We start from the raw sequence: 229,433 nt of genomic DNA, 5'->3' as shown, positions 1-229,433 counted from the left end.
GGCAAGAAAGGTGAAGTCTTGGGCTGGTGCACAGCAGGTAGATAGAAGAGGACCGCTTTAGGGTATGTTTTGAAGCTAAAATTAAGCCTCTTTTTTTTTTTTTTTTTGCACTGGGGATTGAACCCAGGGTACTGAGTTACATCCACAGTCCTTTTCATTTTTCACTTTAAGGCAAGATCTTGTTAAGTTCAAGCTGGCCTGGAATTAGCAGTCCTCCTGCCTCCTGCCTCAACCTACCAAATAGCTGGGATTACAGTTGTGCACCACTGTGCCCAGTCTCCAGTGGCGCAGTAGGTCTGAACGAGACTTGGGACATGAATGTAGACAGAGATGGTAAACAGTGAGGACTATGCCCTGGAACAACCCACTGGATAGAGGTAGGGGAGATGAAACAGAACCAGCAAAGGAGCTGAGCAAGAATAGTTGGGATGTGGGAGAAACCTGAAAGAATATGGAGATTTAGGATCCAAAGGGAGCAAACATCAAACTCTGGAGAATGTGAGGATGGAGAACAAACTGCTGGCTACAGAGCTGAGTATTGTGGCATGTGCCTATAGTCCCAGTTACTCAGGAAGCTGAGGCAGGAGGATCAGATAACTTAAGCCCAGAAATTCAAGTACAGGCATGTGCCACCACACCCAGCATGAAGAAAACTGTTTTTAAAAACTAGCATAGAAGTTCATAACCCACTTGAATCAATCTGTGAAATATGGTATATTAAGAACTATGTAATGTTTTGAACAACCAACAATAAAATAAAAAAAAAATAATTAAAAAAAAAACAACAACAAAAAAAACTAGCATAGAAAGGGGCTGGGATTGTGGCTCAGTGGTAGAGCTCTTGCCTAGGATGTGTGAAACACTGGGTTCCATCCTCAGCACCACATAAAAAAATAAACAAAAACTAGCATAGAATGTAAATATGGTAAATGGGAAAATTTCAAAGATAGAGTTCTGTAGATACTCATCCAACTGACAGTAAGATCAATATATAGGATATCCTGACCAGACACAGTGGTGCATGCCTGTAATCCCAGCAACTCAGGAGGCTGAGGAAGGAGGGTTGCAAGTTTGAGACCAGCCTCAGCAATTTAGTAAGGCCTTAAGTAACTTAGAAAGACCCTGTCTCGGGTTGGGATTGTGGCTCAGCGGTAGAGCACTCCCCTATCACGGGCGGGACCCGGGGTTCGATCCTCAGCACCACATAAAATAATAATAATAAAGGCATTGTGTTGTGTCCATCTACACCTAAAAAAAAAAATTTAAAAAAAAGGAAGACCCTGTCTCAAAATAAAAATTTAAAAGGTCTGGGGATGCAGCTCAATAGTAAAGTGCCATTGGGCTCAATCCCTAGTACCAAAATTAATTAATTAGTTAATTATTTTTTAAAAAAAATATAGCATGCCAGGTGCAGTGGTGCATGCCTATAATCCCAGCCATTCGGGAGGCTGAGGCAGGAGGACCATGAGTTCAGAGCCAGCCTCAGCAAAAGCAAGGTGCTAAGCAACTCAGTGAGTCCTGTCTCTAAATAAAATTCAAAATAGGGCTGGGATGTGGCTCAGTGGTTGAGTGCTCCTGAGTTCAATCCCTAGTACCAAAATAAATAAATAAATAAATAAAATTTTTAAAAATATAGTACATCCTTAGCCATTCCAATCCAGGAAGCTACCTTGTGTCCCCTCCAGTTGATATTCCCATAGGTAACTACTACTTTTCTATCTACAATCAAGGATTTCTGGGGGCTGGGGATGTGGCTCAAGTGGTAGCGCGCTCGCCTGGCATGCGTGCGGCCGGGGTTCGATCCTCAGCACCACATACCAACAAAGATGTTGTGTCTGCCGAGAACTAAAAAAAAATAAATAAATATTAAAAATTCTCTCTCTCTCTCACTCTCTCTCCTCTCTCACTCTCTCTTAAAAAAAAAAAATCAAGGATTTCTTTTGCTTGTTGAACATAGACAACTATTGAGAGATTCTGTGGATGACTGAACTGAGATTTTTGAAGACATTTTAATGATGTGTGGGGGGGAGTTTGTGGGGTAAATAGATTTGGGTTCAGTTTTCCTGAATGCTGTGCTTTCTCTGTCTCCAAGAACAGCGTGGCCAGTTTCACCACCTGTATCACATCCTCTTAGGGTTATGATAATGAATGGGGGAATTCACTGGGAAACAGTGGAAAATGGTATTTTCCAGGCCTCTGGAGGCCTGCCAGGGAACTAGAGCTCAGTCACCAGAGATGGGTGGGGTTGGAGTCCTGAAGGCCTGCTTGCATGACTGTGTTTGAGCAACTGACCTGGCAACGGGGTGGGCCTGACAAACAGTCTCCTCTGTCATCTCTTCAGGCCACTATGGTGCTGCTGAGGCTCCTGATGCTTCTTTTTGCTCTGGTTGTCTCTGGTGAGAAGCTGGTATTTGGGGATACCCCAGTTTTCCTTTGGAGTTCTGACCCTCAGATTCAGGGTGAGGGTTAGAGTAAGGGTCTGAACTCCTGATCAGTGTTTCTTATCTCTGCTTCCTCAATCAGTTATCTCTCCCCATCTATAAAATGTCAGATGTGGAGAACAAGGACAGAACTTGGCTGTTTGATATCAAGGTGTTGTCAGACCCTGCAGCAAAAGGGTGGGACTTTGTTTACAAGTGTGGTTCCTTGAGCATGGGGGGGCCTCCAGCCTGAATTATCTGCTCCTCACAGACCTCCACAGTCTGCCCTGGTTCATAAATGTGTCTGAACGCGAGGGTCCTGGCACCATCCTTCAGTCTTTCTCCTTCAACTGCTCCTCCCACATGCCCACCCTGGAATTGGTCAATGTGCAACCACCTACCACTTTCTTCAACCCACCCAGCCTGACCAGGTGGCAGGGGATCTATGTGGGAAAGGTAGAGTCATGAGTAAAACTGGGAACTGGGGGCACAGGCAGACCTGAAATTCCCCAAAGCCAGAGGTGGTATACAGAGACAGAGAGACTAGGCCCCCACATGTTACTGCCTGTGCACCACAGGTGACCTTGAGCAGCTCAGCTCGGCTGGATGCCCTTGCAGTAAACCACTATGAGCTGCGGCTGCGATATACATGTGGCAACATTGTGATGGAGGGACCACTCTTTGTGGATGTGCAGCGGGACTCTGGCCATATCCAGTGTATTGGTCGATTTGCTACCTCAGGTGAGGCCAGGGGCAGCAGGCAGGGGTGGGCAGGCATGACCTGAAGAGAGCCTCCCTGATCTTCTCCCTGGTCAGGTGGGGAAACCATTCAGGTGCCAGAGACAGTCAAACCTGGGGCCAGGTTGTACACTCTGCTGATCCCAGGCCTAGAAGTCCAGGGAACTCAGGTAAGCCCAGCACATAGGATAGTGGATGACATGATGTGTGTGCGAGTGGGATGGGGAATACAAGCTCACCACTGCCTGACCAGCTACAGCCTGCAGAGGGACACTACAATCCACAGTTGAGCCTATGCATGATGTCTATTCTTGAAGAGAGCCACTAATGTTACCCTTTCCCCACTTACTGTAATTGTTCCCATAGAGAAGTCTAAGGAACTGAGCTCTTCTTTCAATTTCTCATATGTGTTCTGAGTTTTCCATTACAATTTTTTTTTAGTTGTTGATGAACCTTTATTTTACTTATTTGTATGTGGTGCTGAGAATCGAACCCAGTGCCTCACGCATGCTAGGCAAGCGCACTATCACTGAGCCACAACCCCAGCCCTCCATTGCAATTTTATAACATTTTGTAACCCCTCAAAAAGAAACATAGTTTAAAAACAAGATAATTGTTTTTTGTTGTTGTTGTTTGTTTTGATTTTGTGTGTATGTAGTGCTGGGGATTGAAACAAGCACTCTATCAACTGAACTATATCGCTAGCCCAAAATAATTGGTTTTAAAGCAGAAAGGATTGAGGGTCAGTATCAGGATTCCCAGTAGAGGGCAGAGAGCCTAGGCTGGGGCAAGAGTCAGTGGCAGGGCATGGGAGACCAGGTGTGGACAGGTGCCTCCTGGGTTGTTGAAAGTAGTGCTTGGGGCACTGGAGGCTGGTTGGGGCTGCTAGCATCTCTGTTCTATTAGATGAACATTATCAGCGCCCAGGACACTCCATACTTCCCTGGACCTTTCTCCATCAATGAGCAGGGTTGGCTTCGGGCACCATCTCAGGGTCTCAAAGGCCAGGCTCAGAAGGTAAGCATGACTTGGGACCTGGGGATGGATGGATATATATATATCATCACCTTCTGAAAATTTGTTGCCTCTCCCTCCCAGACCTGCATCTCCTGCCCTATGTGGACCATGCTCTCACTTTGGCTTGGTTCATAAAGAGAAAGGGTCCCTCAACATGAAGGAGTGTTTTTAGGGCAATAACACTTTAAGAGAAAGTTCTGGGTTTAGCGGCCAGTAAAGAGGTTAGAAAAGTTTCTTCTTTAAAATTTCCACCTCTTAGTAATTGGCCCTTAGCAACTCTAATCTAATAATTCACATGTGAATGACTCATATATCACTTTCTTGAGTCGTTTGCAACCTAACAGGAGAATTTATGTCCCAAAGGTATAGGACTCAAAGGAATACTTGTCATCAAAAATGATGGTTATGGGGGAAGAGTAAAAGTTGGAGTTCCTTGTGGAGGTCTTAAGGGGAGAACTGAGCATAGACATTGAGATTCCCCTCCTATCCTGTATGTCCTGTAGATCTTCCAGCTGCAGATCTCAGTGTCACTTGGACAAGGCCAAAGCTGCCAAAGAATGCTGGTGGTGAAGATTTTGCCTGCACCATCCAGCCAGGTCTCCTTCCTGTAAGGCTCCCCTATACTAGGGGAATGAGGGGGCGCATAGCAGGACCTAGCTCTAGGGAATCAGGGGTAGTAGTAGGGTGCAGGGTTGCTGGAACATTGTAACTCTGTTAGGAGGGAAACCCCAGAGGAGGAGGATACTACCCACAGGGCACCAGATGAGAAGGAGCAAGCAGAAGCCAGTGCTTCACTTTTGATCTAGACAGAAGGCCCAGAATGTCACCATTCCTGAAGACAAAATCCCTGGGAGCAAGGTGGTTCAAGTCCAGGCTAGGGGCTTCAACTTGCGCTATGAAATCTTCTCTCCAGTGCCCAGTCCACTCTACTCCATCGGAAGCGGTGAGGGGCAAGGCAGGGTGGAGGGTACCTGGATGTCTCTGCAACCTGTCTAAAGGTGCCCCTATGTGATCTCGCCCACCTGAGAAAAAAAGGCCAAAGCCAGGGCTGCGACTGGGGCAAGGTCCGGTTGGGGTCTTAACCTTGAAGTAGGAGGCGGGAGTGGTATCTGCTGCCTCCAAGGGTGAGGCTGTTGACGGTTTTGGGGGAACCATTGAGCTGAGGGCAGGGCCGAGCTCTGCTTCTCTGCTTTGTCATCACACCCAGTGGATGGGGTAGTCCAAACCACCATGCCCCTAGAATTGGCTCACACCCGAGGTGCAGCGATCACAAGGCTGCAGGTGAAGGCCTTTGAAAGGTTTCAACCGTGGGCCAGTGCGGAGCTCGATCTCACTGTGAATGTGCTCTCTGTCAACCACTGGCCCCCACTCTGCATCCCGGCTCTTTTGGTGTGAGTATGCGGGAACCTTGCCTAGCTGTTGGGGTAAGATTGAGATCTGTGGCTCACAGCTGAGTCAGACTCCTGCTTTGCTGTTGTCCTCTACTCTCAGGACTCAAATCCCAGAGACCACACCGGTGGGCACTGTGCTGAACACAATCACTTGCACTGACCCAGACTCTGTTGGTGCCACCCTCAACTACCAGCTGTGGTTCCACAGCCCTCCTGGTCTTGCCAGTCTCTGCCTTCGTGACAGGGTCCTTGAGGTGCTGGGCTCCCACTCCCAGGCCCACTTGTAGGATGCTTGCAGCAGGAAGGGGTGGGTGGGCCAAGGACACTGAGACCATGGGGATGGGATTCCATGATTATTGAGCCAATCTGCTTTGCATTCTGCAAAACAGAGTACCAGGGTAGATGCCCTGACCTGAGGTAGCCCAGTGTGGCTTATGGCTCTCCCAGGTCCTGGCTGGGCCTCACTCTTTGACCCCTCTGATCAGGTGAATGCTACATTGGACTGTGATACTCCTGGGACCTGCTTCCAGCATGCAGCCTCTATCCTGGTGCTTGATGGTGGTCAGCCCCAGATGACCAGTGAGTGACCATACTTAGGCCTGTACTTTCAGGACAGGGTTATTCAGTCTACCATCCCATTTTGTCTATTGTCCCTCTCCCAAGTAATAGTCATCTTTCCTCCCTCAGAATCCAGCAGGGCAGGGTTGTTTCCATTTCAGACTCCTACAGTGTCTCTCTCTTAGACCTCCAGAAGGGGAGGGTTATTGCCACCTTCTCTCCAACTTTCTTCTTCCTTGAAGCCCCAGAGCAGGGCTATGCCTCCTTCCTCAGACCCCCAAGGCAGGGCTGAGCACCCAGACCAGCCCCTTGACTGCCAAATGGCCCCCAGCTGAAGTTCCAGTACTGGTGATGGTGACACCTGTCAATGAGTTCACCCCAGCCTGTGCCCCACGCACGTTCCGGGTTCAGGAAGATGCAGGGCCTCACACACTGCTGGGCACTGTGGTGGGCACGGATATGGATTACCCACACAACAGCATTGAGTACTACACATCTGATGGATCCTCTATCTTTGCTGTGGATCATCTCAGTGGTATTTCCACACCAGGGGTAGGATGGAGAGGTGGGGCCAGAGTTGGCTTTGCAGGCTGAAGCTGTGACCATACCCTCTAGGAGAGATTTACCTCCTGGGGACTTTGGATTATGAGCAGCAGCGGCTGTACAGACTGACTATTCTGCTGATTGACCATGGCCAAGACTGGGACCCCACCTACCACCGCTCAGGTTCCTGTACCATTACCATTGAGGTTGAGGTAATTGAACCCCAAGGCCTTGGAAAGACGTGGGGAGGCAAGAGTTACCTTTTGGCCTTTTGTTTTTCCACACCATGCCTTAGTTTCCTCCATTGGTTGGTTGGAATGGGTAAAGCCTCACTTGGGAAAGAAAGCATTAGGACCTGTTGCCTAGGCTCTGGCTGTGATAGGACAAGGCTGAGGTGCTGACTTCTGGAGTTTGGGAAGTTGGTCAAACTCACTCCTATAACTTGGTATCCTTTCTGCAGGATGTGAATGACCATCCCCCTGAGTGTGAGCCCCCATTTCAGGAACTTACCATCTATACTACTCTGGGCCATAGTGTGGAGGTGACCAAAGTATCATGCTGGATACCCCAGGAGCCACAGCGCCTGGCCTTCTCCTACAGCATCATAGGAGGTATGGATTGTAGAGGCCACTAACCTGTGGGTGAGGAGTAAGCCACAGCCAGCAATGGTCTCCTTCTGCCACTCTGATTTCAGGAGATAGCAAGAACCAGTTCAGATTGCAAGAGGCCATCCTGGTGCACAATGACTCTATGTTGGGACCTCCTTGGCAAGAACAGCCTTGTACCTATGAACTACTGATCCGTGCGGCTGATGCGGGTCCCTCCATCCCCCACCTCAGCACCACAGTCACCATCATTGTGCATCTAGTTCCCTGGAGGGCCAGCACTGTGGCCATGAGCACCCAAAGAACCACAGTGAGGGGGCTCCTTAGGCCTGGGGGATGGGGCAAAAGGACCTTGAAGGATGAGGAGACCCAGGTTTTTCAAGTGAAATGATGGAGAAAGGCATTCTGGAGGAAACTGCTAGTGCAAAGAACCTGGCAATATAGAAGAGCAAATCTGGTGTGGAGAGGTTTGAAAACTCAATAATCAAAACATTTTGGCAGGGCAGTAATGAGTCTATGGTTCTCATTTCAGGTGCCCTCAGTGATGACACCCCTGCTTGTAACATATACAGAGACTTTCTGGCAGCCCGAACCCTGGTTTGTGGTGGTGCTCACAGCAACTGGTGCCCTTCTGCTTCTAGCTCTGGGATGGCTGGTCAACAGGCTCCTGCAGAGGTAGGGTTGCTATCCCCATGCTCCCTTCCTCCCCCAGCTCACCTATGGACCCTGACTGTGGTTTTCTAAATTTGAAAAACAATGCAAAAGTTGATGGGCATAGGGCTGGGATTGTGGCTCAGTGGTAGAGTGCTTGCTTAGCATGAGTGAGGCACTGGGTTCAATCCTCAGCACCACCTAAACATACATACATACATACATACATACATACACACATTGTGCCCATCTACAACTAAAAAAATATTTTTGAAAAAGTTGATGGGCATAGAACTGATATGGAGGAGAAAAATGCTGAGTCTCCATAGGTCTTCAGATTAGAGTCAGAGAGACACTGAAAGAAAGTGTTCTTCAGGCAGAGCTTAGTCTTGGGATGGGTGTGGATGGCTCAGGGCTTGAGGCTCTGAGTCTGTCATGCATGGGGTATTTCCCTATTCCTGACCCCTGTTCTCCACTTAAAATCTGCCCTACGTCTATAGACTGAATTCCTTGTGGGCATAGAACTGAACCCAGGGGAAGTGGGAATAATAATGTGGGCATAAAATACAGACAATAATCAAATACCAATAGATGAATGGTACTAATTCCTGGTGCCAACAGGCCTGTTGCCCTTACTGCTTGGTTTCTCTTCCTGGCATTTTAGATTGACCCAGGTACTTCAGGCTCCAAGCAAACCAGCCCAGGCTCTGAGGCTAAACAGGTGAGTCTCCTTTCCAGGCCTCTATGCCTGAGAGCCCACCTCTTAAACTCAGGTTGGGGCTCAAGACCTTACCCTGTGCTTCTTCTCCTACTTTGCTCCAGCATCCAGGGGAATGAAGGATCCATTGAGTAGTTTGGAGGCACCAAGGATGGAGATGTCCCAGGCACCTAGCAGTGTCATGAACTGGTATGTCAACTGACTTTCTTGAGTAGTAGGCAATGAGGTTGTTCTAGGGTACTCCCTGTCCCTGCCAGGCCCGACTCCTTACCTGTAAATGGCTACTCCTATGGAAGTGTCCACATCAGCATCATCAGGATGGAGGAAGCATTTGGACTTCTGGCCCCTCCAGGGCCTGTCTCCATCTGCTCCCTGTGGGCAGGTTTAACTCATATTGCATCCTCTCATTCTTCTCCTCAGGAACATTTTAATGGAAGAGCACAGGATGCCCTCGAGTCCCCACTTTTTCCAAACCATTATCTTCCTGGGGCCCTTAATGGCAGAATTCCTTTCTTTCCTCACCGTATCTCAGTATTTTCTCTTATCACCAAGTATCCTCCATCTACATTTTTTTGAATGAGATCTTCTCTCGCCCACACTCACCCTTCAGCCAATCTTTGTCAAACACTGGTGGAGCCTAGAGATGACTTAAACCTAGTTTAGTTCCCGCCCACAGGGGAGAGGGGAATGATGAGGGGAGTGCTTCCAATATACTCCAGTGTCACAAGTGAACTATGGTAGAGTAATCTGGCAATGACCATAGGTGAAATGGTGTCCAGTTTTGGAGAATTGAGGTTTCTTAGGCATTTGAATCAGAGAAAGGAGGGAAAGAACAGGTTGGATTCTAGTTAGAAGGGGGTGGGGGTTGTCACACTGTAGGTCCTGGAATGTATTCTCTTATAGTAAGGGGAGGAAGGAAGTTCTGCTGAGAGTTCTGACTCCTCTCTCTTCTGATTATCTGGGCTCAGGTACAGGCCAAGATTACCTGTTCAACATGAGTTCTAAAGCATCTCTAAGGCGCTGGCTCTAAAGCATCTACTTCACTGTGTAGAATTTCTTCATCACATGATCATGTACTATGATTTCAAGTTGATTCAATAATAAACAAAATTACAAACAGAAGAGTTCCAGATTTGTAATCTATATGTGGGAGAAACTCAGATCTGTGTTTCCTTGTTCTTACTTGGAGAAAGTGCTACATTACGGGCATACCCTAAGGAGTGGTAAGGTTGTTTTTCTTCTCTTTTATTTCTTTCTTTTTTTTTTTTTGGGGGGGTGGTACTGGGGATTGAACCTAGATATACCTTACCACTGAGCTACATCCCATCCCTTTTTAATTTTTTTAATTTTGAAATAGGGTCTCACTAAGTTGATTGAGGCTTCACTAAATTGCTGAGACTGGTCTTGAACTTGCAATTCTCCTGTCTCAGCATCCTAAGTTGTTGGAATTACGGGAATGTGCCACCATGCCCAGTAGGTTACTTTTCTTTAAAGAGACATTGTATGATGCTCTGATAGTGACTGATACTCTGCAGAAGTTAGATTCTGTTATTTTTGTCAGTGACTGAGGGGACCTCTAGTTGTCTTGTCCTCTCAGAAACTGACTGCTTCCTTTTCCTACAAAGAGGAGGACACTGCTGCTTTTTGAGGGTCCCACCAAATTTCAGGGCCATTTTCCAACAATGTGTAGAGGTTCTATTGGGAAGGATCCAGAGCTTTTGCACTGGGTTGAGGAGTGGTGAAGACTTGAAAAATCTGTGCATGGCTAGTCCTGGTAAGATTGATGGAAGCCCTCTTCTAATGGTGTTCTCATTTCTTTTTTCTTTTTTTGGGGGGACTAGGGATTGAACTCAGGGACACTCAACCACTGAGCCACATCCCCAGCCCTATTTTGTATTTTATTTAGAAGCAGAGTCTCACTGAGTTTCTTAGCACCTCACTTTAAAAAAAAAAAATTATTTTTTAGGTGTAGATGGACACAACACAATGCCTTTATTTTCTTTTTTTATGTGGTGCTGAGGATTGAACCCAGGTCCCACCATGCTAGGTGAATGCTCTACCGCTGAGCCACAATCCCAGCCCTGGCATCTCCCTTTTGCTGAAGCTGGTTTGAACCCACGATCCTCCTGCCTTGGCCTCCCAAACTGCTGGGATTACAGGCATGCGCCACCACGCCTGGCCCCTTTTCTTTCTGATTACTGCACCCTAAATGTTTATTCTGATTCCTCTATCCTCAGTCTTCCCTGTGCTCAGCTGAGATGCTCTACACAGTTAGCTGACCTACAGCAACTTGCAGGAAAGCCAGCCTTGCTGGATGCAGTGTTGATCTTTTCTCCACACCCACTCTGGCTCAGATGTCTGACTGCCAGCCCTCTAAGAAGACCTATTGTCTGGGTCGAGGCTACCCTTACTACGGAATCCCTAAATTATATCAAATCATCCCCTCCTCTTTTAAGTCTGTGGGCCTGAATCGGCTCTGGGCACTAAACAACCTCCCTCCAGTATGATATCCCAGGAAGAAGCTGAGTACCTTCTGTGGGAAAAGAACTCTTAATGGGGCTTCCACCAAAGTGAGAGTGTAAAGAGCAGGTCTCAGGTCCAGCAACCTGAATGTGGCTATCAGTGGATTTTTCCTGAGTTCTTACATAGCTCTAAGGGCTCATTAAATCTGCATCTCTGAGAAGCTTGGCTTTTATCCTTGTTTTACAGATAGGGCAACTAAGGCTCAGAGAGGCTAAGGCTCAAAAGTTAGACTTAGCTAGTCCAGGCATTTGAGTGTACGACCAGACATGGAACCACCGCATTTGGCGTCCTGACCCCTAAGCCAAGCCCAAGGTTAGGTGATCTACATGGAGAACAAGGGATGACCACTTTATGGGATTCATAATCTGCCTTGGAGGCAGGTCATGACAGTCTAGGGCAAAATGCTGTCACAGGAACTTAAGATGTTCCAGGGTAGAGAGGATATGCTGGCTGTGTGCCAGGGCTTGTGCTGGGGGACATCACATCAGGCAGAACAAGTATGGGAAATGGGCCAGGGTCTGTTGAGGCAGCACAAAAGGCTGCATGCACCTCAGGCCGAGCAAGGAGCAAATGTGGAAGCCGCTGAGAAGACACTCTTTATGTTCTGGAGACATAGGAAAAGGCTAAAACCCAGTGCTTGCCTCTACTTCCAGAGGTGGCGTGACCTTGACCCGGCTTCCCTTCTCGGGCCTCAGTTTCCTCACCACAGAAAATGTGTCAACGCCCCCTCCAACTCCAGGGTGGCTGACAAAGAAAGCAAGTAGAATACCGCTGACATTTTCTAAGTGTGTGCGCGAGTGTGACAAGATACGCTGGCTAGGCACGAGGGGGCTACACAGGAAGGGAAACCAAGGGCGCTCCGGCCTGAGTTGCCATCAAGAGCTCAGCCGACAGCAGGGCTAGAGAACGGCGCGCATGCGCCTACTCGCGCCGTCACAGTCACGTGCCCCAGGCGTTCTGCTCGGGGCGTGAGAGGCAGGCTTTGACTGACAGGCCATCCGGCCGGTCAGCAAAAAGTACTCCTCCGGGTGTCGGGCTAAGAGGCTGTTGATTGGGGATAGCCTCAGTTGGGGGCGGGTTCTTTGACTTCTTGGTTACTATGACGCCCGGTCTCCGCCCCCTCGGCTGGCCGCCATCTTGTTGTTGATCCTTACCCAGTGGGCAGCGCCAGGAGCTGGACTGAGCGGCCGCTGCGGAGCCGCTGCTGCGGGGCTCAGCCACCTGCGCTGCCTTCCTGGGGCGGGCCGAAACCTGGAGGCCCGGGGGGCCCAGCTCCCGTGGGGAGCCTTGGGCGCCCGCTGTCCGGGCCGGGCCGGTGAGTGACAGGAGCCGGGCCGAAAGACCCGCCTGATGCCCGCGGGTAGGGTGGCGGTGGGCGCGGGATTGAAGTGGGCGCGCGTGGGGCCCGGGCTTAAGCTGAGCATCGCTTCAACATCATTCCAGTGTCCTGACTGGCAGCCCGTCGAGCCTCCCAGATGCTGGTGCTAAGGCCGGGAGGACAGCCGGGGGTCGGGGTCCAAGAGCCTGGTGCCCTAGGGCGGGCCGGTTGGTTGGCTAGCCGGGCTATTGAGAAACAAGCTTTTCTGACCAAAGCCGTGGACTCCACAGATCCAGAGCTCTGAAACGTGTCCAGTGTCATTCTGATGCTCTCTGGGGCGTTGTGTTGCTCCCGAGTGTGATATACACGTACTTCTTTCTTAGGTATCATTCTTGCAAGTGATTTTTCAGGCTTTTTGAGACTAAGACTAGACAAACAGGCCAAAGCCCCCGCGAGCCTGGCAGTCCTGTGTCACGGCCCTGTAAGTCTGGTAGGGTGAAGACCCTCTGCCTGGCTTCTTTTCCTGAGACTCTTTCAGAACCTCACGTGTTCTTTGGAGCTCCCTCTTGAAAGGCCTGGTTAAATGTCCATCATTTTATTTGGGGCATAATTTCCTTGCAGCTGAAGCCTCAGGTCTAGCAACCTGAAAGTGGCTATCAGTCCACTTTTTTGGACTGTTTTTTAGGAGAAAGATTATTATGGTGTTGACTTGATTAATTTTATATCCTAAAGAGATTCCATTAGTTTGATTTGGAGACGGAGGAAATTTGGGAGTATGTTAGAATTGGAAAAAAGAAATGAGACTTGTTTTTGTTGTGGACGTTCTTGAACTGCTAAATTAGCTTTTAGCAGTACTACATGTATTCACTTGATGAAAATAGACTATCAGGCCCTTTCCTGGGAGGTAAATAATGTTGGAGATTCTGGGCAGAGTATGCAGGTCTAGAAAGAGTTCTGTGGACCTTTGGCCTCCTCATACAGTCACTGTGGGTGGTCCTATAAAGCCTGCATAAGATGACTGAGAAGTCAAGTAACAATTTTTTATGCACTCCTGTTAGGATAGTGTCACTTCAGCATATTTAATTTTGAAAGAAACCAGCTCCTTGGTCAGGAGATTTTTTTGGAAAGTAGATGCTGATACCAGAGGAGTTGGCAGCCTGTTGCTGTTCTCCTGTAAGAAGAGAGAAATTGAGTAGTCTTTATTTATTTATTTCGTTGTCCTCCCTTAGAGCAATTTTTTGAATCTTTAATGAGTTTTGACCTTGTTAAGACCAGTTCCTTGGGCAGTTCTTGGAAAGAAAGGAAGGATATAATAAAACATTGTCAAAACTGTCCGAAGCCAAGCCTCCTTCCCCACCCCCCATTAATGTTCTTTTAGAAAGTTAAGGCAGTCACAGGGTTAAATTCCTGCAGTTTGTTAAAATAATAGTAACTCTGAGGATTTCTATCCTGTTTTGGATATTTGACTTCTTTGAGATATGTAAATAAACTATCCTTAGTCAAGTTCTCAACACTGACTTTTACATACAATTTTAGGGATTCAGGGGCCATTAAAGTACATGGTTGATATAACCCTAATAGAACAGCCATCTCAAGGAAATCAGAATATCCAAGAACTTTGTTTTTGTTTAATGCTTTTACTATTTCATGAATATGAGTGGTAGATGAACACAAATAGCAATACTTCTCTGCTCAACATTTTTTAAGTGCAAATGATGAGACTTGTTATAATAGCAGGCCCTTAATTTCTTTGTCTATGCATAATTTACCAATAACTGTCAGCACTTTAAACTAAAAAGGATAACAGATACAATTTAGACTGTGGAGCTCCTACGCTGAAGTTAGGAACTTTGACAAGCTTCTAGGATGAGATCTGATGTGGCGTTCAAGGTGCTGTTGCCCCAGCTATCCCAACCTACCACCATGCTTTATCCTAATTCCCCCTAACCAAATTATGTGCTTAATATTACATACATATTATTGATCTAGGTTATTCCTCTTGCTGGCTGAATGCATGACTTTTGCTCCTATTTGGGATATCCTGTTCCTTCACCTTAGTTTTATCTCTAGAATTCAGTTCAGGTCTTACCTATCTTCTTTACAAAATACCCATTAAAACATTTTAGCCTGTGCAGATGCTGCATTCCCTCTTAACTGTAGTGGCATTACAGTCCTTAAATAACAAAACAGAACTGTTCTTTTAAGAAGTTTTTAGGGGGCTGGGGATGTGGCTCAAGTGGTAGCGCCAAGCGTGCGGCCCGGGTTCGATCCTCAGCACCACATACCAACAAAGATGTTGTGTCCGCCGAGAACTAAAAAAAAAAAAAAAAAAAAAAAAAAAAAAAATTAAAAATTCTCTCTCTCTCTCTCTCTCTCTCTCACTCTCTCTTTAAAAAAAAAAAAAAAGTTTTTGGTTAGTTGGGTGTAGTGTTGCATGCCTGTAATCCTAGCGAAATGTGTGGCTGAAGGAAGAGGATCACAAGTTTGTGCCTAGCCTCTGCAACTTAGACCTTGTCTTAAAATTTAAAAAAAAAAAATATGAAGAGCTGGGGGTGAGGCTCAGTGGTAAAGCACTCCTGGGTTCAATCTCCAGTTTAAAAAAAACAAAACATCTTTTGGGGGTGACTCCTCTGGGGTGGTGCACAGCTATAATCCTGGCTACTTGGGAGGCCAGGGCAGGAGTATCACAAATTCAAGATCAGCCTTGGCAATTTAGTGAGACCTTCTTTTTAAATAAAAAATGAAAAAGCTGGGAATGTAGTTTATTGGTAGAGTGCCCCTAGTTCAATGTCATAACGGGAAAAAAAAAAAGTTTCTTCTGGGGCTGGTGTTGTAGCTCAGTGGTATAGTACTTGCCTACAATTGTGTGAGGCACTGGGTTCAATTCTCAGTACCACATATAAATAAATAAAGATCCATTAACAACTAAACTTTTTTTTTTTTTTTTAAGTTTTCTCTTGTAGAATCTAGCTCCTTTCTGGTAGGGATTGTATTTTATACTTTTTTTTGCTCCTTCTTGTGGTACATGAGGACTAAATGTTCATAAAGATGTACTAAATTTTTCTGAGTTGGAAACACCTTCTATAATTACATAAGAAAATGGAGTGACAAGTAGAAATGGGGATTTGGTAGTCATGGGTCCCTGTCTCCTATCATTTTTGAGGTGCTTGCACATTTGACTCTAGTGCCTTATAAAGGCAGGCTCATTCTCAGTGCTGCAGAGGAGAGGCAGAACTTGCTGAAAGGGCTGAAACAAAGCCTGAAAACTGAAAATCCAAATCTCAAAAAGAGCTCTGTGGTCTACCTCCTTTCTTGGCTACAAAACTGCTGTGTGTGTGTGTGTGTGTGTGTGTGTGTGTGTGTGTGTGAATGTATCTATATATCTATATCTATCTATCTATATATGGTTTATTGCTTTGCTAGCAAAGGAAAAACAGAGGACTTCTGTTCCAGAGGCTGTTATTCTGCCCATCAGCAGGAACAGGTGGTGTTTTTTTTTTTTTTTTTTTTTTTGGTAGTTGTAGATGGACAGAATGCCTTTATTTTATTTGTTTATTTTTGTGTAGTGCTGAGGATCTAATCCAGTGCCTCATGCATGCTAGGCAAGCACTCTACCACTGAGCACTACGCTTCGGTTCCAGCCCTATTTTTTTTTGGGGGGGGGGCGGTGGGGTTTGTTCCAGGAATTGAACTCAGGGGCACTCAACCATTGAGCCACATCCCCAGCTCTATTTTGTATTTTATTTAGAGACAGGATCTCACTGAGTTGCTTAGCACCTTGCCATTGCTGAGGCTGGCTTTGAACTTATGATCCTCCTGCCTCAGCCTCCCAAGCTGCTGGGATTACAGGTGTGCACTACTGCACCAGGCTAAACTGCTGGTTTTAACTCTTGGAAAACGTATTAGATGAACATGACACTGGTTGCTAATATTTTTGGATCCTCTTTTTGGTTAGGTCTTGGGCTGTTGTAAATGGAATTATTTGCTTTCCTAACATCATAAAGAACTATTATAGATAGAAATGGGAAAAGTTTACACTGTATACTCTTATCTCTGGCTTGGGGCAAGGAAGCAATCAGGCATTTTGTTTGTTTTGTGGCAGGGAGTGATTTTGTGATTTTGCACTGATTCTACCCCCCCACACACACTTGGGATTGAACCCAGGGCCTCACACATACTAGGCAAGTGGTCTACCACTGAGCTACATCTCCAGTCTTTTTTTTTTTTTTTTAAATTTTAGTTATATATGACAACAGAATGCATTACAATTCATTTTACACATATAGAGCACAATTTTTCATATCTCTGGTTGTACTCAGAGTCACATCATTCGTGTCTTCATACATGTACTTAGGGTAATGATAACCATCGCATTCCTCTGTCTTTCCTACCCTTATGCCCCCTCCCTTTCCCTCCCTCCCTTTTTCCCCTTTGCCCTATCTAGATTTCATTTAATCCTTTCATCCTCCCTGTCCAGCCCCCCACAGCATATTATGGATGAGCATCCTTATATCAGAAATCATTTGGCATTTGGTTTTTTGGGATTGGCTAATTTCACTTAGCATTATCTTCTCTAGCTCCATCCATTTACCTGCAGTTGCCATGATTTTATTCTCTTTTAATGCAGAATAATATTCTGTTATGTATATATATCACATTTTCTTTATCCATTCATCTATTGAAGGGCATCTAGTTTGGTTCCACAGTTTAGCTGTTGCCAATTGTGCTGTGTCCCTGTAGTATGCTGTTTTTAAATCCTTTGGGTATAGATCGAGGAGTGGGATAGCTGGTTCAAATGGTGGTTCTATTCTCAGTTTTCCAAGGAATCTCCGTACTGTTTTCCATATTGGCTGCACCAGTTTGCAGTCCCACCAGCAATGAATGTGTGAGTGTGCCTTTTTCCCCACATCTTCACCAACACTTATTGTTGTTTGTATTCTTAACAGCTGCCATTCTGACAGGAGTAAGATGAAATCTTAGAGTAGTTTTGATTTGCATTTCTCTATACTAGAGATGTTGAACATTTTTTTCATATATTTGTTGATTGATTGTATGTCTTCTTTTGAGAAGTGTTTGTTCAGTTCCTTGGCTCATTTATTTATTGGGTTATTAGATTTTTAGGTGTTAAGATTTTTTTTTTTTTTTAAGAGAGAGAGAGAATTTCAATATTTATTTTTCAGTTTTCGGCAGACACAACATCTTTGTTTGTATGTGGTGCTGAGGATCGAACCTGGGCCGCACACATGCCAAGTGATCGCGCTACCGCTTGAGCCACATCCCCAGCCCAGTGTTAAGATTTTTTAGTCCTTTATATATTCTAGAGATGAGTGCTCTGACGTGCGTGTGGTAAGAATTTATTCCCAATTAGAAGGCTCTCTATTCACCTCACTGATTATTTCTTTTGCTGAGAAGAAGCTTTTTAGTTTGAATCCATCCCATTTATTGATTCTTGGTATGGATTATTGTGCTATAGGAGTCTTATTAAGGAAGTGGGGCCTAATTCGACATGATGGAGATTTGGGCCTACTTTTTCATCTAATAGATGCAGTTTCTCTGGTTTAATTCCTAGGCCCTTGATCCACTTTGAGTTTTGTGCATGGTGAGAGATAGGGGTTTAATTTTTGCATATGGATTTCCAATTTTCCCAGCACCATTTGTTGAAGAGGTTATCTTTTCTCCAATGTCTCCAGTCCTTTTAAAACTTTATATTTTGAAAGAAGGGTTCACAAAATTGCCCAGGCTGACCTGGATTTTATGATCTTCCTGTCTTAATCTCTTGAGCGACTGGGATTACAGGTTTGTGCCACTGTGTTTGGCTTACACTGAGTTTAAGTACAGATTTTCATTTCCCTTTTGCACAGTGAGGTCTGGATGTGAAAACCTAAGACTTCTTGATTCTTTTATTAAAGATGACAAATGAATATTCTCTGTTTGCTATTTGGTTTGAAGTTGTATTTATGTTGAAACATTATAAATAATTTTTTTTTTTAGTGTAATAGAATTTATTTGAGAAGAAGAGAGATTGACTCCCACAGGGTGAGAGGGCACCCAATAGGAGTAGCCCATAAATGAGTTTTGATGGTGGCCCATATTCACTTCAGTGCTGGATCTCCATTAGTGACTGTGTTTTGTAAGTGTTTAGAAAATCTGCTCTGATCTCTTCTGTAAAAGTTTTATTTGTGGATTTAGCTCATTTATATTTATCCCTAAGTTGGGCTAGGGGAATACCTATTCCCTTAGGACCAGACTCTTTTTAAGTCTAAAGTTTGATGTTAGTAAGAGCACCATCTAGTCTATTAAAATCTGGGTGTATTATGATTGAACAGTTATTAAACAATTTATTCTGTAATAAAAAAGCCAGATAATGACAATTGTCAATGCAAATGTGAAGAAATTGGAGCCCTCATACACAGCTAGTGGGAATGTAAAACATCGCAGCCATCTTGGAAAATAATCTGGCAGTTCTTTAAATGGTTAAACAGAGTTACTCTTTGTCCCATCAATCCCTCTCTTAGGTTTCTTTTCAAGAGAAATGAAAATCTATGCATTCAAAATCTTGTACATGAAAGTTTATAGCAACATTATTCATAATAGCAAAAAGAGAAGCACCAGAAAATGTTTATTAATTGATGCTTAGATAAGTAAAAATGTGGTGAACACACACACACACATACACACACACACTGATATGTTATTCTTTAATAAAAAGGAATGAAGCATTGAAATAATGATACAATTTGGGTGCACCTCAAAAAAAAATGCTAAGAAGCAAGACAAAAAAGTTTACAAAATTCTATTTATATGAAATATCTGGTATAAGCTATTCTGTAGGGGCAGAAAGTAGGTTGAATAGTGGTTGCTTATTAGGACATGGAGGTGATTCGGGGAGATAGGGAAGTAATGACTAAACAGTATAGGACTTCTTTTGGAGGTGATGAAAATGTTTTAAAATTGTGATATTTTCATACATTTGTAAATATACTAAAAACCATTGAATTGTACTCTTCAGTGGGTGATTTGTGTGATGGGTGTATCATAATAAAGCTGATATATATATTCACTAGTAAAACAAGAAAAAGTATGAGTAAGCAAGAAGTAAAAATGAAGGATTATGGGCTGGGGATGTGGCTCAAGCGGTAGCGCGCTCGCCTGCTGTGCGTGTGGCCTGGGTTCGATCCTCAGCACCACATACCAACAAAGATGTTGTGTCCGCCGAGAACTAAAAAATAAATATTAAAAAAAAAAATTCTCTCTCTCTCTCTCTCTCTCCTCTCTCACTCTCTCTTTAAAAAAAAAATGAAGGATTATCTGTAATTTCACTGTTAGTGGGTTTTTAAAAAATATTTATTTATTTATTTTTTTAGGTGTAGATGGACACAACACAATGCCTTTATTTTTATGTGGTGCTGAGGATTGAACCTGGGTCCCGCCCGTGCTAGGTGAGCGCTCAACCGCTGAGCCACAATCCCAGCCCCCACTGTTAGTGTTTTTGTTTGTAACCAAATTCCTTTTCATGACATAACATTTTTTAAATAGTTTTTTTTTAGTTGTAGATGGACACAATATCTTTATTTTAATGTGGTGCTGAGGATCGAACCCAGTGCCTCACCCATGCGAGGCAAGCACTCTACCACTGAACTAAAATCCCAGCCCCACCGTCATAACATTTAAAAAAATTTTTTTATAACTTTATTTTATTTGTTTATTATTATTATTTTTTAGATGGTGCTGGGGATTGAACCTAGTGTTTCACATGTGCTAGGCAAGTGCTCTACCACTGAGTCACAACTCCAGCCCCATATGTCATAATTTTTTTAAAAAATGGGATTATACTGTATATTCTAATTTATAACATCACCACCCCCAATGCTGGGGATTGAACCCAGGGTCTTGTGTATGTTAGGCAAGTGCTCTACTGCAGAAGTACATGTATAGCACTTACTTTATTTAGAGACAGGGTCTTGCTAAATTACCCAGGCTGCCATAGCCTCCCAACTAACTGGGATTGCAGGTGTATACCACTGCACCTGGCTCTGATTTGTACCTTTTTTGCAGCCAGAAATATATTGTAAACATCTATGTTGGTAAAGGATGGCATTTGCCTCAGAGGCCAGTTGGTAGTGAATGAGGAAGTACATTCTAAGGGTAGTAGGGAGTTGTGAGCAGGGTGAACTATCAAGTATATGCCTTATAAAAAGGATCAGTGAACTTGTGATTTTTGAAACCAGAAATTTGAATTTTAATGTGAAAATTTTCTGATATTTATTGATTTTTTAAGAGATGGGGTCTCACTTGAATGCCTAAGCTGGCCTTGAAATACTAGTCTCAAGTGATCCTCCTGCCTCTCAGCCTTCCCAATTATGGGGGCTATAGATGTCTTGTTCATTTCCTGATTTTTAATTTTTTTTTTAAAGAGAGAGTCAGAGAGGAGAGCGAGCGAGCCAGAGAGAGAGAGAGAATTTTTTAATATTTATTTTTTAGTTCTCGGCGGACACAACATCTTTGTTGGTATGTGGTGCTGAGGATCGAACCCGGGCCGCATGCATGCCAGGCGAGCGCGCTACCGCTTGAGCCACATCCCCAGCCCCCTGATTTTTAAATTTGGCACTGATTTAAAACAATTTTTTGTGCCATTTTACTGATTTAAAAAAAACTATCTGGGACTGAGAATGTGGCTCAGTGGCAGGGTGCTTGCCGAGCATGTGCAATGCCCTGGTTTGATCCCTAGTACCACAAACGCACACAAAAACAAAATATAAAAAAACACCATTGGGCTGGGTCTATAGCTTAGTGGCAGAGTGCTTGCCTAGCATGTGTGAGGCACTGGGTTTGATCCTTAGCACCACATAAAAATAAATAAAATAAAGGCATTCTGTCCATCTACAAATATAAAAAAAAGAAAGAAAGAAAGAAAAATTCAGAACAAAAAACGAAACCCTGTCACCTACAGACCAGAAATGTCCTGCTGATGTCTGATTTTTTTTTTAATTTAAATTTTTGGTATCAGGGATCTGGGGATTAAACCCAGGGAGGAGCTTTATCACTGAGTTATATCCCCCAGTGCTCTCGCGCGCGCACACGCGCGCGCTCTCTCTCTCTCTCTCTCTCTCTCTCTCTCTTTTTTCTGTACCAAGACTGAACCAAGGAATGTTTAACCACTGAGCTGCATCCCCAGCCCTTTTTCTTTTTTCTTAATTTTTTTTTTAGTTGTATATGGACATAGAACCTTTATTTTATTTATTTACTTTTATATGGTGCTGAGGATCGAACCTTGTGCCTCACATGTGCAAGGCAAGTGCTCTACCAATGAGCCACAACCCCAGTCCCCCCCAGCCCTTTTTCTTTATATTTTATTTTTTAAACCTAGGGGCTCTTAATCATTGAGCCACATCCCTAGTCATTCTCCTGCCCCTGCCCTTTTTCTTTTTTTAAAAAAATATTTATTTTTTAGTTGGACACAATACCTTTATTTTATTGTTATGTGGTGCTAAGGTTTGAACCCAGGGACTTGCACATGCTAGGTGAGCACTCTACCACTGAGCCACAATCCCAGGCATGCATATATATATATTTTTAGTTGTAGATGGACACAATAATTTTTATTTTGTTTTATTTTATTTTATATGTGGTACTGAGGATCAAACAGAGGGCTTCACACATGTAAGGCAAGCACTCTACCACTGAGCCACAACCCCAGTTACCCCAGCCCTTTTTTGTATTTTATTTAGAGACAGGATCTCACTGAGTTGCTTAGGGGTAAACGGCTGGCTTTGAACTCAGTGATACTCTTGCCTCAGCCTCCCAAGCTGCTGAGATTTACAGGTGTGTGCCACTATCCGCAGCTCTTTTTATTTATTATTTTGAGACAGGGTCTTACTAAGTTGCTTAGGGCTTCACTAAATTGCTGAGGCTGACCTCAAACTTGTGATCCTCTGCTTTAGCCTCTCAGGTCACTGGGATTATAGGTTTGTGCCACTTTCATTGTTTAAATAAAATTTTGAATATTATTGAGGCATAATTTTGGTATGGTAATATATGTTCATTTCTAGAATTCTTCGACTTCAGTGAGTGTTGACAAATCCATATATCTCTGCAAACCCTTCCATCATAGAAAGTTTCCTTGCTCTTCTTTCCAGTCCATTGCATCTTGCTTTCTTGGGCAGACAGCCACTGATCTTTCTGTCCTTGTAGATTAAATTTGCATTTTTTTAGAGTTTCATATAAATGCAGTCATAATATATAGTCAATCTTCATTTTTCATGGAGTCTGTAATTTTGAGTGAGCCTACCTGCTAGAATTTATTTGTAACCTTAAAATCAATATTTTGAATGCTTTCTCCATCATTCATAGATAAGTACAGAGCGGGGAAAATTTGGTGTTGCCTGTTCCCAGCTGAGTTCAAACTAGGTGAAACTCTTTTTTTCAGCTGTCATACTGTAAATAAGTGTCCTTCTGTTGTTATTTTATTTTATTTTTTTTTGGTTGGAGATTTCAGTGCTTGAAATGGCTCCCTAGTGTGCTATTTGATGTTCCTAAGCACAGGAAAGCTGTGATATACCTTATAATATATATGTTAGGTGAGTTTTATTCCAGCATGAGTTGTAGTACTCTTGACTATGAGTTCAGTATTAATTACATCAGTAATATCTATTAAATAAGCAGACTTTATTTAATTTATTTGGTACCAAAGATTGAACCTAGGGACACTTAACCACTAAGCCACATCCCCAGGCCTTTTGTATTTATTTTGAGACAAGGTCTTGCTGAGTTGCATAGGGCCTTGCTAAGTTGCTGAGACATCTTAGCCTCCTGAGCCGCTGGGATTATAGGCATGCTCCATTGAGCCTGGCAAATAAGCAGTCTTTAAACAGAAACATTCATAAAAAGTTATATATTGATTGGTTGATGAAAATGTTGTGACTAGGAGCCAGGCCTAGTTGGCACATGCCTGTACTCCCAGCCTGAGGTAGGAGGATTGCAAATTCAAGGCCAGCCTGGGCAACTTTGTGAGACCCTGTCTCAAAACAAAAAGTTAAAAGGACTGGGAATGTAAGGCCCCTGGATTCAGTCCCCCATACTGGGGGGTGAGGATGTGGTGTGATCAGTGATTTGGAGGAACTTAACCATTTATTTCTTTTTGGTGCAGTAACTCACTCAGTATTGGATAACTCAGTGTACGTAGTGCTTTATAAAACATAATTATCATCGATAAGGAGAATTGACTGTGAATAGTCTTTTGTGTCAAAGAACCCTTACTTAAGTGTTATGGAGTTTAATTTCTGGGAGGTGCAGATAAGATGGCTGTTCATACTTTAAATCCCAGTTTTATTGAAGGTCATTTTGACAGGTTGTTTATTAGGATAGTCTGGAATATTTCATTCTGTTTCACTATTGACTTCTTGGGCCAGTGTTCAGTGACTAGTTTCTTCATATAGTTAAGAACTTGGAGGGCTGGGGCTGTAGCTCAGTAGCAGAGTGCTTGCCTAGCACTGGGTTTGATCCTTAGCACCACATAAAAATAAACAAAAGGCATGTTGTCCATCTACAACTACAAGGAAAAAAAAAAAGCTTGGTTATCAGAATCTCTGAAGGAATTAAATATTAAATTGATTCTTCCTTCTTTTCTTTTTTTTTTGGTCCTGGGGGTTGACCTCAGGGGCACTTTACTACCGAACTAGCTACATACCCAGCCCTTTTTATTTTTGAGACAGGATCTCACTAAGTTGCTGAGGCCGGCCTCGAACTTGTGATCTCCTGTCTCGGCCTCCAGAGTCACTGGGATTACAGATGTGTTCCATCTTGTGTGGTTAAAATTGATTCTTATGGGGCTGGGAATGTGGCTCAAGCGGTAGCGCGCTTGCCTGGCATGCGTGCGGCCCGGGTTCGATCCTCAGCACCACATACAAAGATGTTGTGTCCGCCGAAAACTGAAAAATAAAGATTAAAAATTCTTAAAAAAAAATTGATTCTTATGGGGCTGATGAGATGTCTTTTTTTGGAGAAGGTATGTAAGAGAAAACTTTCACATAGGAGTTGGTTGAAGAAATTTATTCTTTCAATACTGTTTTTCTGGAGGATGTTTTATTAAACATTTTAAATGTCTTTATTTTGCTTTTAATTCAGTTAAAATAGTTTATTGGAAGAAAATTGACATGTAATATTCCTTTTATTTGATAGGTGTCTTTATTTCCTGGTCTGCATGTTTTTTCTTTTGAATAATTAAGTCAGAAGGAATTCCTATTCTAATGCCCTATAAGACAAGTACATAAAAGGTTATATATTGTTAGGCTGGGGTTGTGGCTCAGTGGTAGAGCACTCACCTAGCGTGGGTGAGGTACTGGGTTCGATCCTCAGAATAATAAAGGTATTGTGTCTATCTACAACTAAAAAATATTTTTTAAAAAGGTTACATATTGTGTGTATGTGGGACACTGATTTTACATATGAAGGGTTGAGGATGTGGCTTAGTGGTAGAGTGCTTGCCTGACATTTTACATTTGAGGAAACAGATGAAGATATTCAGCCAGGGCATATCAGTGCTTAGACAGCACCCATGTTTTGTCATGATAGAGAGTTCTGTCTTGGAGTGTTCATTTAAGCACTGATTTTTTTCTTCCCTCAAATGATTAGTTTGTCTTGTTGGATTTTTGTTTTCTTTTTAAGTGACTCTTATTGAGACACAAAAATACATACAAAACACCCAAAATTTGGTGATTTTTTTAAACGTGTATATATTTTTGTAATGATCACCCAGATAAAAAGTTAGAACATTTAAAGAATTTTCTTAATAGGTTTTATTTTTTAGAGCAGTTTTAGGCTCACAGAAAAATTGAATGGAAAGTACAGAGTTCCCATGTGCTAGATGTACCAGATTTGTTACAATTCTGAATCTGCATTATCTGGTTATTATCACTCAAAGTTCATAGTTAACATTAGGATTCGTTTTTACTGTACATTCTGTGACTTTTGACTAGTGTACAAAGTCATGTATTCATCTTTATCGTATCATAGAGAATATAGTCACTGCCTTAAAAAATCCTCTGTATTCCACTTGTGCATTGGTCTCTCCTCCTAACCCCTGGCAACCATTGGTTTCTTTTTAAAACTATGGAGATAGTTTTGTCTTTTCCAGAATGTCATATAGTTGAAATTATACAGTATGTAGACTTTTTAGGATTGACCCCTTTACTTAGGAATATGCATTTAAGGTTACTCCAACTCTTTTGGTTTAATGGCTCATTCTTTTTTTTTTTTTTTTTTTTTTTTTTTTAAGCCCTGAATAATATTCCATTGCCTGTGTGCTACAGTGTATGCATTTATCCATTGAAGGATATCTTGGTTGCTTCCAACTTTTGGCACTTTAGAATAAAGTTGTTATAAACATCCATGAAATTAATTTTTTTATACAAAATAGATCTTGATGTTTGGGTTTTCCTTAAAATGAAAAGTTTTTTTTTTTTAAAGATTTATTTTTTTGTTGTAATTGGACAAAATACCTTCATTTTATTTATTTGTTTTTATGTGGTGCTGAGGATTGAACCCAGGGCCGCATACATGCGAGGCAAGCACTCTACTGTTGAGAGCCACAGCCAAAGGGGCCCCAGCAAACTTCCAGCTGCCAACAAACTTCCAGCTGCCGGCTGATGATTGGTTCACAGCGGCCCCAGCAACATCTAGCTGATTGGCTCCTCTGCGGTGATGTTCATTGGGCTGTTTCCCCGCCCTTCAGACTGCAAAGCTGATGATTGGCTCACAGCGGCCCCAGCAACATCTAGCTGATTGGCTCCTCTGCGGTGATGTTCATTGGGCTGTTTCCCTGCCCTTTCAGACCACGGAGCTGCTCATTGGGGGACTTCCTTGGCTCTGCCCACGCGACCCAGCCAATCGGCCTCAAGAGCAGGAGGATTGTGGGAGGTGGTGAGGCTTGTGTGGGTGAGAGGCTTGGGGAAGCCGGTGGTGGCAGTTGGGCTCTGAGGGTTTTTTCCTGAGGAGCTGTTTTGTTTGGCATTTGTAGTTCTAAAAATAAAGTTTGTTTCTTTTGACAAGTGGCTCCTGAATTGTGCCCAGCCAGACTGTGGCATTTGGTGGCCCCATCGAACCCGCAACCTTGGCGTTATCAGATGTTGCTGGGGCCGCTGTGAGCCAATCATCAGCTTTGCAGTCTGAAGGGCGGGGAAACAGCCCAATGAACATCACTGCAGAGGAGCCAATCAGCTAGATGTTGCTGGGGCCGCTGTGAACCAATCATCAGCCGGCAGCTGGAAGTTTGTTGGCAGCTGGAAGTTTGCTGGGGCCCCTTTGGCTGTGGCTCTCAACACTCTACCACTGAGCCACAACCCTAGCCCCAAAATGAAAAGTTTTTTTTTTTTTTTTTAATATATATTTATTTTTTAGGTGTAGATGGACACAACACAATGCCTTTATTTTTATGTGGTGCTGAAGATCGAACCTGGGCCCCGCCAGGGCTAGGCAAGCGCTCTACTGCTGAGCCACAATCCCAGCCCCATGAAAAGGTTTTTAAAAATTATTTTTATATTAAAGGAAAGCTCTTTTCCCCTTTTTTCATTCATTCATTTTCCAGAGGTGCTCTACCACCGAACAAAACCCTTTTTAATTTTTTTTTTAGTTGTAGATGGACACAATGCCATTATTTTATTTATTTATTTTTAAGTAATGCTGAGGGTTGAATCCAGTGCCTCACATGAGGCAGTTGCTCTACCACTGAGCACAACCCCAGCTCCAACTTTTTAATTTTTATTTTGAATTAGGGTCTTATTAAGTTGCCAAGACTGTCCTTGAATTTGCAATCTACCTGCCTCAGCTTCACAGTTGTTGGGTTACAGGTGTGCACCACCATGCCCGGCTGAAAGTTGTTTTTAACTTTGAAAACTGGGCCTTTATATTTGTCTTGAATTTAGATGGATGTTTAGATTCAGAATCCGTTATAAGGTAGGCCATATATAGCTGTCTCCTTTTTCTGCTTTAGCCTTTATTTGCTTATATTCTGTGTGCTTTAGTGTTTTTTTTTTTTTTTTTTTTTTTTTTTTTTTTTTGTAATGGTTAGTCCTCACACATGCTCAGCAAGTTCTGTAACACAGTTATACTGCCAGCAGAGGGTTTTTTTTTGTGTGTGTGTGTGTGTGTGTGTGTGTGTGTGTGTTGGGGTGGGTGGGTATCAGGAATTGAACTCAGGGGCCCTCTACCACTGAGCCACATTTCCAGCCCTATTTTATATTTTATTTAGAGACAGAATCTCAGTGAGTTGCTTAGCACCTCGCTTTTGCTGAGGTTGATTTTGAATTCAAGATCCTCCTGCCTCAGCCTCCCACGCCACTGGGATTACAGGCATGTGCCACCATGCCTGGCTTAGTTTTTTCATGTATTAAATGTAGGTAACTTTTTCTTTTAAAAAGCTTTGTACCCTAGGTGATAGCTGGGAAACTGGGCTATGGAGAGGTAATTGTTTTTTCTGCGAAAATGTACTAGGCTATGGAGAGGTAATTGTTTTTCCTGGGAAAATGTAGTCTATGCTGTTGTACAAGCTTTATTACAATCTTTGTAGCTCTAAATGAAATATTGACCCATGTCAGTTGTAAAGGAGCTTACATTTTGTACCTGTTGGTAAAACGTGTGTGTGTGTGTGTGTGTGTGTGTGTGTGGTGTGCTGGGGATGGAACCCAGGGCCTTATGTGTGATAGGCAAACCATTCTACCATCCTACCACTCAGCTACACCCACATCTCTAAAACTTCTTTTTTTTTTTTTAAGAGAGAGAGAGAGAATTTTTTTAATATTTATTTTTTAGTTCTCCGCAGACACAACATCTTTGTTGGTATGTGGTGCTGAGGATCGAACCCGGGCCGCACGCATACCAGGTGAGCGTGCTACTGCTTGAGCCACATCCCCAGCCCCTCTAAAACTTCTTGATGATAAAAATCCTAAGAATCTGAGGGTTAATATGATGAACATACCAATAAAGTATCATAAATTCCTTTTAGGTAAAAGAACTTAGAAGTGATAAAAATAAATCAAAACCATTTCTTTAGGAGTTTTGTCTTTTCAAGAATTAGAATGCAGGGTGCAGAATTATACCTGTAATCCCTGCCACTTAGTAGGCTGAGGCAGGAGGATCACAAGTTCCAGGCTAGCCTGGGCAATTTAGCAAGACCCTGTCTCAAAAAATAAAAAGGACTGAAGATTTACCTCAGTGGTAGAGTGCCCTGGATTCAATCCCCAGTACTGGGCGGGGTGCAGGGGGAATGGGATCATAACCTTTGAACAGAGCAGGTAAAAAAATTTTTTTTCAGTTGTAAGTGAACACAATACCTTTATTTTATTTATTTATATGTGGTGCTGAGGATCGAACCTAGGGCCTCACACATGCTAGGTAAGTGCTCTTATCACTGAGCCACCATCCCAGCCCCAGAGCAGTTAAGATTTTTAGTTGTTGTTCAACCCAAAATTAAGATAAAATCCTTCATTACAAAAATGTTTGGTTAATTGTTTCTGCAGCTGTTGATTTGAGTAATAAATCATGAAAATCAGCCAGGGGACTTTGTTTCTCCTCTCTGCTAATTAAGAGCCCTTTGGTAGTAGTACCCTTTGGTCCTTGTAGCCAATATGATTGCTGTCACCACTGAAGACTGTGTGAGTGGCCCTGGTACACTGCAGTCTTACTTTGCTGTACTTTCTCCCCATGTCAGTAAGTTTTTTTAAAAATTTATCATTACTTTAGCTTTTTATTTTAAAAAATTGAATTTCTGACTTAAATGTCGGTGGAGCCCATAGAGGCTCAGCTTTGGGGAAGAGGATAAACCCTCTCTTTTGAGTTGATTTTTAATGTAAATAACTATTGCTGGATGTAGATGTTGTGCTTTTTCTTTTATTGTCTATGGAAATCAATCCTGCCCCCGCCCCTTGTAATGAACCTTGGGAAATCTACACTAAACTTCATTTCCACCCCTCTTTTTTCCCCCTTTTCTTCTTTCTCTTTTTCTTTTTCTTATTTTGAGACAGGGTCTTAAACTTGAGATCCTCCTGCTTCAGCCTCCCAAGTTACCAGGATTGCAGCATGCTCCACCATACGAGCTCATGTTCAGTTTTTAGATATTGACTAAAAACTGCAAAAAGTAACTGATTTTTTTTTTTTTTTGTACCAGGGATTGAACTCAGTGGTACTTAACCAATAAGCCACATCCCAGCTCTTTTTTATATTTTATTTAGAATCAGGGTCTCACTGAGTTGCTTTAGAACCTCCCTAAGTTGCTGAGGCTGGCTTTGAACTCTAGATCCTCCTGCCTTAGCCTCCCAATCTCCTGAGAACCACTGCGTCCGGCCAGTAAGTGACCTTCTTAAGGACACACTGTGGATTAAGTCCAGCCTGGAGGCTGAGGCAGAAGGATTGCAAGTTTGAGGCCAGCCTGTGGAATTTAGCAAGATCCTGTCTAAAATAAATAAAAAAATAAAAAGGGCTGGGAATGTAACTCAGTGGTAAAGTGCCCCTGGGTTTAATATCCAGTACTGCAAAACAATCAAATGCCACCTGGTTTTGAAATGCTCGTGTCCTCACCATTCATTTTCTCTTCCTCATACTCTTTGGCTTTTGCTTCCTTGCAGTATGGAAAAATGGAGAGTTGTCTCTGAAAGGTTTGGGGTTCCCACATCATTTCGCAGTGGCAGTAAACAGAGCAAATCTTATAAGATTTATAAGGTGTGTACTGCATATACAAAGTGACACTTGCTTTTCTTTTTTTTTTTTAAGTTGTTGCTGAACCTTTATTTTATTCATTTATTTATATATGGTGCCGAGAATTGAACCTAGTGCCTCACACATGTGAGGCAAGCACTCTACCACTGAGCCACAACTCCAGCTCCTGACACTTGCTTTTCTAGACTAGACTGAAAAGACAGATCTTGGTGCTTTCCTGGCAACCTGGCAAGGAGAGTGAATGATAGTGTTTTAAGTGCTTTCTAGCTATGGAACCTTACTTATCAAGTCAGCTGACTTTTCTGTCTATACTTTCTTGTGATATTGGGTTGAAGAAACCTACTTTCCTGGGGCTGGGGTTGTAGCTCAGCGGTAGAGTGCTTGCCTACCATTTGTGAGGTGTTGGGTTCGATCCTCAGCACCACATAAAAATAAATAAATAAGTAAAATAAAGGTATTATGTCCAACTACCACTAAAAAAAACACACAAAAAAACCTACTTTCCCTACCTCAGAGTTGATCAAATGAAAGGGAAGCTTGTCAAGTGGTTAACTTATGGCTTACTTTAGTTTTTCAAAATTTATTGAGAATAGTTTGGTTTGTCAGTTGCAGTCTTGCCTTGCCTACATCAGTCCATTCCACATTATAGCCAGTGCAAATATGAGTCATTGATCTTTTGTAGAAATTCTGCAGTGACTTGGGTCAGGACTCATCTTCTCATTTTGGTAGTTGAGACACTTCATCATCTGCTCCTGTCAAATATCTCTTGACCCTCCAGCTTCAGATGTTTCAGGTAACAGTCATTCTCTCCCTTTTGGGCCTTTGTCCATACTCTTATCTTCACTCTTTGTTTTTTTCCCCTCTTGCTAACTCCGGTTCTTTCGTATCTCAGTTGAGATGCCATACCCTTTAAGAAGTCTTTCTTGACCCCCACTTTTCATTTTGGTTGATGACACAGTATTATTATACTCATCACATCATTACTGTACTCTATTAAAATTGCTTGTTAATATCTCATCTTTTCCTGCCCTCTATCCTGACTTAGTTCTTTGAAGGCAAGAACTAAGTATATTAATATAATATATAGTAGTATAATATATACAGTCTGACTCTTTGTAGGCATTCAGTTTATATATATATTATATATATAATTACATATATATGTTATATGTGTTTTTTATATATATATATGTTAATTTTTTTTTTAGTTGTAGATGGACACAGTACCTTTATAGTACCTTTATTTATTTATCTTTATGTGGTACTGAGGATCGAACTCAGGGCCTCACACATGCTAGGTGAGCACTGGACCACTGAATCATAACCCCAACCCTCACTTTATATTGGATTATACGAATATATATATATATATATTTTTTGGTACTGGGGATTGAACCCAGGGGCACTCAACCACTGGGCCACATCACCAACCCTTTTTTATATTTTGTTTAGATTCAGGGTCTTGTTAAGTTGCTGAGGCTGGCTTTGAACTTTTGATCCTCCTGCCTCAACCTCCTGAGCCTTTGGGATTATAGGCGTGTGCCACTGTTCCCAGCATGAATTCTTTGTTTTTTTGGTACCGGGGATTTGAGCTCAGGGTCACTCAATCACTGAGCCACATCCCCAGCCCTGTTTTGTATTTTATTTAGAGCCAGGATCTCACTGAGTTGCTTAGCACCTGGCTGTTGCTGAGGCTGGCTTTGAACTCAGGATTCTACTGTCTCCGCCTCCTGAGCCACTGGGATTACAGGTGTGTGCCACCACGCCCGGCAATGAATTTTTTTTTTTATAGTTTTTTTGGTGGATTTTAATTTAATATGATTCCTAATTAATTTGGTGACTTTATAATTGCTATTTGGACAAAAAAAATTGGTTTGGTAGTTTATTCTGATACCTGTTTATAAAGACTTGCACTCAGTTGGAGGATGTTGTATGGGTCAGGGCCAAGCAGCACACTAGATATTACAGGTAAGCACAGGATATACATAGGCCATTTTGGTTCACTGTTTCTCCCCCATGCCCCCTCGTGACAGTGCAACAAAAATTAAAGTGAGTTCATTAGCACAGAAAATATGAATACACTGGGCAATGTGGTGTACACCTGTAATCTCAGTGACTTGGGAGGCTGAGGTAGGAGGATTGCAAGTTTGAGGTCTGCCTGGGCAAGTTAACAAGATCTTGTTTCAAGGTAAAAATTTAAAAAGGCTAGGACTGTAGCTTAGTAGTAGAGTGCCTCTCAGTTAAATTCCCATACCATACACACTAAATAAATAAATAAATGGAATAGAATTGGATTAAATAACAAGAACTAAGAGTGTGGCTTGGTAGTAGAGGGATGTTAGAAGTCAACCCTCTAGAAATTGCTGTAAGTCTACTTTCTAGGATGTTGGAGAAAGCCATTTACAGTATTTATCACTGAAAGTACTTTGTCTTGAAACTGCTTGAGTGGGGTATCAGGAAACTGGTGGCTTCTGCAATGTGGGAATCAGAGATTGTGCAGTGGCTGTGTGTCAGGAGGGCCTGGTGAGAGGAGCATAGTGAAACAAGGTAGAGAAACTTCTTTTACATTATCGTCCCTCTGATGTCCTCTATTGACAAGCCTTAACATAAGCTAACAAGGGAAAAATATTTGATGGTTTCATCCCCATTTTTAAAGAAATATTTATTTATTTATTTATTAAAATATTTATTTATTTATTTTAGTTTTCGGTGGACACAACATCTTTATTTTTTTAATTTTTATGTGGTGCTGAGGATCGAACCCAATGCCCCGTGCATGCCAGGCGAGTGCATTACCACTTGAGCCACATCCCCAGCCCCGAAATATTTATTTTTTAATTGTAGTTGAATACAATATCTTTATTTATTTATATGTGGTGCTGAGGATCGAACTTGGCCTTGCACATGCTAGGCAAGTGCTCTACTGCTGAGCCACAACCCCAGCCCACTTCATCCCCGTTTTTGTTCAGGGCAGTGATGGGTTGAGTTTGGAGGCAATATAGTAATAACTGACAAACTCTATTATTAGAGTTAAATGAACAGCTTAATAATACAATAATAAGCATTTTTCTGATCAGGCTCCTCTTTTCTTTAATATAGGAATTGATTTAAACTGCCATTCTATTCTAGCCAGGGATAACCTATTCTCTGTTTTTTCCTCATCAGAGTTTAGTTTGTACTGTTCTAAAACTTCATAAAAGTGGAATTGTACTGTATGTACTCTTATACATTCGTATGTATTCATATACTTTTGTATAGTATGCTGCTTTAATTTATTCATGCTATTGAATCAGTTTAATTCTTTTTATTGCTGTATAGCATGTCATTGCATAAGCATTCAGTTTGTTTAAGCTCTTGTTTATGGAATCCAGGCTGTTTCCTGTGTTTGACATATGAGTTAAACTTCTGTGAACTAACTCTTTTCTACAAGTTTTTTGTTTTTTTTAATAATATGTCTACTTCTATAAGAAAGTTTAACACCTTTTTCAAAATGTTTTATACTCCCACCAATAATATGAAAGTTGTAGCTGTTCTTCATATTCAACAACATTTAGTATATTGTCTGTGTTTTTAATTAAAAAATTTTTTTGTAGTTGTAGATGGACAGAATGCCTTTATTTATTTATTTTTTTAAAGAGAGAGTGAGAGACAGAGAGAGAGAGAGAGAGAGAGAGAGAGAGAGAATTTTTTAATCTTTATTTTTTAGTTTTTGGCGGGCACAAACATCTTTGTTTGTATGTGGTGCTGAGAATCGAACCCGGGCCGCACGCATGCCAGGCGAGCGCGCTACCACTTGAGCCACATCCCCAGCCCCCTTTATTTTGTTTTAATATTTATTTTTTAGTTTTAGTTGGACACAATACTTTTATTTATTTATTCTTATGTGATGCTGAGGATCAAACCCAGTGCCTCACACATGCTAGGCAAGTGCTCTGCCACTAACCTATAGCCCCAGTGTTTAACCATTTTGGTAATAGCATAGTAATATATAACTGTAGTTTTAATTGACTACTAATGATGATAAGCATGTTTCCCCATACTTTTTTTTTTTTTGGTACCAAGGATTGAACCCAGAAGTATTTTACCACTGAGCCCCATCCTCAGTTCTTTTTCGGGGGGGGGGGGCGGGGGGGGGGACAGGGTCTTGCTAAATTGCTGAGGCTGGCTTTGAACTAATAATCCTCTTGCCTCAGTCTCCTGAGTTGCTGGGATTACCACCCGTATGCACCACCGTGCTTGACATTCATTCCCAATCTTTTTTTTTTTTTTAATACTTATTTTTTAGTTATAGGTGGACACAATATCTTTATTTTTATGTGGTGCTGAGGATCAAACCCAGTGCCTCATGGTAGGTGAGCGCTCTGCCTCTGAGCCACAACCCCAGCCCTCCCAATCTTTTTTAATTTTTTGAGAGACTACATCTTGCTAAATTGCCTAGACTGGCCTTGAATTTATGATCCTCCTGCATGAGGCTCCTGAGTTGCAGGAATTACAGGCATGCTGCTACCTTGCTCAACCCCTGAATTTGTATTATTTTTCTTTGTGATATATTTATTTAAATCTTTTGCCCATTTAAAAAAAACCTGATTTTTAAAAAATTAGTACTGTTTTAGAAGGTCTTTATGTATTCTGGGTACTATTCAGTGTTTTGTGATTATTTTCTCTCAGTTCATGGTGGTTTGCCTTTTATTTATTTATTTATTTATTTTTATTTTATTTTATTTTTTGTTACTGGGAGTTGAACTAAGGGACACTCAGCCACTGAGCCATATTCCCGGGCCTTTTTTGTATTTTATTTAGAGACCCTTCCAGTGAGTTGCTTAGTGCTTTGCCGTTGCTGAGGCTGGCTTTAAACTTGTGATCCTGTCTCAGTCTCCTGAGCTACTGGGATTACAGGCGTGCACTACCTTGCCTGGCACTTTTTTTTTGTTTTTGTTACATTTTAAAGATCAGATGTTTTCAATTTTGATGAAGTCTGATTTATTAATGTTTTTTTTGTGGTTATGTCTGAAAATCCTTGCCTATCTCTAGATCTTGAAGAATTCTAGTAGGTCTTTAAGTCAGATAATACAAATCATCTGTTTTTACCTAGAAATTTTATAATTTGAGCTTTTACATTTAGGTCTCTGATCCACCTTAAATTAGTTTTTATGTGTTGGGTGAGATTGGGATTGCATTCATCTCCTCCACCCCACCCCCACCAATATCTGATTATTCCAGTACCAGCAACACTTGTTGAAAAGACACATTTGTTATCTGTTGCTGTGTAACACACTTGTCCCAAACATAGTAGTTTAAAACAGGAAACATTACTTTTGTTTCTGAGAGTTGGAATTCAGGAACAGTTTAGCTGAGTGGTTCTGGCTCACAGTCTTATAAATTTGCAGTCAAGATGTCTTCTGGGGCTGCAGTCATATGAAGGCTTACCTGGGGCTAGAGGATCTGTTTGTAAGATGACTTGCTCACATAGCTGTTGGCTGGAGGTCTCAGTTTATACCTGTGCCTGCCTCAAACATAAGGCTCTGGGTATCCTCATGGCATGTCATTTCTCCTGCAGAACAAATGATTCAAGACAGAGTAGGGAATAAGCCATGTTGCTTCTTATGAACTGGTCATACACTTGCTCGCTCCTTCCTTCCTTCCTTCCTTCCTTCCTTCCTTCCTTCCTTCCTTCCTTCCTTCCTCCATCCTTCCCTCCCTCCTTCCCTCCTTCCCTCCCTCCCCCTGAACTCTGGGCTCTAGTGATTCTCCTGCCTCTGCCTCCCAAGTATCTAGGAGCAGCTGAGACCATAGGCATGTTCTACCATGCCCTGCTGCTGTATTCTTTTCATTTAAATTGAGTTACTAAGTCTAGCCCATAGTCAAGAAAAAGCGGGGGCTCCACCTTTTGGAAGAAAGAATGTTAAAGAAAATGACATAGTTTAAAACCACCAAAATTTTCTTTCCCCCACTGGTTTGCTTTGATATTTTTGTCAAAAAAAAAAGCAGTTGACTGTAGGGCTTGGGATGTGGCTCAGTGGTAGAGTACTTGCCTAGTGTGTATGAAACCCTGGGTTCAATCCCTAGTACCACAAAACAAAAACTATACATCTTGATCTCAAGTTCAAGGCAAGCCCCTGTAGTTAAGACAGACAGACCCTCGATAACTTAGAAACTGACCTGTAGCTGACTCAAATAAAACATAAAAAGAAGTGGGGGTATAGCTCAGTGGTAAAGTGCCCCTGGGTTCAGTCCTCAGTACCAAAAACAAATATATACCCCAAACCGAAAACCAATTGACTATGTATATGTGGGCCTGTTTCTGAAATCTGTTTTCTTTCATTGATCTATTTACCTATTATTCCAAGATACTAGATTTCTTGATGCTATTATAATTGAACATCTTATTGTGGTAAATACACATAATAAAATTGAGCTTTTTTGGAGGGGTGATACCAGGGATTGAACTCAGAGGCACTCAATTATTGAGCCACATCCCAAGCCCTATTTTGTATTTTATTTGGAGACAGGATCTCACAGAGTTGCTTAGCACCTCAGCCTCCCAAGCCACTGGGATCATAGGGGAGCGCCACCATGCCTGGGCAAAATTGAGCCTTTTTTTAATTTTTATTTTTTTTAGTTGTAGATGGACACACAATACCTTTAGTTTATTTGTTTATTTTTATGTGGTGCGGAGGATCAAATCTAGTGCCTCACGAATGCTAGGAAAGCACTCTACTACTGAGCCACAATTCTGGCCTCAAAATTCAGCTTTTTAATCACTTTCCATTATATAATATACAGGCAGTAATAAATACATTCAAATGTTGTGTAACCATTATGGCTGTTTGAGAACATTTTTATCTAAAATAGACACTCCGTATCCATTATAAAAATGCTCCATTTTCCTTTCCTGTACCTCCTAGTAACCTCTAAATCTACTATGTATTTCTTTGTTTCTTTTTTTTTTTTTTCTTTTTTGGTACTGGGGATCCAACCCAGAAGCACTTGCCACTGAGTTACATCCCCCGACCTTTTTATTTTTTATTTTGAGACAGGGTCTTGCTAAATTGCTAAAGCTGGTCTTGAACTTGAGATCCTCTTGTTTTGCCCTCCCCAGTTGCTTGGATTATAGGCTTGCCCTACCACACCTGGTTTGTTCTATATATTTCATGAAAGTGAAATTATTAGTGTCTGGCTTATTTTACTTAGGAAAGTGTTTTCCAAGTTCATCTGTGTAATGTACATTACTAGAATTTCATTCCTCTCTAAATCAGGTACTAGGGATGGCACCCAAGGTCTGGCACATGTTATTAGGCAAATGCTCTACTATTGAGCTACATTCCCAGCCCCATTTCTTTTGGATACAGACCTAAAGGTAGAATTGTTGAATCATACAGTAAGTCTTTGTTTAGCTTTTTTTGTGTGTGTGATGCTGGGGTTGAACCCAGGTCCTTAAGTATACTAAGCATGCGTTCTACTATTGAGCTACAATCCCTAGCATGTATGCTTAAGCTTTTTGAGTTTTCTGTAGTCATATCTTTTTTCATTCCCACCAGCATTGCACAAGTTTTAATATTTCTCCACATTTTTGCTAACACTTATTTCTGATTTTTATTTTGTTTTATGTTACATGAGGGTGAAGAGGTTTCTCATGGCTTTGATTTGCATTTCCCTAATAACTAATGTCATTGAGCATCTTTTACATTTTGTTACCATTGGTGAATCTTTGGGAAAATGTCTGTTTCATTCCTTTGCCCTTCTCACTGAGTTGCTTAGTTTGCCCAGTTTTGAATTGGATTGTTGTTTTTTTGTTTGTTTGTTTGTTGTAGAAGTACTTTATATGTTATGAATATTGGCCTGTTATGAAATGTATGGTTTGCATATATTTTCTCTGAACTAAGGATGTATATAAGGTCCTGTGTTCAGTTCCTAACTCTGGAAAAAAAAAAATTTTTTTTTTTTTTTGTAGTGCTGGGGATCAAACCGAGGTCCTTGCACATGCTAAGCAAGTGTTCTACCTCTGAGCCACATCCTGAGTTATAAAAGTGTTTAATTTTGATGAAGTTCAGTTTATCTGTGTTTTGTTGTCTGTGCTTGTTGGTGTTATGTCCAAGAAGTCATCAACCAAACCAATATCATGAAGCTTTTCCTCTACATTTTCTTCTAAAAGTTTTATATTTTTAGTTCATTTTTAGCTTTTATGTTTATGTTCTTTGAGTTAATTTTTGTATATGATGAGTTATCCAGGTTCCCCAGGACCATTTATTAAAGATTGTCTTTTCCCCATTGAATGTGTTTGGCACCCTTTTCTAAAATCAAATGTTCAGATATGTCAGAGTTCATTTCTGTGCTTTCTGTTGTATTCCATTGTTCTTTTATGTATTTATTTATGTTGGCATCCTATTGTTTCAGTTACTGTAGCTTTGCAGTGAGGTTTTTGTTTTTTGTTTTCTGCTGAGGATTGAGCTCTGGGGTTTTGCACATATAATGCACATGTAATGAGTTTTTTTAAATATTTTTAAGTTGTAGTTGGATACAATATCTTTAATTAATTTTTTATTTATTTTTACATGATACCGAGGATCGAACCCAGGGCCTCGCATGTGCTAGGTGAGCGCTCTATTGCTGAGCCACAACTCCAGTCCCCCTGTAATGAGTTTTAAAATTACAAAATGTGATTTCTTCAGCTTAGTTCATTTTTCAAGAGTGTGTGGCTAATTAGGGTTCCTTAAGATTCCATATGAATTTCTGGATGGATTTTTCAATTTCTGTTTAAAAAAATACTGTTGGAATTTTGATATTGTATTTGATCTGTAAATCTCCTTGGGTGGTGTTATCATTTTAACCATTAGAAAATTTATCAACAAGGGATGTTTTTCCAATTATTTAGATCTTCAGTGTTTTTTTTTTTAAATTTATTTTATTTTTTAAATACACTACAGCAGTGGAATGAATTACAATTCTTATTACATATATAGAGCACAGTTTTTCGTATCTCTCTATATAAAGTATGTTCACGTCAATTTATGCCTTTATATATGTACTTAGTTTTTTTTGCATTACAATTCTTAATACACATATACCCCAATTTTTCATATCTCTGTTTGTATATAAAGTATGTTGACACCCAATTCAAGTCTTCATATGTGTAACTTTGTATAATGATGTCCATTACACTCCACCATCCTTGCTAATCTCCTGCCTCCTCCCTTTCCCTCCCACCCCTCTTCCCTATCTAGATTAATCTAATCCTCCCATGTTCTCCCTCCTTACCCCACTATGAGTCAACCTCCTTATATTAGAGAAAACATTCAGCATTTGTTTTTTTTGGGATTGGATAACTTCACTTAGCATTATCTTCTCCATCACCATCCATTTACCTGCAAATGCCATGATTTTGTTCTTTTTAATTCTGAGTAAAATTCCATTGTGTATATATGCCACTTTTTTTAATCCATTCATCCACTGAAGGACATCTAGGTTGGCTCCACAGTTTAGCTATTGTAAATTGTGCTGCTATAAACATTAATGTGGCCGTGTCCCTGTAGTATGCAGTTTTTAAGTCATTTGGAAAAGGACTTTGGAAAAGTCTGAGAGGAATAGCTGGGTCAAATGATGGTTCCATTCCCAGATTTCCAAGGAATCTCCATACTGCTTTCCAAATTGGCTGCACCAATTTGCAGTCTCACCAGCAATGTATGAGTATACCTTTTTCCCCACTTGCCAACACTTGTTGTTTGTCTTCATAATAGCTCCATTCTGATTGGAGTGAGATGATATCTTAGAGTAGTTTTGATTTGCATTTCTCTGATTGCTAGAGATGATGAGCATTTTTTCATATATTTGTTGATTGATTGTATATACTCTTCTGAGAAGTGTCTGTTCAGGTCCTTGGCCCATTTGTTGATTGGGTTATTTGTTTTTTCAGTGTTTGGCTTTTTGAGTTTTTTATGTACCCTAGAGATTAGTGCTCTATCTGATGTGTGAGGGGTAAAAATTTGCTCCCAGGATGTAGGCTCTCTATTCACCTCACAGATTGTTTCTTTTGCTGAGAGAAAACTTTTTAGTTTGATTCCATCCCATTTATTGATTCTTATTAAGGAAGTTGGGGCCTAATCCCACGGCTTACTTTTTCTTCTATTGACGCAGAGTAAATTGTTTAATTCCTAGGTCCTTGATCCATTTTGAGTTGAGTTTTGTGCATGGAGAGAGATAGGGGTTTAATTTCATTTTGTTGTATATGGATTTCCAGTTTTGATTGATTTTCATTTTATTCATTTATTTACATGAATCAAACCCAGTGTCTCACGTGCTAGGTGAGTGCTCTATCACTGAGCCATAGCTCCAGCACCCTCTCTTTTATTCTTTTTTTTTTTTTTTTAAGGGTACTGGGAATTGAACTCAGAGGCACTCAATCACTGAGCCACATCCATAGCCCTATTTTGTATTTTATTAGAGACAGGGTGTCACTGAGTTGCTTAGTGCCTTGCTTTTGCTGAGGCTAGCTTTGAACTTACGATCCTCCTGCCTTACTCAGCCTCCTGAGCTGCTGAGATTATAGGTTTGCCCCACTGCGCCTGGTTCTTTCTTTTATTTTTGAAGGCAACAGAATTCTTTTGATGATTTTTTTTTTCCTTTTAGGACTCTAGATATGTTATCCCACTGCTTTCTGGAGATTTCTGGGGAGAAATTAATTGTTAATTTTATTGAGGAGCTCTGTACATAAGGAACCACTTCTGCTTTAAATATATTCTCTGAGTTGAGGTTGTAGCTCAGTCTAAGAGTGCTTGTCTACTATGTGTGAGGCCCTTGGTTCTATCCCCAGTACCATCAAAAACCAAAACAAACAGACAAAAAAAAAAAAAAACTGTCTGTTTTGGGCTTTCAACAATTTTATACTTTTGAAAAAATTTCTTTTGTGGTGTTGGCAATTGAACCTTGAACCTCTTGCATGCTGGGTAAGCACTGTACCACTGAGCTATATTCACAGCCCTATAATATGTTTTTTATTTTATTTATTTATTTTGATTTTTTGGGTAGTGTCTCTGAGTTTATCCTGCTTTGGGTTGATTGGGATTCTTAAATGCATGTTTCATATCTTTCCTCAGATTTGCAAAGTTCTTGAGTATTTTTTCAGATTTTTTTTTTTTTACTCCTTTCCCTCTTTATTCTCCTCTTGCAATTCCTATAATATGTATATTGGCATGTTTGATAGTGTCTACTTTAGTTAGCTTTGTGTCCCTGTGACCAAAATAACTATCTATTAGAGCAGGAAAAGTTTATTTTGGCTCACAGTATCAGCTGTCTCAGTCCATAGATGGCCAACTTCATTGTTCTGGGCCCAAGGTAAGGCAGAACATCATGGGAAAAAGGCAGGATGGATAGAAGCTGTTCCCCTTGTGGCAAAAAGGAAAGAGAGATTGAGGGGGAAGGGGGAATAGGCCACAGAGAATATGCACCCTTCTGGGGCATAGCCGCAATGACCCACCTCCAGTAGCCGTGCTCCACTTGCTTTAGTTACCACACAGTATCTTCAAACTGGGATGGACTAATTAAGTTACAACTCTCGAAATTGAATCATTTCACCTCTGAACATTCCTGTATCAGCTCAGGAGATTTGGGGAGACATCTCATATTCAAGCCATAACAGTGCCCTATAGGTCCTTCAGATTCTGTTTATTTGCCTCTCAGGAAGCAAGTGATATTTATGTTGTAGGTTTGATGATCTTTTGCTTTGCCTGTTTACATCTAGTATTGAATCCCTTTAATGAGTTTTTCTTTTTTTTTTCTTTTCTTTTTTTTAAAGAGAGAGTGAGAGAGGAGAGAGAGAGAGAGAGAGAGAGAGAGAGAGAGAGAGAGAAAGAGAGAGAGAGAGAGAATTTTTTTTTAATATTTATTTTTTAGTTCTCGGCGGACACAACATCTTTGTTGGTATGTGGTGCTGAGGATCGAACCCGGGCCGCACGCATGCCAGGCGAGCGCGCTACCGCTCGAGCCACATCCCCAGCCCCTTTAATGAGTTTTTCATTTCAGTTATTTTACATTTCTGCTCCAGAATTTACTTGACTCCTCTTTTGTAAATTTTTTGAGAGAGAGAGAGAGAGAGAGAATTTTAATATTTATTTTTAGTTTTTCAGCGGACACAACATCTTTGTTTGTATGTGGTGCTGAGGATCGAACCTGGGCTGCACGCATGCCAGGTGAGGCGCTACCGCTTGAGCCACATCCTCAGCCCTTTTGTAAATTTTTTTAAAAATATTTTTTAGTTGTTAATGGACCTTTATTTTATTTATTTATATGTGGTGCTGAGAATCGAACCCAGAGCCTCACACATGCTAGGCAAGTGCTCTACCACTGTACTACAACTCCAGCCCATGTAAATTTTTTTTTTTTTAAAGAGAGAGAGGAGAGAGAGAGAATTTTTAATATTTATTTTTTTTTAGTTCTCGGCGGACACAACATCTTTGTTGGTATGTGGTGCTGAGGATCGAACCCGGGCCGCACGCATGCCAGGCGAGCGCGCTACCGCTTGAGCCACATCCCCAGCCCCGTAAATTTTTTTAATATTTATTTTTTAGTTTAGTTGGACACAATACATTTATTTATTTATTTATTTGGTGCTGAGGATCGAACATGCTAGGCAAGCACTCTACTGCTGAGCCACAACCCCAGCCCCCTCTCTTTTGTAATTTTTATGTCTTTATTGATGTTCTCATTTTGTTCATACACCCTTTTCCTCATTTCTTATAGTTCTTTTTTCATGACTTTCTTTAACTCATTGATGTGTTTAAAGCAGTTGATTTAATATCTTTGACTAATAATTCCAATGACTGTGCTTCCTTAAGGATTTCTTCTTTTTCTTTATTTCTTTCTCCTCCTCTTGGCTAAATGCTTTTCTCTTAAATCTGCAAGCCAGCTATGCATGTGGCATACACCTGCAATCCCAGTGATTTATCAGGCAGGAGGATCACAAATTTGAGGTCAGTCTGGGCACTTTGACCCTGTCTCAAAAAAATAAATTAAGTAAAAGGATACTCAGTGGTAGAGTGTCTATGGATTCAATTCCCAGTCCAAGATGGAGGGAGTTGTGTGGTGAGGGAAAAGTCCCCAATAGAAAGGTGTGTTTCCCATTCCTCTTAGAGTTTGTTTACCTTGGTCCTGTCAGTTTTCTTCCATTGGGCTCAGCTTTTCTTTTAGTTGAGCTACTGTAGAAAAAAAGGTGAAGAAAAGAAATCAGTATTTATCTGTTAAGCCAGAACCTAGACTGTGAGGGCAGGTCATTTGTGATATCTTTTTTTTTTTTTTTTTTTTCAGTTGTGCCTAAGCTTTTGTCTGCACCTGGCTAGGTACAAGAAATGAGTTCAGAAAGTACCCCAGTCTATATGACAGCAGTTAAATAGTTTTAAGTATTCTGTGATTTTGTGTTTATTTTGTAACTATTTATCCTGTCCTTCTACATGTGTGCTTTCTAGATTTGACCATACTTAGATTCCAGACTTGGCTGATTCAGGTATGGCTCATTTTTACTGACTAGTCACAGCACAGGTTTTCCTGTGGCTGCTTGTTAAAGCATACTTGTAAACAGAATATTTCAGGTGAGAAGGATAGGCACCTTTGTTTCTCCTTTCTTTTGGTTCTTTCATTTTGATTTTCCCTGTATCACTTTAGACCTCTCCCATTTCTGCTTTTTAAGACAGGGTCTCACTAAGTTGCCCAGGCTGGTCTTGCACTCTTGGGCTTAAGCCTTCCTCTTGCCTCAGTCTCCTGAGAAGCTGGTACTACAGGTGCATGTCACTGTACCCATCCTCCTTTCCTGAAATTCTGTCCTTGAATACCTTCTCCCTGACTTTGAAACACAAGTTGAAATAGCTGTTTTTGAAAAGATCTTTACTAAACAATATATCTCAGGAAACACAATTTTCTAATCTTTAGAAATCCAATAAAATAAAATCAGGAACAAGGGTCACTGGACTCTAGATTCCTTGCTTCACCTAAGTTAATGCCATTCTGGCTGTTCCTTGATAGGCTGGCATATTTCAGAGTTTCTTTTCCTCCTAGCTCCCTATTCATCCTGGTGGCTTCAGGATGTTGTTCATTAGCTCCTGGGATAGGACCTGGGAATGTTAAACAGTCCTCTAATCCTAGTGATTTGGGAGGTTGACCAGGGAGATTGTGAGTTCAAAGCCAGTCTCAGCAACTTAATGAGGCTCTGTCTCAAAACATAAAAAGCAGGGCTGGTGTTGTGGCTCAGCGGTAGAGTGCTCGCCTAGCATGTGCAAGGCCCTGGGTTCGATCCTCAGCACCACATAAAAATAAATAAATAAAATAAAGGTATTGACAACTACAACTAAAATATAAATATTTTTTAAAATTGGGGAAATCCCTTAGAAATACATATTTTTTTAAAAAATCATAAAAAGGGATAGGCTCAGTGGTTAAGTGCCCCTGGGTTAAATCCCAGGTATCAAAAACAAAACAAAAACAAAAAATAATCCTTCATCTCTTATCTGGGAACAAATGGTAAAATAATTTCCATTAAATCTTTTCTCTTTCTTGTTTCAAATCTCCCAGATTGTGCCAGGCTTCTATACATTCTTCTGGTATCTTGGTAAGGGATGTGCCAGTCCCTGGGAGATTGGAAGGGCAGGCTCACATTGGCAGCTTTAGGTCAGGGACAGTTCCTACATTATCCTCCTCCTCTTCAAAGGAGAGGTCTGTGAGTATCCATTGGACATGGACCATGAGGTTGGGGGAAGGAGGACTGCCTTCTCATCCTCATAACTGGGGTGTGTGTGTGTGTGTGTGTGTGTGTGTGTGTGTGTGTTGGGGGGGATTACTGAGAATTTAATCCAGGGCACTTTACCACTGAGCCACATCCCCAGCGCTTTATGTTTTTCATTTTGAAACAAGGTCTCATTAAGTTGCTGAGGCTGGCCTTGAAGTTGAACCCCTCCTGCCTCAGCCTCCTAAATCACTGGGATTACAGGCCTGCACCACTGTGCCTGGCAAGAATAACTTTTATATCAGTATCTACAGTTTTATACGCAAAAGGCAAGAATGAACTTCAATTTAAGAAAGTATTAGGGCTGGGGATGTGGCTCAGCAGTAGAGCGCTTGCCTAGCATCTTCGAGACCCTGGGTTCAATCCTCAGCACCACATAAAAATAAGTAAATAATGGGCTGGGGATGTGGCTCAAGTGGTAGCACACTCGCCTGGCATGCGTGTGGCCCGGGTTCGATCCTCAGCACCACATACAAACAAAGATGTTGTGTCCGCTGAAAACTAAAAAATAAATATTAAAAATTGAAAAAAAAGTAAATAAAATAAAGGTATTGTCCAACTACAACTAAAAAAGATAAATATATATATATATTTTTTTGTAGAGCTGAAAAATACCATATCGGGTATGATGATACACTGGCTGGCATTTACAGGTTCAGGAGTGAACACTCAAAATAAATTTAAGTTATGATTGAAAAATTGTGAACACTAAATAGTATAATGTAAATGTAATTAGCAACTCAAAGAGGGAGGAACAGAAAAATATTTGAAGGAGGGCTGGGGATGTGGCTCAAGTGGTAGTGCGCTCACCTGGCATGCGTGCGGCCCAGGTTCGATCCTCAGCACCACATACAAACAAGGATGTTGTGTCCGCCGATAACTAAAAAATAAATATAAAAAAAAAGATTCTCTCTCTCTCTCTTTCTCTCTCTTTAAAAAAAAATATTTGAAGGAATAATGACTAAAAATATTCCAAACTTTTTTTTTAATTTAACTTAATTTTTTTTTTATTAGCTACACATGACATTACAATGATCTTGGCAATTCATACATTTGAATCCTTGGGGTATAATTTCTCATTTTTCTAATTATACAGATTGCAGAATCACACTGGTCATAGAGTCACCTATATACATACACAATCATAATGTCTATTCTATTCCGCTGCCCTTCCTATCCCCCTATTTATTAAAAAATTATTTATTAAAAATTTTAATAAATTAATATTTATTTAAAAAAATAAATATTAAAAAAAGCATTAGATTAAGTTCCCTTGGTTATATGCTTTTGAGAGCATACATACTTTCAGGTTTGTTTTTGTCTGTGAATTTTCCTGACCGTATCACTACTTATTTATTCTGAAATTAATTAGAATTAATCCTCATAAAATCAGGAGCTGTACAGCTGAAACTGTGTGTGTGTGTGTGTGTGTGTGTATGTGTGTATGTGTGTTTCTGTCAGAGTGACTTAATAATTCTTTGTGGGGTAGGGTTTTTTTTGTTGTTTTTTTTTGCTACCAGGCATTGAACCCAGGGGCGCTTAATCTCACTGAGTCACATCTCTAGCCCTTTATTTATATTTTATATAGAGATAGGGTCTCCGATAACTTGCTTTAGGGCCTCACTAAGTTGCTGAGGCTGGCTTTGAACTTGCGATCCTCCTGCCTCAGCCTCCCACGCTGCTGGGATTAAAGCCTGATCACTGTGCCTGGCCTATTATGTTCTTTCAGTTAGAATAATTTTGCTGTTTTTCCCTTGGATTGTATTGTATCAAACAGTAAAAAGCAAACCTAAGACCAAAAATCCCAAATACTGTTGTCATAATTTTATTTAGCATGAAGTGCCTGTAATTTCAGTATTTGGAAGCTGAGGCAGGAGGATTGCCAGTTCCAGACCAGCCTGAGCAACCCAAATTTCTTTTATTTATTTATCTATTTATTTTTTTATTTTTATTATTTGGTGATGCTGGGGATTGAACCCAGGGCCTTGTGCATTCGAGGCAAGCACTCTATCAACTGAGCTATATCTCCAGCCCACATTTCAAATTTCATTATTTTTTAAAGAACATGATACTTGCCAGGTGTGGTGGCACACACCTGTAATCCCAGAGGCTTTGGAGGCTGAGGCAGGAGGATCCAGAAGCCAAGCAACTATTTTGTATTTTACTTGTCTCTAAGTAAAATACAAAATAGAGCTGGGATGTGACTCAGTAGTCAAGTGCCCTGGGTTCAATCCCTGGTACCATTAAAAAAAAAAAAAAGTACATGATACTTTTAGCACTTAAGTGGATGTATTTAGTTTAATTAGTTTTTGTTGTTCTTGGCAGTCCTAGGGATCAAATCCAGGGCTTTGTGCATGCTATACAAGCATTCTACCACTGAAACATACCCCCGGCCCTGATATATTTAGAAAGATAATAGAAATACTGGATTTATAGACCAATTTTTAATGGGATTTTGAGGAAATTTGCAAAAATACCTGTGAAATATGAAGGTACTAAGAAAGCTTCACTTACTAAAAAGATTGCTTATCAAACCCAGGTGAGACTATAAAAATATGTTGGCCACAGAATTTAGAATTTTGACTAAGCTTCTTAGAGTGCTTGCCTTTTGAGTGTGTCTGTACCTGCTTGACTAAAGAATGTGGTGACTAGATATTGTCTTAGAATTGCTGTGGGGACAGTACTTTCCTAGTTTAATAGTGTTGACTTTGTTCACTACCATATCTGATAGCAGTCTCATTCTTTGCCAAGACTTTTTCTTCATTGCCACTTTATGGGCTTGCTGTATTGTTGAATTAAAACATAAACCAAAAAAATTACTTATATTATATATCTCCTAAATTAGGTTCAACATGTTCTTTGATCTGGTTCATTGTTTGTAGTTGAGACTGTTTGTCTCCCTGATTTCTTGCAGCCTTGTTTCTCTTTTATATCATTGAAAAAAAGAACTCTTCTTTATGGTTTCTTTTTTCCTCCAAATTTTGTTTAGGTTTTTGTTGTTGTTGCTTTTCTTATCTAGGTACATTTAATCTTGTTTTTCTTTTATATGTCAAATCTTTTTTAGAGTCAAAAAAGAATTTTATGTTCCCTTTATTTGCTGATTTGGAATTTTGTGACATGGCCAACATCCTTTGTTCTTTGTAAAGCCACATTACCTCTTTATTCTAGCTTTGGTAGGCCTAGATTAGAAGTTTATAAACATTTTTGGTTTACAACCCTAAAAATTAAAAAGAGGGGGAGGCCTTGTTCCTTCATGAACATTTTTCCTGTTACATATTTGTCCTACTCTCTCTATGTATCTGTTTTGTACTTCATAAATATACATATATTCATTTATTCAGCCATATTTATTGTGTGCCTGTACTGTACCAGGTACTGTTCTTGTCACTTAAAATAATATATAGTGAACAAAATAGACAAGGACCCTTACCTTCATGAAGCTGACATCATAGTAATTAATAGTGGACATCAACAGTAACTAATGTGTATCATGTCCAAAGTATACTGAAGAAAATTAAAGAGTGGTGCTTGAGATCAAGTGAAGAGTTATAACAATTTCTTCTTACCTCTCACGGGACTGTGATGGTATTCATAGCACACATTGGAAGCTTGGTAGTAGTGTTCTTTCCCTGTTGTTTGCTGTTTGTTGACACCACGCTTTTAGTACTAATAGAGGTTTTGTTTTGTTTTGATTAAATGTAAATTCAAAGAATAATATCAATACACTTGACACAGATTTTTAAGTGTGTATATTTTATCATATTTGTTTCAAACTCCCCCTTTACCACTGAGCTACAGCCCTAGTCCTTTTTATTTTTTGAAACAAGGTCTAACTAAATTGCTGAGGCTGGCCTTGAACTTGTGATACTCCTGCCTCAGCCTTCCACACTGCTATAGGCATGTGCCACCATGCTAGGCTTTTTAAAAAATAAAAAATTATTGATACAGCTAATATTTTTGTTTTTTCCTGGATACCAGTTCCTTTCCTTCTCTAAAGTTGGTGCATATCATTGTTATCAATAATAGGTAATGTGTTTGAATATTCATGTATACTATTTTTTTAAATATATTTTTTAGTTGTAGATGGACACAATACCTTAATTTTATTTATTTATTTTTATGTGGTGCTGAGGATCGAACCCAGTGCCTCACATATGCCAGGTGAGCACTCCACTCCAGTCCCATATATACCATTTTTGTATATTAAAAACCACAGTGAGGGTGGGGTTGTGGCTCAGTGGTGAAACACTTGCCTAGCACATGTGGGGCACTGGATTCAATCCCCAGCAACACATGAAATAACTAATGAACAAAATAAAGGTATTGTGTCCATCTACAATTAAAAATATTTTTAAAAATCTACAATGACATCATACTAGAAATGATTTTTTTTTAATATTAGGGATTAAACCTAGGGCCTCATACATGCTAGACAAAGGCTGTGCCACTGAGCTACATACTTAGTCCTTTTTGTTTTGAGATTGGTCTTGTTAAATTGCCAAGGCTGGCCTTGAGCTTGCAATACTCCTGCTTTAGCCTCCCATGTAGCTGAGAGTACAGGCATATGCCACCATGCCCTGCACAAATACCATTTTTTAGCTTGCATCTCCAGTTTGGTTTCAAAATTTATTTATGTTGACATACATGCATCAGTGATTCAATACTGTGAACTTTATGATTACACCTGTTTATCCATTTTCCCTTTGATGAGGTACATTTTAAGCGGTTTCCCATTTTTCTTTTACAACAGTGTGCAGTAAACATACTTGAACTTGATATCTTAGGTATGTACTGGGTTGTGGCAGTTGTGTCTTTAGTTTTGGATTGCTGAAAACAATGGAGAGGAGATATTTCTCCCTGACTGGCCAGTGTTTGTTATGTTTTAACTTTTTTTTTTCCTTTGCCAGCATGAGTTAAAACAGCTCCTTATTTTAATTTGCATTTCCCTGATTACTTATAAAGGGGTACATGTTTATTGGCCAGCTTCTCTTTTATGAATTGACTTTTTCCATTATCATCTTCTGTAATTCTCTCATACAAAAAATAATTTTAATGTGGTTGGTGATAGGAATGTGGATTTTAAGTGAGCATAAGGATCTTTTGGGATGATAGACATGTTTTAAAATTGGATTGTGGGGATGATTGTACAACTTTGTAAATTTATTAAAAGTCATTTCACTGTCCACTGAAAGTGAGTGAATTTTGTAGTATATAAATTTATCTCAATAAAAGATATTAACATTTAAATAATTTTAACACAGTCTAATTTGCCAGAGCTTTCCATTTTGGTTTGTGTGTCCTATGTCTTGTTTATGGAATTTTCTCTAATGTTGTCAAAAGGCATTACATTTTCCTAATTACCCTAAAGTAAGTTTTATTTGTACATTACATTCTTTTATGTTGGGAAATTATTACTGTTGGAAGTAGTCCAATTTTCTAGCTCCATTTGTGAATTAATGATCTTTTTCTGGTTGATGAAATGGGGTTTTAAATACCACCTCAATTTATACACACCATTCCCAATATTTGTTGAATCTCTTTGCTTGTCTTCCAAAATGTCACCGTGGTTTTTGTTTTTTGAGGCGTTAGGGATTAAAACCTGGCAAGGATTCCACCACTGAGCTATGCCCCCATCCTTCACCCACTGTTTTTAAGTCATGAGGCCCTGAATTCGGTCTTCAACACTGCAAAAGAAAGGAAAATCCTCTTGGATTTTAATTGAAATTACATTGTATTTCAATATTGAGTGTTCCTTCACACAAATGTCTTCTTTTAGATCCTTCAGAAACATTTTATTGTTGGTCTAGATTATTTTTCAAGAAATTACAGCGAGGTGCAGGGGCTGTAATCCCAGCAGCTCTGGAGGCAGAGGTAGGAGAACCTTGAGTTAAAAGCCAGGTTCAGTCATTTAGAGAAGGTCTTAGCCACTCTATGAGACCCTATCTCAAGATACAAAATAGAGCTGGGATGTGGTGCAGTGGTCGAGTCCCCTTGAGTTCAATCCCTGGTGGGCCCCCCAACACCACCCCCTGCCAAAATAATAATAATAATAATAATAATAATAATAATAATAATAATAATAATAATAAATTAAAGCCAGTGGCTTGGGAGACTGAGGCAGGAGGTTTGCAAGTTGAAAGTCAGCCTCGCAATTTAGCAAGGCTCTAAAGCAACTTAACAAAACCTTGTTTCTAAATAAAAAATTTTAAAAAGTGCTAGGGATGTGACTCAGTGATTAAGTGCCCCTGGATTCAATTCCAAGTATAAAAAAAAAAAAAAGAAAGAAAAAGAAAAAAATTATAGATATTGTATATAGTTTTGGTTGCTGTTGTGAATGGGATATATTTAAATGGCTTTCATTTCTAATTTATTTTTTTGCTGATATATAGAGAGAGGATACTGTTAACTTATAGTAACATTTCACAAATCAGTGTGCATAACTTAGTGAATATTTATAGTATATAACAATGTCATGTGTGCTTCTCAATCAGTATTTTACCTAGAGTACTACTGTTGTTTTGAATTTTGTATAAGTAGAATTATACTACATGACCTCTGATGTCTAGAATATTTTCTTTTTTTTAATATTTATTTTTTAGTTTTAGGTGGTGGACACAATATCCTTATTTTATTTTTATGTGGTGCTGAGAATCAAACCCAGTGCCTCACACATGTTAGGCAAGCGTACTACTACTTGAGCCACATCCTCAGCCCCTAGAATATTTTCTTGCTACATCATGCCATGCGTGAGGTTTTATTTTGTACATTTAGTTCCTTAATATGATTAGAAATTAGTGGAGTATTGTTGGAGGTTGTAATATAATTTTATACATTAAAGATTCAGTTTTCTAGCTTAATTTACAGTAACATTTCAAAGATTCATCTGTATTGGGTAGTGGCAGTAGTTGATTCCTTTTCATTTTTTTTTTTTTAAAGAGAGAGTGAGAGAGAGGGGGAGAGAGAGAGAGAGAGAGAGAGAGAGAGAGAGAATTTTTTAATATTTATTTATTTTTTCTTAGTTCTCAGCGGACACAACATCTTTGTTTGTATGTGGTGCTGAGGATCGAACCCGGGCCGCACGCACGCCAGGCGAGCGCGCTACCGCTTGAGCCACATCCCCAGACCCCTTTTCATTTTTTTAAAGTATTCCACTATATGTATAAAATATACACACATACATACATATATAATCACAATTTATTTTCATTTCTTTTACAGAATTACATATCCCATTTATTAGTTTGCAAACCATAAAGCCTAAAACTCATTTCATCTCACCAACAGTTCTTGCTTTTTTTTTTTTTTAAAAGAAGCAAGTCCATTACTACATTTTTTTTAAGAGAGAGTGAGAGAGGAGAGAGAGAGAGAGAGAGAGAGAGAGAGAGAGAAATTTTTTGATATTTATTTTTTTTTAGTTCTCGGCGGACACAACATCTTTTGTTGGTATGTGGTGCTGAGGATCGAACCTGGGTCGCACGCATGCCAGGCGAGCGCTAACCCAGCCCCCCAGTTCTAGGCATTGTGGCTCATGCCTTTAATCCCAGTGATTTGGGAGGCTGAGGTAGGAGGAATGCAAGTTCAAAGCCAGCTTCAGCTACTGGCTCAAAAAAAAAAAAAAAAAGGGCCTGGATTGTATCTCAGTCTTTAAGTGTCCCTGTGTTCAATCCCCAATACTAAAAAAAAAAAAAAAAGGAAAGGAAAACAAATTAATATACAATTTCAGCAACATTTAGAAACTTCATTTTGCTTGAATAGAGATAATTCATTTTGGAGTTCAGTTGTGTATTCTAGGAGTTGGTTGCAATAACTAGAAAGTCAACCTAACTGCTGTAACTAGTATTTTTGTAGTGCAAATTTATTTCCATTTGTTGCAATTTATCAGTAAGAAAAGCCAATCAGCAAGTTCTTTTTGTAATTAATCTCCTTCCTTTTATATGCGATAATTATGTTAAAATGTGGAACCAAAGTGTTTGAAAACAAACATAGGAGAAACATTGTATGAAGGTTAGGGAGCTTAAACTAATAGGCACCATGGTAGAAATCTGGAACTCCAGAGGAGTAAACTAACAATTTTAATATAACCTTCTAGTAGTCAAAATAACTAATTGAAACACTTTTCCTCTCTGAATGGGGGAACATCAATCACCAGGATCACTGTTACCTGAGCCATTCTTACTCTAGCATCAACATTTGTAGAAAAAAATCTGCCCTCCAAACACACCCCCAATAACCCAATCAATAAATGGATAATACAGGCACTTCTCAAAAGAAGAAATACAAATGGGCAACAAGTATATGAAAAAATGTTCAATGTCTTTAGAAGTCAGGGAAATGCATATCAGAGCTACACTGAAATTTCATCTCACTCCATTTAGAATGGCATTCATCAATAATACAAATAATAGTAAATACCAACAAGGATGTGGGGGAAAAAGGAACACACATATACACCAGTGGTATTGTAAATAAGTACACCCATTATAGAAATCAATATGTTGGTTCCTCAAGCCTGGTAAGAGAACCACCATATGACCCAGCTGTACTATGCTTTGGTATTAAGAATTTTAAGTCAGCATAGTATATTATGCTTTGGTTATGAGGTGTCCAAATGCCTTGGACCCTGGTTGGAATAAAGAAAGAATGGTTTGGTGGTGATGATAAATGAGTAAATGACAGTACAGTGGTGTATTGCTGTGGTGGAGTTAGCACATTGCACCATAGAAACCTATGTGCACCAGACTTGGGTTTAGAGAGAATGAAGACTGGGAGAGCTCCCTGCAGCAGGGAGATGCTTTGCTCTGAAAGAGGACTAGAGAGTAGATAATTGGGCTAAAAAATGTGGGAATACAGGTGTGTACCACCACATCTAACTTAGGCAGGCAGCTTTGGATTAAATTCTGTGGTTTGACAGTGATGTTCCTGTGTAGCCCATTGTCCGTAATTATGAGGTCCAGAAAATAATGTTTTATACTTTCCAACTCTACAAATACTTTATTTTTCTCTCTTTATCTTAATCTTTTAGATGTAGTCTTGCTTAGTACATTCCCTAATACTGAAAATACATTCAGTATTAAGGAAATCTGGTAATGTTTTAATTTTCTTAAGAGAGAATTGACATTTTATTGGGTACAAAATTTTTTTCCCTGCTCCATTGGTTGGTATAAGTGAGACAGAAAAGTGTTAGACATGGTTATAAATTGACAGCCATAGATTTAAGGTAGAAGAAATCTGAAATCTGAATTCCTCTGGGAAAAGCAACTCACTAAATGACTTTTCCTCCTTGCCCCCTTTAGTAGAGAAGTTTGGATGCTAATATGACCTAATTCCTTAGGCAAAAATCCTTCTCTTGAGTTAGGAAGAGCCCCTGAACAGAATAAATTTCTATTTGCTTTTTCTAATCCCTTCATCTTTCAGTGAGAAGTAAACTGAGGTAGTTGCTTTCCTGATAGCTGTTTCCTTGACCCTCCTTCTGCTGTACTGTAGCTGTAAAATCAAATCCAAGAAAGTAAGAAGGGATCTAAGGAAAGAAGAGAAGATAGGCCTCTGTGCACAGAAAGATAGATGGAGAAGACTAAAGTTGCATTATTCAACAAAAATTTATACTCTCCTCATGTTCTAGGCAGGGTTGTATATGCTGGGATACGCAGAGTAGGGAACAAAACAGGCTCTGCTCTCGGGTTGCTCTAAGGACACTGTGACTTGCCAGATATTTTTTTGGTTGTGGCTTTGGTGGTGCTAGGGATCAAACCCAAGGCCTCATATGTGCTAGGTAAGTGCTCTGTCACTGAGCTATATCTCTAGCCTTTGGCAGATGTTTTGATTCCCTTTTCCTGTCTTCTTTTCTGTAGGCTAGAATAATAAGCTGAGTGGACTCTAACCATTGGCCTTCAACTTGCCAGCACCTGTACCTAGCTCTCCTTTTGTGGCTCATGTGCTGCATCCTTTGCCCTCAGTGTGCAACTGGGCCCCAACGCAATGTGTGTTTGTCAAACCATGGAAGTGGGGCAGTATGGCAAGAACGCAAGTCGGGCCGGAGACCGGGGAGTCCTCCTGGAGCCCTTCATCCACCAGGTGGGAGGACACAGCAGCATGATGCGCTACGACGACCACACTGTGTGCAAGCCCCTCATCTCCCGGGAACAGCGCTTCTATGAGTCCCTCCCTCCTGAAATGAAGGAGTTCACCCCTGAATACAAAGGTCAGTCAATGGCCATTTTTGTGAGAGTAGCAGCTGTGGCCTTATAAACTCAGTTGTCTGTTTTGTTTAACATGTGATATGATCATCTTCTTCTGGTGTCAAAGCAGCTAAGTTACTTAAACAAGGCAAAATTAGAAGCCGAAACTGTCATAAAGGTCTTTAGACCTTGACGGTTGAACTCACTAATAGGTAAAGCTGAGAAAAAGTCGGCTTAAAGACCCAGTGCTGCCTTCAAGATTTCCTATCTGGAGGTAGATATGGTGGCACATGCATGTAATACCAGTGTCTCAGTGTTAAAGTGCCCCAGGGTTCAACTGCCACTAATAGAAGGGGAAAAAAAAGTTTTTAGATAAGGAAAGAAGCAGGCAGAGAAAAAGTCTCTGGCCCTAGAAAAGGACAAATTGATGCTTTCCAGGTTAGGGCAGTTGGACAGCTAGCAAGAGGCTCTGTTGATCCTCTGTTGTGCTGGGGGAATGAATTTATGGAAATTTCTGGGACTTGGGAGTCCTTTAACATTTTATGGAAAAAATAATGTTTTAAAATGTGAGTTAATTTTGTAGAAAGAACCCTGTGAATACTATACTGGAATGAGTCACTTTATTTTAGCATCTGATCCTTATGCATTTTTATATTTATGCATTTTTATGATTGCCCATTGTAAACTATTTTTTTTTAAAGAGAGAGTGAGAGAGGAGAGAGAGAGAGAGAGAGAGAGAATTTTTTTAATATTTATTTTTTAGTTCTCGGCGGACATAACATCTTTGTTGGTATGTGGTGCTGAGGATCGAACCTGGGCCGCACGCATGCCAAGCGAGCGCGCTACCGCTTGAGCCACATCCCCAACCCTGTAAACTATTTTTTTCTTTTTCTTTTTTCTTTCTTTCTTTTTTTTTTTTTTTTTTTTTTTTTGATACTGGAGATTGAACTCAGGGGCACTCAACCACAGCCACATCCCCAGTCCTATTTAGAGACAGGATCTCACTGAGGTACTTGGAGCCTCACTTTTGCTGAGGCTGGCTTTGAACTTATGATCCTCCTGCCTCAGCCTTCTGAGCCACTGGAATTAGAGGCACATGTCTCTGCACCTGGCTAAATCTTTTTTTTTAGGTTCTGTTTTTATAAAATCCCCTTTTCCCCCCACTGGTGTTGGGAATTGAAACAAAGGCCTCATGTCTGCCAGGCAGGTGCTCTACCACTGAGCCCGAGTCCTGTAATTTTCTTTTTGAGGAATTGTCAAACTTACTTTCCACAGTGGTCATACCTTTTTACATTCTCAGTAGCAGTGTATGAGGTTTCCTATTTCTCTATAGCTTTGCCAGCACTGCTCTGTTCTTATTTTTCTTTTCTTAGCTGTCCTAGAGGTTATGAGTGAACTCTGATTGGGCCTGTGATTTGCGTTTCCCCAGTGACTGATGTTAATTAAGCATGTTTTTCATGTGCCTGTTGACTATTTGTATAATAAATCTTCTTAGAGAAATATCTATTCAAGTCCTTTGATCATTTTTTAATTGGGTTGTTTCTTAAAATTTTTTTGGTGGGGGGTTACTGGGAATTGGATCTAGGGTCATTCTGCCACTGAGTTATATCTCCATTCCTTTTTGTTTATTTGTTTGCTTTTTGAGACAGGATCTTGCTTGATTGTTGAGGCTGGTATTGAACTTGCTATCGTCTTTCCTCAGTCTCCCGAATAGGTGGGATTGAAGTCTTCTTAACTACCACACCTGGTGTTTCTTAACTCTTAATTGGCCAAAAGAAGTGAAACAGTTTTTAGAATACCCCAAGCTTTTTTTTTTTTTTTTTAAATCTTAGGGTCTTAACTTGGAATGTTCTTTGTCCACAACTTCTCCTCATCCTTCAATCTACCTAGGTACTCCTTCCCTGATCATCCTATATTAAGTGTTCTGCTCTGTAAATATTTCCAATTTTCTTTCTTTCTTTTTTTTTTTTTTTTTGGTGGGGGGGATACTTGGGATTAAACCCAGGGGTGCTTAACTGTTGAGTCACATCCCCAGCCCGCCTTTTTAAAAAAATGTATGTTTTAGTTTTTTGTTGTAGTTGGACACAATATCTATTTTTTATTAATTTACTTTTATGTGGTGCTTAGGATCAAATCCAGGGTCTCACATGTGCTAGGCCAGCATTCTACTGCTGAGCCACAACTCCAGCCCCTCCCCAGCCCTTTTTACATTTTATTTAGAGACAGGTCTTGTTGAGTTGCTTAGGGCCTCACTAAGTTGCTGAGGCTGGCTTTGAACTTGCAATCCTCCTGCCTCAGCTTCCCGAGATGCTGGGATTATAGGTGTGTGCCACTGCACCTGGTTTCACTTAATTTCTTCATAGCACTTAGCAAAATCTGTAATTGTTTTGTCCATGTTTACTCTTTGTTTCTCACGTTAGCATATAAGCTCTTTGAAAATATAGACCTTAATTTGTCTTTTACACTAGTAAGCAGAAGACCTAATATCTAGTAGATGCTCAGTGAATACTTGGTAAATGAATGAGACAAATCTTATTTGCATAAATATACAGAATCTTTGACCTTCCCCCTTAGTACAACAAGCAGTAACACTAGATGATTGTGGTTGATATACTAATAAATGAAAATCTGTTGCCAAGATATGGAACATTATTGGTGGGTTTTTTTTTTTTCCTTTTTTCTTTTTTCTTTTTTTTTGTATCAGGGATTGAACCAAAGGTGCTTAACCACTGAGCCATATCCCAGCCCTTTTTTATTTTGAGACAGGGTCTTACTAGGTTGTGTATAGCCTCTCTAAGTTGTTCAAGCTGGTTTCAAACCTGTGATCCTCTTACCTCAGCTTCCTGAGCTGCTGGGATTATAGGCATGTGCCACTGTGCCTGGCTCCTTATTGGTACTTTTTTCTTAGCTTGGTTGAGTTTTAAAACACCTATATTGGGGCTAGGGATGTAGCTTAGTTGTTAGAGTGCTTGCTTCTCGTGCACAGGGTTCAGTCCCCAGCACTACAAAAAACAAACAAACAAAAAAACTCTATGGCAATAAATAGATGGGCTAGTATTCATACATGTATTTCCTAGCTTTGTCTGCTAAAAGGGCTTAATAGCAATGATACATCTGTAGCAATCAATATATCTAACTCTATCATCTTGATTTTTCTAATTACCATTTCCACAATTACAAGAAGCAGAGCTTCTTGGTAAAATGATTGGCTTCTGAGTTGAGTCAGGAAAAGTAATTCCTGTGATAGAAAGTTTAAAAAAAATTGTCAAAAATAATGGAAGTGCATGTCAAAAGTACTTAAAGAGCCAACTTTAAAGGAGTTCCAGTGGCCAACTCAAGAAGAATTTAAACAAAATATTCATAAATCCACGCTAGATAGATAGATGAGTATGAAGGGACTGTTCTTACTTATGGAACTCTAATTCCTTTTAATTAATAAATATAGGAGCAATGATGGAAACAAAATGTCCAGTAGACATACAACACAGTAATAATTGTAGCAAGCAAGAGCCATCATGGATCCTAAAATTACTGGGCTAAAAGTATAGTAAGAAACAGGATATTTAGAGAGTCTCAAAGCATCTACACATAAAATGCTCATAAATTACAACAGGAAAAAAGCTGTATAGTGGAAAAGTCCAACATATATCATCTTAACTAAGTGATCAAAGTTAAATCACCAGTAACAAGACATGGGACCTGGGTTGTATCTCAGTGGTAGATCTCTTGCCTAGCATGTGTCAAGCACTGGGTTCAATTCTCAGCAGTGCATATAAATAAATAAAAGGTTCATTGACAGTTAACAACAAGCAAGGCATATACTTCCTGAAATGATGAGGACTCAGGTTGCTGCCCAGAATAAATGGCCTCAATTTAATCATGAGGAAACACAAGATAAACCAAATTCAGGAACATCTTAGAGAAAAACCACTAGTATTCTTCAAAAGTGTTGTGGTCATTAAGGACTGAGGAATATTTCCAGATGGAAGGAGACTGAGGAGAATTAATGTGAAATCCTAGACCATAAACAGAATTAGTGTGAAAACTGCCAAAATTTGAAGATTAGTTAATATCATTATGTCTGTGTAATTTACTGGGGTTTTTTTATTTGTTTGTTTTTAATACTTATTTTTTAGTTTTAGGTGGACACAACAATATCTTTATTTTACATTTATGTGGTGCTGAGGATCGAACCCAGTGCCTTGTGCATGTTAGATGAGCACTCTACCACTGAACCACAATCCTAGCCCCTAATTTACTGTTTTTGATATTGTAAATTGTGCTGTGGAGCAGGCACATTGGCACATGCCTGTAATCCCAGCTGCTCTATAAAACAGATTGAAATTGGAGTTTAAAAACATTCCCACAGGGGTGGGGATGTGGCTCAAGCAGTAGCGCGCTCGCCTGGCATGCGTGCGGCCCGGGTTCGATCCTCAGCACCACATACAAACAAAGATGTTGTGTCCGCTGAAAACTAAAAAATAAATATTAAAAATTCTCTCTCTATCTCTCTCTCTCTGTCTCTCTCTCTCTCAAAAAAAAAAAAAAAAAAAACATTCCCACAATGGGGACTGGGACTGTAGCTCAGTGGTAGAGCATTTGCCTGGCACATGTGAGGCACTGGGTTTGCTCCTAGCACCACATAAAAATAAATAATTTTTTGTGTCCATCTACAACTAAAAAAATTTTTTTAAAAGAAATATTAAAAAAGGACTGGGATGTGGCTCAAGTGGTAGCATGCTCGCCTAGCATGCGTGAGGCACTGGGTTCGATTCTCAGCACCACATAAAAATAAAATAAAGAGATTATGTCCACCTAAAACTAAAAAAGTAAATATTAAAAAAAGAGAAATATTAAAAAAATTCAGGCCCAGATGCCTTCACTGCTAAATTATGCTAAATATTAAAACCAAATATTATCTACGCAAGCTCTTCTGAAATTTTCAAGAGGGACTACTTCCAAACTCATTCTAGAAGCCCATTATAAAAATATAAAATATTTTTCATGAACCTACACATATGAACAAAATTTTAGCAGATCAAATCAACAATATATTAAAATGATAATACAACATGACCAAGTGGGATTTATCTGAGTAAACAACAGATCAGGGTAGAGGTGGTAGTCATCTTCTTTTGGAAAGATGATGTCTGCTGGCTGCTATTCCTTTATCAGTCAGTATTTGGTTAAGGGAAAGTAAAGCCTGTGTGCAGTGGAAATGCAGATGCTAATAATCTGTGCTACATGGACCCAGCCTGTTGACATTTATTTACTGGCTGCCTTTTTTTCAACAGGTGTGGTATCTGTCTGTTTTGAGGGGGACAGTGATGGTTACATCAACTTGGTGGCCTACCCTTATGTGGAAAGTGAGACCATGGATCAGGATGACACATCAGAACGGGAGCAACCTCGGCGCAAACACTCCCGACGGAGCCTGCACCGGTCAGGCAGTGGCAGTGACCATAAGGAGGAGAAAGCCAGCCTCTCCTTTGAGACCTCTGAGAGGTAAGAGGATGGCAAGCAAAGCTTCAGTTATAATCTTTTCCTGCTGGCATAAGTACTCAGGACATATTTAGAGACCTGACACATCATGGGGAAGCATTTTCTAAAATTCAGGAGGATGATTAGTATTCTTGGGTTACCCTTGCAGGTGTGGCCTCCCCTGTGTGTCACATAAACCCAGTGATGCATCTTTCTGGAGATGGCCATAACTAATTAAGAGAGACTGAAACTCTCTCAACCCTTTGGAAGCAAGGATGCCCTGTACTGGTGACAGTAGTTTCTGTGGTTTTCTGTTATGTCTCGTACACATAAGAGAGAATGTTGAAAAGTATTGGTCTATAGTGAGATTGCAAATGCTTTCTGATTTACAGGATGTCCAAGCATGAGACCCACGATAGGCCATGCAGTCTAGTATTACCCTTATGGTTTTGTGTCTAGCCTCTGATAATCTGATATCAGTAATCCTATCCCTGAATCTAAAATTTATTGTATTGGGATTTGATTTTTCTCAAAGATTTGGAAATCCTTGTATTTCTTGCAAAAATTAATGTGAGCTTCCACTAGGATGGATATAATCAAAAGGATGGACAGTGAAAGTAATAACAGGAGTATAGAGAAATTAGAATCCTCCTCCATTGCTGGTGGGGAAGTAAAGTGGTATAGCTGCTTTGGAAACAATATGGCAAGACTTCAAAAAGTTAAACCCAAGCCAGGCACAATGGCACCTGCTTGTAATCCCAGTGATTGAGGAGATTGAGTGAGACAGGAGGATCTTAAGTTCGATTCTAACCTGGGCAACTTAGTGAGACCCTGTCTCAAAAAGGGGGTTAGGAATGTAGCTCAGTGGTAGAGCGTGACTGGATTTAATCCCAAGTACCCAGGGTTGGGGGGAAGGTAGTTAGTCATTTAACTCCTAGGTATTTACCCAAGAGAATTGAATAGTATATTCATATAAAACTTGTACATAGATTTTCTTAGCATTATTCCTGATAGCCAGACCATGGGAACAACCCATGTCCATCAGTGGGTAAATGGATAAGCACAGCATGGTACGTATATCTGTACACTGGAATTTTATTCAGCCCTTAAAAAGGAATAGAGTACTGATAAAACATACAATACAGATGACTCTTAAAAACATTAAGTGAAATAAATCAGACACAAAAGACCATATACTACATGATTCTATATATATATATAAAGTAGTTAGAACAGGCAGAGCCATAGAGAGCGAGCAGGTTAGTGCTTGCTTCTGTTAGTAGTTAAAGACAGTGGTAGTGGCAAATAGTGACTGTTAGAGGTGACACAGTTTGGTTTTGGGGTGAATAAAATATTCTGAAAATTAAGTAGTGGTTATATCCTCAACCTTGTGAATACAGTACTAAAAAACCACTGAGTTGGGGCTGGGGATGTGGCTCAAGCGGTAGTGCGCTCGCCTGGTGTGCGTGTGGCCCGGGTTCCATCCTCAGCACCACATACAAACAAAGATGTTGTGTCCGCCGAAAACTAAAAAAAAAATATATATATATATATATATATTAAAAAATTCTCTCTCTCTCTCTCTCTCTCTCTAAAAAAAAAAAAAACAACACCACTGAGTAGTAAAATTAATAACATTAGTATGGACTGAAAATAAAGTGAACTTCCTAAAATAGTGAAATAAAAATTGTACAATTAAATCACTTCATATTTAATTTCATTTAAGTAAGTTTCAGTGAGTAGGGTGCTCAAGGACTTGATTCAGAAGTTGAAATTGGGGTTTGGAACTGTTTCCCAATGGTAGAGCTCTTACCTTGCCCTTGGTTCTGTCCCTAGCACCATGCACACGAAAAAAAGTTGGGAATTTTCTTAGATGTGGCAGTAGTTCATCCCTGACATCAGATCAATTCACCAACACTTGCTGTCCACACTAGCTCCCAGCACTTTGTTCAGGGCCTAGGACATTCTAGCCCTCTTCACTTACCCTGTGAATAGTTCCCATTTATGTGAGGAAGCACAGAAACCCAATAGGACTCTGGCTGGGTGTGTGATGAATCATTTCCTGCGCCCTCAGTCAGTGGTTCTCTCTGGCCAGGTCAGCAACTGTGATGTAAGGAGAGTGCTACATATCCACTTCTTAAGTAAGCATTGTTTCCATATGTTGAACATTCTGTGGACAGATTAACTCTGTCCTGTGGAAGCACTTCTGTGTTCCTTTCATTCCCTAAGGAACTTCATCTTAACTAATAATTGGGACATAATTTGCTCAATGACAAGGAATGTTCCCCAAGTCTGTAGCTGGCAATGGGTGTTTCTCTCCCAGAAGCTCTTTAGAGTGGGCTTGCGTTTTTTTTATTTTTTTATTTTTTATTATATATTTAGTTTTCAATGGACCTTTGTTTGTTTATATGTGGTGCTGATAATCAAACCCAGTGCCTCACACATGCTAGGCAAGTACTCTACCACTAAGCTATGACCCCAGCCCAGAGTGGGCTTTCTTTTTTCTTTTTTTGGTGCTGGGGATTGAATTCCCGACCACTGAGCCCCATCCTCAACCCTATTTTGTATTTTATTTAGAGACGGGGGGCTCACTGAGTTGCTTAGCGTCTCGAAGTTGCTGAGGCTGGCTTTGAATTTAGGATTTTTTTGTCTCAGCCTCCTAAGCCGCTGGGATTACAGGCGTGCACCACCACGCCCAGCCAGAGTGGTCTTTCTTTTTGTCCTCTTAAAGTACAGAATTTACTTCATGAGTCATCTGGTAAAAAGCCAGTGAATATAGTCTCACATTGAGTTATGTTCGTGTTCAGGAACAAGGCCCTACTCTGAAAGTGACAGCTCTACCTGCAGTGATCATACTTTTGTTTTGGCTTATTAGTGGACACTCAGTCACTCCAGGGGTGAAACTTGTTTCCTCACCAGAGCTAGGGCTGCACTGTAAGGGTGATGCCAGACGCCACAGAGGCCCTGCTCAGACACTAAATTTGATTGGACTTATTTGACAAATAAGTTACCCTTATGGTTTCCTAAAGGGAATCACACACACAAAAAAGTGTCTGTAAATGGCCTCAACAGTGCTCTCTGCAGAAGAAAATGAGGGTTTTGTCAGGCCTAGATGGGTTCCTCTAGTTCCAGTTAAAGGAATTAGGGTCTCTTAACCAGTGTTGCAGAGCTTTCCCAAATTCTTGACCCTGGGAAGAAGGTCAACATTTCCAGCATACAGTAATCCTTTTGGTCAGCTTAAGTCTGTGTAACTCCTTGCCCAGTGAGAGAAAAGGCCAGCAGTTCTGAAGAGGAGACTGGCATTTGAAATTGCTGCTGTGCTCCACTTCTGTTCTAAGCTGCAGACTTGCTCTCCAATTTCCAGGCCATATTGCTTTACCAGTGGTTTGTTTTTCTGGGCTTGTCAGTGTGAAAAACAGTACTGCCATTTACTTAAAGCAAAGATTTTAATGTTGGAACATAATAAAATTGTGGTATAATTTCATCAATTGGTGTCCCTTCTTGCCAAAATACTTTTGTGGTTTGATTTATTTTAGAAATAAAATTCTCTGTAGGCTTGATGCTTTCCACAGGCACAAACCTTACCCTGAGAAACACAGGTACCTTTGGCACCTGCTGGCCTGTTCCTGGTAGAATATATCTTGCTTTTTTTGTTTTTTCTTTGTTTGTTTGTTTTTTCCCTATGATGATGTTTTCCTCCTCCACCTCCTCCTCTTTTTTTTTGGGGGGGGGGTGGTACTAGGTATCCTACCCAGGCCTGATGCTTGCTCCACAAGCATTCTACTATTGAGCTACAAACCCAACCATGTTTTTAAGTTTTTATTTTAAGATAGGGTCTCACTAAGTTGTCCTGGACAGGCTCGAATTTGTGATCTTGCCTCAGTTCTCCCAGCTACTGGGATTAAAGGCATGTACCACTGTGCTGCTACCAGGCCTCATGAAGAGATAGACAGTCATTCATAAGCACAATGCCAGCATATGCTTTTTAAAATCCCATTATAGGAGGCTTTTCTAGATGTTCTGGACCAAGGCAGGACAGTTATTCACATCCATGAAAGTGGCAGCCCGTGGTCCACCCTGTTTGCTTAGTGTGAAACTGCACCCTCATCACGTTTTCTTTCTTTTTCTCTCTCTTTTTTTGTTTTGTTTTTTTTTTTGTTTTTGTTTTTGTTTGGGGTGTGTGTGTGTGTGTGTGTGTGTGTGTGTACTGGGGATTGAACCCAGGGCCTTATGCATGCTGGGTAAATGCTCTACCACTGACCTGTAACTGCATCCCTTTTATTTTACTTTTAGTTTTTGAGATAGAGTCTTGCTAAGTTGCCCAGGCTGACCTTAAACTTGCAATTTCCTGCCTCAGCTCCTGAATAGCTAGCATTCTAGGCATGCAGTACCATACCTGACTGTGTTAATTTTTTATTGTCATAAAATGAACATTTTAACCTTTTTGAGTATACAATTCAGTGGCATTAAGTACATTCACAGTGTTGTGCAACTGACTTCTCATTCCTCCTTCCCTAACCCTTAGAAACTATTATTCAACTTTGTGTTTTTATGAATTTGCAGTTACCTCATGTAAGTGGAATCAAACGATATCTGTCCTTTTGTGTCTGTCTTATTTCAGTTAGCAAAATGTTTTCAAGTTTATCCATGATCTAGCATGTATCATAATTTCAATCCTTTTTATAGCTGAATAATATTCCATTGTATATATGTGCAATTTTGTTTAGCTGCTCATCTGTTGATGGATACTGGTGAGTTATTTCTATGTTTTTAAAATTTTTTGTGATTAATACTTCTATGGACATTGGTATAAAGTATCTGTTTGAATCCATGTTTTCAATTCTTTTGGGTATATATCTAGGCACAAAATTGGGTATATATCTAGTCATGTAGTCCTATGTTCAATTTTTTGGGTGTGTGTGTGTGTGTTTTGTTGTTGTTGTTGTTTTTGGTTTTTTTTTTTTTGAAATGGTGTTTGCTCTGATGCCCAGGTTGGTCTCAAACTCCTGAGCTCAAGTGATCCTCCTGCCTCAGCTTCCTGAGTAACTGGGACTATAGGCATGCACCACTTATGTTTAACCTTTTGAGGAACCACCACTGTTTTTCACATTGGCTGCATATACATTTGTACCTGCAATGTATAGGGTTTTAATTTCATCACATCTTGATTAGCTCTTGTTCAAATTTTTTCTTCTGATTATAGTATCCTATCCTAGTGGATATGAAATAGTATCTTCATGACATAATTTGACATGAATAATTATTTTTGAGAGATATAACGAAGAGTACTACTCATATTATTTACTCACTTTTATTGCCACACATATCTGAGACCCCCTGCCATCTGTTAGCAGGGTCTGTGGATGGCAGGTTAGGCCTGATACAATTCTTCTCTACCCTGTGACCTTAAAGATAACTTGCCTGAGTCCCATAGTGATGTGTATGTGTGTGTTTTTTGTTTTTTGGGTGTTTTTTGTTTGTTTTTTTGTTTTCGTTTTGTTTTGTTTTTTTTTTTTTAGTTCCCAGGAGGCAAAGAGTCCGAAGGTAGAACTACACAGCCACTCAGACGTCCCTTTCCAGATGCTAGATGGCAATAGTGGTCTGAGTTCTGAGAAGATCAGCCACAACCCCTGGAGTCTGCGTTGTCACAAGCAGCAGCTGAGCCGCATGCGCTCTGAATCCAAGGACCGAAAGCTCTACAGTATCCTTGACACCCCTCCTTCACCAGTGTCTTCTGGGACTGTAGGGCCCATGTCAGGGCCCCTCCAGACCATTCCCGAGGTCCCCTGTCCAGGGGCTTCTCTTTGTTCTCATCTTTGTTTTTAGACTCCTCTTCTTCCTTCTTTTACTTTCATTAACATGTTGTTTTTTCTGCCTTTTCTTATCTACATAAGATTGAAACTTAAAACTTGGCAGTCTAGAACAGACTATTGTGAGATATGTTTAAATTTGTACTTCACTATTTTAGAATTTAGTGAAAAAATGACAAGGGAGATTTTTTTTTTTCTTTTTCTTTTGGTACTGGGGATTGAACCAAGGACTTTGCACATGCTTGGTAAGCACTCTACCATGGAGCTACATCTCCAGCCCCCAGATAGAAAAATTTATTCAGCATTTATCTTAGAATTCTAAAGGGCAATAGAATCTCATCTCCACATTTTTATAGTAATGCTACAAACGTATCTTCCTTATTTCTTAGGACTGGCTGAGGTGCTGCCTTGAGTAGGACATGGTTTATTGATGGTGTCAGGAATGTGTCCAAATCTGCTATATCTTTAGTTTATTGCTTGTAAAAAGCAAAACAACACATCAATGGGGATGGTATATACCTATAATGGAAAATTATATAACCACAAAAAGGGATGAAATTCTAATATTGCTGTGACATGGATGAACCTTGAAAACATTTTGTTAAGTGAAATAAGCTAGGAACAAAAGGATAGATACTGTAAGATTTCACTAGTTTGAGACAACTGGAATTGATAAATTCCTAGATACAGAGGTAGAAGAAAAGTTTCCCAGGAGTTAGAAGAGAGAATGGGGAGTTAGTATTTAAAGGGGACAGGATTTTACTTTGAATAGATGAAGAAATTTCTGGAAGTAGATAATGGTGATGGATGCACAACAGTGTAAATATACTTAATGCCACTGAAATGATACACTTAAAAAAAAGTGGTTATAAATAGTAATTTTATTTAATACATTTTACCAATTTTTTTTTTTTTTTGTACTGGGGGTTGAACTCAGGGGCACCTGACCACTGAGCCATATCCCCAGCCCTATTTTGTATTTTATTCAGAGATGGAGTCTCACTGAGTTGCTTAGCACCTCACTTTTGCTGAGGCTGGCTTTGAACTTGTGATCCTCCTGCCTCAGCCTCTCAAGCAGCTGGGATTACAGGCTTGCGCCACCATGCCTGAAAATTTTTTTGTTGTTGTTAAGAAATAAGCTAGTGTGGGTTTGTGGTGGTGCACACCTGTAATCCCAGCGGCTCAGGAGGCTGAGACAGGAGGATCTCAAATTCAAATCCAGCCTCAGCAAAAAGTGAGGCGCTGAACAACTCAGGAGACCCAAAAAATAGGACTGGTGATGTGGCTCAGTGCTCAAGTGCCCCTGAGTTCAATCCCTCTACACACTCGCAAAAAGAAGTAAGCTGGGCACAGTGACACACACTTGTAATCCCAACTATTTGGAAGACTGAGGTAGGAGGATCACAAGTTCAAGGTCAAGTTCAACAAGTTATACCCTTGTCTCAATAAATAAATAAATAAGGATGTAACTCCATAAGTCAATTCCCAAGACTGAAAAATAATAGTTACAAGCTAGAGGTGTAAAACCCACATTTGAGAGGTGTGAAACCCACATTTGAGAGTTTGTGAGGTGAACACATTTTGCATTAGACCAGAATGCTCTTTTTTATAAAAAACCTTTCTTGTGCTGTCCTGGATGGACCAGACGGTGAGTGTGGTTGTCATTCTTGACCTTGGACCAGAATTTCTCCTGCTTGAGAACGTGGTACACCACTTCAAGTATCCCTGTGTTCTGGACTTGAAGATGGGCACCCGGCAGCATGGGGATGATGCATCAGCTGAGAAGGCGGCCCGGCAGATGAGGAAGTGTGAGCAGAGCACATCTGCTACACTGGGGGTTAGGGTCTGTGGCATGCAGGTGAGTCACCACTAGTGAGAGCCTCAGTGCTGTACTTGCATATTCTAGGTTTTGCCCATACCTAGAGGACAGTACAGAGGACAGTACCAAATGTCCTCCCAGGAGACATTTCTCCCCTTCCCTGAGACCTCCTGTCCCAACTATTGACCTGGATTTGGGTTCCAGGTTTCAGTGCTGCTGTGAGAGTCTGCTCCCTCCACAGTAGGGCAAGTAAGACCCTTGTCTAATAGCAGTATGTTCAGCTAAGCAGTATGTTCCTAGTTAAAGTCTAGTGGGGACCCAGAGCAGCTTGGAGGAGGGCTCTAAAGGTGATGACCATAGGCCCAGTAATTGCCTTTCGTAGCTCTTATGATGGCAAAACCTAGAGAGAATGTGGCCTGCCTCCTTCCAGTTGGAAGAGCAATAAAGTTCAGGTTGGTTATAGAGTGCTTTCCAGATGGTGCTTGCCCGGGGTACCACAAGGTCATCAGACTTACCTGGTGTTCACCCTGTCTCCTGGGGTTTCAGGTGTACCAGCTGGACACAGGGCATTACCTCTGCAGGAACAAGTACTATGGCCGTGGGCTCTCCATTGAAGGCTTCCGCAATGCTCTCTATCAGTACCTGCACAATGGCCTGGACCTGCGACGTGACCTCTTTGAGCCTATTCTGAGCAAACTGCGGGGCCTCAAAGCTGTGCTGGAGCGGCAGGCCTCCTACCGCTTCTACTCCAGTTCTCTGCTTGTCATCTATGATGGCAAGGAGAGCCGATCTGAGCTGCGTCTTAAGCACCTGGACATGGGGCTCCCTGAAGTGGCACCACCCTGTAGCCCCAGTACCAGCCCCAGCAGCACCAACTCCGAGGCAGGCCCCTCCTCTCCACCTAAGGTGGATGTCCGCATGATTGACTTTGCACATAGCACATTCAAAGGCTTCCGGGATGACCCCACTGTGCATGATGGGCCAGACAGAGGCTATGTGTTTGGCCTGGAGAATCTCATCAGCATCATGGAACAGATGCGGGACGAAAACCAGTAGGCCCAATTATGGGCCCCCCGGGACCCCTTCCTCTCCACCCGCAGGCAGGGACCATTGCTCTGAACTTGCCATGAGGACACACAGACTTGCTTTTAAAGGGTTATATTTCTCTTTGGTGTAAACTAAAAGAAATGTTTTTAGCTGTAGCCTGGAATCCATATATATAAAGTGAAGGAGGGCAGAACATGCGTCCTCTTGGCCAGGCTCCGTAGCTCTGTGGCTGTGACTGCTGTGTCCAGGTTGACTTAGGAAGGAGGAGGTGCCCCTGGTGGGCTTGGCAGCAGAGACAAGATGCCCTTGGACTTTGGTTTCTCTTACCTAGGTCTTTAGGGTCTGTGTCTGCAGGGTCCTGCTGATTGTGTAATGAAGCCCTGGACTGGTACAGGGCCCCTCCATGCCCACTCATCCTTTGTTCCCCCAATATAAGAGGGGATTGGTCCCTATCTCTTGGGAGCTTTTCAGTTTTGTGCTGTGGGTGTCAGCCAGCTCTTGAACAGATGCCCTTGTCATCAGAAAGCTGACTGCACACAGCTGGACCCATGTTTCTTGGGTCTGATTTTGGCATGGGGCTACATTCATGAAGCTGAGCTGAAGCCAGTTTATGGCAGCAGGCAGGCCTGGTTTCTCCATGGACCTGGCACATAAACCTGCTGCTCTGCTCAAAACCCCAGCCAGCCTCTCTCAACAAGATCCCCTTGCCTGAGGAAGCCAACCCCTTGTGTCCCACTGAAGGGCACCACTCTGTTTGCTGAGAAGAGTGTGTTCTGGTAGGCCATGGGGCCTGTAGGGGCCCTGGACCATACAGTATTTGCAGTTCTTGTACTGTGGGTGTGAGTGTCTTCTAGTTTGGGCAGCTGTGCTGCCTCTGGATGGGCTGCTCCTCCCAGGACTCAAGGGCTGTGGTATGCTCAGGGTCTCTCACTTCCCCAGGCAAAGCTCAAGGAGGCAGCCCATTGTGAGGGAGAATTTTAAGCTTGTCTGCTCTTAGAGACATTGGGCCCTGGGTGCATGCAGGTGCCCAGATTATGCTATTGAGAGCTTTGTCTGAATAATCCTGGGGTCCATCAGTTTGTCCATTTGTCCACCTGCCAGCCCCTATACTGTGGGGAGCCTTCCTTTGGGGTGTTGCCTTGTTTGTTAGTATATTGATTTCCTTCATACTTTCCTCAGCAAAATAGTCTTTTATTTCTGAGGTGAGCTTTTGCCCCTTTGCCCTTCCTCAGCAGGTGCTGCTTTTTTTTTTTTTTTAAACCTGGTTCCAGAATGAATTTTAGGGTTATTTCCCTGCTGGCCTGGCACCCTTCCTATGGGCCTGGAGTGTGGCCCTCAACACTCAAGGGGTAGCCCTTTCACGTAGTTTTAATCATTCTTGCTGCCACCTTTTAACGGCATGTAGTTTTGCTGCCTCTAACACAAGGTGGCCAGCAGGTGACAGGCACCACACTCAGTCATTGCCAAGGTTAGCATCCTTTCCTATAAGCTTAGGGCCACTGTCATTGTCTCTTTTGACATGTCCCTGTTTTGGGCATTAAAGGTAAGCCTGCTGGCCTGTGTTTGTGAGAAGCCTTGGTAACTGGTGACCTGATTCCTGGCCTTTAGAGATGTAGTCTCTGAAATGGGGTCCTTGATGGATCCTACCTCTCTAAGCCCTCCAACCCTGGTGCCAGTGGTGGGCAGGTTCCCATTCCTTGGGGCTGGGAGGCACAAATTTGCCTGTTTCTGGTAATAACCACCTTCTCTCCTGTACCATTCTGTGGTTTCAGCCAGAGGGAAAGGTCATTGTTAGCGTAGCTGATATTCCCTGGCAGTGGGGAGGATAAGAAGAAGGATTTGGGGCCACTGCCTGGGGACATGAGATGCCACCCTGTTCTGGTACTACTCAGCACAGGAGGCTGTACTCGTTTATTGTGTTTTCCTGGCACTAGAAATAGTGGAAGGGCTGGAATTTGCTGCTTCTCCCCCAGGGCAGGGCCTTTCTTATCAGCACTTTTGGTACCTGGAAACCCAATCATTATTTGATGGGTGGTGGCAAGCTTGTGCATGCACATTTTCTGCCACTGCTCCTTCTGCCTGGCCCAGGCTAGAGAGTCCTAATGCTGCCAGGCCCTGCCTTCCCATCCCCAAATCAGGACCAAAGTGCAACTGGGGATCATGGGTTGGGGTGCTCAGGTCACCCTTCTCGGTTATTTTCGCTGGGCTGGGCCAACGCCAGACCCCGCCTCCAGGGTTGGGGTGGAAAGGGACTGGTGGTGCTTAAAAAGGAAGGGGACCAATGTAGCAACTTGCCAGGAACCCCACCCTCTCTTTTCTGGGTCTGTGCAATGGGTATGGGGATTCCCACCAAGGGCCAGAGGCCTGGGTTAGTTTAGTAGCTGCTACTCACCTGGCCATGTGCACGTTCCCTAGATGCAGACTGCTTTTAACTTTACAGCTGTACAATTTGGTTATGTTCGTGCCGATTTAAAAAAATATTTTAATGAAGAAAATGGCGACCCCCGGGAAGGACGTGGTTCCTTTGCTCCTCGGGGACGTGTAAGACCTCGCATTCTGGGAATCACTCTCCGCTCTTCTTTTTCCTGGAAGCTAAACCTGTCCACGCCACCCGAGGCCTGCGCCTGGATACTACAGGTGACTCCGGCCTCGACTCGCGCAGTTGCATTTCCTTGGACCTTGCGTGTGAGGGAGGGGTGCCCAGGCCGAGCCCGCCCCTTTCTGTACACCCAGCGCTGCCCACCCCGCTTGTGTCTGAGGTCGTATATGTCAAAATAAAGCCGCTAGAAATTGTAGCTTGTCCGTATCTTTCTGAAAACTTAGCAGCTCCAGCGTGAATCCAACCAGCCCAGCACCGCCAACGGCCTCCAACCGCGTGATCCACTCCTCCCAGGGTCGGAGTGCAGGGGGCGGGGCCCTGGATAGCAAAACAGGGCCACAAGCGTCTACCCTGCAGCCAATCTAGCTCCCGTAGGGAGTGAGGCCTTGCCCTTGGCGCCAGTTCCGCATTCGGTTCCGCCAATAGACAGGTGACCCGCGAGTCTCTTTCGGGTCCCCATAGCAGCCTGGCGCACTCAGGCTCTCATTGGTTACGTCTTTGGTAGTGCCGCGCCCAGCGCTCCGACGCTGGCGGCCGTGCCACGTAGACAGCAGCTGATTGGCCCGCTGGGGTCACGTCATTGCCCGCGCCTAGTGTGGTCTGAGTACTCTGCCAGCCGCCCACCGCCCGCTAGGTAACTTGTGTTCTTGCGGCCGGGTGCCGGCGTCAGGTTAGGCCAGGCGAACAAATTGAAACCAGAGTTGGTCAGTCTGACTGGTGAAGGGCGTGGGGCAGAACACAGCGGGTGTAGTTCGTGGCCAGTGTTGGCCAGGCGGGGTGCAGGCACCTTGGAGCCCAGGATTGACTCCCGTCGCCCACAGGCGAGATGAAGGCACTGATCTTGGTAGGCGGCTATGGAACGCGGCTGAGGCCACTAACGCTGAGTACCCCGAAGCCGCTGGTAGACTTCTGCAATAAGCCCATCCTGCTGCATCAAGTGGAGGCCCTTGCTGCGGTAAGGCCCGAGGTCTGTCCTGGGCGGACGAGGGACGTCTAGCGACTGAAGGTCAGGGGTGCCCGTACCTACCGGCTGAGCCCGCCTGTTCGCTGGCTTTATCCTGTCCGACAGGCAGGCGTGGATCACGTGATCCTGGCTGTGAGCTACATGTCGCAGGTGCTGGAGAAAGAAATGAAGACACAGGAGCAGAGGGTGAGGCACGGACTCTTAGCCGGTTCTGTTGGTCCACCTTCCTGCTCTGGAGGGAGAATCTGACGAGGTGACTTCTCCTTTCCAGCTGGGAATCCGAATCTCCATGTCTCATGAAGAGGAGCCTTTGGGGACAGGTCAGTGGATACAAGAAGGTTCCTTGGGGAGGGTTTGCATCCAGAAGAGGGTGGTACCTGCTGAGCCTGAATTCAGGGATTCAGATCCCCAGCAAGGCCGTGATCTGCTCCCTTCCCCCAGCTGGGCCCCTGGCATTGGCCCGTGACCTGCTCTCTGAGACTGCAGACCCTTTCTTCGTCCTCAACAGCGACGTGATCTGTGATTTCCCCTTCCAAGCCATGGTGCAATTCCATCAGCACCATGGTCAGGAGGGCTCCATCCTGGTAAGAGACCAGGTCTTCCTTCTCCTTTGACATTCCCTGCAACATCCCAGCCCAGCTTCCCTTGCCCCCACCACCCTTTGATCTTTCTCCTTATAAGAGCACAGCTAAGCAGTATCTTCTAAGTATTTGGGACAGAATCCCTGAAACTTGGGACAGCATATGTGTAAAGGTTTAGGAACACTGGACTAGGCCTAAGTCCCCCTGTATTCAGGTGACCAAGGTGGAGGAGCCTTCTAAGTACGGTGTGGTGGTATGTGAGGCTGACACGGGCCGCATTCACCGGTTTGTGGAGAAGCCACAGGTATTTGTGTCCAATAAGATCAACGCAGGCATGTACATCCTGAGCCCTGCAGTGCTGCAACGCATCCAGGTGTGTAGAAGACAGCTGCTGGGTGGGCTAGGGTGGGACAGGCCATTACTACCATGACCCTGCTCACAAGCTGCCCACTCCCACAGCTGCAGCCTACGTCCATTGAAAAGGAGGTCTTCCCCATTATGGCCAAGGAGGGGCAGCTATATGCCATGGAGCTGCAGGGTGAGGCAGAGAGGTCATGGGTGGGGGTGGTCTGTGGCTGGGCTGAGCCCCTGATGCATCCCTCCCTACAGGCTTCTGGATGGATATCGGTCAGCCCAAGGATTTCCTCACTGGCATGTGTCTCTTCCTTCAGTCACTGAGGCAGAAGCAACCTGAGCGATTATGCTCAGGCCCTGGCATTGTGGGCAATGTTCTTGTGGTGAGGCCTTTGTCCAGCCCATCATTAATCCCTTCAGTCCCTAGGGGACAAATGGCCCAACTGTATTTTCCCCATTGCTCTCAGGATCCAAGTGCCCGTATTGGCCAGAACTGCAGCATTGGTCCCAATGTGAGCCTGGGTCCTGGTGTGGTGGTGGAGGATGGCGTGTGCATCCGGCGGTGCACAGTGCTGCGGGATGCCCACATACGTTCCCATTCCTGGCTTGAGTCATGCATCGTGGGCTGGCGCTGCCGTGTGGGCCAGTGGGTAAGCCAATGGGCTGGGCCAGATGGGAAGAGGGCCAGAAAATGCATCTGCCTCACTGACAAGGTCTTATCCCCCCTCACCCAGGTGCGTATGGAGAACGTAACTGTGCTGGGTGAGGATGTTATAGTTAACGACGAGCTCTACCTCAACGGAGCCAGTGTGCTGCCCCACAAGTCTATTGGTGAATCAGTGCCAGAGCCTCGTATCATTATGTGAGGGGATGCCTGGGGCTGGCCGAACCCCTATTTCCCCATCAGCAAGAGGAGCACTGGCTTGACACACAAAAGGCCCTGGACTTGGTGCTATTTGTCTGGGGAGGATTGGATGAGGATGAAGCTGCTGAACACCTGCCTTCTCACTTGGACATAAAGTAGCAGAATCCCTGCTGGGCCACACCCTACAAACCCCACTCCCTTAAAAAGGGCCAGGCCAGGGCTGTATGGAATAATAATTTAATGTTTACTGTGGCCCTGATTGAAAGTCAAGCCCAGACCTTATTAGGGCCATGGCCAGGCTCTTACCAATGGGGCTACACATAGACAAAGAGGTTGGATATGGTGGGGGTGATAGGGAACAGGGCAAGGGAAACTCATAAATAGGTCTCTGCCTGGGTCTGGGTTTGCAGGTGGAGGTTTGGCAGGCCTAGGCAGCTGAGGAGGTGGTGCTTGTATTAGCTGCCTTGTCCCAGTCCTCTACAGACACGATGGTGGCTTTGCAGAAGAAGCAATCCTTGTTGTTCATCAGATGCTGGTTGATGCAGGCTCTGCAACGGGGAGGGGATAAAGACTGTCTTGGATGTTCCTACTGCCCCTTCCCAAAGCCCATGGGGCTCCACTTACTTGCAGGACTTGTGTCCACAGGGCTGGAACACAGCAGAGATGGGGTGGGCATAACAGATTGGGCAGAGATCTTCCTCACTGGTGGGCTGCAGAGAGGGAAGTGAAGGGTGGTTGGATATGCTATGCCTATATTGGTGTGCACACATGTATTCAAGTAGCATGGGATGTGCTGTGGTCCCACTCACCAGGGATGCAGCTGCTGCCTGGGCAGATGCAAAGGTCAGATGTGTCAGCATCTGTTCCACTTGTGCCAGCTCCTCAGCATTGATATAATCAGTATCTGGGATAGTGGTAGGTGTGTCAGGCCAGATGTAGCCTAGAATCTGGTGCCTTTTGAATATTCCCAGGCTGGGGATTTGCTGTTCTTGGAGGTCCTGACTTCAGAGTCCCAGATCTTTTTTTCCCTTAACCACCCCTGGCCCACTTACAGCTCTGCAGGGAGAAGCGCTTCCGGTCTGGGGCAGGCAGGACAGTGCCAGGTGCTGGGGGCTCAGGCTGCCCCAGAAGATAGCATATGGATCGGAGCTGGAAGCAGGGGTCAGCCAAAAGCACTGATGTGGCTCTCTCTGTCCTAGGTAGGGAAGGGTATATAATGTAATCAGAACACTGGGGGACTCCTGGGGTTGTTTGACCGTCCAAACCTAATTGCATTAATGCCTTTATTTCCACCTCCCAGCTGCAACCTTCTTCTAAGTCCTGGGGGGGGGGGGTCTCAGTGAAATCACATGCAGCCCAGGTACCAGTTTTGTGGGCTACCATAAAACACCTAAAGTCCACCTGCCCCATGAAACAATAATCCTTCAAATAAAGAACATTAGGAGCAGTTTACCATTCTCCCCTGGCTGCCCCTTTTACTCTTCTGGTTTGTTGGCTAAGGGAAGGCTGGGTATTGGAAGTGAATTCGTACCCCCCCTGGTGGCCATAGGGGTTCTTAAGCGGCAGGGGATGTGGTTTCCCCGCCCCTTGCAGCGGGAGCCAATAGAAGCCCGATGCCCCACCCCCTGGGCCGGCTTCTCTAAGCGACTATTTAGAAGTCGACCAGGAAAAGCCCTGGGAGAAAGCAAGGGGAGACAGAGCTGACTGCAGCGTCCATCTGAGCTGAGTAAAGCCAGCATTGTGCCTCCTCGGCCGTGGACCATCCGGCACCACGCTTGTTGGGCCAGAACAAGAGTGGGTGAGTCCTGGATTTGTGACCCGCACAAGGCTGCCCTCATTTTTGATGGTCGCCGCCATGGCCTGGCTAGGGCTGCTGGGTGCCCTGCTGTGCATGCTGCCGGTCGCCACGTTAGGCACCCGAGACCCTGAGGGCTTTCTGCCCGCTGTGCCCCACAACTGTCCCAGAAAATGTGTCTGTGCTGCTGATCTGCTGATCTGCGCAGGCCTGGGGTTGCAGGACGTGCCAGCCACGTTACCTGCAGCTGCTGCTGAACTCGACCTGAGCCACAACGCACTCCAGCGCCTGCGCCCCGGTTGGCTGGCACCCCTCTCCCGGCTGCGCGCCCTGCGCCTAGGCCACAATGAACTGGATGCGTTGGGTCACGGAGTCTTCAATAATGCCAGCGGCCTAAAACTCCTTGACCTATCATCTAATGCATTGCGGGCACTTGGCCCCCATGACCTTGATGGACTTGAGGCACTGGAGATGCTGTTTCTGTTCAATAACCGCCTGGCACACTTGGATGAGCATGCCTTCCACAGCCTGAGTGCACTCAGCCGCCTCTATCTGGGCTGCAACGAACTCATGACCTTCTCTTTCAACCACTTGCACGGTCTGGGTGCGATCCACCTGCGCACCCTGGACCTCTCCTCCAACCGGCTGGGACGTGTCTCTGTCCCTGAGCTGGCCGCACTGCCAGTCTTCCTCAAGAATGGCCTCTACTTGCATAATAACCCGTTGCCCTGCAACTGCCGACTCTACCACCTGCTGCAGCGCTGGCACCAGCGGGGCCTAAGTGCGGTGCGAGACTTTGCACGTGAGTACACGTGCCTGGCCTTTAAGGTACCCACATCCCGTGTGCGCTTCTTTGAGCACAGCCGTGTCTTTGAGAATTGCTCAGCTGCCCCAGCTACCAGCCTAGAGCAGCCTGAAGAGCAGCTGCACGCACAGGTGGGTCGGTCCCTGAGGCTTTACTGCAACACCAGCGCCCCAGCTGTGCACATTGCCTGGGTTTCACCTAAGCACGAACTGCTTGTAGCACCAGGATCCCGAGATGGCAGCATTGCAGTGCTGGCAGATGGCAGCTTAGCTATAGGCAAAGTGCAGGAGCAGCATGCTGGTGTCTTCGTGTGCCTGGCCACTGGGCCCCGCCTGCACCACAACCAGACACTTGAGTACAATGTGAGTGTGCACTTCCCACACCTGGAGCCTGAGGCTTTCAACACAGGCTTCACCACACTACTGGGCTGTGCAGTGGGCCTGGTACTGGTGCTGCTGTACTTGTTTGCACCACCCTGCCACGGTTGCTTCCGGTGCTGTCACCAAGCCTGTCGAAGTCACCGCTGGACCCGGGCACCCAGTTCACTCCAGGAGCTGAGTGCACAATCCTCAGTGCTCAGTGCCACGCCACCAGATGCACCCAGCCGCAAGGCCAGTGTCCACAAGCATGTGGTCTTCCTGGAGCCTGGCAGGAGAGGACTCAACGGGCGTGTGCAGCTGGCTGTAGCTGAGGACTTCAATCTGAGCAATACCATGGGCCTACGGTTCATGGCTAGCTCTGAATCTGCTAGCTCCACAGGCTCAGAAGGTCTCATGATGACCTAGGCTGCCCAGTGCCCTCCACTCAGGCCATGACCCTCCTGCTGCTTGCTCTGCTCCCTGCTACCATACAGAGAACTGCCAGGTGTTAGTGGGAAGCATTGTACCTGGTCCGACAGCTTCCTTTGTGGTTCCTACCTGAACCACAATGGCCCTATTCATAGAAGAATCAGTCTCTTAATTTCCTCCTGCTCTGCCTAGCACGGGTCCCCAAGGCCCCAGACCCCAGCAGAACCTGCTAGTGTCTGCCTTTCCTGGGACCTCCTACTGTCCCAATGTCCCTTAAGGATGGGGGACCAAGTCCATCTGGAAAAGCTCTTACATTAGAGCCCTAGGAACCCCTTCAGTGGCTGAAGCAGATATGAAGGAGTGATACAGAACAGTCAAAGCACACCACCTTCCCCTTCCCATACCTGGGGCAGGGGTCTCACAGGGGAAATGATGGAGAGCTCAACTCCAGCCCGTGTTCCTAGAGAAAGGAAGAAACATCCTCCCTCTGATGACACAGCACTCCCCCAGCTACCAGCAGCCAACCTTCTGAAAGCTTCACAACTGCATGCACAGTCTGGTGGGCAGGCATTAGGAAGGAGAACCCCTGGGGACCTGGCCTGAGCCCCAGCCACAGTGGCCCTGCTTTCTCCAGCAGTCATTTCAAGGCAAAGTTCATTCCATGGGCTCACAGCACAGCAGTAAAAAGCCTGGCAAGCAAGGCCAAGCTGAGAGGGCCCAGATGGAACTTGATGTCCCTGAGGGCAGGAGCCTTTTAATGGCTGGCACTGTTCTCAGCCTAATGGTTTGAGGCGGTGCCCTGGCTTCATATGCACCTCACCACTCCCACTGCAGAGAGGCAGGGAAGGGGTTCTAGGAGCCCCTCAGGTATAGGGGCTGAGCTATGAGTCCCCATGGCTGTCTTGGACCCTGCTGTTAATGGAATTTTGTAATAAAGGTAATCCATGCTCATTGAGGCCTTCACTGACAGGCAGCATTGTAATGTGCTTGGCTCTTGATCTAGCAGTGTTGCCCTGGCCATCAAAGGATGGTCTGCCCTATACCCCCACTGCTACCTGAGCAATGGCCACAAGCCAGGGCACTCTGTCCTGCTTGGGTCCTTGATTCTTCAACCCAGAGCAGCTGCCACTGTCACCTACTTAAGCAGTTTATATCTCACCACCTTCCCTCTACCTTAAAACCTGACAGTGAGGCCCATTTATAAGATAAGGAAACGGGTACAGGGAGGTCCTGCCCAGCTCCCATGGGAGTCTCAAAAACTTACTCTGAGGCTTGACCACGCACCAGGAGCTGTACCAGGATGCCTGTCACTGCCACAAGGATAGGGTAGTGGTCCACACTTTCTAGGCCTAAGGGGAGGGAAGGAAGAAAATGAACCTCCCTCATGCTCCTGGGGCAGAGGCTCCAGGCCTGGCTGATGCCATCAACCCTTCTCTCTGACAACTCTACAGAAGGGCCAAGCTGGGTTGGGGGTGCTGAGCCTGGGTGTCATGGTACAGAATAGAGAATCGGGCATCATGCTCCTGGCAGAGGACTCAAGGCCTATTGTGTAGGGGTGCAGGGCATCTAGGTTCTTACCAGGTAGTCGTAGGGTGACCACACGGTCAAACAAGTTCCTCTCAGCTGTCACACGGTTCAGCACCTGATTCAGCAGCTGTGGGGGCAGGAGCCTGTTGGTACATGGACAAGCTCACCAGTGGGGTATCCCCAGGATCCTACCCTCCTTGCCCTAGATGGACACACCTGTGCAAGACGCCGCAGCAGCATCTCAGAGGTCGGCCGGGCCCAGTCAAGGAATATCTCAGGCACCAGTGTGATGGTCATTTCCAAGACACGCAGCAGGCTGACTGAGAGGTCAAAGCAGGTGGCACATACCTTGAGCTGTCTGCTGTCCACAAAGTTTCGTTCCAGGCGTTCAGCAGCCTGCTGAATCTGTGCAGCCAACAGGTAGGCAAGCAGCAGTCAGAGGCCTGGCTACAACCCAGGTCCACACCTTGGTCCCTTTACCACCCTGGCCCACAGGGCCCCACCATGGCCTACCTCCTGGATCATGCCGATGAACTCAGAGAAAGCCCAGTTGAGTTGGTTGAGGACACTGTTGAGGAAGCTGGGTGCCACATCAGAACCCTGCCGCAGCAGGTCTGCCATGTGCTGCTGCAGCAGGGTAGAGGGGCAGGGTTCTGCAAGCGGATGGGAAGGCACATTATCAAGGACTTCAGAACAGTATTCCTGCCTGTTTGCCTTTGTCCTCACCCACTGGTATAAGAACAGAAAGACGGCTCCTGGGAAACATGCAGGTCAGGGTACAGAACTACCTGAGGATTAGAGCTCAACTGTCCCCTCCCTCTCTGGGGCAAACCAAAAGCTGCAGGTGTGTCCAGCCCCATACCACATCATCCACCCTAGGCCTAGGGCAGTTATACAGCTGCAGCCTGACCCCAGCAAGTTCTGAGTCACATGCCCATCAGACAGGGCCAGACATAGAGCAACTTAGACTTTTCCCCACTAGCATTGAGGCCAGATTCTCCAAGAATCTACTCTGGGCCCTGCTTTCCTCCACTTTCCTCTGCTGCCCTTGGCCTCGCCTTGACATGTGTCTGAAGTGGTGGACGCCAAGTCTGGGCTGACAGACAGTGGTAACTAGAGCTCTCAGCTGCAGCTGTCTCAGCATATCTCACCACTCCTCTAGATGCAAATCAATAGTTCCTTCAGCCACAGAACAGATCTGGCCTCCTCGCTATTCTCCACTTGCAGCTCAGTTCTGCCCTAGAGGCAGGTCTGAGATATTTGGCAAGGACTTGCTGTGTGACTTTGCCTAAGGCATTCAGCCTCTCAGAGGTCATTTTTTCAGACCAAAGCACAGGCTACAATGGGAGACAGGCATGGTGAGAACAGTGGGTACAGGCTGGTCAGACTAAGGCCTTGGGCCAGGTCTAATGAAGGTCCTCTAGCTCAAGAGACTGCAGGACACAGGAGAGAGACCACACATAGGCTCTGCTCCCAACCAAATGCCTCTTACTCCAGGAAGCCCCATGATCATCCCTTGGGGCTCTTGCCCATCTCCAGCCTATGCATATCTTGCCTCAGGGATGCAAGGCCTAAACTAAGCCCTTTGTCTGGCACCAGCAGATACCAAAGAAGGAGCAGAAGCACACAGTGCTGTGACAAGCCTGGAGGTCAAGGAGCTGGCATAGAGGGCAAGGGACAGAGTGTCTACTCCAGCAGCCTGGGTAAAAATGGCACCTTTTCACTGTGACACTTGCAAAGCAACAGGCCCAAAGAGTACAAATGGAACCGTGGAGTGAGAGGGAGTAGTCCCAGAGCATCCTTAAACTGGGAAGAAGCAGGAAAAATGCAAGCCCCAAGGTACAAATGGAGTTTGGAGCCAACACAAGTCCAAAAGAGGGGCTGGTAGGAGCAGAAGAGTCTGAAAGAATCCAAGAGCAATGGGCAATCCAAGCTTTTTTGCTCAGGAGGCTGCCAGGCAGAATATGCCCAACCTGGATACTTACTCTGGAGGCTGGGCAAATTGGCATCCTCTGGCTTGGTTTTCAGCAGGTGTGGCAGCCGTGTATAGCGGTACCCGAACCCACAGCCCTAGGGGTGGGGCCAGCTGAGGTCAGTGGGAAAGAGCTACCTCCCCCCCCAAAGGCAGCCTCAGCAGCCCCCCTAAGGTCATGCTTACCCTCCAGAGCCGCACTAGGATCCAGTTGGTCTGGGCCCAGGGCCGCTGCTCATAGGGTGCCAGGAGATTCCTCACCATGGTGATACGCCTGTAAGGGTGAGGGGTGGCAGACACATGGTGAGGCAGGGCAAAGTGCTGTGCAGGACAGGGTGTGATTCCCCAACCCCCTACTCACTGATCCTCAGGGATTCTTTCCACAGCCCGCAGAGAGTGTGGGTAGCACACGTAGCTGGCCAGGGCCTGCATCAGTGAGTCTCGAATGTCTGCCATAACAGGCCATGCCTTAGCAGGTGCCCAGCATAAGCCCTATCCCCATGCCACAATATACACAGAAGACAGCCCACCAGAGGTGCCATCCCATCCCCACCTCCCTGGGCCCTCTGCAGGGCACCTCACCAGTGCCTACTATGCGTGTGTCAGCAAAGTGTTTGGCAAGGATGGCAGCCAGGCGAGTCAGGGTCTCTTCATAGCCTGCAAGGGTGGGCAGAGAAAACCACTGGCTGGGAGCAGGGGCTCCAGGGACAGACATGTCCCTTGGCAGAGTGGGTGGGCTTGGGTAGTAGGCTCCAGAGCTAGCTCCAAAAGCCAATCTGGACCTGGGTTGGCACCTGGGGACATTGGGTAGAGCACTCAAACTAGCAGTTGGGGAAGGTAAGGCACAGACTCACTGTGGGGGGAGGGCCTAATCTGGACTCAAACTCATCTTAACACACACATTTGTTGACTCAGCAATCAAAGTCACTGGACACTCACAATTGTGTCTTTGAAGACAAAGCCTGCACCAAGGCCTGGGCAGGGCAGGGTTGGGGCCTGGCAGCTCACACAGCCTGATCCAGAAACCAAATGCCAGGCCCAGCCTAGAATCAGTATCTTGGAGAAGCACAGGATTCTCTGTGGCTATAGCAGGGCCCCACCTCCTGCTATAATTTACAAAGATAGTCTGCCCTTGACCCACTGCCACATACTGTGACTAGCGTCAGGGTGCTTGGGTGAGGGGCCACAAGGCTGCTCAATAGCATCAGGAAGAAGAAACCAGGGGTCCCACTGCACCATCTATTTTCCCTCCAGTAGCAGGGAGAAGCAGGTTCCAAGGCAGAGTGTAAATATGAACTTGATACAGGGAGGACCATGGGATAGGACCAACCTTCCCTCTGTCCTGTGGATGTATGCTGCAAGGCCACATATGGCTCAGATCAGGGCTCCTGAGAGTCACACTAAAGGCCCCTTTCTATCCCCTCCCAGCCTGAATGGTCCCATCACCTGGGAGCTCCTCCATGCTGTGCACAGGACCAAAATAATTCTTGAGAGCACTGTAGCTGTTGATGGCCACACTCAGGTAGAACTCAGGCATGAAGGCAAAGAGAGAACCTGTGCGATCACCATGCTCAATGGTCCGTAGGCAGACACGCAGTAGCCAGTAAATGTCTAGCATTTTCTCCTGCAGGAGGCACACAGGGTGTTAGGTTTTTTACTGGAAGGGTCCTGGATACATTATCTGGTCTGGGAATTGGTAATGCCTCACTAGGACAATGACATCAGAACTGAGAGCTGGGCTGGGGATGTGGCTCAAGCGGTAGCGCGCTCGCCTGGCATGCGTGCGAGCCGGGTTCGATCCTCAGCACCACATACCAACAAAGATGTTGTGTCCGCCGAGAACTAAAAAATAAATATTAAAAATTCTCTCTCTCTCTCTCTCTCTCTCTCTCTCTCTCTCTCTCTCTCCTCTCTCTCTCTCTTTAAAAAAAAAAAAGAACTGAGAGCTGGACTGCAGAAATGTGAGCAGTGGCTCAAGCAGGGGTGATCAAGTCCTTAGTAGGCAAGAGGAAAGCATCCAAACTGGAGAGTGCAGCACTATGACCCTGACAGGAATTCTGATTTGCTAGAGGATGATATGACCAAGTCTGAGTTGAAGCACTGCCCAGTGCACAAAGGGGCTGCAGGGACAAGTGGGGACAGCTTAATGAGGATACCAGTCTTGCCCAGGTCCAAAATGGTAGAGAAAATGACTGCATGACAAGGGGAATGGACTAATAAAATACGGAAGCAAAGGACATGTCACACCAAGAATGGGACCCACACATCTGGTGGTAGTAGAGCCTCCATGGAGGTCAAAAGTACTAGAGGAGAAGCAGGTCTGGTGCAGAGCACAGGGGAGTGTGGTTTAGGAGAAAAGGAGCATGAGGCACCTGGTGGTGTCTCGAAAGAAATTATGTAAAGAGGCAAGTAAATTTTGGTCTGGAGATCAAAGGAGAAAAAGTGGGGAGCAACATAACGGCTAATGGAAGAGTGGCCACAGAAAAGAGATGAAACCTGCTGAGGGCACTGTTCCCCACAATGTGGCTCCCATAAGTCTGTGTTAGGATCATAGGAAGGGGCATAGGCCAGAATGAGGCCCCCAGCCCCAGCTCAGACCATAGCAAATACACCTCTTAGAGTGGAACTACAGTATCTGCACTTGACACCAGCTCTCTGAGGTGCTCCAAAATCCAGCAACCCAAGGAGATAAAATCAAGGAGTCAGAGGTATGGGTCTGGGCCCACTCAGGGCAGTAGGCATCTTGCTACCACAGATGGCCAGGGAAGATGGAATCTGAGGTGAGGATGACAATGGCAATAATATACCTAAGGGTCTAATCAATGGAGAAAGAAATTGCCAGCAAGGTTGGGGGAGAACTTGGCAGGACTATATCAGAGGAGTCAAAGAGCCTCTGCTGGGCCAAGAGGTGGGGGAAGATTAGGTGACTAAGACAGAGAAAGAAGAGAGGGGATTGAAGGTAGGTACAGGACCAAGGAAAAGACTTCACACACTTTCCTTTAATAATGAAAGGAACTTCTCAAAATTACAGATGAGTGAGTCTAAAGATGCAAAGGTAAAGAAGGCAGCTCAACATAATAAAGACTCTGTATGAAAAGCCTACATCTGCCAGCACACTCAATAGTGAGCCTGGCATCAATCCCTCTCTAAGACCAAGAAAAAGACAGGGTTGCCACTTTTGTCACTTCTATTCAACAAAGTACTGTAATCTTAGCCAGAATAAATTAGGCAAGAAAAGAAATAAAAGGCATACAAATTGGAAAGAAAGTGGTAAAATTATTTTACATGTATAAAATCCTAATGATTTTACACATACATACACCTGGTAGAATTAATAAACAAGAGCCAGGTGCGGTGGTGTACACCTGTAATCCGAGTGGCTAGGGAGGCTGAGTCAGGAGAATTGTGAGTTCAAAGCCAGCCTCAGCAACAGCGAGGCACTTAGCAACTCAGTGAGACCCTGTCTCTAAATAAAAATATGAGAAAAGGGCTGGGAGTGTGGCTCAGTGGTTGAGTATCCCTGAGTTCAACCCTGGTACCAAAAAAAAAAAAAAAAAAAAAAAAAAAGAATTAATAAACAAATTCTGAAAAGTTGCAGGATACAAAATCAACACACAAAAATCAATTGTTTCCTTATTAACAATGAACAAAGGAAACCAAGAAAACAATTCCATTTATAAAAACAGGAATAAACAACTTGAAGAAGGCAAAAGACTTGAAGTTCTACGAAAACTATAAAATGTTGCTGCTGAAAGAAATTAAAGATTCTGCCAGGTGTGGTGGCACACATCTGTAATCCCAGCAACAAGGCTGAGGTGGGAAGATTACAAGGTGCAGGCCATCCTGGGCAACTTAGTGAGACCCTGTCCCTAAATAAAATACAAAAGAGGGGATGTGGCTCAGTGGTTAAGCACCCTGGATTCAATCCCTGATACCACCAAAAAAAAAAAAAAAAAATTCCAAATAAGTGGAAAAACATCCTGTGTTCATGAACTATTAGCTAAGTATATTAAGATGTCAACACTGCCCAAAGGAATCTACCAATTCAATGCAATTCCTATTAAAATCCCTACTATTATTTTTTTTAGAAATAGAAATTCATATGGAATTTCAAGGACCTTGAGTAGCCAAAATACTCAAGAAAAAGAACAAAGTTGTGGAGGTCTCATACTTTCTGATTTCAAAATGTATGGCAAAACCATGGTAATCAAACCAGTGTGGTGCTGGCATAGATCAATGGAATGGAACAGGGAGTCCAGAAATAAACCCTCAACTGATTTTTAACAAGAGTGCCAAGACCATTTAATGGGAAAAGGCCAGTCTTTTCAACCAATGGCACTAGGAATACTGGATAGTCACATGCAAAAGAATAAAACTGAACACTTGTTTTATACCATAAAATTAACCCAAATGGATAAAAAATGTAAACATAAGACTCAAACCCACAAAACTCTTAAAAGAAAACACAGAGAAAAAGCTTCATGGTATTGTATTTGGCAAAGATTTCTTGGATATGATACCAAAGGCACGGGCAACAAACAGAAAAAAAATAGATAAACTGGATTATGTAAAAATTAAACATCTGTATCAAAAGATACAATCAATAGAGTGAAAAGGCAACCGACAGAATGGGAAGAAATACTTGTGAACTATATATGTGGTAAGGGGTCAATAACAAGAACATACAGAGTCAGGCATAGTGGAACATACCTACGACTTGGAGGCTGGGGCAGGAGGATCACAGGTTCGAGACCAACCTCAGCAACTTAGCGAGGCCCTACTGCACTTAGCAAGACCTTGTCTCAAAATAAAACATGGGGGGAAAAAAAAGGGCTGAGGATGTGGCTCAGTGATTAAGTAAACCTGGGTTCAATTTCCAATACAAAAACAAAAAAAAAGATAAAAGAATATACAGAAAGTCTACAACTCAACAATAACAAAAATTCAAAAATGAGCAAAGGGACTGGGGATGTGGCTCAAGTGGTAGCACGCTCGCCTAGCATGCATGAGGCACTGGGTTCGATTCTCAACACCACATAAAAATAAAGATATTATGTTCACCTAAAACTAACTAACTAACTAACTAAATAAATAATTTTTTAAAAATGAGCAAAGGACAAGAACAGATAAATCTCCTTGGAAGATAATGTAGATGTACATTATGCATATGAAAAAGTATTCATCATCACCAGTCATTAGAGAGATGCAAATCCAAATTAGAATGAGTTACTACCTCACACTCATTAGTAGAGCTACCATGAAAAAAAGTGTTCGCGGGCAAGAGGCAAAATTGGAACCCTTGTGTACTGTCAGTGGGGACGTAAAATGGCGCAGCTTCTATGGAAAATAGCATGACAGCTCCTCATAAAAATAAAAATAGACTTACCGTATAACCCAACAATTCTACTTCTGGGTATATACCAAAGATAACTGGAAACAGGTTTTTGAAGGGGTATTTGTATACCAATTTTCACAGCAGCATTATTCATAATAGCTAAACTGTGGAAGCAACCTAAGAGTCTATGATTAAATATGAATGGATAAACAAAATGTGATATATACATACAATGGAATACCATTCTGTCTTAAAAAAGGAAGGAAATTCTAACACCAGCTACAATATGGATGAACCTTGAGAACATTAGGCTAAGTAAAATAAGCCAGCTGCAAAAAGACAAATACTGTATGAGTCTACTCCTATGTGATACTTAAGAGTAATCAAATTCAGAGATAAAAAGTAGAATGGTGATTGCTAGGGCTGAGAGGAAAGAGGTATGGGGAGTTATTATTTAATAGGTGTGTCAGTTTTGCAAGATGAAAAGAGTTCTGAAGATTGGTACAACAATGTGAGTATACTTAACAATTAAAAATAAATTAAGGGGTGGGGTTGTAGCTCAGCAGTAGAGTGCTCGCCTAGCACATGCGAGGCCCTGGGTTTGATCCTCAGCACCACATAAAAATAAATAAATAAAATAAAGGTATTGTGTCCAACTACAAGTAAAAAATAAATATTAAAAAAAAAAAATAACTTCGGGCTGGGGATGTGGCTCAAGCGGTAGCACGCTCGCCTGGCATGCGTGCAGCCCGGGTTTGATCCTCAGCACCACATACCAACAAAGATGTTGTGTCCGCCGAGAACTAAAAAATAAATATTAAAAAAAAATTCTCTCTCTCTCTCTCTCTCTCTCTCTCTCTCTCCTCTCTCACTCTCTCTTAAAAAAAAAATAACTTCAAGATGTGGGCTGATGGGGTTGGGGATGTGGCTCAAGCGGTAGCACGCTCACCTGACATGCGTTGGGTTCGATCCTCAACACCACATAAAAATAAAATAAAGATATTATGTCCACCTAAAACTAAAAAATAAATATTAAAAAAAAAAGATGTGGGCTGAGGTGTGGCTCAGTAGTAGAGAGCTTGCCCAGCAGTAGCAAGGCCCCAGGTTCCACCCCCAGCACTGAAAAGGAAAAAAGATTATAAATTTTATAAATTTTTTTCAGGTGGGGTCTCACTACATTTCTCAGGCTGGTCTCTAACTTGTGGACTCAAGCAATCTACCTATCCAGAAGGTTAGGTGGGACTACAGGTATGTACCACTGTGCCCAGCTAAAGATAAGTTTTATGTCATGTATATTTTACTACAGTTATAAAAACAATGTTGGTGGAGAGGGAAGAAAGAAAGTGTCCTGAGGGGCTGGGTTGTGGCTCAGTTGTAGACTGATTGCCTTGCACACGTGAAGCCCTAGGTTCGATCCTCAGCACCACATAGAAATAAATAAATAAATAAAAATAAAGATATTGTGTCCATCTACAACTAAAAAAAAAAAGAAAAAGAAAGAAAGTGTCCTGAGAAGACAGTGTGGGAGGGGATGGCCATATTGCCTAGGGAAGTAGGCAGGTATGAAATCCTAGTGGTGGGGAAAAAAAGGAAGTTTCCCTGACCTGATCACCTTCATGAGGCTGAAGGCAAACATTACCTTCCGCAATAAGAGGAAGGAACAAGAGGTGGAAGTGGTTTAGATTTGGGGAAGATGCCACTAGGAGAAATACCAAAGCACAGATGGCCCAGTGGAGATGGGGACACCAGAAGCCTTGATTGCCTAGTTCTTGAGTAGGGTCACGCCTAGGGGACAGCCCGGCATGTGGACACATGTGCACACACATATCCTACTGGTGGGAGGGAAAATACAGATTCGAGAAGAAACAAATGGGAAGGATTGGGATTGGGGCTGGAGTCAAACTTCAGTCCCAGTAGGAGTGCAGAGTCCCTTTAAGTAACCCACCAGGTCCAGTATCTGGAAGAGCAGAGGCTCATCTTTCTGATTAGTTGCTGTGTGTACTCATTGTCAAAGATGGCATCTGGCATACTCTAGCATTTGGATTTATGTTATCAAATGAATGAGCAAGTGAAGGAAAATGAGCAGGCCAGCAGCCTTGTGGATGACAAGTGAAGAAGGGAAGGCTCAGGGAGGGCCACAGAGCCCTAATGTGCTAGGAGAGAAGGCGTTGTCCAGGACTGAGGAAGGACAAGGAAAAAAGAAAGGCATGTAGAGACAGAACTTGTCTCCCAAAAGGATTCATGAACATTTTGGGGGTCAGAAATGGTCCCTCGGGGCATGAGAGGCACAGGGGAAATGGCATGGGGTGGGAGGAGGGATTCTAAAGGGACTCATGTGTCCCAGGGCCCAAAAAGGCAGAGAGCATGAAGGGTCTGGCATAACCTTGCCCAACCCATAGCCAGATAGTGAGGTTGGGAAGAAGTCAGTTGCTAGCTAAGGCCATGCCTACTCACCTGGGAATAGACGGTAGCATGGACCCAAGCAAGACGGCGACTCAGGTGGTCCAGCTTTTCTGAGAAAACTTTCTGGCTCTTGGTCAACTCTGCAAGGATATCCTTCCTCTGCCACCCAGGAAGAAAGGAAGACCATCAGGACATAGCCTCCTAGTGCCAGGAGTAGGTAAGGGGTTGGATTTCACTTTCAAAACTCTCCTCTGCCACTGACTGGCTGGTGACCCTAAGCAAGTCCAGAACAAGGCCATGGTTGTCCCCTCAGGATGAGGAATTAAGGCCCAGCTGGGGGTCTGTAAGGCCCTGGTTGGAACACCGCAGGGACTCAATGCCAAAACTGCAGCTTAAGCAGCTGATCAGGCCCAGGGCTCTATTAACAGTGGGGGTAGGGAGGTCTGCCAGGGAAGCCCAACCCAGGCTAGGCAAGCAGAGGGATTCTGAAAGTGGGGGAAGCCAGGCCTGCTTCCTGCTGACTCTGCAAGTGGCCAAGGAAGCACTCAGGGTAGATCCATAATTGATGAGGAGCATAGTGAATGTCAGTACTTAATGGATGGTGGGGGGGAAAAGGGGTGGAGCAGGGGCACCTTGGCACCAGGCTGCAGCTGGTTGATAGAGCTCAGGTTATGGCCATCCCTGCTGCCAGCCTCTCTCATTGCCCTGGTATGGTCAGGGCAGGGGTAGAATAAAAACTGAAGGGGCAGCCCCAGAACCAAATTTTCTCCGTGGGCTGCCCTGGGAACCCCATGTGCAACTACCTGCCATCTCAAGACCTGCCTGCCTGCCTAGGCCTTACCCGCCTAGGGCACCGGCGAAGCTTGTCCTCCGTGTCCCTCAGAGCCATCGCATATTCATTGACATCATCAGATACACCAACCATCTAAAACATTGGACATGTCCAGGGTGACTACTGGGTACCTTAGTCAGGCTTATTCAGACTCAGCTTAGACTCCAGTACAATAAACTTCCCAACCTTAGGCCTGGGTCAGTCTCCCACAAAAGGAAACTAAGTCAGCCTTAAGCAGCAGAGGCAAGGCATAAATCAGTCTTGCTGTGCCATGTGCTCACGTGCACAGTCTTGCAATAGGCACCCCTGCTGGCACATGGACATATGTGCACATACATATCCGACCACGCCATGCAGAATACCCTGCACCCAACAAGCATAGACCAACAGTGCAAGACCTTGCCTAGCTGCTGGTGGACGCTGAGATTATACATCATGACGGCACCATCTAGAACTTCCAGCAGTGAGTTCTCGGTGAGGGGCTGCTCAGGTTCCTCAGGGGGCCGTCCTAGCAGCAGGCCCTCATTCCAGTGGCTGCCCTCAACTAGGGAGTCAGGGGAGGGCAGAGTCAGGACAGGGGCATCCTGGTTTTCTCCTAAACCTGTGCAGCCTGGATGGGCCTCACAGCAGGAGAGATGATCCTCTCTCCCCTTTCCTTACCCAAGGAGGGACCCGCAGGGGTAACAATATAAAAGGGAAATGAAGTGCAGGGCAAGGCCTCACAGTGGCAGGATCTATTTCTGTAGCATTGATTTCTTGCCTTCAGACTGTTCTTCCTGTGCCCTTAGGATGCTGCCAGACTACAGGGCAGAGTGGGGGATGGGGATATATTTTGGCTTTGCCCAAGGTGGGGGGTTGTACACAACAGAAAGATCCCTCAGGCCCCACACAACACCTACTGTCCTCACGGGTCCTCTGCTCCACACTCAGCGTGCGGACCTTCACTTTCTCCAAGGTGCTCAGAGGCCGCCGTGGGGTCATGAGGCTCACAGCTGCTGTGCTGAGGAAGCGGTTGGCTCGGCCCAGAGTTGGAGAACTGAGCCAGCCAGGCCGGGGCAAGGGCAGTGCTCCCCCAATGGCCAGGGCCTGCATGGGGCGCTGTGGTAGAGAGAGGAGGCCAGAGGCTACTCAGCCCCCCCGGACCAAGGCCCACTTACAGCTTCCTTGATTCTTGGGGGTAGTGAATGGGAATGAAAAGTTCATGCCTCCACCCGTAGCAACAGAACCTGCCTGGTAAGAAGACCCTTTCCTACATGGCGGAGAAGCAGCCTGGTATGACATCCCCACATAGATGATAAAGCAAAAGCCCCGTACTGCCACACCTGGGTCCCAGCTGGGGTTGCCTCATCATCCTCGTCCAGGTCATCCATAGTGGCTGCCTGGAGTTCCAGTGGGTCAATCACAATGTTGGCTTTGGAAGCAAGGTCATCTGGAAGGAATGTCAGGACAGGAGGGTTCTCAGGCCATGGGTAAGATGAGGGGCCACGGGCAGAACAGTCCAGGATAGTGAAAACACTGGCAAGCTGGGAAGGAGGCCTTGCAGGGTCCTATTATGCCTGCCCTTTGCCAAGAGAAACCCAGGCTTCTCTGTACCCCAAGGGCTCCTCATCTCACAGTAATCAGTGGCAGGAGGCACTCCCCATCACACCCTCCTATTGGTCCCCATGTGTTTCCTGTGATATCATCTCTCCAGGGCCTCTCCTACACTGATTGTCCCATAAACAAAAGTAGGTCCCGCTGGATATGGTGGTGCAATCCTGTAATCTCAGTGGCTTAGGAGGCTGAGGCAGGAGGATCTTGAGTTCAAAGCCAGTCTCAGCATCTCAGCAAAGCCCTAAGCAACTCAGTGAGACCCTGTCTCTAATAAAATATAAAAAGGACTGGGGATGTGGCTCAGTGGTTAAGCACACTGGGTTCAGTACCAAAAAAAAAAAAAAAAAAAAAAAAAAGTAGGTCCCAGGCTGCTTATGCCTGTGCCCTACTTTGCACACTTCCCAGGGTGCCAAGCCTCATCCCGGGCTCCTCCTCATCTCTATGCCAACAGCTAACAGAACCAACTCATGCCTTGCTCCTTGAGCATCTCTAACACAAAATTTGTCATCCTGCAGTCCTTTTCCATTATAGTTCCCTAGTGACCCAAACTCTGGCAGGACTGGGATCACCATTTACTTTTTCCTTTCACTTATGCCTTTCTCCTCTTCCTCCACTGCCTGGGCAATTGACCTCCCTGACATCTTTCTCAATTCCCACACTCTGTCCTCCATACCGTGGCAGGCAGAGGGAGATTCTTATAACAAAGCCCCCAATCTTACTCCATGCCTTGTCCAGGCCTTCCAAAGCTGCCCCTGGAATGGGTCCACACCTGCTTTGCACCCAAGGCCCTCACATTTGTCTCATTTCCCACCATTCCCTACTTCACATTTTACTCCCCAGCACACCAGCTGCTTTTTGTTTCCTGGCTACACTGAGCTGTTTCTAACTCTTTTCCCTGTGTACCCTACACCTCAGCCCTCAGCACTGGAGCAATCTGTGCCCATCCCTGAAGGCAGCTCAGGTAGCACCTGAACAGCCCTACCTTGCCAAAATCCCATGGTCCCATCAGTACACCTCTCCTCTGCTTCGTTAGTGCACTGCCAACCTTCCAGTGGAGTGGGTACCAGACCCAAAATTGGGGCATGACAGATCAGCAGCTCCCTGAGTGTGTGGAGAGACTCAGGCGCCCTCTGGTGGGAATAGGGGAGGTCAGCACCCACAGCAGAGCCCTACCAGGCTAGGTGGGATTGTTCACTGCCCAAGAAACTGCACGTACCTTTGAGAGTCTTTCGAAGATGTGACAGGAGGCCCCCAAGGCGTTGCAGGTCAAAGTAGTCCACCTTGCCATTATAGAAGATCTGGGGTGGGATGTAAGCTTCTACAAGGAATTGGGGAGGCCGGGACAACAATCAGGGCTTAGTAGGATGACACTCCCTTCTACTCTGGTCTAGCATAGCCAGCCACTCAGAAGCAGAGAGGATCCCACCCCAAACTTATGAGATATCCCCAACCCAGGGTGGGTAAATTTTCCACTTTCCCCTGGAGAAACTACAACCCAAACACAGGGCCCCCCTGAACCCACTAAAGATATCCCTACAAAGGACTACAAGGAGCTGGGTAAGCTAATACTGAGACCTAGCAGGAGCCTATAGGGATAGTAAGAAAAACACGGGCTCAATGGTCCTGAAACACAGAGCCCTTGAAGCCCCAAGTGGAGAAGCCTTAGGTAGGGAAGGAATCAAATGGGCAGGAAGCTGGGGCAACTCCTACCAGCCTCCTACATCCAGTTCAGCATTTCACATTAACACGAGTATTAACTCTTTCCAGTATTTCTGACCTGGGGTCAGGTTTTACTTACCCTCACTGAAGGAAGCACGGGGGTTGGAGGCCTTGTATTCATCCCAATAGTAGCGGAGGGCAGAGATAAGCCGGTGCAAAAAGCAGACCATGTATTCGGGGGGGCAGAGCATAGGCATGTTCTGTCAGCAGAGGACCCAAAACATTAGTGCTAGCCCACAGCCCAGCCCATTTCTTGTCCAAGGACCTGCTCAGGATCCCAGGAGGGAAAGGTGGCAGAGAACAGAGCAGGGCAAGGCAGAGATACAGCAGGCTGAGGGGTGCCAGAAGTCCAGGGTGCAGCCCCTACAACACAACCAGCCAGAAGTCCACTGAGGGCTGCCCTGGAGGACACCTACCCCACGGCCACTGGCATTCTCCTGCAGAAACTTTCGGAACTTGGTCAGGAAGATGTATCTAGAAGCTTCACCCTTTAAGGAAAGGGGGAAAAGGCTAAAATAAGCTGAGAATGCTGGCCCAGACTGAAAGAGCTTAATGCTGTAACTTCCCATGAGCCAGCCCCTGTCATCTGGGTTTGGGTCCCAATAAAGTACCCCTCCCCATCAGAGACCCACACAGGAATCTTGGAGTCACTCACCCCGTTGTCATCTTTATTGTCCAATAGCAGCTTCAGGATCTGGACCTGTAGTTCTTCCACCACTGGGAATGCAGTGGGAACACAGTCCTCAGGCTCCCAGGGATGGAAGAGGGATAGGTTTGGGTCAGGCCTCCTCCACCACCAGGGTCCTCCCAGTCCAACCCAGGCATGGGGTCACTGCTGAGTACTCCCAAACACATACACACAAATTCCCCACCCCCTACCCAGTGGCTGAAGCGGGGTGCAGACCTTCAATGCGTTTCTTCAGCCTTTGGCAGCCCCGCTCATAGGCTCGCCGCCGTAGCCGCTCCTCAGCTGTCTCTTCATTTACCTCCTTACTCTCTCTGCCCTAGGCAGGGGCAGAGGATGGAAGACAGGGTTTACCGGGATCTTACTCAGTCTTACTTCAGACAAAAGAGTTCTATCCTCATTCCCCAGGACTCTAGGGACCAGGGCTGGGCAAAAGGCATCATGTGCTAACTGCCAGGCAGTTCTGGTAACCTGGGCCAGCCCTCACCATGACCACTGCCCACCCTACTTGGGGTCTGCCCACCTCCCTGCTGGAGCGGTGGGGCCACCAGGTGGTAGGAATGAGCTCCTGCAGGCCAGCTTCCTCTACACGCAGGGGACTCTTGATATAAAAGAAGACGACAGACCGGAGCACGTCGAAGCTAGTGGTGGTCAAGGAAGGGCTCAGCTCACGAAAGGACACCCTGCAGACCCTCATGAGCCTTCTCTGGGAAGCCTACCTTGATGTGTCCACTACCAAGGGTGCCATTGTTGCTATGTGCTTATCTCTCCAGATCATAAACTTTAAGAAAGACCTATGGCTGTCAAGCCTGCATGATATCCAGCAGGTGCACAGAAATAGACAATTGTGGATGGCTTGTCACAGGAATAGACAACTGTGGGATGGACTAGAGAAAGAGGACCTGGGAGCCTCTTTGAAGTCCCCAACTCTGGACCCTGTGTTTCCCAGCTTTGTTTCAGCCTTCTGGAGGCTGGAAGACCCAAACTAAGAAAATGGCCTGAAGCTTAGGCTTCCTGGTCAGGGACCCAGAGCTAGGCTCTCCTTCTTACTCAGAGGCTCTGCCTCCTTAGAGCAAAGGAACATAGACACAAAATTCAGAGCTATAGCTAAAGAGGACAGACCCTGGGGCCTCTCCCATACCTCCACATAGCTGTAGAGTCTACGGTAACCTGGAAAGCCCTGCTCAAGCGAGGCAGGCCTCAGCAGTCCTCCACTCTACCTTTCCTGCTCTGCACAGAAGGGACTCAGTTCTAGTCCTGAGCCTCTCTGGGGGCCACTGGATATAGGGACATTGCCCTTTCTGGCCTCTGCTTATCCCAGAGCATTCTATATGGCTGGCCTGCCTGGCAGCAAGGGGAGGATACAGAACGTTGCTAAGCAGAAATTTGCGGGACTTCTGGTGCCTCAGAATGGAGATAGTGAGTCGCAGGTAGTGGATCTGTGGAGAGGGAATTCTCAGAATAGGCAAGTGAGGTACTGGGGCTCAGGGCAGGGACAGGCACTCCCACCTGCAGGCCCAGATCTGGAACGATGGGTGAGAACCGGTACAGCCGCAGCAGAGACATCATCAACTGCTTAAGGCAATCCTGTACCTCGTAGTCCTGGGGAGAGAGGCTAGGGCAGCCATTTGGGAGCCTTTTCCAAGACCCTTCCCATCCCTCCTACCCAGTGGAGCCCCACAGCCTGGTCTGAACCTAAGGTCAGGAATCTCACCTCCATGAAGAGCCACAAGAGGTCTAGAACCTGGTGTACCAGGGATTGCGCCTGTGCAGGTGTGCCCTTCTCCGTGATGCCCAACAGGAAGCTCATGAGCACAGCCTCTACCAGATACACCTTGCGCTGTGTGAAAGGCAGGCATTGGTGAAGTGGCAGCCCTCAGCTCAGCTCAGGTAACCCCTGCCTGGCATATGGCCAAGGCTACACTGAAGGGTCAGGCCTCAGGCAATCTTGGGCCCCTCATGCAACCCTAAGACACAGAAGTGCCTTTCTGGGGTCTGAATTAGAGACAAGAAGAACCACTTCCTCACAACCCTTCTATGGCTTTGCACATGCAGTTTCCTTAGCCTACAACATCATTACCCTTCAATATTCTTCCCATAACATCCCCTGATGCACTCAGCTGGAAGTGTCCCCTCCTCCCCAAGTGCTGTACTTGAAGTCTGAAGGCTCTGGTTGTGTGGGGGACTTGCTACGTGATGCTACTGGACCTCCTACACCTGAGCACTGCAGGTCCTGGCACAGGTTTCTACCATGGGCACAACTAGTATGGCCTGCTTCTTTCCTCCCTGTTGTTCTCTTACCAGGAGTGGTGCAAAACGCTGAAAGATGTGGGCCAGTGTGAGGAGAATGGTGGGCTGTCCTTGCAATTGCCACTCAGAGCTTTCCTTTTCCACTAGTCGACCTTCCTGTGGTGCGGGGAGGGGAAAATTAGGCCATATGGGGAGGAGGATTGGGAAAGAACCCCAGCTAGCCCGCCCAGACCCTGGCTCACCACAGGATCCAGCTCCACACTAAGCACTGCCCGGAAGCAGCCCAGCAACCTCTGTGCCCTCACCAGGTCAGCACATGGTGGGTCCTGCAGGGGCCGGAAGCCGGCGACTGGGTAGGTGCCACAGAGTTAAGCCAGAAATGCCTGACCTGAGGCTCAAATGTATCCTGCCCTCCCACTGTGTGCCCAAGGAGGGACTGGGCTCTAGGGCAGGCCTATGATGCTTGGTTTATATCACAACTCCACGGGGGAAAACTCTTGCCACTTCATATCCTTCATCGGCTCCATGAAGTACTATAATGATAGTATCTAAAAAGGTTGCTATAAGGACTGTTATCCTTGTACCCACCTACCTAAGGTGCACCCTATTCATATTTACTTCTCGCAGCAGCCAGCACCTGTCACAAGCCCCACAGTACTCCTGGGGCAAGGAGTCCCTCATCCTAGACTTCCTGCAATGCTCTTGGGGTAGGGAGCTCCTCATCCTAGATTCCAAGCCACCCACAGCCATCTTCCCAAAATGATATCGTAGAGGACGGCTGCCAAAGTTGAAGGCCACAGACTCCTTGAAAGACAAGCTGATGGCTGGGAAGTAGGCCATGCCCAGGCCCCTGGACAGGTTCTCAAAGGCAATGCCCAGTGACACACCATTCCTGGAAGAGAAGAGTACACCTGTGAGTCAGTGCCAAGAAGGATGTGACTTCCCACCTTCAGGCTACCAAACTTAGCCTGGCCCCCTGGGGACAGTCTGGGGAGGCCCTTAGAGGCCAGGCCTACAGATAAACATGGGAGACTCACAGGCAGAAAGACAGAGTACCATCATCCAGATCAATCAGGCAGCTCACAATGTCCCCCGCTGCCCATGCCTGCCATGAGAGGAGGGCTTACAGATGCATGAAAGCACAGCAGCCCTTTCACTCTGCACTCCTAGCTCTTTCTAGGACCACTTAGGGGAGACTAGATTCAAGAAGGGAAGCCCCGAATCTCTGTCCCTTCCCTGGTAACTTCAGTCCTTCATGGCTGCCCAGTGGCTCCAGATAAGTTATGGGGATAGTCATGGGGTTGTGATCCACATGGCCCTTACCTTGCCATAATTCGTTGTAGTCACATTCCACTTGCGCACCCGGTTCCCATCATAGGCATAGGAGTTGTGTGTATCTCCAACCCCTTCCTAGGGAGGAACTGCCTATGAGTTCTAGGGGGAGGGAGGTAGGAGCAGGCCAGAACCTACAAGTCGTCAACCTTGGACTCCCCTGGCTCTAGAGAAGGGGGCTGATGCTTGTGAGGGGACAAGTAAGGGATTCTACCCTGGGGTGGCCTGGAGTAGAGTGGAACACATTCCTTCTCAAGAGGGAAGTCCAGGTTAGGGTCCTGAGCAGGTCTGAGGGCTGCCAGAACCCTGATGAGGACCATGAAAGGTGATGATCTCCCCAGGATGGGCCCCCTCCTGTGTGTGTACCTCCTGATTAAAGCGGCAGTTGATGGTGCACCAGCCGATCTGCATGAGCCCCTGGGAGGAGATGAGCACCTCATAGACCCATTTCCCTGGAACGAGCAGAGTTAGAGCCAGCAGATAGACAAAGACTTTCTCTTGCCTCAGGCTGGGGCCCTCAAACTTCATCCCAACTCTCTGGGCCTCAGGGAAGTGTGGACTTACCTTTGTACACACATGTGGTAGAGCGGATAGTACCAAAATTGCTGTGTCCAATCACCTGGGTAAAAAAGAGGGATGATGAGCTTTTTCTCAGGCACATAGACCCTATCTCCAGCTCAGCAAGCCCTGGTGGTACTGGCATGTTGTGGCTACCACTGCACATGCCTGAACAGGGTGGGAGGGGCTGTGCCTCTGTCAGGAGGTTCTGGACCAGAGGCATGATGTGAGAGGCTCAGAGATTTGTTGGGAAGGTTTCGGGGATGTCAGGAGGATTTAGGGGTTGAGGACACATGGTCTGGGACTATGGCAGGATGAGTTTAGAAGGCCATACCAGGAGGAATTTGGGGCTGTCAGAAGGAACTGGACCAGGGGCCCCATACCTCACCCTTACTCACCCCCAAGAGGTCATCATCAACTAGGAGAAGCCCCTCAAATCCTCCTGTGTGGTCCAGGACCACGGTGGATGGACCAAGCCGTCCTTCAACTTGTCCTGAAGAGGAGAGGTATGGAGTTAGGCAGGGCAAATGGTATGAGAGATACATAGGGTGCACTGAGCTCACCAGAGAAGCCTCTAGGGCCCAGCTCTGCACCTCCCAGCCCCACTCCAGAGGATGCCACATACCCTGGCTTTCCTCATCCTCATTGTCCACCTGTAGCAGCTGGTCCAGATGCTCTGGCAGGTTCTGGAAGTTCAGGGGTTTCCTGGGGAAAGTGAGAGGCTGCCAGGGGCCCACAAGTCCTTGAAATCATCAGAGAACACTAAACCCTCTGCCTCATCCTAGACCCTGGTATGCTTCTGACTCAGAAGCTGGATTAGCCACCAAACTAAAAACTACAACCAGTCCTACAATTGGTACATGCACCTTGGGACTGTTATAAAAGAACAGCCTTTTCTAAACTTTAATTCTTTCACCTACAAAAAGGGAACAACAGCTATATGTCAGAGATGCTATGATGAGTCCAAGGAATAATGCATGCTTCCTGCATGTTCCATAACCTACCCACTCTTGAAGGTGGCTGTGTTGATTATGGCTGGGAAAAGAAGTCTAGGAGAAATACCAGTCCCCAAGATGTCCAGTACCAAGGCCACTTAATCCAGCCCTTGTTCTAGGCCTGTGGTTCCTTTCATGACAGACTTCCAGTCTTCCTATCACACAGTTAGAGAAGACTCTGTTGAATTTAGTCTGGCAAATGAAAGGCTCAACTCTCTGAGGTGCTGGTTGGCATCCTATACCTACCTGTCCACAGATGGCCAGCACATGGTCCACCTGCCTGCCACATGCCATAGCTAAAGGGTCTGGAAAAATCTGTCTGGGTGGCCACTTCATCTTCTTAGCACACATGCCCAGAGTAGAAAGGGCACTTTTTAATGCTGGCCAGCTCACTCCTTAGCTCAACTGCTAAGAATAGCAGGCAGTGGAGTGGGAGTAACCAGCAGGACTTGGCAGAGCATAGGCCCAATGCCCATCTGAATCCAGCCTACAGAATGCCAGTACCTGCTCTTCCACTTTTAATCCCAGTACTTACCCTACTCATCTACCTAAACAGTAGGATCTGGAAGGGGACACAGATGGGTCAAAGCACCAACTCCCACAAGATAACTATGACCCAGGCTCAGGGACCACATATCTCCTTGCTATAAGCCACTAATGACCCTGAGCTGCAGGAGACCAAGATGCACAAAGGCCCCACCTCTGCTGAGCCCCAGGTAAAGGTCAGGAGCAGCTATACAATGGGCTGTCCAGCCAATATGGAAGGCTGAAGCCAACCCCAGGGCATTGTCTGAATGTCATAATAGGCCCAAGGGTAATGCAGGCTTCCTAAAAAGCAGTTCTTGCAGGCCTAAATTTGGGAGGGCTGCACTTATGCCTGCCCCCAAGAGCAGACTGCACACTGCTGTGGGCAACTAGCCTGAGAGAGCCTACACTGAGTGCCTGCAGCACTGACATTTAGCCAACACCAGCATTTGTATGCACTTTCTGAATTTCTTATGTCTCAGCCCAGGGGCCTACATTTCCATAACTACTGACCGATGGCCCTACCACCTGCTCTCCCTCCTGGCAGCCACAGCACCACCAAGAACAGGACCATCTCTGGTATCACATGAAGTAGGGATCAGATGGCCCTGAGAATAGGCCAGGACTGGGGTTGGGGAAAGGGTGGATAGAATCCCTCCACAAGTAGGAATCTTTTGACCACCATAGTCACTCAAATAGAACAGGCAATGGTGCTGCCTTTTGGGCCTAGCCCAAGAGCACAGATCATGAAGGATAGAAGAGTCAAGACTGGTAAGGGACACAGAGGCAGGGACACCCACACCTCACTGAAGGGAGGAAGAATCTACATGATCCTATAAAAAAAATCTGTCAACAGCCAGGCACGGTGGTACACATCTGTAATCCCAGCACTTGAGAGGCGGAGGCAGGAGAGAGATGGAGGAAGGAATGAGGCGGAGGCAGAAGGATCACAAGCCAACCTCAGCAAAGCAAGGTGTTAAGCAACTCAGTGAGACTCTGTCTCTAAATAAAATACAAAATAGGGCTGGGAATGTAGCTCAATGGTCAAGTACCCTTGATTTTAATCTCCAGTGATTGAATGCCCCTGATTTCAATCCCCAGTATCCCCTCACAAAAAAAGAATTTGTCAACAGTCTTTAAAGTATTTGCAGTTGGGCTGGGGGTGTGGCTGAAGCAGTAGCATGCTCGCCTGGCATGCACGCGGCCCTGGGTTCGATCCTCAGCACCACGTACAAATAAAGATGTTGTGTCCGCCGAAAACTAAAAAATAAATATTAAAAAATTCTCTCTCTCTCTCTTAAAAAAAAAAAAGGTATTTGCAGTTCAAATATGTTAGCCGACAAGACTACAATCCTGGATATACTCACAGAATTGCTTGTAAAAGCAAAAGTTCCTCCAAATGAGGGTAGTAATATGGGCCATGGCAAAACCTTGGTCCTAAAAGATGGCCACCAAGATCCATTTGTAATGTGGAAAAATACTCATGGGATAATGTCTGATGATGAAAATAGGATTCAAACTTCCACAAACTTTTGGAAGTGAGGGACATGTTCATTACCATGATGTTAGGGATGGTTTCATAGGTTACATACATGTTAAAACTTAACAAGTTGTGTACTTTAAATACAGGCAGTTTATTCTTTGCCAATTAATGCTCAAAAATGTTGAAGAGGGGCACTGAAGGTGACAACATTTTTTAGAAGTTTTATATAGAGCATAATCTGAATATATACATTGTGAGATGAAGTAAACAGAAAGGAATCACATCCAAATTGTCACACTGGAATAACAAAGTGACAGATGACTTTGCTTCTCTCTTAAAGTTTCTGCTAAAGTATATTTTTAACTTTTACATAGACTAAACTTAAAATTGTATTACATTTGCAAATAAAAGGGCCCAGTGGGGTTTGTACTTTACAAACTTAGGCAGAGGCAACAAGGGGCCAGGGTGGGGCAGAGGTGCAAGCAGATACACATAGGGCCAGATTCTGAACGTGGAAGAGGACCAGGTGCTATGTTAACACTGCACCAGCACCCCTCCCTGACCTCCACAACATCCTCAGAAAAAGGAACTAGCACCACCTGGAAGGAGGAAGAAGTAGAGACGAGAAAGTAGACTCTCTGGCCACAGGTCTCTGAGCCAGGAGCTGAATGAGATCAGAACCCAAGCCACACTGCCCAGAGGACAGGATGCCCTTCTGCACAACTCCAGCCTCCAGCCTTGGGTCAGGCCCATCAGAGTGAGGAGGGGCTACCCCCCCAGCCATACCTGCTGGTGGCTGCGGGGGGTACATGGTCAGGAGAGGAAAAGATGCGGTGTAGGTAGTCATTCAGCAGCTTCTCGTGCACAATGCCTGAGTCACAGGTCAGAAGGGAAAAAAGGAGCACATGGTCAGCACAGCTCCTGGCTCCTGCTGACCCCAGAGACTGTTGATCCTTGGCCAGTCAAAGGGGTCAAAAGAACAGCCATGTTGGATGCACTGCCCTCAATTGCTAATGGAGAAGAGCTGGCTCATAGGACAAGAGATGCTGAAAGGCCTGAGGCTCATTGGACCCCAGACTTTGCTGCATTTGTCCCTACCTTCTCTTTCCCCCAATGCAAGGAGCATCCTCCCTGCCCTGCCAGCCCTTACCTGTGACCCTGGATTTCTCAGCATCTGAGGTCAGCCTATAGCTCTTGCGGGAGAAAGACATGCCGGCCCCCTTGGACGCCATCCTTCATCTCTCATGGGCAGCTAGTGGTCCTGGAGGCTGAGCCAAATGCAAAGCCTGTCTACTCAAGGCCAGCTAAGGGCTTTCACACCTGACCTCAGTCCTGCAATGGTAGGAAGGCTTGGGAGCAGGTGAGGCCAGAAGCATGCACACTCACACACATACCAACCTAAGGCAGAGAAAGCAAGGGCTCCCAGCTTCCTATGCAGGGAAGGTAGGTAGGGTCTGGGTCCAATGTTCCACACTGTGTCTCAGTGCCTAGCATAGGGCCTAGCAGAGAGCAGGTGTCAGATATATGTTTGCTGAATCATAACTAGATGACTTAGCTCTTGAAAATCAGACCAAAATGTCCAAAGTCAGGTGGCCCAGCGCCAAAGTCCCTGTATCTACTTCTACACTGGGTCTAGCTCATATCCAGAAGAGGTATATAGCACCTTCCCCCAAATACAGGAAACTACTTGTCTAGCCATATTCAGCCACAAGTCCTACTTCTTCTTCCAAAGATGAGACTTCTCTCCTCAGCTCCAGGTTGCTCCCTTCTCTTGTCCACAATCCTGCTAGGCTTCTTTTTTCCATTCACACACGCACCACCCACCCCATCTAAGCACCACTCTTGCCCAGCCCTCATCTTAGACTCCACTGGTCTTCTTACAAAGCACATTGTTGCTGCATCTGCTCGAGAAGCTGTACTAAGTCTCTAGTGCTGTCCAACACAGTAGCCAGCAGCCACGTGTGGTTATTTAAATTTGAATTAAAGCCTGAAAATTTTAGACTAAATTTCTTAGTAACATTAGCCACATTTCAGAAGTCCAATGACCCCAGGTGGCTGTGCTATACTGTTCAACACAGAGATAGTATATCTCCATTATCACAGTTCTACTAGTCTCTTTCTAGAACTCGGCCCTTCAGCACTGCCTTAGTTAGCACTTTTTCCTGCAACCCACTCTTATCTCACCCCAAACAGGTCCTGTGCTCCCACCACTAACTCCTGCCATCTGCTCTACGTCTGCCTAGGGAAGATGATTCTCTTGCCCTGCCACCCACTGCGGGATCTCAGTGGGCGTCCATATCCAGTGCCCCTTCACATCTAAGCAGTTCTAAGACTGATAAGACGCGGTCATTCAAACCTTCTGGAAGTTAACCTTCCAGAAGACCACTCTGGGTCTCAGGTGTTGAGGTTTCAAATAAAAGGCGGCCCCTGCCCCTGCTTGGGGGGGGGGGGGGATCCCTGACACTGTGATCCTGCCCAGTTCTGTCCAGGGATCCAGGCATGGAAACAAACCGACTCTGTCTCAGAGTCCAAGGACGCCAAGGGCAACTCATGTCTCCCCCAAGTCGCCCCCATCTGGCCTCAAGCTCCAAAGGACCCTAGGCCAGCTCCCGCTCTGAGTCCCACACCACAAGTCGCGACCCTCCTCCCCTGAGGCGGGAGCTGTCGCACTGCACTGGCCAAGGGCTCAAAGGGAGCGTCAGGGACCCGTTCTGCTCAGAGCCCTTCGGACCCTCACTCACCCCGAGCCTCGGCGGCCGCGACCGGCTCACAACATCCGCCTAGCCTCTGGGCTACGGAGTCCGTCCAGGGCCAAACCATGCGCCCTCTCACGCGCAGCGCCTTCAGCCGTGCACGCGCACGCGCGCGCATAGACGCACTGGCCTCGCTAGGCCACTGTCAGGGAAATCCCTCTGCCAACCGCAGGACTGTTTTCAACCTGTTTCAACCCCCACACCCCCTGCCTTGGTGGCGCTGCTAGCCCAGCCGTGGTCTAAGGCCACGTCCTGACAGGGATCCCAAGGCCAGCTGTCTCAGTTCCTGCCCTACTTGGAGGATTGGCCCATGTGTCTTCCAGGCCCATATGCTTGAAAGACCACTCCTGCTAGAGTCGCTGCTACCTGTCATCTCCACCGCTATTTAGGCCCCAAAGGGGACCTTGCTCACCTTCCTTGGGACGATACTTCTGGCAGGCAGTGAGCCTTCCTGGCTGTGCTACCAGGGGTGTGGGCTGACTTGTCTACAGCTGGGGCACTGCTGATAAGGCAAGAAAAGGGGGAACCAGTACTGGGGCTGGGCAGATAATATTTCCCAATTTACAGGGGGAAACTGAGGCTCAGAAATTTAATGTCACCACCCAGGCCTCTGACAGCATCCAATGACAATCCGATGGGCTTTTCTGTCCAGTGCCCTTGGACAGAAAAGGCTGTAGGGAGGCTTCACCCCCATCCCAGGCTACCTTGAGTCTCCCCTGTTAATCTTACTAGCCTCTGACCACTTCCTAGGACCCTCAGAGGTCTAGATGTGCCAGGGTGAAGGCCCTTGCGCTAGTCCTATCTGGCTCCTGCCACAGGGTTTCAGGTCAGGCCCCAGCAGCCCTGGAGTGGGGGTGTGTAGCCACAGCCACCCAATCCTGTAGGGCCAGGTTTCACAACTTCCCCGATGGGGCTGTAGTGGGTCACAGTGCAGCCTCTTGCCAGGAGGATGGGGTGGTTCCCAATCCTGTTGCTTCTGACCCAGGTCTTAGTGGCCCCAGGTGAGTTCCCCCACCTCTAATCCTCACCTGCCTTTACGAGGGGGTAGACCCTAGGCCCATGCTACTGTTTTTGTCAGGAGCTCACTTTCCCACTGTGCAGGGAGAAATGACCTTGGCCTCTTGAACAGAGCTGGGAAGACTTGGAGCATACACACAAAAAACACTGCCCACTCAGGCCTACATTCACATGTCTGCTGTAGCATTAAAGCAGTGTTGGGACTACTCAGCTGAACATACATAGCAGGCAGTGGCTCCTTTTGAGCCTGATCAACCCCCTAACCTAGCATATGCCTTCATGCTCATGAGAGCCCAGACTTGGAGTCAGAATGCCAGGTTGGGGCCCTCCCTGAGTAAAGTAATAGCGCTGAGTCTAAGTATTCTCATTTAAAGGATGAGTTGGGAGCGAGCGCGCTCCCCCATCCCTCCAGCAGACACTGCCCGGGGCTGGTCAGTTGTTGGGTGAGAATCGGGCAGGGCTGGTGAAGGGGTATCTTCTGTCGGAGGGGCATAAGAAAGAAGGACTGGAATGTCATCACTGATCAGAAAGGTGATCAGCACCGTGAAAGCCCCAAGGGCCATTGGTCCCTACAGTTAAGCAGTGTTAGTGGACAAGACCATTTACATCTCTGGACAGATAGGCATGGATCCTTTCAGTGGACAGCTTGTACATGGAGGGATAGCAGCAGAAACTAAACAAGCTCTTACAAACATGGGTGAAATTCTGAAAGTGGCAGGCTGTGACTTCACTAATGTGGTCAAAGCAATTGTTTTGCTGACTGACATGAATGACTTCAATACTGTCAATGAAATCTACAAACAGTATTTCAAGAGTAATTTTCCTGCTAGAGCTGCTTTCCAGATTGCTGCTTTATCCAAAGGAGCATGCATTGAGATTGAAGCAGTGGCTGTCCAGGGACCTCTCACAACGGCAGGTTTATAAGTGGGCAGTGTTATTCTCATCATGTCTTTAAATTAACATTTTGATTCTTACAATTGATGTTGAAAGTATACATGTGACTAAAATATCTGTAGTTATCATGGATGAAAGGGAAGTGACCACAACACTCAGAGCAACCAAGAGATCTTTATTGCAGCAGTGCAACAGAGGAGAAGAGAGAGAAAGAGAGAGAGAGAGAGAGAGAGAGAGAGAGAGAGAGAGAGAGAGAGAGAAGAGAAGAGGAGAGGAGAGGAGAGGAGAGGAGAGGAGAGAAGGGAGAGAAGAGAGGAGAGAGGACATGCGCAAAGGAGACAGAGAGAGCAAGAGAGAAGAGAGAGAGGGGCCCGACAGGAGGGAGTTTTTATAGCCCAAATCTAATGAGGTCTCTGGGTCTGCAAGCTGCCTTGTTGGCACAAGGGGGTTACGTGTTCGGCCTTGAGCAGGGGGTTGAGTGTTCAGCCTTGAGCAGGGGCTTGGGCATTTGGGCTTGAAGCAAATAGTTGATAAAGAACCAGATAGAGGGGCTGGGGATGTGGCTCAAGCGGTAGCGCGCTCGCCTGGCATGCGTGCGGCCCGGGTTCGATCCTCAGCACCACATACCAACAAAGATGTTGTGTCCACCAAGAACTAAAAAATATTAAAAAATTCTCTCTCTCTTCTCTCTCTCTCTCTCTCTCTCTCTCTCTCTCTCTCTCTCTCTCTCTCCTCTCTCACTCTCTCTTAAAAAAAAAAAAAAAAGAACCAGACAGAGGGTTTGAGAGGCCAGGTCATCCTGCAGTTAACTTTGTTTGGCATGCCCTGGAGACAGCTTACTCAGCCTGTCCTGCACCTAACAATGGAAATACCATATTATACAGGGAGTTGACATGAATTGAATATTAGATAATGAATCCAAGTACTGATGCTACAAATTACACATGTGTGCACTCATTGCTGAATATGGGAGAAGGGACACTCATTACATAGTCACTCAAGTAAACTAAAGTACAGGGGAAAAATAACACAGGGTAGATGAGTTATTATTCCTGAAAAATAATAAAGAGCAAGTCTAATTCAATTACATTCTATTCAATTAAATGATATGAAATATTTAGTTCTCATGTTAGATATGTGATTCTGCTTTTACTTGTAAAATATTCACTCTTGAGTGGTAGAAGTAAAAGTGGACCAAAATTTTATGTAGACAATATTTTTCTAATGGAAATAAAATACACATGCAGATTAAAAAAAAAAAAGGATGAGTTGGTTAAACTTCACAGGGCAAGCACCATCACCCACAGTTCTCGTGGAATATGTTAGATCTGAGCTGTACCTGGCCTGCTAGAGGTACTAGTGATGACAATTGGCATGTCTGGGCCTATTTCCCACACCCTATGTAGGGGACACTGGACTGGCGCTTGAAAGTGCAAACAGAATTTATCCTTGTATCTGATCTTCTGAATGGACAAAATGTGGAACATGCCACTGACATGCATGACAACTTGTCCTGTGCCCACCTCACACACAGGGCAGCGCTCACCACTGAATGACTTCCAGGTGCTTCGTGGCACAGAACTGCAGCACCTGCTACATGCAGTGATACCAGGGCTTTGGCAGGAGGATGTGGCAGATGCTGAAGAGTGTGCTAGGCTCTGTGGGCCCCTCCTGGACTGCCGGTGAGTGCCCATGTGGTCTAGATTTGGCTGGAGGTATGGGAACCTGGGCCTCTGAATAACCCTGTGCCTTCTCTTCCCCAGTGCCTTCCATTATAACATGAGTAGCAATGGTTGCCAACTCCTGCCGTGGACCCAGCACTCGCCCCACATGCAGCTACAACGTTCTGGGTGCTGTGATCTCTTCCAGAAGAAAGGCAAGTGGGTGCAGGGAAGAGCAGGGCGAATATGAGGTCAGGGACCTCAGACCCTCTTAACCTTTCATCTCTTGCTTCCAGACTATGTGCGGTCCTGCCTCATGGACAATGGGGTTGGGTACCGGGGCACTGTGGCAACAACAGCAGGTGGCCTGCCCTGCCAAGCTTGGAGACACAGGTTCCCTAACGACCACAAGTGAGACTGATATTTTCCCTTTATCCCGGCCCATAGACTTTCCGCAGCACACACTGTAGCAACGACTCTCTGCCTCCAGGTATACGCCCACACTCCGGAATGGCCTGGAAGAGAACTTCTGCCGCAATCCTGACGGGGACCCTGGAGGTCCCTGGTGCTACACGACAAACCCTGAAGTGCGCTTCCAAAGCTGTGGCATCAAGTCCTGCCAGGAGGGTAAGCAGCGCTCGGTCAAGCATGGGGAGGGAGGAACAGGCCCACTCCTGTCCAGGAACGTACTGGCGCTGTGTCTCCAGCTGCTTGCATTTGGTGCAACGGCGAAGATTACCGCGGCGCGGTGGACCGTACAGAGTCGGGACGCGAGTGCCAGCGCTGGGACCTGCAGCACCCCCATTCGCATCCCTTCGAGCCTGACAAGTACGTGTGGGTGCGCAGAATCCGCTCTCCGGGGGCGGGGCTAAGGGAAGGTCCAGACCTACAGGAGTGGGGCTGTAGGTCCGACCCCGACCGGAAGGGTCAGGGGAAAATGACCCTTCACTTTCATCAGATCCACCCCATCCCCAGACCTGGTACAGTATGAGAAGTGCGGATAGGCTGGATCAGCAGCAGGTTCAGCAAGAAGGAAATTGGGCAGGGACAGAGTCCCAGGGTCTTCTTCATGCCCGCTACTACCCCCAGGTTTCCGGACCAAAGTCTGGATGACAACTATTGCCGAAATCCTGATGGATCTGAGCGACCCTGGTGCTACACTACAGACCCGCAGCTCGAGCGAGAATTCTGCGACCTCCCCCGTTGTGGTAGGCCACGGGGACTGAGCTTGGAAGGGCATCTGGGAAAAGTTGGGGAAAGAGCGTGACTTGGCTGGCGTGGGACAACCCAACGGGACGTTAAGAGCAAATCCTGCTGAGTACTAAAGATCTATAAGAGGAAAAGCCCAGCCCAAGCTCAGCCTCCGGTCAGGGTCCGATCTTCCCCGGTCCATCCAAGGATCCGAGGCACAACCAAGCCGCGAGGCCACAACATTCAGCTGCTTCCGCGGGAAGGGTGAGGGCTATCGGGGCACAGCCAATACTACCACTACGGGCGTGCCTTGCCAGCGTTGGGACGCTCAGAGCCCGCATCAGCACCGGTTTGCGCCAGAAAAATACGCTTGCAAGTGAGTGATCCTAGGGCGCTGGGGGGGAGTATTTGGGCGGGAGGGGGCGGGACTTGAAGGAGTGTGTGTGTGTGTGGGGGGCTGGAGGCCCTGCCCCACAGCGGAGGCGGCTGTCTGTCCAGGGACCTTCGGGAGAACTTCTGCCGAAACCCAGACGGCTCCGAGGCGCCCTGGTGCTTCACCTCACGGCCTGGTATGCGCGTGGCTTTTTGCTACCAGATCCAGCGCTGTACTGACGACGTGCGGCCGGAGGGTAAGGCCCGATCAGAAGGAATAGAAGCGCCAAGCCTGAGGGTCAGGGCGAGGACTGGAGCTGACCCCTGCTCTTGCCCGCCCATGGCAGATTGTTACCACGGCTCAGGTGAGCAGTACCGCGGCTCAGTCAGCAAGACCCGCAAGGGTGTCCAGTGCCAGCGCTGGTCTGCTGAAACACCGCACAAGCCTCAGTAAGTGCGCTTTAAGCCTTGGGCAATACGCTTTGGCTTCTTGGACCTGAGTCTGGAGAAAGTTTGAGACCACGCTGCCATGATTTTGTTCCGGCTTCCACCTAGATACACGCCCTCCTCAGTTCCTCAAGCTCAACTGAAGGAAAACTTCTGCCGGAATCCAGATGGGGATAATCACGGGCCATGGTGCTACACCATTGATCCAGGGACTCCGTTTGACTACTGTGCCCTTCGACGCTGCAGTGAGTGTTGATAACTCTTCCCCATAAACTGCCTCAGCCATCAACCTCAGACTGGTTCTTCCATAACATGGATATACTTGGTCTTTCAGATGATGACCAGCCATTGTCCATCCTAGATCCCCCAGGTGAGGACTTGGGCAAGTAGTGGGTAGAGCCCCTTTGTCCCTCCACCTCTATCCAAGGGGGTTTCATCAGACACCCCCATCCCCAGACCAGGTACAGTTTGAGAAATGCGGCAAGAGGGTGGACAGGCTGGATCAGCAGCGCTCCAGGCTCCGTGTGGTGGGGGGCCATCCTGGGAACTCACCCTGGACAGTCAGTTTGCGTAATCGGTGAGGCAAAAGTGTCTGTCCCCCCAGGAGAGGGGCTGAGGTTGTGTCCTGTGTTTATGCTAGTGGGGGATGGGAACCTGCTGCTGGTCTCAAATCCTACCCAGAAAATGGCAGGTCCAGTATGTGTCCCAGAACTCACTGTTTCTTCTCCTAACCCCAACTCTTGCAGGCAGGGCCAGCATTTCTGTGGAGGGTCCCTAGTAAAGGAACAGTGGGTACTGTCTGCCCGGCAATGCTTCTCATCCTGGTGAGCCTCTCTTGGGTTTGGGGAACTCAATCCCACTCTTGTCTTCCCTCTAGCCACCTTCCCCAGACAAGCCTAACAAGTGAGCCAGGAGGCAGCACACTGGCAATCAAGAGTGATCTAGGGCTAGAGTTGTGGCTGCTGGCATGCATGAGGCATGCATGTAATAAATTAGCCAGGTGTGGTGGTGCAAGCCCGTAATCCCAGCAGTGGGGGAGGCTGAGGCAAGAAGGATTAGAGTTCAAAGCCAGCCTCGGCAAAAGCAAGGGGCTAAGCAACTCAGTGAGACCACACACACACACACACACACACAAAAAAAAAAAAAAACACAAAAAACAAACAAACAAACAAAAAAAACCAAACACACACACGCACAAAATATAGGGCTGGGGATGTGGCTCAGTGGTGAATTGCCTCCTAGTTCAATCCCTGGCACCAAAATAAATAAATAAATTATTAAAAATGATCTAACAGAGCTTCTCTTCTAGCCATGAACCTCTCACGGGATATGAAGTGTGGTTGGGCACCCTGTTTCAGAACCCACAGCCAGGGGAGCCAGGCTTGCAGCAGATCCCAGTGGCCAAGATGGTGTGTGGGCCCTCAGGCTCCCAGCTTGTCCTGCTCAAGCTGAAGAGGTATGTGGACAAGTTCAGAGGGTGTAAGGTGTAAGGGTTGGGCCTTGGGGCCTCAGGTGCTGACTGCCCTTTTTTCTGCTAAAGATCGGTGATCCTGAACCAGCGTGTGGCCCTGATCTGCCTACCCCCTGAGCGGTATGTGGTGCCTCCAGGGACCAAGTGTGAGATTGCAGGCTGGGGTGAGACCAAAGGTAAGAACACAGTGCATAATCATGGACTGCTCCAGGCCAGAAGGTCCAGCTCTGGGTCCTGCCCAAGGGCCTCTCCTTCTCCCCATTCTCCTCACTGTAGGTACAAGTGATGATGTGGTCCTAAATGTGGCCTTGCTGAAAGTCATCTCCAACCAGAAGTGTAATGTCAAGCATCGAGGACGTGTCCGAGAGCACGAGATGTGCACTGAGGGATTATTGGTCCCTAGGGGGGCCTGTGAGGTCAGTGGCTAGGCTCCTGGGCCAGCCCAGGGAGGGTGTGAGGGGTTGGAGATGTATGATTTCAACCCCAAGAGGATAATCAATGCCATGGTCCAAGGCTCTCAACAGTTCCCTCCACCTGCCAGGGTGACTACGGTGGCCCACTTGCCTGCTTTACCCATGACTGCTGGGTCCTGGAGGGAATTATAATCCCCAACCGAGTGTGTGCCCGGCCCGGCTGGCCAGCCATCTTCACGCGTGTCTCTGTGTTTGTGGACTGGATTCACAAAGTCATACAGCTGGGCTAGGCCTGGTCTTAACCCCTTGCGTTAGGGAGCACAAAACTTGTCAGATATAAAGCCACTTTTTCTCTTTACACCTGTGGAGAATGCCTCTTAGCTCTGCTTCTAGGGAATGAGTTTGTGATTCCTTATTAGGGCCTGGGTGGCTGGAGCCCAGCAACCATTGGCTAGGTGGTCTGACCCTGGAAGTACTTTTGCCTGTGGGTTCTGTGGAGGTGCAAGGTCTCATGCATCCTCCAGAGGTACTTTTGGGAGTAGAGGGTGGTGCAGAGCAGATTCTAACTGAAAAGACAATAGCCGAAGAAGCTAGCCTGGTGCAGAGTCCCATTTGGCCAAAACTGACAGGCGCAGAACCTCTCACTTCCCTCTGCTTCTGACATTGGAGACACATGAAGCCCTTGTAGCTATCACATTCAGGGCCGTAGGCCTCTGGACCCCAGGATTAGGGATGGGGATGGGGATGGGGTGGTACAAAGTACCATCATTGAACCAGGATCTGAGTCCTTATTTATTATTACATAGCCCACATTCCCCCGCCACTCATTCAGAGTCCAGAGCCCAGGAGGCCCCTCACTGCTCTGTTAGATCTTGGAGCTCCCCAAGAAAAAGTATGACATTCCAGCTCACGCAGAATGGCAGGGCTTCAGCTACCCAAGTGTGTGTGCAGCCAGAGCACAGCATTCATGAAGCTGTCTGATTCCACCTCCACCTCTGATAGTGCATGGGTGCTTTTGGGATAGAGCAGGAGCCTGTAGGGGTAGGGCAGCAACATTTGAGGTTGGAGGGTCCTCCCCTGCTCACCTGCCCACCAGCTGCCAAGGACAGCCTGAGACACTCACCGAACGGGCACGTTCCGGGCCTTTAGGGCACGGTAATACTCCATGCCCTGCTTAAAGGGTACACGCCGGTCCTCCTGTCCCAGCATTAGTAACAGCGGGGTCTTTACCTGGGTGTGCGAGGAGCCAGGTGGGGGGCATTGGTGAACTGGCCCCTGGGTTCTGGGTGGATAGATGGCACACGGGACAAGGAAGAAAACTAGGTACCTGAGGGATATACTTGATGGGTGACTTGTCCAGCATCTCTGCCCACACACTGAGGTCTGGCAGGCAGTCATTGCTATAAGGGAAGCCAGCCTCCACCACACACCTGCAAGAAACCAATCTGATATAGCCCCAGCAATTCTGATTCCTACAGGGGCTCCACTGGAATGAAATACAGGGTGGAAGGGAGGAAGACAGAAACCTGTGTTACATACTCACCAGTCAGGGATGTCAGTGGAGCCCATCATGGAGGCTATATTGATCACAGGGTTCCGGGCCACGCAGGCACCATAGGTCTCAGGGTATTGACCAATCAAGTGGCACGACAAAAACCCACCATGGGAACCACCCATAAGGGCCACACGGCCTGCATCAAAGCGCTCCTCCTGGAGTACCTGCTCCACTGCAAACTACAAGGTGAGGCACAGCACACTGCAGCCAGCTGCCTGCCCAGTTGAATAGAGCCACACCCTGACAGCCCACCCTCCAGCCTGTCCAGAAGCCCCAGCCCTCTGCTACCTGGACATCCTTCACATCCTGGTGGCCTACATTGCCTGGGAGGGAAAGGATACTGTCCTGACCAAAGCCCGTGGAGCCACGATAGTTCACTGAAGGCAAGGGAGGGAACAGATAGAGTTGTCAAACAACATTCTCATTTCCCTGGACAATATTTCACACATTTGTGAAGTAAGCCCTGGGACCAGAAGTACAACAGTCTGTCAAGGGTAAAGGGTCAAGAGGTTTGAGGCTGCTACCCAGTGACCACAGCATTCTTTCCATGGAAGTCCCAAAATCTACTTATCACCATACATGGGGCCAGAGGCTGCGCCAGAGCAGTTCCTGGTAATGGTTACTAGAGAAAGTAACCAGGCTACAGAAAAGCCAGGAGACTGGGGAGGCATCTTTGAGGCTTATACAAACCAGCCCCACCCCATTACTCCACCAAATCCTTAGTAGAGTATAGGTCCCTCCTTGCTCACCTAATAGCACTGCAAAGCCCATCTTGCAAAGCATGGCTGGGAACAGCATCCAGGCAGTGACAAAGGATGAATGGGGTCCTCCTGTAGACAAGGAGTAGAAGATGAAAGGGCCAGATAGGAGGGATGATAGGAGGGCAAGGGCTCTTCCGCCAGATGCCTACCGTGGGGCATAACCACCATGGGCACCTGAGTCTTATCTGGAGTGTTGCTGGGCTGCAGAAGGATTGCTTCAAAGTCAAGGCCAGCTGCAGAGAGAAGGCAGCAGTCAGCAGGGCCAGTGCCACTTCCTAAGGCCTTCCCTATCCAAGCCATCTAAAACTATAGGTCTGAGGCGACCTGTGGCCAAGGTGGCCTACAGCATGGTATATAAACTTTTGAAGGTTTATGCTCCTTTTACCCTAATCAGGGAGCCCCACTCTGAGGAGATAGTGTTCTGTAGGAGGTATGATCACACAGGCCTTATATGAGGCCTGTTCTTTTTTTTTTTTTTTTTTTTTAAAGAGAGAGTGAGAGAGGGAGAGAGAATTTTAATATTTATTTTTAGTTTTTGGCGGACACAAGACCTTTGTTTGTATGTGGTGCTGAGGATCGAACCCGGGCCGCACGCATGCCAGGGGAGCGCGCTACCGCTTGAGCCACATCCCCAGCCCGAGGCCTGTTCTTTTTAGACCTTGGACAGGTCATTCGGCCTGGTGGTACCTAGTTCTGATACCCAGAGCAGAGGCTCAGATCCCTAGATATTTCTCCCCATGAACACAAAAAAAACAGTAAACTTCTTAAAAGACATCTCAGGAAACTCTACAATATAAGCCAGGAGGCAGAAAGGTACAGAGAAGATGTGATGTGTTGGAAGCCTGAAGAAAGTGTCCCTCTGCTCTTGGCTCAGCTCACCATACTGCACATTTTCTTGATCTGGGGGTGGCTGTAGCACCCGGATGCTCCAGTGGATGTCAGGAATGGGCTCAGCCTCCTCCAGGGCTACCCACAACACTGATTGCTCCTTCCCTGCAGGAGGCAGGAACCCAACTTTCTGCCAAGGGGAAGGAAAGTGTCACAGGTGGCCTGGCTACCTCCCTGCCCTTGTGCTTCTACCCAGGGTGGGAGGTGGGAAAATCTTATCAAGCTGGGCTTCACATATATCTCTAGAGGATACAGTATGGACTCTTGTGAGCTGGTGCATACCAAGGTATTCCTATTCACATTGAACCCCTCCTCATCCCCACCCTGCATACCTCCCTGGCTTACAGGTTTTGATGTCAGAGGTCTAGGCATTTCCCCAGTTACCCTGTTTAGGACAGAGAAAGCCCCAGCCTGCAGTTCTTCCCGGTGAATGCCAAACCTTTGTGAACCATGCTGGACTGGGTCTGTGCTTCAGCCCTTTCACATGCTGATCAGCCATGGTCAGACTCTGGACCAGTTTCCTGGCCTGGGAAGCTCTGCCTACATTGAATCCCAGCCTGCCAGCCTGGACACACCAACACTCACCAGGCTTGGAGGCAGGCTGGGTGTGGAGAACTGTACCACCATAAGGTCTCGGTCAATTGTAAGTAGCTTCCAGCTTCCACCTGACCCCCCTGGAGAAAAAAGATGTCACTAAGTGCATGGCAGGGACCACCTTTCCCATCTGCTCTCTGCAGAATCCCACTGGAGGTTCTATGGAAAGGTGCCCCTTTCACCCTGAGAAGTATTTACCCAACTGCACATGACCCTGGGTGAGTCTCCTCCTCAGTCCCTTATTCATCTGGATACTGGCTGTGCCTAAGAAATGACAGACCTGGGGACACACCAGACCACCAAGGCCTTCAATGACTACAGTGTAAAGGAGCCCAGGAAGTTGGGTTGGGGACTGGGCTATGGGGTTTAAGCAAATGCTTAAGCAGGAACTATGTCATGAGATGTAGGTTTAGAATTAACGCTTTCATAGTTTTGTGGAGGAACAGGTAGTCAGGGTAGGTGTCTCAAAAGACATTTCAGGGACTGACACCAGGCCTGATTGTAGGGAAGATGGAAGTGCTAATACTAGATTTCTCCTGGGCCTGAAGGTGGCAGAGCTGCTTCTGCCTAGGACAGGGCACCCAAGGGCTAGGGAAGGGAAGGATGATTCTGGCAGATCTAGGCTAGAGAAAGTTCTGTGGGCTTTAGGAGCAGGGTAGGTAACATGTTGAGGCTAGGCCAGGACATAGTTGATTACTGAAGGTCAGTGGAACAGGAAAGGGTTTTGCATGGATAGAATCCTCAGAGGACTACTGGAAAAGCCTGTAGAATAGTCAGTGGCTGAGAGTGCTGCTGTTACCACACATACACCTGTAGCTCCAGCTGTCTAACCCTAATCCGGTTGGCTCACTCACCCTGCTCTTACCACCACACCAGAACCCCTGCTCACCAGCTGTTAAGGAGGTCACATTGCCCATCTGAGTGTCCACAGCAAATAGGTCCTGAGGCAGAGAGAAGACCACATGGGCACCACATCCAAGAGCCCTGAGGGCCCAGGTTCAAATCTCAGTTCCATCATAACTGAGTATTCCTGGGCAAGGTAAGAAATATTACTGGGTTCTTTTTTTTGGTAGTGGGGATTAAACCCAGGGACACTAAACCACTGAGCCACATCCCCAGCCATTTTTTTATATTTTACTTAGAGACAGGGTCTTGCTGAGTTGCTTAGGGCCTCACTAAGTTGCTGAGGCTGGCTTTGAACTCGTGATCCTTCTACCTCAGCCTCCCAAGCTGCTGGGATTATAGGCAAGCACCGCTGCACCTGGTCACTGGATCCTTTTGAGTTAGCACGAGACCAAATGATATTACACCCAAAAGGAGACTGGTATACTATAGACATCTTCATCCCATCCCTAGGGTAAGGGTTTGGTCTTATCTCCATTAGCTGCCTTTAAATGAATATCCTGGACCCACCCAGTGGCAGCCCCTTTCTCCCCCAGCTGGGAGAGGATGTACCTGTGCCTCAGGCAAAAAGGTCAAAGGTTCGGCTATGGGGCGCCAGGGCAGTTGATCCCCTCAAAGAGAATCAAGTGCAAGACAGGACAGGCAGGACTTTTTCAAAAGGCAGGTGAGACACTAGGACTGGGCATTCCCCAAAGGCATGTACATGCTATGCCTCAGGGCCCAGATTCCTGGCAGTTGATCATAGTGTCTGTTACCTGTCGGCTGCGTTGAGCTGAATCAAAGATTACTCTCCGGCTGTCAGCTGACCAGCATCCTAGAGGCAGAAGGCTGCAGTAGATCCCAGAGAAGCTCTCTGAAAAGATGGGAAGGCTGGTGCTGGATCCAGGAGCAGAGGTTATGGGGGGTCAAGACTATGAAGTAGGCTGGGCTTTTAGGGAATCCACCTGGGGCCCCTGCAACTTATAACAAAATGGCAGTCTCACTCTGGTGATGAGAAGCTGCCTGCATGAGGGAGGAAGAGAAGACTCTGAGGACTCTTAAGAAGCAGTTTGAGAACTACTGAGAAAAAATGGGTTCTCAAAAGAAAAGCACTTGCTTTTCCTAAGTTGCTCTGAGCCTCTGGTATCTTTAAGCAAGATAGCACCTGTTTGTCCACTGTAGCGCTGAGCACAGTGTATGCACAGGGGGCTCAAAAGTCTTATCCTTTAATATTATCATTCATTTAACTCTCAATATAATACTACAAGGAAAATAGGGACTACTACTCTCTCCGCAAAGAAATGTGGCTGGGTCACTGTCCAAGGACACAGTGCTAATCAGGGGCAGAGCTGGGATTCAAACTAGGACCCCATCACTACATCCCTGCAATCACAGAGAAGACTTTTTTCCTGGTACTAGGGATCCAACTCAGGATCTCATGCACACTACTACTAAAGTACAGCCTCAGCTGCAAGAGACAATCTCTTATTCACTGGACTCTTGGAATTTTCTGGGCAGCCTGGAAAAAAAAGACTTTCTCCCCTCCTGTCATTGGGATGGCCCCGGATCTCAAGCAGAGCTGTAAACACCTGAAATTTAGACACGAGCCTCCCAGCCAAGAACCACCCTCCCAGGGGACTATCTGACTTGAACTGGACAAAGGCTGCTGGGGTTTAGTGAAGAGCAGGGTAACATAGCACCCTTGGGTCCAGAGCCTTTCGAGTATGATACTTCAACCTAGCACTCTTTCTGAGACCTGCTCAAAGGAACAAAGGTTTTAGCCAGCTCTTAGAAAAACAAATATCTATGAAATTTAATGCAGACATTAAATTATCTAAGGCTCCAGCTAGCTCAGTCCACTGTGATCTAAGCTTTCATCCAGCCAGAACCGTTCCCCATAGTGATGGCCCCACTCCCTATGGAGGCTGGGCACAGGGGCAGCCCAGCAGGGAGAAAGGGTCCTCTGAAGGAACCCAGGAAGGAAGAGCCAGGGATGGATGGAATAGATAGCAGGAACTCACAGAACTATAGGCCCCAATGTATCCCCACAGACAGTACCCCTCACCTCCCAGCTGCCGAGGTACAACATCCACCACCACTGAGATGACTTTGGTATACCAGTCATACTGCAAGAGAAGGTAAGAGTCAGGACTGCCCTGGGACAGGCAATACCCTCAGGGCATAGAGCTCTGCATCTATTCTCTTCAGTGACAGCTTTGGATAGCCTGGGGGGAAAGGAAGGGGGACCTCAGAGGAGCCTGATATATTTCCTTTCCGGTGACCTGGACCAGGTGCCCACAGAGGCCTCAGATACGCATATCTCAGAGGATTTTCATAGAGGCCCACAGCTCTATCTGGGTAGGGTCTGGGATTATGTAACTCCCCACTATATTCCAGTCCCTTGCAAAGCCTGGGCTACATGCAGATGAGAATCAAGGAAAGGAACATTCTTATAGACGGAGGATGCTGTCAAGGTGATGAGCCCTGACAGTGTACAAAGCCCTCCATTCCTTGAGAACAGGAAAACTCACACTACTGTTGCACCCAGGACAGAAGAATATCTACAAAGGGGTTCATGGGGAGATGATGCTGGCCCTTCAGCTCTCAGCCACCATCTCCTCTTCCTGCTAACCACCCAAACACCTCCAAACCTCCAGCTCACCAGGCATAGCTGGCTACACTGATGATGAGGGACCAGAGATGGGTACTGCAAGTAGACGATGCGACACTGGTCTGGGCTCAGCCGGGGAGAAGAAATAGCCAGGGAGTCATCCGAGAGGAGTTCTGGGCCACACAGAAACGTGAGCATCACACAGACCAGCAGGGCCAATGTGGGTTAGAAAAGCACAGGTGGGCGCTAGCCACTTACCACACTTTCCCCCGGTGAGGTCCACATAATACAGAGCTGACCTGGAATGGCCAGAGAGACACTCAGGTTCAAGGCTAGCTGGGCTGCAAGGCACTTGCCTGTCTCACTTCCTTACCTGCGATTGGTACAGAAACGGATGCCTAGCCGGAAGGGCTCATGCCACCAACCTACGAACACCACACCTGTGTCCCCAGGGGCCCAAAAAGCCTGTAAACAAGACCATAGGGCAGTTGTAAGTAAGGGGCAGTTGTTCAAGCAGGGGTCCCAGACTACAGGAGGGAGGACATATGCTGAGTGGCTACTGACCTGTCCAGGGGATATATTCTCAGGGACTCCCTCGAGCACAGAGATGTTACCACTCTCGATATCCAGCACACAGAGCACAGGGATGCTTTTAGAAACCATGTTCTCGCCCCAGTCTTCATAAAACACAAACTGGTCCCCCTGAGAACACAGGATACTCAATGTCCAGTCTGTCTACAAATCCCTACTCTGCTTCCTAGAAGCCAGTGCCTCCCCAGTTCTGGCAGGTACAGTTTGAGAAGGGAGCACACTGAGTCCCAGGGTAGCCCTTCAGGGTCTTCATGTACTGGCCATTCCACAAGCACCTTGATGGCCTGGTCTGGCTTTTTCGGTGTGGCCATCTCATCATCTCTGGCATTCATGTCCAAGGCTTTAGTCTGAAAGAAGGACTCAGCCTTGGGGCGCTTCTTCTCTGCCACATACAACAAGTGTGTCTCCGAGTGTGACCAGGACAGGCAGCCAAAGCAGTCTGGGTAGAGAGGGCCAATCAGGTGGAGTCCAGGGCTATGTATTTCCCTGCTGTCCACCCTGCTTGCTCACCAACCAGATGCCTCACCATCCTCATAAACAGACCCATGTTTCTCCAGTGCTGATAGGTTGAAGCTCTTGAGCTTCCGGTTCTTCTCCCAGACCTGTGGACAACTGGACATTAGGTTGTCTGCCCCTTATCTGTGGGGCTGAGCTCTCTGTCACCTACTCTGGTCCCATGCAGACTCACCTCCAGGAACTGCTTTTCCTCCCCAGGACCCATGCCTCCAGTCTTACGAAGCACAGCTTTCATGGTGCCTGAAGGAGACTCTCTGCTCAGTAGCCTAAGGATATGGGTAGCAGGTTAGGATTATGTCTCACCCCAAAATAGCCCAGATTCTTAAGGTTCTGGTCACATACTAGCCCCTGCAGCATCTCTTACTACCACAATGGCAGGTGGTCTTGCCTCTCTTCCCTAGGGCAGGAACTCAGGGATACTATGGGCTTGAGGCTGAGCCTTCAGTGCTTATCAGGTCATGTCACCAGAGACCAAGTGAGCTCCCAAGGGGCAGGAACCTAGTTCCTAGCTTCCCTCTGGGCCCTATCCACATGTAGGCATTCATAAAAGGCTAGTATGGCAGACAGTGGTGGCCTTATCCACAAACTTCCTCCCTCAAACTTACTCCCCCCGGGTTTCCACACTGTTGCCTGCAGGCCCTGCAAACACCACTGAGTCCCCATCATGGAACACCAGGTACTGGCGGCAGAATCGGATGTTCTCCATGCGTTCCAGATCCCTCTGGGTCCACTCTGCAATGGGAGGCATGAGGCTGCTCAACCTGTCTTACCCAGTCTGGGCACTGCCCCTCACCCAGGAAGGCCCAGACCCACCTTCCCCAATCTGTCTCCAGACACCCAGGGTAAAGCCTGGACAACACTTGATCACAAACCAAGTCCAGGCCTCCAGAGCCTGAGCTAACAATTGCTTGGAGAAAACTTATTGTCCCTGCCCCCCTCCTGGATCCCCTAAAATCTTGAGGGCAGCCAGGCATGTGTATCGGATGGAGTGGTATGAATCTGCCTTACAAGGCCCACACCTTGCACTCATATCTGTGTTCTACTCCAAATCCCTCAACCCACGTACTACAGGACACTAATGCCTGCACAGCCTCCCTGCATATACCTGTGAGCAGAAAATTGAACGGGATACCCTTTCAACCCAGGCTTCCTCCACACACTCCTGTGTATTGTTAAGCACCCTCCACTTTTCCCTCCTCTCCTCTCGTTGCCACCCAATTCCCCTGCGTCCACACACCAGTGTGCACTGTCCGGTAGCGGCCCCCATACTGCGTGGTGACCTCCGGGCCCAGGCAGGCGGCGCTCAGCGTGGGTTGCCGGCTAAGGCCCCGGTACAGCGCCGCCGCCTCCTCGGGCTCGCTCAGCAGCACCTGCGCAGGGGACACACCAGGGTCAGGCCCGGCCCGGGCTGCACAGACCACGGGGTTCGCGGGCCGAGCCCTCACCTGACGCTCCATAGCCTCCTCTCTGTAGCAGGGAAAAGGCGGGGCGTACTAGAGCCCGGAAGTGAGCCTTTGAGGGGCGGAGCCTGGGGCAACACAGCCTGTTTCCGCTACAGCCCGATGGCCAATGGGAAGGGCGAGACCTTGGATGAACAGGCTAGAACCGTTGACAGATGGCGGGGCCTCGATGGCAAAAAGGCGGGACTTTTGAGGGAGGAGTTCTGGAGGACAGCGGACCGAAACCTCGCGGAAAGGACTAGACTGGGCGGGGAGTGGAGGTTGCGGGAGGCGAATGGGAGGCGGGGTCTGTGGGCCAAATCCTGGGCCTCTTACCGAGAGGGGAGGAGGACTTGGGCTCTCTTGAGGAGACCCGTGGCCAGTGGAAGCGGAGTACAGAAGCCATGTTCAGCTAGGGGCGAGGTTTCTGAGGAAGGATGGGGTCTGAATCAGAATGAGGTTGCAAAGCGAAAAGCAGCGAGGTTAGCTAAGGATCAGGGATGAGGCAGCGGGTGTGTAGATCTATGGAAGTGCGAGGACCTGCCAAGAGCCTGTCCGTATGGGTCTCCCAGCTGCTCTGGGGCTGAGAGTGGAGTCCCTCCTCATCCACCATGAGGCAAACATTCATTCGATGGTGCCGGGTCCTCCCCTGGAAAGACTCTCAGGCAGATGGGAGGGAAGGGCTCAGGTCCATGCGGAACATGGATCGGAGCTCTGGGATGTGGGGCAGAGGGTCAGGTGTTGCCTGGACTTGTCCCAAGAGCTATCTGTCTCTACATCCTTTCCCCGCCCTTCTCAGTAGTGCTTTGCTGGAGATTGTAAACGATCTGGGCTTTTGTCTTCTTTCTCAGGCCTCATCTCAAGCCTTTGGGTGCAGAGGCCCTGGTGAGGTCAGGTTCCCCCCCCCCCCCCCAGGGCCAGAAAGCTTCCTGTGAAAAGAAGAACCTAGGTAGCAGTCTCCTTCTGCACGTGGCACAGGTCTGGGTTGACTAAGGTGGCAGGAGAGCAGCAATTAAACCAGCAGGGATGTCCCCTCCTTACTCCAAGTCTGGCTGGTCTTTCATATCTCAGGAACCTTGCTCCCAGAACCTCACCTTGCCTTTGAGATACCACTTGAGGCAAAGCTAATATTCTTTTTATTTATCTGTGTTTTCAAAATCTAATGATTCTGGGTTACTCCCAACCATTTGGGGAAATACTAAGATCTGGCAGCCATCAAGAAGAATTCTGGGGTTTCGAGGCATGGTGGCAAACACCTGTAATCCCAGCGGCAGGAGGATCACCAGTTCAAAGCCAGCCTCAGCAACTTAGAGCCTACGCAATTCAGTGAGGCCCTAAGCAACTCAGTAAGATACAAAAGGGCTGGGGATGTGGCTCAAGAGGTAGCGCATGCTTGCCTGGCATGCGTGCGGCCCGGGTTCGATCCTCAGCACCACATACAAACAAAGATGTTGTGTCCGCCGAAAAACTAAAAAATAAATATAAATAAATAAGGTCTGGGGATGTGGCTCAGTGGTTAACTGCCTCTGGGTTCAATTCCCAGTACAAAAAAAAAAAAAAAAAGTAGGCAAAGCAAGGCAAGCGGTGTAAGGCTTGTTGGCAGCACAAGGGGGCAGCACCTTCTCGCCTACTTCCAGGAAGCTGTGTGCTTATCCTGGGAACCAAAGACTCAACAGACAGTGCAGTGAACTGCTGGCTTTACACAAGTTAGGAACCTATCCCTGGGTGCTTTTATGGAGGGCCCATTGTCTTGGAATGGCTTAGTGTGGACTCAGTCTGGGTCATACCATAGCTTGCTTGCTTTTTTTCTCCCCAGGATGAAATCCAGGGCCTCAGGCAAGCTAGGCAAGCGCACTACCACTGAGCAACACTCTGCCCCATGCCAGCACTTCTGAAATTTTGCTCTTTTACTCTTTTTTCTTTAATCGTGGATACAAATATCAAAAATTTTGGTATTTACCCCTTTAGCTATGGCTTCAGATTTTAGAAACCATCCCAGAGACAGTCTGCACGTTGTTTATACCAAGTCCTTTTATTCTGATACCACAGAATTACCTTGTCACAATACAGGGGAAGGGACACTGAAGTACCACGAGTTCTCACAGAGCACAGGAGGACGGCACACAATTCACAAGGTCATGTGGAGGACTCGGGTCATTGCACTTACAACTGTAAACTTGATTGTTTGACTTTGTACAGCACCCTTCCCCCCTCAAATAAAGAGGAGAAGGAAAAAAGAAAAGAAAGGGAGAGAGGGGGGAAGGAAAAGCAAAAACAAGACATGGAAGCTAGAGGAAAAGGTGTTGAGTGGCCACCACTCTCCAGTGTACTGCACTTGGAGAGAAGGAGTTGATTTGACCCCAGAGGCTGAATGAAGCAGAGACAGACAGACAGACAGACAGACACACACACACACACATGGACACGCACGTTCACATGCACACAACATCTCACAATTTCTATGGCTCTCCAGTGCCACTCAATGCATATGGCAGCAGGGGCTGGCACCTGGGGCGACAGAGATGGAATCTCCAAGGCCTGTCCCTCTGACCCTGTTGGAGTCCATGATGATAAGTATTTACAGCATGGGTTGGGTAAGAGAGCAGGGGGAGGGGCCAATAGGGCAGGACTACCTGATCATGGCAAAGACCAGCCTGGGAAATTCCCCACAGGCTCTAGAGGACAGGCCAGAATTGCTGCCACTACTGTTCTTTCATTATGGGCCTTAAAACTGCATGCCGTGCCCAGGACTAACAGGATGGTGGTAGGGAGGATGCTATCACTATGAAGTGAGTGCATTAAAACCTCAAGTAGGCAGAGGAGAGAGTGCCCTTGCTCATGACACTGGGGGAGGGGGGAATGGATATGGCCTGGACTGCATCCCAGTCACTTCTTCCCTATTTGGAGATGTGCCTATTTCTCTCTATTTCCCAAGCCACCAAATGTTGGTCCCTCAGCCACTGGCTGTATTGCTTCTAGAGTCACAGCTGCATCCCACTCAAGGGCTATGACACCCTTGACCCATAGGCCTGCCATAGCCGTCTTCACAGAGGGGCAATGATATGTCCTATGGCTTCTGTGCAGGATAGGGAGTGGCAGAAGTCAGAAATTTCAAACTCAGAGGATTTGGTCACAAAGGAAATTTACTGAAAAGCCAACACTTTAAAGCCTCAGATTAGGCCTGATGGAGGCTGATTGGCTGACATCTCCCTGCCTACACTCTAGTCCCATTAGTGGAAAGAGTTATTGCCTTGGTATCACATCCCACACAGACCTGGTCCTGGGTGGCAAGAGGACCTAGATGATGGCCTCCCTCAGCCCTTGCTCAGATGGCCCAGGTCTGATCTCTGGGATGAGGTAGCTGACCCATGGCATGAGAGAGGTCAAATCCCAGAAGGCCAGGGTCTTAGATCCAACATGGAGATTGGGAGCTTCCTATCCCAGAGTGGACTGATAGTATTCCTCTCTGAAGGGGTATGTAGGTCTTATAGACAAGCATGAGAAATGTGGACCCCTGAGAAATGTGTGGTACAAAACAGAATGCTCTGAAGGAAGGTCAGACCCCAAGGGATCAGGTAGCAACTGCTCAGCAGTGGAGAAGCTGATGACAGTGGGATACTAGGGCTTTAGAGAAGAGGAAAGAGGCAGGGAAATGTCCTGGGAACAGATGCAGAGAGGGCCGCACAAGATTTTCCTTAAGTCTTGCTATTGAGAAGTTTCTCAAGAAGCTCAGCTTAATGCCACTGTTGATGTGAAAAGTTCACCTGCTCTGGATTATATTGCTAGCCAAAGGCCATTAAAATGCCAAAAACTCAGCTCTTCCTGAGCACTTTTTAATCCCCTGGCTCCAGTCCAGATCTCCAGGCTCACAGCCCTTTGAACCTCCCAGCCTCAAGGAGAGGTATGAAGCAGGTTCAGTCAGGATCTGGGGTCTCAGGATCTGCTCTTGGCCTCTGCTTCTCTGGCCAAGAATGCAGTCCACCTCTGACCTTGAGAAATGCCCTGCTGGGTAGGGGCAGCCAGATGCCTCTGGTTCAGAGCTGGGAGTAGGAGAAGAAAATGGCATATAGATAGAAATCCTACATAAAACCTCAGAACTTTTATACACATGCATCCTGTGCAGGTTCCTACTCCAGGGTTTCCTTTTTACCTATCTTAGACAGAGAAAACTAGGGTGTGTGGGGCCTTGTACTGTCTGCCCTCCAATCTGGCATGCTTAGGCAGCAATTCTGGCAGATCCTCACTAGCTTGTACAGAAGTAAGCTGGAAGTGCTCCTGAAGGAGAGGTTCAGAGGCAAAAAGAACTCCAAGCAAGAGGGTTGAGCATTTAAAATGGATGAATCGTGCAAAGAGGCTGCGAGCTGTGCATGCTCCACTGCAGGACAGGCGGTGACTCACCTGGCAGCAGTGAGTTCTGCCATGGGTCAAACATGCCACAGACTGAGAATTTCATACACACACACACACACACACACACACACACACACTCACAGAGTGGGAGTAGGGACTGGGTGGGGTGATGATATGAGCATACCTATCTGGTTTCTCAATTGCATGTTTGCAATTAACTCCTTATACATAACATGGAATTTATTAAATATTAACAGTTGTCTTTGAGGGTTTATATTTCATTGCATAGAACTTTAAGAGATGAGATTTGTGGCTGTGCCCAGGATGAAGGGAGGCCTCCAAGGGAAGGGCCTTGGTAAGGATGCCGCCTAATCCACCAGGTGGACAGACGGTGCCACACTCCCTTGCACATAGCTCTGGGCCTTTCCCTCGGCTGGCAGAAGCCCTGGCACCTCTGCTCTGAGCACACCCACTGGTGATGGCTTACAAAGGACTGAAATTGCACAGTAAACAGAGGCGGGCTGAGGGGCCTCCTTAGACCTCGCCCTGGGGTTGTGCTCTTGGTGGCCTGCTGCCCCCTATTGCTTCTAAGTCAGCATTCTCCCTGTGCTGAGCTGGGGCAGAGCAGAGAGGAAACCAAACCATCAGTCACAAGGTGGTGATGGGAGAGGCAGGGAGTGAGCAAAGGAAAGAGAAAGGGAAGGAAAGAAAAAAATGTTTATGAGGTATACACGGAAATCAAATTGGAATGATTAAGGCTGTTCTTGAAATCAAAAGAAATCCCCAGGTGTACTGATGAGGAGCCGGCTGGTCGAGACAATGGCGGTGCCACTGGGATGCTCATGATGGCTGGGGGGATGGCTTTAAGATGATGGCAGGTATGCTAGCACACTGCCATCCATGGGCTGGGAGAAGCCTCAGCCAGCGCCCACGCTGCTTTTCGGTCTATGGCCTCTTATTTCAGCGATGAGACAGTGTTAGGTCCTAAAGTGTGTAAAGTTCTCCCAACCCCATGCTGGCCACATGGAGGTCTGCTTTGATGTCACCCAAAGGTCAGGGTGAAGGGGGAGGCCCCTGTGGACTCAGAGGGATCTGGGCCAGCTGGAATGTGAAGGAAATGGAGTCCAGGGCCCCCAGCCCTCAGTCAAAGCCCCTCTCCAAGGCTGTGGAAAAACTTCTGGCATCTCAGAGGGAGGGCAGTATGCTCCCAAACTCTGTGTATAACGCATTGGAAGCCTGGCCAGCCGGGCCTCAGAGAAGCAGCTGTGGGAAGAACGGCGGACAGCTGTTGTGGCAGGGTTCTGGAGAGGGCTCCTCCCTCCCAACGACGGCTGGGCCTGAGGAAGGCAAGGTCTCTGGAAAGATAATCAAAGGTCCTGAGGCCAGTGGTCTCACTTGTCCAGCAGATCCTTCACCCAGGTGAAGAAACATCTCGTCCTCAACTGAGGCCTGCCTGCCATGGCCCACTGGGTATCAGTCTTTGGGCCAAGGATTTGCCAGATGTAGATGCTTGGAAAAGAAAAGGAAGAAAGGAGGAAAGGAAGAAAAAAGAAAAGAAAGGGTTTGTCAAGAACCATGAGCAGCTGCTTCGCATAGTCATGTTACTCTCAGATATGCCAACAACCTGTCTTCTCCTCACCCATGGGATCCCATGCTTTTGTGGGAGGTGGGTGCTTGGATAGGTTAGAGGTCATAAAGAGAAAAACAGGAATAAAGAAGAATCATGTCTACCAAGTAGGGACATATTCTTTTTTTTCTATTTTCCCCCTTTGGGATGGGGGTCTCAGTATGGTACCCATACTGGCCCCAAACTCCTAGATTCAAGTAATCTTCCTTTTTTAAAAAATATATATTTAATTTTTAGTTGTAGTTGGACACAATATCTTTATTTATTTATTTATTTTTATGTGGTGCTGAGGATCGAACCCAGGGCCTCGCACATGCTAGGTAAGCACTTTGCCGCTGAGCTACAGCCCCAGCCCCTCAAGTAATCTTCCTGTCTTAGCTTCCTGAGTGGCTGAGTATGTGACATTGCTCTTGGTTTGACATCTCCTTCAGTATCATAAAAGTTCTTTGTAATTGTGCTTAAGAGTGAAGGAGATGGGATTTTGTTTCAAATGACAAGCCTCTCCCAGCTCATCTCTGAAACTAACCTAGAAGATATCAGGGGCCAGGCACAGTGGTGCATGCCTATAATCCCAGCTAGTCAGGAGGCTAAGGCGGGAAGATTGCAAGTTTGAGACTTACCTCAGCAAATCAGTGAGACCTTGTCTCAAAATAAAAAATAAAAAGGGCTGGGGATGTATTTCAGTGGTAAAGTACCACTGGGTTCAATCCCCAGTATTTCCAAAAATAAATAAAATAAACATCAGGAGATGTACACACAGTAACTTCTCAATCACATGGCCCAATCATTAGCAGAATGCTGGAATTTAAAAAAAAAAAGATTCCTTTAACTACAAAGGCAGTGGTCTCAATGGCTGGCCCACTCACACTGTGTGGCAGAATGCAGAACAAAGCCACATCTATGCTACCTTTCCCTTCAAATATAATAGTGCCATGATCCCAACTCAAGGTGGGTACTTTCATGAACCTTGGGCTGCCCCTTCTTTCCCTCCTCTCAGCACCAATTCTGATCTTAGGTCTGTTCCACAGCAACTCCAAGAAACATCCACCTGAGCCATAAAGCAGCAGCAGGAAGCCCATTGTGGGGGTGAAGTCAGGAAGGACATTGGGGCTGCACTGTGGCTACTGTAATTAGAATAAATTCCAAGCACTTTACTTTGACTTTAAAAGTCCACCTCAACTCACTCCCACCCCCTTAGACTTTGCCCTTGACCATCTCTCTCCAAGCACAACTGGTTTTTTGCCTGTCCCTAAAGCCTGTCAGTGTACCAGAATCTCTGTTGGCACTGTTTCCTCACCTGGGCACATCTTATATTGGCTTTTTCTCCAGCTCCAAGCCTTACCTCACATACCTTCAGCTCTTACAACTTTCTCTAGAGCGGACCCCACTGCTCCCATAACTCTGCTTCACAACACTTTAGATATCACTTTTAAATTTTAGTTTTAAACTTATTTATTCTGTCTTCCTTAAAAGATCTGCCAGCAGCCAGGTATGGTGGTGCACACCTGTAATCCCAGCAACTTGGGAGCCTGAAGCAGTAGCATCACAAGTTCTGGCTAGCCTTGGCAATTTAGCAAGACAGTAAGTAACTCAGCAAGACCCTGTCTCAAAATAACAAAAAGGACTGGACTGGGGTTGTGCCTCAGTGGTAAAGAGCTCCTGGGTTCAATTCCCAGTAGCAAAGAAAAAAAAAGATTATCAGCTTCAGAGGGTAGGGACTTGATTTTGTTTATTGCTATATCCCCAATGCCTAAAATAGGGCCTAGCACATTCTTGGGGCTTGACAAATATCTGTTGAATAAATAGATGGAAGAATGATCCTATCTAGGGCCCCCTACTGCTCCTCTACAGACAGGTAGCCTTTGGGCCCTAAACCCAGTTCTTGCCCTCTTGCAAGCAGGCCTGGCCTGGGCAAGGGCACTTTCTGGCCCATGGGCTTCAAGTGACCTGCTTGCTGACTGCCAGGCCCTGCTGTGCATATGCCTCCTTATTCTTATCTCTAGAGTAGCACAGGAGGAGTGAAGAAGGGCCTCAGGTTTAAGAGATGTTGGGAGGTGGTACCTGTCTGTGCACAGAGAAGGACCAACAGCCAGGCTACTCTCCCCTCATCCTGTATGATGCATGTCTTCCTCCCTCTGTTGAGGTAGGGCTAAGGCCAGGGCCAGGACAGGCTTCAGGAGGAGCATTGGGAGGGCAGAATGGCCTGCCTTGGCCACTGCAGTCCAGACAGAGCCAGGGCTTCCATCCTGATGCCCTTGTACTCTCTCCCTGGGCTATCCTAGTCTTGGATTAAGACTGTCTGAGTTAATCCCCTGTTTCCTCTATGTCCCTTTCCTCTCTACTTATTCTACTTTTTTTATCTATGGACACCAGGCTAAGCCTATGATGCCAACATTGTCCTGACTTCATCCCCAGAGCTGCTAAGCTCTACAGGGTTTGGGAACTCTGGCTTCTCCTAACTGGAAAAGTCACTAGCACCAGGCATCAGGGAAGAGATATGTCCCCTACAGGAACCACACTGCCCTGTCCTCCAGGATGACTTTGGACTCAGTGCCCAGCATACTCTGTTGTAGGGCCCCGCCCCTTCCCAGTATTACCTGACTAATCTGCCACCATCTCAGCCAGCACTCTGGCTTCTCTCCCCTTTGATGAAGGCCTTGGACCTTCATCCCTTCATCTGGTCATCCCACCTTGGTCCTGACACTTACTGTTATACGCAGAGTTCAGAGCTGCGCCCAGGCCTTTGACTCCAGAGATTTTTCCACAGCAATGTTATCTTGCTTCATGTCTTCAAGAGCCTGTGGAGAATTTACAGAGGAGGGTTGGGAGGAGCTCTATCAGCAGGCCCTACCTACAATGCAATGCCAGCTCATAGCCGGGACAGCACTGTGGATAGGTAAGGGATGTCAAAAAAGATAAGGGGACATTAGCCTTAGCTTCCCTTTGTTGAGAACTCTACTAAGTTGGCCTTACATTGAGGGCTTTGTAAACAGTATCCCACCTCTTTCTCCTCTCACACTCCCATGAAAGCACATTGTATCTCTGGCCACTCTACCTACTGAAGACTAGGTTCTTGGGACACCATGGAACTTAGATCCCCTCCTCCCTTTCCCGGGAGAGGCCAGGTATACTCACCCTGCTGGGCATGGTCACCAGAATGAGGAAAATTTTTTGCCAAAAGCAGAGACAGCTGTTGACATGGAAAGAAGAGAAATATCAGGAATTGGGCCAGACCCCTCCTAGTCGGGGTCATTTGGCACAACGAAGCCAAGCTTAGCAGGGTGGGGGAAGGGTGGTGGGCAGAACTAACCCAGAGAACCGCTAGGCAGCAGTAGGTGAGCACTATGCTTAGATGACTGAACCTGGAACCATCTCACAGACCTAGACTCCTCAAGAGCAAGGTCCTGGAGTGGCTACACACCAAGGCCCTGTCCACAGGAAGTGCATACCTTCTGTAAGCTTGCCAGCTTGCTCTGCTGCTCCACCAGGAAGGATCTTGGAGAGAACACTCTCTCCATCTGTACCTGGCTGACCAGCAGAAGCCCCTGGTGTTCCTCCAGGCCTGGCTCCAGTCTTCATGCCTAAAGGGAAAGGAACCACCATCATAAGTCATACCTTGGTCTAGCTGTTCAGGGTTTGAGTGGAAAAGTAGCCATAAGGAAACCTGAACACAGGTGGCCTGTGAGGTGGAAGTATGAGGAAAGGACTAAAGCAATATAAAGATAAGAACAGGAAAAGAAAGGGTGGGAGGAATCAGAAAAAAAAAAGACTGAGGAAGGTAAAGAAGAGGGAAAGGAAGAAAAGGCAGAGGAGGATGAGAAGGCAGAGGAGAGGAAGGAAGGGAAAGGAGAAAGTAAGAAGCCATGGTTTGGTCCTGTGTTCACCAGTGCCTTCTAGGTTCTTTGCCCAAGGCAGCATGGGCCTTAAGGCCCCAGTGTGGAGGACCTCATTGGCTCCAACCCAGGTTCATTTTCTGGTGGGAGGTCTGCAACACACTGGGCAACTTCTTGTGGATTAATGAGGCCATGCAGTGAGGGAAGCTTAAGGTGCAGTTGAGTACAGGGAGAAAACAGTGCTTAGTGTAGCCTCACCTGTAGGTCCAGGTCCCGGTGTTGGCTGGGCCTGAGGAGCCCTCCCTGGTTGGGGTGCTTTGGCTGTCACTTTAGAGCCATTTGTCTGTTCTGCCCGTGGCTGCAACACAGAACTTAAAGCTGAGCTCCTGCCCATCGACACTGCCCACACCCAGTCTGGAATCAAGGAGATGTTAAAGCTTCAGCTGTTGCATCTACCTTGGGTGGGACCCATGCACAGGACCCTACTTACCAGTCCTCCTGGTTGGGGGGCTGGGGCTGTCATGGAGCTTGGCTGAGGCTTCCCCGTTGGCTGGCTAGAAGCAGAGGCTGGGCCCCGGGTGATTGGCTGGCTCTGCTGCTGCAGCCGAGTCTGTGATGGGGCCTGCTGGGGAGGCTGCTGTCCAAGACCTTGCTGCTGCTGTGTCTGTGGCTGGCGTGATGCTGCCCCAGAGGGTGTCTGTCTGGATGCTGGTGGCTGTGACTGCTGTGGCCCTGGAGCTACCTGCCGACCTTGTGGTTGTGCCTGGGATTCTGGCTTTGGCTGCTGTGCAGCAGGCCCAGAGTGGGCCTGCCGGGAGCCCTTCTTGCTGTCAGAGGCATGATGGTACGCTGATGGAGCACGGGATGGCTGTGAGTATTCAGCAGAGCCAGGATATCCAGGCTGGCCCTTCTTCGGCATGGCTGGGGCAGGGCTGGGCTGAGGGTGGGGCCGGGCCTCATGACGACCCATGTCCCGAACATGTGGTTTGGCAGCACGCCGTCCCTGTTCCTCACCAGCATGACGGCCTGAGTGCCTCCCATGCTCGCTGTGGTGCCGGTGTTCCTTGGCTGAGGCATGGCGACCTGAGCCACCCTCATCATGAGGCCACAGGCCCTCCTCAGGGGGTTCATCGTAGTCGTGGTAGCTGTGCCTGGCAGAGCCTCGCTTCTGGGTGGAGGAGACTGCATGGCCCCCATGGTGCCTGAACCGGTCGGAGCGGGCATCCCGGGGCTTATCAAACCAGTCCGTCTCCTCCTGGCCCAGGTGATACGCTTCAGAGACCAAAAACAGAACACCATCAACCCCCAAGATGTCTGCAGGGGAGGCCTAGCGGAAGCCATGCAAAGACACCAGAGTGGGCACCACAGCTACAAGCGATCACTAGGTCCCCAGCCCACCCTCCCACAACCAGGAAGCAAGTGCAGGTGGAACAGGCAAGGTCAGCCTGCAGCAGGGCCCACTGGATAAGATGCCAGACCTGATGGGACATCTTGGGTCCCAGGGCCTCACAGGCAGGCAGGCCCCCCAGGTGCTGAGCAACTGCTGAAATCACCCCCAGCTGCCATTACCTTCACTGTCAGAAACCACGCAGTGGGAATCATCCAGGATGTAGCCCTCCTCACGCTTATATGCATGGGCCCGTGGTCCATCCTTGACATGTTCCTGGACATCAGGCATGGAGTGGCTGGAGCAGAATTGTGGGCAGGTATCCCCAGGAGGGAGGGTGCCCCCAGCAGGGCGGGGCCGCCCTAAGGGACTGACGGGACTCTCCTCTTCAGAGGTCTGGCTCCTCATGGGGGGCCGTGCCCGGCTGTGGGCCATGCTCAGGGATGAAGGCTTGGGGCCCGCTTTTTGAAGTCGCTCCACAGCCTCCCGTTCCCGTTCATACCCCTTGCCTCGGCCACTGAAATCATGGCTGGAAAGCTTCTCCCCACTGTATGCAGATGCCACCCTGGACCGGCTGCTCCCACCATACATGCGGTCATCCTCCTCTGCTGTATCCCGACTGGACACCCCATAGTACCTCTGCTGCTCATACACATTCTTCTTGAGCCCATAGGTGATTTCATCCTGGAACTTCCTGCCCCGAGAGGCCAGGCTGCTGCTAACAGCAGATGGTGGATAGGAGGCCAGGTCAGACTCCACATCCTTGGCCTCTTCAATAGGTGAGAACTTAGAGATCTTTTGCTCCATGCCCTGCTTCCGGTGTTTGCTGCGCTTTGAGGGGATGGCAGCTGGGGCCAGGCTCTTGGAGGGATGCTTGGGTCCCACAGGCCCTGGACCATACTTCTCTGCTCGAGCTCCATGTCTATAGTCGCTGTCGCTGTAGTAGTGGGTACTTGCTGGTCGTCCATTGTTCTCCATGCTCCGGTGATGACCAACCTTCCCACGGGTGTCATACGAATCCTCCTCAGATTCCTCTTCCCCTCTGGCATAGCAGCAGGGCAGTGAAGGCCCCTCAAGGACACCTGGTTCTCCAGGCTCCTTCCCAGGTCTCCCACTGCTGCCTGGCCCCAAGGGCTCCAGTCGCTGGCTATCAGGGACAGTAGGGGTGCTGTCCTTGGTCAGCTCACTGATATCATCAATCATCACATAGTTCCGAGGAACATTCTGCTCCAGACTGGTATAGTGTGAGTCAGGGGGGTAGGTGGGGGCTGGGCTCTGGCTCACACTGCTACGGTCACTGGTCCGGGACAGCTCAGTGACCTTGCCTTGCTCATAGCTGCTGCTCACAGTTGAGCCACTGTAGCTGGTTTCAGAGGGGGCTGAAGACATGGCCACAACAGGGCTGGTGATCACCTCATAGTTAGTGGGTACCTTTTGCTCCAAGTCAGCTAGTGATGTCTGGCGAGGCTTCTGGAGTAGGGCCCGACTATCAGTAGGGACTGGAAAAAGAGTGCTCTGTGTGGTTGGCATGGGTGTTTGGGCTGCATAGTGGCTTGTGGGACGGAAAGCCTGCTGATTTGGCAGGCCAGGCTCCGCTGGGTAACTGGTGCTAGGAGGAAAGGTAGGTGCTGGGTATGTGCTAGGGACAGGGCAGATGGGTGTCTGGTGGGCTGGGAATCCATTCTGAGTTGGCCCACTACTGCCTGGAGTATACTGAGGGGCTGGAGGTGGGAACCGGGGCTGCTGGAAGGCAGCGGGGCCAGAGGGGGTGGCTGGCACAGCAGCAGTGGCAGGGAAGTCCACATACTGGCCAGCGGGAATGGTGGCGCTTGGGAGCCGTAGCTGGTTGAGCTCACTGTCTGAAAGGTAATCACGATGCTCACCAAGGCCACGTAAGGGTGGGTAGTCACGGCCACCCCGGTCTTTGGCCAATGACTCTTTGCGCTGTGTGATGCCCAGCTCTAGGTACTTGAGCTTGGCATCGATCTCCTTCTCCTCCTCGTCCAGCTCCGCCTGCTTCTTGCGCAGCTTGGTGGACTCATGTTCCACCAGCCGCAGGTCCCGGTCCAGTTCCCGGAGCAGGCTGGCCTTGGTAGCAGGGATGGTGGTGGGCCCCGTCAGCCCTCGCTGCAGCAGGCTGGCTGCATACAGCTGTGGGGGGGCCTGGCCAGCCAGGGGAAGGTGAGCCTCCTCTGGAGGGGGGCTGGGCAGTGTCCGCTTCACCTTGCGGACCAGGCCGTTGGGTGGCAGCGCCGACACCTGAGACAGAGGGAAGGGTGGGCAGCACTGAGACCCAAAGTGTGGGTGACTTGGTGGGGTATGGGGTAGAAAAACTTTGGCTTGGGCTGTTGATGCCTTGAGGCCTACCCTGCCCACCCCACTGGTCTTAGTTTCTTTGCCATGGAGGAAAAGCCTGTGATCATTTTACAGTCCTTCTTCCTAGAGCTCTGGGCAGCAGGTGGGCAGGGAGAGGAAGACTGCCTTCTGTGCTGGTTTTCACACACAGTGGCTTTGAGGGCACTTGCACATCTCTGGTAGATTTGCCTTCCACTGAGATGGCTCTGGGTTTGGGACCTAGCAGCTGTAGGGGCTGAGGGCAGTAGAGGAAATAGACAGGAAGAGTGCAACAGAGTGAATCCTAGGCATTATGGGAAGGGGCATATGCTGACTGCATTTAAGTTGTTGCAGGCTCTGTCTTTTGCTGCTTCCTGCCTCACTCTTCTCTAAAGTGGCATGCTACTCAGGTGCCTGCCCATCCTCCTCCTCTAGTTGTTCTTTACAACCCTCTGCCAAATCCTCTGGGCTGTGCTCTTGGCCTCCATATCCCTCTGTCAGCCTGCTGCTCTCTTGGGCCACCAGAGAAGTTCTGGGTTCTCTCCAGCACTTTCTCTAGCAGAGTGGTTTTCTGCTCAAGGTCCCTTGGCAGTGTTCTCTGCACTGCCGGAAGACCCTTTACCTTTAGCTTTTGCCTTCCTGGGAGCCGTAGCTGGTTGAGCTCACTGCCTGGAAAGGTAATCACAATGCTCACCAAGGCCACGTAAGGGTGGGAGCACTTGCACATCTCTGGTGGATTTTGGGATTCATAGACCACCCAAATCCCCAAAATATATTGGGGACTGTATCAGGAGTCTTACTTTTTTCTTTTGGAGGTGCAGAGAATATACTCAGGGCCTGGTACATGCTAGGCAAGTGTTCTACCACTGAGCTACATCTCCAGCCCATGATTCTGACTCTTTACCTTGCCAAGTGACTACAAAAAAGCTTCCCACCTGCTTTTACCATATGTCATAAAGAAAAAGATAGCATGCCCCAAATCTCAGAATAAAGGTGGGCCTTTAGTGGAATAAGTTTAGCTCTTTGAACTCGTCACTCTGTTATCTGTCTTTTGTTATTTTGGCCACACACCGTGAATGCCCATCAAAGCCTGGCCCCATATGACCAGGCCATGGGACCTGTGTATCTGGAGCCAGGTCTACCCTGCTGCTCTGACCTGCCCTCCTTGGCAGCACAGACTCCTGATCCCATTCCCTCACCTGCTTGCACACATCAGGACCTGTATATACCAAGGTCTGAATACACTAGGGCCTGCACAAAACAAGGTCCACACACACCAGTGTCCCCACATATCAGGGCTCTTCACTGCCCACCCCAACAACGATCACCTCCACAATTCCACTCCAAGGCTCCTCTTTTATCCTCTCTGCAATAACCCAGAAAAGTAAATATATTCTATAATGCCTCTGGCTATTACCTCCTCTCCCCAGGGACTCTTTCTTCAGTCTATAAGCTCACATTGTGCCCCAGAAACTCTAACATACCCATCTTGTGCTATCTCACCTTCCTAAAACTTCAAGAGGCTTCCAGGGCCTTTAGGAAAAGCCCATTCTCCTTAGCCTAGCATTCAAAGTTCTTGGCAATAGGCCCTCATAAACCCCATCCTCCCTACTACTGCAGCCCATGGCCAGGTCACTTCTTTTCCCAGTATATCATTGGAAACTTAAACCACAGATAAGAAGTCTCTATCTAGAGCAAATAAGTATGTAAGCAGAGTTACTGAGGGACAGGTGGGGCAGGGAACATGATGAGTCAGAGAGTATACTGCAGCCCTCTGGGATGGCTTTGGGTGCTAGAACGTGGGGCTTGGCTTGCCTTGGAGCAATGAAAGCCTGGCCAGGACAGGAAGTAGGAAGTAGCCCAGTCAGAGCTATTACTGATTTCTCAGGAAACAGCCTTAAATGAGGTTTAGAGGGAAAGGTGCTCAAATTGGAGATGAGAGCTGAAGAGGCCTGAAGGGAGAAGTGGCAGGGATGGACTAGATATGGACTAGGGATAGGGCTATGGAGAGGTTGAGATTTCTAGTGGGGTATCTTGATGAAAAGCTGTGGGCCCAAGTGTGTCTGTATTTTCCTGGGCTGCCCTTGCTGGACTGTGGGCTCTATTGATGCACACTGAAGAATCTATTCCTCATCTCCTTCCCATGGGCCTCTGGAGCTACAGGTGACTCCATTCCCACCCCAGAAGAAACCCCTCCCTCTGGGGGGGCCCCTCGGGCTAGGCAGAAACCCCTGTCCCACCCTGGACCAGCCCCTGTGCCCATACCTGGCTACCCAGAACCCCCTGGTGCTGGTAGAGGGAGAATCTCTCTTTGGAAGACTCCTCGGCGGTAGGGCTGAGGGGCTTAGGGTCAGACAAGGACCGTTGCAGGGTCTTCATGGGGCGAGGCAGCGTCTGCTGGCGGAGCGTGCTGTCAGCTGTGAAGTGCTTCTGGGGACTCACATGAGCCTTGTTCAGCCTTTCACTGGAAGCAAAGGAGGTATCCAGGAGCCGGTGTGGGGACAGGGGTGAGACTGGTGAGTAGAGGACCTGGGGGGACTTAGGAGGCTGGCGGCTCACAAGCTGTGAGAGAGACTCTGGGGGCAGGTGGGCCTGGTACCCAATCTCCAGAGGATCCGGTTTCTTTTTTTCAAATCTGCCCAGGGGTCCTGGGGTGACGATCTGGATGCCAGGCAGATAGGGGCTGATGGCAGTTGGGCCTACAAGCTGTGGCCCAGGCATACTCTGGGCCTGCCCATCTGGTTCTGTCTGGCAGGCCAGGCTCTCTCCACGCCCAGTCTTCTCTGGTGCTGATATGTACCTGATGATCTCCACCTTGGGGTCAGTGACAGCTGTGATGTGGATCGCAGGAGAGACCCTGGGCAGCTGGTCAGGCTCTGTCTGCACAGAGCAGTCACTGATGGTCTGGATGCCCACACTGCTCATGGCCCTTGCAGTGGTGGCAGCAGTGGATGATACAGCAGTGGCATCATGCTTGCTGTCAGAGCCTGAGTCTGAATGACGGGAAAGACGGGACCTACGGCGACGTACTGGCTGCTCCCACTCGGCATTGTCCTCATCATCCGTCTGCACACTGCAGTCAGCACTCCGCCGAGGTCGGCGCCGCCGGGTCAGGAGATAGCGGCCCTCCCCGTCCTCATCATCTGTCTGAACACTGCTGTCTGCAATCCTCCTGACCACACAGGGTTCAGGCCCTGACTCTGATTCACAGATATCCCTCAGGCGTGGCATGGAGTGCCGCTTCTTGATACCACTGCGGGCTGCCTCCCACTGTTCCTCAGTCTGCAGTGACATGTCTGAGGCAGAGCTGGCAAGACCCCGGTGCAGCACAGGTTCACGAGGCTGCCCAGGCCCCTCTGGTCCTCCTACGGCAATGAAGGCTGTGTGGGTTAGGGGTGGCCAGTACTGGCCATTCTGGGCCAGTTCAGTGGTACCAGTGGAAGGCCCTCGGCTGGGTGCCTCACAGGCTACAGGGAAGGGGGCCTTCTGCCTCTGCTTCTGTTCCTCTAATTGTTGCTGGAGCTGTTGCTGGAGCTGCTGGATCTGTTCTAGCTGCAGACGCTGCTGAGCCAGCTGCTCTCGCTGCAGTGCAAACTGAGCTTGGCGTTCCTCTTGCTGCTGCTGCAGTACATGATGCTTAATGGTCTGCAGCTCCTGCAATTCTCGCTGCACTAGCAACTGCTCTTCCTCACGATGCCTCTGCAGCTCCACCCTCTCCCGTTCTAGCTCTTCTTGCAGCCGCAGTTGTCTCAGCTTCTCCAACTCTACCCGTTCCCGCTCTAGCTGTAGCAGCTGCTCCTGTTGCTTCCGTTGCCGCTCCTCCTGAGATGCTTCCTCTTTCTCAAGCACAGTTCGGCTGAGGACCCCACTGCTGCCCCCAGTAGCAGATTCTCCTGGTGGCTTCTGGCCAGGTGGTGGGGCAGAGGCTGGGGCTATTACAGCCTCTTTGACAGCAGTAGGGGCAGTTGTGGAAAGAGGTTCTTCCCGTGCAGCCCCTGCTGGCAATTCTGGCTTTGGTGGGCCCCCTGCCCCTGGGGTCTTGGTAGCAGCAGGTTTCCCCAGGTAGACAGGCCCCTCAGCAGGTGGGACACTAGAAACAATGGGGAATCTACTTGGTGCAGGATATCGGTATAGTCCTGTAGGTCCAAGAGGTACCCTGGGGGCAATCATGGGCACCCGTGTCAGGCTGGTAAGTGGCACGGCTGTGACTCCACCAGATGCATAAGGCCTGTACATGCCACCACGTACCATGGGCCGCAGTACAGAGGCAGGCTGGGTGGTGATAGGCAGGGTTGCAGCAATTGGAGTATTGATAGTTGAGTAGATCATGCCATCAGCTGCACGCACTGTGGCTGTGGATGGCATCAGCTGTCTGACTGCTGTTCCCTGACCTGCTGTAGGCCCATACTGGGCCAGATTCCCAGGGCTTGGATGGCCCTCTGGGAAGGTAGGGTTGCCAAGAAGGCCAGGTCTGAGGGGAGCCAGACCCTGTGGAGCACTGAGCCCATGCCCATGCTGGGGCTGGTACTGTACAAGGTCAGGGCCACTGCCACCACTGCCATGCCGCCCGCCATATTGGTCCATGGAGTTGAGAGCAGCACACATGCGGCTGATCTCGCGGGCTGTGGTAGCACTATACTGAGCCAGACTAGCCTCCTGAAAGCCAACTGTGTCTCCCCGTGGGCCATACCTGTGATCTGAGTAAATATTTGATACTGAGCTATAGCGCCGCATGGGAAGTGGGTGAGTCAAAAGTTCTGTGGGGTGACGGAGGTCGGTGAATGATCCATACTGCAAGCCCTGGCCTATATAGCGTCCATCTATAAAGCCCAGGCTGTAGGAGTGCTTCAGTGAGTTGAGGTCCATAGCTGTGTCTCGTCCAGGGCCCTGAAAGAGCTGTCCCAACCTGGCATGGTAGTTGAGGCCAGCCTCAGCCAAATTGGTGTCGGACATGGAGGAGTATAGCCTGCCAGGGAGGCTCTGTGGGTAGGGCCTCTGCTCTTCATGGGGCCCAGGCCCCACTACTCCCTGTGCCCGGTAGGTGGGGGGCTCAGGAACCTCAAGGTCCCTGTGACTATAGAAAGGGCTGCTACTTTGGCCAGGAGGGGCAGCATCTGCCACACTCTTCTCAGGTGCACTGGGAGCAGGGTGGAAGGTGCCAGTGCAGCTGCTGCCAAATGGGAACTTGTAGACCATGTCACAGCATGCTAGCTGGCTCTCAGGCCTCATCCCAGTAAGGTCCAGGGCACCTGCTGGCTCTTCTGGGAGCAGTGTGGTCACAGTACCTGCTGTGCCCTCTCCCATCTGCACCACCAATGTGTGTGGCTTCCTGGCACCTGGCAGAGCATGTGATCGCAGCTCTGCAGGAGTTGCCCGGTGGGATTCAGCTCCGGGCTCTGGCACTGGGCCTGGCTTGAGGCTTATACTCTGGGTGGTACCCATCTGAGTGATCAAAATGTCCCTTCTGGCCAGAGGTGCCACCTGATTGGGCAGATTATATCTGGCAAACTTGGCCTCTCTAGGTCTTCCTCGGGGCCCCCCTCTGTATGGTGCTGTCTGGACAGCCTGCTCTACTTGCTTGACCTGGGCCAGGCACACAGGGCTACCTGAACCCTGACCAAAGTCCAGCCGGCTCTGGAAAGGGTCTCCATATACTACAGGCTGCTTTTGCTGAGCCATGAGCACAGATGAGGCCATGGTGATGCTCACGGTAGTGGTAGTGCCCAGGAAGGCATGGGTCTGCTCCTGGGAGTTAAGATTTATTACCAAAGGCTGCACAGTGGTTGATTGCCGTCCTGGGACTGGATCCAGGGCAAGGCCATACTTCCTTGCTTCCATAGCAAGAGAGGTCAAATCCATGCCCTGGTCAGTGAGAATGATAGGTGTGGGCTTGACAGCTGTGCGGAGATCCACTACTGCACTGCCAGGGGGCCTGGGGCCTGGCTCAACTCTAGATGTTCCAGGAACAGAGGAGATCCGGCACAGGGAGATGTTTTCAGCAGGAAGGGCACCCCAGCCATATAGTGCCAGCGGTCCATCTGCACCAGCACCGGGTGCTCGTGGGAAGCCAGGTGGCTCTGGGGGCAGCTGAGACACACTTGGAGGTGTTGTCTGGCTGTAGCTGTGAGCGGTGGGTAGGGTGTCAGTAGGTGAGCACAGTGGGGAGGTAGAGGCGCTGGCATGTACCATCCTGGTCTGGCTGGAAGCATCTGACGCCAGTGTGATGACCATAAAGGGAGCCTCCTGAGAAGACTGCTGCCACACCATGCGAGGTGTGCTGGGCCGGTGTGGTGTTTGTGTGCCCTGGGCTACCATAGGGGTGGAAGTGGGGGCACCAGGGCTCCGTGGCATGTCTGGAGCAGGGGTTGGACTTGGTGTTTGTGTAGAGAACTCTGCTGTGGTCCTTGAACCCAGCTTGCCTTGAAAGAATGTGGGGCTCTCTGAGGGGGAAGATGGGGAGAGAGGCGGACTAGAGCCTGCAAAATAGGAATATATCCGGGAAGGTTGAGGAGTGCCAGCCTCAATATCACTACCACTCAGAGGCTTCTCTCTGGTAGTCCGTCCACCTGCAGCAGGGCCACTGGGGGCCTGGGATAGCTCCTCAGTTTGGGACCCATAGTTTGCAGTGGTTAGGCTCTGTCCATAGCTGTGGACTATGGAAGATGGTGAAGGACTGCGCTCGGAACTGGCTGGGGAGGTTGAAGTCATGTACCCTCGTGGCAGGCTGGCTGGACAAGGAGCCATGGCCGTGGTGGCTGGGGTCCCAGGGCCCTGGGAGAAGGACATGCCTACCTCAGAGGCCGAGCTGGGGGAGGCAGCAGAGCTGTGTAGCTTGAGGGGTTCCTGAGGCTCCTTTGCAAAATGCTGTGTGACACGGACATCAGGAATAACTCGGCCCCCACTGCTGTCTGAGGAGGTGGAGGTGGAAAAGGACACAGGGGCAGCAAGCTGGGTGGGACTGGTACCAGGGGTAAGTGGGCCTTCGTTTTGCTTCATTGGGTCCATATATGCACTCTCAGCATTCAAAAATTGTTTCTCCTTCCTCTTGTCCTCAGTAAAGGCTAGGTCCCGAGAGGAAGCCTGCCGCATGCGGACTATGCTTTGTGATGTCTGAAGGATCTCCTCGTATACAGCTGTTCCCAGGCTGGCTGGAGTGCTCTCTGTGGCAGGTTGAGCAGCCCTGCCATAGTCACGGTCTGGGGTGTCTTGGTATTCAAAGGAGCCCTGGCCCCGAGGGCCTGTGGGCTGAGGGGGTCCGCCATCGGGGCCCCGGGCCCCTGCCACCTGGCCCTGTTGACGCTGGAGAAGCTCTGCTTTTCTCATCATCTCTTCATAGGCCTCCTCAGCACTCTTGAGGGGCCGCCCAGAACTGGGAGTGGTGGAGCTGCCTGAGGGCAGCTCAGTTGGTGAATAGAGGGACATGAAGGTGGGCAGGTTGTACTCACTGCCTGACTTGTAGAGCCGGGTGGGGCCACCATCCAGGGCCTCAGCCTCTGAGTCCAGTGAGGGTGAGGGTGAGTACTCAGAGCAGGAGGAGCGGTGTAGCTCTTCCATCTCAGCAGCCTGCCTCAGCTCCTCTGTGGGGGATGCATCCTCGATGGGTGACAGGTTACTGGGTGGTGTCTTGGAACGCTCACGCCGTCGCTGGGCCCGTAGCTCTTCCTTGTCACGCCGTGTCTTGCGGGCCGTGCTCCGGATGCGCTGCTGTTCTACTTCACGCATCTTCTCCTGTTCACGCAGCAGCTCCTCTTCTTCCCGAAGCTCCTCCTCCTCCGAGGAGTCCTCAATGGTAGGCAGCAGAGGCCCATGGGATCGGTGCCGGGCCTTGCGCTGCTGTTTAGCTTCTTCTAGTCGTTGCCGACGGCTGGGGCTGCTGTCACTGTCCTCTTCTAATGAGGACAGAGAGGTGGGAGAGGTGCCTGATGTGTAGCTGGGTGTGGAAGCAGGCAGTGTAGAGGAGTGCTCCCCACGGGAGCGGTCCTCAGGCGAGCCTGTCAGGCTCTCCATCTCCAACTCGGGCTCCCGGTCCAGGCTGGGGTCAGGACCTTGGCCCAAGTCTAGTTCGTGGCTATAGCTGCCTGTGCTATTGAGCTCAATGGTCTTGAAGCGGCGGAGCCCACCCTGCAGGGCTCCATTGCCATCAGTGGCCTCTGCTGGCCCTCCCTCAGAGAGCAGCTCCTCATAACCTGTGGTGGCATTGTGGGGCAGGCGCCTCTTAGGCAGTGCTACTGGTTCTTGGCTAGGCTCAGGCCTGGGCCTGATACCAATCTTCTGGGTGCCATGTTTGGCCAGGCTATGCCCAGAGGTGGAAGTGTCATCCTCCTCCAGGTTGTCTTCCTCAGCACTCATCTCTAGGATCTGCCGTCGCATAAATTCCTCATCAGTCAGTTCTGCTGCCCGAACTGGGGGCTGGGGTGGAAGAGGGGACAGGCCACTTTCACTGCTGTCTTCCACATAGTCATGTCTCAGCTGGCTGCCAAAGTCATCTGAGGACTCGGCTGTATCCCGCTGCTCCCTCTGGCGCCCCCACTCCAAAGAGTTTTCCTCTTCCTCCAAGATATCCTCTAGCTCTTCATCTGAGTCAAAGGCCTCAGGCAGGATGGACAAAGAGCGAGGCCTCCGCTTCTGCTCCTCACCAGTGCTGCTGGAGGGTGGCTTGCTCTGTTCACCACTGGGGGGCACTGTCTGGGCTTCCAACAAAGGCCGCATGCTGTTCCCCACCTTGTGGAGCTCTGAGGGGCTGGGTGGGCGTGGCCCAGTCACCCCTGCACTATCTAGCTGCTCCACTTCCTGCTGCACAACACCTGTGATCTCACTCTGTGAGCTAGAGATGCCATCAGAGGAGTAGCCTGTGTCGCTGAGGCTCTGTGGGCTCCGAGACAGGTCCTGAGAGTAAGGCTTGCCCACTGGTTCCTGTAACAGAGTAAGAAGCAGGCACTGATTCCCAACACTCCCTATCAATCCCAGGGCCCTGGGGAAAGGCCACTCTACCTCCCAAGGGTTTAGAGCCCACCACCCACATCAGTCTTTGAAAATGTTCCATGGCGAGCTCAAAAAAAGCAGCCCTAGATCTTCAAATAAAAACTTTACTAGATAAAAGGGTGTCAAAATCCAGCAAAACATTCAACAGGGTGCCATAGGACTAGTCTCAATCTTGAAATCTCCAGGCCTGCTGGAGCCTCACCCAGGCTTTCCTTCTGCTGGGGCATCCCTAATCTTGTCTGCAGCCCCTAGGGACCTGTCCCAGGTCTATATCCTTAACTCCCCAGAAGGCAAGTTCTTCCCCAAATTGTCCCATCTGAAGACCAGGGACCCTGGGAAATAAACAGGACTGACCTCTGCTTCTCCACCCTTGGGGGCTTCTGGAACAGCCTTGATGACAGGAGTGGCAGGTTCAGTCCTCTTCACCCCACTCTTTAGTTTAGGAGTTCCAGGGATTTGGGTAGTCTCTGGAGGTGGCTTCGGCATAGGCTCAGCTTTAGCAGGGACTCCTGTCTTCTTTTCCTGGGCACTGCTTGGGGTTTTGCTGGGTTCAGAAGCCTTGAGGGGCTTGGCCTGGGGACTGGCCTTGGTGGGCAGGGCACTGGCTTTGGTGGGCAGGGGGCTGGCCTTGGTGAGTGGGGGACTGGCCTTGGCAGGTAGGGGCCCTGATGGCTGGCTCAGTCCCTGTGGCCCTTTCTGCTTCAGAGGGACTGCTACAGAAGCACGGTGAGGGACTCCTGCAGAGGGCTGCTGTGAAGTGGGAAGCGGCAGGGGTGTCTGCTCTCCCAGGCTGCCCTCCATTAGCCGCTTAGTTTGGCAGTTCAGACAGAGCCACTCGGTTTTCTGCAAAGAAATAGGAGGGAGGTTGGACAAAAATCACAGACATTAAAGTTCTCAAAGAATATTTCCATGGTGATTTCTATAAAGTTAGGGAAGAAAAAGTCTTTCCAAGCATGACACTTAAGGTAGAAGGAGGAAAAGACTGATAGATATATTGCCCCAGATGATAAACATCCCCATCCTTAAGAAGAAAATATACAAAATCAAATTGCAAATGTCCAACCAAAAAGAAGGGTCAATTTCTTAACCCATAGGGAACTTTCATGGGACCAGAAAAAGAGAACTAAGGAACAGGGGAGTATGGGGAGCCACTCTGAATGATTCGCGTCTTCCATCCTGAAGTGAGAGGCTTTGACCAGTCACTACATTTTGTAGTGGTCTGGAAGTTGTCCCGGTTCAGGAAGTTGAGGGTGCATCTTCAGATGTAGGTGTGTCACCCATGGGGTTGAGCTACACTCACCTATTCCTTTTTGCCCTGTTTGGGATAGAATGTTCCATGGAAATGCCCTTTGTGTGTCCCCTTCTCTTGCTCTGCCTTTGGGTGTGGCCTTCCTAGATGTCAGTCAACCTTGCGACAGCAGACAGCATGAAGCTCAACTCCCTGAAACCTGACTCCTTGCCTCATTTGAATGGCTTCTCCTCAATAAAAGGGTTCAGCACATTCTCTCTCTCTCTCTCTCTCTCTCTCTCTCTCTCTTTCTCTTTCTCCCCCCCCCCCTCTTTCTGTGGATCCTTAAGGTCAGAGGAGCCATCACAGGACCCCAAAGAAAAAGGTATCTCTGTCTCTTGTGTGGTTATTTCGTGCAGCCCAGTTCACCTGGAGTGACCCTGAGTCGTGAGGAACGCAACAGGGGAGGCCAAAAGCATTTGAAGGATCTGATCCCAAGCATAAGGGAAGGCTGGGGTTCCAACCTTAGGGAGCAAACTAATCCTTGGGGGCTGGTTTGGAGCTCAACAGTCAGGAGTCCATGCAGAACAAAAATGGTATCCAGATATGAATGCATCCTGGAGATACTGCCCTTTTCTGGCCTCATGTCTGACACCATTCTCTTACATTTCCTCAAGTATAGGCTGTATTAGGCAGCAGCAGACTCCTGGGGATAGACTCCTGGGAGAAGCCTTGATTTTATTGTTGTTGTTTTGTTAGTACTGGGGATTGAACCCAGGGTTTCTCTACCACTGAGTTACATCCTCAGTCCTTTTTATTTCTTATTTAGAGACAGGCTTTCACTAAATTGCCCAGGCTAGACTTGAATTTGTAATTATTCTGCCTCACTCTCCCCAGTAGATAGGATTATAGGACTGTACTTCTATGCCCAATGAGAAGTCCTGTTTGGGATGGAGTTGAGCAGTCCTTTCTGCTCACACTCTCAACCCAGGTCACTTTGTCTAAGGCCAACAAAGAATCTCCAACAGAGGCTTCCTCCTTCCTTCAGGGCTCTGTACTGTCAGGGTCATCTACTAGAACTGAGGGCTGAATACCATAGTCATGATTAAGACAGAAAGACAAGGACTGACATGTGGCTTTCTTGGAAACCATAGCTTCCAAGAGATCATTATAAGTATGACATATTAATGGTAAAGCTCTTAGAACACCATAAACCACCAGGCACAGTGGGACATGCCTATAATCCCAGCGGCTATGGAGACTAAGAAAGGAGAGTCATGAGTTTAAAGTCAAAGCCTCAGCAATGGCGAGGTACTAAGCAACTCAGTGAGATACTGTCTCTAAATAAAATACAAAATAGGGCTGGGAATGTGGCTCGGTGGTCGAATGCCCCTGAGTTCAATCCCCAGTACCAACCAACAAACAAACCAAAAAAACCCATAAATCAAATATAAATCTTCCAGCCCCAAGTGGTTACACAGGGGTAATAGCATTTGGGACTCCCTGGATCCTAAGTAGGTGACTCTTGTAGCAGATCTGAAGCTGACAGGGACATTTCTCCTAGGATTCTCCTCCAAGATCAGTATTTGAGTCCTTGTCCTGGTCCATGTGTGGTAGTAGGAAATGAGGGTTATAGCGTAACACAGAGCAGGGCCCTGCTGACACCTGTGTCTGTTCTTTCCCTTTGAGTGTAGAAGGTTTGGACTCCTTCCTTCCTGCTGCTGTTCATCCTGGGTACCTAGACATTTAGGCTCCATCAGCAGCTCTGCCACTAGATGGGCCATTATGAGAACCACAGAATCACAGAACCAGGGTACAGAGAAAGGAGGTAGCCCTTGGCTTTTACTGCCCTAGGCAGGCCAAGAGCCTCAGTACACTCACCTCCCACACTATCTCTGGTCCCTAGCCCATGTGGCAGATTCTTGGAAGCTTGGTACCCACCACGGTGCCTACCCTCATTAGGCCACAATGGCAGATGCCATGTCAATGATCTACCCTGGTTTGATGCTCACAGAGTTATATTAAACTTCTTTGTCCTAGGTCCCAGCAGAGGCCAAACTGGGCTTATTATTCCAGGTGGAGGCTATTTCCCTGGAGGCTAAAACTTCTGTTCTTCTCTGATGTCCAACCCCTGCACAAGTCTTTGGCAGAGGCATAGGGCAGTATAGGGGACACTTCAGAAAGCCTACATGTATATACTTACCCTGCTCCCTATAGGGACCAGCCTAGAACCAGTCCAACTGCCTTAGACCTAATCTGATACTCTTAGGTGTCCATCATACAAACCCCTGTAAGTTAATATAGGCTGGCCACTGTCTGGGTCTTAGGCTCATTAGGTCTGGCAGGTCCATCCCAGCAAGGTATCTGAGGCGTCTGAGGAGAGTGCTGGACAAATGGGTACCAAGCTTCCAAGGATCTGCCATATGGGCTAGGGACCAGAGACAATGTGGGAGGTAACTATACTGAGGGTCTTGGCCTACCTAGGGCAGCAAAGACCAAGGGCTACCTCCTTTCTCTGTACCCTGATTCTGTGAGCCTGTGGTTCTCATAATGGCCCATCCTAGTGGCAGAGCTGCCAATGGAGCCTGAATGTCTAGGTACCTAGGATGAACAGCAGCAGGAAGGAAGGAGTGCCAAGCGTCTACACTCAAAGCTCCTTTATTCATTAGGGCATGGGAGAGCATAAAACCTAATCTAAAAATCCAAGTCCATGTGCCCCATCATCAACCTAGAAATATAATAGAAATATCCTATGTCAGAGAGGACTGTGAGAGGTCAAAAAGACCTGGGGAGATGGAAGAGAGTTCTGGAAATGAGAAAATAGCCGCTTCTCTAGCCCCTGAATAAGCATGATGGGGTTAAAATCTTGGCCCAGACAGGGGGCTGGCTCAAGTCAATGCTGCCTCGACTATACCTTGGTTCTCTGAATACATCCATCTAGGTTAGGTCTCTCGCAATTAAATCATCTGCCCCGGCCCATCTTGGTGGCTTAGAACCCACAGTACCCCACCTCTGGCCTGCAGACTACACTCCAGAAGCAATAGTCTAAATAAAGCAAGGGTATCTTGGAAGGGTGATCTGGATGGAGAAGACAAACCCAATGCCAAATGCTCAGGAGCAGCTCTTACAGAGGCCTTCTTACCCAAGCACATGGGCGCTGCCCTCAGAAGAGCCTGTCACCTGTGGTCACATGCTCTCTGGAGCTTTGCTCCTTCACAGATTTATTCCTGGAGGCAGCCAGGTTGCAGAAAGCCTGCCTGGTTGGCTCTCTTGCTCCTGGCTCTACTATAGCAAGCAGTGAGAAAGAGAGGGCTGGCAGGAGAAGATGTGTGAAGGGCTAAAAATAAACACTTGACCTGGCTGCTGGAGGCCCTTCCCCAGCCCTCTGGAAGTGGGAGAAGTATACAAGGCATTGGGGCTAGTAGGGGTAGAGCCAGGGAAGATCTGACACAGGCCCAAGTCTTCTGGGGACTGGGGATGGGTGGAAGCGGGTCAAGTCAAATCTCTGTGCCTGAAGAATGTAATACAGTTGCTGAGGTCTCAATTCCCTTATTCATTCTATTATCAACTCTCTCCACCCCAATGAGCCCCACCTCTACCTCTGATCATTCATTCCTTTGTTCTTCTACTCACTTGTTCACTTAATAATTCCCTCATTTCAGTGTTAATTTCCTCATTTGTTCATTCATTCACTATACACATTTTCATATTCTTTTTTTTTTAAAGAGAATTTTTTATTTATTGTTTTAGTTTTCGGCGGACACAACATCTTTGTTTGTATGTGGTGCTGAGGATCGAACCTGGCCGACTCGCATGCCAGGCGAGCGTGCTACCGCTTGAGCCACATCCCCAGCCCCATTTTCATATTCTTTAAAGAGCTCTATCCAGCCCCAGCCCTGGGGCATTAGCTACTTGTTTGCCTCTTAGCCCCTTTGGCAAGTGGGCAGAGGATGGACAATGGAAGCTCTGATAACAATTCTGTCTTACTGCCCTCTCTCCAGCCTGTCCTGGTATAGGAAGGTACAAACCCCCCAAGGACAATCATAACTTCAAGGTGGGAGGAGATGTAGGTGTGCGTGTATCAAATGTAGCTCAGTAGCTCAGAGTATCACTGTTTAGGGTAAAGAAGGAGAAGTGAGTTGACTGAGATAATTGGTAGGGCATCCCACAAGTGTGTGAGACCTTCTTGAATAACTAACTAGTGTGGCCTTGTGGGGAGATAGGGGTGGGGAGCTGCCCTGTCTGCCATCATCCAAATGAGCCCATAGTCCACACACTCTCCTCATTTGTGGATCTGGTCTGTGTGCTAGTCGGGTTATGGTGACACCATAACTCCCAAGGTGCCTGGCCCTGCACACTCTTAGCTCCACTGCCAGACCAGAGGGCAATGAATGAGAACCCCAGAGAAAAAAATGCTCAGAGGTAAAGACTTGGACAATGGGTCACAGGCATGGCCATCACCAGTGTTGCTGTTCCTCCCTTGACTCTGTGGCATGGACATATGTGCATGTCTCTCTCCCTGCTCCTGGACATGCATAAGCTCTTCCTTTCTCATCCTCTGCCTTCCATAAGAGGAATACTTCCTGGCAATCCCAGTGTGTGCTCTTGTGGCTGGGCTGGGTTTCCTTCATGCCTTAGTACTAAATGTGCTAATTCCTTGTGTGGTGTCCCTTATGAGACTAAGAGCTTGCCTTGACCATAGTATCCATTCCCACACAGATAATGAGGGGCTGGCTTGTGGGGACTTTTCCTTCCCCTCATGGAGACTCTATGGAGACTGAAGATTTGGTTCCAGTCTCTTGGCTCAAGGACTCATAATATTAGGCTTTGAGTGAGCATTGGAGGTACAGCATTTTAAATTGTTCATAGAAACCTAAGAGGAACATTACTTCCCCCATTCCACATGGAGGGGAAAAGGGCCCTTAAGATCACCACTCCAGAGGCAGCCTGAGGTGGACCAGGAGAAGAGGGAGATGCTGGTCTCATGCCTGATGTCCCTGTTGTAGCCTCAGCTTCTAAGTCCAGCCCAGCCCCACACAGGACAAATTCCAGACCTTTTGCTCATATAGGCCCAGCTTCTCAAGGATGCTACTGGAATTTCAGCAACAATAATAAGATTAAAAAAAAAAAAACCTAGCAGCATTACTGTAACAATTCTAATTCCTCTAATTTCTCTACACAACTATTTTGAATGGAAAGTCAATTAAAAATTAAGCCAGAGGGTACTATTATCCTTCAAAAAGATAAATAGGTTTTAAAAAGTTGGAATCAACAACTCTTAATTATGAAATGAGTCACTAAATAGCACTATGGTATTTTTCAGAGGAAATTTCAAAGGGAAAAGTGGTCCAATTTTACTGCCTCTTCTATTAATGCTCTGGACTTCTTATCTAGAAAGAAGAAAAAAGATTTTTATAGCTCAGAGATGGTGAGGAAAATTCCTAAACTGTTGGCCCTGAGGGTTGGCTCTGACCACAGGAGGAGCCCCGGCAGATCTATTAGGTATGTGGGGAGCTGTGAGTGGGACTCTACTGGTCTGTCCCTCCTTCAAGCACCCAGCCTATATGCAGATACTTGTCCCTTTGCCTCACACTGTGCACAGAGACACAGAACAGTCACTCTGAGACTGATAGGCTGGCCTTGGCCAAGCAAGGTGTTGGGCAGACAGTCATAGCACACCAACCCATAGGAACTGGAGAAGAACCCATGGCCCTGCCACCTCACTCCCAAGACAGGATGTTAGGAACAGCAGGCAGGAAAAACAGAGGACTTGACTTGGGGAGGAGTAAGGACAAGGACATCAATCAGTTTTGCTTTCAGGTCCATGTACCCACCAGACCCTGCAGAGGCAATCCTGGTCAAGGAGATAGAAATGGGGCAGGAACATGGAGAAACAGGAACCTGGAAGGGGGTTGGGGGCAGTGCTGGCCAATGAGAAGAGAAGCTCTGGGGCCAAGAAGGCCAGAGCAAGCAGCTAATGAGAAACCTAGATCAGAATCCAGAATCATCTAGAGTCAGCATGTGACGAAAATACTTTTGTTTCAACTGATTCGGCACTGCCAGTGGCTTATTTCAGGGGCTGCCAAAAGGAGCTGCCAGGAACATTTACACTCCTGGACAGAAGTAGTTTTCCCTTCTCTCAGTGCACATCCTGTTTAATGAGAAAACAATGGACTGAGAAGTCTCTTGGGGACAAGGATCTTCTAGGCCAAGCCAGCTCAGGAGCCCATCAGGATACCTGACCAGCAATGAGCTTGTGGTTGGAGGTATCTGAGCAAAACAGTCAGCTGTGGTAAGCCCCTAGGTAAACACTTCCCTGCTCTACCAGCCAGGCAAGCTGTCTTCCAGTGAGCCACTGGACCTAGAGCTCAGAGAGGTAGCAGTATGGGGCCAGAGGTCTAAGTGGGCATCACATGAAGAGGTCACTTATCTTGCTCAGGCTTAGCTATTCCTACATGTTGGAACATAAGGTTTGTGGAGGCCAAAGTAGTCTTCCTAGTCATATTGGATAGCTTTCATGGGCCCCATGGAGGCCTAGCTCAAGGGAAATCGGAATAAGTTAGTAGAGAGACCATGGCAACACACTGCTCTTTTCTTTTTTTCTTTTTTTGCTCTTTTTTTTTTTTTTTTTGCTCTCTTTTCTTGTCCCATTCTGGGCCAGTGATTGTTTGTACTCTTACCCACTGTTCCACCATCAGCCACGCTGAGCTGGAGCCTGGGCAGTGGGACATGGTCTTCCTCATTATGAAAAAGCTTGCAGCCCAATCCTGGACATAGAGTATAATCCTCTATCCCACGGCCCTTCAACCCCCTTCTCTTGTGAGGGTCACAGATGAAGGGCAGGATGGGATCTCAGGTTCTTTCTGGGAAGGAAAGGTTCCCCTAAGCAGGGGAGATTGGCTTCTTTCATCAGGCAATGCTCACGGTAGCTGGAAATAGGAAGGCCAGCACAGGGCACTGGTCAGCCAGTCAGAGGGAATAGGCACCATTAACCTCATTCACTATGCCAGTTAGTTCACTGAGTAAAAGTATTAAGGCCTGAGACAGGGGCTGGAAAGGGAGTATAGCCCCTCTTCAGCATTAGCTGTTAGAGCCAGTCCCACAACTGCTGCAAACTCAGCTCTCTACACTCCTTCTGGTTCCCATGTTCCCCATTGCCTCAGGACTTTGTCCTCAACAAAGCTCAAGGGAGCATGCTTGACTCAGATCTCTTACCTCTACCAGGTGGGGCGTTGGGTTGAAGCCACACAGGTTGCACACCTGGAGCTTGCAGGTGGTGCAGGTGTTATAGTTGGCTGGGCCCTTGCTGCCCACATTGAGCTCAGCTTGGCACAGTGGGCAGGTGGCCTTTTCCTTCGGCGTGGTCTTTGGCTTGGCAGTAGCTTTGGATGCTGCCTGATGTTCTGCTCTGCCATGCTTTGGACTGGTTGTTCCCCCAGTTTTCACCAGGGCTCCAGGCCCAGATCCAGCACTTGCTCTAGCCCCAGGCTCAGTTTTGGCTCCGGGTGCTGGCCCAGGCCCAGGCCATGAGCCTGGGGGTCTTGGGCCAGCCTCCTTGCTGGCATCACTGAAAACAATCTTGGGTGGTCCCTTACTGGGAGAAGGCTGGCTCTGGGGGTCAGCCTCGGGCTGCACAGACATGAGGGTGCTTGCCTGGGTCAGCAGTGATGCACCAAGCCCAAAGAGCTTCCCAGTGAGGCCCTCCTGGGTCTGCTCACCAGCACCAAGCCCAGAGGGCACTGTAGTGGCACTTTTGGCCAGAGCCTCTCCTGCAGATGGCCTGGGCTCAGCTGTAGAAGGCTTGGTGGGGAGAGGGGGCTGAGGAGACACCCTCCCCACCTCTGAAGAGGAAGCTGCTTGGGCAGGCCCCGGTGCTGAGGTGGCCCTGGCTGTCTCAACCTGGTGGAGGCCAGGCTGTGGTCCCCCAGGGCCACGAGATTTCTCTTGCTCTGGCTTCCCCAGTGGCTGTTTGGCTGGAGAATGGGCAGGAGACAGCGCTGGAGAGTGTAGCTGCTGCTGGCTTTTGGAGCGAGGTGCAGTGGTCATGTCCATTCCCAGAGCCCTCTGCATCTGACAGTTCAGACAGAGCCACTCCTTCACCTGAGAAGAGAAGCAGCACAGTCAGCATTGTGATTAGTATCAGTGGTGCTCATGGCCCAGGTCAGTGCAATCCCCATTTGCTTGGTTCTTAGCACTGAGGTGTGTTTGGGCTGCCAGGGGACAGGGCGGAGGCAGTCCCTGCCCTTTAGTTGCTGCCAGGCACAGTGGCAGAGCAGAAGTAGTCCAACCCTCCCCATCCTACCATCAACCATCAACCCTCTGCCTGCCACACCTTCTGCTCCAGAGTCCTCCCTGTTGCCCAGAAGTTATACCTCAGATTTGTGTGTACAGCATTCCATCTCTAAGTCCCAACTCACCAATCCAGGCTACCACCATCCTCCTGTGGGAGGGAGATCCCAGTAGCTTTGAATGGGTCACTCTCCTTCTGGCCATTCCATTACAGCGGTCAGAGTGACCTTTTAAAATATAAACTAGGAGGGAAGGCATGGTCTAGGGCAATGCCTGGTGCACAATAGGTATTTGATAAAAGTTTGCAAAATGAGTAAGTGGAGAGTGATAGGTAAGAGAGGGAGGCACAGGGGATTAGAAAGAAATCATGGTTCCTGTCCTGGAGAAGACAGATAAATAATGAAAAATCTGGAGAGTAGAATAAGTACGGAAAAGTAATGTGATAGTAAGTGACTAAGTAAAAATAAAATAAAACTTTTGTTTTTCTTAAGGAAGATGAATTTGTGTGTGTGTGTGTGTGTATGTGTGTGTGTGTGTGTGTGTGTGTGTGTGTGTGTGTTTGGATGGGGATTGAACTCAGGGTCTAGGCAAGTGCTCTACAACTAAGCTATACTCCCAGCCCCAGAAAGACAAAATTTTAAAGAAAATTGGATGATTTCTGCCTCCAAGACAATAACACATATTGCTAAACATGTAGTTTCCCTTTGCCATGAGCCAGTATAATCAAAGACATGTGATTTACCACCAGGACCAATCAGAGCCTTCCATATCACCAATGTGGTAAATAAACAACAAGGGAGAGGAGCTTTTTTCTTTTTGTATTACTAGTCAGAAGATGTAGACTTGGAGTGGTCACAGCTTTATCTCCCAAAGTAAAGAGAGATACTAAGAATTAAATCAACAGACAGTGGGTGAAGCCAAGAAAAGGAGAAAGGAGCTGATCTGATGACTTTATTTACTTCCCTTAAATCTACACTTGGACTTAGTTACATGAGCTAATACTATTTTTTTTCCCTCTCCAACAAATCTACTTGTAAATCGGAGCATACCCCTCTAAACAGTTTCTCATTATATTGCAGGATCTCTTTACCATGGCCCCATTAGCCACCCTAGCCTTTCCTTCTCTCTGGCCTTTTTTCTCTTCATTTCCCCTTGGAGACCCACTGGGCCCCCTGCTTTGCCAAATGGTCCTTGGAGCTGCTCATTTCTGAGCCTTTGGCTCAGCTCACTGTGTAGGTCTCTCAGATCATGCATTACTTCCTTATCACTTCCTCCCATGGCCACACAATCTAGAATATACCCCAGGCATTCTCCATCACATCACCCAACTTTTTTCTTCACAGTGCTTCCTTTTTTCCCTAAATTATCTACTAATTTGTTTACTGGGTATCTCCTATCCCCCAAACCAGCCCTTGAGCTTGAGTGGACAGGTGCTCTCAGGCCTGAACATAGTGTGTGTTTCAGACCAGGGCTCATCCCAGAGAGGCTCACTTGTGGGATTAAGCCTGACAATTTAATAATATGGAGCACAGCTTCCACAGGGCTAAAGCCACCAGATTTGGTGCCTTGATGAGCTGAAGCTGGAAGCCAAGGATGTTCCCCTGTCTGTAGTTGCAGCCAAAGATTCTGAATCTGAATGCGCCCTAGTAGCAGTCACCACACACACACAAATCCAGTCCTGTCTTTGGGAGAGAAGGCCCCTTCTGTTTACTGTCAGGTGTGCTCCAGCCCTGCTTTCTGCCACTAGGCCCTAGGGCTGCTATGCTGCTGCTGCTGCTGCTCTGGGCTGACTTGCCAGGTGGGGAGTCTGGGCTCAGGCATTCTGCCCAACAGTCCAGAAGAAGTACCTAAGAGCTGCACTTTGGAGAACATCCCCTAGTGTTAAGCACCATAGACAGCATGATCACAGGCATTCTCTCATTTTGTTCTCAAAGTAGAGAAAAACAAGGGCTGAGATGACTTAATAACATGCTCTTGTGGCTACCAGGCCAGCAAGTGTTGCTGCTGAATAGATTGACCCTGACAGCCCTGACAGCTCTTGGTCCCCCGACTGGGCATTTTGCAGTCCCACCTCTCCTAAAGGCCACTTGGCTTCATGTAGGCCAAGTCAGGGGTCTACAAGTTGCACCTGAAAGCACTGTCAGAGCCTCCCAAAGACCAAGCCTGGTTTTAGAAACTCTAAGAACATTGGGATGGGAAGCAAACTTCCAGCTGGTAACTGCTAACTCACCATGTGCTTTTTAGGACTCAAGAATGTTTTGACTATGTTGGGGCAGAGAAAGCCAAAGATAAAACATTTCAGTCCCCAGAAGCCAGTCTAAAGACCCCTCTAGAAAATTCATTCTGCATGAAGAAAGGATTGCTCCCATCAAAGTTCGAGTTCCTGGGCTGGGGTTGTGGCTCAGTGGTACAGCACTTGCCTGACATGTGTGAGGCACTGGGTTCAAGTCTCAGCACCACATATAAATAAATGAATAAAATAAAGGTCCATCAACAACTAAAAATAAAAATGATTTTTTAAAAAGTTCGAGCTCCCATCAGGCCTATAATTCCAGCTACTTGGAAGGCTGAGGCAGGAGGATTGTAAGTTTAAAGTCAACTTTGGCAATTTTTAGGAAGATTTTGAGTCAAAATATAAAATAAAAAGAGCTAGGATAGGGACTTAGGCTGTAGCTCAGTGGTAGAGCACTTGCCTTGCACATGTGAGGCACTGGGTTCAATCCTCAACACCACATAAAAATAAATAAAACTATTGTGTTCATCTATAACTAAAAATATATTTTAAAAAGAATGGGGGCTAGAGAGGGTGTAGTTCAGAGGTAAAGTATCCTCGGGTTCAATCCCCACTACTAAAAAAAAAAGGGAGGGGACTTTCTAAGTGCAGTCCACTCTGCTTCTGTGTGTGTGTGTGTGTGTGTGTGTGTGTGTGTGTGTGTGTTTGGATGAGTGCACACACGTGCACAGTCTTGTGCATACTAAGTATGCACTCTGCCACTGAGCTACATCCCTAGTCCCTCTGCTTATCTTGAGAGGAACTCTGGGAGGGTTATTTTCCCTCAGCCTCTAGCCCAGGGTAGCAGCCAAAAACTCAGTTCCTGCAGTGGGTGCTCAGCCACACCCAAGGTCCCATTTCTGTAATTCACCTGGGGGCTGCAGCATGACATAAGGCAAGACTTCCTAAGGAAGGGGGACCTGGGAGGTAAGTCTCCTTGTCTTGGGACTTTGGGGTGACTCTCCCTTGGGTCATGGACAGGGCTGAACAAAGGTATGTGCTAAAACTCCCAGACTTATCACTAGAAACTTTCTTTCTGGATTCCCAGCAATCCCCCACCCCCAACCCCCATCACCTAGGTTGTGTCACAGGCATCTCACCTAAAATAGAATCTCTTTGAGAAATGGCTGCAACGCCCCTCAGTGACTCATCTCCCAGATGGGCACAGCTATTTCTATCCAACCTCTTCCAGACGGTAAGGAGCCTTGACTATGTCCTCCCCCAGCCCTTCCCAGGCTCAGGCCCAGGCAGACAGGCCCAGCACACAAGCCCTCCTGAGGAGGACATTGGCTGAGGGAGCTCTCTGAACTCACATGACCTCCCTTTCTTTGTTTCCCCTATGAGTCCCTAGGAGTTTACTGGAAGGGGCCCAACATCAGTCTCTTTTTCCTTATTTCAAGATCCTTTACCCCCATGCTAGGGGGATAGAGAAAGATGATATGCAGGCTGGGTATATAAATGGACAGTCCTATGGCAGATTTCCCTGGCCTTGGGACCAGTTACAGCCTTCCTTAGTTTTATACAGTGAGACATCCTGTGGCTCCTAGGCACCTTCCAAGCTGGCTGTCTCTCCAATCAGAGGGACTAACCAGCATGACAAAAAACCTCTTAGGGTTCTGCTGTCCTGACGTGGCACTTGGCCAGAAGCTTTGTGGGCCTTATGCCTAATTTCCCAGGACCCAGAGGTGGAGCTAGGGGTATTTTCCTGAGCTATACTGATGTGGATGGCTCTCACAGACAGTAGCTGTTATCATGCCAGCAGGACTGCAAATTTGAAGCTAGCCTTGACAACTTTTAGTGAGTCCCTGTCTCAAAATATAAAATAAAAAGGGATGGGGGTGTAGCTCAGTGATAAAGTAGCCTTGGTTTAATGCTAGTACCGTCCAAAAGAAGAAAAAAGTGAAACTTCCCAAGGACAGTTCATTCTGCTTATCTGTGTGTGCACATGAACACACACACAGACACATATATAGATAAGAAGAATGAATTGCCCTTGGGAAGTCAGAGCCTTGTTCCTATCCCACCACCTCAGTGGGCTGGCAGGAACCTTAATGGAGGACTAGGGTTAGTCCAGTAGGGGCCTGGGTGGCAATAAGGATGGGAAAGCTCTGTGTGATATACAGGGTCAAGAGGTGTCCTAGGAGGCAGAAGAAGCAGAAGCCATGTGAATGTGACTTATGTGGCCCTACTTAAGTAGTGTCCCTGCTCACTCTGCAAAGAGCCTTCTGGAGTTTGGAAAGGCTGGGTCCAGTGGGCTCTGTGGCTCTGAGAGAACTTTCTCCTGGAGAAGAGTCTTTCTTATTCCCAGTTGCTCCCTCAGTCAAACTATTTTTTTTAATTTATTTATTTTTTAGTTGTAATTGCACACAATACCTCTATTTGTATGTGGTGCTGAGGATTGAACCCAGGGCCTTGCACATGCTAGGAGAGTGCTCTACCACTGAGCCACAACTCCAGACCCCTCAGTCAAACTATTTAATACACAGAAGGTCAGCTAAGGAGTCCCCCAATGGACCAGAAGTTAGGGACCAGGCCAGGGCCTCTGTAAACCTGAAGATGAATGAGCAGCCATGAGTAATTTCTGCAGTGGTCACTCCCTTTTGTTCTTTCCATTAGGCTTTGAGGCAGGGAGGAGAGTAGATGCAGTACTGGGAAGGATTCTATATCTTCCCTCCTGGCAGGGACACTTGCAGCTTCAGACAGTGGGATTCAGCTTCACTTGCCATATCTGGACAGGATGCTCCCAGGGTAGAGTCTTTTTCACTGCCAGAAGGCTACTAGACACTTCTGAAAGCCCCAGCAGTAACAGGTTATTTTCCCACTCCCTCCCTCCTGCTCCTACCAGCAAGGAAGGAGTATTGCTGATATACATCACTCAGCCTTCCTTCTTGTGAAGAACAGCAGCTTACCTCTGAGCCCTAGCCCTCCCTGGGAGAGCAGGCATTCAGTGTGTCAGATCACTCAGCACTGACATCACACTTGATGCCACATTCATGCTTTCCATTTTGGTACAAGTTGAAACATCGCAGAAACAGCTCATAAAGGAACCTTCCCTGATGGTGCCTAATCCAGAGGCTCCTGGGAGGGCTCTGCTGGCCAGTATGATTCCATGTCCTTCTGGGCTATGAGTCATTGGCCAGGTCTCAACAGAATGCACAACCCACCCCACCCCCACCATCCCCTGTGGCCCCTGAAAACTAGGGCAGGCCAGAGGGAATGACTAGACCCTCAAACTCCCAAAGCCCTGGACACATCACCCTGTACCTGCTGTCTCACCTCACAAATAATTTGCTTTACCTATCAGCTGCCTGATCTCAGATATGTAGCAAGCACCACAAGTAACCTTCTTAAAGGGTGGGGACACATTCATCCAGAGCTGTACTAGCTGGGCATGGCCTGTGTCAATCCAGGGCCCTGAGGGAGACCTTAGAAACCTGCCCCATCTCTGAGGCTAGGAATTGTGCAGTGGGGTGAAACCTAATTGCTCCATGAGACTGGAAAGCCTCATGGGTCTGGAATTCCACAAAGGGAGACTCTTCATCCATTCACTGGTCTCTGGTCACATCTGCCTCTCCACCTCCCCATATTCCTCAACTCCTTCTACACTGCTCTGGACAGCCTCTGCTCTCACCCAGCCTCTCCACTATGCCAAGTAATACACCCTGTTCAGGATCAGCCAACTTCCCCACACCTACCCCATACATGCTCCTCTTGGTGCCTAGTCCCACTATCCAGAGGATACACTCCCTGGACTTACCTCAACCTCTCTTTAAAATTCTGGGAACACTTAGCTGTGCTATCCTACCCTGCCCTTCTCCCCTCTTGGCTTCTGTTTCCCTCCAGGCCCCTTCATTCTGGCCTCTCCTTCTCAAAAGTCCTTGGCCTTTTTCTCCCAGGCTTCCACTGAACCTACTCACATTGTTACTGCAGATGACCCACAACCCTCATAGGGCTGACCCACCTGATTACCTTCTCAAAACTCACTGAATGGTACATTTAAGCTCTGTACATTTCATTATATGCAAGATTTATCTAAAAAACAACTTTAAATGAAAACTGAACTCCAGCTAATGTGATATGCTTATTGAAGTAGTTGGTGGGAAGTATACTGATATCTAAAAAATACTTCAAAATTCAACAAAAAGATAAAATGGAGACAGAGGATATGATAAAATCAAAAGAGTAATGAGTTAACTATATATGGATGTGGTAGATTTGTGGGTATTCCTTGTATAATATTTTCAACTTCTCTGTAGGTTTAAAATTTTTTTTTAATAATTTGATGTTGGGGGTGGGGGGAAAGTCCACCTGATTATACTGTGTTGTTTTACCAGCAAGACATTGAGAGCTCTTCTGATAAGCTCCTGGTATCTTTGTTGCTGAATTATAGGACCTCTCTCTTTATTCTGGATATCAATCCTTTATTAGATATATAATTTATAAACATTCTCTCCCAATCTGTGGGTTTCCTTTCTACTTTTTTTGGGCGGGGGTACTGGGAATTGAACCCAGGGGCACTTAACCACTGAACCACATCCCTAGACCTTTTTTGAATTTTTAAAAAAAATTTTTTAGATGTAGATGGACACAATACCTTTGTTTTGTTTATTTATTTTTTTATGTGGTGCTAAGGATTGAACCCAGTGCCTCACACATGTTAGGTGAGCGTTCTACCACTGAGCCACAACCCCAGCCCCCCTGTTTTGTATTTTATTTAGAGACAGGTCTCACTGAGTTGCTTAGGGCCTCACTAAGTTGCTGAGGCTGGCTTTGAATTCATAATCCTCCTGCTTCAGCCTCCCAAGCCACTAGGATTACAGGTGTGCACCACCATGCCTGGCCTCTTTTTTTTTAGTTGTAGATGGATATAATACTTTTATTTTATTTATTTATTTTTATGTGGTGCTGAGGATCGAACCCAGTGCCTCACACGTGCAAGGCAAGCGCTCTACCACTGAGCCGCAACCCCAGTCCTGCCCAGCCTCTTTTCTACTTCTGATACACAAACATTTTAAATTTTTACAAAGTCCTGTGCTGGAGTTGTGACTCAGTGGCAGAATGCTCGCCTAGCACGTGCGAGGTCCTGGGTTCGATCCTTAGCACCACATAAAAATAAATAAATAAAATGAAGGTACTGTGTCCAACTACAACCAAAAAATAAATTTAAAAAAGCTTTTTACAAAGTTCTATTTGTCTATTTTTCTTTTATTGCCTGTTCCTTTGATGTCATATCCAAGAAATCCATGCACAATCCAATGTCATAAAGTTTTCCCCTATGTTTTCTTCTAAGAACTTTTAGTTCAGCTCTTATGTTTAGATTTTTGGTTCATTTGGAATTTTTATATATAGTTGGTATAAAGTAAGGGCCAAATTTTATTCTTTTGCTTGTGGGTATCCAGCTTTTCCAGAGCCTTTTGTGTTTCCCTGTTGAAAGATCATGATACGGGGCTGGGGATGTGGCTCAAGCGGTAGCGCGCTCGCCTGGCATGCGTGCGGCCCGGGTTCGATCCTCAGCACCACATACAAACAAAGATGTTGTGTCTGCCGAAAACTAAAAAATAAATATTAAAAAATTCTCTCTCTCTCTCTCTCTCTCTCCTCTCTCACTCTATCTTAAAAAAAAAAGAAAGATCATGATACTCATGTCAAAATCATTTGATCATATATGTGACGCTTATTTCTATATCTATAGTGTATTCCATTGATCTGTATGTCTGTCTTTTTTTTTTAGTTGTGGGCGGACACAATACCTTTATTTATTTATTTATTTTTTATGTGGTGCTAAGGATCAAACCCAGTGCCTCACATGTACCAGGCAAGTGCTCTACCACTGAGCCACAACCCCAGCCCTGTAGGTCTGTCTTTATGTCAGTATCACACTCTTGATTACTATAGCTTTGTAGTAAGTTTTGAATCAGGATGTGTGAGTCCTTTAACTTTGTTCTTTTTTAAGATTATTTTGGGGGATGGGGATGTGGCTCAAGCGGTAGCGCGCTCGCCTGGCATGCGTGCGGCCTGGGTTTGATCCTCAGCACCACATACCAACAAAGATGTTGTGTCTGCCGAAAACTGAAAAATAAATTAAAAAAAAAAAAAACGATTATTTTGGCTATTTGAAGGTCCCATCAGAGTGGTGGTTTTAAATATACATCTGATCTTTTTACTGCCACTTTTAAAAACCCTTGAGATGGCATCTGGAGACCTCAGCAGATCCAGAAGAATCTGCATGTCCTCTGGTCCTGGTTTATAGCATCTCAGCTATCCTAGACCTGGCTCTACAGTCTAATGGCCCCTCCTTGGAGAAACACCCAAGAGTCTCCTCTCAGTATTGCACCAACTCACCCCCTCTTAGACCTCCCCAGGCGTGGCTGTGTGTTCGCTTATGTGGTTACTGGTGGAAGGGCTGCCTCCTGCACTGGCCTGAAGTTTCCACACAGCTGAGCAGCATGTCTGCTTCACTTCTGCCTATTTCTCCTGTGTCAAGACATTTCCTGGCTTATCAAAAGGACTCAAAAGGCATTTGTGGAGGGAGGTACAAGTAGGAGAAAGGCTGGACAGAAGAAATAGCAAAACCAAGAGGTTACCGGCCTGTGAGGCACTGGGTTCGATCCTCAGCACCACATAAATAAAATAAAATAAAGGTATTGTGTCCATCTTAACAAAAAAATGTTACCAGCCCCAAAATGGTTGCTTTACTAAGATTTTCTTATCCTATGCTTCCTTCTGCCTCTGGCTTTTTCTTTCTCACCTCCCTATACTGCCTTTTCCCTCTTGTGCCTTCTTCCTTTTCTTTCCACCCATACTTTATTTACTTATTCTACTATCTTCATTCCGTTTTCATTGTCTTTCCTTTGCTCTCACATACAAAAACAAGAGTTTTAGGAATAAACTTTCATATTTTTTGTTCTGAATTAATTCCACATTCATTCTCATTCAAAAGTATAGCCTCTTTTACAGCTACAAAGCAGAGTTTCATGCCTGATGGTTCTACTCACCAAACTACTCCAGCATAGTTGTCTTTTTCACATATTCCCAGTGGCTCTAGCCTCACCCGATAGTAGTTCAAGCAAATAGCCCAAGGTCCTGTCTCTTGGGAACATAGTCAGCCTGGGGACACATATAAGGGCGTGAACTAGCATCAAGGATACCTGTCTCAGAGCTAGCTGAGGTTTTGAGGGCATTTCCCTATTGACTTAAAATTTGTTTGGGTCAAAGTGGCTACTCTAAGGCAAACTGCCTAAAGATTAGACATAAAGTGGGTCAAAAGCTTCTTGAAGGGCCTGCCACCTGGAGGTCTACTCCCATTTTATTTGGGGGAAGGGAAGGGAAGGTTGGGTACAAGTACAGATACCTCCTCCTGGGAAGATAAGGAAAAGGACAAATTTGTCTCTCCTCAACACACTGCAGGTCCCACATCCTTCTAACACCTGCTCCTCAATCTTCAGTGGCCCAAGTAGCAGTGTGGCCAGGAAGGGGCAGAGGAAATCTGTGATGAACTCAAAGCACCACCCCCAAGCCATCTGGTACACTGTCCCTTGCTGGAAAGGAGTAGGATGCTGGCAGTAGAGAGAAAGGCACATAGCCATGTGTTGGCTCTCTTCTTTCTCCATACCACTCAGCTTGGATAATTGCCTCTGCTGGAGGCTTACCATGAGGGTAGAGGTAGGAAGCACGGTGGGTTAAACATCCCTGGCGTGGTCTCAGTGGAGTCCAAACCTTGGAACAGGTTAGGGAAGACTCTAGTAGTTTTCTTACAGGGGCTTATAAGTCTGACTAGAGCAAGAGGCATGGGAACAGATGGACTGCTGGACCTGGCAGGTTGGGGATGCTGCCTGCCACTGGGGCAAAGCATGAGTCTCCCAGATACAGACTGTGGGCCCCCTTCAGGTAGCGCTCTGAGAGGATTCAGCCTAGATATACAAGCAGCCATATCTTTGCACAGTACTCATTCCTGGGTTGCTGCTCTGAGGGCAAGAACAGACTCATCTGGATGTGCTGTGGGTGGCTCTGAGACCAACACAAGTGGGCTGTGCTAACCCTAGGTCTCTGCTCACAGTCTCCTGCAGCTCACTCCCAGCCCACTACCTACCCCACCTCGCCTTCCCATCCTCTGCCCAGCTGGTGTTTGCCCACGCCTTATCTCCTACCCCCAGCTACCAGAATAGAGTTCTGACAACAGCAGCAAGAGCCTACTTCCTGGTGCAAAAAGGAGTGGCTGGCCCAAATATAATTCTCTGAAGACTGGAGAAGTGGACTAGCAGGCCTGAGCTGGCAAAGGGCATCAGCAAAGCTACTAAGGCCAGTCCTTGGACTTCTGTTTTTCCTTCAGAGAATTCTGATATTCAGGAATACAAGTACTTGCTCAAACCCCACATGAGGAACAGAATAGGAGAACTTTGCCTGCTTCTTCCTTATCACTGGGCACTGAATAATAACACCTCTGGCCTCCTGATGTCAGAGGGAGGTCCCTTGTGAGTGATAAGAAATGTGCAGATTCCCAAAAGAAACTCCCTAATCTTTTGCTGCGTGGTTTCAAAGAGGTGAAATTATTTACCTGCCTGAGCTACCAGAACTGGAGAAATCCAGAAAGACACAGGTTCCACCAAGAAAAATGGCTGGCTCAGCTCCATTAGTTACAGACCAGCCTCAGCCGCCTGAGTGACAGTGGGCCATGGATGGGAGAACATGAAAGAAAACTGGAGACGGAGCCATTGATTCTGGGTTGCCAGCTCTTTTGCTCCAGAATGATCCAGAATAAGCCAAGACTTCCTAAGACCCGAAGTTCCTTTGGCTGTAAATAGGGAGTATGCTCTGAGCTCCTTCCCCAATTTCTATGCAGTCTTTGTGTGTGGGGAGGGGGTACTAGGGATTGAACCCAGGGGCACTCTATCACTGAGATATAACCCCAGTCCTTTTTATTTTTTATTTTGAGATAAGATCTCACTAAGTTGCCAAGGCAGGCCTGGAACTTGGGATCCTCTTGCCTCAGGCTTCCCAGTAGCTGAGATTATAGGTATGCATCACCACACCTGGCTAACATGAAGTCTTTTTTTTTTTTTTTTTACATTTATTTTTCAGTTGTAGTTAGACACAATAGCTCTATCTCCTTTATTTATTTTTATGTGGTGCTGAGGATTGAATCCAGAGCCATGTACGTGTGAGGCAAGTGCTCCACCGCTAAGCCACAAACTCAGCCCCTACCATGCAGTCTTAATGTGCTTCGCTCACTCAGAAACCCATCAAAATACATGGCAGACCTCCTCCTCTCTGCAGAGGTTCAAGAACCTGCCAATCTTGGCACAGACACAATAGTGAGCATCATGTCTGTAAGAGTATAGCAGCCAACCAACAGCCTTCGAGCTGACAGAAGCAGCTTGGGCCTACAGGCCAGGAAAACAGTAATTCCAGGTTGTCGACACTGCTTTTAGCCGGATTGGCTGTTTACCTGTGGGTAGTTCTCATCTCCATTCTTGGTCTCCTGTTTCTATAGTACCTCCTAAAGTAACAAGACCCTGACAGCTGCCATGAGATATAAGAACGCTGAGTCATGGTGACCATTGCCTAGTAGTGCCAAGTTCTTGCCCTGCCCTCTACTCACTGATCTCCATACAGCAATTCACACAACAGTTCTTTAATTTATGTACTCATTTTTTTTCCCAGCACTGGTGATAGAATCCAGCACTTGGAAGGCAAGTGCTCTATCACTGAGCTACATCCCCAGGTCTTACAAAATAGTTCTATCCTACTCCTGATCTATGCAGCAATATGAGTCACACACTAGCGAGTGAGCCTCTGCTTGTAACACATATAAGAAACACTCCATTTTCCATGGTTACATATCCAAAGACCCAAAAGGAACTTCATTAGTGGTCTCAGAAAGGTTGTGAAACCCTCCATGCCACTTGTATGGCCCTCATTTCTCCCTGGAACTGCTAGGTATCTCCCTCTATACAGTGGAAAGCAAAGTATCCTGCTGGACAAAGAACCCAAGCTGCCAGGTCTCCTCAACTAGGGCTTAGCATTCCCATACTAGCAGTTCTAGGTATACTCCCCACCCCAGATAGGGTCTCCATGATGCACCCCTATGGCTAGCATCTGCGGTGCCTGTGTGCTGGAGCTGGCAGTGCCCTACCCTTTTCTACTCCAGTTGGGCCCTCCTAAAAAGTAATTTCAAAGTGGGTGATGTAGTTGATTTCTTGAAAAAGCTGATCGCTCTGATCCCCTGCCACCCAGGTGCACCTGACTTCAGAACCAATCCCTTATACATGCACAGAACCTCAGGCCAGATGAGAGCTCAGTCCAGAGACACCAGGGCAATCCTAGAAAAGCCTTCTTGGTTGACATAATATCAAGTTAAAATGTCCAAAATAGATATAATGCCCAGGACAGATCTAACAGCATGTATGTGAGCAAAACCTGCAAATTTGTTTTCTCATCACATGACGAGGGAGCTGAGTCTGCTCTTAGCAGATAAAGGGCAACTTCACTGCCTTGCAAATTATACTTTGCTGCGCCTCAGGAAAATGTGCAAGCAGAGTTTTCCTTGACAGGAACACCACTGAAAGCCAACTCTGGAAACATAAAAGTGTGCCTGGAGACCATGACAGAATAGGGCATCTACCAGGTGTGAACATGAAGAATGAACTAAGTCAGCATTTCCTAAACTAAGTGCCATGGAACAGCAGCCCCTAAAAGGCTCTGTGAAAACAAGTCTGGGAACGGTTGCCAACTTTAGCTCTGTTATGGAGCTCCTAAAGTCCCTGAGGATGCTAAAGCCTTAAGAAATCTCACAGTAAAGAACGATTTCATGTTCGCCTGCCGAGAACTAAAATAAATAAATATTTTTTTTTTAAAAAAAGAACGATTTCATTTGTCCAGCCCAGGATTTGCTTGAATTACTTGACTGAGAACTGTGAATCTGAAGTAAGTTGGAGCACTCTTTTTCTCCTGGCCGTGAGTCTTGGTTTCCTCCCAGTACAACAAGGCAGATGGACTGAGTATCTCCAAGGTCCTCCTACTCAGCTGTTTTTCCAGGCACAGCCAAAAGCTGGCTCCCTTCCCAACTCACTGAAGGTGCTGGGTTTGTGGGAGCCTGGAGACAGAGGCTGTGGTATGGTGAGGGCTGGGATGCTTGCCAGGAGATTTGTGCCACCCTGTTTGGCTCTCTCTTGAACTCCACCCACTCCATCAGGGGCTGTGGCACAAGTGAGCATCTCAGGGTATCTGGAACACAGAGGGGTGAGGCCAGTACAAGTAGGGGTTCCTCACAGGGGCATGTGTCACCTGCCAAGCCTCCCTGTTTCTGTGAGAACATGTGCTTCTGGCTTCTTGCTGGTGGGAACACACAGGTGAGCTTCGTTAGCCTTAATCACATTGTTCTCAATACTGAACAGCAAACACTTACCTAACTTATCACTGCAGGGATGGGCCTGTTTCTAATCACAGATGCAATAATCACGAACATGCACGCCTCCTCAGGAAGCCTCCATACTCCAGGAGCAACTCCAAATGTACTGAATCATCTCCCCACACCAACAGCTCCTTCCTTGGAACCTCGCACTTATCTCTCACAAACCACACATCCCACACCCACAGCACCTCATGACATATATAGAGCCTGACCTGTGAACAATTATTCTCACTCAGCCCCCCTCTCACATGGTCCAAATGGTTCCAGTTGCTGAAAATCCCAGAGGTGCTCATGTGGATGCCTGCAGTTAGCCACTCTCTATCCTGTCCAAGGGCAAAGACTTGCAGGGAAAATCAGAGACTTCTATGGGTTACATCAGATAATTGATAGGAAGCCAGCAAACCTACTCAGTTCATTTCAAAGGGATGGCCCCAGCTCAGTTGATACATTGGAGCACCCAAGCCCCCAGATCATGAATGAGAGTTTCCAAGGGATTTGCAAGGCATCCTACAGCAATGCAGAGTCCTGAACAAAGCAAGGATAAGGCTGTGGACCTAGAGTCCTCCAGGGGGAGAAAAAAAAGAGGCCAAACTCTCAGAAAAAATCCTACAGTAACCTCTTGGTGAGAGTACAATGACATCCTTTGTGAAGGCTTGTCCCCTCCAGCCTTCATTTCCACTCTGGGAATGGGTATTTGCTCTACTACCTCAGGCTCCCTGATAATTGGAACTGAAGTCCAGAGGAGGAGCTTCCCAGAGCCCAGCTGGAAGGCAGTTTCCTGTCTCCCTTAAAAGCTGGCTCCCCTCATCAGCATCCACCTCCAGGCCTGTTGTTAAGGAGAAAAGCAGGCCCAGGGCCAGGACTATTGCCTCTCTTTGGGTTCTCCAGCTGCTCATAGCCTTTTCCAAATGAGCAACCAATGGATGAAGTTGCCCATAAGACGGTCTTTGGTCTTTTCCAAGGGCATTTTTACAGACTGAACTTGGACCAAATAAGAAAGCATCTTCTACTCTAGGACTCTGCTCACACTTTCAGGGTGTAGAGATCCCTCATAAGATATAGGACCAGGTTTTTTTCTCTGCTGCCACATCTTGGAGCCAGGACCACCCCTCGCCAGTCAGGAGAACAAATATGCTGATGCTGAGGGAAATAACCAGGAAAAGATAGTTGGCGGAAGAGAGGAAGGGAATCAGGGAAGGCATCATAATGAGATGTGGGTAGGTGGGGAGCCGGCGCAGTGGTTACCTGGGTGAGATGAGGGTTAGGGTTGAACCCACACTGGTTGCAGACCTTGTTGTGACACTGGGTGCAGGTGTTGAAGTTTGGCTGGCTGGGGGTCGACGTGAGGTCCGAGGTCTTGCATATAGGGCACAAGGTGCTGCTGGGAAGGGGGGCAATCTGGGGGACGGAGTAGGGTGATGTAGGGGTGCTGCCTCTGTCCGGTGACACTGAGGGGGACCGCCCGGATCTCTGCGTCCTGCTGTCTACCTGCAGCGTCCTGCTGGGACCATCAACCTCCTGTGCCTTTGTCTCCCGGGGGCTCTCATGGCCAGGAGTAGTAGCAGAAGTTTGCTTTGGGGTTGGGGAAGCTGCTCTCTGGCTACCCAGGGGCTCCTTGGGGTCCAGTCTCCGGGAAACACTGAAATGACATTGAAAATAATTGTTAGAGACAAACCTTAGAGAAGCAACCTGCAGAGGCATCTACCAAGCTAGTGAACCCGCCAATACCCATCACCACCCTTCTTCTGCCCAGTGATATCATCACAGCCACCATTTGCTGTACCCTGTACTGAGACTTGACAAGCATCTCTCACTTGAACCCTTAGCACCAGGCCACATGGCAGAATCATGAGTGCCCCATTTTATCTCCTGATAAAGACCAGATTCTGATTCAGTGAGTCTAGGGTAAGGTCTGCATTTTTAAGATGCTCCAAGTTGATGCAAACACCCTGGTTTGTCTGTTTTCAAAGGAACTTTGAAAGAGCTCTCCAGCAAGCCTGATGCCAGACCAAGCCTATCAAAACAGGATGAAATATTTTTCCACTGTGCAAGGCTGGGTGGGGTTTGAGATCTAGCCCTTGAAAAACCACTGAGGGAGGCTCAATGTACATAATACCCATGTCCATTTCAACTTGGCCCAGCTGCAAAGGAGCTAGTACAGTTGAGTAGTTTCATGAGGAACTCCTATATTCCTTCTGCTTTGACCCAACTTACGTTCATTTCTGCCAATTTTCCTCTTTTCCAATTTAAATGAGGCTGAGCACAAAAAGTCAAAGGCAATACTTTCTATTGTTCCCGAGACCTTGCATATTACATTGTGCTGTATTCATTTGAGCAGCTGCTGGCACCCAGGAGCCAGGACAGACTTTCTTAGAGGCACTAAAGTGGCCTAGCTGTGGCTGCCTATGGAGGAGCTTGTCCTAACCCCTTTTGCCCCAGTGGCCCCAGTCCCTGAGGAGTTTGGTAGAAAAGATTCAGTATGTGAAGACCATCTGCTCACCAAAAAGACACAGAAGCTAACTGGTAGAACACCCTATGACAAGCCATTTCAGAGGGAAGATGAGAAGCCCACATGGGGAGGCCCACCCCAAGATCCTCTGAAGTCCTTCTTCCCTTACAAGAAACCAGGACTGGAGAAATATATCCTCAGTCTAATACAGACTCTTCTGGAAAAAAGAAACACTAAGTGTCCATTGAAAATTCCTTTCATCAACCAACAGCATTCTTGGTAAAACATTAAGAGTTTGAGCCTAAACCCTCTGAGCCATCTTTGCCACCAGCTAGGAAACCTGGAATAGTGATGGCCATAGCATCTCTGGCCCACACTCAGAACCTGGGGGATCCTCTAGGGCCTTTCAGTAGACTAATTTCTACATATCCAAAAGAAATGTTTCCCATGTGGTTAAATTAATAGCTTCTTTCTTCCTTCCTTCCTGCCTTTCTTTCTTTCCTTTTCTTTCTTCCTTCCTCCCTTCCTTTCCTTTCCCTCTCTCCTACCTCCCTCCTTCCCTCCCTCCCTTCCTTCCTTCCTTTCTCTTTTCCTTCTCCTCCTTTTTTGGGGGGCGGGGTACTGGAAATTGAACCCAGAAGTACTTACCACTGAGTCACACCCCAACCCTTTTCATTTTTTGAGACAGGGTCTTACTAAGTTGCTTAGGGCCTTCCTAATTGCTGAGGCTGTCTTTGAACTTGGAATCCTTCTGTCTCAGCCTCTTGAGTTGCTGGAACTACAGGTGTGTGCCACCATGCCCAGCAATAGTTTAATTTTTTACTTAAATTATTTGTGGCTGGAATTTAAAAGTAGCCTTTGAAGGCTAATCAGAAGCTACTAACAGCCCTTTATTACATGTAACAGGGCTATAACCCTCTCTCCAAGCTCCTCAAGGACTTCTGAAAAATTTAGCAATTGCTACTCTATTTGTGTTGCTTATAAGTGACAGGCAATCTTCTGTGTACATGGTGACTTTTTTATTTCAATGCTGCATCATAGTATAGTCTTTTTGGAGATGTTTTATCCAGAGCCAGGGCTTGGCACAAACTGGATGCTCAATTTGTATATTCTGAATGGATGGAATATAGATCCATCATGGCTCAGAACAGTAATACATGGCTCAAAATGTTTTAGAGCTGAGGAAATATGGCAAGTTCCTGGCATGGCACTCAGTCCCTCTCTAGAACTAACTCTATGTGAGAGAAAACTGTAGCAACAATAGTAGGGTCCTCATAGGCTGCAGGCTGCAAGTCTCCCCTACCACAGAGAATTCTCTGCTAACAATAACAGTGATGATACTGAGCCCTCACTGTGAGCCACTCACCACTAGCCACTCTTCACATACTAATGCCTTTATGCCTCGCAGCAAATTCATGGTGTGGAATCCATTTTGCTCTTATTACAGACAAGGAAATTGCTACAAAGCCAGGGTGGTTCCAGGTGTTCCTTCTAGGAACAGCATGAAGAGAGAAGAGGTAAACCCTGTAGGAGGCCTTCCTTAAGGGCCCAGCAAATCCATGATGACTCACAAGTGGTAGGGCTGGCAATCTAACATTCGAGTCTTCAGTCCATATCCTTAACCACGGTCCCACACTACCTTCAGAAAAGCACAGTATAGCTTTAGAGGGGTAGGAAGCACCATAATTTAGGTTCTTTGGATTCTTTTTTTTCTTTTTTTAAAGAGCTACTTAAATAGAAGCTCCCTAGGAAGAGATCTCTGACTGTTTTGCTCCCCATTGTATTCCAGGGACCCAGCACTGTGCTTGCACTGAGGATACTCAGTGGACATATCAAAATGAACAAAAAGATGTGTGAACAGTATAGTGAGCTCATGAAGTGGGCCTAAGAAAGGGCAGTGACATCATTCAGTTATAACCACTTTACCTGGAGCTTGCTCTGCAACTGAGAGACTTGCAGAAAAAATTGCTACTGTATTTATGTTGTTTGGTAAGTGCTACACATCCATACATCCGTGAGGGCCACACATCATAAATGCCCAAGCCCTGTCCAAATCCAGTACATCTGGGGAGGAGCCAGATTCCTTCCTGCTGTATAAAGGGTCCACTATGGTGGATCTCATGGGTCATGACTCCAGTGACAAGTATTAATAAATTAATTAATTCAGACCTTCAGTCATTCAGAAACGTTTTCTGATGCTTGGTTTAGTTCCAGGTATTTATGGTATAAAGGCTTCATATCTCTTACAAGAGGAGTTGGATCCCCAGGTGTTCCTTGTATTGTTATTCTTTACATTGTATACATATTTTACAAATGTTCTTATATTCTTGATAAACACCAATTCAATATTTAATTAAAATAAAAATTTAGAAAAGATAGAGATCAAGTCCTCTGGGAGCCTCCAGTTTAGATTAAAAACAGATGTGCAAACAAATCACTGCAAAACACATTGCTGCATGTTCTGGGGGAAGACAGAAGCTTCAGACAGCTTCTGGATGAGAAGACATCTACACTAGATCTCAAAAGATGGGCTATTTTTCCTGTTGTGAAAGGGCAAGTTAGGCAGAGAGAAGAGCATAGGAAAAGTCCCAGAGTCATGTTAAAGAATGCTTCATCTAGGTGGCTGTACATGGCAGTTGTGGCAGATATAAATCACTGCTATTTCCAACACCTAGAACAGTTCCCAGCAATAATGTGTGTTGAACTACCTGAATGAATTGAGAAGCTCAAAGTTAAAATGGGAAGGGCCAAGACAGCAGGGTCTCTAAGGTTTCCAAACAGGAGGTGTTTGCTCTATGCCAAGGAGAAGAAGATGGTAGAGGGAGGGAATTGTGTGAGGATAAGGCAATAGTCCAGCAGACAGTCCACAGGATGAGAGGAAGGGAGGTTACAGCAGGGGTGTTTTGGCTTGAACTCCAGGGAGGAGTGTTCTTTTTAACTGAAATTGGGAACCCAGGGAGAGAAGGCAATTGGTGGAGCTTAAGAGCGAAATCACAAGTTTAGGTTTGGTTGTGTAAAATAAGGATGGAGGCAAGAGACATAGGAAGGGTCACAATTCAGGGGTTCAATTCAGACCAGTCTAGAAATTTTTATCTGGGAGAATTAAGGGTTCAGGTCACAGTAATTTCAGGAATATAGATCACCCTCAGAGCAGTAGTCCAGGAAAACCTGTGGGGAGCACCAATGTTTATGGGAATAGAGGAGATGCCAGAAACAGGGCAGTCAGGGAAAGGAGGACAAAAGAAAATACCCCCCAGGGTAGAGAAGTTTCTGTGAGGGAGAGCATCCAATGATGTCATGAGCCATGATGAATCTACACATCCATGAGGGCCATACAGCAGAAAGGTCTCAATCCAGTACATCTGGGGAGGAGCCAGATTCCTCTCCTGCGGTACAAAAGGTCCACCATGGTGGATCTCAGGGGTCATGACTGGGAACAAATCTCATGTGAGCCAGGGTGATAGGAACAGCATGAAGAGGGAAGAGGTAAGCCCTGTAGGAGGCCCTCCTTAAGGGGCACACACAAAAGTCTCCAGGATAATATGGCTGCTGAGCAGAAGAAAGGAGGGAGCAGGGAAAAGGAGAGGGAGGTGTCTATAGGCTTCATCCTAGAAAAGACTTAGTCTGGTGGTCATGGATTTAGCAGTGAAGCCCCTTGAGGCCACTGTTCCTTCTAGGAGCCTCAGGGAATCCTATTACTTGAGGAGGGCCGGGAAAGGGACACGGGCATAAAGCAGAAAAGATATAGGGAGAAGGAGGCTGGGGGAGAAGGAAGAAGAGTGACGATTAAAGAGTGGCTGGGAGTCAAAAAGGAAACTAAGAATACCTTATCAAGAGATAAACTTTGTTAGCTGGGCACGGTGGTACACCCTTGTAATCCCAGAAGCTCTGAAGGCTGAGGCAGGAGGATTAGGAGTTCAAAGCCAGTCTCAGCAAAAGTGAGGCGCTAAGCTACTCAGTGAGACCCTGTCTCTAAATAAAATACAAAATAGGGCTGGGGATGTGGCTCAGTGGTTGAGTGCCCCTGAGTTCAATCCCTGGTACCCGCCCCCCCACCAAAAAAAAAGAGACAAACTTTTTTTAAAGGTGGCCAAGAAAGATAGAGGACATAGAAATTCCCTGATTTGGGGTTAGGGGCGTGGCTCAGTGATAGAATGCTTGTCCAGCATGCATGAGGCCCGGGGTTCATTCTCCAACACTGAAAAGGAAAGGAAGAGAAAGGGAAATAATAGAAATTCCATGATTTCTACCAGTTTTTCTTCTTTTCAACAATTAGGGTTATTAACGGCTTAGAGACCATCTTAACATGGTTTGCCAGGGAAGGGTCACCCTGGTCACAGGAAGGCTGCAGGAAAAGGAGTATAGCAAATTCAGTCAGCTTCTCTCACCAATCTTCAGAACCTCCCATACCATGACCAGTACTGGGACTACAATAGTACTAGACTAGACTACAGTACTAGACTACAATGCAGTACAGTACTAGACTACAATAGTCAGAAACACCCAGGAAAAGACATGAGGCTCACAAGCTCTAGTAACTAAAAGATGCTCTAGATACCAGGTAAGGGCAGGGATGTAGCCGTAATCCACAGAGGGAAGCAGGTTGAATCTGCTATGGTAGCTACCTTCAGGGCCTATTAGGGTTGAAGCAGACTAGAAGGAAAAACAGGGAAGTGTGGAGCGGGGGTGGGGGGGGTGGGGGGGGTGGAGGGGGGGTGGGGGGTAGGGAAGGGGTAGTTGGGGGATGGTCCAGAAGGAAATGAGCTCCTCACAGAAACATTCTAGAGAGTACCCCCTACCATCTCCAGTTGAACATTTCAAAGATAAATGATTCACATCATTTAAGCTGTCTTTGGTCACCAGGAGGTGGTTAGTGAACTTATGAAAACTGTTTCTCTAAGTCAGAGCAGCTGGAAGAACCCTAGAGCTTCAAACAAGGTTTTGATAAATTCATGGATGACCTTTATGTAATAGGCAATTATGGCTGGGCAGATGCTGTGAGAGGACTCTTTCCTTTGGGGCTATCCCCAGTGGTCCCTGCACACACAGGTAGAGAAACAGAAGCTGTGGAAAGATGGATGCCAGATCCAGATCCTATATTCTGAAGCTCCTCTCTTGGGAATGGATGTGGAAATTCAGAAATTGACTTAGAAAAAAATTCCAGTTTTTATGCAAGAAAAATATTTCTTTACCCAGCCTTCTGGCCAGAGGCCTTGTGCCTCTTCAATGGTGTGCCCCTGTCAATAAAACTTGCATCTCCAATATATGAATATTTATCTACTAATTACATACATTTCTACTATTAATAAAACACCTCCCCAAATATAAAAGTTTTAAAGGATGAGCTAGAAAATAAACATAAAAAGGAGTTTTCATATTCTCTGCCTTGTTCCCTCTCTCCCCACCCTCTGCCACACATGTCCTAGTTTGGAGGCCACCACTGAGGAACTTCTTAAATTCCCAATCCTCGATCTTTAAAAGAGTCTTTAAAGTCTTTGTTGGTTGCCCAGATCAGATTCTCTCCTGTCCCCAGCCCTCCCCATGGACAGTATACTTAGGTCAGTGACAGGGAGGCCCCATACCATCAAGAGTTGGCTTCACCATGTTTCCTGATTGCCTGGAGACAAAAAGAATCTGCTCCTTAATGGCAACAGCACAGGGATGAGTGTCTCCATAACACTCAGGCTCAGAAGGAAGCTGTGATTTGACAAGAAGTTGGCAGCATGAGCTCAGTGCCTGTCACATAATATCTTGAAGTAGGGGATGACCTGTTGGCTGTGGAGGGAAGATACTACACCTAGGATTCCTGGGAAGAGTAGGAGGTCATGCTACAAGAGGAACTCCCTAACAAGCTAACATCTTTCTTTCCTTGTGGGGGGGGGGGGCATTCTGACACGTGATTGGGTGACTCCCGTTAAGGGCCTGAGGCGCTTTGGCTGTGTCGAAGCTTTCCCGACCCTTTCCTGATGAGAGAGCCCATCCATGTGGGGGTGTGCCTGACCACTGACCCCGGGGACCCAATCACTGACCCTGACCTTGGAGTGCAGCCCCCCCTCAACCTTCATTGGATGGAATTCTCCCCTGAATCTCTTGTTCCCCAAATAAAAGGCTACTCCCCGGCGTGTTCACTCTCTCTCTCTCCTGCTAGCCCAGAGTAATCCTCGCTGCCCTGCTGGGCGGCTAGAGGTGGGAACCAGAGAGGTGAGCCGTCTTGGACCTAGCAATATAAATAAGGTAACTGGTCTGTGTGTTTTATTTCGATCTCTTCTAACTAACTTTATGCCTAGAACCTCATTAATGAAACCACTGCGCAGGCCGCGTGGTAGATTTCCTAACTTCCCAGTTCCTTTAATTTGCAGCCCTACTCTGAGGGTAAATTTCTGAGACCCAAAATACCCCAGAGTAACCCAGGCAGTCAGCTCCTCCTTAATACAGGTAAGGACAAAGCAGAATGCTGGCCTGGTGATAGCTCCCTCAGCAGGTGTATACAAATGCACTTGGGCATACAAGTGCTCACACTCCTAGGTGGACAAACCCACATGAAAGAACATTAGTGTTGTATAGGTACCTACACCACTTTCACTCATCCTTTCCACTCTGAAGCATCTGACAGAAATTTTCTGTTGCCAAACAAGTCTCAGGAGGTTGCAGGCCAGTCTCTTTGGGCCAGTGAGAATGTGGTTAAAGCATTTATCTCTGGATGCTATGCTACTGCTGAGGGAGAGTTAAGAATAGGACAGCAGTTGGATCAGCAAGGGACAATGTGGCAAGAGGGCCTAATAGGAACAAGTATTGCTGCCACCAAACATATGACAGATGAAGCTGCCAACTATTACTTCAATAAGAGCAAGCCTTGGGAACTTCATCCCCCAGCCTTGAGACCTAAGTGGGTTTATTAGGTTGAGAATATCCCTCAGGATAATCTGATTTGGCTTTGGTTTCCTTCAGGGCCAGCCATTCTCCAGAATCCAGAGCAAGGATGGGAAACTTTCCACTAACTCCAATTAATTGGTAGTAACATCCTGGAGGACTAGGTTTGGGAAGGATCAATGGGAAAGATCTTTGCCTTCAGTTAAGCCCAAAGGCCATGGACTTGTCATTGTGATGTAGAATAAAACCAAACCTTTAGGCCTACCTCAAGTGATATCCATCCAGCTTATTAGAGTGTCTCATTCAGAATTAGGCAGGCCCATCTCAGACCAAGCTCATCCTCCTCTTCCTAGAAAGAGATCCAAGGCTATACAGTGGTGGTTCATGTAGTATTTACCTTTGCCCTTCCCTCAATCCCCTTTTCACTTACATCCTATGGCTTTCCCAGAGTCATAAAAGCTGGATGTGGGCATAAGAAAGCTGAAGCATCAAATGCCAGGAGCTCAGTATAACTTAGAAGACTGAATGTCTCTTGTTCTATGGTGCCTGTGATGGGCCTTGTATGAAAGATGACTTACCTAGAGGTGAGTGAGTGGTGGATACAATCCTCCTAGCCTAAGTACTTTGTTGTATGATTATCATTACCATTTATGTCTTGTGGAGTTTATATCTAGAAGTCTTTTTTATTTATTCATTCATTTATTCATTTAGAAAGAACTCATAGGAACCATACAATATGAGTACTTGAATGTCTGAACATTTCTTCGAGAGACCTTTAAACTTGAACAGTTTGGTTGAATATAAAATTATGAGTTTACAATCTTTCCCTGAGAACTCTGCAAATATGTCCATTCCTTTTTTCTATCACTGGTCATTCTAGTTGAGAGCACTCCAGGCCAGCCTGTTTTTTCTCCCTTTATAGATATATTAACTTTTCCCCTCTGGATGCAATAGAACTCTTTCTTTTTGAAGTCTGGTAACTTCAACAAGATATGTGGATTTTCTTATGTCTTGTTTTACAGTCTGGGAACTAAAGGCAGCTGCATCCACAGCCCCCACACATAACTCTTTTAAGACAGGGTGTTGCCAACTTGCCTAGATAGACTTTAAAATTGTGATTTTCCTGCCTCAGTCTCCCGAGTAGCTGAGATTACAGGCATACACCATCATGTCTGGTACATCAAGTTATGTTTTTGCATTGAGTACTCTATTTTTCCTAAAATTCAGTATGGCCTTTCAGACTAAAGACTTATGTATTCTTTTATTTCAGCAGATGCAGTTTTCTTCTATTGTATCTTTGAATATTTCTGTGTTCCACTTATTTTATTCTCTTCTCCAGGGATACCAATTAAATATATTTGAATTTCCTTTGTCTCTCCATTGTCCTGACTGCAGGCAACCCATGATCTGTCCCTCCCCATCTGCCAAATTCTGCTCAATTCCTTAGGCAACTTCATAGCCCCAGTTACTCTTTGGCATCACATAGAGTTCAGAGATGCTCTCTAAGATTCACCAGGTATGTTTGCTTTGCTAACCAGTCCAAGATGAAGTTATTGTTTTGGCCTCTGGACTCTGAGCTCTTTGCCCTGGTTCCATAAAACCAAATTTCCCTGCCTAGGAACCTCCCTCATCCTGAACTGATTTTCCTGAACTTGGAGGCCATTCTTTATTCATTATATTTCAGTTTAGGGGTGTTTGTTAGTTTTGTTGAAGGTGGAGTTCTTTTGTTTCTTGTTCTTGTAATTTTTAGTTAGTTCAGTAAAAGAGACTCAACAATGAGATGCTTTTTAATCATATTTAACCAGAAGACATTTTACGACCCAAAACAAAGATGTTTTTCTGTGGCTTCCATCTGTGCAAGTTCTGAATTTTCTAAAGCATGGGCCAATTTACAAGATCTTAACATCAGTGGGGAAAAATACATATTCATAAACATTTTTTTTCAGGTGGTACCCAGACCTCTGGAAGGCCATGGTGGCCAAACTCCTTAATGGCTGATTTGGCCTTCAGTCAGTAGGCCCCTACTTATTACATCTGCCTTGTCTCTTGATTTTCACCCACATACCTGCTGCATGTAAGTGAGACTTGAGAGCTCACTGACAAGCCAGGTACTTTCCTGCATCCAGGCCTATAGGTTCTCCAAAGGGCTAGCTGAATGCCTCCACAGAGCCTTATAAACTTGATATCTGGTGTGGAGCCTCCCTAAGGTCTCCTTCCGTACGCATTGGGGCCAGTGCTGCCTTCCCCTACCAGATTGAGAACCCCATGAGGGTGGGGTTCCTAGAACTTAATGTAGTTGCAGTCCCCACTTGCTAATTGAAAGAAGAAGAAGTTTCACAGACTGTTTTAATTAACTGATGAAAAATAATTTGTAATTAGGCAAGGTTTATAGAAAATGACCCTGCTAAAGCTTTTTTTAGGTGAGTTAGTCATATTTATACCATTCATAATTTATAAGAGTCTGGTTCAACAATTTATTCACAAATTCCCAGGGGAAATGAGACAAAGATTGAGTTTTACTACAATGCATAAAAGAACTGATTTATTTAGCTAGACCCCAGTAAAAGAGAAGGTGCTAGAGCTTTGCAATCAATGCCCTGATTCCTTTCCCCCTGCTTATACATCAAACTCGAGTATAGCTCATTAGCAGGAGATTCCTGGGGGAGCCAGGATAGGTGGGGACACATGCTGGGGGCCAAAAGGGCAAGAGGAGAGAAGAGAAGGTAGGCAGGTGTCCAGACCAGAAAGTCACTATCTAGAGCTGAGACCCAGATCAGCAACTCCTTGAAGTTTTCTTGCCATCACTTCCCAGGCTTTCCAGATGGTCCTGACCTAGGACACCTGAAGAAATGAGAACTCCAATCTTAGGGACCCTTTATTTTTAGGCATCATCAGGACTGAACCCAAGATGCTGACATTTAGGCAATTTATAGTGCATCCCTACACCAAGATCTGTAGCATACATAACATTTGAGTCTTGAGGAACTTCCTGGCCTGTCCAATCTGGAGTGACTGGGACACCCTTCAATAGTGCTTCCAGGCCAACCAGGTATCTCTACAGACTCCCCTAATAGGTTCAGCTTTTTGAAGGGATACCTGGCCAGTCAGGTAAATTCTTAGCCACTTTTTCACAGCCTTCTTAGGAGCCTTGGTCCCAGAGGTAGCCCTCTGCTTACATTTCCTGGTCCTGTCTTCTGGGAGTATGATGGTTCCCAAGTGTGGAGTTCTGATCCAACCCAAACCACTGAGTCTCTACTCTCCTCCCAGTTCCAAGCTTGAGGACATCTGCACTGGGAGCTCACAAGATCACAACGTTAAGTTTGGTAGTGTCCCAGTTTCCTGATCCAGGGTGAGTATATGTGTATAAGCTCCTAAAACTAGAAAGCTCTAACCAGGAGTCAGAAATAATTGCATAAAGCTGAGCCAGCTTTCCCCAGGTTCTAGCTACTGCAGATTCTACTACTACAGCTCTTTATCAAGGATACAGTTCTCTGTGTGTCAGCTCTCTTCCAAATTCTGCTGCAAACATGAAGTAAAAAATAAGTTGAGAGAAAACTGAAAGCCTTTGTGATTATAGATATACCAGGTCCCAGCCCTGCTACCCCTGCCTCCAAGAGGACAGAAGCCTGAACTCTGGCCCAGAAACCTCACAATTTCTGCCCAGTATTCAGACCCAATATTGAAGAGACACTCAGAACTCCACCTGCCTGTGATGATTTCCAGGACACATTCTTAGCCCCCAAAGATGGTTAAGAGCCTATTTTACATCCAGCCTTGCTCTAGTTATAGGAAGGGAGACAGGACCAACAGCACAGTTAGCGAGATAACCTAGTTATCTACATCACTAATACATAAATACTACATGAATACAGTAGGCTGAATACCTACTGTACTTTGGGTACTGGGCTAGACCTACAAACACCCCAGTGTATGAAGCATTCTAGAACCTGCTGTTTGAGACTTCCAGAAAAATTCTACCTGGCATGGAAACCTCTTGACTTCCTCTACCCATTCCCAAAGGGATTCGATAGAAAGCAAAAACCATGTCTATAGTCTGTTTGGGGGGCCCTCCTGTCCCCCAAAATAAAAAAAATTATCTAGCCAGGCACAATGGCACATGCAGTAATTCCTGCTACTTCAGAGATTGAGGCAGGAGGATCACAAGTTTGAGAGAAGTCTAGGCAACTTAGTGAGACCGTATCTTAAAAAATAAAAGGCTGGTGGTCTGGGGCTGGAACTCAGTGGCAGAGCACTTGCCTAGCATGTGTGAAGCCCTGGGTTTGATACTTAGCACCACATATAAAAATAAATAAAATAAAGGCGTGTTGTCCATCTATAACTACAAAAAAAAATTTTTAGGAATTAAAAAAAAATAAAAGGCTGGGGAAGTAGCTTAATGGTAGAGTGTCCCTGGGTTCAATCTTCAGTGCCACAAAACAACAACAACAAAAAAAAAAACCAAGCAAGCAAAATCTCTTTATCCAGAAATCAAGGTTTCATGATTTAATTTTTTAAAAATATTTTTTAGGTGTAGTTGGACACAATGCCTTTATTTTATTTACTTATTTTTATGTGGTGATGAGGATTGAACCCAGTGCCTCGCACATGCTAGGCGCGCGCTCTACCACTGAACTACAACCCTTGATTTAATTTTTTTAAATAATTTTTTTTAGTTATAGTTGGGCACAATACCTTTATTTTGTTTATTTTTATGTGGTGCTGAGGATTAAACCCAGTGCCTCACACATGCTAGGCAAGTGCTCTACCGCTGAGCCACAACCCCAGCCCCATGGATTTAATTTTTTTTTCTTTTTTTGTATACTGGGGACTGAACCCAAAGGCGCTTTACCACTGAGCCACATCCATAGTCCTTATAAAATATTTTATTTAGAGATAGGGTCTTGCTGAGTTGCTTAGGCCCTTGCTAAGTTGCTGAGGCTGGCTTTGAATTTGTGATCCTCTTGGCTCTGCCTCCTGAGCTACTGCTTTTAAAAAATTTAAACTAGACAAAAAAATGTTACTAGCAATATCCTTCTTACTTTTCATGCTTTTATTTTTTATTTTATTTTATTTTTTAGAGAGAGTGAGAGAGGAGAGTGAGAGAGAGAGAGAGAGAATTTTTTTAATATTTGTTTTTTAGTTCTCGGCGGACACAACATCTTTGTTGGTATGTGGTGCTGAGGATCGAACCTGGGCCGCACGCATGCCAGGCGAGCACGCTACCGCTTGAGCCACATCCCCAGCCCCACTTTTCATGCTTTTATATAAGAACAAAGAAAACTTATCTGTTACTCAAAAATGATAAAATTGTGATTGGGGATCATTGTTTGTCTTTAGTTTTAGCTCTGAATAAAATAGAAAGAGTCAAAACTTTTTTTAAGAGAGAGAGAGAGAGAGAGAGAGAGAGAATTTTTTTAATATTTATTTTTTAGTTTTCAGTGGACACAACATCTTTATTTTTAATTTTTTATGTGGTGCGGAGGATTGAACCCAGCGCCCTGTGCATGCCAGGCAAGCGCTACTGCTTGAGCCACAACCCCAGCCCTCAAAACTTTCTTACCACAACTCATCTATGGACTCACCCTGTGGGAACCTAGCTCTGAGCACTGTGTTAGCTCTTGGGCAGGGATGTTTTAATGGCTAAAGAATGCTATGTTGGACAAAGGACCCATAGCACTGGTCTAGAGTCCAATAGTGCTAGGCACTAGAAATGACAAAAGAACAAAACTCTCAGAACACTACCTACATCTTATAATTGCAAATCTATTGAAATCTAAAGGATTCAAACAAGTGATCTCACATACAAAACCCTATCCATCTTACTCAAAATAATGGGAACTTGAATGTGCACATGTATGTGTTTGTGGTAGGGGGAAAGGTAGTGATCCTCCCAGAAGGAGAGATGAATGAGGGCTGGTAAGGCCAAAGCAAACCCTGGCAGAAGACAAGGGAAGAAGAACCATTCCAAAGAATAATGGACTATCTGGCTTTCTTCCACACTGTTACCACTGAGTCCTAAGAATCTGGCACAGGGCCCACCCAGAGCAGGGCTAAGTAAATGTTTGTGGACTGAATGACCAACAGACTGAGGTTGGTTGGTCAGGGAATCAGGTTTTCAACACACTGGGCATAGGAGACAAGACCCACTGCAATCAACTTGGGGCCTGCCAGGCATCCTGGTCCACTGACAGATAAATGTCCAGGAGAAGAAATCTGAAGTGTGGGGTCAGAGACACAAGGGACGGCATCTCACTCAGAAAGCATGCTTAAAAAAGGCTCCGCTTGGGCTGGAGTTGTGGCTCAGTGATAGAATGCTTGCCTGGCATGTGTGAGGCACTGATTTCGATTCTCAGCACTGCATATAAATAAATTAATTAAAAAATAATAAAAAGGTCCATTGACAAGATATGTGTGTGAGTGTGTGTGTGTGTATACACACACATATATCTTTATATATATGGCTTTCCTATGGCAGTAGCCACAACCTCAACTACACATGAGAAGACTTGTACAGACCACATTGAGCTAGGTGCTTAATCTTCCCACAAGGAAGTGCAAGGGTGATGTCCTTCGACAGCACTTCCAGGGTTACCACCCCACCCGGTGTGCTTACCTGACCCTTCAAAGCTCCTCTGTCTAGGCAGTTTCCTCTTCCTGAATTGCCTGCAGACAGGGATTCCTGAGGCTCCTCGCCGGGCCCCACATTTATCAGCTCATGCTCTAATCTCTGTTTTCAAGATCCTTTGCTTAGAACCCTAGCTCAAGCATCTTGCCCTGTATGAGTCTTTGCTATATTCCCCAGTGCCCAGGCATCTGCCATACTTTCTTGCAGACTCCTCATGGCGTCATGCAGAGAGGACCTTTCCTTTGTTGAGGAGCCCTTCTCTGTCCTCACTCTCTCCTCTCACTTGTACATAGTGAGACCAAAGGCCCAGACAGGGCTGGGTCTAAGAAAGTGTTGTCCTGCTACATGCAATTCTTTATGGCACTTGTCAAAAACAATATAGATGATTAAAAAAAAAAAATAAGCCAGCCATCTCAAGACAGTAAATGAAATTTACAATTCCAACAGGAAAAATATCCCCTACTCTAAATAATACCCACTGCAAAATCAAAGGACATTTAAAAGGAAAAGCCAACTACCACCTTTCCAGCCTACAGCATTACTGTGTCTGTTGTCCCACATGCCTGCCTAATTGCAGAGAAATGTACATGGATGGTGGCTCATTTTCCTTTTTTGTCAACTACGCAGTCTTTTCTCTGTATGCATGTGTGTGCTTGCAAGTGTGAGTATGCACATGTATTGCATGCATGTATGAGCATGTGAATGCCTATGTGATCATACTCTCCATGGTACTAGCCACTGAGCAACGAATAAGAAACTGGCAAAGAGGCCTGCTCCCAAAAGGAAGGGGAAAGGCCCTAAGTGACTAAACAGGCCAGAATCACCACACCTATAGTGCCAGGGCCAAGAATGAGCCAATAGAGGGGCCAGGGCCACCTCAGCATGAGGAAGAATGGTGCCAAGTACACAGTAAGCACTGAGGAAAACATTAGCTCTTGCCTTCCTCCCTTCCTTCCCTGGCAGGAAGCCTGGGATTCTGATGTCAAAGTCTCAGGGAAGTGGGAAGTAATGAAAAGTCCAGCCAGCAATGTTAAGGGAGAGAAAGTAGTAGAAGTGAAGTATATAGCCTATGTCTGACAAGAGAGGAGAGACCAGGGTCTGAGAGCCAGTCTCATGAAATAGGCCCAGATGCCCCCTGGTTTAGAGAAACAGGCTAGTGGTAATAGTGGCGGGATGTCCAGGCAGCCCTGTTGAAGAAGGGGTGAAGGGAATATTACCTACTCCAGTATGACCAGATGGAGGGAATGTCTGGGGAAGGTGCTGGGGACTCAGGGTAGCTTAGGGTTCCAGGGAACAGAGTAGTGTGTCTGGAATAGAGGATATAGTGAATACAAATCCAAATACAAGAGGTGGAAAGGAAAGGAGTTAGGGCTATAATGGTGGCCAGAGGAGCAACAGTGTGAAGTTTTACTGAACCCTGGGAAGGGTAAAAAAAAAATAGAAGAGAGAGCTCCAGGTGGTCAGGGGAGTGCCTCTCCTGGTCAGGGGTGGGTTCATCCCCCAGAAGAGGATTGATGGATCCTCAGATGGGAGGTTTTGATCTTAGGCCAGGCTATGGAGCCTTAGTTGCCATATATCAGATTGATTATGTAGGGGCAGAGGATGAGAACTCACTTCTGAGGCCGGAGGGGAGTATGAAGGTAAGGTGAGGACAAATGGGGAGCATCTTCTGCAGGTAGTCTCTCAATGGTCAATCTCTGAGAAACTAATAGGGAACTGTCCACAGGATAGATCTAGCTTGTCATCAGGAGCCTGCAATGTGCTTCAGATATTGGCAACCTAGCAGTGAGCAAGGCAAACAAGGTTCATCTCATGGAACTCACTTCATGGTCAGAATATAGGCAAAACCCAAAGAGACAAATGGGTAAGTCTGATTCAATCAGAGCATGATAGGTGCTTAGAAAAAGACATGTTAGAAGAATAACATGAAGGATCCAGGCACGGTCTCACATGCCTATAATCCCAGCAATCTGGGAGGCTGAAACAGGAAGATCACAAGTTTGAGGCCAGTCTCAGCAACTTAGCAAGACCCTGTCTCAAAATAAAATTTTAAAAAGGGCTGAGGATATAGCTCAATGGAAGAACATGGGTTCAATCCCTAGTACTAAAAACGAAAAATGTGGAGGATGCTTCTAATGAGCTGCAGATGTCCTCCTCTACTCATGGGGCAGGCTTCCCTTAAACCATCAACAAACCTGTTCATTCTCTTCCTGACCCAATAGGGACCACTCAGCATTCCTCACACATGGGGCCTTTTTATACCATGCTCTGGTCATGTACTGATTCAGTAATCCTGATACAATCCAGCAGGCCTGTATTGCCTTAGGGTAGCAACCAGGTGACTCTTGTGATTCATCCTGCATATTTGGGAAACTACCAGCATAGCTGATGGCATCTGCTCACAGGGGCACACAACCACATCAGCTGGTCCCACAGCAGAAAGAATCTACCTAGCCACACACTGTCCAGCACACCACCAGGAGGCAGAGAGGAGTGAATCACAGGGGAAAGGCACTTCCTGTGACAGCTCAGAGACTAGTGTCTCCAGGACTTAGGCAGAACAGGAAAGCAGCAGAGTAGGACTTGTGATCTTTAAGGATCTCAGGCTGATTATTCGGTAGGAACCAGCATGGAGGGGCCCAATCCTGCCTATGGGTGCAGAAAACCAGGTCCCAGCTGCCCAGTGAGAGGTAGGTATGGCCAAGTGGGTCAGGCCAATCTGCTGATTGAGCATGAAGCTCCAGGGGCAGCTCTGTGGGGAGCTGTGTGGGATGTCAGCATTTTCCGCAATGTGTCTCTGACTCATACACATCTCCTTTCACTCCTCACAGTGGAACAATCTGTCACTGATGAAAGGGCAGAGTGTGTAGAAGAGTAGACCAGACAGTGGGGTAAGGAAAGGAAATCGGTCATTTATTAGCACAAGGTAGACACTTTATATCCATCATTGCAATTAATCCCCCAACAGCTTTACAATGGAGATCCAGATGAGGAAATCAAGATTTAAAGAGGAAGTAGCGGGCTGGGGATGTAGCTCAAGCAGTAGCGCGCTCGCCTGGCATGTGTGCGGCCCGGGTTCGATCCTCAGCACCACATACAAAAAAAGATGTTGTGTCCGCCGAAAACTAAAAAGTAAATATTAAAAAATTCTCCCTCTCTCTCTCTCTTTAAATAAATAAATAAAATTAAAGAGGAAGTAGCCTGCATAAAGCAAAGCTAGGATCTGTACCGAGGATTCTCCTCCCCGAAACCTGTGCCCTTTCCCCATGCTCTCATGACATTACCTGATCTGCGGCATTGCTACCTACTCTCAGGGAGCCAGTTCAGGCAGACTGACTTACTTGTTCCCCTAGGGACATCAAGGAGAACATAAGAGCATACCAGGCCAAGAGGACCTGAGAAGACCAACCCTATAGTGGATACTCCTCTTTCTATCATCCAAAGGGCAAACTCAAGGGCACACCAAGGAAATAACTGGCAGAGCTCAGTGGACCAGGAGCCCTTGGCTCCTGAACTTAACCCCTGCCCCCATTCTCCCAAACAGTGAGCTAACTGCAGGGACCTCAAGCCCTCAGGAAACAGGATTTCCTTCCCCATATCTTTACTCAGGCGAGGCTTGTGCCCAATAGGCAGGCCCAGTCATGGTGAGCTCACAGAACATCAAGTTCTCCTGCTTCCCTTATAGCTCAGTCACAGAGAACAGAACTGGGAACCACGCAAAGGCACCAGATGGAGTCCTCTCTATTTTAGCCAAATGCTGTGACTCATTTAAACAAATCCAACAGTTTCCAGAAATCTGATAACCACCTCCTATTGAAAAATAAAAGTGTAATTCTTTAGAAGAAAATCATGCTTGTGATACATACAAAAAACTGGAGATGGGCTGGGGCTGGGGCTCAGCGGTAACGCACTTGCCTGGCATGTGTGAGGCACTGGGTTCAATTCTCAGCATCGCATATAAATAAATAAAATAAAGGTCTATCAACAATTAAAAAATATTTTAAAAAACTAAAAACCAAAAAAACTGGAAAACTGTTCTGGTGTCATTGAGAGACTGAATGTAAACCAGGCAATTCAGAATAGGCCTTCACTCTGAAAGAGACACCTTGGAGCAACTTCAGTGGGAAAATTACCTGGAGAGAAACCTGTCTCTAGTACTGTCACCACAGCTCTATTTGCTGGACTTGGTTTTACCTTTTTGTCAAGATATAGAGCCACCAGGTAAAGGAGGTACTATGCTCAGAAGATAAACCTCAAAAAAGCCAGGCTCTTAGTAAGATCTCTCTAGGCCTTCTTCAGTCACTTACACATCTCATGAATCTTTGTAAAGGAAAGCAGATACAAATCATGGGACATCTTCATGCCTAGGAGTCTAACTAAGAACCTTCTTGACTCCTGTAAACCCTGAGGAAGAAGGTCTCCTGTGTGATTTTCAGATAGCCCTAATGACTATACTACATCTCCTCTGTCCCTCAAATTTTCCTGGCCATACTTTCTTTTTCTGAAAGCTGGGGCCCTCCCTACATGTCTGCTTGGAGAACCTGTTCTCCTCTGCTCCCCTACAGAGGTTAACTGCCACTGGTCACTGACTTTTTCACAGTAGCTAAGGAAAAAAAAAAAACTGGGGTTTCTTGCCTTGATTTTACCAGGTCTTGAATGTGGCACCTCATCTACTCTTTCCTCATTCCTTATGAGCCATTCTTGTCTTAGACCATCTCTGTCACTGGCTCTACGATGGGACTCTAGGCAGTGACAATAACGTCCGCTCATTCCCAGAGTTTCAGGCTCCCCTCATCCATGCATGTCACACACAGTGGCCAGAAGAATTTCCCAAACTTATTAATCTTCAATAGCTCCTCTACTACCTTTAGACTCTAGTCTAAACCTGTTTGCCTGCCATTCTAAGACCTTTGGCCTCTCCACTCCACTCAACCTCATGCCCAGCCCTCCCTTACAGTCAGACTGACCTCCTCATAGTCCCTGCATCCTCCACAATCTTGCTTTCACTGCCTTTATTAGCTGAGACCCATTCTCTAAATACTCTCCCATTCTCCTGCCAATATTTCAATCCCAGGCCCAGGTTCATGCCCTGATTCTCAAGGCCTGAGCTTAGGCCACCAATTCAGGATCAGCCTCCAAGTTCCTCTGTCTTTTCCTCCTGAAATGACACAATTATTATAGAAATCTGGTATCCATCATTCTACCCCCAATTCATACATTAAATCCCAAGTTGCTTGATCTGCTGCTTGCTTCCAACTGAAGTTTCTTCTGGCTCTGAGAGTCAAGAGGACACATTCTCATGAGGCCCCAGCAGCAGGTCAGTACTTACAGAGAAGACCTCCTTCACCATTTATATGGGGAAGCAAATTCAAGGTATCTTTTTACTCTACTGGAAAAATTCTTAACAAGAAAGTCAAGGTTACCCAAGAAATTTCTTAGGAGTGAATATTCATAGAGTAAATATAAATTGATGAGGAAGAACAAAATCTGAGAAGGTATATTTATTCATGTATATACATATGCATATATTTATATTTTTTTAATATTTTATTTTTTAGTTGCAGTTGAACACAATACCTTTATTTTATTTATTTACTTTTATGTGGTGCTAAGTATCGAACCCAGGGTCTCAAATGTGCGAGGCAAGCGCTCTACCACTGAGTCACAACTCTAGCCCTATATTTATATTTTTTAAAAATATCAGGTCCCTCAAATTAATTAATTAATTTTAAAAAATGAGGTCTCTCTATGATGCCCAGGGAGGCCCAAACTCCTGGGCTCAAGCAATTTTATTGTCTCAGTCTTTCAAGTACCTGAAACTAGAGGTGTGACATTGTACCAAGCTTATACTATATTTAAAAACAACTTGGGGAAGAATTTCTAGAATGGTGAATTGAGGAGATATGTGAACCCTCCCCAACAAAATAATACCTTAATAAGGAAATTATATAGAATAATCAATCCAGGGATTAAGAAGTCTAGGGACATATACAGGTTGCACTCAATCAGGAGCAAACAGGGCAGGATGTGAGTTAGCTCACACATGATCCATCAATCAAAGGGAAGGCCTCACTGGCACAATGGATATCAACATAACCTCTGACTGAACAATGGCTGAGAAATTAGCTACTTGGATCCAGGGTCAACCAGGTATGAAAGCAAAATCACACACAGGAGTCTGAAAGACTGTATACATAGCCAAGACTTCAAACCATACATGTATCCAACACTAATGGGCAAAGATCTGATTGATCAGGAGGTATAAGCACAACCTCTGACCAATAAGTTGTTTGTGCTGACCCAAGGATGGCCCCTAGGATAAAAAGTTAAAACAAGGAAAAAAAAACTGAGCAGGGACATCAGAAGTTGTATACTTCAGGAGAAACAGACTTCATAGAATCATTTTAGCTAAGTCACTGAATAAACGACCAAGCATCACTGAAAGAGGACAGAATCAATAATAAATTATACAATATGTTGTCTAAAAAGTTTCCAGTTTTCAACAAAATTTAAGAGACAGATACCTGGTGCAGTGGCACACATGTAATCCAAGTGGCTTGGGAGACTGAGGCAGGAGGATAGTGAGTTCAAAGCCAGCCTCAGCAGCATAGTGAGGCCCAAAGCAATTCAGCAAGAACCTGTCTCTAAATAAAATACAAAAGAGGACTGGGGATATGACTCAGTGGTTAACTTCCCCTGGGTTCAATCCTAGGGTACCAAAAAGAAAGAAAGAAAATAAAGAGCATACATTCTGGGAGCAAATTTTTATCCCTCACACATTTACTCAGCAATGAAAGAGAATAAAATCATGGCATTTTTAGGTAAATGGATGGCGTTGGAGAAGAAAATGCTAAGTGAAGTTAGCCAATCCCCCCCAAAAACAAATGCCAAATGTTTTCTCTGATATAAGGAGGCTGATTCATAGTGGGGTAGGGAAGGGGAACATGGGAGGAATAAATGAACTCTAGATAGGACTGAGGGGTGGGAGGGAAAGAGAGGGGGCAGGGGGTAGCAAGGATGGTGGAATGTGATGGTCATCATTATCCAAAGTACATGTATGAAGACACGAATTGGTGTCAATATACTTTATGTACAATCAGAGGTATGAAAAATTGTGCTGTATATGTGTAATAAGAATTATGGGCTGGGGATGTGGCTCAAGCAGTAGCGCGCTCGCCTGGTATGCGTGCGGCCCGGGTTCGATCCTCAGCACCACATACCAACAAAGATGTTGTGTCTGCCGAGAACTAAAAAATAAATATTAAAAAATTCTCTCTCTCTCTCTCTCTCTCTCTCTCTCTCTCTCTCTCTCCTCTCTCACTCTCTCTTAAAAAAAAAATCAAGTACAAAACAAAGATGTACTCTCACCACTCTTATTCAGCATAGTACCAGAAGTTCTAGATATTGTAATAAAGTAAGTAAAAGAAATAAAAGCCATACAGATTAAAAATAAAACTATATATATTTGCAGATGACATTATTGTTTTATTTAGAAAATTTCAAAGAATCTAAAAAAAAAATAGAACTATTGAGTGAGTTAAACAAGGTTATAGTACAGAAAATAAACACACAAAAATCTATTATACTTTTATAAATTAACAATGAACATGAAGAACTTAAAGCAATAACACAAAACTTAGTCATGCCAAAGAACATTAAATACTTAGGTATGTACTTTTTAAATACATTTATAGGATCTGTATTCTGAAAATTATAGAATGCCAATGAAAGAAATAAAAAGAAACCTAAATAAATGGAAAGGCATACCATGTTCATGAACTGAATACTCAATATAAAAGAGATATCAATTTTCCCCAGATGGATCTATAGGTTAAATACAATTCCTGTCAAAATCCCAGACATAGACAAATTTATTCTAAAATTTATATGGAAAGACATGGATCCTAGAATACTGAAATTAAAGAATAAAGTCAGAGGACTTCTAACCACTTTAATGCTTGCTGTATAGCTATAGTAAGAAAGTGTAGTACTGGTAAAAGGACAGACATATAAATCAATAGAAGATTAAGAAATAGATCCACCCAACTGATTTTTTTTTTTTTTTTGGTACCAGGATTGAACCCAGGGGACCCAACTGATTTTTAGAAAGGTTCAAAACCAATTCACTGGGGGAAGAATAGTCTTTTCAACAAATGATGCTGAAGTAATTGAATGACTCTATGTGTGTATGTATATTATTTATTTATTTGCATCACTGGGGAGTGAAACCAGGGCCTTGCATATGCTAGGCAAGCACTCTGTGATGAGCTAAATCCTCAGCCCTGGTGACTATATTAAAAAAAAAACTGACCTAAGCCTCATACCTTATATAAAAATTAATGTACAATGAATAATAGACTTAAATATAAGGAAAATATTCAGGCTCTTGGGCTAGGCAAAGATTTCTTAGACTTCATACTAAATGTATGATCCATTACAGGAAAATCTAATAAACTGGATCTCATAAAAGTTTTGCCTAGCCGGGTATGGTGGCACAAGTTAGCTGCTCAGTTGACTAAGACAGGAGGATTATTTGAGCCCAAGGAGTTCAAGACCTAGATAACATAGCAAGACCTTTAAAAAAGATAGAAGGCTAGGCATGGTGGTGCACACCTATAATCCCAGCTGCTTCAGAGGATGAGGTAGGAGGATCACAAGTTCAAAGCCAGCTACAGCAACTTAACAAGGCCCTAAGCAACTTAGCAAGAACCTGTTTTAAAATAATATCTAAAAAAAAGCTGAGAATGTGGCTCAGTGGTTCAGCACCAATGGGTTCAATCCCAGTACTACTACTACTACTAATAATAATAATAATAATAATGGGCTGGGGATGTGGCTCAAGTGGCAGTGTGCTTGCCTGGCATGTGTGAGGCACTGGGTTCGATAATCTGTACCACATAAAAATAAAATAAAGGCATTATGTTCACCTAAAACTAAAAAAGAAATATTAAAAAACAAAATAAATAAGAAAAAGAAAGTTTTGTTCTGTTAAAGCTCATGTGAAGAAAATGAAAAAAAAAAAGCTATGGACAAGGAAAAAATCTTTAAAACCACATATCCAACAAAGAACTTGTACCTAGAATACATAAAAAACACTCAAAACTCAAAATAAGAAAATTTTCATTATAAAATTGATAAAAAGACATGGAAATACTGAAGAGGATTTACACATGAAAAACAAGCAAATAAAAATATATTTAACATCATTAGAAATTTAGAGGTGGGGATGTAGTTCAGCTGTTAGTTAGAATGCTTGCTGGCATGCTCCAGGCAAAACACAACAAACAAAACCCCATGTGATTCACTATGAGCCTATAATAATAACTAAGACAAAAAATAAGGACAACACCAAATGCTGACAAGGATACAGAGACACTGGATTATTCATGCATTGCTGACAGAAGTACAAGTGGCACAGCCACAGTTTGGCAGTTTCTTCAGAAACATAGCATGCAACTGCCAAATGACTTAGCAATTGTACTCCTGGGCATTTAACCCAGAGAAATTAAAAATTATTGCACAAATGTTCATAAAAGGTTTATTTTCAATAGACCACAACTGGAGTCAGCCCAGATAATCTTCCAGATAACCTTTGACGGGGAACGTGTAAATATAAACATCTGTGAACTACCACTCAGCAATAAAAAGGAGTGAAATACTGAAGAGAAATTAATTTGGATGAACTTCCAGCAAATTACTCTGAGTGAAAAAAAAGCCAACCTCAAAAGGTGACACACTATAGCTCTGTAGTATAGTTCAAGGTCTGGTATTGTAATGCTTTCTGCTTCACTTTTCTTGCTAAGGATTGCTTTGGCTATTCTAGATCACTTATTAATGCCACTGATTTAGCAGAAATGTCCTCACTTTGCTCAGTACACATTTGTTTTTTTAATTCATTCCACTAGGAATTTTGTCTCTGTCTTTGGTGTTAAAATATTCTATTCTCTTCTGTTATCAGTTTGACACTGAACTTTCACAAAAAGTCTAAAACTCAGAGGAATGTCTTTCATCTTGGCTGCCTTAATGGGACTATGGTTCACCAATTAGAGGAAGAATGGTTATATTGGGAAAATGGATGGATTTTTAAATGGTTAAATGTGATTGTTAAAATAAGATTTTACATAAATGAGAATAATCTGGAAAAAAATGACGTACTGTATGATTGCACTTACATAACACCTTTGAAATAAAAACAAAATTAAAACTAGAGAACAGATTTGTGATTGCCAGGGAATAGGGAAGGGGCAGGAAGAAGGTAAAGAGATAGGTGGGTATAGTTGTAAAAAGGACAACACAGGGGATCCTTGTGGTTAGGACTGTTCAGAACCTTGCTTGTGTAGTTGGTACACAAATGATATAATTGTATACAATTTAATAAGCATCATACAAGTAAATACAGTGTGGGCTGGGAATATAACTCAGCAATCAATCCCCAGCAACCCATCTTCCCCCAACACAAAGGAGAAAAAAATTAACAAGTGAGTACAAGTAAAATAAGACAAATCTGAATTAAATTGTTGGATTGTATGAATGTCAGTGTCTGAGTTGTAGTATTATAGTATAGTTTTGCATAATGTTACCACTGGGAGAAATTGTGCAAAACATACAAGGAATCATTCTATTACATCTTACAACTGCATGTGCCTCAATAATAATTTCAATTAAAAAAAAGATATGGCTGGGCATGATGGCACACACCTATAATCCAAGTGACTTAGGAGGCTGAGGCAAGAGGATGGCAAGTTTGAGGCCAGCCTCAGCAACTCAGCTAGGCCCTGTCTCAAAATAGGATGTAGCTCACTGGTAAAACACTCCTTGGTTCAATCCCCAGTACCAAAACCAAAACCAAAACAAATACAAAAAAAAAAAAAACAGGTAAGTCTAAGTAATATGTAGACAAGTGCAAAAGAAAGGATATTTTATAGTATCTTTTTCTCTTAATTTAAAAACCAATCGCATAAAACAATGTGTATACATTATATCTGTATTGTTAAACTTATAACATAGAAATGGAATATGTTTGACAAAAAGAGCACTAAGGAGGTAGGTACTAACAAAGGTGCATTGAAATGAGAAAATGACATTAGATGGTAATTCAAACCTATAGGGAAAAATGAGAATTAGAAAAGGTAAATAAGCCTAATATAACAAACTCTACAAACGCTTGCTCTCCTTTTTTTTTCCTCTCAGCTTTTTAAAATGATCATATAAGGTTACATATAACATTATAAATACTACATAAAGTCATCATTATAACTATATAGTAATTATAGTTATGCAATAATTACAAAGCTTTGTTGGTTTATAACATATATAGACTTGTATAACAATAATACCACAAAATGTGGGTGGTAATGTAGCAATGTAATCACATAGGAGTAAAGTTTCTATACCTCACTAGAATTAAGTTAGCATAAATCTGAAGAAGATTCTGATAAATTAAACTGAATATTATAAACTGTAAAGCAACCAGTAGGCAAATAATTTTAAAATATGTTAAGAGGCCAGGGTTGTGGCTCAGTAGTAGAGTGCTTGCCTAGCATATGTGAGGCACTGGGTTCATCCCAGCACCATGTAAGCAAGTAAAATAAAGGTTAAAAAAAAATTGGACTTTAGGGGCTGGGGATGTGGCTCGGGCGCTCGCCTGGCATGAGTGCGGCCCGGGTTCGATCCTCAGCACCACATACCAACAAAGATGTTGTGTCCCCCGAAAACTAAAAAATAAATATTAAAATTCTCTCTCTCTCTCTCTCTCTCTCTCTCTCTCTCTCTCTCTTTCTCTCTCTCTCTTAAAAAAATGGACTTAAAAAATGCTAAAATGTTAATATGTTAAAATAGTTAAAATGTTACACTAGAAAGTGTCCACTTACTACAGAAGAAGGCAGTAAAGGTGGGAAAGAGAAATAAAAACGCAGGCGACATGGGCTGGAGATATAGCTCAGTGGTAGAGTGCTTGTCTAGCAAGCCCATGTTCCGAGTTAGATTCTCAGCACTATTGAAATGAAGGAAGGAGGGGCTGGAGATGTGGCTCAAGCGGTAGAGCGCTGGCCTGGCATGCACGGGGCGCTGGGTTCCATACTCAGCACCACATTAAAAAAATAAATAAAATAAAGATGTTGTGTCCGCCGAGAACTAAAAAATAAATATTCTATCTCTCTCTCTCACTTTCGCTCTCTCTCTTAAAAAAAAAAAAGGAAGGAAGAAAAGAAATATGAGGTATTAAAAACCAAAAAGAAAAATAGCAAATATATGTCTAACTATATCCACAGTAACTATGCTGATATCAGATGAAATAGATTTAGGAAAAAAAACTACTAAAGATTGATAAAAAGATTCAATCTCTTACAAAGATAATAAAACACTTATAAACATACATACCTAACCACAGATCCCCAAAATACAGAAAGCAAAACTGACAGAATTGAAGGGAAAAAATAGAAAATTCAGCAATAATACTTAGGGACTTTAATACCTTATAATAATGGATAGAAAAACAAGGCAGAAGATTGATAACAGAAGACTTGAACAACAGTATAAATCAAGTAGAACTAACAGACAACTATAAAATGCTCCACCCAACAACAGCAGAGTGCAGAAGAAATGTGCATTCTGCTCAAGGGTGCTTGAAACATTCTCTAGCTTAGAGCATAAATTAGGCCATAAAACAAATCTCAGTAAATTCAAAAGGACTAAAGTCATACAAAGAATGTTATCTGAATATAATTAAATTAGTAATCAGTAACATAAAAGAAGTTTGTGGAATTCACCAATAAGTGTAAATTGAATCACACTCCCAAATAACTAATGGGTCATTGGGAATGGTGGCACATGCCTGTAATCCTCAGGGAGCCTGAGGCAGGAAGATTGTGAGTTCGAGGCTACCTTCAGCAAGGGTAGTGAGACCCTGTCCCCAAAATAAAAAAAAAAAAAAAAGGACTGGAGTATGGTTCACTGGTACAGCATCCTTGGGTTCAATCCCTAGTACCTCTACCCCGCCACACAAACTAAAAAGATGGGTCTGAGAAGATATTTCCAGGAAAATTTTAAAATACTTTGAGGGAATGAAAATGAAAATACTGTATACCAAAACATAGGATACAGGAAAATCAGTACTTGGAGAGACATTTCTAGATGTGAATATCTGTATTCAAAAGAAGAACGTCCAGGGGCTAGGGGTATAGCTCAATAGTACACATTTGCCTAGCATACATGAGACTCTGGGTTCAATCCCTAGCACTGTAAAAAAAACCCAAAAACATACATACACACAATACATATATTAACAAACTGAATTATGCAGCATGTTAAAGGGATTAAACATCACAACTAACTGGGATTTATTCATGGGATACAAAAAAATTGAATATCCAAAATAAATGTAATATACAATATTAATAAAATGAAGTGGAAAAAAACCACAGGCTCATCTCAATTGATGTTGAAAACATTTGACAAAATTCATTACTCTTTCATGACCAAGAAATCATTTTTTCCAATAAACTAGGAATCAAAGGGAACTTCCTCAACATAATGAGCATTTACACCACACTCAAAAGTGACAGACTGGGGCTGGGGTTGTAGCTCAGTGGTACAGTACTTGCTAGCATGTGTGAGGCACTGGGCTAGATCCTCAGCACCACATAAAAATAATAAATAAATAATATAAAGGTATTGTGTCCTCTACTATTAAAAAATATTTTTTTTTAAAAGCGAAAGACTAAAAGATTTCTCTCTAAGGTCAGAAGACAAGGATACCCAAGGATATTTTACTACTTCTATTTAGCATGGTTCTAAAAGTCCTAATCAGAGCAATTAGGCAAGAAAAATAAATAAAAGACATACAAACTGGAAAGGAAGAAGAAAAATGATCTTTGTGGGAACATGATCTGACATGTATAAAATCTAAAGAGCCCAGCATGGTGATCCACCCCTGTAATCCCAGCAACTCAGAGGCTGAGGCAGGAGAATCTCAAGTTTGAAGCAGCTTTAGCAGTTTAGAAAGGCCCTAAACAACTTAGCAAGACCCTGTCTCTAAATTAAAAATAAAAAGGGGGGCTGGGGATGTGGCTCAAGCGGTAGCGCGCTCGCCTCGCATGCGTGCGGCCTGGGTTTAATCCTCAGCACCACATACCAACAAAGATGTTGTGTCCGCCGAGAACTAAAAAATAAATATTAAAAATTCTCTCTCACTCTCTCTTTAAAAAATAAAATTAAATTAAAAAAAATAATAAAAAGGGCTGGGAATGTGTTTCAGTGGGTAAACACCCAGGTTCAATACCCAATACTACTGTACTACTACTACTGCTAATAATAATAATAATAATAAAAAGGATTGGGGATGTGGCTCAGTGGTTAAGCAGCCATGGGTTCAATTCCCAGTACCAAAAAAAAAAAAAAAAAAAAAAAGAAAGGAATGAAGTAGTAAGACATGGCATATCATGGATGAACCTCGGAAAATTTGTTAAAGTGAAAGAAGACAGAGCCAAAAAGAGTGAGAGAGATTCCATTTATGTGAAAGATTTATGTAAAAAGTCTGGAATAGGTAAATCCATAGAAGCAGATAGTAGAATCATGGTATGTAAATTAGTTCTAAAAAAAAGATGTCAGAAAGAACATCTGAGCTTGTAACTCCCATTATGCAATATTTATTTCTAAATTGTAAGCATGTACTACTGCTCTAATGTATTTATTAATATTCTCAAAATTAGAAAATAAAAAGTGATATTTAAATTGAAAATAAAACCAGTGTGGTGTTGCACACCTGTAATCTCAGTGACCCAGGAGGCTGAGATAGGAGGATCAAAAGCTCAGAGCCAACTTCAGCAATTTAGCAAGGCCCTAAGCAACTTAGTGAGACCCTATCTCAAAATAAAAAATGAATAGGGCTGGGGATGTAGCTCAGTGGCTAAATGCCTCTGGGGTAAATCCACAGCACCAAAAAAGAAAACACTTACCTATAAAACAGATGATGATATCAACAATGCCTTTCATTGCTGGGAGTTAGATCAGTGACACAACTCACCCCACCCCACAACTACTATGTGAGCTCATTGTATGTGCCAGGTTCTCACTTTACATAATCAACTGCCTAACAATCATGCACATAAATATTCCCATCATTATCATTTTTTTTCCAATGACAAAACTGAAGATTTAAAAAAAAAAAAAAAAAAACAATGAAAGCTGGCACAATGGACCAAAGTCCCAGCTACTCAGGAGGCTAAGGGAGGAGGATTGGCCCAGGCTTGGAAAAAGGAAAAGAAAAGGGAAAGGGAAAGGAGAAGAGCTTAAGGTGACCAGAAAAGTTGGTGGTAAGGCTGGGACTTAGCCTGGGAGCTCATGGCCTCCAAACCCTAATCTCACTCTCTCAAAACTCCAAAACAGGGCTGGGGATGTGGCTCAAGCGGTAGCGCGCTCGCCTGGCATGCGTGCAGCCCGGGTTCGATCCTCAGCACCACATACCAACAAAGATGTTGTGTCCACCGAGAACTAAAAAATAAACAATAAATATTAAAAAATTCTCTCTCTCTCTCTCTCTCTCTCTCTCTCCTCTTTCTTTAAAAAAAAAAAAAAAAAAAAAAAAAAAAAAAAAAAAAAACTCCAAAACAAAGTGCTTCTTCAGAAACATACCCAGAAGGTCAGTTCCTGGGAAACATGTCTTCTGGTTTTTTGCCATTTCATAGAAGATAAAAATGTTCCTACAAGGGTAAAATTTGAGTTAAAACTCAAGGACAAACTCAACCAATTTTGATTGGAAATTCAAAACTCATGAGTTCCTGGGACAAATCCAGAAGCACAAGCTTCCCAAAGCAGTGGGGAAAACTACAAGACAGGGAAGAAATTCAGGAACAGGACATGATCAGTAGCCAATATTAAGGACTGTGTAGAAAAGTGTTTGGCGTGTACTAGGGGCTCAATAAAGATTTGTTGAATAAATTAATGTCCCCCACCCAAGCACTATCCTGTCCTGGAGAAGCAGAGCTGGGCTGCACTAGAAAAAATATTCAAATTTCAAACATGAAGCTGTTAATAGGAAGAATTCCTAAGAGAATAGGACCACCCCACTCAGGTTTAGGATTTAGCCTCTGAAGGGACATAGGCAACATATACTAATGTAGGACACCATATGGCACCAAGAAGGCAGGCAGGATGCTGGCTGCAAGTGACTAATCATGTTGCAAGTGGTTCTACTACTGGTAAACCTCTGCAAGCAGTCTTCTGCTCAGATGATTATAAATCTGAACACAGCAACCTTCAGAAAGTATGAATAAGGAAAAGAGCCAGGTGCAGTAGTGCACACCTGTAATCTCAGCTATTTGGGAGGCTGAGGCAGAAGGACAGCAAGTTTGAAGAGCCACATTGGGCAATTTAGCAAGATTCTGTCTCAAAAAAACAAAAAGGGCTGGGGATACAGGTCAGTGGTAGAGCACTTGCCTGGCATATGTGAGACCCTGGGTTCAATCTCTAGTACTGCAAAAAGAAAAAAAAAAAGAAGGAAGAAGAGGGGGCAAGAGGGGAAAAGAAGAAAAAGAAAAGGAAGGAAAAGGAAAGGAATTCACACCCACCTGCCAGGGAATAAAAAAAAAATTCCAAAGGACTCTTTAATTCAAGACATGACCCTGGCCAGCATGGAAGCTTTCTAGAGTCCAGAGGCTGAAAGTGATTTCAAAATCACTGATTTCTCCCTGCAGGGTGCTGCTGTAGCTCAAGGTACCCTCAAAAGTTAAGTGGGGTGCTCATTTTGGCAGCACATAAACTAAAATTGGAACAATACAGAAAATATCAGCATGGCCCCTGCCCAAGGATGACATGCAAATTCAAGACACATTCAATATTTTTAAGCTTGTGAATGGAAATATGTAGTACCCAACCAACATTCTGCTTTAAAAAGTAATAAATGCATATAAGTTAAGAAAAAAAAAGTTAAGTAGGTGTCCAGCTACAACAGAGGTTGGAATGGTTTGCCTGGAGACACCCGGGACACAGAAATGATCAACAGCCTCAAGAAGCACCATGGATTGCTCCAATTCTGGAAGGGGCAGTGAGACAAAGTTATTTGAGACAAAAACTTCATATTTTTTTGGAAAATGGGAAATGAGAATTGCTAAGTGAAAAAAGCAAGTTGCAAAGTAATGTATTTAGTATGATCCTATTTCTACAAGTGTTTGTGAGAGCTGAGCGTGGTAGCTCACACCTATAATCCCAGCAGCTCAGGAGGCTGAGACAGGAAGATTGCAAGTTTGATGTCAACCTCAGCAATTTAGCAAGGCCCTATGCAACTCAGAGAGAACCTGTCTCAAAATAAAAAATAAAAATGACTGGGAATGTGGCTCAATGGTAAGACTCCCCCAAGTTCAATACCCAGTACTCAACCCCCAAAATATATGTGTGTGTATACAACAGATTTCATGAATATAAATGCATAGAGAAAGATCTTTAAAATATCACGAATATAAAATATGCACAAAAAAGTTATAATGTGGAAAAGGAAGGGGAAAGTTTTACTCCAGATGTGATTGGATTGTTTGAGTATTACACAAAGAAAGTATTTGTGTCTTACTTGTCTAATTTTTTTTTCATTTGTAAGACAAAAGAAAATTATTCAAGAAGAGGCTCATTAACATAGTTAAAATTCAATAGTACCTGGACATGTTAGAGCTCAGGAGAGTAATATAAAAAAGGGATACTAAGAAAAGAGCATCAGTACAAAGACAAAAGCCACAATGGCAACAAGAATCTTGCTCAGAAAAAAAAAAAAAAAAAAGAATCTTGCTCAGGCAAGATGGATGAGAATATAGTAAACTTGGGCTGGAGTTGTGGTTCAGTGGTAGCGCGCTTGCCTAGCATGCATGACTCACTTGGTTTGATTCTCAGCACCACGTACAAATAAATAAAATAAAGGTCCATCAACATCTAAACAATATTAAAAAAAAAAGAATATAGTAAACTTGCTCCCCATACCCAGTCATGCTAAGCAACCACACAGTTAGTACTGTGGTCAGTGGTGTTATGGTCACCTGAGGGAAACTACCATGTGCAGGCTTTTCTGCTTCCATGCCACGGATACACCTCCAATTTCTCTCCTCCATGTCTCTCTCCTTTGGGAACTCAGCCAGACCAATGGGGTCAGTCCTGGGGGTTTCCGTTACATGTCTAGAGGTCTGGCCTTGAATTTCCAAAGATGTGTAGCCAAACTAGTAAGGAAGACCTCACTGTAAGCCCTGTCAAAGACTGGTATGATGAAGGCTATTGGGTTTGTTTCAGGGTGCCCTTGCTACATACTTGCTTAGAGAAGGAGATTGGAGAAGCATCCAGCAAAACAAACCAAACCTCCAGTTTCAGGGCAAACACCTGGACCCACCTATTGTTAAGATTTCTCCACAGGAATGCCACAACTTGCTATGGCCCACCCTGAGTCTCATCCCTCCCCAATGTTTCTTGGAAAGTGACATGGAGTTTGTGCCCTTAAGAAGCCTGGTGGGTGAGCCCCGGGACCTGTAGATGACTTCTTAGCACTGCTTTGCCATGAGAAAAGAAGGGAAGAGGCCCTTCCCTGCACCAGCCTCCAGCACCAACCTTTTGGATGGCTATGGTTTCAATGTTTATATCCCTCTCAAATTCATGTTGGAACTTAAACACCAATGCGAGAGTATTAAGAGTGCTAGAAGTTAATTAAATGAGGGTTCAGGGGCTGGAATTATGGCCCAGCAGTAGAGCGCTCAACTAGCATGGGCGGGATCCGGGTTCAATCCTCAGCACCACATAGAAATAAAGGCATTGTGTTGTGTCCATCTACACACAAAAAAAATAAATAAATATTAAAAAAAAAAACATGAGGGTGCAGCATTCATGAATGTGATTAATGACCTTATACCAGGGCTGGAAAGAATTAGTTAGGCCCTTTTATGCCCTCCACCTCCAGCCATGAAGAGACAACATTTGTCCCTTCTGGAGGATGCAGCAAGAAGATGCCATTTTAGAAACATAGAACAGCCCTCAATAGACCCTCAACCTACTAGATCTTGGGTTTTAGCCTCAAAAACTGAGCGAAATAAATTTCTGTTTTTTTCAGTCTCAAGTATTTTGTTATAGCAACAAAAAGAGACTAAGACATGGACTAAGGCACAGACACAGGCAAAGTTTCCATGGCGTAGTGAGGGTATGCTCATAGAAGAAAATGGGACCAGAGGCCAGGACCTGGCTAGGGAGCAAAAGAAGTTGGAGATTCCAAGATAGAAAAGAGCAAGCAAGCTCTTTAGTGATCCTGGAGCAAAAGAAGAGGCACAGAAACAGGGTACTGAGGGAAATAGTGCTGCTATGAAAGGCACTGTCAAAGCTCAAGGCTACTGGTGTATGTTCTCCTCTTGTTGGACAAGCATAAAATCAAGCTTAGGAGCCCTCCTTCACCATTTGAAGTACATGACCTGACAATCACCCTAGGCCACCTAGGCTTCTCTTTTTCACCTGACTACCAAGATCTCCAAAATGTAAGAGAGAATCAAAAGGATGTAAGGGGAGATAGAGATGTAGCTTAGTGGTAGAGCACCTTACTAGAATGTGCAAGGTTGGGAGTTCAATCCTCAGCAACACAAAAACAAAACATTAAGAAAGAAAAAGCCTGCAAGTAGAACAGGTTTTAAAGGAGTGCTTTTTTTTTTTAAACTAGAAATTGAACTCAGGGGCACTCAACCACTGAACCCCATCCCCAGCCCTATTTTGTATTTTATTTAGAGATAGGGTCTCACTGAATTGCTTAGTGCCTTGCTATTGCTGAGACTAGTTTTGAATTCACAATCCTGTCTCAGCCTCTCAAGTCACTGGGATTACAGGTGTGCACCACCACATCAGGCTAAAGGAATGCTTTTACACACTGGTTAGCACAGGGATCCTATAAATTACTGGTGAACAGTGACTTTCCACTTAGTAGGGGAACCTGGGGAAGTAATCCCCCCAGCCAGCAGTCACACCTAACAATGCCTTTCTTTATTCCTGTGACCCCTGGCTAGGGAATAGCTATAGGGGACAGAGGAGGTAGTCCCAACAACTGCAGCAAGATATTCTGCTGGAAATAGGCTGTGTGTGTTATTTCCAGAACATGCCCCTTTGTTCCCATCCATGTTTCTGGTTCATTTTCCACTGAAAAGGAAACTTGCAAAGCTTTTAATAAGAAATCAATTCTTTTTCACCACTAAGCTATTTATTCTGGAAAGAAGACATAAATGTAGAGAATGTAGAAACATTTTAAATTATATATCATACATTACTAGACATCAGAGAAAACACACTGGAGAGAAGCTTTACAAATGAGACCATCGTACCATTCCTCTAAGAAAGAGTCAACATTTAATCCTCACCACAATAACCATAGAAGAGACAAAGTTTTGAAATGTGAAAATTGACAATGTGACAATGCCTCCAAAATTTATTCATCAATTCTCAGCACCTGTGGACACATACTGGTTAGAGAGAATACAAATGGAAAAAAAAAAACATCTAATAATCACATGTTTATTAAACACTACTGATTTTTGGAGAAATCATTGGGCCCAGAAACCCTAAAAAGTTAAATAATATTTTGAAAACTTATTCAAATTTTAAATTCATTGAACATCTGAAAACTCATACCAGTAGTGAACATTGAACAGATTTTGTCCAAAATGTATGCCTTATATAAAAATGAAACATTTATAATAAACACTTTGATAAAAAAAAAAGAAAGAAAAGGAAACTTGCTTCTTTCAAGATGATCATCAGAGCCTTCACATGTGTGCTTCCTTCTGCCTAGAAGGCTTGGCTCCCTTGTACCTTCACCTACCTTCCTTGACTCCTGCTCAATCCTCAGACACACCACACACACATCCCCACCTTGCATCACTTTCTCATCCCTGGTTAGCAGAGGGATTAGCATTAGAGTTAACACTAATTCTCAGGGCTTCTGGTCCTACTCCTTCAATGTATTTTGATCTGTGTGTAGTTAAAATCAGTCTCTCCCACTAGGCTCTTAGCTTCTTGAGAACAGGGCTTTACAAGTTTTCTTCAGCATGATATCCCAGACACTGGCACCGTGCCTAGCAAGGAGAGGATAACAAGTTTCCATGTGTCTGAGTCCCTCAAGATGGTCTCCTGAGGTCTGTGTACCTGAGAGTAGTTGCCAATGAGGCACCTGGCAGAAGCTGTGTATCAGCTGTCCTTCCCTCTTTCTTCTGTACGTGAGGTCAAAGGATGTGAGGAGGCCATAAAAAAAGAAACTTGAGTTAGATGATTGCAGTGTATACATCTTAATCCCAGCTACACAGGAGGCTGAGACAGGAGGATTGCAAGTTCAAGGCTAGCCTGGGCAATTTAGTGAGATCTCTGTCTCAAAATAAAAAATAAGAAGGGCTGGCATGTAGCTCATTGGGAGAGCACTTGCTTAACATGCATGAGACCCTGGATTTAATCCCCAGTACCACATAAAAAAGAAAGACTAAAAAAATGTTGACCCCAGTAATGGGGAAGGTCTTGAAAGAGCAACCCAATCCCATCAACTATGAAAGCAGAGACTGGGATGGGCCTCAGGGTCAGCTCTAAACTAGGACAGCTGATTTCAGTAGGCAAACCCAGACTGAAAGACTACAGATCCTTGGGAGGTCATGTTAGAGGAGAATGAATAGGTCATGGGCAAAATAAACAGCTGTGGATGGTTTCCTGCTTCCTCATTTCTAGATAAAAACTACCCTTGGGTTCTAGCTGGGCATGGTGAAGCACATCTGTAATTGCAGAAAATTGGGAGTTTAAGGCAGAAGGATCATAAATTCAAGGCCAGCCTCAGCAATTTAGCAAGACCCTATCTCAAAATAAACATACAAAGGACTGAGGATGTAACTCAGTGGTAAAGCACCCATGTGTTCAATCCCTAGTACCAAGAAAAGAAGAAAGGAAGAAAGAAAGAGAGAAAAGAAAAGAATCCTAGAAGGAATTTCCAGAAGGATAGTGTGGTCAGCAGGATCTGTGCCCACACAAAAGTCTAGGTAGCTAACAACATGAAAGTATTCACTGAACTTGGCCATTATGTTATCCTTGGAGTCTTGTGTGTGTTAGGGTAGAAGCAGTCATCACCTGAGGCTCAAGCCTGCCCAGCCACAAAAGAAATTCAGCCCAAGGCTAACAGGATACCATACCTGAGACTCACAAAGGGGGATACAGAGAAATCTTGCTGCCCCATTCTCTTATCTATGTGGCTTTGGCTGAGCCCCTCATGTTCACCCAATCAGTGGGATCCAACTAGACTAACTGTTCTGTTTCCTCTGTGAACTAGAGCCTGCTTAGATCCTGATACACAGTAGAACTGATAAATGCTTATTGAATAAATGAACAAAGAAAAAATATTCCCAAAATGAGGTGCATCTCCTGGAGCATAAAGCTTTCCCTGGGGACAAAGCAGGATATCTGCAGAAGTTAAGGTGTTGAGGCAGGGGGAAGGGGTTAGTGGTGCTACCTGTATTCCATGTGCCTAAACCCACCCCCACTGCATGCCACCAAATAATAATCAGCATACTTTGCCAGAATACTTTCTGTAGTTATAGTTGCAAGTCTCATTCCTGAAGTTCATACACTTCCTAAGTGGAGTATGTGGGCATCCCCCTGTGTCCATGTCAGGTCCAGGAAGAAATGACTGAACAATCCCTGTCCTCATTCCCAACTATATCCTAGGACCTCTGGAGCCTGGCACAGAGAACACTGCAAAAAGTGGGCTGTTCTAAGCAGTTAGTTGCACTGCAGCAAAGGTCTTTCTCCAAAACTCCATCCAGTGGCTCTTTTCATCTGGTCCTAGAATCTTATACCCTAAAGCTGGTTTCTACTCCTCACCCCAGTCTGCTTGCACTCCCTGGCAACACAGGCAGGAAGGGTGCCATCCTGCTCATCAGATGACCTATTCTTTCACTGGACCATAAATGCTTCCTCATCCCCAAGAAGCAAGGGACATTCACAAATAGTGGCTGGACTTGGGAAGCCCAGGCTCATCCCTGTTCTGCCCTGGACTTGTTGTGGGGTGCTTGGAAATACCACCTTTCTGGAATCAGACTTCCCATACCACAAATGATTCTGACCCTCTATTAGCAAGAGATATACAAATGAAACAAAGTATACAATCAAAATTTCAGTTAACTACTAAGACTCATTACTATCTCTTCAAAAGCAATGTGTGTCTCTATTTGAGCTTCCTGTGTTTTCCTAAGACACTGATAGGGACTACAGAAATGGAAGGTTAGGAAGCCTAACTGAGGCCCTGTTCCTTGCCAAAACTTGCTAAAAAAAAAAAAAAGGGGGGGGCTGGGGATGTGGCTCAAGCGGTAGCGCGCTCACCCGGCATGCGTGCGGCCCGGGTTCGATCCTCAGAACCACATACCAACAAAGATGTTATGTCCGCCGAGAACTAAAAAATAAATATTAAAAAAAAATTCTCTGTCTCTCTCTCTCCTCTCTCACTCTCTCTTTAAAAAAAAAAAAAAAAAGGCACACTCATACATTGCAAATTGGTGCAACCAATATGGAAAGCAGTATAGAGATTCCTTGAAAAACTTGGAATGGAACCACCATTTGATCCAGCTATCCCAATCCTCAGTTTGAACCCAAAAAACTTAAAAACAGTATACTACAGTGATGCAACCACATCAATGTTTATAGTAGCATAATTCACAATAGCTAAATTGTGGAACCAACCTAGATGCCCTTCAATAAGATGAATGAATAAAGAAACTGTGGTATATATACACAATGGAATATTACTCAGCATTAAAAGAGAATGCATTTTGCAGGTAAATGGATGCAGTTGGGGAATATCATGCTAAGTGAAGTAAGCCAATCCCCCCCGCAAAAAAAACCCAAAGGCCAAATGTTTTCTCTGATATGTGGATGCTGATCCATAATGGAGGTAGGGAAGCATGGGAGGAACGGAGGAACTTTAGATAGGGTGGAGGGAAGGGAGGGGGCAAGGGGGTAGAAAAGATGGTAAAATGAGATGGACATCATTACCCTAAGTACATGTATGAAGACACGAATGGTCTGACTCTACTTTGTGTACAACCAGAGACATGAAAAATTGTGTTCTATATGTGTACTATGAATTGAAATGCATTCTGATGTCATGTATAACAAATTAGAATAAATAAATAAATTTAAGATAAAAAAGAATCCATTAAAAAAAAGAGCGTTCATCCCTTGTCACTCCTCCATTTACTGCCTCTCCATTTCACAAGCCTTAGAGTCCCAGAGAAAGTGCTTGCTTATACGGGAGTTCAGGAAACAGGATGCTTTCTGAAAAGGCAAAGCTTCCAGTTTTCTCTTTCTACTTGCCTCTAAATACAGGTCCCTGGCACCACCAGGCAGGTTCAGAGAAGTGAACCCAAGTCTCAACATTAGAAGGGAAAGTGCCATCCCAAAAGATCCTGTCTGGCTCTCTATATTTCTAACGGAGAGGGCATTTTTGCTTTCCTCACTCAACACTCAAGGGTATAGAGGTTTTGGAATTTTTGTTTTTTACCATTTAGAAAATGAGCTGTGTGGGTCTGATATCTGTCCCTGGAACCCTGGGTGGACTTCCCAAGGATTCTTGTGCCCAACTGGGTACCTGGGAAGGGACAATGCAGAGGCTATGTGTTTCCATGACTTAGCCATGCAAGATACACAACAAATGACCAGGTAGTTGCAAAGAAACAATGAGAACAGGCACAAATGCTGCTCTAAGGCAATGAGGTGAGCTCCAAAATGCACCCTAATAAAGCTGGGGAGGATGGGGTATGGTTGGGGAGTCAGTATTGCAGAGCCTGGTTTGTTGGGAGCATTCAGAGCATGCTGCCCAGTTCTATCTGTTCCCTTCTTCCCTTTGTTCCACTGGCTCAGCTTACATCACAGCTCTCCAAGAGTCCCCTGACAGGAAAACTCTTCTGACTCTGTTCTACAGGTGGCATACCTCAGATTGCCAGGCAATTGGTACTAAGCACCATCATTTGTAAAAGTGCTTTCAGCACAGGATGGTGGCAGGGATAGATACTCAGCCATTGGCAAAGTCCTATTCTAGTCCACTGGCTTCTCAGCAAGCCCCACATGTCCCAGCCTACTTCCTGGGCCCAGAGAAATACACATCCCAAAATCAAGTGGTGGTGTCTCTACCCCAACTGCCCATCAGAAAATCACAGCCTCAGATCATCAGCCCCAGACCTGGAACTCCCTCCTTCCTGCCTTCTTCCCTCTTCCTGCAGTGAGGGATTGTTTTCTGTGGCTCCCATGGCCTGGACTTTAGCTCTGATTAGCTACAGATTTGAGAGATTGTGGAATGGGTCAGGCCTTTCATAACTTTCCAGCATAAGCCCCAATTTCTGTACCTATTTTAGAATCTATATGTGGAGATAAGGAGGATAACTACAATAGGCCCTCTGAGACTCCCCAAATCCCCAACTGAATCAGAGCTACTAAAGGGTAGGGATCATACCCTTAATCAAATTTAACTCAAACTTGCTCTGGGGTAGGAAGTAGGGATGCTAATCTACCTTGTTCCCCTTTTTAGTGTCAGCCTTAAGCATAGAAACTGGCATCTATAAATAACCATGTAATGCCAGGTCTCATGCTGAGTGTTTTCATCTCCAACATTTGATAACACAAATATATGATCAATTGAACGTATTTAACTCACTCTCTTGGAGCCCAGTATTGCATAAATTTCTTCTACTTCCTTATTTCTTTTTCAGGAACCAGGTGACATTCATAGTAAAGCACTTGCAGGTAAAGTGGTACTTTGTTTTGCCAGCCCAGAACCAACTACTCAGCTTTGTACCTAACAGCTCACTTGGATGCCTCTAAAACACAATTGGGGCTTCAGGTGTAGTTCAGTGGTAGAACACTTCCCTAGGTTTGCTTCTCATACACACCAGTGCGTGGGCATGTGCACGAGCATGCACGCACATACACACACACACACATACATCTGGCCTAAGAACAAACTTCTGAATTTAGATCTCATCCCTCATACCCAACCCTGTCCTCTGCCCACTTTCCTTCATGCCTTTCATGTATATTAGACATTCAGACCAAAACTCAGGAAGCCCTCTAACTCCTCTCTTTCTCAAAACTCTTCACAACCAACCCTTTAGCAATTCTTTTGGCTCTACTTTCAGAACACATTCAGAAGGTAAGCACTTTTTACCACTTTTATTTCCTTCCCAACATAGGAAAAAATTACTTAAACATTTACCCTTTTGTTTCAGCAATCCTACTTCTAGGAAACAATCTCATAGACACACTGACAAAATTACAAAATAACATGTGCCACATTCCTCACTGTAGTGTTATTTGTAAGAGCAAAAGACTGGACACAGTTCAATGTCCATGGATAAACCATGGCATGTCCACATTCTGAAACCCTGTGCAGATGCAAAAAAAGGATCAGGAGGAGTTCTATATTCTTCCAGAGGGTGATCTTCAAATGATATTATATTATAGCTGGGAACAGTGGTACATGATTGTATCCCAGGGACTCCAGAGTCTGAAGCGGGGGATTACAAGTTCAAGGACAGCCTCAGAACTTAACAAGACCCTGTATTAAACTAAAAATAAATAAATAAAAAGGTCTGGGGTAAAGCGCCAGTTGATAAAGCACCCCCGGGTTCCTTTCCAGTACTATGTGGGGGAAATGTGAAGAAAAAAGCAACATATAGGGATTAGGGTGTACTCAGTAATATAGCAATTGCTTGGCATGCAAAATTTAAAAAGAAGTGGTATGGGCTGGGTGCCGTGGCACATGCCTGTAATCCCATCAGCTCGGGAGACCGAGACAGGAGAATCATGAGTTCAAAGCCAGCCTCAGCAATGGCAAGGCACTAAGCAACTCAAGGAGATTCTGTCTCTAAATAAAATACAAAATAGGGCTGGGAATGTGGCTCAGTGGCTGAGTGCCCCTGAGTTCAATCCCCAGTACCAAAAAAAAAAAAAAAAAGGAAGGAGAAAGAAGATAGAAGGAAGAAGAAGAAAGAAGGAGGAAGAAGGAAGAAGGAAGAAGAAGAAGAGGAGGAGGAAGAGGTACCCAAAGATGTTCTAACACTGAGTTATATCCACAGACCCTTTTATTATTTATTTATTTATTTAGGTACCAGGAATTGAACTCAGAGGCACTTAACCATTGAGCAACATCCCCAAGCTTTTTTTTAATTTTATTTTTATTTTTTGGCAGACACAACATCTTTATTTGTATGTGGTGCTGAGGATCGAACCTGGGTCGCAAGCATTCCAGGCGAGTGTGCTACCGCTTGAGCCACATCCCCAGCCCCTCCCCCAAGCTTTCTTTATATTTTATTTAGAGGCACGGTCTCCCTAAGTTACTTAGGCCTCACTAAGTTGCTGAGGCTGGCTTTGAACCTGTGATCCTCTGCCTCAGCATCCTGAGCCATTGGAATTACAGGCTTGCACCACCAAGCTGGGTCCTTTATAAATTTTTATATTTTGTCTTGTGAGATTGTTTCTTGGGCTAAATTGCTGGTCTCGAACTTGCAATCCTCCTGCCTCAGTCTCCCTAGTCTGGATTACAGATTTGCCATCATATCCAATATAAAAATGTTTATTAGGGAAGGAGGAGAATAGGTAGAAGGAACTAGGCTTTTCTTTGGAATCACGTGAAAGATTTATATGATTTTTAAAATTAAATCAAAAAGAAAAAATATGGTAGATGGTATTGTTGTTCTTTTTTTTTTTAATATTTATTTATTTATTTATTTTAGTTTTCGGCGGTCACAACATCTTTTTTGTATGTGGTGCTGAGGATCGAACCGGGCCGCACGCATGCCAGGCGAGCGCGCTACCGCTTGAGCCACATCCCCAACCCCAGTATTGTTGTTCTTTATTCTTTACTTTCCATGGATTCTGCCTTTTGCCAAGTGACTCTGCAGTTCTTCCAACTAGAGTTATAGTATATTTTCCAACTATAGCAAACTGTATTTTCCAAAAATGGTCTCAGAAAAATTTCCAATCCCACATGCTCTTTTTTTATTATTCTTTTTTTAGTTGTTGATGGACATTTATTTTATTTATACATGGTGCTGAAAATCGAACCCAGTGCCTCACTCATGCTAGGCAAGCGTGCCACCACTGAGCCACAGCCACAGCCCCCTGCATGCTCTTAAAGAACCTAGGTACTCTGCTGGGCATGATGGCTCATGACTGAAATCCCAGCAACTCAAGAGACTGAGGCAGGAGAATTGCAAGTTCAAAAACAGTCTCAGCGCTGGTGCTGGGGCTCAGTCGTAGAGCACCTATATTGCACACGTAAGGCACTGGGTTCAATTCTCAGTACCACGTAAAAAAATAAATAAATGGAGATATTATGTCCATCTACAACTAAAAAATATATTTAAAAAAAAACAACCTCAGCAACTTAGCAAGATCCTGTCTCAAAAATAATATAAAAAGGGCGGGGGATATAGCACAGAGGTAGAGCACCCCTGGGTTCGATCCCCAGTACACTCACACACACCCCAAAACAAAAAACAAATCTGGGGACTAGGGTTGTGGCTCAGTGGCAGAGCGCTCGTCTAGCATGTGCGAGGCCCTGGGTTCAATCCTCAGCACCACATAAAAATAAAATAAAGGTATTGTGTCCAACTACAACTCAAAAATAAAATTTAAAAAAATTTTTAAAAATATGGATGCTGTCAATTAAGAAATGGAGTTTAGGGCTGGGGTTGTGGCTCAGTGGTAGAACGCTTGCCTAGCACGTTCGAGGCCCTAGGTTCGATCCTCAGCACTACATAAAAATAAACAAAATAAAACTATTGTGTTTAACTAAAAAATAAATGTTAAAAAAAAAGAAATGGAGTGCATATCTCTTTCTCTTAAACCTGAGCAATACTTTGTGACTGTCTTAATGAGTAAAACATGCCAGAAGTGATACTGCATGTCTTTTTTTTAATGCCTTCATTTTATTTATTTATTTTTATTTTTATGTGGGGCTGAGGATTGAACCTAGGGCCGCACATATGCGAAGCAAGCACTTTGCCACTGAGCCACAACCCCAGCCCCGATACTGCATGTCTTTTAAGACTAGATCATAAAAGGCAGTAAAGTCCTCAACAAGCCCCACTTCACTACTGGAACCATGTCATGAGGAAGCCCAAACCAATTCACATTGAAAGAACACAGAGAAAAGCACTGAGGTTCCAGTATCAACTAGGATCAACTGTCAGACAATAAATGATGAGCCTTCAGAAGAGTCTAGTTTCTAGTCCTCTGTCTTCTGGTGGAAGCTCCAGACAGAGTGAAGCAAAATAAGCTATTCCCATTGTGCCCTGACTGAATCCCTGAACTACAGAATGTGTGACCAAAATAATGGTTACTTTCCACCACCAAGTTTTAGGGTAATTTGTTACAAAGCCCTAGTAATATATATTTAAAAATACAGATGTGCACATATTATACTCTATATTACATTATACTATATATAATACAAATATTATATTCTATATATTGCATTTTATATCTATACTATATATATATATATATATATATATATATATATATATATATATATATGTTAGAATAAAGCCAATAGGTAATAATGCCAGTGTCTTAAGACCTTTAAAAACTGAAGGGTTTGTTTGTTTGTTTGTTTTTTAAGTTTAAGAGATGAGATGGAGAAATTAAATCAAAGAACTTAAAAACACTCCCACCTTGACTTTGGGCTTAACCATAAATTGCTCTGACTGAAAGAAAGTTAACAGATGCTTCAGAATATCAGAGGCTTGAAATGTGCTCATGTGATTATACATACCCTCTTGTGTCTGTTATCACTATGGTAAGAACATGCTGCAGTTAGCTTGCTATCTAGGGAAGATGAGAGGCATACAGAGCAGACCCAGATTTGACTGCAGCCTGAAGCCTAGCTTGAATTAATGAATTCTCACCAGCATACAGATAGATGAGTGATAATAAAAAATTGTTTTATGAAGTCACTGAGTTTGGGCTGATTTATTGTGTAGTAATATGGTAGCAATAGACAACTGATAGAAAACCAATCCTTACAGGGCTGGAGTTGTGGCTCAGTGGTAGAGCGCTTGCCTAGCAATCCTCAGCACCACATTAAAAGTATTGTGTCCAACTACAACTAAAAAAATAAATATTAAAAAAAGGAAAGAAAACCAATCCTCACATATTGAACACAAACTGAAAAAAAAAAAAAGGCCTTCATTTTATATCCTATTAATGGCATAACCACACAGGGAAGAATCATTTAAAATAACTCTGAAACACAGAACTATCCCTGGAAAGATATAACCTATGGACCAAAGAAACCACAAGGAAATCTTAAACTACAATTACTAATATTATCATTAATAAAAATATCTATATTATGGGGCTGGGGATGTGGCTCAAGCGGTAGCGCGCTCGCCTGGCATGCGTGCGGCCCGGGTTCGATCCTCAGCACCACACACCAACAAAGATGTTGTGTCCGCCGAGAACTAAAAATAAATATTAAAAATTCTCTCTCTCTCTCTCTCTCTCTCCTCTCTCACTCTCTCTTTAAAAAAAAATTTTAAAAAATCTATATTATGATTTTGAAATACATATGTATTTAAATATACAGACATACATATATATTCTATCTATGGTCACATATATGTATTAGAATAAAGTCAATAGGTAATAATGCTAGTGTTTTAAGACCTTCAAGTTTTTTTGTTTTAATTTTTTATTTTTTAGTTGTAGTTGGACACAATCCTTTTATTTATTTTATATGGTGCTGAGGATCATTCTTACCGCTGAGCCACAACCCCAGCCCCAAGACCTTCAAGTTTTAAGACCTTTAAGACCTTTGAATTTTGTTGGGAGGAGTGGCACATGCCTGTAACCCCCGGAAACTCAAGGCAGGAGGATTGCAAATTTGAGACCAGCCTCAGCAACTTAGTGATACCTTGTCTCAAAATAAAAAATAAAAAGGTCTGGGATGTAGCTCAGTAGTAAAGTGCCCCTGGATTCAACCCCCAGTACCAAAAAAAGAACTGAGTTTTGTTGTGGTGGTGGTTTTGTTTGTTTTTTAGTGTAAGAGAAGGGATGGAGAAATTAAATCAAAGAACATAAGTTAAAAACCTAGTCTATGGGATAATCCCTTATAAATCTACTTGGAAATATCAGCATTAAATTCTAAGATATATAGAAAGATAGACAGACAGATACCCATATCACATCTACATAATAAAAGATCCAGAGGATATGTTACCCCAATAGCAGTAAGCATTACTCATGCTCTGATTTTAGTCTCCAAATACCATTTCCCCTTAAAAGTAAACAGGGTTTCTTGGGCAAATAGTCAACTTCTGGTCTGGGTTAGGAATTATATAAGATAATGCTGAGATATCCATTGTATCATATCCATTGTATCCATTGTATCAAAAAGCAAAAAGGTTATTTAAGAACTATAGCAGAATCATGTCAAAACAATGCAGGAACCAACCTGAAGGAGTTATCACTGGCCAAAGATGGGGTAATTTGTATATCAAAAATATAATGACTTCAGAAGATGATTGTATACCAAATATGCTAAATCCATGTGTTTATAATGATAATAATGCTCATTATTCTAAAATAGAATAAAAAATAATTAATTTATTTTTATGTGGTGCTGGGGATGGAACCCAGTGCCACATACATGCTAGGCAAGCACTCTGCCACTGAATGACAGCCCCAGTCATATCCTATGTTTTTATTTGAACTGAATTTCAGACTAATCAAATGGTTGACAATATAAAATTTTCTTTATAGAAAATTAGCTAATTGTGCAACCCCTAATTAAATAATGGGTCTAGCTAAAGATCATCAGTGAATGATAAAACCACCAGGCAAAAGTTGACAGGAAATTTATAATGGATAAGATCACTGATAAAAACTGATTGATCTTTTCATCACTCAAATGGGAAAAGTAGACATTCGTCTTCTTCCTGGGATGTGATAGGAAGAACATGATACTCCCAATAAACTATTCTTGCCAGAAAGATTGAACCAGAATCTATTCTGATTGAGATCTCATCACTTCATAGGAAATATGAGGAGACAAGAAACAAACAAAATCAGAAAGAAGTGCTCAGCCAAAACCCAAATAGAAGATAGTTTTAGGACAAATGTTCTGTTTTCTTTACCAAATAAATGGCATTTTTCCAAAAAAAAAAAAAAAGCAACAAGGAGGGGGACTGTTAGAGTAAGAGAATTAGAGACACATCAACAAAATGCAATGTGTATACCTTGTTTGGATCTTGATTTGAACAACTTACTCTAAAAAATCCTTTTTGAGACAAAAGGAAAATTGAACATGGACTGAGTATTGGGTCACATTAAGAAATTACAATTAACTCTGTTGATTATGATAATGTCACTGGATGAAACTTAAAACATCTTTTTAACTATTAGAAGTACATCATAAAGTATTTATGAGTGAAATGATATGTTTAGATTCTGAATGAAAATATTCCAGCCAAAGAAATGTTGAAAGAGGGCTGGGGATGTGGCTCAAGCGGTAGCGCGCTCGCCTGGCATGCGTGCGGCCCGGGGTTCGATCCTCAGCACCACATACAAACAAAGATGTTGTGTCCGCCAAGAACTAAAAAAAATAAATATTGAAAAATTATCTCTAACTCTCTCTTAAAAAAAAAAAAAAGAAATGTTGAAAGAATATAGATGAAACAAAATTTCCAAAACACTGATCATCGTTGAGGTTGGGTAATGGGTTCACAGGAGGGAGTTCATCATAATATCCTTTCTCTTTCTATATGTGTTTGAAATTTTTGACTAAAGATCACCTTCCTCTCCTGGGAACATCTATTCCTTGGTGCTACAAAGGTTTGTGTGCCCTAAAGAGAGACCATCATGATATGGCCCATCAGGAAAAGACAGACCTGCACAAGGGTTTCCTCTGCCATGCACAGGGGCACCATGGTTAGGGTGCAAGGGGTGGTTGCCTATCCAATCCAGACTTGGTTATCCTACTTTCCTTAGCTGACATAACTCCAAACCTGAGCTGACAAGGCCCTGGCCTCAAGACTCCAACATTGACCACTCAATTTCAAATGCAGGGGTTCAGAAAGTAGACTCACAGGGCCATAGAAAGGGGAGAAGGTCTTACAGTATTATTCCTAAAACAAGCACACTGCCTTAGTTTTTACCCCCAGTTCATGGAACATGAAATCCAAACAATCTCCCTAGGTTACAAAGGATATCCAAATACAATTACAGAATATAGAATAAGACCCATGCAGATCCCCACAGATTCACACCTGGGCTATAAAAGTCCAGGATGCAAGGCATTCAGTGTTCATGCAGAAATGCCCAACATGGGACTGGACAAGTAGAAGAAGCTGCCATAGATCTCTCAGAAAGGAAGATCTTCTCATGCTGCATGAAGGCCCCTTGTCCTTTAGACTATGTCACTCATAGCCCATGTAAAATGTTGAGCTCTGGGCCCTGTTCTCTAAGACTCCCTGTTCTTGGGGTACTAACAGCCTTGGACAGGGCATGCTATATGGACAAGGGTCCCAGAGTCACATCTTAGCCACAGAAGTTGGAGATGTCAATCCAGAGAAGACTGGGTTTGAGGAAGCAACTGTATAATTCCCAACAGTGGAATCATTTCTTTGGGCAAGACAAAATGTTGCTGACTATTGAGTGTGCACACCAAGGCAGAGCTCCAGCATGGGTAGAGTGTGAGAACAGGTATTATGGCATCCTTTAAGGATTGGATTACATGCTCAAAATAGAAAAAAACAAAGCAAACCCATAACTTTCTGAAGCCAAATTATGCTCTTAAAGGAAGCAGGCACATACACTGAAACTTGACTTTGTAGGAGACAGGGCCTGAGCCCACAGAACCCACAGAGTGGCAAAAACTGCAGAGCACTCTCTTTTCTCTATTAATTAAAAAGTCCCAATTGCCCAACTTCCCAACTGAAAGGCACAGAACAAAAGTCTCTTTCAGGCTAGTGCTTTCCATGCCCTGCCTTCCACACCACAAAACTTTGGCCAACTTCAGCTCCCCTGGAAATGGGCTCACTGTTGCTGCCAGAGCGCATGAAGGATGTGGGTGGAACAATACTCAGAAGACAAGCAGCAGAGCACCACCAGAAACAGCAGGCCCTGCAGGCCTGGTTTGAAGTCTTGCTGGTTGGCCAGCCAACCCTGCACAAGGAGGCCAACAGCTTTTCAAGAATCCTTGACTACCAGAAGCAACCCAGAGGCAGGGTGCGAGCCAGGCCCTCTCCTGTCTCCAGGCTTGATTGTCAGGTTGTCTTATCCATTCTGAAAAATCTCTGGTCACAATGGACAAGCAGCCCTCTTCATTTACAGCTGCTTCAAACATACCTAACTGGTACATGTTGTAATTTTGACTTGTGACCTTGACCTTGTTTTCTAAATTCAAAGAGGCTAAAAAACAGTAGAAAGCATAGTCTTTCCTTTTTACTCTTACAGGAATTATTTGGAGATTATCTAGTTAAATTTTTCATTTTAGAAATGGAAAAAAAAAATGAAGACTTAGGATCTAGGGGCACAGTTTATTGGCAGAGGTCTTGCCTAGTATGTGCAATTCCCTGAGTTAAATCTCCAGTACCATACACACAAACATACAAAAAAAAAAAAAAAAAAAAAAGACCTATCCAACATGAATAGCAGTTTGATTAAAACCTGAATTTCGGACAACCATTCAGGATGCTGCCACAATTCCTCATTCCAACCTTTGTCCAAATGTCCTACTTTCTGATCTCTTTCCCATCCTCACAGTCCTACTTAACCTCTTGCTAAATTTTCCATCTTATCTGAGCAGGAGGTGAGGAAATGATACAGTTCTCCAGCTGTGCTCAATGTGTGGCATTTTGGTTTGCTGAAGTCTGCTAGTTGGCTGTTCTTCTAAATCTCTCATCTTAGGCCTTTGGAGTTCCCAACAGAATAAGTTAATGTTGTGAATGTGTTTTGTAAGCTGTAAAGCACTATACAAATATATGTTCTACTATTTTAGGATATGAAATAATACAAACCCTTTAAATAATGCTCTCATATATCATACCTCTGTGAGACAAAGAGAAGAGAGGAGCAAATCCTAACTAAGGAAAAGAAGGTTGACTGTAAAGATCTAGACAAGTGCTTCTTTCTCTCCCCCAAAACCATGGAGCCCATGAGGGCAGAGCCCATTTTGGGCTCCTTCCTTAGTTTCTTATTTTATCCAGGAACAGGCTCAGCAGAAGGTTTCCTAAATACATGGATAAACTTCCATTTAAAAGTCCTACTTCTGGGCTGGGGCTGGGGCTCAGCGGTAGTGCACTTGCCTGGCATGTGTGAGGCACTGGATTCAATTCTCACCACCACGTAAAATAAATAAAGGTCTATCAACAACTAAAAAAAAATTTTTTTAAGTCCCTCTTCTAAGTAGACTATAACTGTAAAAATATGCACAACCTCCTCATACAAAAAGTACAGGAGAAGAGAGTGTGAAGATGTTGGTCAAGGATTCAAACTTTCAGTTAGATGGTAGGAATAAATTCAAGAGATCTACTGTACAACATGTTGACTACAGTTAATAACAAGGTACTATGTTCTTAAAAATAATTGAGTATAGATTTCAACTATTTTCACCACAAAAATGATATGTAATGTAATGAATATGTTTGTTAGTTTGATTTTGCCATTCCACAATTATACTTTAAACATCATGGTGTATTGAAACAAACATACACAATTTAAAAAATTTAGTTGCAGTACCTTTATTTTATTTATTTATTTTTATGTGGTGCTGAGGTTCAAACCCAGTGCCTCACACATACTAAGCAAGTGCTCTACCACTGAACTAGAATACTAGCCCCAAAATATACAAATTTTATTTGTCAAATTTATTTATTTGTTTGTTTGTTTTGTGACACCAGGAATTGAATCCAGGGATATTCTACCACAGAACTATATCCCTGGCCCTTTTTATTTTTATTTGAGACAAGTTTTCTCTAAGTTGCTGAAGTTGACCTCAAATCTACAATCCTCCTACCTCAGCCTCCCAAGTTGCTGGGATTATAAGTGTGCACCACCACACTCAGATTTGTCAATTTTAAAAATGAGTTAAATTTTAAGAATTTAAGACCAAGCACAGTGACACATACCAGTAATCCCAGCACCTTGGAAAGTTGAAGCACGAGGATCCCAAGTTTGAAGCCAGCCTCAGCAATTTACCAAGCCCCTAAGCAACTTAGCAAGACCCTGTCTCTAAATAAAATTTTTAAAGGGCTGGGGATGTGATGTGGCTCACTGGTGCCTCTGGGTTCAATTCCTGGCACACACACAAAAAAATTTCTAAGTGCAGGTAACAAGGGTAATAGGAATGTAATGGTATGCCTGTTGGAAAATTTCCTTACCCTCCCTTTCTTCCAAAGCACCCAAGGCACTGGGTTCAATTCTCACCATAAGGGTTCTCCCAGTATCCTTGGGTAACTCAACTCCCTCCTTGAGCCAGTGCCCCTGAAGAGCTCTGGCTCCTCTGGAAACAGGAGGCAGTCTCAGGTAGGATCAGGTGAGGTGATCCCTACATAACAAGGTGGTAGGGCTCTTTGATCTCCTCAACACTTGGAACCAAGTCACAGAAGCCAACCTCTCTATTTAACCTCAGGAAAATCTCTTCTTCACTTTTGAGCCTGACAACAGCTCTGTCTACTTCAGGAGCAGCCAGGCTTCTCCAGGCAGTTCTGGATCTGAACCCAGGGGACTATAAGTTTCCAATGTGCCTCTATGTGACCTTCTTTTTTTAATTTTTTTTTAGTTGTAGATGGACACAGTACCTTCATTTTATTTACTTATTTATATATGGTGCTGAGGATCAAACCCAGTGCCTCACGCATGCTAGGCAAGCACTCTACTACTGAGCCACAATCCCAGCCCCTCTATGTGACATTCTTATTAGAAAGAAATGGGATATCAAATAAGAGGCTCTCTTCAGAATCTTAGGTGCCCATAGAGCAAATAAGGGGAAAGAGAGATCAGAGAAGTCCTGCGAGCAGCCTGGGGCCCAAGGCAGAGCACAGATGAGTTAGGGAACACGCTCACCAGCCCTACCCCACAGGTTCAGTTGACCAGAACCTAAGAATAAGACAAATTGTCAGAGAATGCCAGGGGCCAACAGACACCCCATCCACCAGAGGTCCAATCTGAAAGGTAGAAAACAGAGAGGGTAGGACACCAAAATTTCATTTCTGCTACCACAGGCAGAGGACCATAGACCAGGGTCCCAATTCATTCTTCAACTATGGCCAACTTCATCACTTTATTGGTTGACAGAGATGGCAAAAGGCTCTGCAGGAAAGGCACTTGGGTGAGTCCTATTAATACAGTATCTATACCAGCATGACACACCCCAGCACCAAGTGAAGCAGGAGTAGGGCAGGAATCCACAGCTATATTGCTTTCCAAGTCCCAGTTTAGCAGGAAGGCCTCACATCCTAAAGTGACATTTAGTCCTTGTTTGTTTGTTTGTTTGTTTGTTCAGTACTTTCTCTCTCTTTTTATTTAATAGGAATTGAATCCAAGGGTGCTTTACCACTGAACTACATCCCAGCCCTGTTTTTATTTTTATTTTTATTTTAAAATTTAAGACAGGGTCTCATTAAGTTGTTGAACCTACAATCTCCTGCCTCAGCCTGCTGAATTTCTGGCATTACATACATACACTACCATGTCAACTGACATAGTTCTCTAAGACACAAATTTCAAGGGAAAAAAAAAAGGAGAGAAAAAAAAAGGAGAGGAAACATTTAGGTTTAAATAGAGGTGTATCAGACAAATGCATTGCAATTTAAAAAAAACCCACTATAAAAATAACACATTTTTCTATGTCATAAGACACAGAAAAATGGAAACAGGACTGAATATTTGCTGAGATTAAGAAGAAATTGTTGGGGGCTGGGATTGTGGCTTGGTGGTAGAGCGCTCAATTAGTACGGGCGGGACCCGGATTTGATTCTCAGCATCACATAATAAAGACATTGTGTTTTGTCCATCTACCAAAAAAAAAAAATTATCTCTCTCTCTCTCTCCTTTAAAAAAAAGAAGGAATTGTTGTGTACAACCAGTGACTTGAAAATTTGTGCTCTATATGTGTAATGTGAAATGAATTGCTTCTGCCATCATGTGTAACAAATTACAATAAATAAATAATTTAATAAAGAAAAAAAGAAGAAGAAGAGATTTTTGGCCTGGGGATGAAGCTCAGAGGAAAACACTTGCCTACTATGCATGAGGCCCTGGGTTCCATTCCAAGCACCACACAAAAAAAGAAGAAATTAGTAACTATTTAAATGTAATTATGATATTGTGGTTATGTTTTTATAAAGCCCTTTTTTCTTAGAAATACTGATGATGAAATGTTGGGATGTCTGGAATTTGCTTCTGTGGCAAGTGGGGGGTAAGGGAGATAGATAAAATTTGATTTGCCTTGAGTTCATGATAGCTGTGGCTAAGCAATGGGAACACAGGAGTTTATTAGACTATTCTTTTATGAAAGTTTGAAATATTCCATAGTAAATATATAAAGAGAGATAGATATTTATATATACACACATATATAAACACATACATATATCTCCTCTCCCTTCCTAGTCTCTCCATTATAATTTTTTTTTTTAATCAACAGCATCTTGGGGCTGGGGATGTGGCTCAAGTGGTAACGCGCTCGCCTGGCATGTGTGCGGCCCGGGTTCGATCCTCAGCACCACATACAAACAAAGATATTGTGTCCGCCGAGAGCTAAAAAATAAATATTAAAAATTCTCTCTCTCTCTCTCTCTCTCTCTCTCTCTCTCTCTTTAAAAAAAAATCAACAGCATCTTATCAGTCATACTAATGCTGAGAACAACTATTTTAGCAAAGCTACCCCTTCAAGAAATGCAAAAATGGGGCTGGGGTTATAGCTCAGTTGGTAGAGTACTTGCCTTGTAGGCACAAGGCCCTGGGTTCAATCCACACACACACACATACAAAAAAAAAAAAATGTAAAAATGGCTGGGTGAGCAGGCACATGCCTACAATCCCAGCTATTCAGGAGGCTGAGTCAAGACAATCACAAGTTTGGGGTCAGCTTGGATAACTTAGTGAGATCCTATCTCAAAATAAAATTTTTAAAACGGTTGGGGATGTATCTCAGTGGTAGATTGCTTGCCTTGCATGCATAAGGCCCTGGGTTCAATCCCTACTACCAAGATGTGTAGAGGAGGGAAGAGGGAAAAAATGCAAAAGTGGTTGGATTGGGCTAAAATTTTAACATCATGACCACTCAAATGTGAAATCACTTTAGTGTATGTCATGCCCTCCCTGAAAACCCAGCCACTGTGGTCAAACAAGATCTCTAAATGATAAAGGATCTTTTTTTACAAACCCTGAATTGGGTCTTTTCTTTCTTTTTCTTTTTTTTCAGTTGTAGATGAGCACAATACCTTTATTTATTTCTCTTTATATGGTGCTGAGGATCGAACCCAGGGCCTCACACATGTTAGGCGAGCAATGTACCGCTGAGCCACAACCTCAGCCCTCTTTTCATTCTTTACAAATTCATCCCATATTTTTCTAGAGCCTGATAGTTATCTTATAAAGCAATAAGGACAATCCCAGACCAAAGACAACATGTCTGATAAATCCATTTTGAGGAAGGAACTTTTGGTGTGGTTCTCAGAGCAGCCTTGCCCACCTTCCAGCAAATGACCAGATTCTCTGTGCCCAGCTGACTTTGGCTCAAGATGTCTCCGTGGCATACAGTCTAGAACTGAATCAATCATAATGGGAAATGAGGGAAAAATGGTTCTACCTGGCTTTGCCCCAACTCTTTCCCAGCCTCCTGCACTCAGTCTCATTCTCTATTCATTATTCCTGCCAGTGTACCACACTTCTTATCTAATTTCTCTCTATTTCTACCTCTGCTAACCCTAGGTCTCTCCCTCTCCTGAAGCCTAGCTCTGCCTCTCCACTCTTCCTACTTGACAATCCCTCTGTAAGAACTGCCTATTTAGGGCTGGGGTTGTGGCTCAGTGGTAGAGCACTTGCCTAGCATGTGTGAGGCACTGGGTCTGATTCTCAGCATATAAATAAATGAATAAAATAAAGGTCCATCAATATTTTTAAAAATTTTTTCAAAAAAAACCCTGCCTATTTGAGCTGGGCACCGTGGTACACACCTGTAATCCCAGCAGCTCAAGAGGCTGAGACAGGAGGATCACGGGTTCAAAGCCAGGCTCTGGGGGCTAGTGTTATGGCTCAGCAGTAGATCCTGCGCCTAGTGCATGTGAGGCCCTGGGCTCGATCCTCAGCACCACATAAAAATAAATAAAATAAAGGTATAAAATTTTTTTAAAAGCCCGCTTCAGCAACTTAGTGAGGCACTAACAACTCAGTGAGACCCTGTCTCTAAATAAAATACAAAATAGGGCTGGGGTTGTGGCTCAGTGGTTGAGTGCCCCTGAGTTCAATCCCCAGGACCAAAAAACAACAATGAAAACTGCCTATTTGACATTTCTCAGACTCTAAGGTACCCACAGTCTCTCCCAGAGCTCTTCCACAATTTGGCTCTTCAAGAGCTACCTGATCAACAGACTCTGAGTGCTAGAGGATAGAGAAGTTACCATATATCCTTCCAGAACCTCCATGAAATGCTTGATCCTGATAGCTGGTAAACATTCCTTAGCTAATTGACTGTAGATCAATTTGCAGATGTCAAAACATATTCAAATCCACAGGACTGGTGTATACTATACAGACTGCCACTGGTCTATATCGCTCTTCAGTACATTTTTTTTAAAAAGAGAGAGAAAGAGAGAGAATTTTTTTAATATTTATTTTTCAGTTTTCGGCAGACACAACATCTTTGTTTGTGTGTGTTGCTGAGGATCGAACCCGGGGCGCACACATGCCAGGCGAGCGCGCTACCACTTGAGCCACATCCCCAGCCCTTCAGTAAATTTTTTAAAAAGACACTTTCTGGGGTACAGATAAGGTTATATCTTGAACTGGTAACGTGTCATGGGTGTATGTACAGGTAAAATTCCATCAACTTGTGCACCCCACCATACATTAGGCACATCTCCATAAATAAATGAAGAAATGAATGAATGAATGAAAGATACCTCTTCCTCTAAGAGGATGCAGCCCACACCAGGGCATACAGCTTGAGAGTGAAACCTGAAACAGAGTTTAGCCTTCTCCTAATCTGGCACTCCTTGAGAAAAGTAGTCTATAAAACTGCACGTATAGACCCTAAAACCAGAAACAGAAAGCCCTTCCTTTGGACTCCAGTGGTCAAAGCTCCCTATCATCCAAATGGGCTAAGAGGCAATACTATAGGTGTGGTAGCACTGCTACTCATGGGGTTCAGATTAAGCTCTTCAGCAGCAAATGCTGGGGCCACCCCCTCACACAGCCAAGTCATCTCAGTATGAGGATGAAAAGACTAATTCAGCTTGGGATGACAAGATGTAATATGGCAGTAGGAAAGAACCAGGATTCAACTCTCTCAGAACCTCAGTTTTGTTCCCTTCTGGGGTTAGAAAAATGATCACCCCTTTACCTGACCCTCTACCTACCTCCTTGAGCTTTCTGACTGATCCAAAATCTACAGTGTTGCTAGAAATAAATATGTTTCTGAGCCAATGCTCTTTCCTGAATGCCCAGAGGCACATGTCACAGGGATTTTTCCTCCAACAATGTTCAGCAGCATCTCAGAACAGAATATACTAAATTTGGTATCAGGTACCTGAGATGCTCTGGTGAGAGGAAGTAGCCATTCCTATACTGAGAGAAAGACAGACCATGCAGCTCAGCTGAGAGACTGGGATATGCCAAATATCAGCTGGAAAAAGTAAATTCTGTCTCCTAAGGGTCCCTAGTCCTTAGCTTTGTTGACAGAGAGCTAGTTTACTTCCTAAGCCTGATAGTCACGGGACCTTAGCACCACAGGCCCCTGTGTGAGCCTTGCCCACAGCCAGGTGAGAAATTGTGTGACTGCTAAATCTAGCAATATTTCATGGTGCCCCTCACCCACAGCAATCTATGGATCTGCCCTGAAGCAGAATGCATAGATAGACTAGAAATGAGACAATGGAAAGGAATATGAGCAGTATATATCTGCCTCTAAGCTGCCCAAATCTTTCCAAAATTTCATGTTTGGCTCTGCAACATCTGATAAACTACAAGCAGAGCATCCTGTCTGGTTTCCAAAAGAGAAATGGGAAATTCCTCACATAGAGAGCTCCCAGTAACAAGGTGTTTTTCCATTCAGCTGTAGAAGCTTTTCCTTGGAGGGAGAGCACTGAAGCTTGGGTAAGTCTCCCTCAGGCTAAAACCCAAACAGTAACTCAACATGCAGCAAGATGGACAGCATTTGCTGTGCTAAGAGCCATGTGCTATCCAGTTGCATTACTCTAACAGCTAATGTAAAATGGACAAATTCCACTTCTAAAAGGGATGCTCACAGGCTGGCTTGGTTTGTGACAGGTTTCAGGCTACTAAGAGCCTTTCACCACTGTTAGTTGTCTAAGAACATAAAACACATAAGGAAATAAACATGTAAGAGACACAGTTGGGCAGCTGAAGAAGCAAAAATTATGCTCCCTCAGAATTTATGTGCTCCCACACAGAAAAGGCAAAAAAACAACATTAATCAGCAGCCTCATATAGACCAGAAACACCCCCCAAGGGGGATTGCTACTCCCCAGAATTATTTGGTATAAAATAATGCCTTCCATTTTATCCTGCATAGATCTTAGGTAGTTTTCCAGAGTTTTCAGTCTACTGACTTATATATTGACATTCCATTCCACTACATTCAATGCAACTTGATTGTTCTGCAGATTCTGGGTTGGCAAACACATAAAACAAGCAGTCTCACAGTGTTTGATCAGATATGTTCTGTTTAAAGCATTCTATGTGGGTTTCAGCTTCCCCCCCCCCCCAATTGGTTTGAGGTGGCAAAAAGAGCATAGCTGATGCTAGAAAATTTAATAGCATTTCTGTTTCACCTGAAAGTAATTCACTAAGCCCTGGTGAAAGCACGTGACCCTGTTAGTATTGTTGGGCCTACTGGTGTCCAGTGGGCAATTTTTTTTTCCCAAAAAAATGGTTATAGCCGCTAAATGCCTAAGGAAAGCATAAGACCAAGTTCATGGTCCAACTATTTCCATCTCTCTGCGTTCTTCGCAGTGACACTTATCTTCCCTGACAGCCACTCCCATTGTGCTCTTTCCTTGGCCCAACACAATGGACACATGCAGACACTGGCAGACAGCGAAGGCGTTTTCCATCTCACTGCTCCCCTGCTTGGAGGGACCAGGCTAAGGTTACATAAGCCCCTTCTGAGCGGTTGGGCCCTGGCGTCAGGGGGAAAAGAATTTGGGGTTCGTGACGAAGTAATGGTCTGCAGGACCCGACTGACCCTGGACTTGCCATCCTGCCTTGCCAAGGCAGACTGGCTGGAAATGAAGGGTCGCCTCCACCCAGCTCATGCCAATCTGACAGGGCTTAAAGTGCGGCCAGACGTCCAACCTTGCTGTCCACTAGATCTTGGGATCCCAGGCCCCGGCCCCAGCCTCAGGCTCCAGCTCCCCGTCCCTAGGACGCCAAGACGCGCACTCACCTGCCCGGGCCTGCGCCTGAAACCTGCAGTCCTGGGGTGGCCCGCGCAGTGCCCGACGTGGGGAGCTGTCCGCTGCCAGCTGGTGCTGAAGGCGGCTTCCCTGTACCGGGGCCCGGGCCAGGGCCAGGGCCTCCAGGCGGCAGCGGCCCGTCGCCAGCGCCACCCTCCAAGCTGGCCTCGTTGCCCATGGTGGGGAGGCGGACGGGCAGGGTCGGGGTCGCACTGCGCCCGGGCCGGCGGCTCCCGGGCCGTGCTCACACTCTAGACGCCTCCGCCGCCATCTCCCAGCTCGGCTCGCGCTGCCGCCCGCCTCTGCGCATGCGCATGCCGCACACCACCTTCCTTGAACTACCGCCCCCCACCCCGCCGCGCCTCCAAACAAACGCGCGCTCCCGCCAGCCCGCGAAGAAGACTCGTGTCCACGCGTCAGCATCGGGGTCGCGGGGAAGCCGCCGGGCGCCCGCGCATGCGCCCTCAGGGACAGACACGTCGGGCGCGTGCCAACTGGAGCAGGGAGGGGGCTAGCAGCAATGTTGCATGAGATCCATGAGACCTGTAAGACTTTATGTTCACTGAAAATCGAATTGGGGGTACTCTCCTTTGGATAGCGTGAGGCGGGCATCGCGAGGACAGGCTTCAGAGAGGGGCCACGCGAGTGTGGTCTCAAAGGATGCATGAGTTGAAAAGGCAAATGAACAAGTATGTTCTGAGGCCCAAGATCGTTGAAGGAGGTAGAGAGAGAGATTGTTAGGTGGTAGGACTGCATTGTGAGGCTCTCAAAGGTCAGGAAAGGAGCAAAGGCCATCCAGATGTCAATGTAGGAACTATCTGGAGGCCCACTCCCACAAAACTGGAGTCTTACGAAGTGCCCTTGAGAAAGGTGGAAGGGCTGGCCTAAAACAAACTAGAAGACCACCTACCTCATCAGGCTCTGGGACAGTGACCTTGGGGATGAATGGAAGAGGAGTTGATGTTTCTCAGAAACTTTAAGCTATGGCCCCCTAGGGACTGTCTAGATAAGTAGCTCAGGTTTCTTCTTCATAAATCTGAGAGCTCACCAATTACTTTTCCACTCCACCTCTCCTCTTTGCAGACCAGTGTTAAGGCTCCTCACACAAGCCTCAGGTACTTTCCTGAGGGAAAACATTTCTTAGAAGATCCAGACTATATTCCAAACCATTTCTGGCTGTGTAGAGGGCTTGAATAATTTGGACCCATTTACAACCCATTTTAATTCTCCTAATATCACATGGGATGTCAGCAGTTCTGGTTTGACCTGGAATAATCAGGGATCCCAGTGAGCACTGATGGACAAGACCCACACTTTCAGTTCTGAGAAGGCCCAGGGCCTTCTGAACTGCTCTTCTCAAACTCTGGGATGGAGCAGGTAAGATAATTAGGAAATTCAAAGCCCTTACTTTCTGGTGTTTTCTCCTGACCTTAATGTCTGCTGCCTTTAGGGCTACACTGCCTGGGACTACTGGGATGAGGAGAGCTTCTCTACCTGTTATGATAGTCCTTGCTTTGTGTTTCCACCTGTGCTAGAGAGTATTTAATTCAGCTTCAGGAATGTCTGGTGACTGCATACACATATTTAGGCTCCACAGGTCCACATGTTAGCCCTCCCACTCTCTAGATGGGGACCTTGGGTTCACTGAGCCTCCATTTCCTAATGCAAAATTAGAATATTAGCATCCCCTCTGGTAAAGGCACTCATAAAGGTGGAGTGACTGATGTAGATCAAACACAAGGACAAGTGCCAGGCTCGCACATGACAACTGTATTATTATCTTTCCTGCAGCGGTCTGGAATTTGGGAGTTTTGTGCCATACCTTTCACTATGAACAGATCAGTGGTGTAACCTTGTCCCAACCCAGATTGTTCTGGTTTCACTACCACCAATTTGTATGTGTTGAGCTTCTTTGAAAGATGAAAAGATTTTTTTTCCTATTATACTGGGGATTGAACCCAGATGCACTTTACCACTGAGCTATATACTGCCCCCCCCCCCCCCGCTTTTTTTGAGACAGGGTTTCACTAAGCTGCCCAGGCTAGTCTCAAACTTGTGATCTTCCTGCCTCATAGCTTCTAGAATTTCTAGAATTATAGATATGTACCACCATGTCCAGTTAAGATGTTTATTTTTTGTTTTTGTAGAAAAACACAAGAGCTGTGGCTTTTCATAGATTGAAATCAACATGTCCTGGTTCCTGTGGGGGTAATTAGCCCTACCCAGCCAGCGGGTCTGGGAGTTGCCTTCCTAAGAGTGGATTTCTGACTATAAACAGACCTCTTTGTTGCCTTGGTGACAAAGGGCACAAGCACAGTGAATCCAGGAAGATATGAAAGCTAGTTACTGAAGCTCTTCCTCTCGAAAAATCTCACAATACCATTTCCTTTGAGGAGAATCCCCAGGAACATACCTACCTTATCTACTTCCACCCCTGACATTTGGTCTAGGGATTTCTACTGACCATGGAAAAGTGCTGGTCCTGGTTGTCTGGAGCTTTGATTCAGTTATTTTTATTCTCTGTCCCAAAGGTCATCGTGAGGATGGCCTTAGGCCTGTGCCTTAGCAACTCAAAAAAAAAAAAACCAAAACTCCAGTTTGAAACCTACAGTCTCACCCGGCATGCCTAACAGAGCCCTCCAGTGTGGTCCTCAAGCACAAACAAGTCACTTCTCCCCACCCTGATAAACTCAGAGTGAAGCCTCTGGAAGGCTGTCCTCACCCAATAAAAGGGAAAGGCACCCAATAAGAGGGACAGGCAAAAAGATCAGGGTGGAGACCACCAGACCAGATGTTTTAACCCCAGGGTAAGTGAT

The 229,433-nt window shown here is 45.5% G+C and overlaps 8 protein-coding genes and 1 pseudogene across 23 annotated transcripts; 6 read left to right on the top strand and 3 right to left on the bottom strand.

Moving 5' to 3' along the window:
* Positions 1 to 2,332: 2,332 nt before the first annotated feature.
* On the top strand, positions 2,333 to 8,803 carry CDHR4 (cadherin related family member 4). Its single transcript, XM_081302722.1, has 17 exons — positions 2,333 to 2,396; positions 2,692 to 2,876; positions 2,999 to 3,161; positions 3,237 to 3,328; positions 4,065 to 4,175; positions 4,679 to 4,782; positions 4,982 to 5,118; positions 5,383 to 5,566; positions 5,667 to 5,820; positions 6,052 to 6,145; positions 6,456 to 6,659; positions 6,740 to 6,879; positions 7,128 to 7,278; positions 7,362 to 7,582; positions 7,805 to 7,947; positions 8,588 to 8,644; positions 8,746 to 8,803. Exons 1-17 carry the CDS (start codon positions 2,348 to 2,350, stop codon positions 8,774 to 8,776), a joined length of 2,220 nt encoding a protein of 739 aa, XP_081158848.1. The 5' UTR covers positions 2,333 to 2,347; the 3' UTR covers positions 8,777 to 8,803.
* Positions 8,804 to 12,273: 3,470 nt separating this feature from the next.
* IP6K1 (inositol hexakisphosphate kinase 1) lies at positions 12,274 to 72,079 on the top strand. Of its 7 annotated transcripts, XM_081300999.1 has the most exons (8): positions 12,274 to 12,479; positions 30,871 to 30,981; positions 31,838 to 31,938; positions 54,906 to 55,150; positions 60,422 to 60,632; positions 66,128 to 66,309; positions 68,101 to 68,276; positions 68,784 to 72,079. In XM_081300999.1, the coding sequence occupies exons 2-8, from the start codon at positions 30,973 to 30,975 to the stop codon at positions 69,291 to 69,293; spliced, it is 1,434 nt and encodes a 477-aa protein (XP_081157125.1). In that variant the 5' UTR covers positions 12,274 to 12,479; positions 30,871 to 30,972; the 3' UTR covers positions 69,294 to 72,079. The 7 variants fall into 7 exon arrangements, with proteins under 7 accessions (XP_081157125.1, XP_081157130.1, XP_081157128.1 ...); XM_081301004.1 differs by lacking the exon at positions 30,871 to 30,981 and having other exon boundaries at positions 12,275 to 12,479; positions 54,801 to 55,150; XM_081300998.1 differs by lacking the exons at positions 12,274 to 12,479; positions 30,871 to 30,981 and adding an exon at positions 14,318 to 14,372.
* Positions 72,080 to 72,219: 140 nt separating this feature from the next.
* On the top strand, positions 72,220 to 74,724 carry GMPPB (GDP-mannose pyrophosphorylase B). 2 transcript variants are annotated; one of them, XM_081301006.1, is made up of 9 exons: positions 72,258 to 72,838; positions 72,953 to 73,033; positions 73,119 to 73,167; positions 73,289 to 73,431; positions 73,643 to 73,801; positions 73,888 to 73,966; positions 74,038 to 74,165; positions 74,250 to 74,432; positions 74,517 to 74,724. In XM_081301006.1, the coding sequence occupies exons 1-9, from the start codon at positions 72,710 to 72,712 to the stop codon at positions 74,646 to 74,648; spliced, it is 1,083 nt and encodes a 360-aa protein (XP_081157132.1). In that variant the 5' UTR covers positions 72,258 to 72,709; the 3' UTR covers positions 74,649 to 74,724. The 2 variants fall into 2 exon arrangements, with proteins under 2 accessions (XP_081157131.1, XP_081157132.1); XM_081301005.1 differs by having other exon boundaries at positions 72,220 to 72,838; positions 74,250 to 74,724.
* A 144-nt stretch (positions 74,725 to 74,868) lies between these two features.
* On the bottom strand, positions 74,869 to 104,108 carry RNF123 (ring finger protein 123). 4 transcript variants are annotated; one of them, XM_081300985.1, is made up of 40 exons: positions 103,986 to 104,107; positions 102,643 to 102,743; positions 102,395 to 102,512; positions 102,031 to 102,115; positions 98,867 to 98,946; positions 98,640 to 98,734; positions 98,248 to 98,302; positions 98,050 to 98,135; positions 97,675 to 97,761; positions 97,389 to 97,456; positions 97,118 to 97,243; positions 96,594 to 96,708; positions 96,403 to 96,507; positions 95,816 to 95,941; positions 95,611 to 95,703; positions 95,467 to 95,540; positions 94,625 to 94,742; positions 94,321 to 94,420; positions 94,072 to 94,133; positions 93,833 to 93,904; positions 93,496 to 93,616; positions 92,914 to 93,015; positions 91,427 to 91,533; positions 91,004 to 91,202; positions 90,503 to 90,648; positions 90,114 to 90,197; positions 89,324 to 89,431; positions 82,981 to 83,158; positions 82,117 to 82,191; positions 81,896 to 81,983; positions 81,721 to 81,808; positions 81,548 to 81,632; positions 80,076 to 80,215; positions 79,779 to 79,967; positions 79,614 to 79,689; positions 79,300 to 79,384; positions 75,700 to 75,842; positions 75,457 to 75,551; positions 75,272 to 75,357; positions 74,869 to 75,195 (listed from the first exon to the last, which is right to left on the bottom strand). In XM_081300985.1, the coding sequence occupies exons 3-40, from the start codon at positions 102,474 to 102,476 to the stop codon at positions 75,075 to 75,077; spliced, it is 3,945 nt and encodes a 1,314-aa protein (XP_081157111.1). In that variant the 5' UTR covers positions 102,477 to 102,512; positions 102,643 to 102,743; positions 103,986 to 104,107; the 3' UTR covers positions 74,869 to 75,074. The 4 variants fall into 4 exon arrangements, with proteins under 4 accessions (XP_081157111.1, XP_081157109.1, XP_081157112.1 ...); XM_081300983.1 differs by having other exon boundaries at positions 75,272 to 75,551; positions 103,986 to 104,108; XM_081300986.1 differs by lacking the exon at positions 95,816 to 95,941 and having other exon boundaries at positions 75,272 to 75,551; positions 103,986 to 104,108.
* On the top strand, positions 75,849 to 79,287 carry AMIGO3 (adhesion molecule with Ig like domain 3). The gene has a single exon (XM_081300997.1). The coding sequence runs from the start codon at positions 76,491 to 76,493 to the stop codon at positions 78,030 to 78,032; it is 1,542 nt and encodes a 513-aa protein (XP_081157123.1). The 5' UTR covers positions 75,849 to 76,490; the 3' UTR covers positions 78,033 to 79,287.
* An 814-nt stretch (positions 104,109 to 104,922) lies between the features above and the next one.
* Positions 104,923 to 112,095, top strand: MST1 (macrophage stimulating 1). 4 transcript variants are annotated; one of them, XM_081300585.1, is made up of 18 exons: positions 104,923 to 104,998; positions 107,443 to 107,590; positions 107,672 to 107,784; positions 107,866 to 107,980; positions 108,060 to 108,196; positions 108,277 to 108,397; positions 108,659 to 108,777; positions 108,968 to 109,136; positions 109,259 to 109,389; positions 109,480 to 109,582; positions 109,688 to 109,824; positions 109,914 to 109,949; positions 110,036 to 110,156; positions 110,326 to 110,403; positions 110,889 to 111,035; positions 111,120 to 111,226; positions 111,327 to 111,466; positions 111,592 to 112,095. In XM_081300585.1, the coding sequence occupies exons 1-18, from the start codon at positions 104,947 to 104,949 to the stop codon at positions 111,751 to 111,753; spliced, it is 2,136 nt and encodes a 711-aa protein (XP_081156711.1). In that variant the 5' UTR covers positions 104,923 to 104,946; the 3' UTR covers positions 111,754 to 112,095. The 4 variants fall into 4 exon arrangements, with proteins under 4 accessions (XP_081156711.1, XP_081156712.1, XP_081156709.1 ...); XM_081300586.1 differs by having other exon boundaries at positions 104,932 to 104,998; positions 108,941 to 109,136; XM_081300584.1 differs by lacking the exon at positions 104,923 to 104,998 and having other exon boundaries at positions 106,644 to 107,590.
* LOC308652617 (2-iminobutanoate/2-iminopropanoate deaminase-like) lies at positions 105,525 to 106,016 on the top strand (annotated as a pseudogene). Its single transcript has one exon. The product of its transcript is annotated as a 2-iminobutanoate/2-iminopropanoate deaminase-like (transcript).
* Positions 112,096 to 112,236: 141 nt separating the features above from the next.
* APEH (acylaminoacyl-peptide hydrolase) lies at positions 112,237 to 121,413 on the bottom strand. 2 transcript variants are annotated; one of them, XM_081300587.1, is made up of 22 exons: positions 121,307 to 121,413; positions 121,099 to 121,231; positions 120,467 to 120,593; positions 120,034 to 120,127; positions 119,872 to 119,947; positions 119,621 to 119,784; positions 119,319 to 119,456; positions 119,128 to 119,219; positions 119,013 to 119,053; positions 118,806 to 118,927; positions 118,209 to 118,269; positions 116,920 to 117,017; positions 116,151 to 116,202; positions 115,253 to 115,341; positions 114,659 to 114,797; positions 113,929 to 114,012; positions 113,768 to 113,848; positions 113,307 to 113,395; positions 113,007 to 113,197; positions 112,791 to 112,893; positions 112,587 to 112,693; positions 112,237 to 112,496 (listed from the first exon to the last, which is right to left on the bottom strand). In XM_081300587.1, the coding sequence occupies exons 1-22, from the start codon at positions 121,316 to 121,318 to the stop codon at positions 112,391 to 112,393; spliced, it is 2,199 nt and encodes a 732-aa protein (XP_081156713.1). In that variant the 5' UTR covers positions 121,319 to 121,413; the 3' UTR covers positions 112,237 to 112,390. The 2 variants fall into 2 exon arrangements, with proteins under 2 accessions (XP_081156713.1, XP_081156714.1); XM_081300588.1 differs by lacking the exons at positions 120,467 to 120,593; positions 121,307 to 121,413 and having other exon boundaries at positions 121,099 to 121,234.
* A 4,975-nt stretch (positions 121,414 to 126,388) lies between these two features.
* Positions 126,389 to 226,877, bottom strand: BSN (bassoon presynaptic cytomatrix protein). The gene is made up of 13 exons (XM_081302473.1): positions 226,608 to 226,877; positions 168,258 to 168,651; positions 152,257 to 153,141; positions 144,168 to 144,656; positions 137,097 to 143,744; positions 132,680 to 134,756; positions 131,601 to 132,382; positions 131,369 to 131,468; positions 130,727 to 130,858; positions 130,413 to 130,467; positions 129,986 to 130,075; positions 127,898 to 128,075; positions 126,389 to 127,159 (listed from the first exon to the last, which is right to left on the bottom strand). Exons 1-10 carry the CDS (start codon positions 226,793 to 226,795, stop codon positions 130,427 to 130,429), a joined length of 11,736 nt encoding a protein of 3,911 aa, XP_081158599.1. The 5' UTR covers positions 226,796 to 226,877; the 3' UTR covers positions 126,389 to 127,159; positions 127,898 to 128,075; positions 129,986 to 130,075; positions 130,413 to 130,426.
* Between the last annotated feature and the right edge of the window lie 2,556 nt (positions 226,878 to 229,433).

Source organism: Spermophilus citellus, assembly GCF_964194105.1.
Source record: "Spermophilus citellus genome assembly, chromosome: 7".
Classification (NCBI taxonomy): Eukaryota; Metazoa; Chordata; class Mammalia; order Rodentia; family Sciuridae; genus Spermophilus; species Spermophilus citellus.
Note: the sequence above shows the minus strand (reverse complement) of the source record. Positions and strands in the feature narration are given on the sequence as shown.

Bases quoted from the DNA above. Each gene is read 5' to 3' on its own strand.
- MST1 (XM_081300583.1), top strand. From the start codon at position 107,376: ATGGACAAAATGTGGAACATGCCACTGACATGCATGACAACTTGTCCT. The intron at 107,981-108,059 runs GTGAGACTGATA...CTCTGCCTCCAG, and splicing joins AGGTTCCCTAACGACCACAA to GTATACGCCCACACTCCGGA. The intron at 109,825-109,913 runs GTGAGTGTTGAT...TTGGTCTTTCAG, and splicing joins CTGTGCCCTTCGACGCTGCA to ATGATGACCAGCCATTGTCC.
- BSN (XM_081302473.1), bottom strand. From the start codon at position 226,795: ATGGGCAACGAGGCCAGCTTGGAGGGTGGCGCTGGCGACGGGCCGCTG. The intron at 134,757-137,096 runs GTATGGGCACAG...CCTCTGTCTCAG, and splicing joins AGGGGGTTCTGGGTAGCCAG to GTGTCGGCGCTGCCACCCAA. The intron at 131,469-131,600 runs GTAAGTAGGGTC...TCTGTGTTGCAG, and splicing joins CCCCCCAACCAGGAGGACTG to CCACGGGCAGAACAGACAAA.
- CDHR4 (XM_081302722.1), top strand. From the start codon at position 2,348: ATGGTGCTGCTGAGGCTCCTGATGCTTCTTTTTGCTCTGGTTGTCTCT. The intron at 6,880-7,127 runs GTAATTGAACCC...TCCTTTCTGCAG, and splicing joins CCATTACCATTGAGGTTGAG to GATGTGAATGACCATCCCCC. The intron at 8,645-8,745 runs GTGAGTCTCCTT...ACTTTGCTCCAG, and splicing joins CAGGCTCTGAGGCTAAACAG to CATCCAGGGGAATGAAGGAT.
- APEH (XM_081300587.1), bottom strand. The intron at 119,054-119,127 runs GTAAGGAAGTGA...TGGCCATTCCAG, and splicing joins CGTTTCTGTACCAATCGCAG to GTCAGCTCTGTATTATGTGG. The intron at 118,928-119,012 runs GTAAGTGGCTAG...TGTGTGGCCCAG, and splicing joins CCTCACCGGGGGAAAGTGTG to AACTCCTCTCGGATGACTCC.
- AMIGO3 (XM_081300997.1), top strand. From the start codon at position 76,491: ATGGTCGCCGCCATGGCCTGGCTAGGGCTGCTGGGTGCCCTGCTGTGC.
- GMPPB (XM_081301005.1), top strand. From the start codon at position 72,710: ATGAAGGCACTGATCTTGGTAGGCGGCTATGGAACGCGGCTGAGGCCA. The intron at 72,839-72,952 runs GTAAGGCCCGAG...CCTGTCCGACAG, and splicing joins AAGTGGAGGCCCTTGCTGCG to GCAGGCGTGGATCACGTGAT. The intron at 74,166-74,249 runs GTGAGGCCTTTG...CATTGCTCTCAG, and splicing joins TTGTGGGCAATGTTCTTGTG to GATCCAAGTGCCCGTATTGG.
- RNF123 (XM_081300983.1), bottom strand. From the start codon at position 102,476: ATGGCGTCCAAGGGGGCCGGCATGTCTTTCTCCCGCAAGAGCTATAGG. The intron at 97,244-97,388 runs GTGAGTCTCCCA...CTTCTCTTCCAG, and splicing joins GGTACTCTGTCTTTCTGCCT to GAATGGTGTGTCACTGGGCA. The intron at 89,432-90,113 runs GTAAGGCCTAGG...CCTGGGTGGCAG, and splicing joins TTCGCCGGTGCCCTAGGCGG to AGGAAGGATATCCTTGCAGA.
- IP6K1 (XM_081300998.1), top strand. From the start codon at position 14,349: ATGAGATCTGATGTGGCGTTCAAG. The intron at 55,151-60,421 runs GTCAGTCAATGG...TTTTTTCAACAG, and splicing joins GTTCACCCCTGAATACAAAG to GTGTGGTATCTGTCTGTTTT. The intron at 60,633-66,127 runs GTAAGAGGATGG...TTTTTTTTTTAG, and splicing joins TCCTTTGAGACCTCTGAGAG to TTCCCAGGAGGCAAAGAGTC.